The sequence below is a fragment of the Festucalex cinctus genome, chromosome 5 (assembly GCF_051991245.1).
Source record: "Festucalex cinctus isolate MCC-2025b chromosome 5, RoL_Fcin_1.0, whole genome shotgun sequence".
Classification (NCBI taxonomy): Eukaryota; Metazoa; Chordata; class Actinopteri; order Syngnathiformes; family Syngnathidae; genus Festucalex; species Festucalex cinctus.
Window position 1 is genome coordinate 26,376,237 of NC_135415.1, and position 268,623 is coordinate 26,644,859.

Here is a 268,623-nt window from a genome sequence, read left to right on the forward strand (position 1 = left end):
TGGAACAGTAAACAAAATTATACAGGCACTTTTTTTTTAATGCAAATAGATGTTCATTAAAGACAACATAAAATACGACCGTAACATTTTTTTTTCTCACTTTCCAACTTCCACATTTGTGCATGAAGCAGGAGCAAAAAGTCCATACAATTGGAAATGTAAACAAGAAAATGGATTCTTACCACTCAAATAAAAGCAATGTTAAATGAATGGAAAAACAACATTTAGTAACTTCCTGTCTTGATGGATATAAGGACACCACACTGCAGCAAGCATTCTTTAAGCCGACAATGACATAAACCTCCTTTTAATGCAGCATTCGACACACACTAAATGAAAACATCGTGCATGAATGTACAAGACGTACTGAACTCCGTCAACACATTTTGGGAGGTATTGTTTTTTGAGCACACAATATGACTGCAGATGTATAGCATGTGTACAGTTGAATAAGTGTAGATGTAGCTATTTACATAAGGATTATTAATGGTGCTGTAATTTTTTTCTTTTCTTCATACAATCACTACAGAGAGGAATCGGCTTTCCATGATATTCATTCATCTTTGCCCGCTTGATGAACGGGTGATTTGGAGCCGAAGCTGACTATGGGCTCCAACTTTTTCAATTATTGTCAGTTTTTGTTTAATAAAAAATAAATAAATAAATAAATAACAAAGAAAACTACAGCAACTATTTGCTATTTGGTGAATGTCCATTTATATCTACATACCGTCTTTTTGCTCAAACATATAAGATACTTTCGTCAATTATTGAGTTCCTCGTCCATAATAAGAATCGATCAGCAATGCAAACACTAACACTTTAATGGACGTAAAAAACAACAAAAGCATCCTCAGAAGTCCCAAATGATGTTAAAGGGGAAGTCAACGCCCCCCACCCCCCCCCCCCTTTTTTTGACAATATGTTCTCTGGAATCCCATTATAGTTAATAACACATTATTGGAATATGAATTAAGCAGCCGTTTTTATCCATCTCAGGGGTTGACCTTTTTGACACTTGCTGTCGACTGAAGATGACATCAATGTTGCTCAGGTCTCGGGTAACAACCAATCACAGCGCAGCTTCAGAAAACAGGTAAGTTGTGATTGGCCGCTGCCTAAGCACTAAGCAACTGTGATGTCATCTTGAGTCGACAGCAAATGGCCACCCCCTGAGATGGATAAAAATATGAATCAGAATGTCACATTTAGACTAGTGATTTCACATATAACATTATTGTCAAGATATGTTTAAGGTTGACTTCCACTTAAATATATATGTACATTTTGAATATGCAATATAACCTCAGATTCTAACAATGCTTGTTAGTGCATTAGTAACTGTATTAGTAAAACGGTCATTGTTAAACGGGCGTACATAAATGGTGAAATATGGCCACATATACTGTTAAAAAGATTTAACCTGGTGGAATTTGGCAATTCAGCTCGACTACTATTGTTACAAAAAGCAAGGATAAAAAAATAACGCACACACTCACGCACAGAGCTACACAACGTTCGTGACTTAAGTACTGCACGCAGAATTCATGGAATTCAAGTAATGTCCACAACCACAAAATGATCAGTTATTCACTGCAATCGTGTGTTGAACAAGCTACAATAAAGTGGTATCATCATACTGCTCTCAAATGCAAACAAAGCAAGTTAATGTAGCTACAGTACAGTTCTTTTGAGGAAGTTATGGCAAAAATGAACAGCACTGTATGTGTCGGTACCTGTTTTGGTCATCCCATTAATGCATCACAAGTCATTTGCAACTTAAGTTACAAAATCATATCCATCTGCTGGGGAAAACTCAAAAATAGATGTTAAAATGAGCTACACAAGCTCTTTTTTTTTTTTTTTTTCTGAATCTTATTATGAGCTTCAACTATGTTGCAAGAAGCAAGCCCAATGTCGTTACACTGTTACATTTTACTGGTTAATCACTCAATAATTTGTTTTTGTGGTAAATAAATATTTGTGTTCATGTTTGACTTGATGATGATTGGTACACTATGAGATATGGTGACAGTTCAATTTCATACTCGTGAATATTGCCAAATGACAAAAATCCTAGACAGACCCTCAAGAAAAATGTCAGTTAGTGGTAATACAATGGCCGATTTCAACCTACAGCCCAGTAAGGTCTACAATGGCCTTGATGAAGATTGTGTCGTCGCGAATGTAAGAGTTTTTAGAGTCCAGCTTGGAGAGGGGACAGAAGAGCGGACAGCCGCTGGCAATGTTCATATCGCTGACGGGCCTCTGGAAGGACGAAGATGAGATGTCGGGTCGGAAAGCATCGATTATGTGCTCTCTGTTGTTCTGGTCGAGCAGCATTAGGGTGACCTGGGTACAGACGCGGTAAAAAACGACACTTATTATATACAGTGGTACATTGACTTATCAAGTGTTTAAAGTGATACTTCACTTATTTAGCCCATTACAGCAATAAAAAGTTCATATTTTGTCTATAATTAATTTGATACTGTCATTATTTTTCACGTACAATTAGCACCTGTTTTCTAGGTTTGGTCATGTGACATTCACAAGCTGAGCTGTGATTGGTTCCTAAGCCCTTATGATGTCATTTTCAGTCGACACCAAGTTGCAAAATGTGTTTTTAAAGGTACTAATTTTACATGAAAAATAATGAAAATAAGTGGTGAGCACGTCCGCCCCCCGGTTCGAGTCCAGGCTCCGGCCTTCCTGGGTGGAGTTTGCATGTTCTCCCCGTGCCTGCGTGGGTCTTCTCCGGGTACTCCGGTCTCCTCCCACATTCCAAATACATGCATGGCAGGTTAATTGTGCGCTCCGAATTGTCCCTAGGTGTGCTTGTGAGTGTGGATGGAGTGTGGACGCACCTGTGGCTAAAGCCAATCTGTGGCAGGGTTTTTACTTTTTGGACCTGGATTCCTCAACCCTGGTCTTGGCTCAATAAAGGGTGGCAAATACAGTAGTGTTGTAAATAAATAAGTGTAATTAATTTTTAGATGGTGTCATTACACTCTCTTTTCTCTGAGTTCATTCTGACAAACCAAGTGAACGTTGAAGGAACAACGTGTAGAATTTAGTGCCATCTAGTGATAAACTAATAGAATGCAATGACCTGTAAAACTGTACACCTGTGTTTATTCTCTGTGTATTAGTGACTTACTTTCCTTTTGAGTTGCTCTGTGCCTCAGCACTGAGTAAGTTCTTTTCTTATGCAAGAAATATCAGTTGAACGACAGCAACATTTAAATGTAACCTTCAGAAAATACAAATGAATAATTTAACATATACTTTGAAGTTGATTTTAATTCTGATGGCTCAATGGGAAACTGAGACGAACAGGATGAAACAAGGAAATGAGACCAAAATGGCCCTTTCTTTTTCTTTCGGCCTCCCTATCACAGTGACCCGAAGGGAAAAATTGTGTAACACTATCAAATCTGATCAGAGACACATCCCACGAACATATTTTAAACTTGTCATAACTTTTCGACTTGTTTATGAGTGTTACCTTCTGATTAAAAGGCCACTTCAGGAGTGCATCACTGTGTCCTCTCATCACCACAAAGAACAGCGATAAATGGGTGCCCCGTCCTGTCCCATCTCCATTTAGGTAGATACGCAAGCACATCTTGTAGCCATATTTACTGGTGTAAAAGGCTAGAAAAAAATGAGAATATATGTTACTGCATTGCAATAACAGTCTCATCAGTGTCTATATAATAAAACAAATAATCATCATCAGATCATTACCAGGAGAGAACATAGCAGGAGCTCGTCCAGCGACAGCATCCTGCCTCTTCTTTGCAAAATCGGAGATTTTCCACACAAAGATCCCATCATATGTGGCTGCTGACATTTCCCTCATTTTCCCTTCCATCTCTACAATGGACAAGTCCCGTAGACTCACAGTTCGCTCCAGCTGACGAACCTTGATCACACACAAATAAGATGTAAGACTAAAGACAAATCCTTCTATCCATCCATCCATTTTCTTAACCGCTTACTCCTCACAAGGGTCGCGGGGGTGCTGGAGCCTATCCCAGCTGGATTCGGGCAGTAGGCGGGGTACACCCTGAACTGGCTGCTCTCTGTGCATGTCTAGGTTTTCTTTGGGTACTTTGACTTCTTCTCGCATTACAAAAACACGCTGTTATATGAATTGATACGCGTGAGCAAATATATTGTGGTTTACTGGTTTCACATTATTAAAATTACAGTACTAAAATGTCCTTGATTGAAATATTTTGGAAAAGTGTATTTTTCCTACTGAACACAATCTATTTTATTTTTAAACAAAAAATATACAATATTTAGCACATTAAGAAACATGTACCGTACAAATAAATAAATAAATCAAGCATGCCTGCGATTTTTGAGAGGATCTGCGGTTCGGAAAATGGATCGATGGATGTCAACATTCTTCTTGTTTTAATTTTTATTCGAAAGTCACAGTGTCCCATCACTGCTGAGTTATTTTTAGAACAGTCGGTTCAACACACATTAATAATTACATTTATAAGTAAGTGCAGTGCTCTCCTTATTTGACTCTTGCAGGTCACAAAGCTACAAAATAATCAAAATCTTCAAATATATATCAGTAATAGCTTATATTGTACAACTACGATGTTAGGTTTGTTTGTTTTTTGTTTAGTAGCGATGTAATTAGTGACAGAAATAGCCGCAGGCACACACGCACACATCACGTGCACCCACAGGCACGTAGAGGCAGATCGGCTTGTTTGTCTGCTTGGAGGGAAAAGAAAGCTGAAAGATATTAAGTAAGTCTGCCTTGCCTGATATAAAGAAACCTCACTAAACGGCAACAGTTGAGAACACCCCAGACAGGTTAGCAACTGTGATACTCCAAACCACGTAATTTTAAGAGTTTAACAAGTGGAAATTGTTTGGTGACAAACAAGTTTATTCTCCATAAATCAATAGTGTCAAGTTTGTAGGTGAGAAGAGTTACTGCTTTGACTCGTCATTTTAGCAAGCCTATAAATGACCATGTAAATGTGTTGTTTACCATTGAACTAATCAAAGCACTCAAATAGAGGATTCCCTCATTCTGTGTTAAAGCATTATATGGGTGCTTCCACCAAATTGGTGCCATTCACATGACCAAGCAAATACGTAAAAATAATTTTTTTTAAAGAACCCTGCACATTGATGTATATTGTGTTTAGAGCTAATATTCAAATCATGTAAATGCCATGTCTATAGTTCCTGTAGTTGCAAATGGTATTTATTTATTCTATGTATCTAAAAACCCACAGTTTCAGGACAAAAACATGCAAAAAAACAAAACTGAGTTTATTTTGAGAGTGCTCTAAAAACTCTTAGCTGGCTGCTCTTCACTTGCAAGATTAATGTATCGTCCTGTGTCATCATCAGTATCAGTCATGTGTAATTTGGGGGAAAACACAGACCAATTCTGGCCAATCATGCTCAGTAACTCGTTTGTTTGTTTGTTTGTTTCCCCCAATGAAAACACTGTTCAGTCAATGTTACACCAGGATCCCTGTATGGGATCACTGTTTGCATTAACCATTCAGAGCATAATCTCAGTATTGTGAATCCTGACTTGCAGAAGTTAGGTTTTCACATTTTTTTTCTCTTGATGGGCTTTGCTTATATTTAATTCTTGATGGTTTTTAAAACACGATGCAGACGAATCTTTGAGTAGCACTTGGAAAAATAACTTATAAGATAACATTTCTATTCACATTCTTACTGATGAAATGTGCATTTAGAGCCTCTCCCACACGGTTGGTACACCTGTATGCCACACATTGTGGCATTTTTACCATAGAGGCAGAAAATAATGTGAAAATGCCGTGGAAAATCAATGTATTCAATTTAGTGTATGTGAGTGGCAACGCGTGATGGCTGGTGGCGGCTTCACTTCTCACTTCAACATTAGCAGTCCAAGGTTATCGTATACTGCCCTGCGATTGGCTGGCGACCAGTTCAGGGTGTACCCCGCCCACTGCCCAAAGCCAGCTGAGATAGGCTCCAGCAACCCAAGGCTCACGGCCTTGACAGGAATAAGCGGTCAAGAAAATGGATGGATAGATGGTTATGTGTCAGCCTGTGAATCCACCTCTGAGTATGACCGTGTTCTTTTTGAAGCTTTGCGCAGATCAGCATGTTAGCATTTTTATTGTATTCTGTTAATTCAAGAGCTACGGTGGTACACACACTTTTGGGTGAGCTAGCATCATATTCGTGGGCGACTTGAACAATGCATGCAATCTTATTTCGAAAAGCACATGACTCTATGGGTAATGGAGTCTCGCTGAGTTGGAAAATGTTACTTCATATATAGAGAGCTTTTCCACCTTACAAGGCCCTCAAAGTGCTTCACATTCGACTACTGATTCACCGACTGATGACGCAGCATCAGGAGCACGTGGGGGTTCAGTATCTTGCTCAAGGATACTTCGATGTGGTCATAATGGCATGGCATCAAACCCACAACTTCTGAGTTGCAAGATGACGACTCTGAGCCACAGGTGTACCAATTAAGTGTGGGAGAAGCTCTAAATGCACTTCATCAGATGATATAGAAAGTGTGCGCTCGGTGATGTGATGAGCTGTGCGCAGCGGAGCAGCATTTGGAAGGATCAAAACATTCAAGCGTACAGGAACGCTGACAGTACGTTCTTTGCACGTTGAGAAGTACCTGAACGCTCAAGGGATATTTTTCGAAGTGCCGCAGCTCTGTACCGGTGCGTTCCGGCCCAGTTAAAACACTGCATTTCCTATACAAAATACAATATCAACATTTTGACTGATAGAAAGACATTTTCAATGTTTCATTTGTCACCTTGTTATTGAGGATCTCAATTTTGTCCTGGTCCAGTCTGTGTTGCCGGTTGTACGCTTCCATGGTGGTGCAGGAGCGTTCCATCTCTCGGTTGAGGACGCAAACGATGTTCTCGAATGTATTCACTTTAAGCTCCAGCTCTTGACAGCGTCGACTCAGCTCGACTACCTTGGTCTTTTCACTTTGAAGTTGCAGCTCCAAGGCAGCACTCACAGCACTGGGCAGTGGCGTGAAGGAGGTGGTGAGGGTCTGTGCACATGCACCCTGCACGGAAGCTGCAGCGCTACCTCCACCAAGCTGGCTCATCTTTAGTTCTAAGTCTCTGAGGGACTGGTGGAGCTCCTGCAGCTTGTGGCCAGCTACCTCCAGGCTCTGAGGCTGCAGGCTCTCCAGGCTCACCTTGATACCCATGATGAAATGCAGAAGCAGGTTGAGGTGTTCATATGAACATTGACGCTCATGGTCATGGATCTTCTCCTTTTCCACCTGGATATTGAAGAAGAAAATATAATACATTAATAACCAAACAGTCATCATTGAAAGCACCAGGGGGTCACCAACCTATTTGAAACAAAGCTACTTCTTGGGTAGTGATTAATGCAAAGTGCTCCCAGTTTGATACCCAATTCTGAAATTATAACAAATCTGCTCAAAGTACCCTTAATTATGTTTTGATTTGTAATTAATGTTATTCATCTGTAAAATCACACTGGTCATGGCAATGGTTTCTCATAATAATTACCAACAATGAGATAACAAATTAGAAAAGAGGTACATATCAATTTACAACACTTTTTTTCTAAATTGTTTACATTTTCAAAATGATCACACCAACAGCATTCACAAGAAATCACAATATCCCATTCAATGGTGAAGTATTTTTAGAATAGGCCCGCAGGCTACTTGCAGGTGGTCCTTGGGGGCACACCCTGTTGCCTGTGGGCATAATGTTGGTGAGCGACCCCTAGGTATACAACCCCAGCAAAAACAATATGGTGATGATGTATAGTATGTAAGCAAAAATAAATAAATAAATAAACAGCACAAGCACACAGCAAATAAATAATGGAGCTTTTAAGCATACAGTATACATGCACCATAGTCACCTATTTATGTTCAATTTATTACACTGACACTGAACTGCAGGTACAAAAAAAATCAAATGTAATTAAATGACATGTTTCTGAAAATTGACTTTCAATGACACAACATCCCAGTCGGAGTGTTTGATCAATGGTGATTATTGTTAAGTGCAGCTTGTGATCAAGGTTCAATGGCATTCATGGTTGATGTGGCCCTTAAAGCTGGGTACACACAACTGACAACTGACTGTTTTTGCCGTGATTTTACCCCTTTCCTCAAGCGCCCAACAATCTTATGTCTTATAAGATTATCTTTATGTGTGAGCTGTGTTAAGAGTGGATTTGTCCCAGTAATTGGGTCAAAAACCGACAATCTTAAAACACCTTACTGCTCCGGTCTCCTGTCCCCTTTCGGATCCATTCGACTAACATTGGCGCAGTAAAAAAAAACACAAAAACAAAAAAAAAGAAATCTTTGTACCGTATATAGGCAGCAATGTGTAATAACTGTTGAAGAATAACTGTTTCCAATCTTCGTAAAAAATTTACGATACATTGCCAAGAAACTTTTGTTTTGGTCTTGCCACGAGTGTGTTATTGTGATGTTATATTAATTAGTTGCTGTAAGTTAAAAATTATTCAGCAGTTATTACGTGAGCGAGTGTCACACACAGCAAATTATGATGAAAATGTCTACTTACAGACGTATCGCAGCCAACAACATGAAATCTGCATGGTGCTTTAAATTTACTGCAGAACTTAATATGGTCCACATACTGCAAAACAAAAAAATTAAAGAAGCGAATGATCTACAGATTATTGAGTTGAGTTAGATCCCCAGCTAAATGAGAGTAAATGAGAAGAGAATTGTGAATTTAAAAAAAAAAAAAAAAAAAAAAAAGAACACTTAAGGACCATATTTGGGATACCTTTTCTCTGGGTATCTTTTTCTTTGCGCAACCTTCACAGATCATTGGGTACTTCGGACAAATTTCATCATGAGCCTAAAAAACAAATTACAAAAGAACAATTCAGTCAGAAGCCTGACAGTATCCTAATTATAGTATTAACTATGATTTCATTAATTCTAATACTAATAGACATAGTATTGTAATTACTAGAGCTGGGCAAAACCGTTGCTATAACCGACCCATCATTGACGGATGCCCACCTTTCGGTGCCACGTGACGAGTGCTTTATGAAACAAAGCCTAAAAAAAAAAAAAAATCACCCCCATCCAAGGGTGTCAGTAGCTACAGACAATCCTTCTCCATTCTTGTATGTTTATGAGGCTTCACATCATAAAGCACTCGCAGAAAATGCAGAAGCACTCGCTGAAAGGTGACGAGCCCATGTAATGACTGTTTTGTCCAGCTCTGGTAATTACAGTATAACTATGATTTCATTAATTGAAATAATACATGTGGACGCATAAAAGAAAATGCTCTCGGGCCACTGGAACTCACAGCAGAGCCATCTGCCAAATTCCCAAACACGCTAAACGAGACTTGCACCAGCAGAAATTCAAGATGCTGCAGTTTTTACACTGGGATGCACTTGTGCTGTCTAAGACTATAGAGCCCTGTATGTTTGTTTTACCTCCTTCTTTGGCTTTTTTTGTATTTCCATGGGAAATTGATGTAAATTTAATGAAATTAATTAATTAAAGTAGGCAGAATCACTTTCCAAGCAGAAAAGCCACGGGGCGTGACCAGGTACTTTTGTCAAGCAATTGGAGGACCGCCTTGCACCTCTGATAGTGCATCCATGTGTGACCCGTGATCTCGACCACTTCCCATAATTTTGCGGCACGGTCAGGGGGGCGCTATTATAAGCATTTTTAAGTATTTTTAAGATGATTCATTCAATGAACAGATTTCTACGATGATTCAGAGGGCCGCAAGCAATAATTAATCTATACAACGATATCAATTTTATTAGACACTTTTCCCTCGTTTTCCACAGGGGTTAGGTTCCAAAAAATACCCACAATAAATGAAATCCGCGAAGTAGTTAGCTTTATGTTTGACATTTATTTTTAATGTTTTAAGGCTCTAAAACCGCTCACCACACAGTTTATGCACTTTTCTCACATTTCTCTCTAGTTTAAACATTCTCATTGTTTAAACCTTCATAAATTCTATAAAATTGGTACATTACTGTAAAAAAAAAAAATGCATGCAAGATTGCACAAAAAAAATCCACAGAAGTGAACCACATTATAGCGAGGGAACACTATACATAAAAGTTTTAGTTTTACAGGTGATGCTTACACACATGTAAAAAATATGGCAATTGATCCATGAATTAATATTAAAGTTTATTTACTGAATCTCCCTCAATTACAGTTCATTTACTAAACACTTGACTTGCTGCCTTTTAAGAGTTCACTATAGCAACTTCATATATGGAGAATATGTTTTTATAAAAAGTAAAAATAAAAATAAAAAAAAACAAGTGCAACACCGCATCGGCTCCCCATAGAGGAAGGCGGCGTGGGAGAACATTGTTGCTCGGTTCAATGCGTAAATTTAAATGTGCCCTTTGTCATCACAATAATATTACAGGGGAAACCTGTTGAATGATAGTGCATTAATTCATTTCATTTAGGTACAATCCTGCGAGGGAGTGACGTTAAAAAATATCACTCTATCAGTCATCTCATCACTTGATTGCTATAACTGAATTTGACATCCGGGTGACCAATCAAGCGCAAACAACGGCGCTAAGTGCAGCAGAACTTACGATGTCAGCCTATCATCAATCCCATTACTTGATTGACATACAGGGCAACCAGTCAGATGACAGAGACCCCGATACTGCATTAAAACAGTGGTATCGGTATCGGTGAGTACTAACAAGTATCATGCCGATAGTATTATTCCCGACGCTGATATAGGACTTCGGATGCAGCATCTTGTGTCTTGCATTCACTGATGTGTGACATGTTCACTGCATTATCCTACTGGCCTTTGAATGCTCTGAACCAATGGCAGGACAGCTTTTTCATGTTGTGAAAAAAACAACAACAACTTAGGTATCGGAATCGGTATGGTGGGCCAAAAAATGGTATCTTCACGACACTAGTCTAAGCACATTCAGATAGCTTAAAGGCCTCCCATGCAGTCGCAACCTGTAAAACTCTAAAATCAATTAATGTAACACAACTGCTTCAGTTGCAATAGTAGTAAAAAACAATATTTAAAAATACAGGAAGGAAGGATTTGCAAAAATGCATTGTATCAAAGATGTAGTTGTGTTATGTGAATTGTTTGAAGAAGAGCACGTGTCTGCAGGATGAAGGCTTCACTGAAAATTAATTGTTGGCAACATTAAGTGCTCTTTTTCACAATAAAGAGGTTATTGATGGACCACCACCTGTCTTCGTTTTCTTGTAAGTAGATGCTACAGTACTGTATATGGTCGATCGTTCCGCTGTTACAGGAGGGCGTTTTGGTGAATGCCCTGACGTGAGGATTTTGGCTGTTCATGTACTTTTCAGATATTTGAGGATACACTTGCAGTACATTGCAAGTGATCATGCTCCCAGTCAATTAAAATATTTCCACGTTTGAGGCATTGCTGCTACAGTATTTGTCTGTGCAGAGCAACCGACATGTTAATTTAAGCAAGGTTTCCGTGATGTTAAATGCCAAAAGCGGTAACTGCCGATTCATTCACTTCAAGCGATGATCATCAGTGGTAAAGTGGACACGTCAACTAGTCAGTTCAACCACTAATAGAAACAGACAGACTTCTCACACTCACATTCGGAGGATCACTGAGTGAAAACTCAAGTGAACCCACGCTGCCTGCATTTTTGGTCAGGAGAATGAACCATTACACCGACGGAGTAGAACTTCCTCTTACAATAGCACAACATTCCAAAAAAAAAACAACAACAACAACAACTCCACAAACGTATAGTGAGCATGGTAGAACATCTCACCTTGATGTTCTTTAAAAGGAAAGGCTCTTTGCAGTATTTGCAGTTGAGTGTCCTCTCGGGACATTCTCTCTCATCGTGATGCTCCTGTTCGTTGGCTCTCATCAGCTCTTTGCAGGAAGGGCACAAGATGATGGCAAAGTCACAGTGGCCCTCATGGCAAGCCTGCAGGGTATTAACAACAATATTTTTTAAATGAGTGAACAGGGATTCAAAAGACTTAGTTGGAATGTCACAATTCCTGTTCAAGGTTTAATGTGATAAAAGTGAGGAAAAAATAAGGTTTTGCATTCATCACAAGTAATATAAATTATGTATTTACCGTAGTTAAATCCTTGCAGTAATACACACCTCAAAATCTTTAACAGTTCCTGACCACGTGCATCCTTCATTGGGACAAACGGCTGCCAAGGCCTCCACTTCTCTCCGGGCTGCATTGTCAGGAAAAGCCTGGAGTGAAAGAGCAGTGGATAGCTGTCCATTAGCATTAACAGGCTGGTGTGTATGTTTTGGCTACATTTTGAAAGGTTGTGTTACTTTGCCCCAGTTTCCTCATGATCATAATATATAAAGATCTTTAAGATGCCAACCCTTAGCAGTAAGCAGCCACAGATTTTGTTGTGTTGGCTCTTTACAATATAAATTAAGAATGATGCAGCAGTGCTCTTTACATTATCGAAGTTCCTACATTTCATCACTTCAAGACAAGTTATGTAAGTTTCTAGGGATGTAACGATAGCTGAATGTCACAATACAATATAATCACCTTATGAACTTCATGATATGATAATTATCACAATATGGTGAGGTTGGCGATATAAAATAGCTCACGATACTTATGAAAAGCACACAATATTGCAAAAAAAATAGAAAAAGAAAAAAGCTCATGATATTGAAAATTTAAAAAAAACACAATAATGGGTTTTTGTACATAATAACTAACCTTGCGCTGCAAGCTGAATTCTCACGGTATCTGTGAGTTGACAAACTATACATCTTATACAGAATACATCTTGTACCGAGCCCGTTGATTTCCACCTATCCGGTTCGGACCAATCGACATTGTGTTTGGGGGCAGGATATGCAGCTGTGACGAAACCAGGAAGCGCCAACACCATGGGAAACAAACTAACCTAAAATATCGTAAGCAAAATATTGTGGTCTATAGTTCACACTGATGTGTTCGGCTGAAGCAGGTGAAAAGTGATTTTATTTTATTTTTTACGGAGATGTGCTGCTTTTACTGTCGTAACATGATGATGACGACAATATTCTGACAATTTCAATATTGCGATATTGCCGTTATTGTTACTATTACCAAGAATACATCGTGTACCAGTGCCACTCACACTGGTGTCTGAAAGTTATGAATTTTTTGGCGGTGGTCAGAGGGGCCGTAGGCGCACACTGGCAGCCACGCTTACGTCAGCCAGGGCAGCTGTGGCTAGTTAAGTAGCTTAACGCCACCAGAGTGTGAATGTGTGAGCGCACGAATAATGTATCCACTGTAAAGGGTCTTTGAGTCTCCAAAAAAGCGCTATATAAATCTGATTGATTATTATTAGTAGTAGTAGCAGTAGTAACAATATTATTAATGTCCTATTATTGATAGACACGTTAAACATAAAGTCAAGATGTACTTACACCTCCTTGTTTGAGAATCGAGGTGGGTTCCTCAAATAAGTCTTCTTTGATGCAAGCGCTGCATTTCTCGGGTCCAGAACTACATGACAACACAGTATTATTCCACAAATAAATATTTTGTGCTGTTGTTATTGTTAAATTAGTACATTGTGTCGCACTGAGGATACTGGATACATGGTACTGAGCTTACCTATAAGTTTGCATTTGGTTGTATTAGACTAAATGGCATGTAATGCATCCTCAAAATACTGTAGAGTATATGGCAAAAATTGGAATCAGCCTTGTAGTAGCAATCGATATTACATTTATATACACAGTACAAATAGGAATTGAATTCCAACAGATGTATTTCAGCTAGACTGACAAATCTCATAATAGTGTTACAACTTAAAGGTTCTCATAAATTATTAAAATGATTATATGGAGCTCATGAAATGTGGAAATTCACTCAATACCTCATACAATACACCTTCATTGCACTGGGTAGGAATGAATGAATGATTAGTTTTGATTGATTATTTTGTTTTCGAACATGTATAAAAAGCAAAAGCAAAAATAATTTACAACAGCACTATAACAAAATACTATAACTTGCAACCAATGCAAAGTAATATTTTATAAACTGACTGTTGCAGTCTAATTTGGTTAATTTGGCTTTTTATAGCATGCTGATAAACAGCTGCTTACTCGCTTGTTATTGTTTCTTCAACAAATTACGATAAAGTCTGGTATGTTACTCAGATTTACTCACATTTGTTTGGCAAGTCAAGTCAACAAATTAAACACAATTTTCTCTATAACAGTATAAGTACGAAACATATTTAATTAAATAAGCAGATGCAATATTTTCTAATGTTCAATCAATGGTTAAAACACCGTTTGTACCGTTATATGCACCATAACCAATGTCATCCAAACTCCTCCCAAAAATGCTGTGGTTAAACGTTTAAGCTAATCGATGAATAATGTACCGTAACACTTTAGGGTTACAGTGACTCTGTTTAGATAAGTTATCCAAATACAACGCAATACAAAATCACAGTCAACCTGAAAATGACGACATTGGAAAGCCAAGTCATTTAAAATGGATAAAGTTAGGATTAGTGTTATGTCCGTGCGCCGAATTTAGAGTATGTGTATGTAACGTGAACGTTACAATTAAACATGTTATTCGTTGCCTGTGACAATATACACAGAAGCGTTCGTTAGTGGCCAGCTGTTAATAAATGTAGGACTGCTAGCTCGTCAGCAACCATGACACCCACCTCACTATTTTGTTGAAACAGAACGAACAAAAGCGGTGACCACATTGCGCCTGTAAGGGCCTTCGCAGGATTTCCAGGCAAGAATTACACAAATGCTTGTCCTCGAGGTTGTTGGCTAAAATTTTCTTTGGGAAGCCTGGTTTGTTTCCTTCCAAGGAAGATGGTGGAGACGGCTCCTGCGCAGCCATTATTCCCTTTCAACAATGTAGGGGTACTCACTCACTGGGCTGTGTTCAAGAAAGCAAAGTAGGAAATGCAGCTAATAGTGAATACGTAATTTGTCGACATACCACTCATTGCTACGCACCAAAATAAATACCTCCATACAAAACACGTAAAACATAGTGTGGCACTGGCACTCGAAAAAATGGAATCCCGAATTCATGTGTTAAAAGTACCAACGGAGGATGCTGTGTTCACGGGTGCGGTATTTTTTCGACCGCAAGGGGGCGCAAGCACAACAGGAAAGAGCCAGTAAGATGGATGGATGTTGATGTAGGTTGGGGGGACAACCAAAACCTTTTTATTTTTCTTCTTTTTAAATATACATATTTCGCGCCTTGATCTGGTTAACTCGTTCACGAGTCTGAATTAGAAAACGTTCAACCATTTTTTTTTTTTTTTTTCTGATTGATTAAATTTAAGCCTTTGGATTTCTCAACTCTTTTCAAAGCATGGTTGGTTAGGATTTCATTGCTACTAAATTTATTTCAAACATTTTATGGAGAGATTTGATCTGAAAGATTTGAATTGATACATTTATGGAGAATGGAGATACAAATTCCCACTTTAGCGTTACAGAGTAACAAAAATAATACAGTATCTGACTTCTGGTTAATCTTTAATAAACAAAACACCCCAGTTAACATTTTTCCATGCCCCTGAAGTGATCACAAAGCCAAAATTTAAATTGCACAAAATTGTAATGCAAGGAGAATGTAAGTTAAATAAATTTAATTAGGCTCAAATGGGAAATATTTAAATGAATCAGACAGGTATATCTAGACCAGGGTTTACGTGAGTAAGCTTGCTAAAAATGAGTAAAATAGAAGAACAAAATGTTATTTCAGGCATTGCTCAATCAGCTTTCCCCTGATAAAGTTAAAAGTACCACTTGATAGAGAATTTAGAGGAGGTGTATATAAAACGTGGGTGGACAGGGCTTTCATTATGCCAAATGCAATGCTTTGAAGAAAGTGAACAGAACTCTGCTTCCTTCTTAAAATTTGAACAATGTTTTGCAACCTCTCTTGAGCCAAGGCACATAATTTGAATTGAAAAAATCGTACGCTAAAACACCAAACAAAAATGTCACAAAATGGGGATAAACATAACACATGTCGATTAAATACTTTTTGCTATCTAATAGAAGACCGTTTATTTGTCCTGTCTGTCACTATAAGTCATAGATGAACAAAGATATGTTATTTTATAATGTATTGAACAATTAAGTGAAGTTTGATCATTTTCCATGTCACACTGGTTGGAAATCACTGATTTAGAAAAAAACATGTTACCTTCCTTTTATAAAGGTAAGATAAAAAAAAAAATAAAATAAAAAAAAGACATACTCATATCCTTTCAAACTTTATTGTGAAAGAGTAAAGGGAAGTCGAATGTATTTTAGTCGTTCTTACAGATGGGTAAGCGACACTAGTATCCTTGCAAAGGAATGTAGCCACAATGGTTCTTTAGGGATGTATTTTGGACTAAATTAAGATGTCGGAACTGCACTTTCTCTTCTTTGTCAACCGTGAGTTTTCTTTTCCCCCCCCAATTGCCATTAAGGAGTCGTCATCCATTGTAGCTACAAATTGACATCCGCAGAGGGGAAAGCTAAGCTAGTGCGGACTGTGTCGCTAACGTTTGTTATTTGAAACGTAGACTGGGAGTAACATTACCTTTATAAGGGGTTGTTTAATATTGGTCGTGGTGTGAGTAACGTTCGATCGTATCATACTCTTTTCAGTCATCGCATTTTCTAATCCTTATCGTCTGTGTCCAACCAGCTAACAGCTAACAGCTAATGCTAGGTGGTTACATTGACGAGGAGATCTGCATCTACTTGGAATTTTAGAATCGAATACTGCAATTCTAAAAATACAGTGGCGAAATGTGACATTACCAATGTAGCCGTAATGTTTATGGACGCGCGCACACATGCACTAAACAGATGATGTCATAGAGAATGTCATTTTGAGCCTTTTCAATGAATGAAGTGCCACATGGCATTAGGATTTAAAAATTACTAAATTAGAAATGAGAAGAAAAGGACATAATAGTTTTTTTAGTGCTCAGGTAACAAGTAATTATGGCTCACCTGTTTTCTGAGTTTGATCATGTGACATTCTTGTGCTGACCTATGATGTCATTTTCGGTTGACTTGACAGTAGGGCTGTCACAAACTAATCTTTTTGTAATTGATTAATGTGTCTATTATTTCATTGATTAATCGATTCATTCGAGTTTGCTGGTAGTTGTGTGCGTCCGTCAGCCTATCCCATCTGACTGGGCAACAGGTGGGGCACAACCTGGACAGGTTGATGGTCAATCCTTGGCTGCACATAGACAAATTGGAGTTACAGTCACAGTTTTGGGCAATTTAGAGTCAATTGTTGGTTTTTAGAATGTGGGAGGAGGAAGCTGGTATGGTTTGATTTCTACACAGCAAGGTCCACCATTTATAAATGTTCATTTAGTTTTGTTTTTGTTTTTAAACAATATGTTTTACTAATTTTTAGCCCTGAAGAAAAAGGCATCACTGCTGATAATCTGTTGTTGTTTTTTTCTTATCTCCCCCACAGATGACACTGTAAACAGCATCATGACCACTTCTATTTCCAGCTGGCCGGAAAACACAACAGCTCAAATATAGTATAGCAGATCATACCAGATCAGAGCGTGATTCTGGAAAAGCCCACTTTTCACCTTATTGATATCATTAGTTTTTGACAAATTCAAAACATGTTTTCGGCATTGAAAAAGCTGGTGGGATCTGAGCCGGGTCAGCTCAGGGACAAGAACATTCCTGCTGGCCTGCAGTCCATGAACCAAAGTTTGCAGAGACGCTTCGCTAAAGGGGTCCAATACAATAGTAAGCTTTCAAACAAACATTTTTCACTTATACTGTAAACTATACCACCAACATGCCTGCGCAATCCTAATCGTTACTAAATTGTATAGAAAGATGAACATCAAGAAAATGAGGACAGTTCTAGAAAGAAAGGTCACAGAAATATTTTTTTAAATTAAAAGTTTTATGTAAATTAAATGTGTAAAGAACAAATGTCAAAACACAAGCACCTTCATGTTAATATTTAAACTCTGTAGATAAATATGTTTTATCATATGTATATCCACCCTTTCCCAATTCCTTCACTCAAGTGAAAATCGTCATCCGCGGAGATAGGAACACTGGAAAGAGTACTTTATGGTATCGACTGCAGGGGAAGAAGTTTGTGGAAGAGTACATCCCCACCCAGGAGATCCAAGCCACAAGTATTCATTGGAATTACAAAAGTGGGTGTTTTTTTGACCTCTTTAAACACAAAAGCCTAGTTCATTGTATCAGTATGTCTGTGGTTGTGTATTTTTTGCTCATGTGTACATATTTACATGTACTGTTGCCTTTTTATTCATTCCAGTGGCTCCATATCAAGGTAAACGTTAGATTTAGTGTGAGTCTGGTACCCATCCGTTGTTAGCTTTTCTGTACTTAGCAAAGCGCCTGCTCTTCTTGTAGTGTACTAAATAATAGAGCAGTAACTGAACCTGTGTGAGAGTATCATCATAATCTGTGTGTTAGTATAAATTTCCTCCGCAGCACAACACTTGGATAATTAAATCTCCTCTGTGTTCCTCATTTGTGTCGTGTTTCACAGCGACTGATGATGTGGTCAAGGTCGAAGTGTGGGACGTGGTCGACAAAGGTGAGTGGTGGTGCAAAAATGTGACATGGTATCAAGCTTTTGCTCAGTCTGACCTCATCGCCACACATCAAACTGCTGAATCTCATGACTCCATTTCGTGGTTGTTGTTTTTTTCTGTCTTCACTCATCATCATTTCTTTTCTGAATCCCTCGCACTCATCTCAGGCCAAAAATATCCTCTTCCTGAAGGTGTAGGTGAGCGTCACTGTAGTGTGTAGAAATTCAAAACTGTTGTGTGCAGTTGGTATATATTTCACTGTCCTCCAAGTCTTATCTGAGAATCAAAATTCTCAAGGTTTGCTGTTTGGCTGCACCTTTCCGTTTGGCTGTTTTTTTTGCTGTGTTTAGATAGTCGCCGAGATCATCCACAAGTACACACTGAGCAAGCTTACTGATAGCGATGTTTGTTTACTGTACTTAATGCATAATGTGCTGAAAGGTATAAGCTGCATATTTTTTATGTAAGAAAAGTGTTGCTGCCCTGCGTGCTCCACTCATGAACTAACCTGACTAGAAGAGTACCCTGTTTTTATTTTTTCATTTATGTTTTTTATATACAGTATATGCAAACCTAATGCTTCTAAAATGTTGATCTTTCAGGCAAAGGCAAAAAGCGTGGAGACAATTTGAAACTAGACAATGAGCCACAAGAGGTAATGTATATCATGACTCGTGTTAAGAACAAATAGCTTACTCATATGTATGATGTGGGTCAGTGATGGGAGGGAGGTTACCATGCGTTTACCAATATCAAATGGAAGCATTTATTCATGTATACTGTATTATCATTTCATAATCAATATATTTTTTTGTGTTGCAGTCAGATGAGGTAGCCCTTGATGCAGAGTTTCTAGATGTGTACAAGAACTGCAACGGCGTCATCATGATGTTTGACATTACCAAGCAGTGGTAAGAAACCTCTGTGTGTTGTATATTCCCTGAAGCGCTCATGCTACAATATGCATGGAGGTGGAGGCATTTCGTTTCATTCGGTTGAAGTTGAAGTCATTAAAATAGCAAATAATAACCTAATAATGGTGTAACACTGCAAGCAAATACATGCAACAATTTTGACAACATTCTAGCATCAATTCAGCTGTGATTTGTGCTAACAACAGATCTCTGGTCAATTAGGCCTGAGTAATTCATTCAAATGAGCATTTCAGACAGTTTTATAATAACCTCATTGAATATGTAGAAGTAGCAGTGGTAGTATTTTCCTAGTGGTTAATTGTTTGCTCTCACCAGTCATGTTTCAGTTGTTCTAAGTATTGCCATTGGCTGTCCCCACGTATTTTTACATACAGTATAATACGTGTTCTCAAGAGCAGTGGTCCCCAACTGCCGGTCCGGTCTGTGGGCCACTTTGGAGCGGGCCGCGGCGGGTCGCACAGTTGAAAGAAAGGAAGAGAAAAAAAAAAAAAAAAAAACCCAACATACTGTACTTGCGGTAAATTGATTAGCCGATGCTTAAAAATGTTTTATTTAGAAAAGTGACTGTATTTTCTCTGTTTATGACAGACTTTTGACGCATGTCAAGATGCGAATTATCTCAGTCGTGTAGCGCTGATGGTAATCGACAAGTTAGCAAAATGAGTAAAAAAAAAATAAAAATAAATAATAAAAAAAAACGGCTATATTTGGAAAGTTTCTTTGCAATGGAGAAAAAGACCTGTGACTGGACTACATAGGAGCTTGAATTAAGCAGCCGCCGAACACCCAAGCACCCCCTCTTCCCACTGGGTTGCCGGTCCATGAAAGTTGTGGACTTGTATGAACCGGTCCATGGTGGAAAAAAAGTTGGGGACGACTGCTCAACTGCGTTTTGGTTTAAATGTGCCCCGTGTGTAGACAAGCTGAACAGCACTAACGTGCTGAATTTCCATCCATCCATCCATCCATCCATCTTTTGAACCTATTCATCAAGTACATGTGGTCAAATTAGCCGCAGCTTTGACATAGCTTCCCCGTCTATAAATTTCTTAAGTGTAAGTTGCTACTGGTTGTCAAATTGAAATTTAATTATACTGACAAGTGTCCGCAATATGTTTTTAGGACGTTTAACTACATCTTAAGGGAACTTCCCAAAGTACATGTGGTCAAATTAGCCGCAGCTTTGACATAGCTTCCCCGTCTATAAATTTCTTAAGTGTAAGTTGCTACTGGTTGTCAAATTGAAATTTAATTATACTGACAAGTGTCCGCAATATGTTTTTAGGACGTTTAACTACATCTTAAGGGAACTTCCCAAAGTTCCAACTCATGTACCAGTGTGTGTGCTGGGAAACCACAGAGACATGGGTGAGCATCGGGTCATCCTCCCTGATGACATAAGGGAGCTAATCGCTGGACTAAACAGGTAAATATCTCCTTTACATGACACAATAGCATCAGTTCAGAAAGGGACAATCACGGCTCACCTGTTTTCCGGGTTTGGTGATGTGACGTTCGCAAGTCGAGCCCTTTGGCACTGTGGTATAATTTTCAGTTGACAGAAAGTGGCAAAATGGATAAGATGGATAAAAACGGGTGGGTTTTTTTCTTCTTAATTTGTATTACACAAATGTATTATTTCTTTGAAAGTATAACTAAAATACCGAGCCTTATAGAACATATTATTGTAAAGACAAGTTTTGACTTGACTTCCCAATTAAACATTTAGAATAGTTATTTGTCGTTGGTAGAGTTTGGTATTCAATTTAGATTTTGAGAATTATTATGCACTTGAAGAAAATTGAGTTACAATAATTCCTACATTATCATAAGATTTTATTTTAAATTGCAATACCATATCTTTCAATGTCAAATGCCAGTGTTGTGTGCTTTTTTTTTTAAATAGACAATCACTGATCAGTTATCATGTAGACATGTAGGTGATAAATTGAAGCAAATTGCATATTTTTCTGTTGAAATTTGAGGTTGTTCATAATGTTTCAGAAAGAGGTAATTAAATAAGTAGATTTTCCTAATCTGTATTAGTTTTGCTTTGCATTCACACAGAAGGAAAACACAAACAAATCATTATCTGTATTAACTATGATATGATTTTACTAGTTAGGCCTACTTGACATCAGATCAAGCTGAACTACAATTTTGTCACCCCTTCATTAAACGATTAGTCGCAGTAATTGTGTTAAGGTTTTATTGTCGCCTACTGGAAAAAAAGGAAGACACTTGCATTTTTTTTTTTTTTTTTTGCAGACACAGATTCAAACTGTTCTTTAAAAAAAAAATAGTATTCATAATTTCCATGAAATGATCATGCAGATACTACATACTGCCTAATAAAAACAGCAATATAATGACATTTATTGTCCGTTTTAGGAATTTGAAAGCTCCAAATACAACTTTAAAGTATTGTGTTTTCCAGACCAATGGGATCATCTTATATCCACTATGCTGAATCCTCTATGAAGAACGGTTTTGGCCTAAAATACCTGCACAGATTTTTCAACATCCCCTTCTTACAACTCCAGGTAATCTTCTTGCCTTACTTGATATTTAGTATGAATGATTTAACATCCTTTTTTTTTTTTTAGTTGTAGCAGATCCAAATCTTTGATTTTTTTTTTTTTTTTTTTTTTTTTTTTTTAATTCAGAGAGAGACCCTTCTGAGGCAACTGGAGACAAACCAGTTGGACATGGATGCCACCCTAGAAGAGCTTTGTGTGCAGCAGGAGACGGAAGATCAAAATTATGAAATGTACGACCTCTGTTCCTCGCTCATTTTGTTATTTTAGTTGATAATGGCATTGTTGTAACTTATTCAAATGTTTATAGTTTCCTGGAGAACTTAGAGTCCCGCAATAAGGGCTATGGCTCACCTGGTCCAGCCAACGGTCAGAGTCCCTCCTCAGGCTCCCAGTCCCCCATTGTTCCTCCTAGTGGTGCCTCCACAGGAAGTTCCAGCCCAAGCACTCCTCAACCCCCAATCCCTTCCCAGCCACTCCCACAGTCGCCCTCTGTGTCGGCTCCCTCTGCTCCAGCTCTCGCTGCAGCCATTGGGAGAACAGCATCGCCTTCCGCTGAATTAAAGTCTTCAGCTCAATCACCAGAGCACCTTCAGTCCTCCGTCACACCAGTAGCAGCTCCACAAAAACGCAGCTTCATGTCTCGATGGTTTGGCGCCTCGCCCGCCCCTGAGGCGTCTGTTAGTGCATCAGGTACGACTCCTCTACACCTCACCCCCGTAATGGTTTCTGTTTTGCATTTTACATCTGACTAGTGGTCAAAATGTGCAGAATATTACTTGACACAGTAAAAGATTAATTTAAGGAATTCTCCATTCACTCTTATTTAGTTTTAAGGCTAAGTTTAATGTTCAGTCATTATATAGTGGATGAAAAATTTAAATAACATTTTTGAGCACTTGAAATATAATACTGTATGTACTTAATAGATCTGATAGATGTGAGAACATTAGAAAATAGTACGTTTATGCTTTTTAATAGACTGTTGCATGTGCATGTGTGTACATCATGGATATACAATTACAGCCCTGTTCAAATACCAAGTTTTTATGGTATAAAAAAAAAAAAAATGACCAAGATCATTTTCAGAACTTCTTCATTGACATTCAAACTCATGTTTAATAGGAGTCAGTACACCTGTCACCATTTAAAGTACCCCTGATTAACCCCAAATAAAGTTGTTCTTGCGTTTATGGTTCTAGTACAATATTAGTACTGTACATTTATTTGTGCAGCCCTTTCACTGTTGCTGTCCGCCTCTTTGCAGCCTCATCTTTAGATTCATAGGGAGGTCCTATTCTTGTGCATGACCCCCCAGTGCATGATTGCTGTCGTAACTGTGTTCTATGGTATATTTGAAGACTTAAATTCTTTTGTTCCTCTGAACAATGTAACAACTCTGTAATGCTTTGGAAGCTTCCTGTAGCTTGCAGATGTGACTACAACAAATTAATGCCACAACATATGAACATTATTTGCCATGAATCAGAGGCACATTCAATGGTGATAGGTGTGTGCCGACTCCCAATTCACGTGTTTCATTGTGACCACAGCCACATCCCCTGTTAAGAGGGTCTGCATGTAACCACAATATCTCAGTTGTTCACTTTTTCCATAAGACATGACATTTCTACAAGGGTGTGTAGACTTTATGTATTAAGTAGAGAGCAGTCACAAGGTTAGAGTCTGAGCTGTTAAGAAATTCAGAGACTGTAAAATACTCACAGGACTTGTGGGTATTAGAATGTCATGTGATGTCACTGCTTGAATGCCACAATTGGTCCAGGAAGATTGCAACACAGATGCACTGTGATTGAACTTGATTATCAACAACAAGAAAAGGTTTATTATGTTGATTGCTATTGAGCTGCTGCGTATTCCTCAGAGGACCTACCTGCACCAGTGTGTCCTACACTAGTACAAAGCGTTGATGACTTTGTCCCAGATGATAGACTGGACAAGAGTTTCCTCGAGGACAGTTTTCCCTCAAAGGCAAAGGTGCCTCAGCCAGCACCAGCAGCGGACAGCGACAGGTGGGCGCTTCACAATTAGTGCTATTAGTTGTGACGGAATGTGTGCACAATAATTTTTATTTCTTTAAAATAAATAAATAAATAAATAATAAAAAGCGCAACATTGCATTTTTATTGAGCAACTTCATTCAGTACACTATCACAATTTAAGATATCTTATGTGGATTATCTGGATCACAAAAATCTGCTTTTGCAATACTATTATGGTTTTATTGACACTGCTTGGGGATATTACAATTTATATACATTAAAACGTATTAAGGACACCTTTTGAGTATGATGCAGAGCTTGTTTAGTGAGCTACATAGACAAGCCAATTACGATGTGTCGATACTACGCAATGTACAGTAACAGTATCTGTTGTTTTGTTTTCTATCCTAGTGATTGTGAATACAGAGGAAACCCCATGGTGTCTGGTTTCCAGGATGAGCTTGATCCTGACGACACAGAGCCTAATCTTCCACAGCCTAAAATTCTGCCTCCCAGTAAAGATATCATTCTGACCAGTGATGAGGAGGACCAAACACTCGTAGCCCCTTCTGAGAAAATTGACCAGGAGCTGGACAGTGAACATGAACTGAAAACGTAAGTCTTGCCAAATCACTCGAAGTGTCGAGTGAAAAAATGCGTGTTAAAACAGGTTGGCTTGTGTTTTGCCTGGGAGCATCTTTCCATAAACACAAAAATTACGCTTAGAGAATAATGGGAATCTACTTAATCATCAGTTAAAAGTTAATTATAGAAATCAAATATGGTTACAATTAGGGATGTCACGATATGGGGAATATCGTGATATCGTGATATTAAAACTGCCACAATATCGTCGTCGTCATGTTCACAATATTTAAAAGGAACACATCTGTTAAAAAGTCAGGTTGATTTCCATTTGTGCAGTTCTAGCACCCTCTAGTGGCTAGTTTATTAGTGCAATTTAATTTTCATTAGGGATGTTTTGGCCTTCTATGTTTAAAATATATGCTAATTGTCAGATGAAGGGGAACCTAATTTGCTTGTTAAGCGATCAATGTGTGCTTGCATTAGCAACTAAGTGCCTCAATATTGTTATTAGCGATTGTAGGTGGTTTATATGCGTTGCTGTTATGTACAAAAGCACAATGTTGTGTTTTGGTTTTTTTTTAATATGAACTCTCTTTTTTTTTTTTTTTACAATATTGTGATCTTTTTTTTAATATCGCCAATCCCCCCACAATATTGTGATAATTATAGTATCATGACCTTCATATCGTGATAATATCATATTGTGATGTTTGGATATCGTTACATCCCTAGTTACAATAGTATAAAGTACTGTACGTTGCTGTATATCAACTCAAGGCAACTGTATTTATAAAGGTCTACTTTTAATATATATGTCACACGCGATTATAAGTCGCAGGACCAGACAAACTATGAAAAAAAAGTGTGACTTATAGTCTGAAAAAAATGTTATTTGTACCGCTACTATGTCTTGGGACACGCACACATTCCAACTTTAGTTGCTGTCTTGTGACACGGTGGGCCACCAACTGTTAACATTCTACCTAATTTAATGGTCTTTAGCTGAGCACTATAGTGTGTACATGGAGGCACTAGGTACTGTATTTGAAAGGTTATTTTCTCAAATATCTCTGTTTCAGCTACATCACTAAACCACAGGTGGCATCTAAAGCATCAGAGCCCAGAGACCAGTCTGCAGCTCCCATCTTTCTGACTCTAATGCCAACAGAAGAGAAGCCCACCCAGCAGCAAAGAAAAAAGAAAGGAGTCTCACCCATTGCTGGGGACTCTGATACTGACCCTGAGGGCCCCGTCGCCCAACAGATGCTTTCTTTTGTTATGGATGACCCTGACTTTGAGTCTGAAGCATCAGACACACCAAAAATAGCAAAGGTAAAAAGTAGAACAGACTTAACAGTAGCGCATGCATCTGATTGTATAAAACTTGTCAACAAACATCCAGAGTCTCAAAAGAGCTTATTGGTATTTGTGGGCAGGACCAGCAGAAAAACAATCTATTTAAAGCTTTAAAAAAGTGATGGTGAATTGGGTTCAGCAGTTGAAAAATAAAACCAGGCTTGTTCAGTGAATGATATACAGTACTTATAAATCCAGATATTTTACAATCAAATATTTTACTACTTAATCCAAAAGAAAGAATTACATTATGTGTTGGTCATGACCATAATTCTATTATGTTATCCTCAGAGTACATTCCCTGCCAGGGATGAACTTCTATCTGACCTCTCAGATGATGATGTGCAGTCAGCCAAGGTGCCAAATCCTGTGAATCCCACTGTGATCTCCTTTAAACAAAAGGATGTTACCGACCTTTTTGGCCTTGGCATCCAAGAAGAACCTTCAGCAACCAAAGAGAGCAGTGAGGAGCAAGAAGGCAAGATGTTGGAAATGTCTCTATTTGTTGTTACCAGAGTTTCTGCAGACTTGTTGCTTATGTGCAAAGAGTCACTGGAACGTTAGCTTGTTAAATTTTGATACAGGCACTGTTCCGCGATAGTGATGTGTTTTTTTTTGCAAATAGAGATCCTAACTTTGACGTCACACTTCCCAAAATGGCTGTTAGCGCAGCCATTTTGGCATGATAGAAAACGCATCTGCAACTTTGAGTAAACGGCAAACGCCACACTTGAAAAATGATTGACAACTGTTGTGGACCAGCTGCCACAACAAGAAGAGGCAAAAAAAAAAAAGTGGAGTTTTTAAAAATGTTAATGTTAAAGATTTTTCTACATCATCATTCATGTATACTCCACCAATGGCCAGAATATTACAAAGATCCCAGACTTTTTAACTGTGACTTTGCCTATCAGCTTGAATCTTCCCTTCAGTGTGGAGTGGTTGGGGTGAATACTCCACAGTTTCTTGGGGATTTGCAAATGCGTGGATCGAAACTGATGCGAGATGGAGTACTTCTGGGTCATCTCGCTCGGATAGGATCACGGACTTAAATATGAATGGACTAGTCATAAGTCAGTCAGTGGATATGATAGGAAATTAAATTTCCTCGGCAAAATCGAGAATTTGAGGAGGCCCCTGCTCTCCGAAAGACAAGAATACAAACAAAAACAAATGCTGTCTAGGCCTAGATTGCGTCCAACACCGTAAATATTGGCGCTAGCGTCCCCTGGTGGTCGGACCCACACAACTCTCCACGCACACGCACACACACTTGTGATTTCTGCACGGCAGGACTGTTCTTGTTACACATTTGTGACTTCCTTTTACATATTTGTGGATTAAAATAGGCAGATTTCTAAGTAGTTGTGGCACAATAATGGCCCCATAGTTTAATAAACTCCACTCCTATTGTCCAAAGTGGCAATTTATGTCAACAAATTAAGTCAACTGCAATGTGTTTAGCTTAACAGCAAAAAAACAATAAGTTGTTTCAGTATCCTTTACATCTTTTGCCAATACAAAATAAACATGCATTGAACGGTGCAAGAGGATGATGTGTCCATGGATATTGGCCTTGTACATCTCACAAGTAATATTTGTATTTTTCTCTTTTTCAGAGAAAGAAAGCAAGCACTCCTCCAAAGACAAGAAGAAAAAAAAGAAGAAAAGTAAAGAGGTGCATTATTCACGGTTTGCATAATGATGTAAAAAAAATTGCCCGTGTTTGAGTTTAATCAATTGACTGAATAATGCTGTTCCATTTTCAGGAGGATGAAAAGAACAAGAAGAAACATAAACACAAGAAAAAGGAAAAAGATGAATCTGTTGACGACAAAGAGAAAAAGAAGAAGAAATCAAAGATCAAGAAAACAGAAGTAGATGAGCTGGAAGACTTTCTTGGAGGAGGTCCAAGTTCCACCAAAAGAGATGATGGAGATTATGAAGAACTATAAGATGTCCCCTTTTATTAGTAAACTGAACCTGAGAACAACTGTGGCAAGGAGTGAGATCACCACCTGGTTCCCTGACATGTATGTGCACAAAGTCGTATCCCAAGCCATACAAAATGCAATACATGAGACTACCAACAAGCACCAGGTAAATCCAGAGACAATCTGGATGTGGCCTTGCTTGTTCCTTTGGGTCTGATCAACTTTTCCTCGACTGCACTTATGTGGTGTCTTTCATTCCATTCAGTTACAAACGGCAAAGAGACTACAAACTGATGATCGGTTTGGTATTATTTCCCCCCACCACCCCTTGCCCTCGCCTCCATTTGTTTTGGTTTTTTTTTGGGGGGGGGTGGGGGTTGATTGGACATTTGTGAATATTTAATGCTCTTCATTAAATCCACCTCAAGCTAGTCTCTATAATTAAGATTACCATTCGGTTTGAATCTTGGTGTGGTTGGAATAATGTCTGCCAGCATGCTAAAAGTAACAAATGCCTCCCTCCCTTTTCTCTCTGTTATTGTACTGTTTTGCGTCGACATGTAATGGTACACCCTCCCCCCCCCTCCCACAAGTTTACAACTTTAAAGGTAACAGGAAGAGAAGGCTTTTGGAAGAAAAATTACTGTACATTCATGCAAAAACCTTCTCCTTTCCACCATCGGGGTAAACTGACTAACATTGTCCAGACTACTGACAGCTAACATTGGAGATTTTCTTGTTTTGTTAGAGCAGCACGTTCCATCAAGTTATTCCAGCTGCCACTCTACATGCATGGTGAGTTAGAAGAACGAATTTGCATTCTATTCATCTTGTCTGGTGATATACGTAGTATGTAATTGACATAAAACAAGAAAAAATTACTCAATCATCAATCTGTTTTGTAACTTATTGTAAGAGCTGTTTAGATTTTAAATGATATCCAGGTCAAGAGATGTATAGTAGCTTCGGTCAAAGGTCAGACAAGCACGTTTTTGTCGCAACTTTTTTTTTTTTTTAACCATTAGTTTATGTCTGTCATCTAATTAATCCTGATTTCCCAGATCGCAAATACTCACACTTATCTGCAGCGTTTTCTTATAGACTATGATGTGGACCAACAGAATTAGCTGTCATCATTCTAAAAAATTTGATCATTGTGGATGTAGCAAAACTGCAGCTGCCAGATGTTGTGCTTCTGTGATTTGTTGAAGCATCTTGTGGAGGAATCATCACTGTACTTAAGTTAAACATGCTGCTACATCTTTTATCACTGGCATTGTCCACATCAGATCATGTTTTATTTTTATGCCTTAACAAAGGTTTCAATGAGATTGGCGTGCAGCTATCATGAACCATTTTAAGTGTTCTTAATATAATCTTAGATCAGTCATCAAAATAGCACCCTTGCTGGTGAGACTCATTTACAAAACCTACTTTAAAATTGCAGCGACTCACCAAATTTTGTCCTTTGGTTTGTGTTCTTTTGTGTTTGTGTCTCTGCATGTTGCAACTTTTCCATTTTTTATTGAGATCCGATTGTTTATTGTTACCGTTTTTCTGCAAGATAGCATGGTTGTGTTGGTGTATATTTTGGTGAAAACACTCAAAATCACAATGCAGCTTTTCATATGTCACTGTTTACAGTGCAATATTTTTCACCAGTTAAACGGTTTTATTTCTACTGGTTTTAGGGAATCATACAATGTCATGCATTTCTGTATGTTTCAGGCCATAATGGCTGCTCATGATAGAAATGAAATGTATCATCAAGACTGTGTGTCCAACATACTGTAGCCTACCAGTGTTTCAAATCAGTGGAGCGCTAAAAGATTTCTTAAAGTTTCCAGCCCACACTCCAAGTTTACACTATTGGTATGTTGAAAATTCCATTGCTAATACTTTACAGCATTGATCCTGGTTTGGCCCCACCACACCACCCCCTCATCATGCAATTGAGGATAAATGTTGAAAGCAGTTTCAAGCAAAGTGTGAAACCTGTATATACAGCAAAAAATAATTTATAATTTATAAAAATAATATATGGAAACTATCACTGATTTCCCATGAAATTGTTACAAACTGGAAAGATGCAAGAGAATATTTGTTATAACACATGTAATATGCACTTTGAATTTTTTTTTCTCCAGGTATCAGGTTGCTTCCAAATGCATATAACGTGCAGTATAACATTTTGAAACGAATCGCAACATTTCTTCCCAATGACATGTTCCATCTTTACACTGTGTGAATTTGTTTGGTTTGTCCAATAAAAGCAAACATATTTCTTAATAATATGCAATTTTTGTCCCCCTTTTCATAGAAATTTGTTAATGTTAGTGGACAATGTTTCCCCCTCCCCTCTTTTGTTTTGCGCTACAACAAAGGCACATGAACAGAACTCGGTCGTAATTAGGAGTTCCCAAGCGGTAAAGTCCATCTTTCCCATAGCACGTGAAGGCAGGGAGATGGCTGTTGGCGATTTCGTCACCACCAGAAACACGTGACCCCCTATTTAGTTGTAACGCAGCGACAGATCCGTATGTATTAATGGATAACCGCTAGCGCATATATGCCCGAGTAAGCTGTTGAAGCCACACGGCGGACATCTTACCCCTCCTGTCTCGCTAGCAGTCTACTGAAAATATTAGATTTGGCAGAGGCCCCTTCTGTTAAATTCATTAAACATATAATTACATGTATTTAAGGCATGTTCTAAAATGTCTGAAGTCCTCTTGTCTCTTTAACAAACTTTAAACATAATAAATAATGCTGTTTCTACTAAGTACTGTCTCAAATGTTCTCCAATTTCGATACTGGAAATGTATAGGAACGCATGCGGAGAAACGTTTCATGGGAGTAGTAATATGGCGGCATCACGGCTTCAAAATATTGGCCTATCGGCTATCCAGTTGCATGCAGATCAGTGAGGGACCTGCATCCACCCCGGTTGAGTTCATATAACTTCCAAGACCTTCCCTCACGTGCACTGTATTGTACGTATGCTATAGATGTGTCGTGTTGACAAATCGAAAACAGTAAAAGGTTACAAGACAAAACACTCTTGAATCGACCCAACTTTGCAACTTTAAACGGCGTTTTACAATCTTAAGCTCTTATTTTGGAATAAATTGCCACATGCTAGTATCGAATGCTCCTATTGGTCCCGATTTTGGCCAATGAAGAGCACTGTTGTATACACGACTCTTTTCCACGTGAGAAGTGGAAATGATAGCTGTTGCTACCTGCTAGCTAACGTAAAAACATGGTAAGGATTTACGACGTATTTGTAGATGTAATTCAATTATATTGTAGAACAATAACCTGTTGCTTACACTGACTTAAGTATAAAAGTGTGTCGGACTGTTGGTATGCCTTCGTGTTGCCTGTGAGAGTCTCACTGCAAGCATGTAATATAACAGAAATTAATTACATTAATTAATAATTACTAAAATGTATTTGGCTAGTGAAAGACCAACAAATTAAGACTTACTAAATTTTGATTGTGTGCGTGCGCGCCTGTTTAGAGGTAGTTGATACACACATTCTCGTCAGTGGTAGTTTTTTTTTTTTCGTGAAATGTCATCATACTCGAGACGTTTTTCTGTTTTGTTTTGTTTTATAAATTGTGTATTTCTAAAGCAGAAAGGGCAGACGTACGTGTGTGTTTTTTGTTTTTTTTGTTTTTTCGTCTGCATCAAAGAATGCCCCACGAGATGGTTTGGACGTTATATTTTATGATGTTCATTACATTTGATGCGATGACTTTATGTGATGTTGGATAATAGCTTCGTCGAGAGGTGAGATTGAGGCGGGAGTACTTGTACAGGAAGGCACAAGAAGACAGGCTCCGAACAATTGAAGAGAAGAAACAGAAGCTGAAGGGTGCTCTCGATGGTATGGGTGGGATGTTCATCATATAAATAGGAGTAGCAGAGTGTATGACATCGACCTCACGTTTTTTCCCCTCCCTGTAGAAAACTGTTTGCTTCCAACTGAGGTACGCAAAGATGCATTACAGCTCCAGAAACTTCTGGAGTATGACGATGACGGCGCAGAGGGTTAGTGTTTACATTAGTGCTTATATTCAATATTTAAAGCATACACCATATTTATCCCCTTCATTTATATTACAACACTGTGTGTCTTCCAGGTGTTAGCTCACATATGGATGATGAGTACAAATGGGCGGGAGTTGAAGATCCAAAAGTCATGGTCACCACTTCCCGAGACCCGAGTTCCAGACTCAAAATGTTTGCCAAGGTTGGGCTCAGTTGTTTCTGAGGCATTACAAAACTACTTAACATGTCAACATAAAGTGTATGACCCATAACCAGCATAGGTAGCGTGAGAATGTCCATGTTCAGTATGTGATATATTAATGAAAATTATATCTTCCTAATGATGGCATGCACTGTGTTAAATCTGTGTGTTTTAATGTTGGGCTCTTTAGTGGTAGATAGTGATAAAACAAATGTATTTTGAAGTTGTTGATTTTGAATTGTATTTGTTCAATATTTTTTTATTTTTTTGCTGTAATTAACAAAAATTAAGTTGGGGATACATGCATGCCAATAAACGTACCTTCCCCTCTTCTGAGACAGGAAGTAAAGTTGATGTTTCCTGGAGCTCAACGCATGAACAGGGGAAACCATGAGATTCCTACACTGGTGCGAGCCTGCAAAGCCAACAATGTCACTGATCTCGTCATCATTCATGAAACCAGAGGACAGCCAGGTTTGTTGATTATTTCTTCAGAGTTCAATGTAAGGGCTGTCTCAGAAAAGTTTCAGGACTGGTTTCACAAAAGGTATATTTTAAATCCAAACATTAAATAACACGATTTACCCTCCGAAGTAATCCCGCTTGTTGTCGAGCGCACTTTTCCGGCATTCTGTGCCATGCATTTCGGGGATAATCTTGTGGAATTCTCCATAGGTCAGCTCAGTCATATTGGCCATATTGATGTCAACCATGTCTTCAAAATGGGTCCCCTTCATGACCCCACTTGAGCTAGGAAAGAGGAAAATAAAAATCATACAAAGCCATGACGGGTGAATAGGAATGTTGCTCTGGCACGCCGATGTTCCTCTCAGCCAAGAAATGTCGGATGTTCAAGGCATTGTGAGCAGGCAGCGTTGTCATGGGGATGCAGCCACGAGTTGTTCTGCCGTAACTAACTCTTGCATCTCCCCGCACACTGAACGAACCAAACAGCAGGATCTAATCATCTGTCCCATTTTGAAGAAGAGGAAATATATCTGTTGTGACACCAGTCTTGGAGCTTTTCTGACACACTGTACAGTAGGGGTGGCACAATAAGGTTTTAAATTGTCAATATAAACCCAGTATGTGATTGAAAGTACAGGCTGACGTTGTTTGTTCATCCATATTTGCAGATGGCCTAGTGGTGTGCCACCTGCCGTTTGGACCCACAGCTTATTTCACGCTTTATAATGTGGTAATGAGGCACGATGTCCCAGACATAGGCACCATGTCCGAGGCCTTCCCCCATCTCATCTTTCACAACTTCACCTCACGGCTTGGCAAGCGGGTGAGTACTCACTCAACCATGTTCTGCTCACATGCCACTGATAGCGTCTCTCACCATTTGTTCGTTAGCTCACCTGATTAAACCTTCTTGCACAGGTATCCAATATCCTCAAGTATCTTTTTCCAGTGCCGAAAGATGACAGTAGGCGTGTAATCACATTTGCCAACCAAGAGGATTTCATCTCTTTCAGGTCCGTCTAGTGGTGCTCTCTCATTTAAAGTTTAAAGTATAAGCTTGTGCTCTTTACATTTATTATTATTATTATTATTATTATTATTGTCATTGTTATTATTATTGTTATTATTATTGTTGTTGTTGTTGTTGTTTTAACAGACATCACACCTACAAGAAAAAAGACCACAAGAACATAGAACTAACAGAAGTGGGGCCCAGGTTTGAAATGAAATGTAAGTATAAACTGAACCTGATTTCGAACTCTGGGAAGAAACTCTCAACCAAAGTACTGTACATAATTTAATCTAACGTGAGTAGAAAAAAAAAAGGGGGCTCAACCAATTATAACTGACAAGAATCATACCCACTGGCCACACATCTAAACCACAGCTACATGCGGAATAAATCGCATTATAACACAGTGAATACTAGGGTAGGAATCGATAAAAATTTTGCAGTTACAATTCCATTATCAATACTGATTATCGTTCAAATTCCTTATGGATTCACATTAGGTGAAGGAATTAAATAATAAAAATGGGTTGTTTTCAGAGTAGGATTTATTTTTTTAATTTTTTTTTTATTACGGGGTATTTATATTTTGCCTTTATTTACGGTGGGGATCGAAAGTTTGTGTAAAAGTTTGTATTGTCCATTAACAAACCAAGGAAAGATGGAACATTTTCCAAAAGCATCAAAGTACAGATTTATTTCCATCATTTAAACTTTAAAATTAACAGAACACAAAATAATGGCACCTTCAAATGTTTGGGCACCCTGCAGAGTTTTTAGCTTAGACCTGATAATGTCGTGGATTGTTCACAATAACTATATCGAATAACCGGGTGATGTCAATCTCAAATGTTTTAAATGCTCAGATTCATCTGATTTTGCCCCAACAATCAGTGAAGACTATTAAAAAAAAAGTGAGATTTTACTTTGACAAGTCTTTGCCCATAGATTTTAGTCTATGAGACAAAATGACGTGTGTTTGTTCTGAGTGTTTTATATGACATTCTTTAATGTGGTTGTGTGTGGTGAAGTTGGGCGTCAGTTCGAAAAGTAGTCCACCGGAAGTGGTGTGAATTGGTTTCAAATAAGAGCCTGGCAAACTATTTTAGATTGATACGTTGATAAGGGTAAACTTACAATTCTTCATTAAAACTAAAGTGGGCGGTTAGGAACCATGAAACTCCAAAGGGCTGAAAACGAGTCCCACTCCGCCCGTGGACAAACTAACCCAGTTCATTAAGTGCTTGTGTTAGAATGGTTCGTTTTTGTGTCCTGTAATCATTTTGACATTTACATGTGTCAATGTTCTTTGACCTTCAATCCTGTTTTCTGTTTTTAGTATACATGATCAAACTTGGCACCTTGGAAAATGAGGGCACAGCAGATGTTGAGTGGCGACACCACACGTATACCCACACTTCCAAGAAAAGGAGGTTTCTTAGTGTTCAATAGGTTTATAATAATAATTATAATCAAACTTTTGGACAGTTGTGTGTAGAACGACTGTTGTTTTTTTTTAAGTCAGATGTTTAATTGGTGAGCTACCATTAAAAACAGTACAGTACAATTTCAGTATATCCACTGTAGATGTCAGTATTTGCAAGTGATATCTTGACGCACATCCCTTACATGTACTGTTCGATATTTTTGTTTTTAATAAAATACATTGCCTGGTTTGTATTTGCTCCTTTCTTGAATCTTGAATAACAGCCACCATACTTAATGAAAAGTGCAATTGCTACTGTGAAGACAATAGCAGCAGCATCCCCAAGTAATGTTGCAATTGCAAAGCAAGTACCTGGGTTGTTTTTAAGCCATTTTCTCCGGTATCAGTGAGTGTCGCTCTTAGCTTCGTTTTGAAAACGGTCAGATTGCAGCTAGACGAAAACTGAAGTGCGAGTAGTATGTAGTAGAGTTCATTTACATGACAGCGGTTAGTTAACGCCCATCTCTGCTATGTCCAACTGGCGATATCCAATGAAAGAACGCAGCTTCAGGAAGTGGCCAATGAAAAAAGAGCAATTCAGAGGTTTTCCGCTTTCCCTGAAGTTCTTGACAGATTCGACTTTAGATTGAGAGGGTTCAAGATGGCTGCCACAGGTAAGCGTTAATTTATATCTAGACTTTAATAAATATCTGGCGATGTTAGAATTATTTCTTAGCTGTAGAAATAGACCCAACACAGCACAACTATTCAGTGATGTGTTTTGGACGGTGTAACGAGTCCCTGCTGACGAAGCGGAGAAATGACCAGGAACAGCAGTCAGGAGCGGAGCAGACGCAGTGGCAAAACCCCCGAAGTTCGCTAACGTTTTGAACTGGGCTGGCTACGAATAGCTCAAAAAGTACGCTAGCCACTGGGGAGCTACATAATCTCTTACAATACGGACACAGTTTATCCTGGGAACAACTGCTTTTCCGAGTGAATACTTGACTTATGTTAGAATGATATCGTCAGTATGCTGTTAGTTGCCATTACCTCCTAAACTAGTTGGCGAGGCAGTTTAAAGTAGATTAAGTGGCACAGTGAAGAGAAACATGGCTTCCCACAACTCCAAATGTCACATACAGTAGTAGACAAATCCCACGCTAAGCTAAGAGGCTAACGTTACATAGCATTAGCATCACTCTGCTATGACTTCTATAAGTTTGCAGTTTGGGCTTTCCGCGTGTATTTACATTTATCACTCGCTTTGCTTCATACGCGATGACTATTTTGAGTGTTGTGGAGTACTGATTTTATTGATGAGTATTAATAGTATATAATTGCTGTGGACTTATGTCTTGTCAAATTACCGTTTGAGTGGTGCTTCGTACCATCTGTCAAAACATTGTACACTGCACAAACCTTGTGTTAAATGCATATTTACTGTTATTCCCACCATACATAGTACAGCCCATTAGCCTTCGCTAATACCTTCGCAAGCGTAGGTACCGTGTTTTTTCTGTTAGTATTGTTAGTTCTATGAATTCGGCATTCTTTTGCCTTTTTGAAATACAGTATACAGTTTATTTTTATTGACAGACTCAAGTCCATTAATAACAAACAAATAATACAACAAAATACACACAAAAAAACACACTAATATAAGAACACACATAAATAGCCCTTGGTTTACAAAATATACAGTTCATGTAACCAGTATTTCCAGAACAATGAAGTGTATATGAAGTCACTTAAAAAAAGGATCATTTATGGATTTTATAATTCCGTTACCAGATCTATTAATTCGACACGTAAATTTATATATAAAATTCCCTAACCGTGCATGAAATGTTGGAACATTTGAGGTAACAAACAAGAAATTTGCACTCTCCCACCTAGGGTATTTTAACAGAATTCTTAAAGCATCATTATATGCAACCTTGATCTGATTCATTTTCCCTTTGCTATAGTTGCACCATATATGTGGGGAATATAATGGAGTACAGTAGGCTTTAAAGAGTTCAATTTTAACATCATCAGAACAGTGACTAAATTTGCGCGCAAGCATATTTGCTTGGGCAAATAGCTTTCTGCACTATCTCAGTACATCGTCATCATCACTTAAGTCATCCCTCAAAACATGGCCCAAATATTTTACCTTTGTTACAACTTTAAGTTCTTGTTTGCACAAATAGAAACATGGAAATATTAGCTTTTGATCCGCCTTAGATTTAATTATCATTACCACAGATTTAATGTTTATGTTCAGCGACCGATTTGGCGTTTTTGTTCTTTTCAGCATGAATACTTATTGCATATCCCCAAAATGAAACCTGTTAACTTTGCTGCAGGTTGCAAGTAAACCGTTTACTCTTTTGGATCCAACGGCCAATGACACTCTCCTGAGGCTTTGGTGTCAAGTATAGCATCCCTCTCCTGCTTCCTCTCATCATGTCCTCCACCTCCTCCTACTCCTCCTCAGGAGAAACTAGTCCGGAGGATGTGCCCCGAGGGGGTGGCACCATTCGAGTCTATCTCCCCAACAAGCAAAGGACTGTGGTGAGACAAGTGCTCAATGTTGCTCTTTATATATAAGCTATCTTGTGTGTGTGTGTGGGTGTGTGGGGGTGTGTGTGTGTGGGTGTGTGTGTCTCATTAAAATAATATCACGCTGCAATTAAATTAATGGGTGACGATTCTCAGTGAAGAACATGGCTGGTATTGCTGGTTACTCACACAAAGTTTGACATATTTCTCACTTTGTCAAAGAGTGTAAAAATTACCATTTGGTCTGGCAGATGGTGCTTTTCATCATCCTTCTCCTCTTCTGACTTGTAATTCAAATTCGATGTTTCTCAACATGTCACCTTTGTTCATAATTTGAAATATAATGCACGTTATATACGCATATTGGTTATATTGCGAATGTGGTTTGCACATATGCCCCACAGCCAAGAGGCGTTGGGCTGGTATCTTGGCTTCTGTGTGAAGTTTGCATGTTCTCGCGACAGTTGCGTGGGCTTTCTCTGGGTGTTGTACTCTGGTTTCCTTCCACATTCCAAAACATGCACGTTCGATTAAATGAAGACTGCTAATTGCTATTAGTTGGAAATGTGTGAATGGTAGTTTGTCTCACTGAGTGTAATGAGGACGTAGTATAGAAAATATTGGATGAATTGAATGATATATTTCATATGGTACCAATCCACAAGTTATTTCAATACACTTACATACTTCTTACATAAAACAATGTACGTTTTTTTTAGTTTTTTTGTTTTGTTTTGTTTTTTAAATGGTGCATGAATGTGACATGATCAGTGTTGTTGAAGTCATCTCCCTATTCACAGGTGAATGTTCGGCAAGGACAGACGGTGTATGAGAGTCTAGATAAAGCACTTAAAGTGAGAGGCTTAAGCCAAGATTGCTGTGCTGTATTTCGTCTTCTAGAAGGGTAAGCTTGCATTGCAGTCTGCTCAAGTTTTACTAACACTAGCAAGATGGGATACAAAATGTGTTGGTTTGAAATAAGTATGCAATTAGCATATTATCTCCCGATGGTGCAATACTAAGCCAATGTGGCTGCATTTATGCTAGAGCTGGATGATACGGAAATACAGTGTGCGGAGACAATAGAAAAGTTTCTATCGTACTGCTTCTCTGAACGTTTCTATCGCCATTTAACCTATTTTAAGCAAATAGTTAGATTTCATATGCAGGGTAATGACAAATAAGAATGACAGAAAGCCATTTAAATTGCTGGAGACAAAGCTTTCACTTACAACATCAGTACCACACAGCTGCCACCATGTGGCTTACTGAACCACATTAAATGTAGCCGTTAAAGGAAAATTAATTTTTTAAAAATGACCAGGTTGAACCCAGTGAAAACATAACAATACTATAACTATACTATAAAACAATAATAATAATAATAATACTCCATTGGGAAATAATTAAACTCAACTCAACTCAACTCTTTCAAACAGCCTGAGCTGTCACGAAGCGCTTTGCAAAAACACACACACACACACACAAAAAACATAAAACATTAACACCAATACAATCAAAACAAATCAACATTCTTCCATTCCTACATACGCTTTGATGTTTGAAGCAGTTTTAGATGAAAGAGAACAGAATCAGTCTCCTTTCAGCAGCAAACTAACTTTTAAACTTTTAAAAGGTCTTATCTACACCAGTTATCCCCTTTTCCTTTGTCACAATTGTGAAGCAAAGGAGCTATCTGAGGACGTCAAAAGTGTGGTAATTCCCAAACACAAGACCTTCAAAGGGTATATAGGCATCTCCAAAGACTTTGGTAACCCTGTTTCAACAGTGTGTAATGTTATTAAGAAGTTTGTTGAGCACGGAACTGTCAAGAACCTCCATGGATGTGGTGAGGTGGGAGAATTTTTTATTTTTATTTTTTCCCGGGGAGCTCAGTATTGTTCATTCGGCAGTCATACCGATTCAACATGTCGTCATGATCATTGCTCTCTTTTTCTTTTCTATTCTTTTTTTTGTGCGTGCATGTGTGTGAGTTTGTGCTCTTTAATACAGCTAAAACCTAATAAAAATCCCATACCCTTTACCTTAACCAGATACTTCAGACTCCCAGAGTCATGAAGTTGTCAGTAGACCAGAAGAAGGATAAAATGAAAGAAAGATGAAGCAATGTGAAATCCAGCACCAACCGGACACCACCTGCCACCCACAGGGTTACAAAACAAGAATCTTTCATCAACCCCAGAAATCTCGAAATTCCAACAAATTAGGGAGATCTCCAGAGAAAAGAGGAAAAACTAAAGAAAGGATAGATGAAGCAGAGTGCGTTCCACAGACACCAATCTCCACTGATTCACTGAACACTTGCGCGGTATATGGGGTTCTGCCACGACATTTCATGAATGTCAGAGCCGAGGCCACTTGTTTTGAGGCGATTGAAAATATGAATCATAGTTGCACTACGTGTGTGACATTAGTGTGCTGCAGCCATTTAAGAACATGAAGTCTTTCTTGATTTAACATAATCTGTTTTTCCCCCAACATATACTGTAATTGGGATTCACAATTATTGTTTTTGTTGTTGTCTTTTAATTACTCTTCCAGTCGTAAGAGGCTAACTGACTGGGACACGGACATTACTCCTTTGGTTGGAGAGGAGTTATTAGTCGAGGTCTTGGATGATATTCCCCTGACTATGCACAACTTTGTAAGTAATAGGCAAATATGCTGTCTTTGTGTATAGCTTTATGACATTTATCCTTACTTAATGTTCATTTGCTGCAGAAATAATAATCGAATTTTAATTTGCACAGGTACGGAAAACTTTCTTCAAGTTGGCTTACTGTGATTTTTGCCACAAATTTTTATTTAATGGCTTCAGGTGTCAGACATGTGGATACAAATTTCATCAGCACTGCAGTAGCAAGGTACCTACTGTTTGCGTGGACATGGATACAGTTAGCAAACAGCGGTGAGTTGAAGCACAGTTAAACCATTAATCTATTTCTACTATGACACGTTGGTTATTAGCAAAGGTTTATTACAGCCTGAGAGTTTGATGGCTCTTTCCAGCTTAGGGCTGTACAATGAATCAAATTAATTCAATTAATTTATCATTTTAAAACTTAATCGTTGAATTTAAATAAATTGGGAAATTGAGGTGGGTATAAATACACTCTTATCTTCTTGATTATCAAAAGCTTTTTTTTTCTTAGGTTGTGTCATCCAATCGTTATTGCGAGTTTGTAATTTTGCACAAGTAGAATTGATTAGACGTGTTTACAATAGTTAGTACCTACTTAATTCTGGCAAGAAGCAGCCCTCAGTCATCGTCTTTTCTGGCATAGTGGCACAACAGACAACAATATCTCTTTGGCTTGGAGGTCGCCATCATGAATGGTCACTTGATCCCAAACACGTGATCGATGCAACTTTAAGCAGCGCAGAACAGCGCTATCGGCGCTTAGAAGCCATCCATGCCATGAGCCGTTGACTCAGCGCCCATGGTGCCTTGTGTGCATCGGGCTTTATTGTTGTCTGAACATTTTGCACAGGATTTATTTTTGACGATAGTAGTTCAGTCATAACGTGTTGGAGTCTACCCGTTTAATATTTTTGTCTTTTGTCTCATTCTTTTCTGCTTGTTTGGCCGGGTGTGATTTAAGACCCTGCACAGACGAGTATCCTCAGATACTATTGCCAGAAAATTCCCCATCACAGAGTAACATAGCCTTAACGCCAGAGCCTGCTGGGTAAGCTTGCAGACCAAACTATTTCTCAGCATGTTTAAAAAAAGATTTGCCTTATTGAAACATATTTAAATACACTGTGTGAGGTTTTGCATGTCCTCTCTCAGGCAGGATCTCCTGTCCCCAACATCAGCCTTTCCCTTCCCCATCCCCAGTGGAGATGGCCAGTCTCTACAAAGGCATCGCTCCACCTCGACACCCAATGTTCATATGGTCAGCACAGTGAGCCCTGCTGTTGCCAGCATTATAGAGGCAAGTCTCAGCTGCCCTTTGCATGATGTTCTTTGGTTGTACAATTTTGAAATCATGCAAATACACTCTCTAAGTCAGAAAATGACTTTAAAATACATTGTAAGATATCCAGCCTTAACGAAGTAATTGGTTCACGTAGCCCGGAATACCGACGAACATTTCACCAAACACTTAACCACCGGTCGACTGAGGGGTATTTAATGTAACCCATACATAAGCGGACCACGTTATTGGGTGCATGCTTGCTAAAACAAACGGATTGTAGGAGCAACAGAACAGGAGCAAAACAGTGACTTTCGTTGTACTTTATCCATTAAAATTCTCATCTTCTGTATCCAAATATTCATCAAAATGCTGAATATTGGCGCCGATAATCGGCATAGCCGATAATCTGTCTATCCCTACCTAAAGTACTTGTCAAAAATGCGAAAAGACTCACTGAATGGTGGGCATCTGTCAAATATAGGCCATTGTATTGACCGTTTTGCCCACCTCTGCAAATTATATTACAATAATTGTGACCACAATGAAAATACCTGGTATAAAAGGCTTCCCGTTTGTAGTCTAAATTCTGTCACTAAAATTACTTTAAATCCATTGAATGATTTTTTTTTTCTCCCCCTTCAACCTTTTTAGGAAGCAGTGAAATTTAACAACACAATAGGTATGCTTTTTTTTAAATTATTATTATTGGTAGTAGTAATTTTAGTCTTGGCATTTATTTTGCATGTGTTAGACTCAAACTTAATACTCAGCCTGTAATATCTGCAGGTCCTGAGCCATCACCAAAGCCATCCACCAGTCCACCTTCTTTAGGCTCTCCAGGGAGAAGACCACCTAAGTCACCGTCAGAGCACAAAGAACGAAAGCCTTCCTCCTCGGATGACAAAAAGAAAGTAGTATGTGACGTTTTGCAGTATTCTATGTCATTGGACGTTTTCAGAGACAGAAGTGTTCATTTTTTTTTAGTTATTTGGCAAATTGCATGTTTTGTGTGTGTGTGTGTGTGTGTGTTTTGTTTTGTTTTTATTTTATTTATTTATTTTATTTTTTTTAGCACCGAGGGGGCTACAGGGACTCGAGTTACTACTGGGAGGTCCACTCACGCGAAGTCACCATCCAGAAGAGAATAGGAGCTGGCTCCTTTGGAACTGTATTCAAGGGCAAGTGGCATGGGGATGTAGCGATCAAGATCCTTAAAGTCACAGAACCAACACCCGAACAATTACAGGCATTTAAAAATGAAATGCAGGTCTTACGGTAAGTTGTTTCTTTATGTGTAGTTGGCTAATGACTAATGTTTCAAGCAGCATCTGAAGTTCTGCTTTTTTATTAATTGGACGTAACAATGATTGCGTTTTGAACCAACTGAAAAAACACAATGGTGGGTGTACTCTTGACATATTTTATAAATTAAAGAGTCAATAACAAAATGGTTGATGGGAAATTCTTTTTATGTTGTTGTTGTTGTTAAATGTTGCTAAAATATTAAATGGTTTTTTTTTTCGTCTTCTTCCGTCTCTTCAGGAAAACCCGCCATGTCAACATCCTGTTGTTCATGGGATACATGACTAAGCCCAATTTTGCCATAATCACACAGTGGTGTGAAGGCAGCAGCTTGTACCGCCATCTGCATGTCTCTGAAACCAAATTTGACACTATGAGGCGGATTGACGTGGCCAGACAGACAGCACAGGGCATGGAGTAAGACCTTTCCACATTATTAATGCTCTTTACCACTTGTGCAGCAAATTGTCATTTTTGTCTGAATATATATCTTTTCCATGGAAAATTAAGCATGCATTTTCCCTTTCAGTTATCTTCATGCAAAGAACATAATTCATCGTGACCTGAAATCAAACAGTATCCTTTTCTTGTGTAGAAGTAGGTTGTAGTCAACCAGAAACCATACTGATAATGTCAATTGTGATTCCACTTGTCCTATAGCATGTGACCACAGACTTCATTTGGAACCATTATGCCAACAATGTCAATTGCACTTTGTCCATTTTGCATGAAGTTAGGAACAATCCAGTATAAAAATAACAGCTTTGCTGTCCAACTCGCACTGTCAATAAAACACAGTTTGTCAGTAGCAGTATTTCCTGAGATTGTTTCTAGATATTTTCCTCCATGAAGGTTGGACTGTTAAGATAGGGGACTTTGGCCTTGCAACAGTGAAATCACGGTGGAGCGGCTCTCAGCAGGTTGAACAGCCCAGTGGATCAATTCTTTGGATGGTAATTTTATTTTAATGTTATTTCAGAAATATTTAATCACAGAAATTATCAGTAGACAACATCACTCTTTTGTTTCTGTTCCATGTATTCGAAGGCACCTGAGGTGATCCGAATGCAGGACAGCAACCCGTACACGTTTCAGTCTGACGTATATGGCTATGGAGTTGTGCTGTTTGAGCTGATGTCAGGGACTCTACCGTACTCCAATATCAACAACAGAGATCAGGTTGAACAACACTTTATTTTAACTATTCGAAATGTTTTGAGCCAAATTGTAATGAATGGTGGATTTGATACCTTTGCTGAGACAAATAGACTTTCATCTTGTTCAGTCTATTCGGAACTCTAGGATTCCAGTAACGGTGTACTGATTATTATTAATTTTATTTCTTTCCAGATAATCTTTATGGTGGGTCGTGGTTATTTGTCCCCGGACCTAAGTAAGCTCTACAGTACCTCGCCCAAGTCAATGAAAAGGCTGATCATTGACTGCCTGAAATTCAAACGTGATGAGAGGCTCTTGTTCCCACAGGTAACAAGTAGGAGTGCCGCAATTAACCGGTTTTACGATTAACCGTTTTCTTTAAACGTCAGGATTATCTAACCACCTTAGAATGATGTATAAAGTCCAGTGTTGGGAATAACGGCGTTTAAACTAACGGTGTTAGTCCATAAATGGACTCATCTAACTAATTATTCTCCCCATATTTAAAACACAGTTTTCGTTATTGTATGTGAAATGTGTTACGTTACAATTTATTTATTAGTTTCAAGGCTCGAAGTAAGCTACAAGATATGCAGTGGTGGTGCCCCTTTGTGGAAAACGTGCTCTGAAAATGTCATTTTTAAAGTTGTTAAAATACTTTGCCTGGAAATGAGTTACTTATGAAGTAAGTAATTACGCATAGTTACTTGTTTAAGAAAGTAATGAGTAACTAAATTACTTTTTTAACGTAACGCTCCCAACACTGATCCCATCATGAAATTTTACCAGTCAACATGCAAATCAAATTTTAAAAAAAAGGGAAAGTGAGTACAAATTAAGAGGAACAGATGTTTTTTTTCCAAACCTAAATACAGAACAAAACAAAAACAATGATGTATTACAACTGAAGGCGTCAGTTTGTAGAACAATCTGGATTATAAAACCAACTCATCGCAGTCGATTTGTATTTTTTTTAAATTGTTATAATAGCACAACTATTGAAAAAATGTATTCAGCATGAGGTGATGCTGTTGAATTATTTTGGCTAATTGTTACTTTGAAAGCATTTTGACTGTTTGCTGTCATTTATTTTTATTTTTTGTGTTGATTAGGGGCAGACAAGTTTTACTCTTTCTTTCATTTCTTTATTTTAAAGAATGATACATTTTTTTCATTGAAATGAAAAATTTAAGAATTTGAGGCAAAAAAAATATATATACTTTATGTTTTAGTAGTAGTGTTAATCACCTTTACCCTTTGTCTTCTCCAGTCTTGCCAAAGTGAGTAGCTTATTGTTGCCAAATAATTGTTCTTAACCTGGTAATATTTGTATGCCTTATGTTGGCTGATTTGTTTTTTCTTCTCGCTTATCAGATCCTGGTGGCCATTGAACAGGTACAGGACTTGCTGCCCAAAATTGAGCGCAGTCGTTCTGAGCCTTCTCTCCATCGGGCCGTCCATGCTGAGGACTTGAACCCGCTCCTGTTCCATACCACTAGGCTGATGCCCCTCTAAGATTCCAACAGCACTAGGTGGAAAGGGTGTATGTATCCCTTTCTAAAACCACAGCATTCCAGTGCCTCCGAGAGGCTTCAGCTGCTTCTGTTGTAGAACTTTATCACCAACTTTTCAGAGCCTTGGAGCTCAAGCACTCAACACACTGCAGGAATAATCTTTATAGGTTTTTAATTTCGTTTTTAATTCTTCCAATGACGAAGACCTGCTCCTTCAGGGAGACAATTCTTTTTCCTTTTCATCAGCATTTTGTCATATTTGTTTGAGAGTATCTTTCAAATGGGCATTAGATACTCTTAACTTACTGGGGGGGGGGGTGTCCATTGTTTTATGGAAAACAAACACTGCAGCATTGTCTCATACTGTACATGCTCAGATCTTGCAAGGATCACTGCGATCATAACCCAAGAATCCACATCATATGAAAATAGGTCAAAATATAGCCCTTTTGCTTTTATTCTACAGCAGTGCTTCTCAATTATTTTTTGTTACGCCACCCCCCGAGGAAGAAGTGAAATAGTTCGCATCTCCCAGCTCTCCGTTGCGACTATGAATGCTTGTCTATAAAATTGTTGTAGGTACACATTAGGGCTGCACAATATATCGAAAAATTATCTATATCGCGATATTGGCCCTTGCAATATGGATATCGCAAAGGCATGCAATAAGTTTTATATGGAATTTTATGCTTTTTATATGAATTTGACCAGTCAGACGCTAACTAAAATGTGCATCGCCATTCAATAGTTGAAAATTATCAAGACATAATTACAATTAATGAACTAAGATTACATTTAAGGTTGCTTATTTTGCCCCATGAAAAAGTTTTTCTTTCATTCGGTAATAAAAATGTAGTTTCTTTAGGTACATGTTAAATATCGCAATAATATCGATATCGCTATGTTCAGCAAGTATATCGCATATCGCATGTTTTTCCAATATCGTGCAGCCCTAGTACACATCTGTAGAGGACTAATATTCCTTGCACATGCTCACAATGTGGACACTACTGCCACCTACTGTAGTGGATGTGCAATTACACTTTATCCTAGGACGGCAAAAAATAAATAAAAATAAATAAATCATGTCCCCAGGATGCGCCCCAGTATTTGAGAAGGATTGCTCTACAGTACACCTTTATATCTCAGTTTCTGTAATTATTTTACAATGAACACATTCATATTAGATGCGATTTATTGACTTATAGCCCCAAACCAACACACACAGACAGTTGAAAACAAGCCTTAAACTAAAACCAATAGTGATTGAATATGTGGGCACTATGCAGACTTTTAAAATGTCTCCACACACGTACCGTTTAGTAGCCTGGACAACAACATTGAGATAAATGTTGCTGAAGTTAAATCTTGTTAAGGGGTAACATATAAGTACTGCTGAAATTTAAACCGTCAAGTATACATTGATACATCCATCCATTATCTGCCGCTTATCCGGGGTCGGGTCGCGGGGGCAGCGGTTTTAGTAGGGAAGCCCAGACTTCTCTCTCCCCAACCACTCGGGCGGGATGCCAAGGCGTTCTCAGGCCAGCCGAGAGACAGTCTCTTCAGTGTGTCCAAGGTCGCCCCCCGCCGGTGGGACATGCCTGGAACACCTCACCAGGGAGGCGTCCAGGAGGCATCCGAACCAGATGCAGATACAGCCATTGATAAATGACACAGTACTATCTTAACTGAATGTTCACGTGACTTGTAACAGTGAATCAAACAAACTGGCAGTGATGTAAAATTCTCAAGAACTCATTGGGAAAGGGGGATCTTCTGCTTAATTGGTAATTAAAAAAAAAAAAAAAAAACATGCTTGAAAAGTAGACATACTTGGAAGCAATAACTGGAGAGAAAGTGAGTGTGAATGTACAGATTGTGGTGGTTTAAGTGAAGTATTGAAATCCACAGAAAGTACTTGTGAAACCCTTTCCCATGTGGCCAATATTCAACCCTCCTTGTCCATCCGTGCTCTGCCCAATCATCCCAGGATGACCAACCCTGTGTTTGTTAGTTGTGACGCTCGTCTCTTTCTGTAGTTGTCTGTGTGCTCCATTTAGGCATGAAGTGCTCATGGCTGACAAATAATGGGTGTGTGTGTGTTGATGAGTACCTTTGTTTCTTGAACCATGCCAGGACTACTTTTCCTTTCCGCCTAACATCTGCCACTTGTGGGCATTACCTTAATTTCAAAGTGTACGCCGCTCGAAGTAAAAGTCCTACCAGTCAAAAAGTATAATTTGCATTTTTTTGGGAAATTTGACAAAAACCGAGACTAAGAACAGTAGAGCTCGGACTCGCCCCCAAAAGTTCTGTTCTCTAATCATGGATGCGATCGGAAATAGGCTCTGAAACCGCTCCAACCATTTGGATAGTTGTGTGCTTTGACATACAGTACGCCCCCACTCCTCCCAGGGTGTTGTGGAACACCCTCTCGTCATCCCTTTCCCCACATCGCTGTGGATGCTGTTTTAACCTCAATTTATTCTGATTGCGAGCATGGCAAAAAAAATAGCAAGCCTGTTTGACTTGTGTTGTAGTAGCAATAGTAATAGCATTATAGACTGTGCATCTCTTTGCTGGGGACCACATTGTAGTTGTGGTTTCCGCCAATAGGCTGTTATGACTATTAAGCCAAAATGTATAATCGCCTCATCAACATAACTAAAAAGCGGTCTGGTAACAAAGTGATTGCAATATCTCAACTTTATTAAAAGTGAAGATTTTCTATTTTGGTCCAGATTCTACCAAGAAGCATGAAGTAGATGTGCAGTGGCCCCCAGGTCTAGAGTTTGAAACCTATGAACTAAAGCATGGTGGCGTTTTGAGTGTAGTCATGGAGCCTGCACTTTATTTTTCCTCTTTCCTCTTATTGTGGCAATACGTACAAACTCTTCATCTTCTTGCAGGACAATGTGAAAATAGGATGAACAGAGCAGTTTTGTTTTTTTTAGGGTTAATGATTTGTTGATGGCTCTAGGCTTGAATATTGTCATTTTAATGTAGTTTCATAGCTGGAGAGACAACACAGATACCAATACATAATTGTTTTAAGATGACATTTAACTACAAACTTTGCATACTGGGTTTGACGTTTCTGTAAACACGCTCGGCTTTGTTATTCCATATGAGAGCAGATTTTGAGGTAGCATTGGGTGTTTATTCAAGCACAACGGGATTGCATTAGAGCAGACATTTGAAACAAATTTAATATTGTACTTAGGGGCTGGGTACCCTATGTTCTTACTCATTCCATGTACACAGGGGCAGTCGTGGTTGGGAAATGACATTTGATGTGGTGTTAAGATGGGTATTTGTGAACCAGGGTTTGGAGAGACTTTGTCTTTCTTTTATTTATTAACGTCTTTGCAGATGCTGTGTTGTTCTTGTAGATTTTTAAGTGATCTCAATGTACATGGAGTCGATTTTGTTGGTACCCTTGCAGTAAAAGCAAAACTCCACTATAATAACTGACAAAAGTAAAAATAAACAATATACTGAAAATGAACTAATCCAAAATTGCTTCACATTTTTCTTTCCATCGCTCAACAGAATTGTTTTCAAGATCATAACTAATGAAAACACTGGACCTTTCATTATTTTTGTTAAAAAAAAAAATAAAAAATAATCTATCGATCTATCCTAAAAAAAATAAAAGAGACGCCAGTTCATTTGTGAATTTCACTTAAGTACATTATTTATTGACTGTTGTGGCTCTTTGTTTAGTAGAAGGGTACCAACAATTTAGCCTGTTTGTACATGTGATGTCGATCAGTCTTTGCACCCTAAACAGGAATGCTCTTGACGGCTATTGGTACTGTCCGCTCCTACCATTAATTTGAAATCCGTTTCTTGCCAGGGCATTTGCTCACAAACAACTTGAGCACAAAAGTAAACCTGACATGTTTATCTGTGACGTTACACTTGATTTTTTGTGAATGGCATCACTTTAAAAATAATGTAATAGTGTTTAGTTGGTCTTTCTGCAAGAATACAAATGGCTGCTTCTGAAAATGTCCATAATGCAAAATGAGCAATATTACACCATAACAATGTCAGTTTTGGTTTTCTATGAAATGTAAGTTTTTTTGTTTGTTTGTTTTTTGTTTTTTTGTCTTTTTTTTTTTAAATTCATTTAAGGACTATTTTATGTCCATGTTCAAAGTTCAAAGAGGAAACACGACAGTGGAAGAGAAAAGGAGGTTTGTATGAAAATAGGCCCCTTTTTTTTTTTTTTGGTATCTGTAGGTGGATCTTCAGTTTCTTGGGTGCCAGGTGTGTTCAGTTTGCAATAAATGGTATATTCTGCTGTGTACAGTTATATTTTAATTACAAAAAAAATATTTGTTTCTATTTTTCTGTGATGGTTTTAAAAAGAAGAAAATTATTTTACAGTGTTTTGGAAATCTTAGGCTTTTTTTTGTTTTGTTTTTAGGATTTACTCTTAAATAAATTCATCTGTGTTACTTGAGCTTTTATTCTTATTCTTGGTTAGTTTGCGTATTTCAGCTTGAGTTATGCTGGCCACGTTTCAAACGTCCATGGTCAAAACAAGATGGTCATAAGACAAATGGGGGGGGGGGGGGGGGTCAAAGTGTTGGTGGGGTCCAGTCACTGATCTGAATATATTACTGGATAGCCGATAGCCCATACCCGTGCTTGTCGTTGAAGCAGGGCGGCCATCTTACTCCTCCCATCTCCCGAGCAGACTACTATACATATAAACTACACAAATACGTACAGATTAGACATATACAGAAAAGTGGATGGTATGTGCTTTTTTGAAGACTCTCGCTCAGTTTCTTAGACTCCAATATTAGATTTGGCAGAGGCATATTTGATTGAATTAGTTATAATTCTTTAAAAAATGTTTCTTCCTGTGAACATCATTAAGCATATAATTTATACATGTATTAAAAGCAAGTTGTAGAATATCTGAAGTCCTCTATATGTTTAACAAATTTAAAACATCATAAATCGTGCTGTTTCTAAGTAATGTCTCAAATGTTCTCCAATTTCGATACTGTAAATGTATGCTGAGAAACGTTTCTTGGGAGGAGCAATGTGGCGACCTCGTGGTGTCTTGGCCTATCGCAAGCGTTCCGAACTAAATTTGGCAAGAGGTCGACTAACCCGATCAGCCCAATTGACCAGGGTCCGGACATGAAAAACACCCAACCGCAATAACCCCCCCAATACATCGTGATAATTATCGTCTCGTGAGCTTCGTATCGTGATAATATCGTATCATGATGTTTGGATATCGTTACATCCCTAATTCGCATAGGGGTGTACTCACTTTTATTGCCAGGGGTTTAGCTATCAATGGCTGTGTTTTATGTTATTTTGATAGAACAATAAATTTACATGAGCTGTACACTTGACTACATACAAAGTGTCATTTCTTCAATGTTGTCCCATGAAAAGATGTAATTAAATATTTGCAGAAATGTAAGGAGTGAGATACTGTCGTCTAAAACTATCCTAAGATGAGTTGCATTCTTAATTCGAAAGGTCAAAAGATCAAGTGACACTTTTTAGTGACAGAATTTGCTTATGTTAGCCTGGAGACACAAACTGGAGATTTATTTTAGGTATGTACATAGAAAGGTGAACACTCAAAACCGACATGTGTAAGTAATATCACAAATAAAAATGAAAGTCCCAAATGAACAGTCTTGTTCAGGCAAGTCTTCAGTAATTTAAAGGACACAAATGAACGACATTTAAAATTCTTAAAATGGAAACGACACATTGCTCTCCGCTCTATAACTTGTAGCCCAGTCCAGATCTGCTGATGTGGCAGAAGAGTGTCATGGCGAAACACATCCCCAAGACCTGCCAACAAAAATGACGTGAACATTAATCAGCAGATGTTTAAGATACAATAAAAGTATAATAGATGAAAGTGGGTAGGAGGAAGTACAGACAAATCTAGTCCTACCCTTATTTGCTTACCTCAATAATGCAGAGGACAATAATAGAAATCCCAGTGTTGAGGAAGTTTTCTTCAAACCAGCTTCTCATCTTGTCCAAACAGCCCTGCAAAACCCAAAGCGGACTATTTCAGGTTTACAGCTTCTTCTGAGTCCTCGTCTCTGGAACAGTCTGCTGGAGGGCCTCAGGGCCATGATTTTAAGAGCAGGCCCAAGACCTACCTTATTAACTCATTTGCTCCCAATAACGTATAAATATGTTTTTTTTTTAAATGTTCTAAGTGTCCCAAAGACGTATTTATATGTTTTTTGTTTTTTTATGCTAGAGCATACAGAAGGCTTTGATGCAGCCTCTCAACTGCAAAGAACGGTTGCAGAAATGGTAGTTATTACACAAACGGCCAGCAGGTGGCAGCAGAGCAAAGGATATCAACCAGGGCCATCTCGGAAAAAAAAGCTCAATTACTTACAATTTTGAATATATTTGTGAAAACTGATGAAACTTAGCTCTCTTCTAATGCTAATTGCTGCAAAACGGAAACAGATATAAACATACTTTTTTTTCCCTGATGAAAGAAGAGACTTTAATCTTTCTTTTGATAGGTTCCATGCTTTTATAGCAAAAGAACACAATATTCTGTGAGCCTTGCAAAATCAGTCAAAATCCAGTAAAACAGCCGGGAGCGAACTGGACTGCTTCTGTGAAAATGGCTGGGAGTGAATGAGTTAAAGTGATACTTCACTTATTTAGCCCATTATATCAATAAAAAGTTCATATTTTGCCTATAAAAAATGTGATATTTTAATTATTTTTCATATATATTTCATACCTTTAAAACATTTTGCAACTTGCTGTCGACTGAGAATGACATCACAAGGACTCAGGTAACCAATCACAACTCACCTGTTTTCTAGGTTTGGTCATATGGCATTCACAAGCTGAGCGATGATTGGTTACCTGAGTCCTTGTGATGTCATTTTCAGTCGACAGCAAGTTGCAAAATGTGTTTTTTTTTTAAAGGTACTAATTGTACATGAAAAAGAATGAAAATATAAAATTTATTAGAGGCAAAATATTACTGTTTGACTGCCGAAAATGGCTAAATAAGTAAAGTATCACTTTCATTTAAGCTTTAGTGGCTAATCTATTTTTTTGTTATATTTGTATGTATCTATTCCTGATTTGATGTTACATATCATGAAGGAGGAGCATGGGGTAACTACAACCACGGTCAAGTTTCTGACCTTGCGCGGCGGGTTTTGAGTTACAACCTTTGTATGAAAGCGCTTCTCTAAATAAAGGATTGATTGATATTTGGACTTGACCGAGTTCTCATGCTGAACTTGTCCCATGGTGATGCGTCGGCCTACTGTACCGTTGATCTGTACTTTGGGATCTGTGAGCCAGTGCAGTCGTTTAAGCAGCAGGAAACCGGCACGTTATCTCCCCAGTCTGACGCGTTGTGCACCCCGCAACAATCAAACTGGAACAGAACGGTCAATTGTGCGTTAATTCGATATGTCAGTGGTTATAAAAATATTTGTCCCTTAAAAAAAAGGGGGCAGAGTACTCAGTACCACCTTCATTAACATATATATATATATATATATGGTTAGCATATGCATATGTCATGTTACATGTATTAGCCACTGTAATACTAGATTGAGCAATCATCATTCTGTTCATATGTATTGCACTTGGAATTTAAAAATGTTACCGAAATAATAAGTTCCCCAAATTGTTCTTGATTAAATGCACCTGTATTTAGCTTAAAAAGGTCAAATTCAACTGAAATACTTGGGTAGTGATTCTCTTGTGGCCCACTAGAAGGAGCCGGTGCACAACTAGTGGTATGCATTCCACACTTTGAGATACGAGGGACTTTCAGAAAAGTTCCAACACTGACGTCACAAAAAGATATGTCAAATCAAAATGCCAAGTTGCTCCCTTTGAAGTCATCCCCCTGGAATGTGATGCACTTTCCCCAGTCACATCTTCATCCACCCCTGGAACGATTCTTCCGGTTTCCTCCGCAGTTCCATCATCACGGCCATCTTGATTGTAGGGATGTAACGATATCCAAATGTTACGATACGATATTATCACGATATGGAGCTAATGATACGATAATTATCACAATATTGTGGGGAGGTTGGCGATATTCAAAAAAAGGTCACAATATTGTAAAAAAAAAAAAAAGCTTATACTAAAAAAAAAAGCACAAAAATGTGCTTTTGTACATAACAATGTTATGTTATTATTATTATTATGTTATGTTGTTAACGCACGCACACATTGAGTTCCTTCACATATTGACTTGCCTAACGTGCATATTACGTTCCCCTTCTTATGTATTCATATTAGTGTAGATTTTCAACACAGAAGGGCCAAAACAGCCCTAATGAAAATTAAACTGCACTAAAAAACTAGCCACCAGAGGGTGCTAGAACTGCACAAATGGTGTTGCATTTAAATATTGTGAACATGACGACGACGATATTGTGGCAGTTTTAATATCATAATATCACAAAATCTCCATTATCGTTATATCCCTACTTGATTGTTGTCCAACTCTTCAAACCGGGTCCCCTTTATGATCCCTTTGATCTTGGTAAAGAGTTATAAAATCAAATGGGGCGGAGCCAGATTGGGCAAATTGGGAGGCTGTTCCAACAGAGCGATGTTCTTCTCGACCAGGAAGGGAATTGTGAGCATTTCTTCTTCTCACTCACTGAAGGAAGCAAATGCTCCAAGATCCGTTTGTTGACGTGCTTTTTGAGGGGGAACACTCATGCTTTGCATTTGTATTTGAAATATCTTTAGTGGTACAAGTCTCGGAACTTCTCTGACACAGCTTGCATGTCATTACTTGGTCCGATCTGTTGTCTCACCGTTTTCTGAACCAGATCCCACTCGCTGCGGAACACATCTGTGTGGTTCCCTTTTGCTTCCTTCAAACCTTTGTTCAGATCACTCTCCACCCAATCAGCAATCTAATGAGGTGAAATGTACGTTATCGGCATAAACACTTGATGACACAAAATAGTGAAGTTAGAATGTGCCCCGGGCGTGGCCTGACGTCATGTTCGTAGAGGAGAAGCAAGCACGCAGCAGTCAGCTCCACCACCAGCAGGAAGAACAGCATCAGGAAGAACTGACGGCAAAAAAAACAAAAAAAAACACGTTTTAATATCACTCTTTCAACTGCTTACATTTGCATGAAAGGAACACATGGCAAGTTTGTGATGGATAACTTGTGCAAATTCTGCTTTTGCAATTGGCCCGATCCTATTGATGTTGACGAATGTGTGTGACACAAAGGACCGGAATGAGCAGCGGTATCCAAACGCACCGGCAGAGATGGGTTCCTTTAACGCCACTAATTTTTTTCAACGCGCGATTAATGACTGCCCCTTAACTTGGGGGAATTCCAGTCGCAACGTAGCAGACATGTCCTCGTCAAAATTTAGTAGTAATAAATTTAATAATGCATATATTTGTGGAGATTGGGGTCAAGTTGTATTTTAAAACTTTAAAATGTGCAAAATTTCACAAGTTGCTTCATGTTATTAAAGATTAGAAGATAAAAAGAAAAATGCACTGAGCCGTCACCGTCTTACAGATGCAATTATGCCATCTAGTGGCAGAAAAAAAAATGAGCTTGACACAAAATCATATCTCAACTCAAGTTTATTTATATCACGTTTGTTTTTTTAAAGTAAAGTACATATTTCAAATTTTATGAATTATTATGCAATTACAATGACTAAAAGATGCAGCCATATTTCTATTAGTACAACATTTGTTTCCACTTTTTTTTCACAGGAGTATGAAAACTTTGGAAAAAAAACAACAACTTTATTATATATTAATTGCACATTTAGAACAGATATAAAATTTGCGATTAAAGTTCAAATTTTAAAAATTAATAATTTTTATTCGCCTGACACCCCTATATATATATATATATATATATATATATATATATATATAGTATTTATATATATATAGTATTTATATATATAGTATTTATATAATTCTAAGAATTATAATTAGTGTTATAATTATATTTATAATTTTATTCATATTATATTAATATATATTAATTTTATCGGAATACCCAAATATTTGCAAGAACCATTTTTCATCTTCAAATTTCATATTTCAAAGCTCATTTGTAAGTTCATTCATCCCATTTAAAAGAGCATAAGTGAAAATGTGTAGTGATATTAGCGTCATATATATATATATATATATATATATATATATATATATATATATATATATATATATATATATATATATATATATATAGTCATAATTTTAAAAAGTGCTGTACGTGTGTGGTACCGTCATTAGGAGGCAGCGGTTCTCTTTCAGCGCTCCCAGGAAACCCAGGAAGGAAACACATGAGATGATGATTCCGCTGATCAGCAACATGTTGGCCAAATTCAAGTTGGCCAGTGTAGGTGTGAGCGAGTGAGTCACTTTGAAGTTCACCATCATAAACACGCCGAAGCCCAGCACGGCAACGCCACACATCTGACACCGCAGAAAAATCACTTCAATAGGGAATACATATTCAATTGAAATGCTTTCTCGCCTGTACTCACATCAATCATTTTGAATGCTCAATGTGCCTGCACTAGTCTAAGTACGGCATTCTTTATTATGTGACTGCTGCGAAGCAGTCACATATTAGTATCCATCCAGGAAAAGCGTTTATTATTATTATTATTATGTGACTGCTGCGAAGCAGTCACATATTAGTATCCATCCAGGAAAAGCGTTTATTATTATTATTATTATTATTATGTCTTATTCTTCACATTTTTTCAGACGAAATGCGGGTCGTACCGTAGAACGTACCGGCACAAGTGAGGTATCAAAAGATGCGTCTCGATTTGACTCGGCGGGGTACCATTTTTTTTCGGAATTTCGAGTTACCATGGCGACGCAATTCCCCAAAAACCCCCCCAAAAAGTCCCATAGGAATGAATGGAGAAGGGGAAAAAACCTCCACAAATTTAACACCTTTTTCGAAGCCACGCTGCGCGCACATACATTGACCGACCGAGACGATTTTTAGCTCATTTTGTTGCAATTTTTCCCATCTTTAGCTCTGTGTTGAAATTTTTTTTAAGAAATGTAAGCGCTCCCTCCTGTGCGGGTTCAAAGACAGGGTGTGAAATGAAGAAAAAGAGGCTCTTTCCATTAGTGTGTATTGCGTTTGCTAGAGTGGAGCAATCAGCGCTAGAGTGGAGAGACAAAAAAAATTCTTTCCAAAAATTTCACTTCAACTCGTCACCGTGGCCACAATATTTGCTCAGTAAACATCAAATTTGGATATTTTGTAGTCACAAGGGTCTTCTTTCTGACAAACCCACTTTTGTGCGGCAAAGGTGTCATTTAGTACCTTTTATTTGACTTGAAGCGAGGGGAAGTCGCACTTTTTCGCCCATTGAGCCCCATGTTATTTTCGCCGCCTTTTTTTGTCATTTTTTTTCAAAGTCACACGTTTTCAACCTGCTCTAATTTGGTCATTTTTTATCCGATTTAAAAGATGAGAACATGCTTGCGTTCCCCAAAGCCTTGCCGTTCTAACGGGGCATTTCTGAAATCTGTATCTTAAACCGTTCAGTCGTGAGAGCCTTTTGTTCGAGGTGTGCGCTTTCTCATAGAACTCAATTGAAGCAAGCAAAATGTTCGCCCACCTGGTACTTAGGAAATGTGTGTGCGTGAATGCGCATATTTGTTAAAGTGACAGTAACCCATTTTCAGTTTAGTGATTATGGCTTAACTTCCACATTTCTTGATCAATTAAAACCATTCGAATTTTAAACTCTTCAGATCATTCCCTATTTTCGCTTAATAAAAAAAAATCAAAGCACAATATAATATTTTTGTTTATGAAATGTAATGTAATGAACTGCTATTTAAATGGTGCTTTTTGAGCTATTCTGCCCACTCTCTCACTTCTGCACAGCAACTGCCTCAGCCAATCAGAGCTGCTTGTTGTCATCCACGCCTGGAATTTCCCCACCACCGCCCACACACAGTGGCGGCCATCTTGGCCAGGGATTCTCACATTACTGTCCATACAGAGCGGCGGCCATCTTGGCCAGGGATTCTCACACTACTGTCCATACAGAGCGGCGGCCATCTTGGCCAGGGATTCTCACACTACTGCCCATACAGAGCGGCGGCCATCTTGGACAGGGATTCTCACACTACTGCCCACACAGAGTGGCGGCCATCTTGGCCAATTGTTGAGGTGCACCCAGGATTCTCGGCCTCTGCCCACATGGAGCGGCGGCCATTTTGGTCAATTGATTAGCTAGGCCAGGGACTTCAGCACCACTGCACACACACAGAGTGGCGGCCATCTTGTCCAATTGTTGAGGTGCACCCAGGATTCTCGGCCCCTGAGTGGCGGCCATCTTGGCCAATTGAGTAGGTATGACAGGGATTGACCTAATTTCAACAGGAAGTGACCCAGACAGACCTAAATTCAACAGGAAGTGACTTAATTTCAGTAGGAAATGACCTAAAAATGACCTGATATCAACAGGAAGTGACTTAATTTGAACAGGAAGTGACCTAATTTCAACAGGAAGTGACCCAGGACTGACCTAAAATCTACAGGAAGTGACCCGATTTCAACAGGAAGTGACCTAATATCAACAGGAAGTGACCCGACTTCAACAGGAAGTGACCTGTTTCACCAGGAAGTGAGCATGCTAGTGCTAAGTTAGCATGCTAATGTTAGCTGAGCATGCTAATGTTACGTTAGCATGCTAATGCTACGTTAGCATGCTAATGCTACGTTAGCATGCTAATGTTACGTTAGCATGCTAATGCTAATGCTACGTTAGCATGCTAATGTTACGTTAGCATGCTAATGCTAAGTTTTTTTTTTATTTAGTTTTTTTTTATTTATTTTTTTATTTTTATTTTTTTTAATTTTTTTTTTTTTCTTTTTTTTTTTTTTTTTTAATTTTTTTTTTTTTCCTAATGCTAAGTTTGGCATGCTAATGCTACATTAGCATGCTAATGCTAAGTTAGCATGTTAATGCTAATGCTACGTTAGCATGCTAATGTTACGTTAGCATGCTAATGCTAAGTTTTTTTTTTATTTTTTTTTTTTTTTATTTTTTTTTTTTTTTTATTTTATTTTTTTTATTTATTTATTTTTTTCTTTTTTTCTTTTTTTTTTAATTTTTTTTTTTTTTCCTAATGCTAAGTTTAGCATGCTAATGCTACGTTAGCATGCTAATGCTAAGTTACCATGTTAATGCTAATGCTAAGTTAGCATGCTAATGCTAAGTTAGCATGCTAATGCTAATGTTAGCTTAGCATGCTAATGCTCATGCTAAGTTAGCACGCTAATGCTAATGTTAGCTTAGCATGCTAATCCTCCTGCAAAGTTAACGTGTAGGAAGTGACCCAGACTGCATTCGGCTTTCCGCCTTGCAAGAGTCAGCAGTCACATCCAAAATTTCCACGGGAAATTTTTTTTTTCTAGTTATGTGACTGCTGCAAAGCAGTCACATATTAGTATCCATCCAGGAAAAGCGTTTATTATTATTATTTTTATTATTACGTCTTATTCTTCACATTTTTTCAGACGAAATACGGGTCGTACCGTAGAACCTACCGGCACAAGTGAGGTGTCAAAAGATGCGTCTCGATTTGACTCGGCGGGGTACCATTTTTTTTCGGAATTTCGAGTTACCATGGCGACGCAATTCCCCAAAAACCCCCCCAAAAAGTCCCATAGGAATGAATGGAGAAGGGGGGAAATTTAACACCTTTTTCGAAGCCACGCTGCGCGCACATACATTGACCGACCGAGACGATTTTTAGCTCATTTTGTTGCAATTTTTCCCATCTTTAGCTCTGTGTTGAAATTCTTTTTAAGAACTGTAAGCGCTCCCTCCTGTGCGGGTTCAAAGACAGGGTGTGAAATGAAGAAAAAGAGGCTCTTTACATTAGTGTGTATTGCGTTTGCTAGAGTGGAGCAATCAGCGCTAGAGTGGAGAGACAAAAAAAATTCTTTAGAAAAATTTCACTTCAACTCGTCACCGTGGCCACAATATTTGCTCAGTAAACCTCACATTTGGATATTTTGTAGTCACAAGGGTCTTCTTTCTGACAAACCCACTTTTGTGCGGCTAAGGTGTCATTTAGTACCTTTTATTTGACTTGAAGCGAGGGGAAGTCGCACTTTTTCGCCCATTGAGCCCCATGTTATTTTCGCCGCCTTTTTTTGTCATTTTTTTTAAAAGTCACACGTTTTCAACCTGCTCTAATTTGGTCATTTTTTATCCGATTTAAAAAATGAGAACATGCTTGCGTTCCCCAAAGCCTTGCCGTTCTAACGGGGCATTTCTGAAATCTGTATCTTAAACCGTTCAGTCGTGAGAGCCTTTTGTTCGAGGTGTGCGCTTTCTCATAGAACTCAATTGAAGCAAGCAAAATGTTCGCCCACCTGGTACTTAGGAAATGTGTGTGCGTGAATGCGCATATTTGTTAAAGTGACAGTAACCCATTTTCAGTTTAGTGATTATGGCTTAACTTCCACATTTCTTGATCAATTAAAACCATTCGAATTTTAAACTCTTCAGATCATTCCCTATTTTCGCTTAATAAAAAAAAATCAAAGCACAATATAATATTTTTGTTTATGAAATGTAATGTAATGAACTGCTATTTAAATGGTGCTTTTTGAGCTATTCTGCCCACTCTCTCACTTCTGCACAGCAACTGCCTCAGCCAATCAGAGCTGCTTGTTGTCATCCACGCCTGGAATTTCCCCACCACCGCCCACACACAGTGGCGGCCATCTTGGCCAATTGTTGAGGTGCACCCAGGATTCTCGGCCTCTGCCCACATGGAGCGGCGGCCATTTTGGTCAATTGATTAGCTAGGCCAGGGACTTCAGCACCACTGCACACACACAGAGTGGCGGCCATCTTGTCCAATTGTTGAGGTGCACCCAGGATTCTCGGCCCCTGAGTGGCGGCCATCTTGGCCAATTGATTAGGTATGACAGGGATTGACCTAATTTCAACAGGAAGTGACCCAGACAGACCTAAATTCAACAGGAAGTGACTTAATTTCAGTAGGAAATGACCTAAAATGACCTGATATCAACAGGAAGTGACTTAATTTGAACAGGAAGTGACCTAATTTCAACAGGAAGTGACCCAGACTGACCTAAAATCTACAGGAAGTGACCTAATATCAACAGGAAGTGACCCGACTTCAACAGGAAGTGACCTGATTTCACCAGGAAGTGAGCATGCTAGTGCTAAGTTAGCATGCTAATGTTAGCTGAGCATGCTAATGTTACGTTAGCATGCTAATGCTAAGTTTTTTTTTAATTTTTTATTTTTTTATTTTTTTTTATTATTTTTTTTTTAATTATAATTTTTTTTTTTAATTTTTCTTTTTTTAATTTTTTTTTTTTTTTAATTTTTTTTTTTTTAAATTTTTTTTTCCTAATGCTAAGTTTAGCATGCTAATGCTACGTTAGCATGCTAATGCTAAGTTAGCATGTTAATGCTAATGCTACGTTAGCATGCTAATGCTAATGTTAGCTTAGCATGCTAATGATCATGCTAAGTTAGCACGCTAATGCTAATGTTAGCTTAGCATGCTAATCCTCCTGCAAAGTTAACGTGTAGGAAGTGCCCCAGAGTGCGTTCGGCTTTCCGCCTTGCGAGAGTCAGCAGTCACATCCAAAATTTCCACGGGAAATTTTTTTTTTCTAGTTATGTGACTGCTGCGAAGCAGTCACATATTAGTATCCATCCAGGAAAAGCGTTTATTATTATTATTATTATGTGACTGCTGCGAAGCAGTCACATATTAGTATCCATCCAGGAAAAGCGTTTATTATTATTATGTGACTGCTGCGAAGCAGTCACATATTAGTATCCATCCAGGAAAAGCGTTTATTATTATTATTATTATGTCTTATTCTTCACATTTTTTCAGACGAAATGCGGGTCGTACCGTAGAACCTACCGGCACAAGTGAGGTGTCAAAAGATGCGTCTCGATTTGACTCGGCGGGGTACCATTTTTTTTCGGAATTTCGAGTTACCATGGCGACGCAATTCCCCAAAAACCCCCCCAAAAAGTCCCATAGGAATGAATGGAGAAGGGGGGAAATTTAACACCTTTTTCGAAGCCACGCTGCGCGCACATACATTGACCGACCGAGACGATTTTTAGCTCATTTTGTTGCAATTTTTCCCATCTTTAGCTCTGTGTTGAATTTTTTTTTAAGAAATGTAAGCGCTCCCTCCTGTGCGGGTTCAAAGACAGGGTGTGAAATGAAGAAAAAGAGGCTCTTTCCATTAGTGTGTATTGCGTTTGCTAGAGTGGAGCAATCAGCGCTAGAGTGGAGAGACAAAAAAAATTCTTTCGAAAAATTTCACTTCAACTCGTCACCGTGGCCACAATATTTGCTCAGTAAACATCACATTTGGATATTTTGTAGTCACAAGGGTCTTCTTTCTGACAAACCCACTTTTGTGCGGCTAAGGTGTCATTTAGTACCTTTTATTTGACTTGAAGCGAGGGGAAGTCGCACTTTTTCGCCCATTGAGCCCCATGTTATTTTCGCCGCCTTTTTTTGTCATTTTTTTAAAAAGTCACACGTTTTCAACCTGCTCTAATTTGGTCATTTTTTATCCGATTTAAAAAATGAGAACATGCTTGCGTTCCCCAAAGCCTTGCCGTTCTAACGGGGCATTTCTGAAATCTGTATCTTAAACCGTTCAGTCGTGAGAGCCTTTTGTTCGAGGTGTGCGCTTTCTCATAGAACTCAATTGAAGCAAGCAAAATGTTCGCCCACCTGGTACTTAGGAAATGTGTGTGCGTGAATGCGCATATTTGTTAAAGTGACAGTAACCCATTTTCAGTTTAGTGATTATGGCTTAACTTCCACATTTCTTGATCAATTAAAACCATTCGAATTTTAAACTCTTCAGATCATTCCCTATTTTCGCTTAATAAAAAAAAATCAAAGCACAATATAATATTTTTGTTTATGAAATGTAATGTAATGAACTGCTATTTAAATGGTGCTTTTTGAGCTATTCTGCCCACTCTCTCACTTCTGCACAGCAACTGCCTCAGCCAATCAGAGCTGCTTGTTGTCATCCACGCCTGGAATTTCCCCACCACCGCCCACACACAGTGGCGGCCATCTTGGCCAGGGATTCTCACACTACTGTCCATACAGAGCGGCGGCCATCTTGGCCAGGGATTCTCACACTACTGCCCATACAGAGCGGCGGCGATCTTGGCCAGGGATTCTCACACTACTGCCCACACAGATTGGCGGCCATCTTGGCCAATTGTTGAGGTGCACCCAGGATTCTCGGCCTCTGCCCACATGGAGCGGCGGCCATTTTGGTCAATTGATTAGCTAGGCCAGGGACTTCAGCACCACTGCACACACACAGAGTGGCGGCCATCTTGTCCAATTGTTGAGGTGCACCCAGGATTCTCGGCCCCTGAGTGGCGGCCATCTTGGCCAATTGATTAGGTATGACAGGGATTGACCTATTTTCAACAGGAAGTGACCCAGACAGACCTAAATTCAACAGGAAGTTACTTAATTTCAGTAGGAAATGACCTAAAAATGACCTGATATCAACAGGAAGTGACTTAATTTGAACAGGAAGTGACCTAATTTCAACAGGAAGTGACCCAGAACTGACCTAAAATCAACAGGAAGTGACCCGATTTCTACAGGAAGTGACCTAATATCAACAGGAAGTGACCCGACTTCAACAGGAAGTGACCTGATTTCACCAGGAAGTGAGCATGCTAGTGCTAAGTTAGCATGCTAATGTTAGCTGAGCATGCTAATGTTAAGTTAGCATGCTAATGCTAATGCTACATTAGCATGCTAATGTTACGTTAGCATGCTAATGCTAAGTTTTTTTTTTATTTTTTGTTTTTTGTTTTTTTTACTTTTTTTTTTTTTTTTTTTTTTTTTTTTACTTTTTTTTTTTTTTTTTTTCCTAATGCTAAGTTTAGCATGCTAATGCTACGTTAGCATGCTAATGCTAAGTTAGCATGTTAATGCTAATGCTAAGTTAGCATGCTAATGCTAAGTTAGCATGCTTATTCTAATGTTAGCTTAGCATGCTAATGATCATGCTAAGTTAGCACGCTAATGCTAATGTTAGCTTAGCATGCTAATCCTCCTGCAAAGTTAACGTGTAGGAAGTGACCCAGAGTGCATTCGGCTTTCCGCCTTGCGAGAGTCAGCAGTCACATCCAAAATTTCCACGGGAAATTTTTTTTTTCTAGTTATTATTATTATTATGTCTTATTCTTCACATTTTTTCAGACGAAATGCGGGTCGTACCGTAGAACGTACCGGCACAAGTGAGGTATCAAAAGATGCGTCTCGATTTGACTCGGCGGGGTACCATTTTTTTTCGGAATTTCGAGTTACCATGGCGACGCAATTCCCCAAAAAACCCCCCAAAAAGTCCCATAGGAATGAATGGAGAAGGGGAAAAAACCTCCACAAATTTAACACCTTTTTCGAAGCCACGCTGCGCGCACATACATTGACCGACCGAGACGATTTTTAGCTCATTTTGTTGCAATTTTTCCCATCTTTAGCTCTGTGTTGAAATTTTTTTTAAGAAATGTAAGCGCTCCCTCCTGTGCGGGTTCAAAGACAGGGTGTGAAATGAAGAAAAAGAGGCTCTTTCCATTAGTGTGTATTGCGTTTGCTAGAGTGGAGCAATCAGCGCTAGAGTGGAGAGACAAAAAAAATTCTTTCCAAAAATTTCACTTCAACTCGTCACCGTGGCCACAATATTTGCTCAGTAAACATCAAATTTGGATATTTTGTAGTCACAAGGGTCTTCTTTCTGACAAACCCACTTTTGTGCGGCAAAGGTGTCATTTAGTACCTTTTATTTGACTTGAAGCGAGGGGAAGTCGCACTTTTTCGCCCATTGAGCCCCATGTTATTTTCGCCGCCTTTTTTTGTCATTTTTTTTAAAAGTCACACGTTTTCAACCTGCTCTAATTTGGTCATTTTTTATCCGATTTAAAAAATGAGAACATGCTTGCGTTCCCCAAAGCCTTGCCGTTCTAACGGGGCATTTCTGAAATCTGTATCTTAAACCGTTGAGTCGTGAGAGCCTTTTGTTCGAGGTGTGCGCTTTCTCATACAACTCAATTGAAGCTAAATGTTCGCCCACCTGGTACTTAGGAAATGTGTGTGCGTGAATGCGCATATTTGTTAAAGTGACAGTAACCCATTTTCAGTTTAGTGATTATGGCTTAACTTCCACATTTCTTGATCAATTAAAACCATTCGAATTTTAAACTCTTCAGATCATTCCCTATTTTCGCTTAATAAAAAAAAATCAAAGCACAATATAATATTTTTGTTTATGAAATGTAATGTAATGAACTGCTATTTAAATGGTGCTTTTTGAGCTATTCTGCCCACTCTCTCACTTCTGCACAGCAACTGCCTCAGCCAATCAGAGCTGCTTGTTGTCATCCACGCCTGGAATTTCCCCACCACCGCCCACACACAGTGGCGGCCATCTTGGCCAGGGATTCTCACATTACTGTCCATACAGAGCGGCGGCCATCTTGGCCAGGGATTCTCACACTACTGTCCATACAGAGCGGCGGCCATCTTGGCCAGGGATTCTCACACTACTGCCCATACAGAGCGGGGGCCATCTTGGACAGGGATTCTCACACTACTATCAATACAGAGCGGCGGCCATCTTGGCCAGGGATTCTCACACTACTGCCCATACAGAGCGGCGGCCATCTTGGCCAGGGATTCTCACACTACTGCCCACACAGAGTGGCGGCCATCTTGTCCAATTGTTGAGGTGCACCCAGGATTCTCGGCCCCTGAGTGGCGGCCATCTTGGCCAATTGATTAGGTATGACAGGGATTGACCTAATTTCAACAGGAAGTGACCCAGACAGACCTAAATTCAACAGGAAGTGACTTAATTTCAGTAGGAAATGACCTAAAAATTACCTGATATCAACAGGAAGTGACTTAATTTGAACAGGAAGTGACCTAATTTCAACAGGAAGTGACCCAGAACTGACCTAAAATCAACAGGAAGTGACCGGATTTCAACAGGAAGTGACCTAATATCAACAGGAATTGACCCGACTTCAACAGGAAGTGACCTGATTTCACCAGGAAGTGAGCATGCTAGTGCTAAGTTAGCATGCTAATGTTAGCTGAGCATGCTAATGTTAAGTTAGCATGCTAATGTTACGTTAGCATGCTAATGTTACGTTAGCATGCTAATGCTAAGTTAGCATGCTAATGCTACGTTAGCATGCTAATGTTACGTTAGCATGCTAATGCTAAGGTTTTTTTTTATTTTTTATTTTTTTATTTTTTTATTTTTTTATTTTTTTTTATTTTTTTTTTATTTCTTTTTTATTTTACTTTTTTTTTTAATTTTTTTTTTTTTTCCTAATGCTAAGTTTAGCATGCTAATGCTACGTTAGCATGCTAATGCTAAGTTAGCATGTTAATGCTAATGCTAAGTTAGCATGCTAATGCTAAGTTAGCATGCTAATGCTAATGTTAGCTTAGCATGCTAATGATCATGCTAAGTTAGCACGCTAATGCTAATGTTAGCTTAGCATGCTAATCCTCCTGCAAAGTTAACATGTAGGAAGTGACCCAGAGTGCGTTCGGCTTTCCGCCTTGCAAGAGTCAGCAGTCACATCCAAAATTTCCACGGGAAATTTTTTTTTCTAGTTATGTGACTGCTGCGAAGCAGTCACATATTAGTATCCATCCAGGAAAAGCGTTTATTATTATTATTATTATGTGACTGCTGCGAAGCAGTCACATATTAGTATCCATCCAGGAAAAGCGTTTATTATTATTATTATTATGTCTTATTCTTCACATTTTTTCAGACGAAATGCGGGTCGTACCGTAGAACCTACCGGCACAAGTGAGGTGTCAAAAGATGCGTCTCGATTTGACTCGGCGGGGTACCATTTTTTTTCGGAATTTCGAGTTACCATGGCGACGCAATTCCCCAAAAACCCCCCCAAAAAGTCCCATAGGAATGAATGGAGAAGGGGGGAAATTTAACACCTTTTTCGAAGCCACGCTGCGCGCACATACATTGACCGACCGAGACGATTTTTAGCTCATTTTGTTGCAATTTTTCCCATCTTTAGCTCTGTGTTGAATTTTTTTTTAAGAAATGTAAGCGCTCCCTCCTGTGCGGGTTCAAAGACAGGGTGTGAAATGAAGAAAAAGAGGCTCTTTCCATTAGTGTGTATTGCGTTTGCTAGAGTGGAGCAATCAGCGCTAGAGTGGAGAGACAAAAAAAATTCTTTCGAAAAATTTCACTTCAACTCGTCACCGTGGCCACAATATTTGCTCAGTAAACATCACATTTGGATATTTTGTAGTCACAAGGGTCTTCTTTCTGACAAACCCACTTTTGTGCGGCTAAGGTGTCATTTAGTACCTTTTATTTGACTTGAAGCGAGGGGAAGTCGCACTTTTTCGCCCATTGAGCCCCATGTTATTTTCGCCGCCTTTTTTTGTCATTTTTTTAAAAAGTCACACGTTTTCAACCTGCTCTAATTTGGTCATTTTTTATCCGATTTAAAAAATGAGAACATGCTTGCGTTCCCCAAAGCCTTGCCGTTCTAACGGGGCATTTCTGAAATCTGTATCTTAAACCGTTCAGTCGTGAGAGCCTTTTGTTCGAGGTGTGCGCTTTCTCATAGAACTCAATTGAAGCAAGCAAAATGTTCGCCCACCTGGTACTTAGGAAATGTGTGTGCGTGAATGCGCATATTTGTTAAAGTGACAGTAACCCATTTTCAGTTTAGTGATTATGGCTTAACTTCCACATTTCTTGATCAATTAAAACCATTCGAATTTTAAACTCTTCAGATCATTCCCTATTTTCGCTTAATAAAAAAAAATCAAAGCACAATATAATATTTTTGTTTATGAAATGTAATGTAATGAACTGCTATTTAAATGGTGCTTTTTGAGCTATTCTGCCCACTCTCTCACTTCTGCACAGCAACTGCCTCAGCCAATCAGAGCTGCTTGTTGTCATCCACGCCTGGAATTTCCCCACCACCGCCCACACACAGTGGCGGCCATCTTGGCCAGGGATTCTCACACTACTGTCCATACAGAGCGGCGGCCATCTTGGCCAGGGATTCTCACACTACTGCCCATACAGAGCGGCGGCGATCTTGGCCAGGGATTCTCACACTACTGCCCACACAGATTGGCGGCCATCTTGGCCAATTGTTGAGGTGCACCCAGGATTCTCGGCCTCTGCCCACATGGAGCGGCGGCCATTTTGGTCAATTGATTAGCTAGGCCAGGGACTTCAGCACCACTGCACACACACAGAGTGGCGGCCATCTTGTCCAATTGTTGAGGTGCACCCAGGATTCTCGGCCCCTGAGTGGCGGCCATCTTGGCCAATTGATTAGGTATGACAGGGATTGACCTATTTTCAACAGGAAGTGACCCAGACAGACCTAAATTCAACAGGAAGTTACTTAATTTCAGTAGGAAATGACCTAAAAATGACCTGATATCAACAGGAAGTGACTTAATTTGAACAGGAAGTGACCTAATTTCAACAGGAAGTGACCCAGAACTGACCTAAAATCAACAGGAAGTGACCCGATTTCTACAGGAAGTGACCTAATATCAACAGGAAGTGACCCGACTTCAACAGGAAGTGACCTGATTTCACCAGGAAGTGAGCATGCTAGTGCTAAGTTAGCATGCTAATGTTAGCTGAGCATGCTAATGTTAAGTTAGCATGCTAATGCTAATGCTACATTAGCATGCTAATGTTACGTTAGCATGCTAATGCTAAGTTTTTTTTTTATTTTTTGTTTTTTGTTTTTTTTACTTTTTTTTTTTTTTTTTTTTTTTTTTTTACTTTTTTTTTTTTTTTTTTTCCTAATGCTAAGTTTAGCATGCTAATGCTACGTTAGCATGCTAATGCTAAGTTAGCATGTTAATGCTAATGCTAAGTTAGCATGCTAATGCTAAGTTAGCATGCTTATTCTAATGTTAGCTTAGCATGCTAATGATCATGCTAAGTTAGCACGCTAATGCTAATGTTAGCTTAGCATGCTAATCCTCCTGCAAAGTTAACGTGTAGGAAGTGACCCAGAGTGCATTCGGCTTTCCGCCTTGCGAGAGTCAGCAGTCACATCCAAAATTTCCACGGGAAATTTTTTTTTTCTAGTTATGTGACTGCTGCGAAGCAGTCACATATTAGTATCCATCCAGGAAAAGCGTTTATTATTATTATTATTATGTCTTATTCTTCACATTTTTTCAGACGAAATGCGGGTCGTACCGTAGAACGTACCGGCACAAGTGAGGTATCAAAAGATGCGTCTCGATTTGACTCGGCGGGGTACCATTTTTTTTCGGAATTTCGAGTTACCATGGCGACGCAATTCCCCAAAAACCCCCCCAAAAAGTCCCATAGGAATGAATGGAGAAGGGGAAAAAACCTCCACAAATTTAACACCTTTTTCGAAGCCACGCTGCGCGCACATACATTGACCGACCGAGACGATTTTTAGCTCATTTTGTTGCAATTTTTCCCATCTTTAGCTCTGTGTTGAAATTTTTTTTAAGAAATGTAAGCGCTCCCTCCTGTGCGGGTTCAAAGACAGGGTGTGAAATGAAGAAAAAGAGGCTCTTTCCATTAGTGTGTATTGCGTTTGCTAGAGTGGAGCAATCAGCGCTAGAGTGGAGAGACAAAAAAAATTCTTTCCAAAAATTTCACTTCAACTCGTCACCGTGGCCACAATATTTGCTCAGTAAACATCAAATTTGGATATTTTGTAGTCACAAGGGTCTTCTTTCTGACAAACCCACTTTTGTGCGGCAAAGGTGTCATTTAGTACCTTTTATTTGACTTGAAGCGAGGGGAAGTCGCACTTTTTCGCCCATTGAGCCCCATGTTATTTTCGCCGCCTTTTTTTGTCATTTTTTTTCAAAGTCACACGTTTTCAACCTGCTCTAATTTGGTCATTTTTTATCCGATTTAAAAAATGAGAACATGCTTGCGTTCCCCAAAGCCTTGCCGTTCTAACGGGGCATTTCTGAAATCTGTATCTTAAACCGTTCAGTCGTGAGAGCCTTTTGTTCGAGGTGTGCGCTTTCTCATAGAACTCAATTGAAGCAAGCAAAATGTTCGCCCACCTGGTACTTAGGAAATGTGTGTGCGTGAATGCGCATATTTGTTAAAGTGACAGTAACCCATTTTCAGTTTAGTGATTATGGCTTAACTTCCACATTTCTTGATCAATTAAAACCATTCGAATTTTAAACTCTTCAGATCATTCCCTATTTTCGCTTAATAAAAAAAAATCAAAGCACAATATAATATTTTTGTTTATGAAATGTAATGTAATGAACTGCTATTTAAATGGTGCTTTTTGAGCTATTCTGCCCACTCTCTCACTTCTGCACAGCAACTGCCTCAGCCAATCAGAGCTGCTTGTTGTCATCCACGCCTGGAATTTCCCCACCACCGCCCACACACAGTGGCGGCCATCTTGGCCAGGGATTCTCACATTACTGTCCATACAGAGCGGCGGCCATCTTGGCCAGGGATTCTCACACTACTGTCCATACAGAGCGGCGGCCATCTTGGCCAGGGATTCTCACACTACTGCCCATACAGAGCGGCGGCCATCTTGGACAGGGATTCTCACACTACTGCCCACACAGAGTGGCGGCCATCTTGGCCAATTGTTGAGGTGCACCCAGGATTCTCGGCCTCTGCCCACATGGAGCGGCGGCCATTTTGGTCAATTGATTAGCTAGGCCAGGGACTTCAGCACCACTGCACACACACAGAGTGGCGGCCATCTTGTCCAATTGTTGAGGTGCACCCAGGATTCTCGGCCCCTGAGTGGCGGCCATCTTGGCCAATTGAGTAGGTATGACAGGGATTGACCTAATTTCAACAGGAAGTGACCCAGACAGACCTAAATTCAACAGGAAGTGACTTAATTTCAGTAGGAAATGACCTAAAAATGACCTGATATCAACAGGAAGTGACTTAATTTGAACAGGAAGTGACCTAATTTCAACAGGAAGTGACCCAGAACTGACCTAAAATCTACAGGAAGTGACCCGATTTCAACAGGAAGTGACCTAATATCAACAGGAAGTGACCCGACTTCAACAGGAAGTGACCTGTTTCACCAGGAAGTGAGCATGCTAGTGCTAAGTTAGCATGCTAATGTTAGCTGAGCATGCTAATGTTACGTTAGCATGCTAATGCTACGTTAGCATGCTAATGTTACGTTAGCATGCTAATGCTAATGCTACGTTAGCATGCTAATGTTACGTTAGCATGCTAATGCTAAGTTTTTTTGTATTTAGTTTTTTTTTATTTATTTTTTTATTTTTATTTTTTTTAATTTTTTTTTTTTTTTCTTTTTTTTTTTTTTTTTAATTTTTTTTTTTTCCTAATGCTAAGTTTGGCATGCTAATGCTACGTTAGCATGCTAATGCTAAGTTAGCATGTTAATGCTAATGCTACGTTAGCATGCTAATGTTACGTTAGCATGCTAATGCTAAGTTTTTTTTTAATTTATTTATTTTTTTTTATTTTTTATTTTTTTATTTTTTTTTTTTTATTTATTTTTTTTTTTTCTTTTTTTTTTTTTTTTTAATTTTTTTTTTTTCCTAATGCTAAGTTTAGCATGCTAATGCTACGTTAGCATGCTAATGCTAAGTTACCATGTTAATGCTAATGCTAAGTTAGCATGCTAATGCTAAGTTAGCATGCTAATGCTAATGTTAGCTTAGCATGCTAATACTCATGCTAAGTTAGCACGCTAATGCTAATGTTAGCTTAGCATGCTAATCCTCCTGCAAAGTTAACGTGTAGGAAGTGACCCAGAGTGCATTCGGCTTTCCGCCTTGCAAGAGTCAGCAGTCACATCCAAAATTTCCACGGGAAATTTTTTTTTTCTAGTTATGTGACTGCTGCGAAGCAGTCACATATTAGTATCCATCCAGGAAAAGCGTTTATTATTATTATTATTATGTCTTATTCTTCACATTTTTTCAGACGAAATGCGGGTCGTACCGTAGAACGTACCGGCACAAGTGAGGTATCAAAAGATGCGTCTCGATTTGACTCGGCGGGGTACCATTTTTTTTCGGAATTTCGAGTTACCATGGCGACGCAATTCCCCAAAAACCCCCCCAAAAAGTCCCATAGGAATGAATGGAGAAGGGGAAAAAACCTCCACAAATTTAACACCTTTTTCGAAGCCACGCTGCGCGCACATACATTGACCGACCGAGACGATTTTTAGCTCATTTTGTTGCAATTTTTCCCATCTTTAGCTCTGTGTTGAAATTTTTTTTAAGAAATGTAAGCGCTCCCTCCTGTGCGGGTTCAAAGACAGGGTGTGAAATGAAGAAAAAGAGGCTCTTTCCATTAGTGTGTATTGCGTTTGCTAGAGTGGAGCAATCAGCGCTAGAGTGGAGAGACAAAAAAAATTCTTTCCAAAAATTTCACTTCAACTCGTCACCGTGGCCACAATATTTGCTCAGTAAACATCAAATTTGGATATTTTGTAGTCACAAGGGTCTTCTTTCTGACAAACCCACTTTTGTGCGGCAAAGGTGTCATTTAGTACCTTTTATTTGACTTGAAGCGAGGGGAAGTCGCACTTTTTCGCCCATTGAGCCCCATGTTATTTTCGCCGCCTTTTTTTGTCATTTTTTTTCAAAGTCACACGTTTTCAACCTGCTCTAATTTGGTCATTTTTTATCCGATTTAAAAGATGAGAACATGCTTGCGTTCCCCAAAGCCTTGCCGTTCTAACGGGGCATTTCTGAAATCTGTATCTTAAACCGTTCAGTCGTGAGAGCCTTTTGTTCGAGGTGTGCGCTTTCTCATAGAACTCAATTGAAGCAAGCAAAATGTTCGCCCACCTGGTACTTAGGAAATGTGTGTGCGTGAATGCGCATATTTGTTAAAGTGACAGTAACCCATTTTCAGTTTAGTGATTATGGCTTAACTTCCACATTTCTTGATCAATTAAAACCATTCGAATTTTAAACTCTTCAGATCATTCCCTATTTTCGCTTAATAAAAAAAAATCAAAGCACAATATAATATTTTTGTTTATGAAATGTAATGTAATGAACTGCTATTTAAATGGTGCTTTTTGAGCTATTCTGCCCACTCTCTCACTTCTGCACAGCAACTGCCTCAGCCAATCAGAGCTGCTTGTTGTCATCCACGCCTGGAATTTCCCCACCACCGCCCACACACAGTGGCGGCCATCTTGGCCAGGGATTCTCACATTACTGTCCATACAGAGCGGCGGCCATCTTGGCCAGGGATTCTCACACTACTGTCCATACAGAGCGGCGGCCATCTTGGCCAGGGATTCTCACACTACTGCCCATACAGAGCGGCGGCCATCTTGGACAGGGATTCTCACACTACTGCCCACACAGAGTGGCGGCCATCTTGGCCAATTGTTGAGGCGCACCCAGGATTCTCGGCCTCTGCCCACATGGAGCGGCGGCCATTTTGGTCAATTGATTAGCTAGGCCAGGGACTTCAGCACCACTGCACACACACAGAGTGGCGGCCATCTTGTCCAATTGTTGAGGTGCACCCAGGATTCTCGGCCCCTGAGTGGCGGCCATCTTGGCCAATTGAGTAGGTATGACAGGGATTGACCTAATTTCAACAGGAAGTGACCCAGACAGACCTAAATTCAACAGGAAGTGACTTAATTTCAGTAGGAAATGACCTAAAAATGACCTGATATCAACAGGAAGTGACTTAATTTGAACAGGAAGTGACCTAATTTCAACAGGAAGTGACCCAGGACTGACCTAAAATCTACAGGAAGTGACCCGATTTCAACAGGAAGTGACCTAATATCAACAGGAAGTGACCCGACTTCAACAGGAAGTGACCTGTTTCACCAGGAAGTGAGCATGCTAGTGCTAAGTTAGCATGCTAATGTTAGCTGAGCATGCTAATGTTACGTTAGCATGCTAATGCTAAGTTTTTTTTTTATTTTTTATTTTTTTATTTTTTTTTTATTTTTTTTTTTTAATAATTTTTTTTTTTTATTTTATTTTTATTTTTTTTAATTCTTTTTTTTTTTTTAATTTTTTTTTTTTTTTAATTTTTTTTTTCCCTAATGCTAAGTTTAGCATGCTAATGCTACGTTAGCATGCTAATGCTAAGTTAGCATGTTAATGCTAATGCTAAGTTAGCATGCTAATGCTACGTTAGCATGCTAATGCTAAGTTCGCATGCTAATGCTAAGTTAGCATGCTAATGCTACTGCTAAGTTAGCATGCTAATGCTACGTTAGCATGCTAATGTTACGTTAGCATGCTAATGCTAAGTTTTTTTTTTATTTTATTTTTTTTTGTTTTTTTTTATTTTTTTATTTTTTATTTTTATTATTTTTTTTTTATTTTTATTTTATTTTTTTTATTTTTTTTTTTCCTAATGCTAAGTTTAGCATGCTAATGCTACGTTAGCATGCTAATGCTAAGTTAGCATGCTAATGATCATGCTAAGTTAGCACGCTAATGCTAATGTTAGCTTAGCATGCTAATCCTCCTGCAAAGTTAACGTGTAGGAAGTGACCCAGAGTGCATTCGGCTTTCCGCCTTGCGAGAGTCAGCAGTCACATCCAAAATTTCCACGGGAAATTTTTTTTTTCTAGTTATGTGACTGCTGCGAAGCAGTCACATATTAGTATCCATCCAGGAAAAGCGTTTATTATTATTATTATTATTATTATGTCTTATTCTTCACATTTTTTCAGACGAAATGCGGGTCGTACCGTAGAACGTACCGGCACAAGTGAGGTATCAAAAGATGCGTCTCGATTTGACTCGGCGGGGTACCATTTTTTTTCGGAATTTCGAGTTACCATGGCGACGCAATTCCCCAAAAAACCCCCCAAAAAGTCCCATAGGAATGAATGGAGAAGGGGAAAAAACCTCCACAAATTTAACACCTTTTTCGAAGCCACGCTGCGCGCACATACATTGACCGACCGAGACGATTTTTAGCTCATTTTGTTGCAATTTTTCCCATCTTTAGCTCTGTGTTGAAATTTTTTTTAAGAAATGTAAGCGCTCCCTCCTGTGCGGGTTCAAAGACAGGGTGTGAAATGAAGAAAAAGAGGCTCTTTCCATTAGTGTGTATTGCGTTTGCTAGAGTGGAGCAATCAGCGCTAGAGTGGAGAGACAAAAAAAATTCTTTCCAAAAATTTCACTTCAACTCGTCACCGTGGCCACAATATTTGCTCAGTAAACATCAAATTTGGATATTTTGTAGTCACAAGGGTCTTCTTTCTGACAAACCCACTTTTGTGCGGCAAAGGTGTCATTTAGTACCTTTTATTTGACTTGAAGCGAGGGGAAGTCGCACTTTTTCGCCCATTGAGCCCCATGTTATTTTCGCCGCCTTTTTTTGTCATTTTTTTTCAAAGTCACACGTTTTCAACCTGCTCTAATTTGGTCATTTTTTATCCGATTTAAAAGATGAGAACATGCTTGCGTTCCCCAAAGCCTTGCCGTTCTAACGGGGCATTTCTGAAATCTGTATCTTAAACCGTTCAGTCGTGAGAGCCTTTTGTTCGAGGTGTGCGCTTTCTCATAGAACTCAATTGAAGCAAGCAAAATGTTCGCCCACCTGGTACTTAGGAAATGTGTGTGCGTGAATGCGCATATTTGTTAAAGTGACAGTAACCCATTTTCAGTTTAGTGATTATGGCTTAACTTCCACATTTCTTGATCAATTAAAACCATTCGAATTTTAAACTCTTCAGATCATTCCCTATTTTCGCTTAATAAAAAAAAATCAAAGCACAATATAATATTTTTGTTTATGAAATGTAATGTAATGAACTGCTATTTAAATGGTGCTTTTTGAGCTATTCTGCCCACTCTCTCACTTCTGCACAGCAACTGCCTCAGCCAATCAGAGCTGCTTGTTGTCATCCACGCCTGGAATTTCCCCACCACCGCCCACACACAGTGGCGGCCATCTTGGCCAGGGATTCTCACACTACTGCCCATACAGAGCGGGGGCCATCTTGGCCAGGGATTCTCACACTACTGTCCATACAGAGCGGCGGCCATCTTGGCCAGGGATTCTCACACTACTGCCCATACAGAGCGGGGGCCATCTTGGCCAGGGATTCTCACACTACTGCCCACACAGAGTGGCGGCCATCTTGGCCAATTGTTGAGGTGCACCCAGGATTCTCGGCCTCTGCCCACATGGAGCGGCGGCCATTTTGGTCAATTGATTAGCTAGGCCAGGGACTTCAGCACCACTGCACACACACAGAGTGGCGGCCATCTTGTCCAATTGTTGAGGTGCACCCAGGATTCTCGGCCCCTGAGTGGCGGCCATCTTGGCCAATTGATTAGGTATGACAGGGATTGACCTAATTTCAACAGGAAGTGACCCAGACAGACCTAAATTCAACAGGAAGTGACTTAATTTCAGTAGGAAATGACCTAAAAATGACCTGATATCAACAGGAAGTGACTTAATTTGAACAGGAAGTGACATAATTTCAACAGGAAGTGACCCAGAACTGACCTAAAATCAACAGGAAGTGACCCGATTTCAACAGGAAGTGACCTAATATCAACAGGAAGTGACCTGACTTCAACAGGAAGTGACCTGATTTCACCAGGAAGTGAGCATGCTAGTGCTAAGTTAGCATGCTAATGTTAACTGAGCATGCTAATGTTAAGTTAGCATGCTAATGCTACGTTAGCATGCTAATGTTACGTTAGCATGCTAATGCTAAGTTTATTTTTTATTTTTATTTTTTTTTTTTAATTTTATTTTTTTTAATTTTTTTTTTTATTATTATTATTTTTTTTTTCCTAATGCTAAGTTTAGCATGCTAATGCTACGTTAGCATGCTAATGCTAAGTTAGCATGTTAATGCTAATGCTAAGTTAGCATGCTAATGCTAAGTTAGCATGCTAATGCTAATGTTAGCTTAGCATGCTAATGATCATGCTAAGTTAGCACGCTAATGCTAATGTTAGCTTAGCATGCTAATCCTCCTGCAAAGTTAACATGTAGGAAGTGACCCAGAGTGCATTCGGCTTTCCGCCTTGCGAGAGTCAGCAGTCACATCCAAAATTTCCACGGGAAATTTTTTTTTTTCTAGTTATTATTATGTCTTATTCTTCACATTTTTTCAGACGAAATGCGGGTCGTACCGTAGAACGTACCGGCACAAGTGAGGTATCAAAAGATGCGTCTCGATTTGACTCGGCGGGGTACCATTTTTTTTCGGAATTTCGAGTTACCATGGCGACGCAATTCCCCAAAAAACCCCCCAAAAAGTCCCATAGGAATGAATGGAGAAGGGGAAAAAACCTCCACAAATTTAACACCTTTTTCGAAGCCACGCTGCGCGCACATACATTGACCGACCGAGACGATTTTTAGCTCATTTTGTTGCAATTTTTCCCATCTTTAGCTCTGTGTTGAAATTTTTTTTAAGAAATGTAAGCGCTCCCTCCTGTGCGGGTTCAAAGACAGGGTGTGAAATGAAGAAAAAGAGGCTCTTTCCATTAGTGTGTATTGCGTTTGCTAGAGTGGAGCAATCAGCGCTAGAGTGGAGAGACAAAAAAAATTCTTTCCAAAAATTTCACTTCAACTCGTCACCGTGGCCACAATATTTGCTCAGTAAACATCAAATTTGGATATTTTGTAGTCACAAGGGTCTTCTTTCTGACAAACCCACTTTTGTGCGGCAAAGGTGTCATTTAGTACCTTTTATTTGACTTGAAGCGAGGGGAAGTCGCACTTTTTCGCCCATTGAGCCCCATGTTATTTTCGCCGCCTTTTTTTGTCATTTTTTTTAAAAGTCACACGTTTTCAACCTGCTCTAATTTGGTCATTTTTTATCCGATTTAAAAAATGAGAACATGCTTGCGTTCCCCAAAGCCTTGCCGTTCTAACGGGGCATTTCTGAAATCTGTATCTTAAACCGTTGAGTCGTGAGAGCCTTTTGTTCGAGGTGTGCGCTTTCTCATACAACTCAATTGAAGCTAAATGTTCGCCCACCTGGTACTTAGGAAATGTGTGTGCGTGAATGCGCATATTTGTTAAAGTGACAGTAACCCATTTTCAGTTTAGTGATTATGGCTTAACTTCCACATTTCTTGATCAATTAAAACCATTCGAATTTTAAACTCTTCAGATCATTCCCTATTTTCGCTTAATAAAAAAAAATCAAAGCACAATATAATATTTTTGTTTATGAAATGTAATGTAATGAACTGCTATTTAAATGGTGCTTTTTGAGCTATTCTGCCCACTCTCTCACTTCTGCACAGCAACTGCCTCAGCCAATCAGAGCTGCTTGTTGTCATCCACGCCTGGAATTTCCCCACCACCGCCCACACACAGTGGCGGCCATCTTGGCCAGGGATTCTCACATTACTGTCCATACAGAGCGGCGGCCATCTTGGCCAGGGATTCTCACACTACTGTCCATACAGAGCGGCGGCCATCTTGGCCAGGGATTCTCACACTACTGCCCATACAGAGCGGGGGCCATCTTGGACAGGGATTCTCACACTACTATCAATACAGAGCGGCGGCCATCTTGGCCAGGGATTCTCACACTACTGCCCATACAGAGCGGCGGCCATCTTGGCCAGGGATTCTCACACTACTGCCCACACAGAGTGGCGGCCATCTTGTCCAATTGTTGAGGTGCACCCAGGATTCTCGGCCCCTGAGTGGCGGCCATCTTGGCCAATTGATTAGGTATGACAGGGATTGACCTAATTTCAACAGGAAGTGACCCAGACAGACCTAAATTCAACAGGAAGTGACTTAATTTCAGTAGGAAATGACCTAAAAATTACCTGATATCAACAGGAAGTGACTTAATTTGAACAGGAAGTGACCTAATTTCAACAGGAAGTGACCCAGAACTGACCTAAAATCAACAGGAAGTGACCGGATTTCAACAGGAAGTGACCTAATATCAACAGGAATTGACCCGACTTCAACAGGAAGTGACCTGATTTCACCAGGAAGTGAGCATGCTAGTGCTAAGTTAGCATGCTAATGTTAGCTGAGCATGCTAATGTTAAGTTAGCATGCTAATGTTACGTTAGCATGCTAATGTTACGTTAGCATGCTAATGCTAAGTTAGCATGCTAATGCTACGTTAGCATGCTAATGTTACGTTAGCATGCTAATGCTAAGGTTTTTTTTTATTTTTTATTTTTTTATTTTTTTATTTTTTTATTTTTTTTTATTTTTTTTTTATTTCTTTTTTATTTTACTTTTTTTTTTAATTTTTTTTTTTTTTCCTAATGCTAAGTTTAGCATGCTAATGCTACGTTAGCATGCTAATGCTAAGTTAGCATGTTAATGCTAATGCTAAGTTAGCATGCTAATGCTAAGTTAGCATGCTAATGCTAATGTTAGCTTAGCATGCTAATGATCATGCTAAGTTAGCACGCTAATGCTAATGTTAGCTTAGCATGCTAATCCTCCTGCAAAGTTAACATGTAGGAAGTGACCCAGAGTGCGTTCGGCTTTCCGCCTTGCAAGAGTCAGCAGTCACATCCAAAATTTCCACGGGAAATTTTTTTTTCTAGTTATGTGACTGCTGCGAAGCAGTCACATATTAGTATCCATCCAGGAAAAGCGTTTATTATTATTATTATTATGTGACTGCTGCGAAGCAGTCACATATTAGTATCCATCCAGGAAAAGCGTTTATTATTATTATTATTATGTCTTATTCTTCACATTTTTTCAGACGAAATGCGGGTCGTACCGTAGAACCTACCGGCACAAGTGAGGTGTCAAAAGATGCGTCTCGATTTGACTCGGCGGGGTACCATTTTTTTTCGGAATTTCGAGTTACCATGGCGACGCAATTCCCCAAAAACCCCCCCAAAAAGTCCCATAGGAATGAATGGAGAAGGGGGGAAATTTAACACCTTTTTCGAAGCCACGCTGCGCGCACATACATTGACCGACCGAGACGATTTTTAGCTCATTTTGTTGCAATTTTTCCCATCTTTAGCTCTGTGTTGAATTTTTTTTTAAGAAATGTAAGCGCTCCCTCCTGTGCGGGTTCAAAGACAGGGTGTGAAATGAAGAAAAAGAGGCTCTTTCCATTAGTGTGTATTGCGTTTGCTAGAGTGGAGCAATCAGCGCTAGAGTGGAGAGACAAAAAAAATTCTTTCGAAAAATTTCACTTCAACTCGTCACCGTGGCCACAATATTTGCTCAGTAAACATCACATTTGGATATTTTGTAGTCACAAGGGTCTTCTTTCTGACAAACCCACTTTTGTGCGGCTAAGGTGTCATTTAGTACCTTTTATTTGACTTGAAGCGAGGGGAAGTCGCACTTTTTCGCCCATTGAGCCCCATGTTATTTTCGCCGCCTTTTTTTGTCATTTTTTTAAAAAGTCACACGTTTTCAACCTGCTCTAATTTGGTCATTTTTTATCCGATTTAAAAAATGAGAACATGCTTGCGTTCCCCAAAGCCTTGCCGTTCTAACGGGGCATTTCTGAAATCTGTATCTTAAACCGTTCAGTCGTGAGAGCCTTTTGTTCGAGGTGTGCGCTTTCTCATAGAACTCAATTGAAGCAAGCAAAATGTTCGCCCACCTGGTACTTAGGAAATGTGTGTGCGTGAATGCGCATATTTGTTAAAGTGACAGTAACCCATTTTCAGTTTAGTGATTATGGCTTAACTTCCACATTTCTTGATCAATTAAAACCATTCGAATTTTAAACTCTTCAGATCATTCCCTATTTTCGCTTAATAAAAAAAAATCAAAGCACAATATAATATTTTTGTTTATGAAATGTAATGTAATGAACTGCTATTTAAATGGTGCTTTTTGAGCTATTCTGCCCACTCTCTCACTTCTGCACAGCAACTGCCTCAGCCAATCAGAGCTGCTTGTTGTCATCCACGCCTGGAATTTCCCCACCACCGCCCACACACAGTGGCGGCCATCTTGGCCAGGGATTCTCACACTACTGTCCATACAGAGCGGCGGCCATCTTGGCCAGGGATTCTCACACTACTGCCCATACAGAGCGGCGGCGATCTTGGCCAGGGATTCTCACACTACTGCCCACACAGATTGGCGGCCATCTTGGCCAATTGTTGAGGTGCACCCAGGATTCTCGGCCTCTGCCCACATGGAGCGGCGGCCATTTTGGTCAATTGATTAGCTAGGCCAGGGACTTCAGCACCACTGCACACACACAGAGTGGCGGCCATCTTGTCCAATTGTTGAGGTGCACCCAGGATTCTCGGCCCCTGAGTGGCGGCCATCTTGGCCAATTGATTAGGTATGACAGGGATTGACCTATTTTCAACAGGAAGTGACCCAGACAGACCTAAATTCAACAGGAAGTTACTTAATTTCAGTAGGAAATGACCTAAAAATGACCTGATATCAACAGGAAGTGACTTAATTTGAACAGGAAGTGACCTAATTTCAACAGGAAGTGACCCAGAACTGACCTAAAATCAACAGGAAGTGACCCGATTTCTACAGGAAGTGACCTAATATCAACAGGAAGTGACCCGACTTCAACAGGAAGTGACCTGATTTCACCAGGAAGTGAGCATGCTAGTGCTAAGTTAGCATGCTAATGTTAGCTGAGCATGCTAATGTTAAGTTAGCATGCTAATGCTAATGCTACATTAGCATGCTAATGTTACGTTAGCATGCTAATGCTAAGTTTTTTTTTTATTTTTTGTTTTTTGTTTTTTTTACTTTTTTTTTTTTTTTTTTTTTTTTTTTTACTTTTTTTTTTTTTTTTTTTCCTAATGCTAAGTTTAGCATGCTAATGCTACGTTAGCATGCTAATGCTAAGTTAGCATGTTAATGCTAATGCTAAGTTAGCATGCTAATGCTAAGTTAGCATGCTTATTCTAATGTTAGCTTAGCATGCTAATGATCATGCTAAGTTAGCACGCTAATGCTAATGTTAGCTTAGCATGCTAATCCTCCTGCAAAGTTAACGTGTAGGAAGTGACCCAGAGTGCATTCGGCTTTCCGCCTTGCGAGAGTCAGCAGTCACATCCAAAATTTCCACGGGAAATTTTTTTTTTCTAGTTATGTGACTGCTGCGAAGCAGTCACATATTAGTATCCATCCAGGAAAAGCGTTTATTATTATTATTATTATGTCTTATTCTTCACATTTTTTCAGACGAAATGCGGGTCGTACCGTAGAACGTACCGGCACAAGTGAGGTATCAAAAGATGCGTCTCGATTTGACTCGGCGGGGTACCATTTTTTTTCGGAATTTCGAGTTACCATGGCGACGCAATTCCCCAAAAACCCCCCCAAAAAGTCCCATAGGAATGAATGGAGAAGGGGAAAAAACCTCCACAAATTTAACACCTTTTTCGAAGCCACGCTGCGCGCACATACATTGACCGACCGAGACGATTTTTAGCTCATTTTGTTGCAATTTTTCCCATCTTTAGCTCTGTGTTGAAATTTTTTTTAAGAAATGTAAGCGCTCCCTCCTGTGCGGGTTCAAAGACAGGGTGTGAAATGAAGAAAAAGAGGCTCTTTCCATTAGTGTGTATTGCGTTTGCTAGAGTGGAGCAATCAGCGCTAGAGTGGAGAGACAAAAAAAATTCTTTCCAAAAATTTCACTTCAACTCGTCACCGTGGCCACAATATTTGCTCAGTAAACATCAAATTTGGATATTTTGTAGTCACAAGGGTCTTCTTTCTGACAAACCCACTTTTGTGCGGCAAAGGTGTCATTTAGTACCTTTTATTTGACTTGAAGCGAGGGGAAGTCGCACTTTTTCGCCCATTGAGCCCCATGTTATTTTCGCCGCCTTTTTTTGTCATTTTTTTTCAAAGTCACACGTTTTCAACCTGCTCTAATTTGGTCATTTTTTATCCGATTTAAAAAATGAGAACATGCTTGCGTTCCCCAAAGCCTTGCCGTTCTAACGGGGCATTTCTGAAATCTGTATCTTAAACCGTTCAGTCGTGAGAGCCTTTTGTTCGAGGTGTGCGCTTTCTCATAGAACTCAATTGAAGCAAGCAAAATGTTCGCCCACCTGGTACTTAGGAAATGTGTGTGCGTGAATGCGCATATTTGTTAAAGTGACAGTAACCCATTTTCAGTTTAGTGATTATGGCTTAACTTCCACATTTCTTGATCAATTAAAACCATTCGAATTTTAAACTCTTCAGATCATTCCCTATTTTCGCTTAATAAAAAAAAATCAAAGCACAATATAATATTTTTGTTTATGAAATGTAATGTAATGAACTGCTATTTAAATGGTGCTTTTTGAGCTATTCTGCCCACTCTCTCACTTCTGCACAGCAACTGCCTCAGCCAATCAGAGCTGCTTGTTGTCATCCACGCCTGGAATTTCCCCACCACCGCCCACACACAGTGGCGGCCATCTTGGCCAGGGATTCTCACATTACTGTCCATACAGAGCGGCGGCCATCTTGGCCAGGGATTCTCACACTACTGTCCATACAGAGCGGCGGCCATCTTGGCCAGGGATTCTCACACTACTGCCCATACAGAGCGGCGGCCATCTTGGACAGGGATTCTCACACTACTGCCCACACAGAGTGGCGGCCATCTTGGCCAATTGTTGAGGTGCACCCAGGATTCTCGGCCTCTGCCCACATGGAGCGGCGGCCATTTTGGTCAATTGATTAGCTAGGCCAGGGACTTCAGCACCACTGCACACACACAGAGTGGCGGCCATCTTGTCCAATTGTTGAGGTGCACCCAGGATTCTCGGCCCCTGAGTGGCGGCCATCTTGGCCAATTGAGTAGGTATGACAGGGATTGACCTAATTTCAACAGGAAGTGACCCAGACAGACCTAAATTCAACAGGAAGTGACTTAATTTCAGTAGGAAATGACCTAAAAATGACCTGATATCAACAGGAAGTGACTTAATTTGAACAGGAAGTGACCTAATTTCAACAGGAAGTGACCCAGAACTGACCTAAAATCTACAGGAAGTGACCCGATTTCAACAGGAAGTGACCTAATATCAACAGGAAGTGACCCGACTTCAACAGGAAGTGACCTGTTTCACCAGGAAGTGAGCATGCTAGTGCTAAGTTAGCATGCTAATGTTAGCTGAGCATGCTAATGTTACGTTAGCATGCTAATGCTACGTTAGCATGCTAATGTTACGTTAGCATGCTAATGCTAATGCTACGTTAGCATGCTAATGTTACGTTAGCATGCTAATGCTAAGTTTTTTTGTATTTAGTTTTTTTTTATTTATTTTTTTATTTTTATTTTTTTTAATTTTTTTTTTTTTTTCTTTTTTTTTTTTTTTTTAATTTTTTTTTTTTCCTAATGCTAAGTTTGGCATGCTAATGCTACGTTAGCATGCTAATGCTAAGTTAGCATGTTAATGCTAATGCTACGTTAGCATGCTAATGTTACGTTAGCATGCTAATGCTAAGTTTTTTTTTAATTTATTTATTTTTTTTTATTTTTTATTTTTTTATTTTTTTTTTTTTATTTATTTTTTTTTTTTCTTTTTTTTTTTTTTTTTAATTTTTTTTTTTTCCTAATGCTAAGTTTAGCATGCTAATGCTACGTTAGCATGCTAATGCTAAGTTACCATGTTAATGCTAATGCTAAGTTAGCATGCTAATGCTAAGTTAGCATGCTAATGCTAATGTTAGCTTAGCATGCTAATACTCATGCTAAGTTAGCACGCTAATGCTAATGTTAGCTTAGCATGCTAATCCTCCTGCAAAGTTAACGTGTAGGAAGTGACCCAGAGTGCATTCGGCTTTCCGCCTTGCAAGAGTCAGCAGTCACATCCAAAATTTCCACGGGAAATTTTTTTTTTCTAGTTATGTGACTGCTGCGAAGCAGTCACATATTAGTATCCATCCAGAAAAAGCGTTTATTATGTGACTGCTGCGAAGCAGTCACATATTAGTATCCATCCAGGAAAAGCGTTTATTATTATTATTATTATGTCTTATTCTTCACATTTTTTCAGACGAAATGCGGGTCGTACCGTAGAACGTACCGGCACAAGTGAGGTGTCAAAAGATGCGTCTCGATCTGACTCGGCGGGGAACCATTTTTTTTCGGAATTTCGAGTTACCATGGCGACGCAATTCCCCAAAAACCCCCCCAAAAAGTCCCATAGGAATGAATGGAGAAGGGGAAAAAACCTCCACAAATTTAACACCTTTTTCGAAGCCACGCTGCGCGCACATACATTGACCGACCGAGACGATTTTTAGCTCATTTTGTTGCAATTTTTCCCATCTTTAGCTCTGTGTTGAAATTTTTTTTAAGAAATGTAAGCGCTCCCTCCTGTGCGGGTTCAAAGACAGGGTGTGAAATGAAGAAAAAGAGGCTCTTTACATTAGTGTGTATTGCGTTTGCTAGAGTGGAGCAATCAGCGCTAGAGTGGAGAGACAAAAAAAATTCTTTCCAAAAATTTCACTTCAACTCGTCACCGTGGCCACAATATTTGCTCAGTAAACATCACATTTGGATATTTTGTAGTCACAAGGGTCTTCTTTCTGACAAACCCACTTTTGTGCGGCTAAGGTGTCATTTAGTACCTTTTATTTGACTTGAAGCGAGGGGAAGTCGCACTTTTTCGCCCATTGAGCCCCATGTTATTTTCGCCGCATTTTTTTGTCATTTTTTTTAAAAGTCACACGTTTTCAACCTGCTCTAATTTGGTCATTTTTTATCCGATTTAAAAAATGAGAACATGCTTGCGTTCCCCAAAGCCTTGCCGTTCTAACGGGGCATTTCTGAAATCTGTATCTTAAACCGTTGAGTCGTGAGAGCCTTTTGTTCGAGGTGTGCGCTTTCTCATAGAACTCAATTGAAGCAAGCAAAATGTTCGCCCACCTGGTACTTAGGAAATGTGTGTGCGTGAATGCGCATATTTGTTAAAGTGACAGTAACCCATTTTCAGTTTAGTGATTATGGCTTAACTTCCACATTTCTTGATCAATTAAAACCATTCGAATTTTAAACTCTTCAGATCATTCCCTATTTTCGCTTAATAAAAAAAAATCAAAGCACAATATAATATTTTTGTTTATGAAATGTAATGTAATGAACTGCTATTTAAATGGTGCTTTTTGAGCTATTCTGCCCACTCTCTCACTTCTGCACAGCAACTGCCTCAGCCAATCAGAGCTGCTTGTTGTCATCCACGCCTGGAATTTCCCCACCGGCGGCCAAAAAAAAAAATTAAAAAAAATAAAACATGGAGCGGCGGCCATTTTGGTCAATTGATTAGCTAGGCCAGGGACTTCAGCACCACTGCACACACACAGAGTGGCGGCCATTTTGGTCAATTGATTAGCTAGGCCAGGGACTTCAGCACCACTGCACACACACAGAGTGGCGGCCATCTTGTCCAATTGTTGAGGTGCACCCAGGATTCTCGGCCCCTGAGTGGCGGCCATCTTGGCCAATTGATTAGGTATGACAGGGATTAACCTAATTTCAACAGGAAGTGACCTGATTTCACCAGGAAGTGAGCATGCTAGTGCTAAGTTAGCATGCTAATGTTAGCTGAGCATGCTAATGTTACGTTAGCATGCTAATGCTAAGTTTTTTTTTAATTTTTTATTTTTTTATTTTTTTTTAATTTTTTTTTTTTTTTATTATTTTTTTTTTTTTAATTTTTTTTTTTTTTAATTTTTTTTTTATTTTTTATTTTTTATTTTTTTAATTTTTTTTTTTTCCTAATGCTAAGTTTAGCATGCTAATGCTACGTTAGCATGCTAATGCTAAGTTAGCATGTTAATGCTAAGTTAGCATGCTAATGCTAAGTTAGCATGCTAATGCTAATGTTAGCTTAGCATGCTAATGATCATGCTAAGTTAGCACGCTAATGCTAATGTTAGCTTAGCATGCTAATCCTCCTGCAAAGTTAACATGTAGGAAGTGACCCAGAGTGCATTCGGCTTTCCGCCTTGCGAGAGTCAGCAGTCACATCCAAAATTTCCACGGGAAATTTTTTTTTTTCTAGTTATGTGACTGCTGCAAAGCAGTCACATATTAGTATCCATCCAGGAAAAGCGTTTATTATTATTATTTTTATTATTACGTCTTATTCTTCACATTTTTTCAGACGAAATACGGGTCGTACCGTAGAACCTACCGGCACAAGTGAGGTGTCAAAAGATGCGTCTCGATTTGACTCGGCGGGGTACCATTTTTTTTCGGAATTTCGAGTTACCATGGCGACGCAATTCCCCAAAAACCCCCCCAAAAAGTCCCATAGGAATGAATGGAGAAGGGGGGAAATTTAACACCTTTTTCGAAGCCACGCTGCGCGCACATACATTGACCGACCGAGACGATTTTTAGCTCATTTTGTTGCAATTTTTCCCATCTTTAGCTCTGTGTTGAAATTTTTTTTAAGAACTGTAAGCGCTCCCTCCTGTGCGGGTTCAAAGACAGGGTGTGAAATGAAGAAAAAGAGGCTCTTTACATTAGTGTGTATTGCGTTTGCTAGAGTGGAGCAATCAGCGCTAGAGTGGAGAGACAAAAAAAATTCTTTCGAAAAAGTTCACTTCAACTCGTCACCGTGGCCACAATATTTGCTCAGTAAACATCACATTTGGATATTTTGTAGTCACAAGGGTCTTCTTTCTGACAAACCCACTTTTGTGCGGCTAAGGTGTCATTTAGTACCTTTTATTTGACTTGAAGCGAGGGGAAGTCGCACTTTTTCGCCCATTGAGCCCCATGTTATTTTCGCCGCCTTTTTTTTGTCATTTTTTTTAAAAGTCACACGTTTTCAACCTGCTCTAATTTGGTCATTTTTTATCCGATTTAAAAAATGAGAACATGCTTGCGTTCCCCAAAGCCTTGCCGTTCTAACGGGGCATTTCTGAAATCTGTATCTTAAACCGTTCAGTCGTGAGAGCCTTTTGTTCGAGGTGTGCGCTTTCTCATAGAACTCAATTGAAGCAAGCAAAATGTTCGCCCACCTGGTACTTAGGAAATGTGTGTGCGTGAATGCGCATATTTGTTAAAGTGACAGTAACCCATTTTCAGTTTAGTGATTATGGCTTAACTTCCACATTTCTTGATCAATTAAAACCATTCGAATTTTAAACTCTTCAGATCATTCCCTATTTTCGCTTAATAAAAAAAAATCAAAGCACAATATAATATTTTTGTTTATGAAATGTCATGTAATGAACTGCTATTTAAATGGTGCTTTTTGAGCTATTCTGCCCACTCTCTCACTTCTGCACAGCAACTGCCTCAGCCAATCAGAGCTGCTTGTTGTCATCCACGCCTGGAATTTCCCCACCACCGCCCACACACAGTGGCGGCCATCTTGGCCAGGGATTCTCACATTACTGTCCATACAGAGCGGCGGCCATCTTGGCCAGGGATTCTCACACTACTGTCCATACAGAGCGGCGGCCATCTTGGCCAGGGATTCTCACACTACTGCCCATACAGAGCGGGGGCCATCTTGGCCAGGGATTCTCACACTACTGTCCATACAGAGCGGCGGCCATCTTGGCCAGGGATTCTCACACTACTGCCCATACAGAGCGGGGGCCATCTTGGCCAGGGATTCTCACACTACTGCCCACACAGAGTGGCGGCCATCTTGGCCAATTGTTGAGGTGCACCCAGGATTCTCGGCCTCTGCCCACATGGAGCGGCGGCCATTTTGGTCAATTGATTAGCTAGGCCAGGGACTTCAGCACCACTGCACACACACAGAGTGGCGGCCATCTTGTCCAATTGTTGAGGTGCACCCAGGATTCTCGGCCCCTGAGTGGCGGCCATCTTGGCCAATTGATTAGGTATGACAGGGATTGACCTAATTTCAACAGGAAGTGACCCAGACAGACCTAAATTCAACAGGAAGTGACTTAATTTCAGTAGGAAATGACCTAAAAATGACCTGATATCAACAGGAAGTGACTTAATTTGAACAGGAAGTGACCTAATTTCAACAGGAAGTGACCCAGAACTGACCTAAAATCAACAGGAAGTGACCCGATTTCAACAGGAAGTGACCTAATATCAACAGGAAGTGACCTGACTTCAACAGGAAGTGACCTGATTTCACCAGGAAGTGAGCATGCTAGTGCTAAGTTAGCATGCTAATGTTAACTGAGCATGCTAATGTTAAGTTAGCATGCTAATGCTACGTTAGCATGCTAATGTTACGTTAGCATGCTAATGCTAAGTTTATTTTTTATTTTTATTTTTTTTTTTTAATTTTATTTTTTTTAATTTTTTTTTTTATTATTATTATTTTTTTTTTCCTAATGCTAAGTTTAGCATGCTAATGCTACGTTAGCATGCTAATGCTAAGTTAGCATGTTAATGCTAATGCTAAGTTAGCATGCTAATGCTAAGTTAGCATGCTAATGCTAATGTTAGCTTAGCATGCTAATGATCATGCTAAGTTAGCACGCTAATGCTAATGTTAGCTTAGCATGCTAATCCTCCTGCAAAGTTAACATGTAGGAAGTGACCCAGAGTGCATTCGGCTTTCCGCCTTGCGAGAGTCAGCAGTCACATCCAAAATTTCCACGGGAAATTTTTTTTTTTTTTTTCTTTATTCTTCACATTTTTTCAGACAAAATGCGGGCCGTACCGTTGAACGTACCGGCACAAGTGAGGTATCAAAAGATGCGTCTCGATCTGACTCGGCGGGGTACCATTTTTTTTCGGAATTTCGAGTTACCATGGCGACGCAATTTCCCAAAAACCCCGCCAAAAAGTCCCATAGGAATAAATGGAGAAGGGAAAAAAACATCGACAAATTTAACACCTTTTTCGAAGCCACGCTGCGCGCACATACATTGACCGACCGAGACGATTTTTAGCTCATTTTGTTGCAATTTTTCCCATCTTTAGCTCTGTGTCGAAATTTTTTTTAAGAAATGTAAGCACTCCCTCCTGTGCGGGTTCAAAGACAGGGTGTGAAATGAAGAAAAAAAGGCGTTTTACATTAGTGTGTATTGCGTTTGCTAGAGTGGAGCAATCAGCGCTAGAGTGTAGAGACAAAAAAAATTCTTTCGAAAAATTTCACTTCAACTCGTCACCGTGGCCACAATATTTGCTCAGTAAACATCAAATTTGGATATTTTGTAGTCACAAGGGTCTTCTTTCTGACAAACCCACTTTTGTGCGGCAAAGGTGTCATTTAGTACCTTTTATTTGACTTGAAGCGAGGGGAAGTCGCACTTTTTCGCCCATTGAGCCCCATGTTATTTTCGCCGCCTTTTTTTGTCATTTTTTTAAAAGTCGCACGTTTTCAACCTGCTCTAATTTCGTCATTTTTTATCCGATTTAAAAAATTAGAACATGCTTGCGTTCCCCAAAGCCTTGCCGTTCTAACGGGGCATTTCTGAAATCTGTATCTTAAACCGTTGAGTCGTGAGAGCCTTTTGTTCGAGGTGTGCGCTTTCTCATAGAACTCAATTGAAGCAAAATGTTCGCCCACCTGGTAATTACGAAATGTGTGTGCGTGAATGCGCATATTTGTTAAAGTGACAGTAACCCATTTTCAGTTTATTGATTATGGCTTAACTTCCACATTTCTTGATCAATTAATGCTAACTTTGCAGAACGGACCAGTGCATTCGGCTTTCCACCTTGCAAGAGTCAGCAGTCACATCCAAAATTTCCGCGGGAATTTTTCTAGTTATTATTATGTCTTATTCTTCACATTTTTTCAGACGAAATGCGGGTCGTACCGTAGAACGTACCGGCACAAGTGAGGTATCAAAAGATGCGTCTCGATTTGACTCGGCGGGGTACCATTTTTTTTCGGAATTTCGAGTTACCATGGCGACGCAATTCCCCAAAAACCCCCCCAAAAAGTCCCATAGGAATGAATGGAGAAGGGGAAAAAACCTCCACAAATTTAACACCTTTTTCGAAGCCACGCTGCGCGCACATACATTGACCGACCGAGACGATTTTTAGCTCATTTTGTTGCAATTTTTCCCATCTTTAGCTCTGTGTTGAAATTTTTTTTAAGAAATGTAAGCGCTCCCTCCTGTGCGGGTTCAAAGACAGGGTGTGAAATGAAGAAAAAGAGGCTCTTTCCATTAGTGTGTATTGCGTTTGCTAGAGTGGAGCAATCAGCGCTAGAGTGGAGAGACAAAAAAAATTCTTTCCAAAAATTTCACTTCAACTCGTCACCGTGGCCACAATATTTGCTCAGTAAACATCAAATTTGGATATTTTGTAGTCACAAGGGTCTTCTTTCTGACAAACCCACTTTTGTGCGGCAAAGGTGTCATTTAGTACCTTTTATTTGACTTGAAGCGAGGGGAAGTCGCACTTTTTCGCCCATTGAGCCCCATGTTATTTTCGCCGCCTTTTTTTGTCATTTTTTTTCAAAGTCACACGTTTTCAACCTGCTCTAATTTGGTCATTTTTTATCCGATTTAAAAGATGAGAACATGCTTGCGTTCCCCAAAGCCTTGCCGTTCTAACGGGGCATTTCTGAAATCTGTATCTTAAACCGTTCAGTCGTGAGAGCCTTTTGTTCGAGGTGTGCGCTTTCTCATAGAACTCAATTGAAGCAAGCAAAATGTTCGCCCACCTGGTACTTAGGAAATGTGTGTGCGTGAATGCGCATATTTGTTAAAGTGACAGTAACCCATTTTCAGTTTAGTGATTATGGCTTAACTTCCACATTTCTTGATCAATTAAAACCATTCGAATTTTAAACTCTTCAGATCATTCCCTATTTTCGCTTAATAAAAAAAAATCAAAGCACAATATAATATTTTTGTTTATGAAATGTAATGTAATGAACTGCTATTTAAATGGTGCTTTTTGAGCTATTCTGCCCACTCTCTCACTTCTGCACAGCAACTGCCTCAGCCAATCAGAGCTGCTTGTTGTCATCCACGCCTGGAATTTCCCCACCACCGCCCACACACAGTGGCGGCCATCTTGGCCAGGGATTCTCACATTACTGTCCATACAGAGCGGCGGCCATCTTGGCCAGGGATTCTCACACTACTGTCCATACAGAGCGGCGGCCATCTTGGCCAGGGATTCTCACACTACTGCCCATACAGAGCGGCGGCCATCTTGGACAGGGATTCTCACACTACTGCCCACACAGAGTGGCGGCCATCTTGGCCAATTGTTGAGGTGCACCCAGGATTCTCGGCCTCTGCCCACATGGAGCGGCGGCCATTTTGGTCAATTGATTAGCTAGGCCAGGGACTTCAGCACCACTGCACACACACAGAGTGGCGGCCATCTTGTCCAATTGTTGAGGTGCACCCAGGATTCTCGGCCCCTGAGTGGCGGCCATCTTGGCCAATTGAGTAGGTATGACAGGGATTGACCTAATTTCAACAGGAAGTGACCCAGACAGACCTAAATTCAACAGGAAGTGACTTAATTTCAGTAGGAAATGACCTAAAAATGACCTGATATCAACAGGAAGTGACTTAATTTGAACAGGAAGTGACCTAATTTCAACAGGAAGTGACCCAGGACTGACCTAAAATCTACAGGAAGTGACCCGATTTCAACAGGAAGTGACCTAATATCAACAGGAAGTGACCCGACTTCAACAGGAAGTGACCTGTTTCACCAGGAAGTGAGCATGCTAGTGCTAAGTTAGCATGCTAATGTTAGCTGAGCATGCTAATGTTACGTTAGCATGCTAATGCTACGTTAGCATGCTAATGTTACGTTAGCATGCTAATGCTAATGCTACGTTAGCATGCTAATGTTACGTTAGCATGCTAATGCTAAGTTTTTTTTTTATTTAGTTTTTTTTTATTTATTTTTTTATTTTTATTTTTTTTAATTTTTTTTTTTTTCTTTTTTTTTTTTTTTTTTTTAATTTTTTTTTTTTTCCTAATGCTAAGTTTGGCATGCTAATGCTACATTAGCATGCTAATGCTAAGTTAGCATGTTAATGCTAATGCTACGTTAGCATGCTAATGTTACGTTAGCATGCTAATGCTAAGTTTTTTTTTTATTTATTTTTTTTTATTTTTTTTTTTTTTTTTATTTTATTTTTTTTATTTATTTATTTTTTTCTTTTTTTATTTTTTTTTTATAATTTTTTTTTTTTTCCTAATGCTAAGTTTAGCATGCTAATGCTACGTTAGCATGCTAATGCTAAGTTACCATGTTAATGCTAATGCTAAGTTAGCATGCTAATGCTAAGTTAGCAAGCTAATGCTAATGTTAGCTTAGCATGCTAATGCTCATGCTAAGTTAGCACGCTAATGCTAATGTTAGCTTAGCATGCTAATCCTCCTGCAAAGTTAACGTGTAGGAAGTGACCCAGACTGCATTCGGCTTTCCGCCTTGCAAGAGTCAGCAGTCACATCCAAAATTTCCACGGGAAATTTTTTTTTTCTAGTTATGTGACTGCTGCAAAGCAGTCACATATTAGTATCCATCCAGAAAAAGCGTTTATTATTATTATGTCTTATTCTTCACATTTTTTCAGACGAAATGCGGGTCGTACCGTAGAACGTACCGGCACAAGTGAGGTATCAAAAGATGCGTCTCGATTTGACTCGGCGGGGTACCATTTTTTTTCGGAATTTCGAGTTACCATGGCGACGCAATTCCCCAAAAACCCCCCCAAAAAGTCCCATAGGAATGAATGGAGAAGGGGAAAAAACCTCCACAAATTTAACACCTTTTTCGAAGCCACGCTGCGCGCACATACATTGACCGACCGAGACGATTTTTAGCTCATTTTGTTGCAATTTTTCCCATCTTTAGCTCTGTGTTGAAATTTTTTTTAAGAAATGTAAGCGCTCCCTCCTGTGCGGGTTCAAAGACAGGGTGTGAAATGAAGAAAAAGAGGCTCTTTCCATTAGTGTGTATTGCGTTTGCTAGAGTGGAGCAATCAGCGCTAGAGTGGAGAGACAAAAAAAATTCTTTCCAAAAATTTCACTTCAACTCGTCACCGTGGCCACAATATTTGCTCAGTAAACATCAAATTTGGATATTTTGTAGTCACAAGGGTCTTCTTTCTGACAAACCCACTTTTGTGCGGCAAAGGTGTCATTTAGTACCTTTTATTTGACTTGAAGCGAGGGGAAGTCGCACTTTTTCGCCCATTGAGCCCCATGTTATTTTCGCCGCCTTTTTTTGTCATTTTTTTTCAAAGTCACACGTTTTCAACCTGCTCTAATTTGGTCATTTTTTATCCGATTTAAAAAATGAGAACATGCTTGCGTTCCCCAAAGCCTTGCCGTTCTAACGGGGCATTTCTGAAATCTGTATCTTAAACCGTTCAGTCGTGAGAGCCTTTTGTTCGAGGTGTGCGCTTTCTCATAGAACTCAATTGAAGCAAGCAAAATGTTCGCCCACCTGGTACTTAGGAAATGTGTGTGCGTGAATGCGCATATTTGTTAAAGTGACAGTAACCCATTTTCAGTTTAGTGATTATGGCTTAACTTCCACATTTCTTGATCAATTAAAACCATTCGAATTTTAAACTCTTCAGATCATTCCCTATTTTCGCTTAATAAAAAAAAATCAAAGCACAATATAATATTTTTGTTTATGAAATGTAATGTAATGAACTGCTATTTAAATGGTGCTTTTTGAGCTATTCTGCCCACTCTCTCACTTCTGCACAGCAACTGCCTCAGCCAATCAGAGCTGCTTGTTGTCATCCACGCCTGGAATTTCCCCACCACCGCCCACACACAGTGGCGGCCATCTTGGCCAGGGATTCTCACATTACTGTCCATACAGAGCGGCGGCCATCTTGGCCAGGGATTCTCACACTACTGTCCATACAGAGCGGCGGCCATCTTGGCCAGGGATTCTCACACTACTGCCCATACAGAGCGGCGGCCATCTTGGACAGGGATTCTCACACTACTGCCCACACAGAGTGGCGGCCATCTTGGCCAATTGTTGAGGTGCACCCAGGATTCTCGGCCTCTGCCCACATGGAGCGGCGGCCATTTTGGTCAATTGATTAGCTAGGCCAGGGACTTCAGCACCACTGCACACACACAGAGTGGCGGCCATCTTGTCCAATTGTTGAGGTGCACCCAGGATTCTCGGCCCCTGAGTGGCGGCCATCTTGGCCAATTGAGTAGGTATGACAGGGATTGACCTAATTTCAACAGGAAGTGACCCAGACAGACCTAAATTCAACAGGAAGTGACTTAATTTCAGTAGGAAATGACCTAAAAATGACCTGATATCAACAGGAAGTGACTTAATTTGAACAGGAAGTGACCTAATTTCAACAGGAAGTGACCCAGAACTGACCTAAAATCTACAGGAAGTGACCCGATTTCAACAGGAAGTGACCTAATATCAACAGGAAGTGACCCGACTTCAACAGGAAGTGACCTGTTTCACCAGGAAGTGAGCATGCTAGTGCTAAGTTAGCATGCTAATGTTAGCTGAGCATGCTAATGTTACGTTAGCATGCTAATGCTACGTTAGCATGCTAATGTTACGTTAGCATGCTAATGCTAATGCTACGTTAGCATGCTAATGTTACGTTAGCATGCTAATGCTAAGTTTTTTTGTATTTAGTTTTTTTTTATTTATTTTTTTATTTTTATTTTTTTTAATTTTTTTTTTTTTTTCTTTTTTTTTTTTTTTTTAATTTTTTTTTTTTCCTAATGCTAAGTTTGGCATGCTAATGCTACGTTAGCATGCTAATGCTAAGTTAGCATGTTAATGCTAATGCTACGTTAGCATGCTAATGTTACGTTAGCATGCTAATGCTAAGTTTTTTTTTAATTTATTTATTTTTTTTTATTTTTTATTTTTTTATTTTTTTTTTTTTATTTATTTTTTTTTTTTCTTTTTTTTTTTTTTTTTAATTTTTTTTTTTTCCTAATGCTAAGTTTAGCATGCTAATGCTACGTTAGCATGCTAATGCTAAGTTACCATGTTAATGCTAATGCTAAGTTAGCATGCTAATGCTAAGTTAGCATGCTAATGCTAATGTTAGCTTAGCATGCTAATACTCATGCTAAGTTAGCACGCTAATGCTAATGTTAGCTTAGCATGCTAATCCTCCTGCAAAGTTAACGTGTAGGAAGTGACCCAGAGTGCATTCGGCTTTCCGCCTTGCAAGAGTCAGCAGTCACATCCAAAATTTCCACGGGAAATTTTTTTTTTCTAGTTATGTGACTGCTGCGAAGCAGTCACATATTAGTATCCATCCAGAAAAAGCGTTTATTATTATTATGTCTTATTCTTCACATTTTTTCAGACGAAATGCGGGTCGTACCGTAGAACGTACCGGCACAAGTGAGGTATCAAAAGATGCGTCTCGATTTGACTCGGCGGGGTACCATTTTTTTTCGGAATTTCGAGTTACCATGGCGACGCAATTCCCCAAAAACCCCCCCAAAAAGTCCCATAGGAATGAATGGAGAAGGGGAAAAAACCTCCACAAATTTAACACCTTTTTCGAAGCCACGCTGCGCGCACATACATTGACCGACCGAGACGATTTTTAGCTCATTTTGTTGCAATTTTTCCCATCTTTAGCTCTGTGTTGAAATTTTTTTTAAGAAATGTAAGCGCTCCCTCCTGTGCGGGTTCAAAGACAGGGTGTGAAATGAAGAAAAAGAGGCTCTTTCCATTAGTGTGTATTGCGTTTGCTAGAGTGGAGCAATCAGCGCTAGAGTGGAGAGACAAAAAAAATTCTTTCCAAAAATTTCACTTCAACTCGTCACCGTGGCCACAATATTTGCTCAGTAAACATCAAATTTGGATATTTTGTAGTCACAAGGGTCTTCTTTCTGACAAACCCACTTTTGTGCGGCAAAGGTGTCATTTAGTACCTTTTATTTGACTTGAAGCGAGGGGAAGTCGCACTTTTTCGCCCATTGAGCCCCATGTTATTTTCGCCGCCTTTTTTTGTCATTTTTTTTCAAAGTCACACGTTTTCAACCTGCTCTAATTTGGTCATTTTTTATCCGATTTAAAAGATGAGAACATGCTTGCGTTCCCCAAAGCCTTGCCGTTCTAACGGGGCATTTCTGAAATCTGTATCTTAAACCGTTCAGTCGTGAGAGCCTTTTGTTCGAGGTGTGCGCTTTCTCATAGAACTCAATTGAAGCAAGCAAAATGTTCGCCCACCTGGTACTTAGGAAATGTGTGTGCGTGAATGCGCATATTTGTTAAAGTGACAGTAACCCATTTTCAGTTTAGTGATTATGGCTTAACTTCCACATTTCTTGATCAATTAAAACCATTCGAATTTTAAACTCTTCAGATCATTCCCTATTTTCGCTTAATAAAAAAAAATCAAAGCACAATATAATATTTTTGTTTATGAAATGTAATGTAATGAACTGCTATTTAAATGGTGCTTTTTGAGCTATTCTGCCCACTCTCTCACTTCTGCACAGCAACTGCCTCAGCCAATCAGAGCTGCTTGTTGTCATCCACGCCTGGAATTTCCCCACCACCGCCCACACACAGTGGCGGCCATCTTGGCCAGGGATTCTCACATTACTGTCCATACAGAGCGGCGGCCATCTTGGCCAGGGATTCTCACACTACTGTCCATACAGAGCGGCGGCCATCTTGGCCAGGGATTCTCACACTACTGCCCATACAGAGCGGCGGCCATCTTGGACAGGGATTCTCACACTACTGCCCACACAGAGTGGCGGCCATCTTGGCCAATTGTTGAGGTGCACCCAGGATTCTCGGCCTCTGCCCACATGGAGCGGCGGCCATTTTGGTCAATTGATTAGCTAGGCCAGGGACTTCAGCACCACTGCACACACACAGAGTGGCGGCCATCTTGTCCAATTGTTGAGGTGCACCCAGGATTCTCGGCCCCTGAGTGGCGGCCATCTTGGCCAATTGAGTAGGTATGACAGGGATTGACCTAATTTCAACAGGAAGTGACCCAGACAGACCTAAATTCAACAGGAAGTGACTTAATTTCAGTAGGAAATGACCTAAAAATGACCTGATATCAACAGGAAGTGACTTAATTTGAACAGGAAGTGACCTAATTTCAACAGGAAGTGACCCAGGACTGACCTAAAATCTACAGGAAGTGACCCGATTTCAACAGGAAGTGACCTAATATCAACAGGAAGTGACCCGACTTCAACAGGAAGTGACCTGTTTCACCAGGAAGTGAGCATGCTAGTGCTAAGTTAGCATGCTAATGTTAGCTGAGCATGCTAATGTTACGTTAGCATGCTAATGCTACGTTAGCATGCTAATGTTACGTTAGCATGCTAATGCTAATGCTACGTTAGCATGCTAATGTTACGTTAGCATGCTAATGCTAAGTTTTTTTTTTATTTAGTTTTTTTTTATTTATTTTTTTATTTTTATTTTTTTTAATTTTTTTTTTTTTCTTTTTTTTTTTTTTTTTTTAATTTTTTTTTTTTTCCTAATGCTAAGTTTGGCATGCTAATGCTACATTAGCATGCTAATGCTAAGTTAGCATGTTAATGCTAATGCTACGTTAGCATGCTAATGTTACGTTAGCATGCTAATGCTAAGTTTTTTTTTTATTTATTTTTTTTTATTTTTTTTTTTTTTTTTATTTTATTTTTTTTATTTATTTATTTTTTTCTTTTTTTATTTTTTTTTTATAATTTTTTTTTTTTTCCTAATGCTAAGTTTAGCATGCTAATGCTACGTTAGCATGCTAATGCTAAGTTACCATGTTAATGCTAATGCTAAGTTAGCATGCTAATGCTAAGTTAGCAAGCTAATGCTAATGTTAGCTTAGCATGCTAATGCTCATGCTAAGTTAGCACGCTAATGCTAATGTTAGCTTAGCATGCTAATCCTCCTGCAAAGTTAACGTGTAGGAAGTGACCCAGACTGCATTCGGCTTTCCGCCTTGCAAGAGTCAGCAGTCACATCCAAAATTTCCACGGGAAATTTTTTTTTTCTAGTTATGTGACTGCTGCAAAGCAGTCACATATTAGTATCCATCCAGAAAAAGCGTTTATTATTATTATGTCTTATTCTTCACATTTTTTCAGACGAAATGCGGGTCGTACCGTAGAACGTACCGGCACAAGTGAGGTGTCAAAAGATGCGTCTCGATCTGACTCGGCGGGGAACCATTTTTTTTCGGAATTTCGAGTTACCATGGCGACGCAATTCCCCAAAAACCCCCCCAAAAAGTCCCATAGGAATGAATGGAGAAGGGGAAAAAACCTCCACAAATTTAACACCTTTTTCGAAGCCACGCTGCGCGCACATACATTGACCGACCGAGACGATTTTTAGCTCATTTTGTTGCAATTTTTCCCATCTTTAGCTCTGTGTTGAAATTTTTTTTAAGAAATGTAAGCGCTCCCTCCTGTGCGGGTTCAAAGACAGGGTGTGAAATGAAGAAAAAGAGGCTCTTTACATTAGTGTGTATTGCGTTTGCTAGAGTGGAGCAATCAGCGCTAGAGTGGAGAGACAAAAAAAATTCTTTCCAAAAATTTCACTTCAACTCGTCACCGTGGCCACAATATTTGCTCAGTAAACATCACATTTGGATATTTTGTAGTCACAAGGGTCTTCTTTCTGACAAACCCACTTTTGTGCGGCTAAGGTGTCATTTAGTACCTTTTATTTGACTTGAAGCGAGGGGAAGTCGCACTTTTTCGCCCATTGAGCCCCATGTTATTTTCGCCGCATTTTTTTGTCATTTTTTTTAAAAGTCACACGTTTTCAACCTGCTCTAATTTGGTCATTTTTTATCCGATTTAAAAAATGAGAACATGCTTGCGTTCCCCAAAGCCTTGCCGTTCTAACGGGGCATTTCTGAAATCTGTATCTTAAACCGTTGAGTCGTGAGAGCCTTTTGTTCGAGGTGTGCGCTTTCTCATAGAACTCAATTGAAGCAAGCAAAATGTTCGCCCACCTGGTACTTAGGAAATGTGTGTGCGTGAATGCGCATATTTGTTAAAGTGACAGTAACCCATTTTCAGTTTAGTGATTATGGCTTAACTTCCACATTTCTTGATCAATTAAAACCATTCGAATTTTAAACTCTTCAGATCATTCCCTATTTTCGCTTAATAAAAAAAAATCAAAGCACAATATAATATTTTTGTTTATGAAATGTAATGTAATGAACTGCTATTTAAATGGTGCTTTTTGAGCTATTCTGCCCACTCTCTCACTTCTGCACAGCAACTGCCTCAGCCAATCAGAGCTGCTTGTTGTCATCCACGCCTGGAATTTCCCCACCACCGCCCACACACAGTGGCGGCCATCTTGGCCAGGGATTCTCACATTACTGTCCATACAGAGCGGCGGCCATCTTGGCCAGGGATTCTCACACTACTGTCCATACAGAGCGGCGGCCATCTTGGCCAGGGATTCTCACACTACTGCCCATACAGAGCGGCGGCCATCTTGGACAGGGATTCTCACACTACTGTCAATACAGAGCGGCGGCCATCTTGGCCAGGGATTCTCACACTACTGTCCATACAGAGCGGCGGCCATCTTGGCCAGGGATTCTCACACTACTGTCCATACAGAGCGGCGGCCATCTTGGCCAGGGATTCTCACACTACTGCCCATACAGAGCGGCGGCCATCTTGGCCAGGGATTCTCACACTACTGCCCACACAGAGTGGCGGCCATCTTGGCCAATTGTTGAGGTGCACCCAGGATTCTCGGCCTCTGCCCACATGGAGCGGCGGCCAAAAAAAAAAATTAAAAAAAATAAAACATGGAGCGGCGGCCATTTTGGTCAATTGATTAGCTAGGCCAGGGACTTCAGCACCACTGCACACACACAGAGTGGCGGCCATTTTGGTCAATTGATTAGCTAGGCCAGGGACTTCAGCACCACTGCACACACACAGAGTGGCGGCCATCTTGTCCAATTGTTGAGGTGCACCCAGGATTCTCGGCCCCTGAGTGGCGGCCATCTTGGCCAATTGATTAGGTATGACAGGGATTAACCTAATTTCAACAGGAAGTGACCTGATTTCACCAGGAAGTGAGCATGCTAGTGCTAAGTTAGCATGCTAATGTTAGCTGAGCATGCTAATGTTACGTTAGCATGCTAATGCTAAGTTTTTTTTTAATTTTTTATTTTTTTATTTTTTTTTAATTTTTTTTTTTTTTTATTATTTTTTTTTTTTTAATTTTTTTTTTTTTTAATTTCTTTTTTATTTTTTATTTTTTATTTTTTTAATTTTTTTTTTTTCCTAATGCTAAGTTTAGCATGCTAATGCTACGTTAGCATGCTAATGCTAAGTTAGCATGTTAATGCTAAGTTAGCATGCTAATGCTAAGTTAGCATGCTAATGCTAATGTTAGCTTAGCATGCTAATGATCATGCTAAGTTAGCACGCTAACACTCTCTCACTTCTGCACAGCAACTGCCTCAGCCAATCAGAGCTGCTTGTTGTCATCCACGCCTGGAATTTCCCCACCACCGCCCACACACAGTGGCGGCCATCTTGGCCAGGGATTCTCACATTACTGTCCATACAGAGCGGCGGCCATCTTGGCCAGGGATTCTCACACTACTGTCCATACAGAGCGGCGGCCATCTTGGCCAGGGATTCTCACACTACTGCCCATACAGAGCGGGGGCCATCTTGGACAGGGATTCTCACACTACTATCAATACAGAGCGGCGGCCATCTTGGCCAGGGATTCTCACACTACTGCCCATACAGAGCGGCGGCCATCTTGGCCAGGGATTCTCACACTACTGCCCACACAGAGTGGCGGCCATCTTGTCCAATTGTTGAGGTGCACCCAGGATTCTCGGCCCCTGAGTGGCGGCCATCTTGGCCAATTGATTAGGTATGACAGGGATTGACCTAATTTCAACAGGAAGTGACCCAGACAGACCTAAATTCAACAGGAAGTGACTTAATTTCAGTAGGAAATGACCTAAAAATTACCTGATATCAACAGGAAGTGACTTAATTTGAACAGGAAGTGACCTAATTTCAACAGGAAGTGACCCAGAACTGACCTAAAATCAACAGGAAGTGACCGGATTTCAACAGGAAGTGACCTAATATCAACAGGAATTGACCCGACTTCAACAGGAAGTGACCTGATTTCACCAGGAAGTGAGCATGCTAGTGCTAAGTTAGCATGCTAATGTTAGCTGAGCATGCTAATGTTAAGTTAGCATGCTAATGTTACGTTAGCATGCTAATGTTACGTTAGCATGCTAATGCTAAGTTAGCATGCTAATGCTACGTTAGCATGCTAATGTTACGTTAGCATGCTAATGCTAAGGTTTTTTTTTATTTTTTATTTTTTTATTTTTTTATTTTTTTATTTTTTTTTATTTTTTTTTTATTTCTTTTTTATTTTACTTTTTTTTTTAATTTTTTTTTTTTTTCCTAATGCTAAGTTTAGCATGCTAATGCTACGTTAGCATGCTAATGCTAAGTTAGCATGTTAATGCTAATGCTAAGTTAGCATGCTAATGCTAAGTTAGCATGCTAATGCTAATGTTAGCTTAGCATGCTAATGATCATGCTAAGTTAGCACGCTAATGCTAATGTTAGCTTAGCATGCTAATCCTCCTGCAAAGTTAACATGTAGGAAGTGACCCAGAGTGCGTTCGGCTTTCCGCCTTGCAAGAGTCAGCAGTCACATCCAAAATTTCCACGGGAAATTTTTTTTTCTAGTTATTATTATGTCTTATTCTTCACATTTTTTCAGACGAAATGCGGGTCGTACCGTAGAACGTACCGGCACAAGTGAGGTATCAAAAGATGCGTCTCGATTTGACTCGGCGGGGTACCATTTTTTTTCGGAATTTCGAGTTACCATGGCGACGCAATTCCCCAAAAAACCCCCCAAAAAGTCCCATAGGAATGAATGGAGAAGGGGAAAAAACCTCCACAAATTTAACACCTTTTTCGAAGCCACGCTGCGCGCACATACATTGACCGACCGAGACGATTTTTAGCTCATTTTGTTGCAATTTTTCCCATCTTTAGCTCTGTGTTGAAATTTTTTTTAAGAAATGTAAGCGCTCCCTCCTGTGCGGGTTCAAAGACAGGGTGTGAAATGAAGAAAAAGAGGCTCTTTCCATTAGTGTGTATTGCGTTTGCTAGAGTGGAGCAATCAGCGCTAGAGTGGAGAGACAAAAAAAATTCTTTCCAAAAATTTCACTTCAACTCGTCACCGTGGCCACAATATTTGCTCAGTAAACATCAAATTTGGATATTTTGTAGTCACAAGGGTCTTCTTTCTGACAAACCCACTTTTGTGCGGCAAAGGTGTCATTTAGTACCTTTTATTTGACTTGAAGCGAGGGGAAGTCGCACTTTTTCGCCCATTGAGCCCCATGTTATTTTCGCCGCCTTTTTTTGTCATTTTTTTTAAAAGTCACACGTTTTCAACCTGCTCTAATTTGGTCATTTTTTATCCGATTTAAAAAATGAGAACATGCTTGCGTTCCCCAAAGCCTTGCCGTTCTAACGGGGCATTTCTGAAATCTGTATCTTAAACCGTTGAGTCGTGAGAGCCTTTTGTTCGAGGTGTGCGCTTTCTCATACAACTCAATTGAAGCTAAATGTTCGCCCACCTGGTACTTAGGAAATGTGTGTGCGTGAATGCGCATATTTGTTAAAGTGACAGTAACCCATTTTCAGTTTAGTGATTATGGCTTAACTTCCACATTTCTTGATCAATTAAAACCATTCGAATTTTAAACTCTTCAGATCATTCCCTATTTTCGCTTAATAAAAAAAAATCAAAGCACAATATAATATTTTTGTTTATGAAATGTAATGTAATGAACTGCTATTTAAATGGTGCTTTTTGAGCTATTCTGCCCACTCTCTCACTTCTGCACAGCAACTGCCTCAGCCAATCAGAGCTGCTTGTTGTCATCCACGCCTGGAATTTCCCCACCACCGCCCACACACAGTGGCGGCCATCTTGGCCAGGGATTCTCACATTACTGTCCATACAGAGCGGCGGCCATCTTGGCCAGGGATTCTCACACTACTGTCCATACAGAGCGGCGGCCATCTTGGCCAGGGATTCTCACACTACTGCCCATACAGAGCGGGGGCCATCTTGGACAGGGATTCTCACACTACTATCAATACAGAGCGGCGGCCATCTTGGCCAGGGATTCTCACACTACTGCCCATACAGAGCGGCGGCCATCTTGGCCAGGGATTCTCACACTACTGCCCACACAGAGTGGCGGCCATCTTGTCCAATTGTTGAGGTGCACCCAGGATTCTCGGCCCCTGAGTGGCGGCCATCTTGGCCAATTGATTAGGTATGACAGGGATTGACCTAATTTCAACAGGAAGTGACCCAGACAGACCTAAATTCAACAGGAAGTGACTTAATTTCAGTAGGAAATGACCTAAAAATTACCTGATATCAACAGGAAGTGACTTAATTTGAACAGGAAGTGACCTAATTTCAACAGGAAGTGACCCAGAACTGACCTAAAATCAACAGGAAGTGACCGGATTTCAACAGGAAGTGACCTAATATCAACAGGAATTGACCCGACTTCAACAGGAAGTGACCTGATTTCACCAGGAAGTGAGCATGCTAGTGCTAAGTTAGCATGCTAATGTTAGCTGAGCATGCTAATGTTAAGTTAGCATGCTAATGTTACGTTAGCATGCTAATGTTACGTTAGCATGCTAATGCTAAGTTAGCATGCTAATGCTACGTTAGCATGCTAATGTTACGTTAGCATGCTAATGCTAAGGTTTTTTTTTATTTTTTATTTTTTTATTTTTTTATTTTTTTATTTTTTTTTATTTTTTTTTTATTTCTTTTTTATTTTACTTTTTTTTTTAATTTTTTTTTTTTTTCCTAATGCTAAGTTTAGCATGCTAATGCTACGTTAGCATGCTAATGCTAAGTTAGCATGTTAATGCTAATGCTAAGTTAGCATGCTAATGCTAAGTTAGCATGCTAATGCTAATGTTAGCTTAGCATGCTAATGATCATGCTAAGTTAGCACGCTAATGCTAATGTTAGCTTAGCATGCTAATCCTCCTGCAAAGTTAACATGTAGGAAGTGACCCAGAGTGCGTTCGGCTTTCCGCCTTGCAAGAGTCAGCAGTCACATCCAAAATTTCCACGGGAAATTTTTTTTTCTAGTTATGTGACTGCTGCAAAGCAGTCACATATTAGTATCCATCCAGAAAAAGCGTTTATTATTATTATGTCTTATTCTTCACATTTTTTCAGACGAAATGCGGGTCGTACCGTAGAACGTACCGGCACAAGTGAGGTATCAAAAGATGCGTCTCGATTTGACTCGGCGGGGTACCATTTTTTTTCGGAATTTCGAGTTACCATGGCGACGCAATTCCCCAAAAACCCCCCCAAAAAGTCCCATAGGAATGAATGGAGAAGGGGAAAAAACCTCCACAAATTTAACACCTTTTTCGAAGCCACGCTGCGCGCACATACATTGACCGACCGAGACGATTTTTAGCTCATTTTGTTGCAATTTTTCCCATCTTTAGCTCTGTGTTGAAATTTTTTTTAAGAAATGTAAGCGCTCCCTCCTGTGCGGGTTCAAAGACAGGGTGTGAAATGAAGAAAAAGAGGCTCTTTACATTAGTGTGTATTGCGTTTGCTAGAGTGGAGCAATCAGCGCTAGAGTGGAGAGACAAAAAAAATTCTTTCGAAAAATTTCACTTCAACTCGTCACCGTGGCCACAATATTTGCTCAGTAAACATCACATTTGGATATTTTGTAGTCACAAGGGTCTTCTTTCTGACAAACCCACTTTTGTGCGGCTAAGGTGTCATTTAGTACCTTTTATTTGACTTGAAGCGAGGGGAAGTCGCACTTTTTCGCCCATTGAGCCCCATGTTATTTTCGCCGCCTTTTTTTGTCATTTTTTTTCAAAGTCACACGTTTTCAACCTGCTCTAATTTGGTCATTTTTTATCCGATTTAAAAAATGAGAACATGCTTGCGTTCCCCAAAGCCTTGCCGTTCTAACGGGGCATTTCTGAAATCTGTATCTTAAACCGTTCAGTCGTGAGAGCCTTTTGTTCGAGGTGTGCGCTTTCTCATAGAACTCAATTGAAGCAAGCTAAATGTTCGCCCACCTGGTACTTAGGAAATGTGTGTGCGTGAATGCGCATATTTGTTAAAGTGACAGTAACCCATTTTCAGTTTAGTGATTATGGCTTAACTTCCACATTTCTTGATCAATTAAAACCATTCGAATTTTAAACTCTTCAGATCATTCCCTATTTTCGCTTAATAAAAAAAAATCAAAGCACAATATAATATTTTTGTTTATGAAATGTAATGTAATGAACTGCTATTTAAATGGTGCTTTTTGAGCTATTCTGCCCACTCTCTCACTTCTGCACAGCAACTGCCTCAGCCAATCAGAGCTGCTTGTTGCAAAGTTTTTTTTTTATTTTTTATTTTTTATTTTTTTTATTTTTATTTTTTTTTATTTTTTTTATTTTCTTTTTTTTTTCTTTTTTTTTTTTTTTTAAATTTTTTTTTTCTTTTTTCCTAATGCTAAGTTTAGCATGCTAATGCTACGTTAGCATGCTAATGCTAAGTTAGCATGTTAATGCTAATGCTAAGTTAGCATGCTAATGCTAATGTTAGCTTAGCATGCTAATGATCATGCTAAGTTAGCACGCTAATGCTAATGTTAGCTTAGCATGCTAATCCTCCTGCAAAGTTAACATGTAGGAAGTGACCCAGAGTGCGTTCGGCTTTCCGCCTTGCAAGAGTCAGCAGTCACATCCAAAATTTCCACGGGAAATTTTTTTTTTTTCTAGTTATGTGACTGCTGCGAAGCAGTCACATATTAGTATCCATCCAGGAAAAGCGTTTATTATTATTATTATTATGTCTTATTCTTCACATTTTTTCAGACGAAATGCGGGTCGTACCGTAGAACGTACCGGCACAAGTGAGGTGTCAAAAGATGCGTCTCGATCTGACTCGGCGGGGAACCATTTTTTTTCGGAATTTCGAGTTACCATGGCGACGCAATTCCCCAAAAACCCCCCCAAAAAGTCCCATAGGAATGAATGGAGAAGGGGAAAAAACCTCCACAAATTTAACACCTTTTTCGAAGCCACGCTGCGCGCACATACATTGACCGACCGAGACGATTTTTAGCTCATTTTGTTGCAATTTTTCCCATCTTTAGCTCTGTGTTGAAATTTTTTTTAAGAAATGTAAGCGCTCCCTCCTGTGCGGGTTCAAAGACAGGGTGTGAAATGAAGAAAAAGAGGCTCTTTACATTAGTGTGTATTGCGTTTGCTAGAGTGGAGCAATCAGCGCTAGAGTGGAGAGACAAAAAAAATTCTTTCCAAAAATTTCACTTCAACTCGTCACCGTGGCCACAATATTTGCTCAGTAAACATCACATTTGGATATTTTGTAGTCACAAGGGTCTTCTTTCTGACAAACCCACTTTTGTGCGGCTAAGGTGTCATTTAGTACCTTTTATTTGACTTGAAGCGAGGGGAAGTCGCACTTTTTCGCCCATTGAGCCCCATGTTATTTTCGCCGCATTTTTTTGTCATTTTTTTTAAAAGTCACACGTTTTCAACCTGCTCTAATTTGGTCATTTTTTATCCGATTTAAAAAATGAGAACATGCTTGCGTTCCCCAAAGCCTTGCCGTTCTAACGGGGCATTTCTGAAATCTGTATCTTAAACCGTTGAGTCGTGAGAGCCTTTTGTTCGAGGTGTGCGCTTTCTCATAGAACTCAATTGAAGCAAGCAAAATGTTCGCCCACCTGGTACTTAGGAAATGTGTGTGCGTGAATGCGCATATTTGTTAAAGTGACAGTAACCCATTTTCAGTTTAGTGATTATGGCTTAACTTCCACATTTCTTGATCAATTAAAACCATTCGAATTTTAAACTCTTCAGATCATTCCCTATTTTCGCTTAATAAAAAAAAATCAAAGCACAATATAATATTTTTGTTTATGAAATGTAATGTAATGAACTGCTATTTAAATGGTGCTTTTTGAGCTATTCTGCCCACTCTCTCACTTCTGCACAGCAACTGCCTCAGCCAATCAGAGCTGCTTGTTGTCATCCACGCCTGGAATTTCCCCACCGGCGGCCAAAAAAAAAAATTAAAAAAAATAAAACATGGAGCGGCGGCCATTTTGGTCAATTGATTAGCTAGGCCAGGGACTTCAGCACCACTGCACACACACAGAGTGGCGGCCATTTTGGTCAATTGATTAGCTAGGCCAGGGACTTCAGCACCACTGCACACACACAGAGTGGCGGCCATCTTGTCCAATTGTTGAGGTGCACCCAGGATTCTCGGCCCCTGAGTGGCGGCCATCTTGGCCAATTGATTAGGTATGACAGGGATTAACCTAATTTCAACAGGAAGTGACCTGATTTCACCAGGAAGTGAGCATGCTAGTGCTAAGTTAGCATGCTAATGTTAGCTGAGCATGCTAATGTTACGTTAGCATGCTAATGCTAAGTTTTTTTTTAATTTTTTATTTTTTTATTTTTTTTTAATTTTTTTTTTTTTTTATTATTTTTTTTTTTTTAATTTTTTTTTTTTTTAATTTTTTTTTTATTTTTTATTTTTTATTTTTTTAATTTTTTTTTTTTCCTAATGCTAAGTTTAGCATGCTAATGCTACGTTAGCATGCTAATGCTAAGTTAGCATGTTAATGCTAAGTTAGCATGCTAATGCTAAGTTAGCATGCTAATGCTAATGTTAGCTTAGCATGCTAATGATCATGCTAAGTTAGCACGCTAATGCTAATGTTAGCTTAGCATGCTAATCCTCCTGCAAAGTTAACATGTAGGAAGTGACCCAGAGTGCATTCGGCTTTCCGCCTTGCGAGAGTCAGCAGTCACATCCAAAATTTCCACGGGAAATTTTTTTTTTTCTAGTTATGTGACTGCTGCAAAGCAGTCACATATTAGTATCCATCCAGGAAAAGCGTTTATTATTATTATTTTTATTATTACGTCTTATTCTTCACATTTTTTCAGACGAAATACGGGTCGTACCGTAGAACCTACCGGCACAAGTGAGGTGTCAAAAGATGCGTCTCGATTTGACTCGGCGGGGTACCATTTTTTTTCGGAATTTCGAGTTACCATGGCGACGCAATTCCCCAAAAACCCCCCCAAAAAGTCCCATAGGAATGAATGGAGAAGGGGGGAAATTTAACACCTTTTTCGAAGCCACGCTGCGCGCACATACATTGACCGACCGAGACGATTTTTAGCTCATTTTGTTGCAATTTTTCCCATCTTTAGCTCTGTGTTGAAATTTTTTTTAAGAACTGTAAGCGCTCCCTCCTGTGCGGGTTCAAAGACAGGGTGTGAAATGAAGAAAAAGAGGCTCTTTACATTAGTGTGTATTGCGTTTGCTAGAGTGGAGCAATCAGCGCTAGAGTGGAGAGACAAAAAAAATTCTTTCGAAAAAGTTCACTTCAACTCGTCACCGTGGCCACAATATTTGCTCAGTAAACATCACATTTGGATATTTTGTAGTCACAAGGGTCTTCTTTCTGACAAACCCACTTTTGTGCGGCTAAGGTGTCATTTAGTACCTTTTATTTGACTTGAAGCGAGGGGAAGTCGCACTTTTTCGCCCATTGAGCCCCATGTTATTTTCGCCGCCTTTTTTTTGTCATTTTTTTTAAAAGTCACACGTTTTCAACCTGCTCTAATTTGGTCATTTTTTATCCGATTTAAAAAATGAGAACATGCTTGCGTTCCCCAAAGCCTTGCCGTTCTAACGGGGCATTTCTGAAATCTGTATCTTAAACCGTTCAGTCGTGAGAGCCTTTTGTTCGAGGTGTGCGCTTTCTCATAGAACTCAATTGAAGCAAGCAAAATGTTCGCCCACCTGGTACTTAGGAAATGTGTGTGCGTGAATGCGCATATTTGTTAAAGTGACAGTAACCCATTTTCAGTTTAGTGATTATGGCTTAACTTCCACATTTCTTGATCAATTAAAACCATTCGAATTTTAAACTCTTCAGATCATTCCCTATTTTCGCTTAATAAAAAAAAATCAAAGCACAATATAATATTTTTGTTTATGAAATGTCATGTAATGAACTGCTATTTAAATGGTGCTTTTTGAGCTATTCTGCCCACTCTCTCACTTCTGCACAGCAACTGCCTCAGCCAATCAGAGCTGCTTGTTGTCATCCACGCCTGGAATTTCCCCACCACCGCCCACACACAGTGGCGGCCATCTTGGCCAGGGATTCTCACATTACTGTCCATACAGAGCGGCGGCCATCTTGGCCAGGGATTCTCACACTACTGTCCATACAGAGCGGCGGCCATCTTGGCCAGGGATTCTCACACTACTGCCCATACAGAGCGGGGGCCATCTTGGCCAGGGATTCTCACACTACTGTCCATACAGAGCGGCGGCCATCTTGGCCAGGGATTCTCACACTACTGCCCATACAGAGCGGGGGCCATCTTGGCCAGGGATTCTCACACTACTGCCCACACAGAGTGGCGGCCATCTTGGCCAATTGTTGAGGTGCACCCAGGATTCTCGGCCTCTGCCCACATGGAGCGGCGGCCATTTTGGTCAATTGATTAGCTAGGCCAGGGACTTCAGCACCACTGCACACACACAGAGTGGCGGCCATCTTGTCCAATTGTTGAGGTGCACCCAGGATTCTCGGCCCCTGAGTGGCGGCCATCTTGGCCAATTGATTAGGTATGACAGGGATTGACCTAATTTCAACAGGAAGTGACCCAGACAGACCTAAATTCAACAGGAAGTGACTTAATTTCAGTAGGAAATGACCTAAAAATGACCTGATATCAACAGGAAGTGACTTAATTTGAACAGGAAGTGACCTAATTTCAACAGGAAGTGACCCAGAACTGACCTAAAATCAACAGGAAGTGACCCGATTTCAACAGGAAGTGACCTAATATCAACAGGAAGTGACCTGACTTCAACAGGAAGTGACCTGATTTCACCAGGAAGTGAGCATGCTAGTGCTAAGTTAGCATGCTAATGTTAACTGAGCATGCTAATGTTAAGTTAGCATGCTAATGCTACGTTAGCATGCTAATGTTACGTTAGCATGCTAATGCTAAGTTTATTTTTTATTTTTATTTTTTTTTTTTAATTTTATTTTTTTTAATTTTTTTTTTTATTATTATTATTTTTTTTTTCCTAATGCTAAGTTTAGCATGCTAATGCTACGTTAGCATGCTAATGCTAAGTTAGCATGTTAATGCTAATGCTAAGTTAGCATGCTAATGCTAAGTTAGCATGCTAATGCTAATGTTAGCTTAGCATGCTAATGATCATGCTAAGTTAGCACGCTAATGCTAATGTTAGCTTAGCATGCTAATCCTCCTGCAAAGTTAACATGTAGGAAGTGACCCAGAGTGCATTCGGCTTTCCGCCTTGCGAGAGTCAGCAGTCACATCCAAAATTTCCACGGGAAATTTTTTTTTTTTTTTTCTTTATTCTTCACATTTTTTCAGACAAAATGCGGGCCGTACCGTTGAACGTACCGGCACAAGTGAGGTATCAAAAGATGCGTCTCGATCTGACTCGGCGGGGTACCATTTTTTTTCGGAATTTCGAGTTACCATGGCGACGCAATTTCCCAAAAACCCCGCCAAAAAGTCCCATAGGAATAAATGGAGAAGGGAAAAAAACATCGACAAATTTAACACCTTTTTCGAAGCCACGCTGCGCGCACATACATTGACCGACCGAGACGATTTTTAGCTCATTTTGTTGCAATTTTTCCCATCTTTAGCTCTGTGTCGAAATTTTTTTTAAGAAATGTAAGCACTCCCTCCTGTGCGGGTTCAAAGACAGGGTGTGAAATGAAGAAAAAAAGGCGTTTTACATTAGTGTGTATTGCGTTTGCTAGAGTGGAGCAATCAGCGCTAGAGTGTAGAGACAAAAAAAATTCTTTCGAAAAATTTCACTTCAACTCGTCACCGTGGCCACAATATTTGCTCAGTAAACATCAAATTTGGATATTTTGTAGTCACAAGGGTCTTCTTTCTGACAAACCCACTTTTGTGCGGCAAAGGTGTCATTTAGTACCTTTTATTTGACTTGAAGCGAGGGGAAGTCGCACTTTTTCGCCCATTGAGCCCCATGTTATTTTCGCCGCCTTTTTTTGTCATTTTTTTAAAAGTCGCACGTTTTCAACCTGCTCTAATTTCGTCATTTTTTATCCGATTTAAAAAATTAGAACATGCTTGCGTTCCCCAAAGCCTTGCCGTTCTAACGGGGCATTTCTGAAATCTGTATCTTAAACCGTTGAGTCGTGAGAGCCTTTTGTTCGAGGTGTGCGCTTTCTCATAGAACTCAATTGAAGCAAAATGTTCGCCCACCTGGTAATTACGAAATGTGTGTGCGTGAATGCGCATATTTGTTAAAGTGACAGTAACCCATTTTCAGTTTATTGATTATGGCTTAACTTCCACATTTCTTGATCAATTAATGCTAACTTTGCAGAACGGACCAGTGCATTCGGCTTTCCACCTTGCAAGAGTCAGCAGTCACATCCAAAATTTCCGCGGGAATTTTTCTAGTTATGTGACTGCTGCGAAGCAGTCACATATTAGTATCCATCCAGGAAAAGCGTTTATTATTATTATTATTATTATTATGTCTTATTCTTCACATTTTTTCAGACGAAATGCGGGTCGTACCGTAGAACGTACCGGCACAAGTGAGGTATCAAAAGATGCGTCTCGATTTGACTCGGCGGGGTACCATTTTTTTTCGGAATTTCGAGTTACCATGGCGACGCAATTCCCCAAAAAACCCCCCAAAAAGTCCCATAGGAATGAATGGAGAAGGGGAAAAAACCTCCACAAATTTAACACCTTTTTCGAAGCCACGCTGCGCGCACATACATTGACCGACCGAGACGATTTTTAGCTCATTTTGTTGCAATTTTTCCCATCTTTAGCTCTGTGTTGAAATTTTTTTTAAGAAATGTAAGCGCTCCCTCCTGTGCGGGTTCAAAGACAGGGTGTGAAATGAAGAAAAAGAGGCTCTTTCCATTAGTGTGTATTGCGTTTGCTAGAGTGGAGCAATCAGCGCTAGAGTGGAGAGACAAAAAAAATTCTTTCCAAAAATTTCACTTCAACTCGTCACCGTGGCCACAATATTTGCTCAGTAAACATCAAATTTGGATATTTTGTAGTCACAAGGGTCTTCTTTCTGACAAACCCACTTTTGTGCGGCAAAGGTGTCATTTAGTACCTTTTATTTGACTTGAAGCGAGGGGAAGTCGCACTTTTTCGCCCATTGAGCCCCATGTTATTTTCGCCGCCTTTTTTTGTCATTTTTTTTCAAAGTCACACGTTTTCAACCTGCTCTAATTTGGTCATTTTTTATCCGATTTAAAAAATGAGAACATGCTTGCGTTCCCCAAAGCCTTGCCGTTCTAACGGGGCATTTCTGAAATCTGTATCTTAAACCGTTGAGTCGTGAGAGCCTTTTGTTCGAGGTGTGCGCTTTCTCATACAACTCAATTGAAGCTAAATGTTCGCCCACCTGGTACTTAGGAAATGTGTGTGCGTGAATGCGCATATTTGTTAAAGTGACAGTAACCCATTTTCAGTTTAGTGATTATGGCTTAACTTCCACATTTCTTGATCAATTAAAACCATTCGAATTTTAAACTCTTCAGATCATTCCCTATTTTCGCTTAATAAAAAAAAATCAAAGCACAATATAATATTTTTGTTTATGAAATGTAATGTAATGAACTGCTATTTAAATGGTGCTTTTTGAGCTATTCTGCCCACTCTCTCACTTCTGCACAGCAACTGCCTCAAGCATGCTAATGTTACGTTAGCATGCTAATGCTAAGTTTTTTTTTTCTTTTTTTTTTTTTTTCTTTTTTTTTTTAATTATTTTTTTTTCTTTTTTTTTTTTTTTAAATTTTTTTTTTTTCCTAATGCTAAGTTTAGCATGCTAATGCTACGTTAGCATGCTAATGCTAAGTTAGCATGTTAATGCTAATGCTAAGTTAGCATGCTAATGTTACGTTAGCATGCTAATGCTAAGTTTTTTTTTTATTTTTATTTTTGTATTTTTTTTTTTTATTATTTTTTTTTTTATTTATTTTTTTTTTTTCTTTTTTTTTTTTTTTTTTTAAATTTTTTTTTTCTTAATGCTAAGTTTAGCATGCTAATGCTACGTTAGCATGCTAATGCTAAGTTAGCATGTTAATGCTAATGCTAAGTTAGCATGGTAATGCTAAGTTAGCATGCTAATGCTAATGTTAGCTTAGCATGCTAATGATCATGCTAAGTTAGCACGCTAATGCTAATGTTAGCTTAGCATGCTAATCCTCCTGCAAAGTTAACATGTAGGAAGTGACCCAGAGTGCATTCGGCTTTCCGCCTTGCAAGAGTCAGCAGTCACATCCAAAATTTCCACGGGAAATTTTTTTTTCTAGTTATTATTATTATGTGACTGCTGCGAAGCAGTCACATATTAGTATCCATCCAGGAAAAGCGTTTATTATTATTATGTGACTGCTGCGAAGCAGTCACATATTAGTATCCATCCAGGAAAAGCGTTTATTATTATTATTATTATGTCTTATTCTTCACATTTTTTCAGACGAAATGCGGGTCGTACCGTAGAACGTACCGGCACAAGTGAGGTGTCAAAAGATGCGTCTCGATCTGACTCGGCGGGGAACCATTTTTTTTCGGAATTTCGAGTTACCATGGCGACGCAATTCCCCAAAAACCCCCCCAAAAAGTCCCATAGGAATGAATGGAGAAGGGGAAAAAACCTCCACAAATTTAACACCTTTTTCGAAGCCACGCTGCGCGCACATACATTGACCGACCGAGACGATTTTTAGCTCATTTTGTTGCAATTTTTCCCATCTTTAGCTCTGTGTTGAAATTTTTTTTAAGAAATGTAAGCGCTCCCTCCTGTGCGGGTTCAAAGACAGGGTGTGAAATGAAGAAAAAGAGGCTCTTTACATTAGTGTGTATTGCGTTTGCTAGAGTGGAGCAATCAGCGCTAGAGTGGAGAGACAAAAAAAATTCTTTCCAAAAATTTCACTTCAACTCGTCACCGTGGCCACAATATTTGCTCAGTAAACATCACATTTGGATATTTTGTAGTCACAAGGGTCTTCTTTCTGACAAACCCACTTTTGTGCGGCTAAGGTGTCATTTAGTACCTTTTATTTGACTTGAAGCGAGGGGAAGTCGCACTTTTTCGCCCATTGAGCCCCATGTTATTTTCGCCGCATTTTTTTGTCATTTTTTTTAAAAGTCACACGTTTTCAACCTGCTCTAATTTGGTCATTTTTTATCCGATTTAAAAAATGAGAACATGCTTGCGTTCCCCAAAGCCTTGCCGTTCTAACGGGGCATTTCTGAAATCTGTATCTTAAACCGTTGAGTCGTGAGAGCCTTTTGTTCGAGGTGTGCGCTTTCTCATAGAACTCAATTGAAGCAAGCAAAATGTTCGCCCACCTGGTACTTAGGAAATGTGTGTGCGTGAATGCGCATATTTGTTAAAGTGACAGTAACCCATTTTCAGTTTAGTGATTATGGCTTAACTTCCACATTTCTTGATCAATTAAAACCATTCGAATTTTAAACTCTTCAGATCATTCCCTATTTTCGCTTAATAAAAAAAAATCAAAGCACAATATAATATTTTTGTTTATGAAATGTAATGTAATGAACTGCTATTTAAATGGTGCTTTTTGAGCTATTCTGCCCACTCTCTCACTTCTGCACAGCAACTGCCTCAGCCAATCAGAGCTGCTTGTTGTCATCCACGCCTGGAATTTCCCCACCACCGCCCACACACAGTGGCGGCCATCTTGGCCAGGGATTCTCACACTACTGTCCATACAGAGCGGCGGCCATCTTGGCCAGGGATTCTCACACTACTGCCCATACAGAGCGGCGGCGATCTTGGCCAGGGATTCTCACACTACTGCCCACACAGATTGGCGGCCATCTTGGCCAATTGTTGAGGTGCACCCAGGATTCTCGGCCTCTGCCCACATGGAGCGGCGGCCATTTTGGTCAATTGATTAGCTAGGCCAGGGACTTCAGCACCACTGCACACACACAGAGTGGCGGCCATCTTGTCCAATTGTTGAGGTGCACCCAGGATTCTCGGCCCCTGAGTGGCGGCCATCTTGGCCAATTGATTAGGTATGACAGGGATTGACCTATTTTCAACAGGAAGTGACCCAGACAGACCTAAATTCAACAGGAAGTTACTTAATTTCAGTAGGAAATGACCTAAAAATGACCTGATATCAACAGGAAGTGACTTAATTTGAACAGGAAGTGACCTAATTTCAACAGGAAGTGACCCAGAACTGACCTAAAATCAACAGGAAGTGACCCGATTTCTACAGGAAGTGACCTAATATCAACAGGAAGTGACCCGACTTCAACAGGAAGTGACCTGATTTCACCAGGAAGTGAGCATGCTAGTGCTAAGTTAGCATGCTAATGTTAGCTGAGCATGCTAATGTTAAGTTAGCATGCTAATGCTAATGCTACATTAGCATGCTAATGTTACGTTAGCATGCTAATGCTAAGTTTTTTTTTTATTTTTTGTTTTTTGTTTTTTTTTACTTTTTTTTTTTTTTTTTTTTTTTTTTTTACTTTTTTTTTTTTTTTTTTTCCTAATGCTAAGTTTAGCATGCTAATGCTACGTTAGCATGCTAATGCTAAGTTAGCATGTTAATGCTAATGCTAAGTTAGCATGCTAATGCTAAGTTAGCATGCTTATTCTAATGTTAGCTTAGCATGCTAATGATCATGCTAAGTTAGCACGCTAATGCTAATGTTAGCTTAGCATGCTAATCCTCCTGCAAAGTTAACGTGTAGGAAGTGACCCAGAGTGCATTCGGCTTTCCGCCTTGCGAGAGTCAGCAGTCACATCCAAAATTTCCACGGGAAATTTTTTTTTTCTAGTTCTTATTTTTCTTTATTAACCGGAATTTTTCAGACAAAATGCGGGTCGTACCGTTGAACGTACCGGCACAAGTGAGGTATCAAAAGATGCGTCTCGATCTGACTCGGCGGGGTACCATTTTTTTTCGGAATTTCGAGTTACCATGGCGACGCAATTTCCCAAAAACCCCGCCAAAAAGTCCCATAGGAATGAATGGAGAAGGGAAAAAAACATCGACAAATTTAACACCTTTTTCGAAGCCACGCTGCGCGCACATACATTGACCGACCGAGACGATTTTTAGCTCATTTTGTTGCAATTTTTCCCATCTTTAGCTCTGTGTCGAAATTTTTTTTAAGAAATGTAAGCACTCCCTCCTGTGCGGGTTCAAAGACAGGGTGTGAAATGAAGAAAAAAAGGCGTTTTACATTAGTGTGTATTGCGTTTGCTAGAGTGGAGCAATCAGCGCTAGAGTGTAGAGACAAAAAAAATTCTTTCGAAAAATTTCACTTCAACTCGTCACCGTGGCCACAATATTTGCTCAGTAAACATCAAATTTGGATATTTTGTAGTCACAAGGGTCTTCTTTCTGACAAACCCACTTTTGTGCGGCAAAGGTGTCATTTAGTACCTTTTATTTGACTTGAAGCGAGGGGAAGTCGCACTTTTTCGCCCATTGAGCCCCATGTTATTTTCGCCGCCTTTTTTTGTCATTTTTTTAAAAGTCGCACGTTTTCAACCTGCTCTAATTTCGTCATTTTTTATCCGATTTAAAAAATTAGAACATGCTTGCGTTCCCCAAAGCCTTGCCGTTCTAACGGGGCATTTCTGAAATCTGTATCTTAAACCGTTGAGTCGTGAGAGCCTTTTGTTCGAGGTGTGCGCTTTCTCATAGAACTCAATTGAAGCAAAATGTTCGCCCACCTGGTAATTACGAAATGTGTGTGCGTGAATGCGCATATTTGTTAAAGTGACAGTAACCCATTTTCAGTTTATTGATTATGGCTTAACTTCCACATTTCTTGATCAATTAAAACCATTCAAATTTTAAACTCTTCAGATCATTCCCAATTTTCGCTTAATGAAAAAAAATCAAAGCACTATATTATATTTTTGTTTATGAAATGTAATGTAATGAACTGCTATTTAAATGGTGCTTTTTGAGCTATTCTGCCCACTCTCTCACTTCTGCACAGCAACTGCCTCAGCCAATCAGAGCTGCTTGTTGTCATCCACGCCTGGAATTTCCCCACCACCGCCCACACACTGTGGCGGACATCTTGGCCAGGGATTCTCACACAACTGTCCATACAGAGCGGCGGCCATCTTGGCCAGGGATTCTCACACTACTGTCCATACAGAGTGGTGGCCATCTTGGCCAATTGATTGGCTCGGCCAGTGATTCTCACATTACTGTCCATACAGAGCGGCGGCCATCTTGGCCAGGGATTCTCACACTACTGTCCATACAGAGCGGCGGCCATCTTGGCCAGGGATTCTCACACGACTGCCCAAACAGAGCGGCGGCCATCTTGGCCAATTGATTAGCTTGGCCAGGGATTGACCTAATTTCAACAGGAAGTGACCCAGACAGACCTAAATTCAACAGGAAGTGACTTGATTTCAGCAGGAAATGACCTAAAAATGACCTGATATCAACAGGAAGTGACTTAATTTGAACAGGAAGTGACCTAATTTCAACAGGAAGTGACCCAGAACTGACCTAAAATCAACAGGAAGTGACTGGATTTCAACAGGAAGTGACCTAATATCAACAGGAAGTGACCCGACTTTAACAGGAAGTGACCTGATTTCAACAGGAAGTGACCTGAAATCAACAGGAAGTGAGCATGCTAGTGCTAAGTTAGCATGCTAATGTTAGCTGAGCATACTAATGCTAAGTTAGCATGCTAAAGTTAGCTTAGCATGCTAATGCTAATGTTAACTTAGCATGCTAATGTTAAGTTAGCATGCTAATGCTAGTTTATCAAGCTAATGCTAAGCTAGCATGCTAATGCTAATGCTACGTTAGCATGCTAATGCTAAATTAGCATGCTAATGCTAAGTTAACATGTTAATGCTAATGCTAAGTTAGCATGCTAATGCTACGTTAGCATGCTAATGCTAAGTTAGCATGCTAATGCTAATGCTAAGTTAGCATGCTAATGCTTCGTTAGCATGCTAATGCTAAGTTAGCATGCTAATGCTAATGCTACGTTAGCATGCTAATGCTAAGTTAGCATGCTAATGCTAATGCTACGTTAGCATGCTAATGCTAATGCTAAGTTAGCATGCTAATGCTACGTTAGCATGCTAATGCTAAGTTAGCATGCTAATGCTAAGTTAGCATGCTAATGCTAATGCTAAGTTAGCATGCTAATGCTACATTAGCATGCTAATGCTAAGTTAGCATGCTAATGCTAAGTTAGCATGCTAATGCTAATGCTAAGTTAGCATGCTAATGCTACATTAGCATGCTAATGCTAAGTTAGCATGCTAATGCTAAGTTAGCATGCTAATGCTAATGCTAAGTTAGCATGCTAATGCTACATTAGCATGCTAATGCTAAGTTAGCATGCTAATGCTAAGTTAGCATGCTAATGCTAATGCTAAGTTAGCATGCTAATGCTACATTAGCATGCTAATGCTAAGTTAGCATGCTAATGCTAAGTTAGCATGCTAATGCTAATGCTAAGTTAGCATGCTAATGCTAAGTTAGCACGTTAATGCTAATGTTAGCTTAGCATGCTAATCCTCATGCAAAGTTAACATGTAGGAAGTGACCCAGAACGGACCAGTGCATTCGGCTTTCCACCTTGCAAGAGTCAGCAGTCACATCCAAAATTTCCGCGGGAATTTTTCTAGTTATTATTACGTCTTATTCTTCACATTTTTTCAGACGAAATGCGGGTCGTACCGTTGATCGTACCGGCGCAAGTGAGGTATCAAAAGATGCGTCTCGATCTGACTCGGCGGGGTACCATTTTTTTTCGGAATTTCGAGTTACCATGGCGACGCAATTTCCCAAAAACCCCGCCAAAAAGTCCCATAGGAATAAATGGAGAAGGGAAAAAAACATCGACAAATTTAACACCTTTTTCGAAGCCACGCTGCGCGCACATACATTGACCGACCGAGACGATTTTTAGCTCATTTTGTTGCAATTTTTCCCATCTTTAGCTCTGTGTCGAAATTTTTTTTAAGAAATGTAAGCGCTCCCTCCTGTGCGGGTTCAAAGACAGGGTGTGAAATGAAGAAAAAAAGGCGTTTTACATTAGTGTGTATTGCGTTTGCTAGAGTGGAGCAATCAGCGCTAGAGTGGAGAGACAAAAAAAATTCTTTCGAAAAATTTCACTTCAACTCGTCACCCTGGCCACAATATTTGCTCAGTAAACATCAAATTTGGATATTTTGTAGTCACAAGGGTCTTCTTTCTGACAAACCCACTTTTGTGCGGCAAAGGTGTCATTTAGTACCTTTTATTTGACTTGAAGCGAGGGGAAGTCGCACTTTTTCGCCCATTGAGCCCCATGTTATTTTCGCCGCCTTTTTTTGTCATTTTTTTAAAAGTCGCACGTTTTCAACCTGCTCTAATTTGGTCATTTTTTATCCGATTTAAAAAATAAGAACATGCTTGCGTTCCCCAAAGCCTTGCCGTTCTAACGGGGCATTTCTGAAATCTGTATCTTAAACCGTTGAGTCGCGAGAGCCTTTTGTTCGAGGTGTGCGCTTTCTCATAGAACTCAATTGAAGCAAAATGTTCGCCCACCTGGTAATTACGAAATGTGTGTGCGTGAATGTGCATATTTGTTAAAGTGACAGTAACCCATTTTCAGTTTATTGATTATGGCTTAACTTCCACATTTCTTGATCAATTAAAACCATTCGAATTTTAAACTCTTCAGATCATTCCCTATTTTCGCTTAATAAAAAAAAAATCAAAGCACAATATTAGATTTTTGTTTATGAAATGTAATGTAATGAACTGCTATTTAAATGGTGCTTTTTGAGCTATTCTGCCCACTCTCTCACTTCTGCACAGCAACTGCCTCAGCCAATCAGAGCTGCTTGTTGTCATCTACGCCTGGAATTTCCCCACCACCGCCCACACACAGTGGCGGCCATCTTGGCCAGGGATTCTCACACTACTGTCCATACAGAGCGGCGGCCATCTTGGCCAGGGATTCTCACACGACTGCCCAGATAGAGCGGCGGCCATCTTGGCCAGGGATTCTCACACTCCTGTCCATACAGAGCGGCGGCCATCTTGGCCAGGGATTCTCACACGACTGCCCAGATAGAGCGGCGGCCATCTTGGCCAGGGATTCTCACACTACTGCCCATACAGAGCGGCGGCCATCTTGGCCAGGGATTCTCACACTCCTGTCCATACAGAGCGGCGGCCATCTTGGCCAGGGATTCTCACACGACTGCCCAGATAGAGCGGCGGCCATCTTGGCCAGGGATTCTCACACTACTGCCCATACAGAGCGGCGGCCATCTTGGCCAATTGATTAGCTTGGCCAGGGATTGACCTAATTTCAACAGGAAGTGACCCAGACAGACCTAAATTCAACAGGAAGTGACTTGATTTCAGCAGGAAATGACCTGAAAATGACCTGATATCAACAGGAAGTGACTTAATTTGAACAGGAAGTGACCTAATTTCAACAGGAAGTGACCCAGTCAGACCTAAATTCAACAGGAAGTGACTTGATTTCAGCAGGAAATGACCTGAAAATGACCTGATATCAACAGGAAGTGACTTAATTTGAACAGGAAGTGACCTAATTTCAACAGGAAGTTACCCAGAACTGACCTAAAATCAACAGGAAGTGACTGGATTTCAACAGGAAGTGACCTAATATCAACAGGAAGTGACCCGAATTTAACAGGAAGTGACCTAATATCAACAGGAAGTGACCCAATCTCAACAGGAAGTGACCTGATTTCAACAGGAAGTGACCTGAAATCAACAGGAAGTGAGCATGCTAGTGCTAAGTTAGCATGTTAATGTTAGCTTAGGATGCTAATGCTAGGTTAGCATGTTAATGCAAATGCTAAGTTAACATGCTGTTATGTTAGCATGCTAATGCTAAGTTAGCATGCTAATGCTAATGCTAAGTTAGCATGCTAATGTTAAGTTAGCATGCTAATGCTAATGCAAGTTAGCATGCTAATGTTAAGTTAGCATGCTAATGCTAGTTTATCAAGCTAATGCTAAGCTAGCATGCTAATGCTAATGCTACGTTAGCATGCTAATGCTAAATTAGCATGCTAATGCTAAGTTAACATGTTAATGCTAATGCTAAGTTAGCATGCTAATGCTACGTTAGCATGCTAATGCTAAGTTAGCATGCTAATGCTAATGCTAAGTTAGCATGCTAATGCTTCGTTAGCATGCTAATGCTAAGTTAGCATGCTAATGCTAATGCTACGTTAGCATGCTAATGCTAAGTTAGCATGCTAATGCTAATGCTACGTTAGCATGCTAATGCTAATGCTAAGTTAGCATGCTAATGCTACGTTAGCATGCTAATGCTACGTTAGCATGCTAATGCTAAGTTAGCATGCTAATGCTAATGCTAAGTTAGCATGCTAATGCTAATGCTAAGTTAGCATGCTAATGCTACATTAGCATGCTAATGCTAAGTTAGCATGCTAATGCTAAGTTAGCATGCTAATGCTAATGCTAAGTTAGCATGCTAATGCTACATTAGCATGCTAATGCTAAGTTAGCATGCTAATGCTAAGTTAGCATGCTAATGCTAATGCTAAGTTAGCATGCTAATGCTACATTAGCATGCTAATGCTAAGTTAGCATGCTAATGCTAAGTTAGCATGCTAATGCTAATGCTAAGTTAGCATGCTAATGCTACATTAGCATGCTAATGCTAAGTTAGCATGCTAATGCTAAGTTAGCATGCTAATGCTAAGTTAGCATGCTAATGCTAATGCTAAGTTAGCATGCTAATGCTAAGTTAGCACGTTAATGCTAATGTTAGCTTAGCATGCTAATCCTCATGCAAAGTTAACATGTAGGAAGTGACCCAGAACGGACCAGTGCATTCGGCTTTCCACCTTGCAAGAGTCAGCAGTCACATCCAAAATTTCCGCGGGAATTTTTCTAGTTATGTGACTGCTGCGAAGCAGTCACATATTAGTATCCATCCAGGAAAAGCGTTTATTATTATTATTATTATTATTATGTCTTATTCTTCACATTTTTTCAGACGAAATGCGGGTCGTACCGTAGAACGTACCGGCACAAGTGAGGTATCAAAAGATGCGTCTCGATTTGACTCGGCGGGGTACCATTTTTTTTCGGAATTTCGAGTTACCATGGCGACGCAATTCCCCAAAAACCCCCCCAAAAAGTCCCATAGGAATGAATGGAGAAGGGGAAAAAACCTCCACAAATTTAACACCTTTTTCGAAGCCACGCTGCGCGCACATACATTGACCGACCGAGACGATTTTTAGCTCATTTTGTTGCAATTTTTCCCATCTTTAGCTCTGTGTTGAAATTTTTTTTAAGAAATGTAAGCGCTCCCTCCTGTGCGGGTTCAAAGACAGGGTGTGAAATGAAGAAAAAGAGGCTCTTTCCATTAGTGTGTATTGCGTTTGCTAGAGTGGAGCAATCAGCGCTAGAGTGGAGAGACAAAAAAAATTCTTTCCAAAAATTTCACTTCAACTCGTCACCGTGGCCACAATATTTGCTCAGTAAACATCAAATTTGGATATTTTGTAGTCACAAGGGTCTTCTTTCTGACAAACCCACTTTTGTGCGGCAAAGGTGTCATTTAGTACCTTTTATTTGACTTGAAGCGAGGGGAAGTCGCACTTTTTCGCCCATTGAGCCCCATGTTATTTTCGCCGCCTTTTTTTGTCATTTTTTTTCAAAGTCACACGTTTTCAACCTGCTCTAATTTGGTCATTTTTTATCCGATTTAAAAGATGAGAACATGCTTGCGTTCCCCAAAGCCTTGCCGTTCTAACGGGGCATTTCTGAAATCTGTATCTTAAACCGTTCAGTCGTGAGAGCCTTTTGTTCGAGGTGTGCGCTTTCTCATAGAACTCAATTGAAGCAAGCAAAATGTTCGCCCACCTGGTACTTAGGAAATGTGTGTGCGTGAATGCGCATATTTGTTAAAGTGACAGTAACCCATTTTCAGTTTAGTGATTATGGCTTAACTTCCACATTTCTTGATCAATTAAAACCATTCGAATTTTAAACTCTTCAGATCATTCCCTATTTTCGCTTAATAAAAAAAAATCAAAGCACAATATAATATTTTTGTTTATGAAATGTAATGTAATGAACTGCTATTTAAATGGTGCTTTTTGAGCTATTCTGCCCACTCTCTCACTTCTGCACAGCAACTGCCTCAGCCAATCAGAGCTGCTTGTTGTCATCCACGCCTGGAATTTCCCCACCACCGCCCACACACAGTGGCGGCCATCTTGGCCAGGGATTCTCACATTACTGTCCATACAGAGCGGCGGCCATCTTGGCCAGGGATTCTCACACTACTGTCCATACAGAGCGGCGGCCATCTTGGCCAGGGATTCTCACACTACTGCCCATACAGAGCGGCGGCCATCTTGGACAGGGATTCTCACACTACTGCCCACACAGAGTGGCGGCCATCTTGGCCAATTGTTGAGGTGCACCCAGGATTCTCGGCCTCTGCCCACATGGAGCGGCGGCCATTTTGGTCAATTGATTAGCTAGGCCAGGGACTTCAGCACCACTGCACACACACAGAGTGGCGGCCATCTTGTCCAATTGTTGAGGTGCACCCAGGATTCTCGGCCCCTGAGTGGCGGCCATCTTGGCCAATTGAGTAGGTATGACAGGGATTGACCTAATTTCAACAGGAAGTGACCCAGACAGACCTAAATTCAACAGGAAGTGACTTAATTTCAGTAGGAAATGACCTAAAAATGACCTGATATCAACAGGAAGTGACTTAATTTGAACAGGAAGTGACCTAATTTCAACAGGAAGTGACCCAGGACTGACCTAAAATCTACAGGAAGTGACCCGATTTCAACAGGAAGTGACCTAATATCAACAGGAAGTGACCCGACTTCAACAGGAAGTGACCTGTTTCACCAGGAAGTGAGCATGCTAGTGCTAAGTTAGCATGCTAATGTTAGCTGAGCATGCTAATGTTACGTTAGCATGCTAATGCTACGTTAGCATGCTAATGCTACGTTAGCATGCTAATGTTACGTTAGCATGCTAATGCTAATGCTACGTTAGCATGCTAATGTTACGTTAGCATGCTAATGCTAAGTTTTTTTTTTATTTAGTTTTTTTTTATTTATTTTTTTATTTTTATTTTTTTTAATTTTTTTTTTTTTCTTTTTTTTTTTTTTTTTTTAATTTTTTTTTTTTTCCTAATGCTAAGTTTGGCATGCTAATGCTACATTAGCATGCTAATGCTAAGTTAGCATGTTAATGCTAATGCTACGTTAGCATGCTAATGTTACGTTAGCATGCTAATGCTAAGTTTTTTTTTTATTTTTTTTTTTTTTTATTTTTTTTTTTTTTTTATTTTATTTTTTTTATTTATTTATTTTTTTCTTTTTTTCTTTTTTTTTTTAATTTTTTTTTTTTTTCCTAATGCTAAGTTTAGCATGCTAATGCTACGTTAGCATGCTAATGCTAAGTTACCATGTTAATGCTAATGCTAAGTTAGCATGCTAATGCTAAGTTAGCATGCTAATGCTAATGTTAGCTTAGCATGCTAATGCTCATGCTAAGTTAGCACGCTAATGCTAATGTTAGCTTAGCATGCTAATCCTCCTGCAAAGTTAACGTGTAGGAAGTGACCCAGACTGCATTCGGCTTTCCGCCTTGCAAGAGTCAGCAGTCACATCCAAAATTTCCACGGGAAATTTTTTTTTTCTAGTTATTATTATTATTATGTCTTATTCTTCACATTTTTTCAGACGAAATGCGGGTCGTACCGTAGAACGTACCGGCACAAGTGAGGTATCAAAAGATGCGTCTCGATTTGACTCGGCGGGGTACCATTTTTTTTCGGAATTTCGAGTTACCATGGCGACGCAATTCCCCAAAAAACCCCCCAAAAAGTCCCATAGGAATGAATGGAGAAGGGGAAAAAACCTCCACAAATTTAACACCTTTTTCGAAGCCACGCTGCGCGCACATACATTGACCGACCGAGACGATTTTTAGCTCATTTTGTTGCAATTTTTCCCATCTTTAGCTCTGTGTTGAAATTTTTTTTAAGAAATGTAAGCGCTCCCTCCTGTGCGGGTTCAAAGACAGGGTGTGAAATGAAGAAAAAGAGGCTCTTTCCATTAGTGTGTATTGCGTTTGCTAGAGTGGAGCAATCAGCGCTAGAGTGGAGAGACAAAAAAAATTCTTTCCAAAAATTTCACTTCAACTCGTCACCGTGGCCACAATATTTGCTCAGTAAACATCAAATTTGGATATTTTGTAGTCACAAGGGTCTTCTTTCTGACAAACCCACTTTTGTGCGGCAAAGGTGTCATTTAGTACCTTTTATTTGACTTGAAGCGAGGGGAAGTCGCACTTTTTCGCCCATTGAGCCCCATGTTATTTTCGCCGCCTTTTTTTGTCATTTTTTTTAAAAGTCACACGTTTTCAACCTGCTCTAATTTGGTCATTTTTTATCCGATTTAAAAAATGAGAACATGCTTGCGTTCCCCAAAGCCTTGCCGTTCTAACGGGGCATTTCTGAAATCTGTATCTTAAACCGTTGAGTCGTGAGAGCCTTTTGTTCGAGGTGTGCGCTTTCTCATACAACTCAATTGAAGCTAAATGTTCGCCCACCTGGTACTTAGGAAATGTGTGTGCGTGAATGCGCATATTTGTTAAAGTGACAGTAACCCATTTTCAGTTTAGTGATTATGGCTTAACTTCCACATTTCTTGATCAATTAAAACCATTCGAATTTTAAACTCTTCAGATCATTCCCTATTTTCGCTTAATAAAAAAAAATCAAAGCACAATATAATATTTTTGTTTATGAAATGTAATGTAATGAACTGCTATTTAAATGGTGCTTTTTGAGCTATTCTGCCCACTCTCTCACTTCTGCACAGCAACTGCCTCAGCCAATCAGAGCTGCTTGTTGTCATCCACGCCTGGAATTTCCCCACCACCGCCCACACACAGTGGCGGCCATCTTGGCCAGGGATTCTCACATTACTGTCCATACAGAGCGGCGGCCATCTTGGCCAGGGATTCTCACACTACTGTCCATACAGAGCGGCGGCCATCTTGGCCAGGGATTCTCACACTACTGCCCATACAGAGCGGGGGCCATCTTGGACAGGGATTCTCACACTACTATCAATACAGAGCGGCGGCCATCTTGGCCAGGGATTCTCACACTACTGCCCATACAGAGCGGCGGCCATCTTGGCCAGGGATTCTCACACTACTGCCCACACAGAGTGGCGGCCATCTTGTCCAATTGTTGAGGTGCACCCAGGATTCTCGGCCCCTGAGTGGCGGCCATCTTGGCCAATTGATTAGGTATGACAGGGATTGACCTAATTTCAACAGGAAGTGACCCAGACAGACCTAAATTCAACAGGAAGTGACTTAATTTCAGTAGGAAATGACCTAAAAATTACCTGATATCAACAGGAAGTGACTTAATTTGAACAGGAAGTGACCTAATTTCAACAGGAAGTGACCCAGAACTGACCTAAAATCAACAGGAAGTGACCGGATTTCAACAGGAAGTGACCTAATATCAACAGGAATTGACCCGACTTCAACAGGAAGTGACCTGATTTCACCAGGAAGTGAGCATGCTAGTGCTAAGTTAGCATGCTAATGTTAGCTGAGCATGCTAATGTTAAGTTAGCATGCTAATGTTACGTTAGCATGCTAATGTTACGTTAGCATGCTAATGCTAAGTTAGCATGCTAATGCTACGTTAGCATGCTAATGTTACGTTAGCATGCTAATGCTAAGGTTTTTTTTTATTTTTTAATTTTTTATTTTTTTATTTTTTTATTTTTTTTTATTTTTTTTTTATTTCTTTTTTATTTTACTTTTTTTTTTAATTTTTTTTTTTTTTCCTAATGCTAAGTTTAGCATGCTAATGCTACGTTAGCATGCTAATGCTAAGTTAGCATGTTAATGCTAATGCTAAGTTAGCATGCTAATGCTAAGTTAGCATGCTAATGCTAATGTTAGCTTAGCATGCTAATGATCATGCTAAGTTAGCACGCTAATGCTAATGTTAGCTTAGCATGCTAATCCTCCTGCAAAGTTAACATGTAGGAAGTGACCCAGAGTGCGTTCGGCTTTCCGCCTTGCAAGAGTCAGCAGTCACATCCAAAATTTCCACGGGAAATTTTTTTTTCTAGTTATGTGACTGCTGCGAAGCAGTCACATATTAGTATCCATCCAGGAAAAGCGTTTATTATTATTATTATTATTATTATGTCTTATTCTTCACATTTTTTCAGACGAAATGCGGGTCGTACCGTAGAACGTACCGGCACAAGTGAGGTATCAAAAGATGCGTCTCGATTTGACTCGGCGGGGTACCATTTTTTTTCGGAATTTCGAGTTACCATGGCGACGCAATTCCCCAAAAAACCCCCCAAAAAGTCCCATAGGAATGAATGGAGAAGGGGAAAAAACCTCCACAAATTTAACACCTTTTTCGAAGCCACGCTGCGCGCACATACATTGACCGACCGAGACGATTTTTAGCTCATTTTGTTGCAATTTTTCCCATCTTTAGCTCTGTGTTGAAATTTTTTTTAAGAAATGTAAGCGCTCCCTCCTGTGCGGGTTCAAAGACAGGGTGTGAAATGAAGAAAAAGAGGCTCTTTCCATTAGTGTGTATTGCGTTTGCTAGAGTGGAGCAATCAGCGCTAGAGTGGAGAGACAAAAAAAATTCTTTCGAAAAATCTCACTTCAACTCGTCACCGTGGCCACAATATTTGCTCAGTAAACATCACATTTGGATATTTTGTAGTCACAAGGGTCTTCTTTCTGACAAACCCACTTTTGTGCGGCAAAGGTGTCATTTAGTACCTTTTATTTGACTTGAAGCGAGGGGAAGTCGCACTTTTTCGCCCATTGAGCCCCATGTTATTTTCGCCGCCTTTTTTTGTCATTTTTTTTTAAAGTCACACGTTTTCAACCTGCTCTAATTTGGTCATTTTTTATCCGATTTAAAAAATGAGAACATGCTTGCGTTCCCCAAAGCCTTGCCGTTCTAACGGGGCATTTCTGAAATCTGTATCTTAAACCGTTCAGTCGTGAGAGCCTTTTGTTCGAGGTGTGCGCTTTCTCATAGAACTCAATTGAAGCAAGCAAAATGTTCGCCCACCTGGTACTTAGGAAATGTGTGTGCGTGAATGCGCATATTTGTTAAAGTGACAGTAACCCATTTTCAGTTTAGTGATTATGGCTTAACTTCCACATTTCTTGATCAATTAAAACCATTCGAATTTTAAACTCTTCAGATCATTCCCTATTTTCGCTTAATAAAAAAAAATCACAGCACAATATAATATTTTTGTTTATGAAATGTAATGTAATGAACTGCTATTTAAATGGTGCTTTTTGAGCTATTCTGCCCACTCTCTCACTTCTGCACAGCAACTGCCTCAGCCAATCAGAGCTGCTTGTTGTCATCCACGCCTGGAATTTCCCCACCACCGCCCACACACAGTGGCGGCCATCTTGGCCAGGGATTCTCACACTACTGCCCATACAGAGCGGCGGCCATCTTGGACAGGGATTCTCACATTACTGTCCATACAGAGCGGCGGCCATCTTGGCCAGGGATTCTCACACTACTGTCCATACAGAGCGGCGGCCATCTTGGCCAGGGATTCTCACACTACTGCCCACACAGAGTGGCGGCCATCTTGGCCAATTGTTGAGGTGCACCCAGGATTCTCGGCCTCTGCCCACATGGAGCGGCGGCCATTTTGGTCAATTGATTAGCTAGGCCAGGGACTTCAGCACCACTGCACACACACAGAGTGGCGGCCATCTTGTCCAATTGTTGAGGTGCACCCAGGATTCTCGGCCCCTGAGTGGCGGCCATCTTGGCCAATTGATTAGGTATGACAGGGATTGACCTAATTTCAACAGGAAGTGACCCAGACAGACCTAAATTCAACAGGAAGTGACTTAATTTCAGTAGGAAATGACCTAAAAATGACCTGATATCAACAGGAAGTGACTTAATTTGAACAGGAAGTGACCTAATTTCAACAGGAAGTGACCCAGAACTGACCTAAAATCAACATGAAGTGACCCGATTTCAACAGGAAGTGACCTAATATCAACAGGAAGTGACCCGACTTCAACAGGAAGTGACCTGATTTCACCAGGAAGTGAGCATGCTAGTGCTAAGTTAGCATGCTAATGTTAGCTGAGCATGCTAATGTTAAGTTAGCATGCTAATGTTAGCTTAACATGCTAATGCTAATGTTAGCTTAGTATGCTAATGCTAAGTTAGCATGCTAATGCTACGTTAGCATGCTAATGCTACATTAGCATGCTAATGCTAAGTTAGCATGCTAATGCTAATGCTACGTTAGCATGCTAATGCTAATGCTAAGTTAGCATGCTAATGCTAATGCTAAGTTAGCATGCTAATGCTACGTTAGCATGCTAATGCTAAGTTCGCATGCTAATGCTACGTTAGCATGCTAATGCTAATGCTAAGTTAGCATGCTAATGCTACGTTAGCATGCTAATGTTACGTTAGCATGCTAATGCTAAGTTTTTTTTTAATTTTTTTTTTTTAATTTTTTTTTTATTTATGTTTTTAATTTTTTTTTTTTTCTTTTTTTTTTTTTTTTAATTTCTTTTTTTTTCCTAATGCTAAGTTTAGCATGCTAATGCTACGTTAGCATGCTAATGCTAAGTTAGCATGTTAATGCTAATGCTAAGTTAGCATGCTAATGCTAAGTTAGCATGCTAATGCTAATGTTAGCTTAGCATGCTAATGATCATGCTAAGTTAGCACGCTAATGCTAATGTTAGCTTAGCATGCTAATCCTCCTGCAAAGTTAACATGTAGGAAGTGACCCAGAGTGCATTCGGCTTTCCGCCTTGCAAGAGTCAGCAGTCACATCCAAAATTTCCACGGGAAATTTTTTTTTTCTAGTTATGTGACTGCTGCGAAGCAGTCACATATTAGTATCCATCCAGGAAAAGCGTTTATTATTATTATTATTATTATTATGTCTTATTCTTCACATTTTTTCAGACGAAATGCGGGTCGTACCGTAGAACGTACCGGCACAAGTGAGGTATCAAAAGATGCGTCTCGATTTGACTCGGCGGGGTACCATTTTTTTTCGGAATTTCGAGTTACCATGGCGACGCAATTCCCCAAAAAACCCCCCAAAAAGTCCCATAGGAATGAATGGAGAAGGGGAAAAAACCTCCACAAATTTAACACCTTTTTCGAAGCCACGCTGCGCGCACATACATTGACCGACCGAGACGATTTTTAGCTCATTTTGTTGCAATTTTTCCCATCTTTAGCTCTGTGTTGAAATTTTTTTTAAGAAATGTAAGCGCTCCCTCCTGTGCGGGTTCAAAGACAGGGTGTGAAATGAAGAAAAAGAGGCTCTTTCCATTAGTGTGTATTGCGTTTGCTAGAGTGGAGCAATCAGCGCTAGAGTGGAGAGACAAAAAAAATTCTTTCCAAAAATTTCACTTCAACTCGTCACCGTGGCCACAATATTTGCTCAGTAAACATCAAATTTGGATATTTTGTAGTCACAAGGGTCTTCTTTCTGACAAACCCACTTTTGTGCGGCAAAGGTGTCATTTAGTACCTTTTATTTGACTTGAAGCGAGGGGAAGTCGCACTTTTTCGCCCATTGAGCCCCATGTTATTTTCGCCGCCTTTTTTTGTCATTTTTTTTAAAAGTCACACGTTTTCAACCTGCTCTAATTTGGTCATTTTTTATCCGATTTAAAAAATGAGAACATGCTTGCGTTCCCCAAAGCCTTGCCGTTCTAACGGGGCATTTCTGAAATCTGTATCTTAAACCGTTGAGTCGTGAGAGCCTTTTGTTCGAGGTGTGCGCTTTCTCATACAACTCAATTGAAGCTAAATGTTCGCCCACCTGGTACTTAGGAAATGTGTGTGCGTGAATGCGCATATTTGTTAAAGTGACAGTAACCCATTTTCAGTTTAGTGATTATGGCTTAACTTCCACATTTCTTGATCAATTAAAACCATTCGAATTTTAAACTCTTCAGATCATTCCCTATTTTCGCTTAATAAAAAAAAATCAAAGCACAATATAATATTTTTGTTTATGAAATGTAATGTAATGAACTGCTATTTAAATGGTGCTTTTTGAGCTATTCTGCCCACTCTCTCACTTCTGCACAGCAACTGCCTCAGCCAATCAGAGCTGCTTGTTGTCATCCACGCCTGGAATTTCCCCACCACCGCCCACACACAGTGGCGGCCATCTTGGCCAGGGATTCTCACATTACTGTCCATACAGAGCGGCGGCCATCTTGGCCAGGGATTCTCACACTACTGTCCATACAGAGCGGCGGCCATCTTGGCCAGGGATTCTCACACTACTGCCCATACAGAGCGGGGGCCATCTTGGACAGGGATTCTCACACTACTATCAATACAGAGCGGCGGCCATCTTGGCCAGGGATTCTCACACTACTGCCCATACAGAGCGGCGGCCATCTTGGCCAGGGATTCTCACACTACTGCCCACACAGAGTGGCGGCCATCTTGTCCAATTGTTGAGGTGCACCCAGGATTCTCGGCCCCTGAGTGGCGGCCATCTTGGCCAATTGATTAGGTATGACAGGGATTGACCTAATTTCAACAGGAAGTGACCCAGACAGACCTAAATTCAACAGGAAGTGACTTAATTTCAGTAGGAAATGACCTAAAAATTACCTGATATCAACAGGAAGTGACTTAATTTGAACAGGAAGTGACCTAATTTCAACAGGAAGTGACCCAGAACTGACCTAAAATCAACAGGAAGTGACCGGATTTCAACAGGAAGTGACCTAATATCAACAGGAATTGACCCGACTTCAACAGGAAGTGACCTGATTTCACCAGGAAGTGAGCATGCTAGTGCTAAGTTAGCATGCTAATGTTAGCTGAGCATGCTAATGTTAAGTTAGCATGCTAATGTTACGTTAGCATGCTAATGTTACGTTAGCATGCTAATGCTAAGTTAGCATGCTAATGCTACGTTAGCATGCTAATGTTACGTTAGCATGCTAATGCTAAGGTTTTTTTTTATTTTTTATTTTTTTATTTTTTTATTTTTTTATTTTTTTTTATTTTTTTTTTATTTCTTTTTTATTTTACTTTTTTTTTTAATTTTTTTTTTTTTTCCTAATGCTAAGTTTAGCATGCTAATGCTACGTTAGCATGCTAATGCTAAGTTAGCATGTTAATGCTAATGCTAAGTTAGCATGCTAATGCTAAGTTAGCATGCTAATGCTAATGTTAGCTTAGCATGCTAATGATCATGCTAAGTTAGCACGCTAATGCTAATGTTAGCTTAGCATGCTAATCCTCCTGCAAAGTTAACATGTAGGAAGTGACCCAGAGTGCGTTCGGCTTTCCGCCTTGCAAGAGTCAGCAGTCACATCCAAAATTTCCACGGGAAATTTTTTTTTCTAGTTATTATTACGTCTTATTCTTCACATTTTTTCAGACGAAATGCGGGTCGTACCGTTGATCGTACCGGCGCAAGTGAGGTATCAAAAGATGCGTCTCGATCTGACTCGGCGGGGTACCATTTTTTTTCGGAATTTCGAGTTACCATGGCGACGCAATTTCCCAAAAACCCCGCCAAAAAGTCCCATAGGAATAAATGGAGAAGGGAAAAAAACATCGACAAATTTAACACCTTTTTCGAAGCCACGCTGCGCGCACATACATTGACCGACCGAGACGATTTTTAGCTCATTTTGTTGCAATTTTTCCCATCTTTAGCTCTGTGTCGAAATTTTTTTTAAGAAATGTAAGCGCTCCCTCCTGTGCGGGTTCAAAGACAGGGTGTGAAATGAAGAAAAAAAGGCGTTTTACATTAGTGTGTATTGCGTTTGCTAGAGTGGAGCAATCAGCGCTAGAGTGGAGAGACAAAAAAAATTCTTTCGAAAAATTTCACTTCAACTCGTCACCCTGGCCACAATATTTGCTCAGTAAACATCAAATTTGGATATTTTGTAGTCACAAGGGTCTTCTTTCTGACAAACCCACTTTTGTGCGGCAAAGGTGTCATTTAGTACCTTTTATTTGACTTGAAGCGAGGGGAAGTCGCACTTTTTCGCCCATTGAGCCCCATGTTATTTTCGCCGCCTTTTTTTGTCATTTTTTTAAAAGTCGCACGTTTTCAACCTGCTCTAATTTGGTCATTTTTTATCCGATTTAAAAAATAAGAACATGCTTGCGTTCCCCAAAGCCTTGCCGTTCTAACGGGGCATTTCTGAAATCTGTATCTTAAACCGTTGAGTCGCGAGAGCCTTTTGTTCGAGGTGTGCGCTTTCTCATAGAACTCAATTGAAGCAAAATGTTCGCCCACCTGGTAATTACGAAATGTGTGTGCGTGAATGTGCATATTTGTTAAAGTGACAGTAACCCATTTTCAGTTTATTGATTATGGCTTAACTTCCACATTTCTTGATCAATTAAAACCATTCGAATTTTAAACTCTTCAGATCATTCCCTATTTTCGCTTAATAAAAAAAAAATCAAAGCACAATATTAGATTTTTGTTTATGAAATGTAATGTAATGAACTGCTATTTAAATGGTGCTTTTTGAGCTATTCTGCCCACTCTCTCACTTCTGCACAGCAACTGCCTCAGCCAATCAGAGCTGCTTGTTGTCATCTACGCCTGGAATTTCCCCACCACCGCCCACACACAGTGGCGGCCATCTTGGCCAGGGATTCTCACACTACTGTCCATACAGAGCGGCGGCCATCTTGGCCAGGGATTCTCACACGACTGCCCAGATAGAGCGGCGGCCATCTTGGCCAGGGATTCTCACACTCCTGTCCATACAGAGCGGCGGCCATCTTGGCCAGGGATTCTCACACGACTGCCCAGATAGAGCGGCGGCCATCTTGGCCAGGGATTCTCACACTACTGCCCATACAGAGCGGCGGCCATCTTGGCCAGGGATTCTCACACTCCTGTCCATACAGAGCGGCGGCCATCTTGGCCAGGGATTCTCACACGACTGCCCAGATAGAGCGGCGGCCATCTTGGCCAGGGATTCTCACACTACTGCCCATACAGAGCGGCGGCCATCTTGGCCAATTGATTAGCTTGGCCAGGGATTGACCTAATTTCAACAGGAAGTGACCCAGACAGACCTAAATTCAACAGGAAGTGACTTGATTTCAGCAGGAAATGACCTGAAAATGACCTGATATCAACAGGAAGTGACTTAATTTGAACAGGAAGTGACCTAATTTCAACAGGAAGTGACCCAGTCAGACCTAAATTCAACAGGAAGTGACTTGATTTCAGCAGGAAATGACCTGAAAATGACCTGATATCAACAGGAAGTGACTTAATTTGAACAGGAAGTGACCTAATTTCAACAGGAAGTTACCCAGAACTGACCTAAAATCAACAGGAAGTGACTGGATTTCAACAGGAAGTGACCTAATATCAACAGGAAGTGACCCGAATTTAACAGGAAGTGACCTAATATCAACAGGAAGTGACCCAATCTCAACAGGAAGTGACCTGATTTCAACAGGAAGTGACCTGAAATCAACAGGAAGTGAGCATGCTAGTGCTAAGTTAGCATGTTAATGTTAGCTTAGGATGCTAATGCTAGGTTAGCATGTTAATGCAAATGCTAAGTTAACATGCTGTTATGTTAGCATGCTAATGCTAAGTTAGCATGCTAATGCTAATGCTAAGTTAGCATGCTAATGTTAAGTTAGCATGCTAATGCTAATGCAAGTTAGCATGCTAATGTTAAGTTAGCATGCTAATGCTAGTTTATCAAGCTAATGCTAAGCTAGCATGCTAATGCTAATGCTACGTTAGCATGCTAATGCTAAATTAGCATGCTAATGCTAAGTTAACATGTTAATGCTAATGCTAAGTTAGCATGCTAATGCTACGTTAGCATGCTAATGCTAAGTTAGCATGCTAATGCTAATGCTAAGTTAGCATGCTAATGCTTCGTTAGCATGCTAATGCTAAGTTAGCATGCTAATGCTAATGCTACGTTAGCATGCTAATGCTAAGTTAGCATGCTAATGCTAATGCTACGTTAGCATGCTAATGCTAATGCTAAGTTAGCATGCTAATGCTACGTTAGCATGCTAATGCTACGTTAGCATGCTAATGCTAAGTTAGCATGCTAATGCTAATGCTAAGTTAGCATGCTAATGCTAATGCTAAGTTAGCATGCTAATGCTACATTAGCATGCTAATGCTAAGTTAGCATGCTAATGCTAAGTTAGCATGCTAATGCTAATGCTAAGTTAGCATGCTAATGCTACATTAGCATGCTAATGCTAAGTTAGCATGCTAATGCTAAGTTAGCATGCTAATGCTAATGCTAAGTTAGCATGCTAATGCTACATTAGCATGCTAATGCTAAGTTAGCATGCTAATGCTAAGTTAGCATGCTAATGCTAATGCTAAGTTAGCATGCTAATGCTACATTAGCATGCTAATGCTAAGTTAGCATGCTAATGCTAAGTTAGCATGCTAATGCTAAGTTAGCATGCTAATGCTAATGCTAAGTTAGCATGCTAATGCTAAGTTAGCACGTTAATGCTAATGTTAGCTTAGCATGCTAATCCTCATGCAAAGTTAACATGTAGGAAGTGACCCAGAACGGACCAGTGCATTCGGCTTTCCACCTTGCAAGAGTCAGCAGTCACATCCAAAATTTCCGCGGGAATTTTTCTAGTTATTATTATGTCTTATTCTTCACATTTTTTCAGACGAAATGCGGGTCGTACCGTAGAACGTACCGGCACAAGTGAGGTATCAAAAGATGCGTCTCGATTTGACTCGGCGGGGTACCATTTTTTTTCGGAATTTCGAGTTACCATGGCGACGCAATTCCCCAAAAAACCCCCCAAAAAGTCCCATAGGAATGAATGGAGAAGGGGAAAAAACCTCCACAAATTTAACACCTTTTTCGAAGCCACGCTGCGCGCACATACATTGACCGACCGAGACGATTTTTAGCTCATTTTGTTGCAATTTTTCCCATCTTTAGCTCTGTGTTGAAATTTTTTTTAAGAAATGTAAGCGCTCCCTCCTGTGCGGGTTCAAAGACAGGGTGTGAAATGAAGAAAAAGAGGCTCTTTCCATTAGTGTGTATTGCGTTTGCTAGAGTGGAGCAATCAGCGCTAGAGTGGAGAGACAAAAAAAATTCTTTCCAAAAATTTCACTTCAACTCGTCACCGTGGCCACAATATTTGCTCAGTAAACATCAAATTTGGATATTTTGTAGTCACAAGGGTCTTCTTTCTGACAAACCCACTTTTGTGCGGCAAAGGTGTCATTTAGTACCTTTTATTTGACTTGAAGCGAGGGGAAGTCGCACTTTTTCGCCCATTGAGCCCCATGTTATTTTCGCCGCCTTTTTTTGTCATTTTTTTTAAAAGTCACACGTTTTCAACCTGCTCTAATTTGGTCATTTTTTATCCGATTTAAAAAATGAGAACATGCTTGCGTTCCCCAAAGCCTTGCCGTTCTAACGGGGCATTTCTGAAATCTGTATCTTAAACCGTTGAGTCGTGAGAGCCTTTTGTTCGAGGTGTGCGCTTTCTCATACAACTCAATTGAAGCTAAATGTTCGCCCACCTGGTACTTAGGAAATGTGTGTGCGTGAATGCGCATATTTGTTAAAGTGACAGTAACCCATTTTCAGTTTAGTGATTATGGCTTAACTTCCACATTTCTTGATCAATTAAAACCATTCGAATTTTAAACTCTTCAGATCATTCCCTATTTTCGCTTAATAAAAAAAAATCAAAGCACAATATAATATTTTTGTTTATGAAATGTAATGTAATGAACTGCTATTTAAATGGTGCTTTTTGAGCTATTCTGCCCACTCTCTCACTTCTGCACAGCAACTGCCTCAGCCATGCCAGCATGCTAATGCTAAGTTAGCATGCTAATGCTACGTTAGCATGCTAATGTTACGTTAGCATGCTAATGCTAAGTTGTTGTTTTTTTTTTTTGTTTTTTTTTTTTTATTATTATTTTTTTTTTCTTTTTTTTTTTTTTCCTAATGCTAAGTTTAGCATGCTAATGCTACGTTAGCATGCTAATGCTAAGTTAGCATGTTAATGCTAATGCTAAGTTAGCATGCTAATGCTAAGTTAGCATGCTAATGCTAATGTTAGCTTAGCATGCTAATGATCATGCTAAGTTAGCATGCTAATGCTAATGTTAGCTTAGCATGCTAATGATCATGCTAAGTTAGCACGCTAATGCTAATGTTAGCTTAGCATGCTAATCCTCCTGCAAAGTTAACGTGTAGGAAGTGACCCAGAGTGCGTTCGGCTTTCCGCCTTGCGAGAGTCAGCAGTCACATCCAAAATTTCCACGGGAAATTTTTTTTTTCTAGTTATTATTATGTCTTATTCTTCACATTTTTTCAGACGAAATGCGGGTCGTACCGTAGAACGTACCGGCACAAGTGAGGTATCAAAAGATGCGTCTCGATTTGACTCGGCGGGGTACCATTTTTTTTCGGAATTTCGAGTTACCATGGCGACGCAATTCCCCAAAAACCCCCCCAAAAAGTCCCATAGGAATGAATGGAGAAGGGGAAAAAACCTCCACAAATTTAACACCTTTTTCGAAGCCACGCTGCGCGCACATACATTGACCGACCGAGACGATTTTTAGCTCATTTTGTTGCAATTTTTCCCATCTTTAGCTCTGTGTTGAAATTTTTTTTAAGAAATGTAAGCGCTCCCTCCTGTGCGGGTTCAAAGACAGGGTGTGAAATGAAGAAAAAGAGGCTCTTTACATTAGTGTGTATTGCGTTTGCTAGAGTGGAGCAATCAGCGCTAGAGTGGAGAGACAAAAAAAATTCTTTCGAAAAATTTCACTTCAACTCGTCACCGTGGCCACAATATTTGCTCAGTAAACATCACATTTGGATATTTTGTAGTCACAAGGGTCTTCTTTCTGACAAACCCACTTTTGTGCGGCTAAGGTGTCATTTAGTACCTTTTATTTGACTTGAAGCGAGGGGAAGTCGCACTTTTTCGCCCATTGAGCCCCATGTTATTTTCGCCGCCTTTTTTTGTCATTTTTTTTCAAAGTCACACGTTTTCAACCTGCTCTAATTTGGTCATTTTTTATCCGATTTAAAAAATGAGAACATGCTTGCGTTCCCCAAAGCCTTGCCGTTCTAACGGGGCATTTCTGAAATCTGTATCTTAAACCGTTCAGTCGTGAGAGCCTTTTGTTCGAGGTGTGCGCTTTCTCATAGAACTCAATTGAAGCAAGCTAAATGTTCGCCCACCTGGTACTTAGGAAATGTGTGTGCGTGAATGCGCATATTTGTTAAAGTGACAGTAACCCATTTTCAGTTTAGTGATTATGGCTTAACTTCCACATTTCTTGATCAATTAAAACCATTCGAATTTTAAACTCTTCAGATCATTCCCTATTTTCGCTTAATAAAAAAAAATCAAAGCACAATATAATATTTTTGTTTATGAAATGTAATGTAATGAACTGCTATTTAAATGGTGCTTTTTGAGCTATTCTGCCCACTCTCTCACTTCTGCACAGAAACTGCCTCAGCCAATCAGAGCTGCTTGTTGCAAAGTTTTTTTTTTATTTTTTATTTTTTATTTTTTTTATTTTTATTTTTTTTTATTTTTTTTATTTTCTTTTTTTTTTCTTTTTTTTTTTTTTTTAAATTTTTTTTTTCTTTTTTCCTAATGCTAAGTTTAGCATGCTAATGCTACGTTAGCATGCTAATGCTAAGTTAGCATGTTAATGCTAATGCTAAGTTAGCATGCTAATGCTAAGTTCGCATGCTAATGCTACGTTAGCATGCTAATGCTAATGCTAAGTTAGCATGCTAATGCTACGTTAGCATGCTAATGTTACGTTAGCATGCTAATGCTAAGTTTTTTTTTTCTTTTCTTTTTTTTTATTTTTTTTTCTTTTTCTTTTTTTTTTTTTTCTTTTTTTTTTTTTTTTTTTAATTTTTTTTTTTTTCCTAATGCTAAGTTTAGCATGCTAATGCTACGTTAGCATGCTAATGCTACGTTAGCATGCTAATGCTAAGTTAGCATGTTAATGCTAATGCTAAGTTAGCATGCTAATGCTAAGTTAGCATGCTAATGCTAATGTTAGCTTAGCATGCTAATGATCATGCTAAGTTAGCACGCTAATGCTAATGTTAGCTTAGCATGCTAATCCTCCTGCAAAGTTAACGTGTAGGAAGTGACCCAGAGTGCGTTCGGCTTTCCGCCTTGCGAGAGTCAGCAGTCACATCCAAAATTTCCACGGGAAATTTTTTTTTTCTAGTTATGTGACTGCTGCGAAGCAGTCACATATTAGTATCCATCCAGGAAAAGCGTTTATTATTATTATTATTATTATTATGTCTTATTCTTCACATTTTTTCAGACGAAATGCGGGTCGTACCGTAGAACGTACCGGCACAAGTGAGGTATCAAAAGATGCGTCTCGATTTGACTCGGCGGGGTACCATTTTTTTTCGGAATTTCGAGTTACCATGGCGACGCAATTCCCCAAAAAACCCCCCAAAAAGTCCCATAGGAATGAATGGAGAAGGGGAAAAAACCTCCACAAATTTAACACCTTTTTCGAAGCCACGCTGCGCGCACATACATTGACCGACCGAGACGATTTTTAGCTCATTTTGTTGCAATTTTTCCCATCTTTAGCTCTGTGTTGAAATTTTTTTTAAGAAATGTAAGCGCTCCCTCCTGTGCGGGTTCAAAGACAGGGTGTGAAATGAAGAAAAAGAGGCTCTTTCCATTAGTGTGTATTGCGTTTGCTAGAGTGGAGCAATCAGCGCTAGAGTGGAGAGACAAAAAAAATTCTTTCCAAAAATTTCACTTCAACTCGTCACCGTGGCCACAATATTTGCTCAGTAAACATCAAATTTGGATATTTTGTAGTCACAAGGGTCTTCTTTCTGACAAACCCACTTTTGTGCGGCAAAGGTGTCATTTAGTACCTTTTATTTGACTTGAAGCGAGGGGAAGTCGCACTTTTTCGCCCATTGAGCCCCATGTTATTTTCGCCGCCTTTTTTTGTCATTTTTTTTCAAAGTCACACGTTTTCAACCTGCTCTAATTTGGTCATTTTTTATCCGATTTAAAAAATGAGAACATGCTTGCGTTCCCCAAAGCCTTGCCGTTCTAACGGGGCATTTCTGAAATCTGTATCTTAAACCGTTGAGTCGTGAGAGCCTTTTGTTCGAGGTGTGCGCTTTCTCATACAACTCAATTGAAGCTAAATGTTCGCCCACCTGGTACTTAGGAAATGTGTGTGCGTGAATGCGCATATTTGTTAAAGTGACAGTAACCCATTTTCAGTTTAGTGATTATGGCTTAACTTCCACATTTCTTGATCAATTAAAACCATTCGAATTTTAAACTCTTCAGATCATTCCCTATTTTCGCTTAATAAAAAAAAATCAAAGCACAATATAATATTTTTGTTTATGAAATGTAATGTAATGAACTGCTATTTAAATGGTGCTTTTTGAGCTATTCTGCCCACTCTCTCACTTCTGCACAGCAACTGCCTCAAGCATGCTAATGTTACGTTAGCATGCTAATGCTAAGTTTTTTTTTTCTTTTTTTTTTTTTTTCTTTTTTTTTTTAATTATTTTTTTTTCTTTTTTTTTTTTTTTAAATTTTTTTTTTTTCCTAATGCTAAGTTTAGCATGCTAATGCTACGTTAGCATGCTAATGCTAAGTTAGCATGTTAATGCTAATGCTAAGTTAGCATGCTAATGTTACGTTAGCATGCTAATGCTAAGTTTTTTTTTTATTTTTATTTTTGTATTTTTTTTTTTTATTATTTTTTTTTTTATTTATTTTTTTTTTTTCTTTTTTTTTTTTTTTTTTAAATTTTTTTTTTCTTAATGCTAAGTTTAGCATGCTAATGCTACGTTAGCATGCTAATGCTAAGTTAGCATGTTAATGCTAATGCTAAGTTAGCATGGTAATGCTAAGTTAGCATGCTAATGCTAATGTTAGCTTAGCATGCTAATGATCATGCTAAGTTAGCACGCTAATGCTAATGTTAGCTTAGCATGCTAATCCTCCTGCAAAGTTAACATGTAGGAAGTGACCCAGAGTGCATTCGGCTTTCCGCCTTGCAAGAGTCAGCAGTCACATCCAAAATTTCCACGGGAAATTTTTTTTTCTAGTTATTATTATTATGTGACTGCTGCGAAGCAGTCACATATTAGTATCCATCCAGGAAAAGCGTTTATTATTATTATGTGACTGCTGCGAAGCAGTCACATATTAGTATCCATCCAGGAAAAGCGTTTATTATTATTATTATTATGTCTTATTCTTCACATTTTTTCAGACGAAATGCGGGTCGTACCGTAGAACGTACCGGCACAAGTGAGGTGTCAAAAGATGCGTCTCGATCTGACTCGGCGGGGAACCATTTTTTTTCGGAATTTCGAGTTACCATGGCGACGCAATTCCCCAAAAACCCCCCCAAAAAGTCCCATAGGAATGAATGGAGAAGGGGAAAAAACCTCCACAAATTTAACACCTTTTTCGAAGCCACGCTGCGCGCACATACATTGACCGACCGAGACGATTTTTAGCTCATTTTGTTGCAATTTTTCCCATCTTTAGCTCTGTGTTGAAATTTTTTTTAAGAAATGTAAGCGCTCCCTCCTGTGCGGGTTCAAAGACAGGGTGTGAAATGAAGAAAAAGAGGCTCTTTACATTAGTGTGTATTGCGTTTGCTAGAGTGGAGCAATCAGCGCTAGAGTGGAGAGACAAAAAAAATTCTTTCCAAAAATTTCACTTCAACTCGTCACCGTGGCCACAATATTTGCTCAGTAAACATCACATTTGGATATTTTGTAGTCACAAGGGTCTTCTTTCTGACAAACCCACTTTTGTGCGGCTAAGGTGTCATTTAGTACCTTTTATTTGACTTGAAGCGAGGGGAAGTCGCACTTTTTCGCCCATTGAGCCCCATGTTATTTTCGCCGCATTTTTTTGTCATTTTTTTTAAAAGTCACACGTTTTCAACCTGCTCTAATTTGGTCATTTTTTATCCGATTTAAAAAATGAGAACATGCTTGCGTTCCCCAAAGCCTTGCCGTTCTAACGGGGCATTTCTGAAATCTGTATCTTAAACCGTTGAGTCGTGAGAGCCTTTTGTTCGAGGTGTGCGCTTTCTCATAGAACTCAATTGAAGCAAGCAAAATGTTCGCCCACCTGGTACTTAGGAAATGTGTGTGCGTGAATGCGCATATTTGTTAAAGTGACAGTAACCCATTTTCAGTTTAGTGATTATGGCTTAACTTCCACATTTCTTGATCAATTAAAACCATTCGAATTTTAAACTCTTCAGATCATTCCCTATTTTCGCTTAATAAAAAAAAATCAAAGCACAATATAATATTTTTGTTTATGAAATGTAATGTAATGAACTGCTATTTAAATGGTGCTTTTTGAGCTATTCTGCCCACTCTCTCACTTCTGCACAGCAACTGCCTCAGCCAATCAGAGCTGCTTGTTGTCATCCACGCCTGGAATTTCCCCACCACCGCCCACACACAGTGGCGGCCATCTTGGCCAGGGATTCTCACACTACTGTCCATACAGAGCGGCGGCCATCTTGGCCAGGGATTCTCACACTACTGCCCATACAGAGCGGCGGCGATCTTGGCCAGGGATTCTCACACTACTGCCCACACAGATTGGCGGCCATCTTGGCCAATTGTTGAGGTGCACCCAGGATTCTCGGCCTCTGCCCACATGGAGCGGCGGCCATTTTGGTCAATTGATTAGCTAGGCCAGGGACTTCAGCACCACTGCACACACACAGAGTGGCGGCCATCTTGTCCAATTGTTGAGGTGCACCCAGGATTCTCGGCCCCTGAGTGGCGGCCATCTTGGCCAATTGATTAGGTATGACAGGGATTGACCTATTTTCAACAGGAAGTGACCCAGACAGACCTAAATTCAACAGGAAGTTACTTAATTTCAGTAGGAAATGACCTAAAAATGACCTGATATCAACAGGAAGTGACTTAATTTGAACAGGAAGTGACCTAATTTCAACAGGAAGTGACCCAGAACTGACCTAAAATCAACAGGAAGTGACCCGATTTCTACAGGAAGTGACCTAATATCAACAGGAAGTGACCCGACTTCAACAGGAAGTGACCTGATTTCACCAGGAAGTGAGCATGCTAGTGCTAAGTTAGCATGCTAATGTTAGCTGAGCATGCTAATGTTAAGTTAGCATGCTAATGCTAATGCTACATTAGCATGCTAATGTTACGTTAGCATGCTAATGCTAAGTTTTTTTTTTATTTTTTGTTTTTTGTTTTTTTTTACTTTTTTTTTTTTTTTTTTTTTTTTTTTTACTTTTTTTTTTTTTTTTTTTCCTAATGCTAAGTTTAGCATGCTAATGCTACGTTAGCATGCTAATGCTAAGTTAGCATGTTAATGCTAATGCTAAGTTAGCATGCTAATGCTAAGTTAGCATGCTTATTCTAATGTTAGCTTAGCATGCTAATGATCATGCTAAGTTAGCACGCTAATGCTAATGTTAGCTTAGCATGCTAATCCTCCTGCAAAGTTAACGTGTAGGAAGTGACCCAGAGTGCATTCGGCTTTCCGCCTTGCGAGAGTCAGCAGTCACATCCAAAATTTCCACGGGAAATTTTTTTTTTCTAGTTATTATTATTATTATGTCTTATTCTTCACATTTTTTCAGACGAAATGCGGGTCGTACCGTAGAACGTACCGGCACAAGTGAGGTATCAAAAGATGCGTCTCGATTTGACTCGGCGGGGTACCATTTTTTTTCGGAATTTCGAGTTACCATGGCGACGCAATTCCCCAAAAAACCCCCCAAAAAGTCCCATAGGAATGAATGGAGAAGGGGAAAAAACCTCCACAAATTTAACACCTTTTTCGAAGCCACGCTGCGCGCACATACATTGACCGACCGAGACGATTTTTAGCTCATTTTGTTGCAATTTTTCCCATCTTTAGCTCTGTGTTGAAATTTTTTTTAAGAAATGTAAGCGCTCCCTCCTGTGCGGGTTCAAAGACAGGGTGTGAAATGAAGAAAAAGAGGCTCTTTCCATTAGTGTGTATTGCGTTTGCTAGAGTGGAGCAATCAGCGCTAGAGTGGAGAGACAAAAAAAATTCTTTCCAAAAATTTCACTTCAACTCGTCACCGTGGCCACAATATTTGCTCAGTAAACATCAAATTTGGATATTTTGTAGTCACAAGGGTCTTCTTTCTGACAAACCCACTTTTGTGCGGCAAAGGTGTCATTTAGTACCTTTTATTTGACTTGAAGCGAGGGGAAGTCGCACTTTTTCGCCCATTGAGCCCCATGTTATTTTCGCCGCCTTTTTTTGTCATTTTTTTTAAAAGTCACACGTTTTCAACCTGCTCTAATTTGGTCATTTTTTATCCGATTTAAAAAATGAGAACATGCTTGCGTTCCCCAAAGCCTTGCCGTTCTAACGGGGCATTTCTGAAATCTGTATCTTAAACCGTTGAGTCGTGAGAGCCTTTTGTTCGAGGTGTGCGCTTTCTCATACAACTCAATTGAAGCTAAATGTTCGCCCACCTGGTACTTAGGAAATGTGTGTGCGTGAATGCGCATATTTGTTAAAGTGACAGTAACCCATTTTCAGTTTAGTGATTATGGCTTAACTTCCACATTTCTTGATCAATTAAAACCATTCGAATTTTAAACTCTTCAGATCATTCCCTATTTTCGCTTAATAAAAAAAAATCAAAGCACAATATAATATTTTTGTTTATGAAATGTAATGTAATGAACTGCTATTTAAATGGTGCTTTTTGAGCTATTCTGCCCACTCTCTCACTTCTGCACAGCAACTGCCTCAGCCAATCAGAGCTGCTTGTTGTCATCCACGCCTGGAATTTCCCCACCACCGCCCACACACAGTGGCGGCCATCTTGGCCAGGGATTCTCACATTACTGTCCATACAGAGCGGCGGCCATCTTGGCCAGGGATTCTCACACTACTGTCCATACAGAGCGGCGGCCATCTTGGCCAGGGATTCTCACACTACTGCCCATACAGAGCGGGGGCCATCTTGGACAGGGATTCTCACACTACTATCAATACAGAGCGGCGGCCATCTTGGCCAGGGATTCTCACACTACTGCCCATACAGAGCGGCGGCCATCTTGGCCAGGGATTCTCACACTACTGCCCACACAGAGTGGCGGCCATCTTGTCCAATTGTTGAGGTGCACCCAGGATTCTCGGCCCCTGAGTGGCGGCCATCTTGGCCAATTGATTAGGTATGACAGGGATTGACCTAATTTCAACAGGAAGTGACCCAGACAGACCTAAATTCAACAGGAAGTGACTTAATTTCAGTAGGAAATGACCTAAAAATTACCTGATATCAACAGGAAGTGACTTAATTTGAACAGGAAGTGACCTAATTTCAACAGGAAGTGACCCAGAACTGACCTAAAATCAACAGGAAGTGACCGGATTTCAACAGGAAGTGACCTAATATCAACAGGAATTGACCCGACTTCAACAGGAAGTGACCTGATTTCACCAGGAAGTGAGCATGCTAGTGCTAAGTTAGCATGCTAATGTTAGCTGAGCATGCTAATGTTAAGTTAGCATGCTAATGTTACGTTAGCATGCTAATGTTACGTTAGCATGCTAATGCTAAGTTAGCATGCTAATGCTACGTTAGCATGCTAATGTTACGTTAGCATGCTAATGCTAAGGTTTTTTTTTATTTTTTATTTTTTTATTTTTTTATTTTTTTATTTTTTTTTATTTTTTTTTTATTTCTTTTTTATTTTACTTTTTTTTTTAATTTTTTTTTTTTTTCCTAATGCTAAGTTTAGCATGCTAATGCTACGTTAGCATGCTAATGCTAAGTTAGCATGTTAATGCTAATGCTAAGTTAGCATGCTAATGCTAAGTTAGCATGCTAATGCTAATGTTAGCTTAGCATGCTAATGATCATGCTAAGTTAGCACGCTAATGCTAATGTTAGCTTAGCATGCTAATCCTCCTGCAAAGTTAACATGTAGGAAGTGACCCAGAGTGCGTTCGGCTTTCCGCCTTGCAAGAGTCAGCAGTCACATCCAAAATTTCCACGGGAAATTTTTTTTTCTAGTTATGTGACTGCTGCGAAGCAGTCACATATTAGTATCCATCCAGGAAAAGCGTTTATTATTATTATTATTATGTCTTATTCTTCACATTTTTTCAGACGAAATGCGGGTCGTACCGTAGAACGTACCGGCACAAGTGAGGTATCAAAAGATGCGTCTCGATTTGACTCGGCGGGGTACCATTTTTTTTCGGAATTTCGAGTTACCATGGCGACGCAATTCCCCAAAAAAACCCCCAAAAAGTCCCATAGGAATGAATGGAGAAGGGGAAAAAACCTCCACAAATTTAACACCTTTTTCGAAGCCACGCTGCGCGCACATACATTGACCGACCGAGACGATTTTTAGCTCATTTTGTTGCAATTTTTCCCATCTTTAGCTCTGTGTTGAAATTTTTTTTAAGAAATGTAAGCGCTCCCTCCTGTGCGGGTTCAAAGACAGGGTGTGAAATGAAGAAAAAGAGGCTCTTTCCATTAGTGTGTATTGCGTTTGCTAGAGTGGAGCAATCAGCGCTAGAGTGGAGAGACAAAAAAAATTCTTTCCAAAAATTTCACTTCAACTCGTCACCGTGGCCACAATATTTGCTCAGTAAACATCAAATTTGGATATTTTGTAGTCACAAGGGTCTTCTTTCTGACAAACCCACTTTTGTGCGGCAAAGGTGTCATTTAGTACCTTTTATTTGACTTGAAGCGAGGGGAAGTCGCACTTTTTCGCCCATTGAGCCCCATGTTATTTTCGCCGCCTTTTTTTGTCATTTTTTTTAAAAGTCACACGTTTTCAACCTGCTCTAATTTGGTCATTTTTTATCCGATTTAAAAAATGAGAACATGCTTGCGTTCCCCAAAGCCTTGCCGTTCTAACGGGGCATTTCTGAAATCTGTATCTTAAACCGTTCAGTCGTGAGAGCCTTTTGTTCGAGGTGTGCGCTTTCTCATAGAACTCAATTGAAGCAAGCAAAATGTTCGCCCACCTGGTACTTAGGAAATGTGTGTGCGTGAATGCGCATATTTGTTAAAGTGACAGTAACCCATTTTCAGTTTAGTGATTATGGCTTAACTTCCACATTTCTTGATCAATTAAAACCATTCGAATTTTAAACTCTTCAGATCATTCCCTATTTTCGCTTAATAAAAAAAAATCAAAGCACAATATAATATTTTTGTTTATGAAATGTAATGTAATGAACTGCTATTTAAATGGTGCTTTTTGAGCTATTCTGCCCACTCTCTCACTTCTGCACAGCAACTGCCTCAGCCAATCAGAGCTGCTTGTTGTCATCCACGCCTGGAATTTCCCCACCACCGCCCACACACAGTGGCGGCCATCTTGGCCAGGGATTCTCACACTACTGTCCATACAGAGCGGCGGCCATCTTGGCCAGGGATTCTCACACTACTGCCCATACAGAGCGGCGGCGATCTTGGCCAGGGATTCTCACACTACTGCCCACACAGATTGGCGGCCATCTTGGCCAATTGTTGAGGTGCACCCAGGATTCTCGGCCTCTGCCCACATGGAGCGGCGGCCATTTTGGTCAATTGATTAGCTAGGCCAGGGACTTCAGCACCACTGCACACACACAGAGTGGCGGCCATCTTGTCCAATTGTTGAGGTGCACCCAGGATTCTCGGCCCCTGAGTGGCGGCCATCTTGGCCAATTGATTAGGTATGACAGGGATTGACCTATTTTCAACAGGAAGTGACCCAGACAGACCTAAATTCAACAGGAAGTTACTTAATTTCAGTAGGAAATGACCTAAAAATGACCTGATATCAACAGGAAGTGACTTAATTTGAACAGGAAGTGACCTAATTTCAACAGGAAGTGACCCAGAACTGACCTAAAATCAACAGGAAGTGACCCGATTTCTACAGGAAGTGACCTAATATCAACAGGAAGTGACCCGACTTCAACAGGAAGTGACCTGATTTCACCAGGAAGTGAGCATGCTAGTGCTAAGTTAGCATGCTAATGTTAGCTGAGCATGCTAATGTTAAGTTAGCATGCTAATGCTAATGCTACATTAGCATGCTAATGTTACGTTAGCATGCTAATGCTAAGTTTTTTTTTTATTTTTTGTTTTTTGTTTTTTTTACTTTTTTTTTTTTTTTTTTTTTTTACTTTTTTTTTTTTTTTTTTTCCTAATGCTAAGTTTAGCATGCTAATGCTACGTTAGCATGCTAATGCTAAGTTAGCATGTTAATGCTAATGCTAAGTTAGCATGCTAATGCTAAGTTAGCATGCTTATTCTAATGTTAGCTTAGCATGCTAATGATCATGCTAAGTTAGCACGCTAATGCTAATGTTAGCTTAGCATGCTAATCCTCCTGCAAAGTTAACGTGTAGGAAGTGACCCAGAGTGCATTCGGCTTTCCGCCTTGCGAGAGTCAGCAGTCACATCCAAAATTTCCACGGGAAATTTTTTTTTTCTAGTTATGTGACTGCTGCGAAGCAGTCACATATTAGTATCCATCCAGGAAAAGCGTTTATTATTATTATTATTATGTCTTATTCTTCACATTTTTTCAGACGAAATGCGGGTCGTACCGTAGAACGTACCGGCACAAGTGAGGTGTCAAAAGATGCGTCTCGATCTGACTCGGCGGGGAACCATTTTTTTTCGGAATTTCGAGTTACCATGGCGACGCAATTCCCCAAAAACCCCCCCAAAAAGTCCCATAGGAATGAATGGAGAAGGGGAAAAAACCTCCACAAATTTAACACCTTTTTCGAAGCCACGCTGCGCGCACATACATTGACCGACCGAGACGATTTTTAGCTCATTTTGTTGCAATTTTTCCCATCTTTAGCTCTGTGTTGAAATTTTTTTTAAGAAATGTAAGCGCTCCCTCCTGTGCGGGTTCAAAGACAGGGTGTGAAATGAAGAAAAAGAGGCTCTTTACATTAGTGTGTATTGCGTTTGCTAGAGTGGAGCAATCAGCGCTAGAGTGGAGAGACAAAAAAAATTCTTTCCAAAAATTTCACTTCAACTCGTCACCGTGGCCACAATATTTGCTCAGTAAACATCACATTTGGATATTTTGTAGTCACAAGGGTCTTCTTTCTGACAAACCCACTTTTGTGCGGCTAAGGTGTCATTTAGTACCTTTTATTTGACTTGAAGCGAGGGGAAGTCGCACTTTTTCGCCCATTGAGCCCCATGTTATTTTCGCCGCATTTTTTTGTCATTTTTTTTAAAAGTCACACGTTTTCAACCTGCTCTAATTTGGTCATTTTTTATCCGATTTAAAAAATGAGAACATGCTTGCGTTCCCCAAAGCCTTGCCGTTCTAACGGGGCATTTCTGAAATCTGTATCTTAAACCGTTGAGTCGTGAGAGCCTTTTGTTCGAGGTGTGCGCTTTCTCATAGAACTCAATTGAAGCAAGCAAAATGTTCGCCCACCTGGTACTTAGGAAATGTGTGTGCGTGAATGCGCATATTTGTTAAAGTGACAGTAACCCATTTTCAGTTTAGTGATTATGGCTTAACTTCCACATTTCTTGATCAATTAAAACCATTCGAATTTTAAACTCTTCAGATCATTCCCTATTTTCGCTTAATAAAAAAAAATCAAAGCACAATATAATATTTTTGTTTATGAAATGTAATGTAATGAACTGCTATTTAAATGGTGCTTTTTGAGCTATTCTGCCCACTCTCTCACTTCTGCACAGCAACTGCCTCAGCCAATCAGAGCTGCTTGTTGTCATCCACGCCTGGAATTTCCCCACCGGCGGCCAAAAAAAAAAATTAAAAAAAATAAAACATGGAGCGGCGGCCATTTTGGTCAATTGATTAGCTAGGCCAGGGACTTCAGCACCACTGCACACACACAGAGTGGCGGCCATTTTGGTCAATTGATTAGCTAGGCCAGGGACTTCAGCACCACTGCACACACACAGAGTGGCGGCCATCTTGTCCAATTGTTGAGGTGCACCCAGGATTCTCGGCCCCTGAGTGGCGGCCATCTTGGCCAATTGATTAGGTATGACAGGGATTAACCTAATTTCAACAGGAAGTGACCTGATTTCACCAGGAAGTGAGCATGCTAGTGCTAAGTTAGCATGCTAATGTTAGCTGAGCATGCTAATGTTACGTTAGCATGCTAATGCTAAGTTTTTTTTTAATTTTTTATTTTTTTATTTTTTTTTAATTTTTTTTTTTTTTTATTATTTTTTTTTTTTTAATTTTTTTTTTTTTTAATTTTTTTTTTATTTTTTATTTTTTATTTTTTTAATTTTTTTTTTTTCCTAATGCTAAGTTTAGCATGCTAATGCTACGTTAGCATGCTAATGCTAAGTTAGCATGTTAATGCTAAGTTAGCATGCTAATGCTAAGTTAGCATGCTAATGCTAATGTTAGCTTAGCATGCTAATGATCATGCTAAGTTAGCACGCTAATGCTAATGTTAGCTTAGCATGCTAATCCTCCTGCAAAGTTAACATGTAGGAAGTGACCCAGAGTGCATTCGGCTTTCCGCCTTGCGAGAGTCAGCAGTCACATCCAAAATTTCCACGGGAAATTTTTTTTTTTCTAGTTATGTGACTGCTGCGAAGCAGTCACATATTAGTATCCATCCAGAAAAAGCGTTTATTATTATTATGTCTTATTCTTCACATTTTTTCAGACGAAATGCGGGTCGTACCGTAGAACGTACCGGCACAAGTGAGGTATCAAAAGATGCGTCTCGATTTGACTCGGCGGGGTACCATTTTTTTTCGGAATTTCGAGTTACCATGGCGACGCAATTCCCCAAAAACCCCCCCAAAAAGTCCCATAGGAATGAATGGAGAAGGGGAAAAAACCTCCACAAATTTAACACCTTTTTCGAAGCCACGCTGCGCGCACATACATTGACCGACCGAGACGATTTTTAGCTCATTTTGTTGCAATTTTTCCCATCTTTAGCTCTGTGTTGAAATTTTTTTTAAGAAATGTAAGCGCTCCCTCCTGTGCGGGTTCAAAGACAGGGTGTGAAATGAAGAAAAAGAGGCTCTTTCCATTAGTGTGTATTGCGTTTGCTAGAGTGGAGCAATCAGCGCTAGAGTGGAGAGACAAAAAAAATTCTTTCCAAAAATTTCACTTCAACTCGTCACCGTGGCCACAATATTTGCTCAGTAAACATCAAATTTGGATATTTTGTAGTCACAAGGGTCTTCTTTCTGACAAACCCACTTTTGTGCGGCAAAGGTGTCATTTAGTACCTTTTATTTGACTTGAAGCGAGGGGAAGTCGCACTTTTTCGCCCATTGAGCCCCATGTTATTTTCGCCGCCTTTTTTTGTCATTTTTTTTCAAAGTCACACGTTTTCAACCTGCTCTAATTTGGTCATTTTTTATCCGATTTAAAAGATGAGAACATGCTTGCGTTCCCCAAAGCCTTGCCGTTCTAACGGGGCATTTCTGAAATCTGTATCTTAAACCGTTCAGTCGTGAGAGCCTTTTGTTCGAGGTGTGCGCTTTCTCATAGAACTCAATTGAAGCAAGCAAAATGTTCGCCCACCTGGTACTTAGGAAATGTGTGTGCGTGAATGCGCATATTTGTTAAAGTGACAGTAACCCATTTTCAGTTTAGTGATTATGGCTTAACTTCCACATTTCTTGATCAATTAAAACCATTCGAATTTTAAACTCTTCAGATCATTCCCTATTTTCGCTTAATAAAAAAAAATCAAAGCACAATATAATATTTTTGTTTATGAAATGTAATGTAATGAACTGCTATTTAAATGGTGCTTTTTGAGCTATTCTGCCCACTCTCTCACTTCTGCACAGCAACTGCCTCAGCCAATCAGAGCTGCTTGTTGTCATCCACGCCTGGAATTTCCCCACCACCGCCCACACACAGTGGCGGCCATCTTGGCCAGGGATTCTCACATTACTGTCCATACAGAGCGGCGGCCATCTTGGCCAGGGATTCTCACACTACTGTCCATACAGAGCGGCGGCCATCTTGGCCAGGGATTCTCACACTACTGCCCATACAGAGCGGCGGCCATCTTGGACAGGGATTCTCACACTACTGCCCACACAGAGTGGCGGCCATCTTGGCCAATTGTTGAGGTGCACCCAGGATTCTCGGCCTCTGCCCACATGGAGCGGCGGCCATTTTGGTCAATTGATTAGCTAGGCCAGGGACTTCAGCACCACTGCACACACACAGAGTGGCGGCCATCTTGTCCAATTGTTGAGGTGCACCCAGGATTCTCGGCCCCTGAGTGGCGGCCATCTTGGCCAATTGAGTAGGTATGACAGGGATTGACCTAATTTCAACAGGAAGTGACCCAGACAGACCTAAATTCAACAGGAAGTGACTTAATTTCAGTAGGAAATGACCTAAAAATGACCTGATATCAACAGGAAGTGACTTAATTTGAACAGGAAGTGACCTAATTTCAACAGGAAGTGACCCAGGACTGACCTAAAATCTACAGGAAGTGACCCGATTTCAACAGGAAGTGACCTAATATCAACAGGAAGTGACCCGACTTCAACAGGAAGTGACCTGTTTCACCAGGAAGTGAGCATGCTAGTGCTAAGTTAGCATGCTAATGTTAGCTGAGCATGCTAATGTTACGTTAGCATGCTAATGCTACGTTAGCATGCTAATGTTACGTTAGCATGCTAATGCTAATGCTACGTTAGCATGCTAATGTTACGTTAGCATGCTAATGCTAAGTTTTTTTTTTATTTAGTTTTTTTTTATTTATTTTTTTATTTTTATTTTTTTTAATTTTTTTTTTTTTCTTTTTTTTTTTTTTTTTTTAATTTTTTTTTTTTTCCTAATGCTAAGTTTGGCATGCTAATGCTACATTAGCATGCTAATGCTAAGTTAGCATGTTAATGCTAATGCTACGTTAGCATGCTAATGTTACGTTAGCATGCTAATGCTAAGTTTTTTTTTTATTTATTTTTTTTTATTTTTTTTTTTTTTTTTATTTTATTTTTTTTATTTATTTATTTTTTTCTTTTTTTATTTTTTTTTTATAATTTTTTTTTTTTTCCTAATGCTAAGTTTAGCATGCTAATGCTACGTTAGCATGCTAATGCTAAGTTACCATGTTAATGCTAATGCTAAGTTAGCATGCTAATGCTAAGTTAGCAAGCTAATGCTAATGTTAGCTTAGCATGCTAATGCTCATGCTAAGTTAGCACGCTAATGCTAATGTTAGCTTAGCATGCTAATCCTCCTGCAAAGTTAACGTGTAGGAAGTGACCCAGACTGCATTCGGCTTTCCGCCTTGCAAGAGTCAGCAGTCACATCCAAAATTTCCACGGGAAATTTTTTTTTTCTAGTTATTATTATGTCTTATTCTTCACATTTTTTCAGACGAAATGCGGGTCGTACCGTAGAACGTACCGGCACAAGTGAGGTATCAAAAGATGCGTCTCGATTTGACTCGGCGGGGTACCATTTTTTTTCGGAATTTCGAGTTACCATGGCGACGCAATTCCCCAAAAACCCCCCCAAAAAGTCCCATAGGAATGAATGGAGAAGGGGAAAAAACCTCCACAAATTTAACACCTTTTTCGAAGCCACGCTGCGCGCACATACATTGACCGACCGAGACGATTTTTAGCTCATTTTGTTGCAATTTTTCCCATCTTTAGCTCTGTGTTGAAATTTTTTTTAAGAAATGTAAGCGCTCCCTCCTGTGCGGGTTCAAAGACAGGGTGTGAAATGAAGAAAAAGAGGCTCTTTCCATTAGTGTGTATTGCGTTTGCTAGAGTGGAGCAATCAGCGCTAGAGTGGAGAGACAAAAAAAATTCTTTCCAAAAATTTCACTTCAACTCGTCACCGTGGCCACAATATTTGCTCAGTAAACATCAAATTTGGATATTTTGTAGTCACAAGGGTCTTCTTTCTGACAAACCCACTTTTGTGCGGCAAAGGTGTCATTTAGTACCTTTTATTTGACTTGAAGCGAGGGGAAGTCGCACTTTTTCGCCCATTGAGCCCCATGTTATTTTCGCCGCCTTTTTTTGTCATTTTTTTTCAAAGTCACACGTTTTCAACCTGCTCTAATTTGGTCATTTTTTATCCGATTTAAAAGATGAGAACATGCTTGCGTTCCCCAAAGCCTTGCCGTTCTAACGGGGCATTTCTGAAATCTGTATCTTAAACCGTTCAGTCGTGAGAGCCTTTTGTTCGAGGTGTGCGCTTTCTCATAGAACTCAATTGAAGCAAGCAAAATGTTCGCCCACCTGGTACTTAGGAAATGTGTGTGCGTGAATGCGCATATTTGTTAAAGTGACAGTAACCCATTTTCAGTTTAGTGATTATGGCTTAACTTCCACATTTCTTGATCAATTAAAACCATTCGAATTTTAAACTCTTCAGATCATTCCCTATTTTCGCTTAATAAAAAAAAATCAAAGCACAATATAATATTTTTGTTTATGAAATGTAATGTAATGAACTGCTATTTAAATGGTGCTTTTTGAGCTATTCTGCCCACTCTCTCACTTCTGCACAGCAACTGCCTCAGCCAATCAGAGCTGCTTGTTGTCATCCACGCCTGGAATTTCCCCACCACCGCCCACACACAGTGGCGGCCATCTTGGCCAGGGATTCTCACATTACTGTCCATACAGAGCGGCGGCCATCTTGGCCAGGGATTCTCACACTACTGTCCATACAGAGCGGCGGCCATCTTGGCCAGGGATTCTCACACTACTGCCCATACAGAGCGGCGGCCATCTTGGACAGGGATTCTCACACTACTGCCCACACAGAGTGGCGGCCATCTTGGCCAATTGTTGAGGTGCACCCAGGATTCTCGGCCTCTGCCCACATGGAGCGGCGGCCATTTTGGTCAATTGATTAGCTAGGCCAGGGACTTCAGCACCACTGCACACACACAGAGTGGCGGCCATCTTGTCCAATTGTTGAGGTGCACCCAGGATTCTCGGCCCCTGAGTGGCGGCCATCTTGGCCAATTGAGTAGGTATGACAGGGATTGACCTAATTTCAACAGGAAGTGACCCAGACAGACCTAAATTCAACAGGAAGTGACTTAATTTCAGTAGGAAATGACCTAAAAATGACCTGATATCAACAGGAAGTGACTTAATTTGAACAGGAAGTGACCTAATTTCAACAGGAAGTGACCCAGGACTGACCTAAAATCTACAGGAAGTGACCCGATTTCAACAGGAAGTGACCTAATATCAACAGGAAGTGACCCGACTTCAACAGGAAGTGACCTGTTTCACCAGGAAGTGAGCATGCTAGTGCTAAGTTAGCATGCTAATGTTAGCTGAGCATGCTAATGTTACGTTAGCATGCTAATGCTACGTTAGCATGCTAATGCTACGTTAGCATGCTAATGTTACGTTAGCATGCTAATGCTAATGCTACGTTAGCATGCTAATGTTACGTTAGCATGCTAATGCTAAGTTTTTTTTTTATTTAGTTTTTTTTTATTTATTTTTTTATTTTTATTTTTTTTAATTTTTTTTTTTTTCTTTTTTTTTTTTTTTTTTTAATTTTTTTTTTTTTCCTAATGCTAAGTTTGGCATGCTAATGCTACATTAGCATGCTAATGCTAAGTTAGCATGTTAATGCTAATGCTACGTTAGCATGCTAATGTTACGTTAGCATGCTAATGCTAAGTTTTTTTTTTATTTTTTTTTTTTTTTATTTTTTTTTTTTTTTTATTTTATTTTTTTTATTTATTTATTTTTTTCTTTTTTTCTTTTTTTTTTTAATTTTTTTTTTTTTCCCTAATGCTAAGTTTAGCATGCTAATGCTACGTTAGCATGCTAATGCTAAGTTACCATGTTAATGCTAATGCTAAGTTAGCATGCTAATGCTAAGTTAGCATGCTAATGCTAATGTTAGCTTAGCATGCTAATGCTCATGCTAAGTTAGCACGCTAATGCTAATGTTAGCTTAGCATGCTAATCCTCCTGCAAAGTTAACGTGTAGGAAGTGACCCAGACTGCATTCGGCTTTCCGCCTTGCAAGAGTCAGCAGTCACATCCAAAATTTCCACGGGAAATTTTTTTTTTCTAGTTATTGTTTTTATCCATCTTACCTGAGCCCTGAGCAACTGTGATGTCATTTTCAGTCGACAGCAAGTGGCAAAATGGCCGCTCCCAAAAACACCCGTTTAATTTTGCTGCGTAATTCATTTTCCACAAATGCAATATTAATCAGAATGCTTTGTTTAGACTAGTGCGGGCCACATAGAACATACCGCTGGCGTCAGGCCAAAACCTTGTACCTCCATGTAGTCACTTTTCAGGGCACCTCATATTTGTTCAATCATTAACTCTCATCATCAAAGAGAGCAAGCCATTTTCAACACTTAAGATTGATCAATTTGTTTAGAATGACCAATAGATTTAAAAAAAAAAAATTAAATTGACCAAATTGTGACTTAAGAAGTTTTGGCCTGACACCAGCAATATTATTGTAAAGAAAAATTTGGGGTTGACTTCCTCTTTAAAAACATAACAAAAAATGTCTTCACTTCTTGGAAGCGAGGGTTTTTGATACTGTTCTCATTTTGTCAGGTAACTCAATCTTGTTTGAGTCACAACCCTTTCAGCTTGTGGACATTTTTGGCTGCATACAGACACTGTCATGATGTCATCTATAATTTTACATATGTTCACGTTTTTTTTTCCTTCTTATTCTGCATAGTTTTTTTTTAAACTAACATCAGTTCCTACGGAAGCGTAGAGCTGCCAATGTGGAGTAAACATTTTTTGTCTGGCAAGTATGTTCGAACATACTCGCAAATATGTTCGAACGTACTTGTACGCCACATGCTACAAAGTTAGCATACCTTCCCATAATGCCATGGGGTATTATTTGCGCATGCGCGAGTGAAAACAAAAGCCCATTTCATTCATTAGAATATTAAGTTGACAAAAAACATTCGGAACTCTTAACTTTAACTGTTACGCCCCATAATGCAATTATTTATTACGCTTGCGCACTTGAGTACCACAGCAATCGAGTATGTTCAAACATATTTGCGAGTATGTTCGAACATATTTCAATACATTCGAACATATTTGCAAGTATGTTTGAACGCATTCACGAGTATGTTCGAACGTATTTGCGACTATGTTCGAACGTATTTGCGAGTATGTTCGAGCATATTTGCGAGTATGTTCGAACGTATTTGCGAGTATGTTCGAACGTATTTGCGAGTATGTTCGAACGTATTTGCGAGTATGTTCGAACGCATTTGCGAGTATGTTCGAACGCATTTGCGAGTATGTTCGAACGTATTTGCGAGTATGTTCGAACGCATTTGCGAGTATGTTCGAACGCATTTGCGAGTATGTTCGAACGTATTTGCGAGTATGTTCGAACGTATTTGCGAGTATGTTCGAACGTATTTGCGAGTATGTTCGAACGTATTTGCGAGTATGTTCGAACGTATTTGCGAGTATGTTTGAACGCATTTGCGAGTATGTTCGAACGTATTTGCGAGTATGTTCGAACGTATTTGCGAGTATGTTCGAACGTATTTGCGAGTATGTTCGAACGTATTTGCGAGTATGTTCGAACGTATTTGCGAGTATGTTCGAACGTATTTGCGAGTATGTTCGAACGTATTTGCGAGTATGTTCGAACGTATTTGCGAGTATGTTCGAACGTATTTGCGAGTATGTTCGAACATATTTGCGAGTATGTTCGAACATATTTGCGAGTATATTCGAACATACTCGCCAGCCCAAAATGTTTACGCCACATTGACAGCTCTACGCTTCCCTAGATGGCACACTTATCATAATGCTAATCTGTGCATCAATTGCAGCCATTTTTGCCATCGAGTGTTTTAGACAGTCTAGTCAAAATTCAACAACAGCTTCCTCACATACTCATTTTCAGAAATAGGCATGCTCACAAAAGATTTACTAGGTTGTTTAGTTCCCAACAATGATTGGGCAATATATTCTGGAGACCCAAGTAATAAAAAGTCAAATTTCCACTTGTTTGTCCCCTTCAATCTCTCATCATGTTCATGTTATGAATGTTGAATAGTTCATATCAACGGTGTTGGCGAATCCAGCTCCAGAAAGTACAAACTCTGCCACAGATTGGCTTTATCCACAGGTGTTTCTAATTAACTGGCAGGTAAACAAGCTCGTCTCCACCTGTTGAGTAGAAGCACCCGTGGCTAAAGCCAAACTGATTCAGGATTTTTTACTTTCTGGATCTGGATTCCCCAACACTGAGTACCAAAATGGTTTAGGCACAAACACACCATCAATTGATAGATAATAAATACGTACAAAACAAAGAAAGTTGGCGACACACATGGTGTACTTTAAACACTTGAGGCAGCCGTGCGTCATCGTGTGATGGCTCTGAAAATGCAAATGGGAAAAGAGAGAAGCTTTTTGAAAAGTCGACAGTGTTTTTGTGGTTATATGCTGAGTTTGTCTTCACAACTCAACAGTCACACTTGGGGGAAGTGATTCTAACTCATCTCATTTCCTGTCTCCCACACCACCACCCACCAGTTTGCAGAGAGAAACTGTCTTTCAAATACATTTTGCACATTCAGTGCTATATTTTGTTTGTTACAAAACAGTTAATTAGTATTGAAAGGATTTGGTCAAATATAGAGATGTTTACGCATGTCATTTTATTATTACTATTATTAAAATGTTTGAGGGCAAAATGGCTGTCTAACTTAGCAAATCCTCAAGACAAACTGTCACAACAGTCAACGTATTATTTGTATTAGTTATAATATTTTAATAATATTCACAAAATTAGAAGCAAGTATACATAAAAAAAAAGGGCAATGTTCTAAAACCGCTCAACTATTAATACTATAATATTAGAATTGTTTTGGTAATAAATAAATGATCTTTCAGCTTTTAAAAAAAAAACCCATCTCAATTGACTGTTCGTACTGAATATACAATTGTTATTTTTCTTTAGAAGTACGAGTCATACACATATGGAATTAAATGATAATTTTAACATGTCATATGACGAAGATAACTGTACTGATACTAATTCAAAGACAAAAAGAGAAACTCTTACCTTTTTAGTAGACAATTACAAATTCTTATAAAAATTTTTTCGTTTGTTTTCAAGAAGTCTGTTACTGCTTCCACTTCCACTTCTCTTTGTACTGAGGACCGTGTTGTGCCTCACGGGGCTTTCAGCACGCTCTACTTCCTCTTTCTTAATATTGGGTGGAAAATCTATGAGTGCGAAAGTTCAGTATGGAATAAACCAAAATAACCCAGCACAACAGGCTGGTTTTATTTTTAGGCGGTTTCTGGCATCTGAAAAGCCTTTTCTGATCAAGGTGTCAAATGATGTCCACCTGAGAACTGATGCAGGCAAAACACAGCCGACTTGCTTCCTCATCATCGGAAACCACTCCTCTCATTCCCTTTGAAATTTGGCACAGAAGAGGTGCACATTGGAAAAAGTATGAAGGACCAAAAGTGCCAAAATTCGAAATAAATAAATGACTAAATAAATAAATGAATAAATGTCTAAAAGTGAAAATAAAAATGAATATAAAAAAAATAATATTCGAAAATTATATCTAAAAAAAAAAATATATAAATGCTAATAAATCCGTTTTTATTTTCACTTTTAGTCATTTATTTATTTATTTAATAAATACAGTAAATGAATAAATAAATGTCTAAATAAATGACTAAATAAATAGATAAATAAATGACTAAACAAATAAATAAATAAATGTCTAAAAGTGACAATAAAAATGAATATGAAAAAAATAATATTCGAAAATTATATCTAAAAAAAATAAATATAAATGCAAATAAATCCGTTTTTATTTTCACTTTTAGTCATTTATTTATTTATTTAATAAATACAGTAAATGAATAAATAAATGTCTAAATAAATGACTAAATAAATGACTAAATAAATCAATAAATAAATAAATGTCTAAAAGTGAAAATAAAAATGAATATAAAAAAATAAAATTCGGAAATTATATCTAAAAAAAATAAATATAAATGCAAATAAATCTGTTTTTATTTTCACTTTTAGTCATTTATTTATTTAATAAATAAATGAATAAATAAATGTTTAAATAAATGACTAAATAAATAAATAAATGTATAAATAAATAAATACGTCTTAATAAATAAATAAATGACTAAACGTGAAAGTAAAAACAGATTTATTTCCATTTATATATATTTTTTTTTAGATATAATTTTGAAATCATACTGTTTTATATTCATTTTTATTTTCAGTTTTAGACATTTATTTATTTATTTGTTTAGTCATTTATTTATTTCGAATTTTGACAGTTTTGATCCTCCATACAGGACTGTCTCAGAAAATTAGAATATTGTCATAAAATCCATTATTTTCTGTTATACAATTAAATAATACATTCTGGATTCATTAAAAATCAATTGCAATATTGCAAGCCTTTTATTGTTTTAATATTGCCGATTATGGCTTTTTCAGCCAAATATCCTACCTCAAAATATTGGAATATTTCCTCAGACCAAGTAAAAAAAAAAAAAAAAAAGCCATAATCAGCAATATTAAAACAATAAATGTCTTGCAATATTTCAGCTGATTTGGAATGAACCCAGAATGTATGGCATTTTTGCTTATTTAATTGAGTTACAGAAAATAATGGACTTTATCACAATATTCTAATTTTCTGAGACAGTCCTGAACATTCAGAGTGCTACTGCTCGAGTCTGACTCGAACCAGGAAACATGACCATAAAAAAAGCGTCGCGAGCCGGTCGTGAATCGCAATATTTCATCCACGGTGGCCCATATTAAATTGAAGATATGGTTGAATGTTGGCGCGACTTGCCACTCGTCAAATGTTATCTCAGATCCGCACGCGATAAGGCAAGCTTGGCTCGGAAGGTTTAAATGTTGCCGCCCCGCGGGAAAAGCGGCACTCTGACAATTCTCCGTCAAATTTGTAAACTCTCCTTTTTTTTTTTTTTTTTTTTTTTAAGAGCTCAGAATTGTTCATTCGGTAGTCTTACCGATTCAACGTCTTATCATCATTGCTCTTTTTTTTTTTTGTGTGTGTGTGTGTGCGTGCGTTTGCGTGTGTGCGTTTGCGTGCGTGAGTTTGCGTGCGTGCGTGCGTGCGTGCGTGTGCATGCAAATACGTATAAATTTATACTCATTAATTCACCTAAAGCCTTATAAATATCCCATTACCCTTCGCCTTAACCAGGTACTTCAGAATCTTGCCAGAGTCGTGAAGTTTAAATGGTCAGGAGACCAGAGAAAAGGTCAGAAAAAAATAAAGAGAAAAGAAAGATAAATCAAAGTGAAATCCAGCACCGACCAAACACTTCCTGCCTTCCCCATGATTACAAAATCAAAGTCTTACGCCAACCCCGGAAGCCTCTAAATTCCAGCAAATTTAGCGAGATCTCAAGAGACCAGAGGAAAAACTAAAGAGAGGAAGGAGGGAAGGATCGATAAGGCAGAGTGAGATCCATAGAAGCCAGTACATCCAATCCATCAAAGTTAAATCCAGCACCAACAAAACCCCTTACAAAACCAGAGTCTTATGCCAACCCCAGAAACCTCAAACTTCCAATAAATTGAGATCTCAAGTGACCAGAGGAAAAACTAAAGAGAGGAAGGAGGGAAGGATAGATAAAGCAAAGTGAGATCCACAGACACCAGCACCCACTGATTCAAGGGGCTGTGGGAGGGAGAGGCTACTTCTGTTGAGTTTCAGTAGATGCTGGTGCGACGGATCTGGCATGCATAAGGACCACCACCAAAGAAAGAAGCCGTCAACCGCGGTCCAGCAAAGCGAGCACCGCCCCCCCCCCCCGAAATCCCCAGGCCGTGGCAGCACCAAGGCCACCCCCAAGCCACCCGAGCGGACATTTGTAAACTCTCCTTATGCGGTTGTGGTTGTTGCAGCGCATCATCTTATCACACACCCGTCCTGTATGCAACAGAGCTTTAAAGGTGGTAGAGTACAACTGTTTCACTAGGACTATATGTGTGAGGGAATGTTACTTAAAGCCTGGCCACTTTAAAGTTGATAAATCATGGCCTCTTAGAATTGTACTTTAAATCCTCAAGTTGCTAAGTCATGGCCCCTTAGAATTGTCACCACTTTTTCCCTTCAGAAGGAGCCCGTGCCTCTTACTCAACAAACATATTTTGTCTTTTTTTCTTTTTTTTTTAAAGTTCAAATTCATTATGCAAAGGCACTGCTATTGAGGCAAAGTACTGTATAACAACAGAAAATTGTTTTCTTTGACACACAATAACAAAGTGAACGCTGGTCTCTCATTATTCTCACAATGACGTCAGAGTGGAAGGCCTGATTCATAAGACACTGATGTGGTGGAGAATAGAACAAAAAAGAAGAAGTTGTCTGTTCTCAAACACACCACAACGACGAACACTTAAAATAATCATTGAAATGCTACGATGTGCTGAAGTGGTTAGCGTGTCTGTTTCACAGATAGGACACCATTTGTTTATAGTTGGATAAATGTTTAGTAAATGCGTTGAAGCATACGGGCCATGAAAACTATCGTCAATAAACAGTTTACTGCATTACAGTGAGCACTCATAATTGTCGGGGGAGAATTGGGTGAAATCTTTACCGGAATACACAGTAGGAAAAAAAAAAGTTTGTAAACAATCTATTGCAGTAGTCGCATTTGTCCAGAAGAGAGAGACTGTGATGCTTGTTGCAGTACTGTATACTGTACACCAACCTAGACACGCTTAGGACCACCCCCTCATTTGAATCATATTTCATGACACAGTTCAAGCTGACAGCGAATAAATATGAGAACAGAGCATTTTCATTGATTGATTGATCGATATTTAATTTCTATTTTTCTTATGCCCCATCAATCTAAAAAAAATAAAAAATCACAACTTACATTTTATATTTTATAGGTTTAATTTTTGTACATTAAGCATTTAGATCAGCTGTCATTAACCTTTTGGAGAGTGAGAGCTACTTCTTGGCTACTGATTGTGGGAATGCTTTAGCATTCCCGTTATTGTGAATTTTATTCTCCACACTTTTTTGCCGCCTAACAACTCCCACATAATCCTTCCAATTTACATTGTTCAAATTTCAACTAGCTTCAAAAATTCACGCCTCCCGGGGTATATATATCGTCTGATTCCACATTACTTACTGTATTTGCACAATTAAACATTTAATATCAACTTCTTTCCCATTCATTTTCAATGGGACAGTCATTGAACTTTTTCCAAGTATCAGTTTCCACACCCACTTCCATATATATAACTTATCACCATTACCAGGTGTCTGATACTGCTCGGTGCCACAGTTGGTAAAGAGCATTGTCCAGTAACCAGGAAGTCATAATTTCATAATTTATCGCTCAATTTGCTTTCAGCATTCCCACGCAATTTCTCCAGAAATTGCACTTAGTCTAGTTTGATATATACTTCTGAAAAAGACGTTTTGTGTTTCAAATTACCTTTAATAATATTAGTATGTGCTATTGTTGGCATTCACCTTTGTGAAAGGCACTGATCATGTTCATGATTTCTCTCAATAATGAGGGAAAAAAAAAACATCATACGCAACACTATTTTCATAACTGTCTGCTAGTGTTTGCGTTTTTAAATGATCACTTCTAAAACCTCCTAGAAAAATCACTATGTCCTATCACTGCTGAGCTATTTTTAAAATAGCCACTCGAGCGCCTAGAAATTCTGTCCATAAAATGAACAAAATCAGTGACAAATGGCAGCCTTGGAGCAGTCCAACCCTCACAGAAAATGACGCACCGTGTTGCAATGCCTCTGTTAACTACAGTTCAACTCCATCTGTTCCGATTTCAACATGTGCAGGCGTTAATATTTTCAAGCTTAATTGGTGCACTGCTTTAATCCCTTTATTTTATGACTAAAGATGAAAGTCAGTCATTTTTATTTTGTTTGCTCCTTCTCATGATATTGATTTTCAATTTGCAGAGAAACATAAAAGAATAGTATTCCATTGAATAATAAATCTTATAGATACTGCCCTTCATGAAGAACCCTTTCGGAACCTTTACTTCTAAGCATGTGACGCGCATGCGCATCGGCCACCTTGGATCATTAACTATGGCAACCACATAGGTCCAAAAACGTTCACATATACAAAATAAAACACATTTGTGAAAAGTACAGGACAGGTGCACGTTTTTTGTTGTTGTTGTTTTTTTAATTTTTTTTTTTTTTTTTATTACTATTATTGTTATTATTTTAATCAAAGTTCTGTACCCAAGTATATCTTGTACGAATAGATAAGATGTGACATATTTGCTGTGAGAGTGGGTACAGTTTATTTTTATTGTCTTTAGAACAATGTGTGGCCAAACTCATAGCATAGGGTTTTATATATATATATATATATAGGGGGGGGCACGTCTTCAGATAGGATCTTGCCTTTGATGCAAGAAAAAAAAAAAATGACCGATCTGTCAAAACGAGTAAACTGAATCTGAAACTTTTTTACCAAATCAATCATTTTTGTTTTACTTCGGCTCTTCCGTTATTGGCATTTGGGATTGACAAATGAGTACAATATTTGGTTTCACCCCAATAAATGAAATTTTAAATATTTACATTTAGGGTCAACGTTAATATTTATATCTAGCATTTATATTTTCAATTACTATGTATGTTTAGGTTTAGCATTTAAATTTAGAATTATTTACATCTACCACTTATTTTTATAGTTAGCACATTTAGCATTTGGGTGTCACATTTAATGTTTAAATTCTCAAAAATGCACACCTTTTCTTTTTCTTTTTCTTTTTTTTAATTGTTGGACGGTAAATGTGACAAAATGTTGCTGTTATTTTCAGCATAAGCATTTTACAGACGTCACCTGTGGTGATGCAGAGAGAGGGAAGAAAGTCTCTTCTTTGCATACGCACAGCTCACCACAGCACTTCATAGCGTACATAACATACACTGTACTGTAAAGGGCCAAAGAAAAGCAAAACATGAGTTAACCTTTGATGCTGCCTGAAGTGATTTCTTACAAGTTACACTCTAAATGACATATTACTTGACATGCTAATGTCATGCAAGCTCAGTGATTTGTGCGGGTTGCTTATTAAAAATGACAAAACTTGCTGCAGCCTACAAGGTTACGTAACGTGTGGCTCCTTTGTAACATTTCCAACACCGGTGCTGTCATTTCTCGATCAAATGTGACTTTGTTTACATACGCTGTGAAGCACTTTCCAGTCACCTCAGGTGGCACAGTGGGCTTTTATGTGTTTGTGCCCTAGTTCCCATAAGGGGAGTCCTTCGAACATTTTCTGTTGACGCGTTTACTGTGATAACATTTTCCTCGCTGAATCACAGACGACGCCGTGTAGTGGTGCCACCGCTGCGAACAGGGAACTCTTGTGTTGCCGTCAGCCATTCCGGCAGCTACCGCGCTTAAAGTTCCTTTGAAATACCAGTTTGCTTATTCTACTGTGCTAACTAAATATGCAGAGTACCGTTTAGGAAACCTCAGATTCACTGGAGGGAAAGGCTGCATCAGTGTTGATGGCTCTACCCACTAATCCCCCCCCCCCCCCCCCCCTTTTTTTTTTTAATGCTCAGATCCGCTTCTCAGATTGTAATCAATTACAATAACTTTCTTATAATTCTTTCTTTTGAACTTTTCAGGCTTGCTTTTTTCAAAAATAATTTAAAAATAGAAAAGAAGAAAGTTAATATTTAGGCCAAATGCATCCGAAAGGGAGCTCAATTTAAACAGTCAAAATGTTTGTACTTTTTACCTAAGATTGTGAATCTTTCCTCGCCTGTTACATGCTCCTTTTGTTTGTACTTTTTTTTAATTATTTTTTTTATATATACTAATTACAATTCACACCACATTATTATTTTTAACTGGTTGGCAGCGCACTTAATAACTCATTTGCGCCTAATAACGTATAAATATGTTTTTTTAATGTTCTAAGTCCCAAAGACGTATTTATACGTTTTTTTGTTTGTTTGTTTTTTTATGCTAGAGCATACAGAAGGCTTTGATGCAGCCTCTCAACTGCAAAGAACGGTTACAGAAATGATAGTTATTACACAAACGGCCAGCAGGTGGCAGCAGAGCAAAGGAGATCAACCAGGGGAATCTAGAAAAAAAAGCTAAATTACTTAGAATTTTAAATAGATTTGTGAAAACTGATGAAACTTAGCTCTCTTCTAATGCTAATTGCTGCAAAACGGAAACAGATAGAAACATACTTTTTCTTCCTGATGAAAGAAGAGACTTTAATGTTTCTTTTGGTAGGTTCCATGCTTTTATAGCAATCGAACACAATATTCTGTGTGGGCCTTGCAAAATCAGTCAAAATCCAGTAAAACAGCCGGAAGCGAACGTCATTACTTCTGTGAAAATGGATGGGAGTGAATGATTTAATGACGGATTTCCCCATCTGCGCGTGTTTAGTGAATTAGGCGCTCCCGGACTGCTGCATTTTTAACGGTTAGCGCCACGCAAAGGCTACACAAACCTTTAGTGAATCTACCCCTTTGTCTTTAACATACATCCGAATTGTCCCTAAGTCTGTTTGTGAGTGTGGATGGTTTGTGTCTGTGTGTCCTGCGATTGGCTGGCAACACATGAAATGTGCTTTTAGATCAAATAATTTACATTCTACACTTGTTTACTTTTAGCTCAATAGGAAAGTCATGATTAGCTTGGTTGGTTGATTGGTTGGATAATGAACTCTGAACCCTGAGCTCCATATGTTTTGAAAATGGTTTCAAGCTGACAAACAATGGTTGGCGCATGGCCAGACTGGAGGCTGCCAAATTGACCCCCCCCCCTTTGCTTTTCGACTCCCCACATGACGCAGCGTGGCCAGTACACACATCCTGCCTTTGTGGGCCCGGAATTCCAAGAATGTAGACGACTGCCCTTCTCCCTGATGTTGCCCATCAAGGTGTTGGCCTCCCCCCACCATCCAGACACTCCCACCCTAGTGGTTTCTCAACACAGCTGTCTGGGGGTTTGTAGAAGTCAGTTTTTGCACTCTGGTGTGTATCCTCCCGCAGCGACGTGACCGCGTCAGACTTGAGTGGCAGCACCTGCTCTGGAACTGACATGCCACCATTTTAGATACATCGGCACCCTCAAAGTTAGTTTGGCGTCTTTTCATGCGCAAATGTATCTTTGGCGTTTTGTCCTTGATGGCTAAAAATTCTGACCTTGTGGTTGAGGTGATTTTTGTCAAGTGCTGCTTTTAAGTTCAATAGCAAACTGTTTGTCAACAGGATTCAAAAGGACACACCAATGCCAAAGAACTGGTGGCAGTAAAGCGAGACTGCAGTCGTCACCCGCGTCTGGAACACAGACGTAGATCTATCACTTCTTTAATCCAAACAAACACTTGCGATGGGTGACAAAGGGAAGGTTGGCTTTTTCCTGCCGCTCATGAGAACTCGAGATTAGACCTGTATTTCCTGGAATGCGGCCCATTCGGAAAGAGGATGGGGGGGGGGGACACAGGATGTCCTGAGTGAGTTGCAGTCCCACAACACAGTGTGGTGTTGTTCACGGGGACTGCGAGCACATCCCAGGTTGGAAGCTGCCACCGTGATGGAGTATGTTTTCCTTTTCAGTGCTTCCATTACACCTGTTGTTTTTCCAACTTTCGTGACTTCACTCAACTACAGTATGACTAGACGTATCTAAAAGGAACTGACACATTTGACAGGGTGCGGTTACTTTAGTACTTCAGTACAAATAAACGAAAACAACTCATTTTGAAGCTCAACTTGAACACATTTTTTTGTCAGCCTCTCTTGTGCTGGTGATATTACAGAGGGGGTGGAGCCATGAGTGTCTATAAGTGCAGGTCTTGTCGAGGGAAACCTCTTCATGAGGTAGAGCCGGGCTGACAGTTAGACACATATCGCAGCTGAGTGGTGTACTTTATTGCAAGGATGCCTCGTTCGAGAGCTGACTAACAAAACTCCACTTTGGACACAGCTGTCTTCTAAGTATCCTGTTAAAATTCTTTTCAAACTTTGTACAAATATTGCACCAAGGATGCTTTACCTTACTGTTAGTTTGCACCAGATCTTTTCCACCCTGTTTGTGGTCTGCAGCACTGTGGTGATGGTGAGTACTAGTGCTCTGCACTATCATCAGGATTTCAAACAAGCTGACCTCTGACCCTGTTCCTTAGGCAGATGACGAATGTCCACCTGTGTGCTCGTGTGCTGCCTCATCCCCGATGTGTCCAGCGGGTGTCAGCTGGGTGACGGACCACTGCGGCTGCTGTAAAATATGTGCGAGGCAGTTCAATGAAGACTGCAGCGCTACTCAGCCCTGCGATCACATCAGGGGGCTACGCTGCCACCTCGGGGCTGGAGGAGACCCCGGAAGAGGACTCTGCCGAGGTGAGCGTGCTACTACCTAGAGGGGATGAAAACACAAAATAGAGCACATCTTTGAAAACTTTTTAAGTAGGATGACGAGATTTTCAAAATTTAAAAAAAAAAAAAAAGGACACTACAAATTCACTGAAAATCAAATATACAATAGTTCTCATCATAACAAATTCAATCTTTAGTTATTCTGGTTTTGTTTTTAGCTAATGCTAAATGCTATCTTGGTTGACAGTTCAACAGCTGTAAATAAGTCAACACTCGCACCATTGTTCAACCTTTTTTGCTGAGTCCCGGCAGCTGTTGGAAGGTGGCTGTGCCGGTTAATTTGCACCGGTCATGGATTGTGACATTGGAAATATGTCGCCCCAAAAGCTAAGCTTGCATTGACTCTGACCAGCGACCGCAGCATTTGGCTAGTTGGACTCAGCGTTGCCAGGTGGGAAATATAGGATTAACATACCATAGACTCAAAATTATCGTCTTTTGTTGGAAATTATCGTACACCCGTCATAACCAAAATACACTGATTCGCGACAGTCAAATATAGTCGTTCTTGTATTTAAAAGCGCTCACCGCTCACAGGCACTCAAGGCTTCGTTGCGAATTAATGTCACTGATCTGTATATATTACTGGATAGGTGGTTTGAGTCCTGCGTGATTTCCTGTTTGGGAGCGTCCCCTGCGGGCGGGCACTTACCATTCAGCCAATCAATGCATGGACGTCTCCACAGTAACAGTTAAATTCCTTTTTAATTGGTTTATCGTATGAATCACTATGACAACTGTGTGATTGACATTGACATGGCCCAACCAAATGGCTTGCTTGGCTAGACTGAAAAAAAAAAAGAAAAAGAAAAAAAAAAAGGGACAGTGGGAGAGGACGCGTAAAAATGAGGGGTGGGTGAAATCCAAAATTGAGAGTTTTGACACCTGGTCACCCTATTTTGAAGTTAACTCTTTTACTGCCGCACATTATCAAAGAAAAACTTTGATATGACAGAGGCTTTGATCATTGACGAAAAGAGATACAATGCTTCCATCTGCTGGCCATAGTTTAGAGTGTTTTAGATTCCACAATCCATTGACCAGGTAGCACTGCACTTAGACGTTGCACTGAGAATTAAAAAAAAATTAAAAAAATGTTGACGTTATTTAACGTTTATGGCAATATACGTCGTGACTTTACTGATCGTTATTAAACGTGTTTGGCGGTCAAAGAGTTAATACAATACTGCATTATATAGTCATACTGGAGAGTGTTTTCCCTCTACTATACTCTGTCCCCCTTTAATAACAATGATAAGTCCTGTTCTCATAGATATGTTTTGTGTTTCTTGTGTGCATGAGACTAGCTGAGGCTCACGGTCTACCCTGCGAGTTCAACGGCCAGTTGTACCAGCACAGCGAGAACTTCCAACCCAGCTGCCAGCACCAGTGCACCTGTATCAATGGAGTGGTGGGCTGCATGCCCCTCTGTCCTAACCAAGTTCCCGTGCCCAACTTGCACTGCTCGCGGCCCCGGCTGGCACGGCTCGAAAACAGTTGCTGCGAGGAGTGGTTGTGCGACGACGACAACCACATCAGAGCGGAGCCAGAAGAAATGACACGCACGCCTCTGTCAGACAGCCAGCCTCTTCCCAACCACATCAGTGCTTTGCTGCCGCCCTACCCACAGCCTCGACGACCAGCTGCCACTGGTGGGACCGTGTTCAGAGGTAAAAGCTTACAGTCGTCTTCTTTGATGCCTTTCTTGGTCATAAAGTGAATTTGAGTGAAGTAAAAATAACGTGCAATATAATCTGCAACAGAACAGTTCTAATAGGGTTGCAAACGGCGCACGACGACAAACTGGAGCACTTGCTGAGTGCTAAGGCAGCATGCTATCCTTCACTTATTTTTAATGTACTGTATTTAGGAAAAAGTGTTTCAATACATTGCTACATATGACGATATATTGATATAATTATGAAATTAATACAAAATTATAAGTCGCATTGAGTTGTGCACCAACCACAAACTCATAATAGCGCTTACTACTCAGGACTCCCAAATATATAAATAAGTGGGAAGTATAATATTATTGACCGTGATGTATGATGATACAGTGACTTATACCAAATATTTACAGTCCGTATATGAAATTGTAGATTTGCATCCAGTATTATCAGGCCAAATCATGTTGATCCGAATCCCTCGACTGTGCAGGCAATTATAAAATGTTGGTAAACATGGAACCACTGTTGTCATTTTTGCTAGTGTCTTTTTTTTGTGTGGAAAAATAATAGCTGGATGGGTTGGAAAAGTCGCTAAATATAGTAAAAACGTCGCTAAGTTGGTAACGCTGCAGATACAAAGCTCTTGCTCGCTACCTCGCTTGCACTATTAGCCTTGTCTTTTGTTTTGTAATGAAGCTTTAGCACATTTCTCTAGGGCTTGGTGTCGATTCTAATTTCGCCCATCGATTCAATTTTGATTTAGATTTTGATTTTTTTGATTTTTTTTTCAGATTCGAGTCACTTCAATCTGTTATTGATTAATTAAAGAACATCAATTCTAAAATATTAAGGACATGATAAAAACTCCACAATCAGCAAGGATGAGATGAAAATATTTTCATAATTCAAATTCAATAATTGTAAATAAAAACTAAAAAGATTCTGAATTGTCTTAAAGTGCAACAAATCAGGTTTTTCAAAAATGTAAGAAAATATTAATTTGATTTCATTTAACCTTTATTTAACCAGGTCGGTTCCACTGAGATTAAAACGCTTTTTCAAGAGACTCAATACTTAGAAAAATATTTTTAAATTCATGTCAACAGTAAATTTCAAGAAAACAGAAAAATACAACAAAAAAAGGTCTTTATATTTCTATTTTCTTATGAATTTGTGGGAAAAGAGCTATTAAAATAACCAATTCATGGTTTTATGAATCGATTATTTTAATAAATCGATTTCAGGCTTGAGCCGCCTCCCTGTTCTGAGGACTCGGGTTCGAGTCCAGGCTGCGGCCTTCCTGGGTGGAGTTTGCATGTTCTCCCCGTGCCCGCATGGGTCTTCTCCGGGTACTCCGGTCTCCTCCCACATTCCAAAGACATGCATGGCAGGTTAATTGGGTGCTCCGAATTGTCCCAAGGTGTGCTTGTGAGTGTGGATGGTTGTTCGTCTCTGCGTGCCCTGCGATTGGCTGGCAACCGGTCCAGGGTGTCCCCCACCTACTGCGCAAAGGCAGCTGAGATAGGCTCCAGCACCCCCCGCGAGGAGCACCCCTTGTGAGGAAAATGGATGGGTGGATTTCAGGCTCAAAAAGGAAAATCATTTTGTTATGATTATTTATTTATTTTTAAACCAGCACCACATTCATCGTCTTTATCCTTCCCCTCTCACAGCGATAACAACATTCCCGATGTCTGATTTGTCACTGGAATCCAGCTGTTTTCCGCAAACCACCGCCTGGACAGAATGCTCCACCTCGTGCGGGATGGGAATATCAAGTCGAGTGACCAATAACAACCCAGATTGTCAGCTGATCAGAGAAACCAGGCTTTGCCAGATCCGACTGTGTCACCTGGAGCTTCCGATGACTATTAAGGTTTGCACACAAACACTCCATCGAGAACTAAAGATGTTTACATTTAAAAACGATTTCATGACAGCGACTTCCTGATCTGTGCAGGGGAAGAAGTGCCAGCGAACTGTTCGCCCGCGGGAGCCACTTCAAATCACTTTTGCCGGGTGCTCCACAGTGGAGCGCTTCCGCCCTCGCACCTGCGGATCTTGCCTGGATGGCCGCTGCTGCAGCCCCTCGGTGGCGCGCACAGTGCGGCTGCATTTCCGTTGCCTGGACGGCGACGGCTTCTTCCGAAATCTCATGTGGATCCATCGCTGCAGCTGCGGGAAGACGTGCCGGGCGCACAGCGGGCCCTCGAGCCCGTCGCTCAGCCTCCACAATGACATCCACACCTTCAGGCGCTGAGGTGGAGCTCATCAGCTCTTGAACTCTGCCGTCCCCTTCCCATGGCAATATACCCGGGCCGCTTGCACTTTAAGATTCCTGCCACCATGACTTCAGTTTGTCCACATTACAGGAGAGGTGTGTGTAACTGTTGGCAGAAAGCTTGTACTGAAAATGTGTTTTTAAAAGTTTTTTATTTGTATATTTATTTGAACATTTTTGTTCACGATCTCTTATTTCCACAAAGGGTAACATGGCGGCTAGTCTCAGAGTTGTAAAGACCAGTGACAGAACTTTGGAAAGCTACGATGATTTTCTCATACATTTTCAGCTTGTCTGTCTGTGTAATGTATCATGATCCGTCCACTCATTTTTTCTGACATATGACTGTATATAAACTTCACTCATATGGTATTTGTGGAGTGATATTTCTGGGGATCACCTCATTTTTCGGGGTGTGATATTTGGTGTCCGTTGTCTGTTGAAATTGTCCACAGCGTGCTTTATTTGTGAATAACGTTGCCTATCGCTGATGTTGGGCTGAAACTTCCTCTGTCACCATTTGTTCACTTTAATTTTTTTTAGTGTTGTTCCGATACCGATACTGGTATCGGCAGAGGTGCCGATACTGCATTAAAACAGTGGTATCGGTATCGGTGACTACTCACAAGTAACATGTCGATACCAATAATTCCAACACTAATATAGGATTTTGGATGCAGCATCTTGTGTCTTGCTGGTGCACGACATTCACTGATATGTGACATGTTCACTGCATGCTGATCTAAGATATCCTATTGGCCCTTGAAAGCTCTGAACCAATGGCAGGACAGCTTTTTCATGTTGAGGAAAAAAAACCTTAAGTATCGGCATGGTATCGGTATCGGCCGATACTGCAAAGCTGGGTATCGGTATCGGGAGCCAAAAAACGGTATCGGAACAACACTAATTTTTTTTTCACTACTTTATATGCTAGTCGTCGAGCCTGCACAAATGGGTGTTATTTCGACAAAAAAAAAGTGTTGACTAGGGATGTAACGATATCCAAACATCATGACACGATATGAAGGTCACGATACGATAATTATCACGATATTGTAGGGGCGTCGGCGATATTTAAAAAAAGATCACAATAAAAAGTAAAAAAAGAGAGCTCATACTAAAAAGAAAAAAAAAAGCACAATATTGTGCTTTGTACATAACAGCAATGCATATAAACCACCTACAATCTCTAATAACAATATTGAGGCACTTACTTGCTAATGCAAGCACACATTGATCGCTTCACAAGCAAATTAGGTTCCCCTTCATCTGACAATTATCATAGATTTTAAAAATAGAAGGCCAAAACATCCCTCATGAAAATTAAATTGCACTAATAAGGTAGCCACTAGAGGGTGCTAGAACTTCCATCCATCCATCTTCTTCCGCTTATCCGGGGTCGGGTCGCGGGGGCAGCAGCTTCAGGAGGGAAACCCAGACTTCCCTCTCCCCAGCCACTTCAACCAGCTCCTCCGGTGGGATCCCAAGGCGTTCCCAGGCCAGCCGAGAGACATAGTCTCTCCAGCGTGTCCTGGGTCGTCCCCGGGGCCTCCCACCGGTGGGACATGCCCGGAACACCTCCCCAGGGAGGCGTCCAGGAGGCATCCGAACCAGATGCCCGAGCCACCTCAGCTGGCTCCTCTCAACGCGGAGGAGCAGCGGCTCGACTCTGAGTCCCTCCCGGATGACCGAGCTTCTCACCCTATCTCTAAGGGAGAGCCCGGACACCCTGCGGAGGAAACTCATTTCGGCCGCTTGTATCCGGGATCTCGTTCTTTCGGTCATGACCCACAGCTCATGACCATAGGTGAGGGTCGGAACGTAGATCGACCGGTAAATCGAGAGCTTTGCCTTTTGGCTCAGCTCTTTCTTCACCACGACGGACCGATACAGAGTCCGCATCACTGCAGACGCTGCACCGATCCGCCTGTCGATCTCCCGCTCCATCCTACCCTCACTCGTGAACAAGACCCCAAGATACTTGAACTCCTCCACTTGGGGCAGGATCTCATCCCCGACCTGAAGACGACACTCCACCCTTTTCCGACTGAGGACCATGGTCTCGGATTTGGAGGTGCTGATCCTCATCCCAGCCGCTTCACACTCGGCTGCGAACCGCTCCAGTGAGAGCTGAAGGTCCCGGCCTGATGAAGCCAACAGCACCACATCATCTGCAAAGAGCAGAGATGCAATGCTGAGGCCACCAAACCGGAACCCCTCCACTCCTCGGCTGCGCCTAGAAATTCTGTCCATAAAAGTTATGAACAGAATCGGTGACAAAGGGCAACCTTGGCGGAGTCCAACCCTCACCGGAAACGAATCCGACTTACTGCCGGCAATGCGGACCAAACTCTGGCAACGGTCGTACAGGGACCGAACAGCCCGTAACAAGCGGCCCGGCACCCCGTACTCCCGAAGCACCCCCACAGAACTCCCCGAGGGACACGGTCGAACGCCTTCTCCAGATCCACAAAACACATGTGGACTGGTTGAGCGAACTCCCACGCACCCTCGAGGATCCTGCGGAGGGTGTAGAGCTGGTCCACTGTTCCACGGCCAGGACGAAAACCACACTGCTCCTCCTGGATCCGAGATTCGACCTCCCGACGGACCCTCCTCTCCAGCACCCCTGAATAGACCTTACCAGGGAGGCTGAGGAGTGTGATCCCTCTGTAGTTGGAACACACCCTCCGGTCCCCCTTCTTAAAAAGGGGGACCACCACCCCGGTCTGCCAATCCAGAGGCACTGTCCCCGATGTCCACGCGATGTTGTAGAGGCGTGTCAACCACGACAGCCCCACAACATCCAGAGTCTTTAGGAACTCCGGGCGGATCTCATCCACCCCCGGGGCCCTGCCACCGAGGAGCTTTCCAACCACCTCAGTGACTTCGACCCCAGAGATAGGAGAGCCCACCCCAGAGTCCCCAGACTCTGCTTCCTCAGCCCGAAGGGGCAACGTGGGTCCCTCTTCCCACGGGCTCACCACCGGTGGGAGGGGCCAAAGGGGTCGGGTGCAGTGTGGGCTGGGTGGCGGCCAAGGGAGGAGACTTTGGCGGACCGACCCCCGGCTACAGAAGCTGGCTCTTGGGACATGGAATGTGCTAGAACTTCACAAATGGAAATCAACCTGACTTTTTTTTTTTAACAGATGTGTTCCTTTTAAATATTGTGAACATGACAAAGACGATATTGTGGCAGTTTTAATATCACAATATCACGATATTGCCCGTATCGTTACATCCCTAGTGTTGACATTGGCTTGCTCTATTCAACAATGATATGTTAATGGCTGAATGATTCTGGAGGTACGAGGATGTTGGGAAGACCTGGGCAGAGTCAACACTTCTTATAAACTGGAAAAAGAAATCCAAAACAACCAGAAAAATGAGTTACAATAAAAGCATTTCAATAGCAAGATGATGACAATGAATGATTACTTGAGACATGACGCATGCTGCATCCGTCTGTTATCAAATGCTGCCTTGCTGAAAGGAAATTGTGCTAGCGAAGGCTCAGTTACAGTGCTTGCCTTCTGCTGCGTGGACTTACCCGGTGTGGTCTGATGCTTAAACATAACGTTAGACCATGAAATTCCTCACCCTCAACTCTTCTTCTGACGATAGAGCTGGAAACTACCAGTCAAACCAGTGGTCGAACTTGACCTCTATGGGCCCATTGTTACAGTGATTATTACCCCCCCCCCCCCCCATCCCAGTTGACTTTAGCTGCCAATCAAAACGTAAAAGTGAATTTTTCAATTCAAATAATGTTACTGTCTAGGCGGAATTGTTGGTCTTGCATTTAGATTACACCATAAGTGTGCAAGTAAAGCGTCTCTTCTCTTGCAGTCGAGGGGACAAAACCAAGGTTCTGTAGTGCTCTCTAGTGGCCTGATTTGAAACTGCAACTATCTCTGACAGGCAGAAGGGTAAACGCAAAAGATACGACGAAGTAAATCAGAACACAGAACACATTTTTTTGATGTAGCTATATTCATATTCATATTCATGCTATTATATGCATAATCATTTTCATTAATGTAAGCATGCAGTCTCATTTGCATGCCGGCATATGTGATCTTCTTTCTCAGTGTGGCGTGGAACAGCAGTCGACGTACTTTTTCCCTTGATGGCTAAAATAACAATGACTTTAATACATTTTTAAAAAAATGGTGAATGAGGTGACACTGTCAAAACAGTTTAAAAAAATCTCTAAAATATCCATGAAAGCAAACTGATTGTCTTAAACGATTTTGCTTTTACTTTGAAAAAACCATGATGCACATTTTTGTTTTATTTTCTGACAGTTTCCGACCCAAACCCGAAACTTAATCATAATTAATTTATAGCTGTGCATTTTCTGTACTGACAATTTTTAATTATAGTTTAGTTATTAGTTTTGAATAAGTGCAGGAAATCCACGTGTTGTTTTTTTTTTAATGTGATCATCAATTAATCGACAAACTAATTGATTAATCGATTATTAAATAATTTTCTTAGTTCATCCCTAATTTATTTTAGTTTTGCTTTTTATTAAAGACATGTTTTAGAAATTACGATGCATTATTTAAACTCTCTTGAACATGTTATATTACGAATCAAAATGACTGATGGAAAATCTATATAGGGCGAAGGTTAAATATATTCTGCTCTCCCTCGATTTTAATTAACAAATTAAATTAATGTTTTATGAGTAAACAAAAGTGAGTCACACTGACCAATGAGAACTATTGGTGTGTAAAAGAATTGGCCAAAGCAGGAGGGTTAATATAATGTGAAAATACTTTATTTTTATTTTTATGTATTTGTTTAGTTTTTACACATTTTAGATGAAGCTAATTCGATAAAGTAAAACATGCAACTAATTACAAATGTTTTTAAATACTGGAATCACAAGTTTAGGGGTGCTAAGCTCCTGAACAGACATAAAACATGTCACTGCTATATCAATTTATAAATTTATTGCAATTACATTCCCACGTTAATGAAAGAAAAGCATAATATATTCTGGGAAAGTCAAATCAAATCTGAGAAATGTTCCACATTCCGCCGCAAAAGTGGAATCGATTGGAATTATAAAATAAATATATTGTAACCCTAATTTCAAGGGGAGGAAAACTCATGTATGAATGAATCATCAGAGTCATCCACATTGTGTGTTTTTGTTATTGGTGTTGTTGTTCTCAAGTAAATCAGCTCCCTCTAGCGAGCACTAACATCTAAAATAAATAAATAAATATTATTGATTTCATATTTATTTATTTATTAATTAAATAAATAAATAAAAAACAAATAAAGAAATAAACTGACCTTGGACCTACTACTGCAAAATATGTCAAACACATGAACACAAATTGACTTTTGTGAGTACTTAGTGGGCGACACGGTGCATGACTGGTTAACACGTCTGCCTACCAGTGCCGAGGGCGCAAGATCGAGTCCGGGCTCCGGCCTCCCTGGTTGGAGTTTGCATGTTCTCTCCATGCCTGCGTGGGTCTGCTCCGGGTACTGCGGTCTCCGCCCACATTCCAAAGACATGCTTGGCAGGTTAATTGAACACTGTGGCCTAGGTGTGCTTGTGGGTGTGGATGGATGGATGGTTAAATACGTAGAATATATAAGTCCCAATAGATGTTGTAATGTTAATAGACACCCAATCTGTTCACTTTCTGTACACCTTCCTTGGCTTTAGTATTCACACATACACATAACACTACAGCTAGCTTTTCCTATTCCAATTCAAACAATGGATGGTAGTGGGATTTCTGACTGACATGTTTCTTTCACTAGAAAAAAAAACAGCCAACTTCTATTCAACAACATCAAAAGTTAGATATGATTAAATGCAGCAAAATTGAAAACTAGTGAGATGGTTGTTATGAACTGGAGTTGGATCCCAAAAGTGCAGACATAAATAAGACCTTAACTATTTATTAAGATCGAGAGGCGTGGAACAAACTTGACTAGACGAGAAACAACGAGAGCTGCACAGAGGAACAGAGGTAATAATCTGACAAAACACACACTTCTCCGACAAGCTTATATAGACAGTGAATCGATCTGATTGGCTGTGGCTAGACATGTGGGTAACAGGGCTGACATGGCATTATCTGATTGGCTGTTGACCAGATAAAGAGATTAAAGATTGCTGACATCACATAGCGTCTTACCAGTTGAAACTAGATGCTGGTTACATCAGTTCAAAACAGACACTTGACCTCACGGTCATGACCCAAACATAACTCTTGCATGGCCCAAGCATAACCCTTGCATGACCCTAGTCATGACAGTAAGCATTACAGTAAGCATGACCCTAGTCATGACAGCAAGCATAATCCTTGCATGACCCAAACATAACCCTTGCATGGCCCAAGCATAAACCTTGCATGACCCTCGTCATGACAGTAAGCATAACAGTAAGCATGACCCTAGTCATGACAGCAAGCATAATCCTTGCATGACCCAAACATAACCCTTGAATGGCTCAAGCATAACCCTTGCATGACCCTAGTCATGACAGTAAGCATAACAGTAAGCATTACCTAGTCATGACAGTAAGCATAATCCTTGCATGACCCACGCATAACCCTGCCATGCCCTTGCATGACCCAAACTTAACCCTGGCATGACCCAGTCATGACAATGGTATTGAGTGGTCAAAACAGAGGAATGTTTGTGTTCCTGTTTCACACCACAACTTTCTTCCTGACAGATGTTATCAGAATTTGTATTTATTTTATTATTTTTTTTAATTTTTGTGTGTAATAGTGAATAACATTACGTTTGTTATCTTTGTTGGGGGGCAGGACCAACTAACAAGGTGATGCCCCCAGACAGTCTTTAAAAACCCCGAACCACTCCTCCCCCAGATTGACGCACCTGCAATATCAAGGTTGTTTGCAATTTCTATCTATATAGTTAATCCTAGAATCCTAAAACTGTGTGCTAACAGTTCATATATGTTCTACAATGAAAAATACGGCTGTGCTCAATTAAAAAAAAAATCCAATGCAAACACTTTTTTTTCTTCTGGTTATTATTGAATGTCTTTATGAAAATGGTAACAGAAAGTCGCACAGACAGTGCACACGATCCGCCACTAGAAACCCATAAATCATTGTGACTCTGACCACGCCCACTGCTGAGGTATTGGTTCTTTTGCTGCTTTTGCGTCGCTACGTCCGCTCTGGGCAATTTAAATAGAGCCTTGCGCAATTTGATGAATAGCGTCGCCGTCATAAGCGTCAGAAAAGTGTGGAAGGAAGGCGTGTAATCAGACGGACAGCTGGAAGAGCGAGTGGGAAGTCAAAGAAGGAGCGGCATGTCTCCTCCTCGCCGCTTCGAGTAGTTCTTTTATTCGTGGAGCTCCAAAGTGAGAGACTTTCTTCAAACTCATTGCCATCCGAACTGGCCTGGGATTTTATGCTTCTTTTGACAAGCGATGGAGCCGCAAAATGATCATGCCAAAAATGGTCAGGTCTAAGTCCAGTTTCACAGACGCAAACGCACCAATGCTTTTGTGAAAACTATTTTGCAGCGTGTTTTCATTTCAACGCAGTCGGAAAAACGTTTGGCTCGACAAGGTAAAAACGTCTGTTTCCTTTCTTTCTTTTCCTTTCCGTCAGCGCGCTCATTAAAGCGACGCTTTAGTTCAACTTAAACGTTATCGTTTTTGCTCACTTATAAACGAGAATTATTAAGAACGAAATACTTTGACATTAATGTCTTCCGTTTGAAAACTGGCACTCTTCCAAATCTCCCATTTGGCGACGTTCTGCTTTCCCTCTTGAATCAAAAAAAAAAAAAAAAAAAAAAAAAAAAATTAGCAGATTGTCTCCACTGTTTTTTTTTTTCGTTTTTTTCCCTTTTAATTCGAATATGTTGTTTTGTATTACTAATGCTGCTGCTTTGCAAATACTAAATTATATCATATTTCATCTACCGTGCAGTAAAGTTACCAGTTGTTAAACTGCAATTTATTCATCCCTGACCTGCTGCATTGAACTTATTGTATACACTTAAGCATAACATCTTTAAGTATGAGAATCATTAACAGAGACTGATTACAGTGTTCCCTCGTTTTCCGCTGGGGTTAGGTTCCAAAAAAATACCCGCAATAAATGAAATGAAGTAGTTAGCTTTATGTTTTACAATTCTTATAAATGTTTTAAGGCTCTAAAATCCCCTACCACACAATTTAGACACTTTTTCTCATTGAGGCATTTACATGTTCTCACATTTCTCTCTTGTTCAAACATTGATAATGTTCAAAACTTCATAAATTTTATAAAATGGGTATATTACTGCAAAAAAAATATGCAAAATTGCAACTTAAAAAAAAATCCGCGAAAAGTGAACCGCGTTATAGCGAGGGAAGACTGTAAACCAAAATACACAACATACTTTGTACTCTGACAATGCTTTATTGACACTTCCCTGACTTGCAGTGCCTGCGTGGTGCGCTCAGGAGCCCGCGAGGGCCCACATCATGGTCAACAACCAAGCGTCGGGCTTGGCGCCGGCCCCGAGGTCATGTGCAGGATGTGGGGGGAAGATCGCTGACCGTTTCCTGCTCTTCTCCATGGAGCGTTATTGGCACACTCGCTGCCTCAAGTGCTCCTGCTGTCAAGCTCAGCTGGGCGACATTGGCACCACCTGCTACAGCAAAGGAGGCATGATTCTATGTCGTAGCGACTACATCAGGTGAGGTCTTATGTGGCGAGGAAAAATGAAGTGGGAGATTTTTTATTTTTTATTTTTTATTTTTTTTTAAGCATATGGAGACTGTATCATTTCTCCCCCCCCTTAATTTGCAGGCTGTTTGGGCACAGCGGGGCGTGCAGTGCCTGTGGCCAGTCAATCCCAGCCAATGAGATGGTGATGAGGGCACAGGGAAATGTTTACCACCTCAAGGTAAAGTCCCCAGCTCCCACTTCAACCTGCTTTACCTCCTGCTGTGTGTTTGACAGAAACATCTGGGGCATTCCTCCTCCCCACTAAGCCTCAAACATAGACACAAGACAGATCATTAGGTACACCTGCGCGCCGTGCTAAAAATTCTGCCGTTTCGGTTCAGTTTTGCTTGACGCGGTCAAACAAGGTGATACATAAATGCTTGTTGTAATGCACTTCACACTCAACTTTGTTTCCATTTAGGGTTATCTAATTTGCGGTTATCGAAAAATCCTGTTTACAATGGGGTGCACCAATCACTATTTTTTTGGCCGATCACTTATCCGATTTTTTTTTTTTTTTTTTTTTATTTCTCCATAAGCAACAGCATACAGCTTCAATGTTCCAATCTTGTTTTATTGTAAAATGTTGAGCAATACCTGTGAAACAATACAGACAGCTTGTTTTAACTGCACATGAAGTAAAAATGAAAATCCTATTCGTCATGTTGCAGTAGAAGCGGACATTGGTTGACTTTTTCGGACCTTTGCGAAGATAGATCAGTTTTATTTTAAGGGATTGGCCAATCACTAATCCCCCCAAAATGAACGAAATTGACGACGAAACCGAGGAGCGAGCGGTTAAAAAAAATGGATGGATGGTTGGATGCCGAAACCGATCCCGAATGATTGATCAGTGCACCCCTAGGTGCGATTCTAAACCTTTTCACAATAATGAGCAAATTTTAAAATCAACACCTCTCTGAAAGTGTCAGGTAAAACTGTTATCTACTAGGGCTGGGTATTGCCGCTAACCTCACGATACGATACGATACGTATCACGATACAGTTGATTCTCAAGGCAATACGTATCCTGATATTTTACATTAATTTACTTAGATTTTATAATAACAGTCATATGTATACCTAAAAGGATATGTTTATTATGCTGGATGACAAAAATGTTTTTGTTAGTAGCTCTTCTGGTTTACCACCAAGCGGCATGCCTGGTCGAAATCTACGCACTGCAGAGCTGTTGATATTCATCCTCTGCTTTATTTTTTTTCTTAGCAAAACACAGTGTCCAATCACTGGCGAGCTATTTTTGCATTAATTGAAAGCAATTAACTTCAAAGACGCTGCTGTTTTTTTATTTTTTAGGTACAATGCTAGCCGCAAAGGCAAACGTTAACTGCCTAAGTAAATTTAACGAGCAAAATCGATTCTGATGCCTGCGTATCGATACGTGTATTGTAATGAGGCCCGCAACGATATATTGCCGTATCGATTTTTTTGAGCCCACCCCTATTATCTACTACTGCTTGATGTAGTCCTTAAATTGAGCATTCAGGCGTTTTTCATTTATTTTCCAAATAAGGTGTTAGTGTCGCCTTTGTCATTATCCTTAAATGACACAATGCAATCAAACATTGTCGTGCATGTGATTTCATCAAAGCTGACGTGCTGTTGCTATGTTGAATTGATCTATTTACAGGCCTGACGTTGAGTTTTGTTTTTCTTTTCTGCGGCAGTGTTTCAGCTGTGCCACGTGCAGGAACAGACTGATGCCTGGAGATCGCTTCCATTACATCAACGGTACAATCTTCTGTGAGCACGACAGGCCCGGCGCCGCCCTGCTCAGCAGCCACCTGCCACAACTTCAGAGTAACTCTGTGATGACGGACCAGAAGGTAAATTGCATTCCTTACATGTTTAGCATGCTTCGAAATACATGACAATGTATGACAGTGAACATGTGGCCTGGATACCAATTTTTATTTTTTGGCCCGCAACATTTACTAATTATCCTCCTGACTACCAGGGGGAAAAATATTGTCCAATCATGTTTATTTTGATATTCCCCAATCTTTGTGAGGCAACTGGAATACTGCAAAAGAAATTTTTGAAAAACAAAAAAGTTGTTATTTTTAAGCTATGATGTGTCCACTACAGAGGACTTTTTTTTTTTTTTAAACTTTAATGCTAGGCTCAAATATAGTTATAATAATTCAAACAATAATGTAATGAGTCTTATAGAAAACATGCTAACAACATTTAAAGCCAAAATTTGTTCAATAAAAACTGTTATACACTTACTTTTTCTCTTCCCTAAAAAGCGCTTGCACTGAGGGAAGCCATTTTCTTTTATGATCCAATCAAAGGTAGCATAGCCCCACCACTGCACATTTGGTATCGTTGGAAAGCTCTGAATGTCCTCTATAGAGCACAAAAGGAGTTAATTCAATCGTATGCACTGGATATTTAGGTTTAAAAATGTCCACTACAGAGGACAAATTTGAATTGCTGGTAGTCAGGAGGATGCAACATCTGCTACTAATACTATAATAATTTGATATACTGTATAACCTTTCTAAATATGCAAATGAACTGTTTACAATTTAAAAAAATAACATTTATTTTCATCAAAATTATGATGAATAAATATTTTAAATTTAAATTGTGATGAATAAATATTTTAAATTAAAATTAAATTTTTACGAGCAAGAATCTGCTCTGTGTCGAGGTCCAATTTGCAAAAATGTCATATGAATGATTGCCAAATAACTGCATTTAAAAAAAAAAAAAAAAAAAGGTCACCTTACGACAGGTTGCCCCTGTTTTTGATCTGAATGTAGAGATTGGATTGGATTGGATATATTAGAGTGGGTTAGGGTCGCGACAGCCACAAAATATTGTTAATTCCTAAACTATTTCCCTCGTAGCAAGATGTTCAGGGAGCAGAAGGAATACAAAAACATTATGCAATTGCTTGATTTACTGATTTTTGGTGTGCTTGATTTTTATTTTTATTTATTTTTCCCCCCTAAGTGGCACTTGCATCCTTTAATTTTCCTATCGTGGCCCTTGGAGAAAAAGTGTGAACGTCCCTGATGTATGGAGTCACAGCAGGATATTTGATCAGAAACGGGCCAACTACGATAACCCAGAAGTAGAAAAAGCGCTGAATTCCTGCAGTATTTTAAAATTCAAAGGGAATATGGATGTCACACTCACAAAAAGCATTGCACTCACACACAAATAATTGCAACAGTGACAAAAGAAACAAATGATAAATTCTCTTGAGATCAGTTTTTGCATTACAAAATGTTATCATATTGTGATTTGTTGCTAACATCTTATGTCATTGTCAATGCACGAAAACAAGGCAGAAATCCAATTCACCATTATAAAGAAATATATGTTTGAGGTGCTTTGTTTTACATACCCACACATGCATTTACACGCATAGATAACAGTCCTTAAAAAAAGATCATAACTGTATGAGTTATCGTGTTTGTGCATCTGAGCCATCTTCCCACCAATAATCTAACTCACTACCACCATTGTGGCGCTAAATGTTTGGAATGCGGCACCACAAGTTTCCCTCAAGTCAACTTGACTTTGCAACTACAGCACACGTATGTTAGCGAACAGAATATTTGATTTTGACACATTGCTTGAAATATGTTCCACGTGAAATTAATCAGGAAATTTGTTTGTTTTTCGTCCACGTTGGCTGTTAACGTTTTCACCATGAGCTCCTCTTGTCTGCTGATTTGTTTAAAAAAATAAATAAAAATGGAGTGAGCTGAGATTTCCTGTGCCTTACAACAAGCCTCTTTTCTAATGACTGCGTGAATGAGTAAAATATGATTATTGAAACGTCCTGTCTTCTTTGCAGGTGTGTTGAGTGGCGTGTGCGCTGAAGCTTAAATTCCTCTCTCCTGCAACCGTTGCCATTATTGTGACTTCTGTTCACCACCACACCTCCCTCCCCCTCAAAGGACATTTTTTTTTTTTTTTCCTTGCAATGAAATCCCGGCCTGTCGTCGTATCGCAGAATCCCCGACCCCTCATCCAAAGTCACGTTTGTCGTGTCGGGGTAAATGCTGCAAATTCAAAATACAGTTTCGGAAGGGACCGGTCAGTAACGGGCCCTTTGATTTGTCGTGACTTTTCTCATCCATATGGGGGGGGCCCCTGGTGTTCATTCCAAAAGTGTCAGATGCTTACATGATGTGTGGACTGCACTAGCAGAGACTGTGATGGACTCTGAGAAAGCCAGAAGACGACAAGCGTCATCAATCAGAAGATGCAGCAAAAGATGCTCGAGTGCCAGTTTTGATGGACTGCTGTAATATGACTGTCAACGTCTCGTGCCAAGTGGCATTATTTTCCCTAAGTGTCAGTGTTTTGAATGAACTCTGATCCGTCTCTTTTATATGGCGATCTAAGGCTGTGCGTGAATTTTAAAATTGGTGAGTCAGGCACAAAATGTATATTTCAATCGTCAGAAATCCATTCATTCCAAAACAACTACTGTTTGAAAATAATGCTGCAAACTTTTTTCAGCACTCTGAAAATAGGAACCTTTCATTGTTATTGCCAGTGCTGTAATTTCTATAATGAATTGTACTTTTCATCATTTTCCTGGTCAATATGTGGAAGCAAATAATGCTTTTATTGAGAAAAATCCAATTAAAAATGATTTTCCTGTCTGAGCTGGCATGACTGCGAGGCCCCGTTGTTGTTCTGTACTTGCTGCATGGTACCTAGCATGGGTGGTTGTAGCGCAGGGATGTCCAAACTATGGCCCGGGGGCCATTTGCGGCCCTCCGTCCATTTTTCAGTGGCCAAAAAATGCTAAAAATGGCATTTGACTCAGTTTTCTAGATGGTCAAAGTAAAAAGGGGTGTGTCTAAAAACAGGTGCTATTAAAGGTTATTTTAGTTAAAGGTATACTTTCCTTATTTACTCATTTTTGGCAGTCAAACATTAATATTCTGCCTATAATAAATTTGATATTTTCATTATTTTTCATGTACAATTAGTACCTTTAAAAACACATTTTGCAACTTGCTGTCGACTGAAAATGACATCACAAGGGCTCAGCTAACCAATCACAGCTCAGCGCTGTGAATGTCACATGACCAAACCTAGAAAACAGCTGAGCTATGATTGGTTACCTGAGCCCTTGTGATGTCATTTTCAGTCGACAGCAAGTTGCAAAATGTGTTTTTAAAGGTACTATTTGTACGTGAAAAATAATGAAAGTACAAAAAAACAATTTCGTTAACGAAATAAAAATGAAAATTCTTTTTAAAAAACAAAAACTAACTAAAATGACTTTTTATGTTTACAAAACTAACTAAGACTATAATAATAGCAAAATGTCCTTTGTTTTAGTCTTTGGTGTAATTTTTAGTAGATTTATTTTGATATCAACCGGAATAATGACGTTTGAAAGTATGTCACTCAGAAGTGATGTCATCTAGCAGCAGCCAATAGAAAAGCACCTTCAGATGACGTTGCTCCCACGGTGTTTTTTTAAATATTGCGCACAAGTAATACACATTTAAAAAAAAAAATAATAATAATACTGAAACTAACAAACTAAACTAAAACTAAGCATTTTTTTAAAGAACTAACTAATAAAAACTAACAGAACCACCCTGAAAACTAATAAAAACTAAAATGAAAAATTCCAAAACTATAATAACCCTACTGCCATATGACAAATAAATTGGTTTATATACTGTAGCATTTTTCCTAAATATGCAAAAGCACAAATAAATTATTTGTACAATTTTTAGGACTAAACACAATTTCTCTTCATAACATTATGTGGCCCTTGCGTCCTTATAATTTTCTGTATGTGGCCCTCAAATGAAAATGTTTGGACACCCCTGCTGTAGCGGTCTCTTTTCTCTCTCACTCTTGTTAGCCGTGTATGGTGAAAACATGGCTGATTACCCCGGGGAATGGAATTAGGGGGCTTGAGCTCTGACCATTTACAGAAGCAATTAAACATGAGCCCTGTATCTGTGCCGCTGGAGCTCCTGGGAGGCTGAACTTGGGGCATATCCTGTGGCTGGCTGGCTCCGTGGCTGACTGCCTGCTTCTAATAAAGCCTAATCTGAAAGCTCCCTAATTAAAGGGGAGTGGTCCCGTCTCGATGGCGGGAATTTCCGCCGATCGCACGTGTTTGTTGTTCATCTTGCCGCATCGTGCTCGTCGTACTGCGCTGTACCGCACGACTGTTCGGCAGACTCGCTGTAGTTAAGCTTTAAGTCTGGACACCTTTTGAATGGAACGTAAAAACTTTGACGTGGCATCCCGTCAGAGGGGTGAGGATAATCTCGGCGTGATAGCAGCAAGTGAGTATGCAGTGTGCACCTGATAGCATCTGCTCTACTTTTGCACCTTGCCTGGGAGCGCGGCAGCCATCAAACTTGCACCTTAATGCGCTTAGCTCTTCTAAAATGTCCCACTTGTCATGGTCGGTGCTGATACGGCATCAATTATTTATTCCACGTCTGATCAAGGGGCGTCGCGCAAATTCATTAACGTATGCAAATGATCACAATTACAATTATCTTTGCGTGGCGACGGCGAAGAACTAAAACCTCGGCACATTCTCGACTCCCATCGCACCACAAGTTACACTTTGCATTCAAACTAATCAAGCCTCATCTGCCTCTTCCTAATTAGGCAGAACGTTTTCAGATGCCAATTAGCAGGTCTCGAGAAAAGGCTCTATGCCATGAGGCCTCGTCTTTTATCAGAGCTTCTGCAGGTGTGTGGCTCACCATGTAGCCCGTGTCATAGGAAAGTGTTTATTCCTGCTAATTAATCATATTAACACATGGAGATGAGAGTAATTGCCTGAGCTCCACCACCGCACACTGTGCGAAGGCACAAGTTGATGATGCCAGGATATTTTTACATGCTCATGATGAAAAGTCCCCCATTCTTACCCAGATACTCTTGTGACGCAGAGCCAAGATGCGGTTTCAAATGCCTTCGTCTTGATGATGAGACCGCTCCGTGTTTGCGAATCAGTGATGTGCTGGTTCGGGTTTGACCTCACAGATGTTGGCCATTGATTGCAACCAACGCGTCTGCACCAGGACATGGGCGAATACAGACCTACCCACAAGGGCGTTGTTCAACAATATTAAGACATTTTGCCCCCCAATCAAAAAAAAAAAAGCATAATTATTCAGATCTTCACAAAAATGTGATAGGGCAAAACATGGATGCTGCAACATTTTTTTGATTATTTCAACATTGTCAGTCTATCCATCCATCCGTCCATCCATCCATCCATCCAGTATCCATCCATCCATCCATCCATCCATCCATCCATCCGTCCGTCCGTCCGTCCGTCCGTCCATCCATCCATCCATCCATCCATCCATCCATCTATCTATCTATCTATCTATCTATCTATCTATCTATCTATCTATCTATCTATCTATCTATCTATCTATCTATCTATCTATCTATCTATCTATCTATCCATCCATGCATCTATCCATCCATCCGTCCGTCCGTCCGTCCGTCCGTCCGTCCGTCCGTCCGTCCGTCCGTCCGTCCGTCCGTCCGTCCATCCATCCATCCATCCATCCATCCATCTATCTATCTATCTATCTATCTATCTATCTATCTATCTATCTATCTATCTATCTATCTATCTATCTATCTATCTATCTATCTATCCATCCATGCATCTATCCATCAATCCATCCATCCATCCATCCATCCATCCATCCGTCCATCCGTCCGTCCATCCGTCCAGCCATCCGTCCATCCATCCATCCATCCATCACTGCGAACCCTTGTACCTCCAAAAATAGTCACTTTTCAAAATGGTTTAAAATTGTGTACTTAAGTGTGTGAAAAAGAATTGCTGCAAGTTTGTACACTTTTTTTTTTTTTTTTTTTTTTTTTTTTTTTTAATTAATCCGTACACCTCGAGGGAAAAAAGCAGCACAATGAGATTCAACATTTTATTTGCACTCAGCGGTGAAGTTTCCTCCTGATGGACACGTCTCGTCCACAGTTGAGCACGAGGCTCAACAAAAGTATGTCTGCTGTAAAACTGCCATCTGGTTCTCATGATTTTTTTTTTTTCTCTCCATTTCCTAAAGCACGAAATGCAATGGTCGTCTACTGTTTCGCCGACCTTGTGAAAGCTGCCTGGGTTGGCAAAGCTACAGTAGGTTATGCAGCACCAAATGACTTCCGCTGCTCAAATGCTGCACCACAATCATCAACAGGACCTCACTTGTCATAACCTCTGATTGTTTAACGAGCAGACGTTTTGTGAGCTGACTTTGAACCGGCTGAGGTCTTCTAGTTGTGCTGTGCTGCATTGTACGTGGGTGAAACATGAGACATTGCTGGAACATGTAGGAAGTGATGCATGCTGGAGCCATAACTCACTACTGCCTTCCGCATGGGAGTAGAGGGGCATAATGACAGCGTGTACAACTCCCCGCGTCTTGCAGGAATGTCAGTAATGGGAGAGCGAGGGAAGTTCTCCTGGCCAATCGGAACGCTTTGAATAATTAAAGTGATCGGCTTAATTAGCTCAATTACGTTAATTTGACCACGGAACATGGCCATATGGTGAAAGGAAACAAAAGAGGGGGGAACTAATTAAAAGTAAAATAATGAGGATTTTAATTAACTGGCTCCCTAGACAGCGGAGCGCAGGGATCAGGAGCCTGCTACCATAATTAAAGTGCTGTAACGCTGGCAACATCTCCTCTCTTTCTTATATCTGTGAGGGCTCTATCCATCTAATTAAATCTGTAAATAAATTAGCAACATTGAGGGTTCCTGCTTGACTTAACACTGCCTAGAATCCACCCCCACCTTCCCAATAACATGCTCACCTTACTCCAAGTAGACGATGCTAATGCTAGTCATACAGGCAAAGGTTGAGCTAAGGTCAAACATGAACAGTTTTGGGGGCGCAGGCAGATAATTGTGTCTATTCTACTCCAATCAGGGTTGTGCACATTGATTCCAGACTTTGGAAGAACACCGGCACTGCCATCACGGTTCGGTACTGTAAGCTACAACTTGTTTCTGTAAATGGCTAATTTTATATTGCGTTACTCCCAACACTGCCAATAAAAGTGTTGCTTTGGCCACACAACATGAGTGAAGTGATGTGAAGGCTACAATAATATTTCATGCTAACACAACGTGTGGAAATGTTCCTTGTTTTAAAAAGTGACCAAGATTATAGACAACGATTTCTGCCTTGGTATGTATGCTAGCTTAGCTTAGTATGCTTGGTTAGCTAGCTTACCGTACTTAGCCTGTTTCACTTCCTATGGTTTCAAGATATGAACAAAATAAATGTGTTCAAGAACTGTATTAACTCTTTTTGTCAGTGGGTGAACTTGTTGGAGTTTTGCAATGTTGTTTTTTTTTCCACGCCAACAAAGTTCAAGCCAATAAATTCCATTTGAGCAGTTAAATTTGACACATTGCACATGTCATTGTCACTTTAGGCTTAAAGCTTTTTAAACAATGTGTGGAAGCTTTAAGGCGTACGGTTCGGTACTAGGATACCAAATCTCAATAACTGCTCATTTGTATGGGAGCCTTTTTTTTTTTTTTTTAACTTGACTGACTCATGCCTGCACAATTGGGTTTTGTAAATGGCCTATTGTCTGTGTCTTAAATTCAGCTGCTCCCGAACAAAACCAGACTGCTAAACTTTCCCCATTACTCTGTGAAAGCAGCTGCTGCCTTTCATTAAAACTCTCTCAGAATGACAAGTGAACTACTTGCATATTAAATTAACAAAAATGTGTAAATTTTGAATGAACCGTTACGTTGTCAGTTCAAAGTAAACAAGGAGCGAGCAACTATTTAACGTTATTAGTGGCAATCGCTGCACTGAAATGCAGAGATGCACGACAAATTCATAACTTCACCTTTTGCCCTGGAGCAATATGGAGCAATATTTAAGGTGTATGATATGACATCGTGAATATCATTGCACATTTTGCAGAGTAATGTAAAATAGGTCTATATTAATTTAAAGTATGAATAATTCCAGGACTGATTTGTTTTTAAAAGTTTTTGTTGTTGTTGTTAATCCCCTCCCACACACATAGGAAGAATACAATATTTTGTGTCCCCCAATTTGCACATAAAGTCAGGTCCATTAATATTGGGACATGGACACAATTCTCTTTTTTTTTTTTTTTTTTTTTGCCATCAGGCAGCACCAAATAAATAAGATGTGCTTTAACTGCAGACTTTCACCTTTAATTTTTTACATTAAAGTCTGATGAACAGCATATGAATGACAACAGGAAATATACAATATGCCTCAAACTTTTTAAGGGACTGGGCTAAATTAACAATCACAAATGAATCTTTCACTTTTTTCGACATTTGGTTGCAAAGGCTTTGCAATTTATTCGTCACGGACAGCTTCCGTGTGACAACATTCCGCTTTTTAATACAATGACTTCACTGAATAATAGTTTTTCTCAAGAATTTTCACAAATGTGCAATGACGAAGGACTGTGAAAGACTTCAACGTGATGTGGTCCACAAAAAAGCGGGTTTCTTCATTTGTGTCACTGTAATGATGTCAACAACCAAAAGGCGCCTTAACAAGTTCAAATGAGATTCATAAAGCAGACTTGAGTTCTGAGCTGCCAACTCCTGCGAATCTCCCCAGAAATGTGTTTGATTGATTGCTATCATCTTTCTGATTGTCACACTATTTGCCCTTTATTTTATTGGATTATGATTTATATTCTGTTACTTTTATCATCGTGTTTATATCACTTTTTCATTTTGGCTTATTTTTTTTTTTGCCTCGTATAGCATTTGAAGTCATTTGACGCGTGGGAAAACAAATGGAATGAGAGTGAATTGCACAACTTTACAACCACCAACAGTTTGGTGCTCTGTTGTGCATAAGTTATAGATAGAGGGTTTATCATTTTTTGCATTCATACGCTACTGCAGCCGTTTTTCCTATTGGTCTTGTGGCTTGTGCTTTATTGGGTTGAGATCAGGTGACTGATTTGACGCTTGGATATTGGCTTCAAAAAGTTACTTTCTCAATAAATTATAACACAATATCTTACTTTTATTTATTTATTTTTTTTGCTCGTTGAGACCTTTTCATGGGTTTAAGCATTGGTTATTCATTAAAAAAATATATTTGCAAACTATGAAATATTAAGTGCCCCACCTAAATAAATAAATAAATACATACATACATAAATAAACAAATAAATTGACTATATTAATTAATTAATTATATGAATTAATTAAATTTGACTATAACAGCAAGAGTGACCTCCTGCTTGGCAAATAGCGACTCCTCAACTAAAATCTACCGTATTTTCCGCACTATAAGGCGCACCTCATTATAAGGCGCACCCTCAATGAATGACATATTTTAAAACTTTTTCCATATATAAGGCGCACCGCATTATAAGGCGCACCTTCAATGAATGACATATTTTAATACTTTTTCCATATATAAGGCGCACCGCATTATAAGGCGCACCTTCAATGAATGACATATTTTAATACTTTTTCCATATATAAGGCGCTACAGTAGAGGCTGGGGTTACATTATGCATCCATTAGATGGTGCTGCGCTAAAGGGAATGTCAACAAAAGAGTCAGATAGGTCAGTCAAACTTTATTAACAGATTACAAACCAGCTTTCTGACAACTCCATTCACTCCAAAAATTAATAAATAGCTGTTTTATTATTTTCTCTGAGGTAAAGTATTAGTATTAGCTAGCGATCCAAGATGGCGGGATCTTCCACGCATGCGCGTCACCGATCGTGCAGGGCCACCGATAGCGTCTTGACAGCGAGAACTGTTGCGGCTCAATATTGATCCATATATAAGGCGCACTGCATTATAAGGCGCATGGTCAGCTTTTGAAAAAAATTGAAGGCTTTTAGGTGCGCCTTATAGTGCGGAAAATACGGTAGTAATAATGCCAGTTTGGTAGTTACAAATGAATGCTAATAGCTTTTCATGACCAGCGGAACCTCCAAAGTAAAAAAAAACCCCCGCAAAAGTCTGATCATTTGTGTTTCAACCGAAATTTTCTGGACATCGAAACCTCAGCTCAGCAGTCAAACGAAATGTCCTCAAGTCACTGAGCAATCTGGGATTAACTCTGCAAATGTGTTCTCAGTTTTCTATGGCTTCTTTGTGTTTGTGGTGAAGAATAGCAATGATGGAAAGAGTGAAACGTGTGATGATGATCCAGTGACATAGCAAGGACATCAATTCTGTGACCTGGAAAAATGGTTGTGAGATTACTTCTTGTTGAAAGATGTATAAAGGACGGATTTTATAGTCATTCATGAGTGAATGTAATTGGTTCATAACCTACTGTAGTTATTGGCACACTTTTATGCCCTTAATGAATGCATGAAAAGTATTTTCCAAGATAGTAAATTTCATTTCTTCGCCTTCTTGAGGTAGTTATTTGCTAGAGAGGCAACCAATGGAAAAGACCCTGAAGGGAAAATGTCCTGATTTTGGTGTTGTAATGAGATGTAACATGTATTTATGTAAGTATTTTTTTTTCCATTTGTTAAAAAACATGCATCCCATTTATCCTTTAGGCCAATGTTTCTTAAACCCCGGTCCTCGAGTATACCCCTACCCAGCCTGTTTTCCGTGTCTCCTTCAGCCAGCACAGCTGAGGATTGTTATCAGGCTTCATGCAGAGCTTGCTCATTAGCTGATCGTTTGAAACAGCTGTGTTGGCTGTCGGAGACATGGAAAACAGGCTGGATACTCGAGGACCAGGGTTGAGAAGTGCTGCTTTAGGCCAACACTTTCAAATCAATGATGTCAATTGAATGAAATGTACCAAAAAATACACCAATGTAAAAGCAAACATTTCTCTTTCGCCATTTCAGCTAATAAAGCCTCTTTACATGGCTTTTTTTTTTACTTCCTCCTTTACTACCTCCTGGAGCTTCCATGAGAGTTTGAGTCTTGCGGGGGAGTTGGGTGGGGTGGGGAGTGGGGGGGGGGTCGTTGTTGGCAGGCATCACCTTCATCATTAGAGGAGCAACCGACAAACTGTTGTCAGATGACCGTCTGGGGACGGAGCAGCCCTGTTTGTCTTGGGACACTTTTTGTGAAATCTGGGAAAGGCCGGGCCCTCGTCACCCCCCCCCCCCCCCAAACTCCATCAAACCAGGTGGAACACACGTGTGTTCATTAGCACCCTTTAATGAGGGGCAGATGCAACAATGCCACCTCTCATGCATGCTACCCCCCCCTCTCTCTCTCTCTCTCTCTCTCTCTCACGCACACTAAACTTTGGCAGACCCATGAAAATACACAAATAATCTGTAATGTTAAGGAAAATTATGGTCGCAATGCTAATGTGTATTTACACACTGAAGCGTTTGTGTCACACCCATACACGCACATCTCCATTGTGGCCCATTCATTCCGCGCTATGGGGACAGGGTCTTTCACAGCTCAGATGCGTGGGCCTCATTTGTCCAATTTAGATGAATGACTAGGATCGTATATCCTCCCCCTTATGTCAGACTATTTTTGTCTGGCAGGAAGTGGATGCAGGCATCAGAAAAATGTTCAATTTGAAGTTTTGTCATTGGGAATAGCTTTTCTTTGACATTAAAAACACAACTGCGTTCTTGAAAGAAACACGCGCGCACAACAATGCTTCGGCACATTTACTTAGCTGGTGATAGTGATGACACTTTAAGAGACCTTGAAATATTTTATTTTTGCTTAATAATTAGCCATCCATTCATCTTCTCGTCTTATATATGTCTTATAAGTTACAAGATAAACGTTACATTTTCACATCAACAAAAATCTGTGCGAGCAGTTTAATGTAAATGGTTCTTTCCGTTTCTGTGAAAGTACCATATTTTCCGCACTCTTAAGGCGCACCGCATTATAAGGCGCACCTTCAATGAATGACATATTTTAAAACTTTTTCCATATATAAGGCGCTACAGTAGAGGCTGGGGTTATGTTATGCATCCATTAGATGGTGCTGCGCTAAAGGGAATGTCAACAAAATAGTCAGATAGGTCAGTCAAACTTTATTACTAGATTACAAACCAGCTTTCTGACAACTCTATTCACTCCCAAAATAAATAAACAGCTGTTTTATTATTTTCTCTGAGGTAAAGTATTAGTATTAGCTAGTGATCCAAGATGGCGGGATCTTCTGCGCATGCGCGTCATCGATCGTGCAGGGTCACCGATAGCGTCTTGACAGCGAGACCTGTTGCGGCTCAATATTGATCCATATATAAGGCGCACTGGATTATAAGGCGCATGGTCAGCTTTTGAAAAAAATGAAGGCTTTTAGGTGCGCCTTATAGTTCGGAAAATACGCGAAATCATTGTCATTGTCATTAACTGGACTTGATGATTGATGGAAGTGCCCACCTTTCGGCGTGTTCTTCAGCACTTTCAGCGAACGCCTGATAATGCGAAGCCTCACAAAATTACACGGATTGAGAAGGACCGTGTGTACTCACCGCCCACCAAAAGGTGGGCACTTCCATCAATCATCAATGACGATGCCCACTTCTGTTTTATTATTCAACAAAAACGTTTTCTTCTCCATGCAACCATCTCCGACTTGCAATGAGTCAAGTGCACAAGCAGGAATGTGATCATTGGGAGACGTCAAGCTGAAATGCCAGATGGTTTGCGTGTGCGTGCGTGTGCGTGCGTGTGTGTGCATGTGTGTGCGTGCGAGAGAGAGAGAGAGCGGTTTGGCATTTCAGACAGAGATATCAGTGGAGAGGGTGAGAGGTGCACAGTGCATGTTCACAGAAAGTGGGGGCCATCCAGCCTCTTTCAAACAGTGGCGGCTTGTGGTTTTCCTGACTCAACCTGCCATGAGACAATATTAGGCGAGATGATGGGGGGGGGGGGGGGGGGGGGGGGGTCCCTGTGGCTCCGCCAGGTGTCTGCTCCTGGTTTCCTGGCTTGATAAGCGGGGCTGCTTCTGCCCTCCTCAGTAGAACTTACGCCTTTTGGAAATGCCAGTGCGGGGCTGAGGGCAGATGGCCCCCAATGCGGCCTCACCTCAATGAACCGCGGGGGAACGCAGGCTTCTTATCAGCACCGATGCACCTGCCCAGGCAACACAAAAGGAGACCACTGATGTGTAGTTGAGTTGGTGGGAGACAAATGCAATGACTGTTATCCTGCGAGCAATGTTGATTGTGCTTTAGTGTGCAAGACATTTTATCCAAAGTAAAACTTTGAGAGTTCGTCTGACTTTGACTATATCTCTCTCTCTATATATATATATATATATATATATATTTTTTTTATTAATTACAAGTCAAGGTTACCGGTAGTTAACTCATTTGCTCCCAATAACGTGTAAATACGTTTTTTTAATGTTCTAAGAGTCCCAAAGACGTATTTATACGTTTTTGTTTTGTTTTGTTTTTTATGCTAGAGCATACAGAAGGCTTTGATGCAGCCTCTCAACTGCAAAGAACGGTTGCAGAAATAGTAGTTATTACACAAACGGCCAGCAGGTGGCAGCAGAGCAAAGGAGATCAACCAGAGCCATCGAAAAAAAAACTCAATTACTTACAATTTTAAATAGATTTGTGAAAACTGATGAAACTTAGCTCTCTTCTAACGCTAATTGCTGCAAAACGGAAACAGATAGAAACATACTTTTTTTTTCCTGATGAAAGAAGAGACTTTAATCTTTCTTTTGATAGGTTCCATACCTTTATAGCAATAGAACACAATATTCTGTGGGCCTTGCAAAATCAGTCAAAATCCAGTAAAACAGCCGGGAGCGAACGGGATTGCGAAATGTGAAAATGGCTGGGAGTGAATGAGTTAAGGTTCTGCTAAGAGATCAGTCAACCAAATGCAATCATCTGTGGCCTAATTTTTTTTGCACTGAAGCAAAGCATCAAACGTGCTGAGAGGTGAATGCCGAATGATTTCTGTACTTGTGTAAGATAGTTGGACTCTGATAATACCTATACTCAAATTACGAGTTTTCTGCATTAAATAAGACTATTATCAATATTATCAAATATTGAATGTTTATCAGTGTTTTCTGAAAAATTTGGGAATTTAATAAAAGATTTCTTTTCCTTTTATTATTATTATTTATTTATTTATTTTCATCAATGCAAAACGTGGAGGGCAAACAACTTGCTACCTTTCAGAGGATAAATTGGCATACGTAGTAGTTCAGGATGTGGACTGCTAAACGCCTCATTGCATGCGTGTGTACGCGTGCGCGTGTTTGCGTGCACGCGAGCGAGCATATATTTACGCACACGCGTGTGTGCTTTCTGTAATTGCGTAAACCGACGAGGACTGATAAGCCGAGTGGAGCCAGACAGCAGACACTTAAAAGATGTCTGCGTTGATAATAAAGGGAGAGTTTTGTATGACCAACCTCACTCAATGAAACGCTCACTGTTATATCCTCTTTGTATTTTGTGCTTGAGTATCTTGGGAGCTGCATGAGCCTTGAAAGATTTTTTTTTTTTTTAAATAATCAAGAAATCCAGTCCACAAATTGAGCTTAAGTTATATTCTGATCTGTGAGATTTGCACTGAAGCGCACACTGACGGCGTTCTTGCAGCCATCAGCTCTTCATTAAGCTTCATGTAAATCCCCACACCGAGATGGGAAATTTGGAAATATGAATGTCAGCTCTCGTTTGAGGTCGATAAAAGCGTGGGACACGCAGGGGCGGGGGGCTTATCTTAGGCGGTCAGTAGCTATGATCTCAAGCACTTGTTGAAATGAATCCTCCACAGCAGAAGCGTGGCCTTGAAAGGCAGCCAGAAAGAAGGTTAAAAGCTAATTGATTGCATGTTGTCAGAGTGCATAAATTGTGTATGTGTGCACAAGGACATCATCGTCCAGTGTTTGCGACTGTCTCGTGCCCCCCCCACCCCCATCCCTCCTGCCTGTGTTTTTGAACTTGCGGATGAAGCCATCTGCACTTCCCTCTGGAGAACTGCAGTTCCCTCGCCTCCTTGTCCCTCCTTCATTTTCTGCTCCCGCTGTAATGGGAAAATTGCTCCGTCTTTCCGCTCTAGTTGGGATTGGCAGTGTTGATAAGCATTGTAGACACAATTAGATGTAAGAGTTTCTTTAAGAGGCTCTGCTGTCATTGGTGGATGACCTGTGGGACGTATACCGTTTCACCAAACTGCCTCCTCTGCATTGGGAGAAGAAGTTCTGTTTGTTTGGAATCAACAACAGCACATCCACGAGTGAAAAACAAACTTGACTGTAGCACTGGTGGTGTGGTCCCCCTGAGTGAATCACTTTTGCTGTCATTTCTGCATTACGGGGTCCTTAACTCATTCACTGCCAATGACGACTATAGACGTCAAAATCCAAGCAAACAGCCAGTGCAAATTTTACAAGAAATTTGAATTTAGTTTTAGTTATTCATTGTTTTCATTCATAGTTATTAATCATTGTCGTTATGAATAACAACGATGACAACAATCTCATTGCTAAGTGCTACCATCGTGCGTAGAACGGATTCCTGTTACCCTACAACACGGGCGTTGACGTTCTTGTGATCGGTCTTGGTCTTACTGAGACCACATACTGGGTCTAGGCCTCCAAAAGACAATTTTAGTCGACTAAAATTGCTCTTTATTTTTGTTGACTAAAATTGTATTAAAACTAAAATACAATCAGGTGACTGAGCTATGACTAAGGCTTTAATTAAATTTAGTCAGAAGACTATAACTAAAACTAAATTATTTTTTTTTATATATTAAAATTTTAATTTTACATTTTCTTTTTTTTTTCTTTTTTTCAAAATTAACACTGGCTGTTTGCTTGGATTTTGACGTCTATAGTTGTCATTGGCAGTGAATGAGTTAAAGGGATCATTCGGCTTTTTTGACATGAATCTCGATTTCATCCTCACCTCCAGTGTGTGCGATCAGCACTGACTTACCCCTGACAGCGTTCTGTGACACGAGTTCTGGTCCGGTGTTGGACGAGAGGAAAATAGTCCAGCAAGCTGGCTGAGGACACGGAAATAAAAGCGTTTTTCTTCTGAAAACAATTTGTGTTCAAAAGAGTGATACAGATAGATAGTTGTTTGTCTTTTCGAAGGCGGAAGGCGCAAATATCAGCTATCTACAGGGCGCCGCGCAGTGATACGAACGAACAGAAAAGTAGTGCCTGGCGGTAATGGCGTCTGACTTTTTTCAGAAAAGGAGTTTAATGATGCAAATGTATCACTCTTTTGAACACAAATTGTTTTTAGAAGAAAAACGCTTTCATTTTCGTGACCCCCAGCCAGCTTGCTGGACTATTTTCCTCTCGTCCAACACCGGACCAGAACTCGTGTCACAAAACACTGTCAAGGGGTAAGTCAGTGCTGATCGCACACACTGGAGGTGAGGATGAAATCGAGATTCATGTCAAAAAAGCCAAACGATCCCTTTAACATCATGCTCCCCTCTCGTCTACTTGCATAGTTTCAGATAAACATCAACCCATATCTAAATCTTGAGTAAACTTGAACAACACATCACCATGACGACGAGTCCCGTGTGTTGCAACAAAGCAATATGAAAATGTCAAGTAAAAAAAAGAAAAAGTGATGGCACCTGGATAAAACCTGCCCACAACTCCTGAAAAATCACTCCACCAATCTGGCACATGTTCTAAAAGCCCTCTGACTAAATCATTGCTCATATATTTGTCGAAAAATGAGATGATGAAAAACTCCACTTGTTTTTACATGTTATACAGGTCCATCAAGTTAATTAAAAAAAAAAAGGCCTCAATAATGAAATGGCAGGAGAACAAATGTTTGAATTACGCAGGAGCTGGACGAGCACACTACTGTACACCGCTGACAGTTTTGTACTCCAGAAACTGATGAGTGCTGCGGTTGTTTTATTTCTGCACCTAATGCGTTGTCATGTTGTTCTCCTGCCCACCTGTTTGCCTACTGCTAAACTGTTATCATCAAACTCAGGGGGCATCCATTTTGCCACTTCTTCTTGCTGGCTCAAGTAATGCCCAATCACGACTCAGCTGATTTCTGACTTTGATCATGTGACATTCGCAACTTGAGCAAAGGTGGTCATTTTCAGTCAACAGCAAATGTCAAAATGGCCGTCCCCTGAGATGGAGATTTTCCTTCATAATTCCTTTTCAACCAACGCAATATTCATCAGAATACCATATTTGGACGAGTCGGACTGCATAGAACATATTGTAAAGACATTTTCCGGTTGTCTTTCCCTTTAAGACAACAGAAGAGGCATTTCCTAATAACAACACATTCTTCATTGTGTATGGTTAGCATATCATTATCTCAGGATGAGGGAAACATCATGCTGTGCTGCAGCCCCTCAACTAATTACTGTTGAAAGGTCCAATATGACTTGCAGGTAGGCAGGCAGTGGTTGAGCTTTGTAAGAAGACGCAAATATGAAGGTGTGGAGGGGACTGCGGGTATTGTTTATGAGTTAAGCGAAGTGGACCATCACAGAGGGAGTCATGCAAAGGCCAAGTAAGTGATGGAGGGAACGATTAGAGGAGAGCAAAAGGGGGATGGTGGAGGCGGGGGGGGGGGGGGGGGGGGGGGCTCAAAGGCAACATTCTTGAGGAGGACTCAGTCCCACTTTCAGTAACAGGACACTCGTGTTTCTACAAGGAGACTGTCAAAGAAAAGCAAAAAAGCCAGAGGTGCATCGTCTTTTGAAGTCGTCTTTTTATTCTGAGAGGATGATGTGGCTTCTTGTTTTCAAACGTGAGCCCTTGTGCATTGCATCATAAAGACCAGCATATTTGGGGTCAAAGACGTTTGAAAACCCCTGTCGCCCCAGCTCAACAGTCACTGGGTTCCTCTTGAGCTCAGATGAAGGCGGTAATAAGCCCAGCGCCAGGTGAATCAGTAGCAGGCTACTCTGTTCAGAGCACTGTGCTATTAGGCTATAAATGAGCCCATGTGGTTGATTTGCCGTTCAGGGAGGGTAGCAATTCCTTGACAGCTAAGCTCCCCAAGCTTCCGTTCGAGACCACCAAAGAGGAACTCTTAACATGAAATCTAAACTACATCTTCACTGCAATGGGCTCCAAAGCCTTCCTTTAATAGGTGCTTATTTATAAAAAAAAAAAAAAAAAAAAAAAAAAAAAAAAAAAAAAAAACTTTGGCCCTTCTCACTTCACAGACTAAAATAATTTAGTAAAGTTATGCACAAAGGAAATACAGAGGCGGATTTAGAAATTTAGTTAGTTTGAATTAGTTTTCATGGTGGTTCTGTTAGTTTTATTATTTTTTTTAATTAGTTTTGTTCTTTAATAAATGCTTAGTTTTAGTTTAGTTAGTTTCAGTATTAGTTTTATATGTATTTTATTTTTTTTAATGTGTAGTATTGTGTGCAATATTTAAAAAACACTATGGGTCTTTATTCCGGTTTATATCAAAATAAATATACTAAATATCACATTTAAAATCATCCCCAAAGGCTCATGCATTAAATTAATTACCAAAGACTAAAACGAAGGACATTTTTTACTATAATTATAGTTTTATTTTAGTTAGTTTTGTGAACATGAAATGTAGTTTCAGTTACTTTTCTTTTTTTTTCAAAAGCATCCTCGTTTTTTATTTTATTTCGCTAACGAAATTGTTTTTTGAATGTTATTTTTTTCGTTAGTTTTAGTTAACTAAAATAACCTTGAATAGCATCTGTTTTTCGACCCCTTCCCTTCTTACTTTGACCGTCTAGAAAACTGCATTTTTGTTTTTATTTTATTTTATTTGAACTGAGTCAAATGCCATTTTTAGCACATGTCACGGGCCACTAAAATATGGACGGCGGGCCTCAAATGGCCCCCGGGCGGTAGTTTGGACATCCCTGATTTCGCGCATCTTCACGAGTTAGTAAGTGGCATGAAGGAAAGGTTTGCGGTGAAAAGATGATATCTTGCTAAAATGGAGGCTTAGGCCAGGCCTGGAGTTATAAATCTGAAGCACGTGCTTCTGGCATAGGGTCAGAAGGCGGCCACATGATGTGCACTTTCGGAGCAGGGTCAGAAGGCACCCGCAGGACTTTGGCCGTCGCGGGAGGATAAGAAGTAGTGTTGTTCCAATACCAGTATCGGGAGAGGCCTTGATACAGCATTACAACAGCGGTATCGGCATCAGCAAGTACTAACAAGTAACAACACCAATACCATTATTTCCGACATTAATCTTGGACTTTTAATGCAGCATCTTGCTTGTCCACGACATTCGCAATGTTGTTTTGCTTTCACTATGGTGCATTTCATTCTGAGCCAAAGTAGAATTCCACTGACCCCATATTGACCCCACTTATATTGGACTCAAAAATAAATAAATAAATAAATCAAAATGGCGACTTATCTGAAGTCCAGTAATAAGCTTTGCTGGGCTACTTTGATGAACTGCCTGATCATTCCACACTATACAGGTTGTGATCGTTTGTTGTGCACGTAGATAAAAGTATTGTATTGGTATCAGTGTTGGAAAGCAAGCTGTGCAAACAGAATGTGCTGGGATTGATCAGAGGCTAAAAGTGGGGATGTGGTGCCAACAGGTCTGGACCCCACAGAGTGGAACCGGTCAAATTTGCTACTATTTGAGTTTCAACTGAGCAAAGGTTATAGAGTTTGTGACCTTGGGACTGCAACTTTCCAATGCTAAGTTTGAAGAATAAATGCAGTTATGCAACATTAACATTCCGTCTGGACTGTACTCCTATTTTCTTCTGAATATCTCCATTTGCCTGGCTCCTATGGATAGACGCATATATTGCAGAAATATTCTATCTTAACTCTTTCACTCCCACACGTTATTACAAACAAACAAAAAACAACAACAAAAAAACTTTGATATGACAAATGCTTTGATCATTCACGAAAAGAAATACATTGCTTCCATCTGCTGGCCATAGTTAAGAGTCTTTTTGATTCCACAACCCATTGACCGGGTAGCGCTGCACTTAGACGTTGCACTGAGGAAAAAAATAAAATAAAATAAAATAAAAAAAACGTAGTTGACGTCATTTAACGTTTATGGCGGCATCCATCGCAAATTTACTTATCGTTATTCAACGTTTTTGGCAGTCAAAGACTTAAGAACACCAACACAAGCAAGCATCTGTCATAATTTACAGAATATGTATTACATACTGCACCTATCTGCTATTTTACCAAAGAAAGCAGCAGTTGCATTTTTCAACTGATATTCACGTTTTTGACACAGCTGTATTGCTTTCGAATACTTCCCAATACAAGGTGGAACCGGTGAACACTTCACTGGGTCCTCAACAATCAGCCGAGGCAGCGTTCAAGCACCTGTATTCTGCCTTTGAGCAACTATAGGGCTTTGCAGATCAATCAAAATATCGACAGAATCAATACTAAAGTCAGTATCGGTATCATATCGATACTAAAGGGCTTGTATCGATCCTTTGTATTTATTTATTTACAATATTTTGGTTTTTCACAGGTACCTCACACAATATTGCTTTGTTTGAGCTTTTCCAATTACTGTACTCAGTCAATTAGCTATTAGTGTATGTGTCTAGCTAGAGTAGAGGAACTTCAGTGGCTGACATTTCTTTGAGTGCAGAAGAGCGAACGGGACTTAGAATATGATTGTAACTTTAAACAACAATCTAGGTATGTTTGTCTTGAAGATAGTGCATATTTAAGAAGCCAACAAGAAAGATTAATTCACAAAAAAAACAACAACAACATGTTATTTAATAGGAAAAATGAAGCAAAAAGTGCTTGGTATCGCTATCGGTGATACTGGCACCAGTATTGACTTGGTATCGATCAATACCACAATCTCAAGTATCGCACAGCCCTATGACAAATGCAGAACGCGGGTGATCAGTGATCACAGTAGTAGGCTACTACAGTCCGCCCCATCCGAGATGGAGGCAAGACCGAATAAAAAATGTCCTCGATTCCGAGACGAGTCCCTTAAAAAGTGATCTTGAAAACTACACGACTGCCATATGTTGCTCAAAGCACTTTACAATGGATCATATTCATCCATGAACAGACTTTCATACACACCAGTGGTTCCACACCAGGTTCCACTGAGAGCAAGTTAGAGTTCAGCGTCTTGCTCATGGACATTTTGACATGATCACCAAAGGTTTGGAGATCAGATGACCACTGAGCCAAATTCGACAGTAATTCAGTAGATTAAAATGCACATACAGTAGATGTTGGCGAGGTTTTCTTGGCTATTTTTAGGATAAATACTGCAAGTTGTTTTTCTGCACAGTCGCTGAGACAATTAAATGATTTGAGTTTACAATGCTCCTAATTAGATGTAATCTTAACCACGACGACACGAAATATTCCTTCCAGTAAACGAGATCAGCCCTCTTAGACAATTTCAAAACAAATATGATGTTTGTTTGAGATCATCTCCCACTAGCAACTCTGTGAGTGACCGGTGGCAGCCAATGTGCGACGTCAAAGTAATTTCATTGCCATTCCGTTTTGCAATACAAATCATGTACTTGTAAGTAAGTGCCTGATAAAAATGGATTTTTAATCTCATTATTTCGGTTATGCATAGGAGCAAGGGTAAGTGTGAAAATCGAAAAGAGAATGTGTATGCAATGGGTGTGGGAGAAAAGAGGAAGTGTGTGTGTTTTTCTGGGATGGTTCAGAGGTTTATAGATTATTATAGTTTATAGTAGTGTTGTTCCGATACCGATACTGGTATCGGCAAAGGTGTCGATACTGCATAAAAACAGTGGTATCGGTATCGGTGACTACTCACAAGTAACATGCCGATACCATTAATTCCAATGCTAATATAGGATTTTGGATGCAGCATCTTGTGTCTTGCTGGTGCACGACATTCACTGGTATGTGACATGTTCACTGCATGCCGATTTAAGATATCCTATTGGCCCTTGAATGCTCTGAACCAATGGCAGGACAGCTTTTTCATGTTGAGGAAAAAAAACGTTAGGTATCGGTATAGTATCGGTATCGGCCGATACTGCAAAGCTGGGTATCGGTATCGGGAGCCAAAAAATGGTATCGGAACAACACTAGTTTATAGGCACTCTTGTATCCTCCCACCACCAGGTGCTCTAACTAGGAGGCTTTTGTTGCATAAATGTGAGGTACATCTGAAGTAGGAAATGAAATATTTAAAGAGCAGGCATCATGCTTTGGAAAATAAAACTGTATATGTAGCGGTGGGTGAAAACTGCGGTCAGAGAGGTGCCCGTGAAGAGGTGGTTATTGCCATCGAGAGCCTGCTCTTTGCACTGGAGAGTCAATTCACGCCCCGCCTCTCCTTCACAACAATGAACACTCGGAACTATTTCTGTATGCTGTTGAAGTGGTTACCTGCAATCTCCCTTGTCGTTCTACATTTACTTTGTTTGCTGCTAAGCACTCATTACTCGAGTTTAGCTCTGCACAACCCAGAGATCAGTCAGCGTGTCTTGCGCCCACATTTCTTTTCCTTCACAATTTTGAAGTTTGGATTTTTGGAGGTGGCACGACAGCCGTGTGGCTGTTGCTGCTCACACTAATTGGTCTGACTTCCTGTGAGGGAAAGTAAAGCAGATGAATCAAGATTAAAAGCAAGATTTAAGATTGCGCATTTTGACATGAAATTCACCTTTTCAAAATAAAACAAAACAAAACACAAAGACTGTAAAAATAGAAGCAGACCTTTATTAGTCGAGCAACAGGGATATTTTGGGATATAAGAGAAAACATTTGATTAAAAGTCAAACTCAAGGCATGTGGCCAAATGAGATTTCCCATGTCATTTAATGTGGCCTGCTTGTCTTAAAATAAGGCTAAAGCAGTGGTATCCAAACTATGGCCCGGGGGCCATTTGCGGCCCGCCGTCCATTTTTTAGTGGCCCTCGACATATGCTAAAAATGGCATTTGAATCAGTTCAAATAAAATAAAAACAAAAATGTTTGGCGAGAGGAGGGAGGGTGTCGGAAAAACATGTGCTATTAAAGGTTATTTTAGTTAACTAAAACTAATGAAAAAAACTAAAACTAACATTCAAAAAACGAAATAAAATAAAAATGAAGATGGTTTTTAAAAAATAAAACTAACTGAAACTACATTTTATGTTTACAAAAATAACTAAAATAAAACTAACTATGATTATAGCAAAATGTCCTTCGTTTTAGTCTTTGGTAATTAATTTAATGCATGAGCCTTTGGGGATGATTTTAAATGTGACTTTTAGTAGATTTATTTTGATATAAACCGGAATAGTGATGTCACACCCATGGTGGTTTTTAAATATTGCGCACAAGTGATAGACATTAAAAAACAAACAAACAAAAAACTAAAATTAATACAGAAACTAACTAAACTAAAACTAAGCATTCATTAAACAACTAAAACTAATAAAAACTAACAAAACGTTTTGTTTTGATACCCTGAAACACCCTGAAAACTAATTAAAACTAACTAAATCTAAAAAAACAAAACTCAAAATGAAATAAAAACTAGAATGAATAAATTTCCAATACTATAATAACCCTACTACTGGTTTATATACTGTTTTTCTAAATATGCAAAAGCATATGAGTTATGAGTTTGGGTTACAGTCGTCAAAGAGTCCAGTTTATGTTGGCATTTGGACACCAAGCTGGGAGCTTGACATTTTACATTACATGAAACTGAATGCAGAAATCTCAAAACTGAAAAAAAAAAAAAAAAAGCACACACACACGTGTGTATATATATATATATATATATATATATATATATATATATATATATATAATTTTTTTTTTTACAGGACAGCGACAGTATGTTCCGATTAGTCGACTGCTGTTGGTGATTAGTCGACGAACAAAAGAATCGTAATGGCATTATCTTGAAATTCCTATAGAATGATTAGTTGCATTAATGCCGACTACTTTGAAGAGTGGCAGATAGCATACAATTAACTACATGGACAACAAAAACACGAGTTTCTGGGGATTTAACTATATTCTTTGATAACAGCATTTTTGAAAGAATGGAAGAAATGCAAATGTATTCTTTCTTTTCTTTTGCCTCGAAAATCAGCATGCATTAAAACGTTGCTATGACAAGTGCACTTAACACGAGTAGCATCTGCAGATATTGCGTCTGTCTCAAAAGCTTGAAGCAGTGGGTAAATTAGAGTCTGGTGTGAATCGATAAACACTGTCAAACACCTAGGGGGGTCCCCCAATTTTCCCCACAATCCACTCCACCCCCTGGGCAGAAGGAAACAATGGCAGGGCATCAATACCTGCAATTGGGAGAAGGTGGAACAGAAGAAACGGCAACCAAAATCACACAAGTGGGTCAGCTCTCCTCCAGACAGTAAATGGGTGCGCGATTGTTTGCATCAATTGAGACCTGTGGGAGATGGAGGACACGATGGGGAAGCGCTGCCATTAGGAGTGCATTGGTATAGAAGGTGGGTGCTTTGGAGGAGAATGGGGTGTGGAGGTTTTTAAAGCCAGGAGAGATGGGTGGTATAGGTGTTTTCAATTACCCGCAAATTCGGAGCAATTTCCTCCTCTTTCTGACCACACCGCCAACCGAGAGGCTGATGGGAGGCCTGAACAAAGAGGCATGGAGATCGCAATTGTTTGACTGCAGCTTGGCGGGGAGGAGCAGAAGGGGGTCCGTTTTCATCCATCTGCCTTGTTCAACCTTTCACTGTCACCTTGTAGCTTGGAGTCCTTTTTTTTTTTTTTTGGCAGTTGCCGCAAATATGAACATTCTTTTCAACAAGCTACTTGTGAAGAGTCAGGTGGATTGTTATGCAAGTCTCATATCATAGACACACATGCCAGTGTTTAGGTACTATACAAAGTCGGGGTGGGAGAGAGTTATTTGATTAGATGCATCACAATGCAGATGTGAACGATTTGGAATTCATGAACACATTTAAATAATCAATTACCAAATAACATCATGCTTGTAGAACAGTAGGAAAAGTCAGGGATGGGTGGTTGGCATCCCGCAGGCCGCCTGTAAACACAAAATGGGCGGCCCCTTGTTTAATATATTTAAAAAAACTAAATTAATAATGATTAATTATATGTATATATTAGAGGTGTCAAAATGAGTGCATTAATTTTGAGTTAATGTAAAGTTCCTTTAACGCCACTATTTTTTTTTAACACATGATTAATGACCGCTCCTTACTTGGAAAGTAAGAATTCCACTCGCAACGCAGCAGAGACATCCAGTCAAAATGTATTAATAATGCATATATTTGTGGAGACTGGGGTCAAATATATCTTTGCGAGAGAAAGCTGTTATGTGCCGTGAGGCAAAGCAAGGCCAGGACCCAGGATGCAGAGTGAGAGACAAAGTCCACAGTTTATTGTTCACAAAAGTATCAACAGAAAATCACCTTGCTCAGGGAAAAAGTTCTAGAAAACAAAGTAGCAACCAAAAATCACCTTGTTCAGGGATGAAGAAACACTAAAGCGCAAAGTAGCAACATAAAACACTAGGGACCAAAGTAGCAACATAAAGAGCCGTCTTAATAGACCGGTAGAACGAGAAACAAAAACCACTACAAGCCGGAGACCAGGGACTAGAACACAACACGGGTGTGGCAGGAGGAGACAAGCAAACGTAGCAGGTATAGCAAGGGAATGTTCCGGCACAGAACCAAAGGAGGGGCTGGTTAAATAGGTTGTTGGCTCATCAGGCTGATGAGCCTCAGGTGTGGGAGCAGGCCTCTGCCTGCGAGGTTGGCGCCGCCTCCTGCCACACTCTGGAACTGCTAGAGAGACAACAGAACCATCACAGTACCCCCCCCCTAACGAACGCCACCCGGCGTTCGACCAGGCTTATCAGGGTTACGGGCATAGAACTCACGCAGCAGTTGCGGGTCCAAAATGAGGGCACGTGAGATCCAGGAGCGGTCCTCCGGGCCGTACCCCTCCCAGTCGACGAGATACTGGAACCCCCTGCCCCGCCTGCGGACATCAAGGATGCGATTCACGGTGTATGCAGGGTGTCCATCAACGATCCGGGGAGGAGGTGGCGGTGGCGCGGGTGGCTGGAGGGGGCTATCCACGACCGGTTTCAGAAGAGACACGTGGAAAACGGGGTGGATCCTGAGGGATGACGGGAGCCGGAGTCGGACAGCATTCGGGTTGATGATCTTGTCAATGGGAAAAGGGCCAATGAAGCGTGGAGCCATTTTGCGGGAGTCCACTTGAAGGGGCAGGTCACGTGCGGAAAGCCAGACACGCTGTCCCACTTGGTAGTCGGGGGCTGGGGTTCTCCTCCGGTCAGCCAGGCGTCGGTTGCGCTCCGCTGTCCTGGACAGCGCTGCTCGAGCCTCCCTCCAGACTCGTCTGGCACGGCGGAAGTGGGCATGGATGGACGGGACGGCAACCTCGGACTCCTGGCTGGGAAACAGAGGGGGTTGGTAGCCCGAGGTCACCTTAAATGGGGACATGCCTGTGGCAGTGCTGATCAGTGTGTTATGCGCGTATTCCACCCATGGGAGGTGCGCGGACCAGGAGGCAGGAAGGCGTGAGGCTACGCAGCGCAGAGCTGTTTCCAGGTCTTGATTTGCACGCTCCGTCTGACCGTTGGTTTGGGGGTGGTAGCCGGAGGAGAGACTGGGAGAGATCCCTAGTGCCCGACAGAAAGCCTTCCAGACTTGAGAGGTGAATTGTGGACCCCTGTCCGACACGATGTCTGTGGGGATTCCGTGGAGCCTGAATACATGTTGGACCAATAGGTTAGCAGTCTCCAAGGCGGTGGGGAGTTTTGGGAGGGGGACATAATGAACTGACTTGGAGAATCTGTCGACGATGGTAAGGATTGTGTCATTGCCCTCGGATGGGGGAAGTCCCGTGACGAAATCCACTGCGATATGCGACCATGGCCGAGAGGGGATGGGCAAGGGGCGTAATAGGCCTGCCGGGGCTTGATGAGAAGGTTTATTGCGGGCGCAAACTGAGCATGACGCAACAAAAGCCCGAACATCGGCAGCCATGGTTGGCCACCAGAAGCGCTGTTGGATCAGGGAGAGTGTCCGGTGGATCCCAGGGTGGCAAGCGATTCTTGAGGTATGCCCCCAGAGGAGCACAGGAGTCTTGGCGGCAGGTGGCACGAACAGTTTCCCTGGAGGACATTCATTTGGAACTGGTTGGTTGTCAAGTGCCTCCTGAACTTTCTTCTCCACTCGCCACCGCATCGCCCCGACCACACACTCAGGGGAGAGGATCGTGCTTGAGTCCCTCTCTTCCTCTCCAGAGGCGAACTGCCGGGAGAGGGCGTCAGGTTTCAGGTTTCGGGAGCCGGGGCGGTAGGTGAGGGTGAAGTTGAAGCGTCCGAGGAAGAGAGCCCAACGAGCTTGACGAGAGTTCAGTCGTTTGGCGGTGCGAAGATAGGACAAGTTCTTGTGGTCCGTCCAAACAATGAAGGGATGAGTTGCACCCTCCAGCCAATGCCGCCATTCTTGGAGGGCTAGGACCACTGCCAGGAGTTCGCGGTTGCCCACATCATAGTTGCGCTCCGCCGGGGAAAGCCGGCGGGAGAAGTAAGCACAGGGGTGTAGTTTTTGGTCCGCAGGCAGGCGCTGAGAGAGGACGGCCCCCACTCCTGAATCTGACGCATCCACCTCTACCACAAACTGCTGCTCGGGATCTGGGTGGGCGAGAACAGGGGCATTAACAAAGAGTTCTTTCAGATGGTTAAAAGCACATTGAGCATCACCAGACCACACGAAGCGAAGTTTGTTTGAGGTCAAACACGTGAGAGGAGCAGCTATACTACTATAGTTTCGGATAAATCTCCTATAGAAGTTAGCGAACCCAAGGAAACGTTGCAGCTCCTTCCGATTGGTAGGCAGAGGCCAATTTTTAACCGCTTCGATTTTAGAGGGATCGGCCCTGAGCCGCCCCTTTTCTATCACATAGCCCAGGAAATTAACAGTGGAAACATGAAATTCACATTTCTCAACTTTAACATACAGTTTGTTTTCTAGTAACCTCCGCAGGACATCTCTTACGTGCCCCACATGCTCTTCATGTGATCGAGAAAAGATGAGAATATCGTCTAGATATGCAAAAACATTCTTATCGAGCAGGTCTCTGAGTACATCATTCACAAATGACTGGAATGTTGCTGGAGCGTTTGTGAGCCCAAAGGGCATGACCAAATACTCAAAATGTCCCAAATGGGTATTGAAGGCAGTTTTCCACTCATCGCCGTCGCGTATCCTTACCAGGTGGTAGGCGTTTCGGAGGTCCAATTTGGTGAACACCATTGCATTGTGGAGAGGGCTGAATGCAGCGTCCAGGAGCGGCAGAGGGTACTTGTTTTTAACTGTGATGGTGTTTAAGCCAGTGTAGTCAATGCAAGGACGCAGAGTTTTATCCTTCTTTTCCACAAAGAAAAACCCTGCGCCTAATGGAGATGAAGACGGTCTTATAAGTCCTGCAGCTAATGAGTCGGTGATGTATTTTTCCATTGCTTCCCGTTCGGGTTTGGTTAAGTTGTATAGTCTGTGTGTTGGGAGTGGAGCCCCAGGGAGCAGTTCTATAACACAGTCATAGGGTCTATGTGGGGGAAGGGAGCACGCCAAGTCCTTTCTGAAAACTGCCTTTAAATCGTGGTATTCACTGGGGACGTTACTTAGGTCAATATCTTTTGAGTAGTGGGGAGAGTTAGGACCCCTGGCAGGTAGGGCGGACTTTAGACAGTGGGCATGGCAATAGTTGCTCCAGTTCCGAATTGTGCCTGTGGACCAGTCTATGTGGGGGTTATGCAGCTTCAACCAGGGAATCCCTAGAATTGCGGTGTTGAGGGGGGAGGAAATCACATAGAACTCAATTACTTCATGATGGTTACTAGAGAGTGTCAGTTTAATGGGTGTGGTTCTGTGTGTAACCCTTTCTAGAAGCCTCCCGTCGACTGCAAGAACTTTCTTGGGGGAGGTCAGTGGAGTCAGGGAAAGATTGTTGTTTTTAACATAGTCAATGTCTATGAAGTTGTCATCGGCTCCTGAGTCTATCAGCACCTGGACAGGTAACGAGCAAAGTGTCGTGTGAATCATACCTGGTACCTGTATTTGGGAGGACGAGGGGGAAGATATTCGGCTCACCAGTGCCTCCCTTCCTACTGGTGAGCCCCGGCTTTTGGCAACTCGGGGCAGCTTGCCAAGAAGTGGCCACCCTGGCCGCAGTACAGGCACCGTCGGCTCCTCATGCGTCGCTGTCGTTCGACAGGGGTGAGTCGAGCCCTGCCCAACTCCATGGGCTCGTCGCGAGGTGTCGTGCTGGAATGCAGTTCAGGAGCGGTGCTCGGAGATGAGGCGGTGGAGTTCCCCATGACGGTTGAGCTGGACGGTGAGAAAGTTGACGAGCGACGAGCCATGTCCATCTTCCTCTCCCGCCGTCTCTCCCTGAGCCGATTGTCCATCCGTGTTGCTAATGTAATAAGGTCATTTAGTGAGTTACATTCATCCCTTAAAGCCAACTCATCCTTTATCTCCCCAGCGAGCCCCTTTTGAAAAATTGTTTGTAGCTCAGAGTCCCCCCATCCGCTACTGGCTGCCAGAACCTGGAAAGTTAATGCATATTGAGAGACCGAGTGGCTACCTTGACGCAGATCCAGCAACTGGCCAACTGCTTCCTTGCCTCGCACCGGGTGATCAAAAATGCGTTTCATTTCTCCGGTAAACTGTTCATAATCATTTAGCACTGCCGATCCTTGTTCTGTGATTGCCAAGGCCCAAGCGGCCGCTTGTCCTGATAACAGACTCATAATGAAAGCGATTTTTGACTGGGCAGTAGCATAAGTACTGGGTTGCTGGTTAAACACTAATCTACATTGTAGCAAAAACTGAGCACATGTGCCTAAGTCTCCAGAATACCTAGCAGGAATCGGAATAAATGGCTCTCTGGGAGAAGACGGCTGGGAGGCTGGAGGGGTTGCCGCCGATGGAGAGGGCGAGCAACCAGAGGAGCTGGACGACGGCAGTTGGTGACTCATGGCTGCCATCTGCTTGTTCAGCTGGTCCACACTGGTGGTGAGTTGCTGTAGATGGTCCATCACTTGTTGCAGGGTTGATTGGTGTTGTCCAACAAGTGCTCCTTGTGCCGAAAGCGCACTCCTTAAGCGCTCTGACTCTGCTGGGTCCATTATGGCCGGAACATTCTGTTATGTGCCGTGAGGCAAAGCAAGGCCAGGACCCAGGATGCAGAGTGAGAGACAAAGTCCACAGTTTATTGTTCACAAAAGTATCAACAGAAAATCACCTTGCTCAGGGAAAAAGTTCTAGAAAACAAAGTAGCAACCAAAAATCACCTTGTTCAGGGATGAAGAAACACTAAAGCGCAAAGTAGCAACATAAAACACTAGGGACCAAAGTAGCAACATAAAGAGCCGTCTTAATAGACCGGTAGAACGAGAAACAAAAACCACTACAAGCCGGAGACCAGGGACTAGAACACAACACGGGTGTGGCAGGAGGAGACAAGCAAACGTAGCAGGTATAGCAAGGGAATGTTCCGGCACAGAACCAAAGGAGGGGCTGGTTAAATAGGTTGTTGGCTCATCAGGCTGATGAGCCTCAGGTGTGGGAGCAGGCCTCTGCCTGCGAGGTTGGCGCCGCCTCCTGCCACACTCTGGAACTGCTAGAGAGACAACAGAACCATCACAGAAAGCAGTTGTTTTGCGAGGGAAAGCATAGTTGTTTTCGCCTACCATGTCGCCTTAGGCGCGCCGTAAACACTTCCGGGTCATCTTCTATGTGACCAAAAGCGACGAGGATGGAACGTTTGTAAACATGAAACAAAGCAGTGGGAAAGCTTTCCCAAAGCGACTAGGATGGAGCATGTATTTTTTTTTTTTAATTTATTAATTTTTTCCCCCACTGCTTTGTTTACACGTCGCTTTTGGTCACATGGAAGATGACTCGGAAGTGTTTACGGAGCACCTAAGGTGACATGGTAGGCGAAAAACAACAACTTTGCGTTCCCTCGCATTCTTTGCGAGAGAACGCAAAGATGTTTTGCGAGGGTACGCAAAGTTTTTTTGTTTTTTGTTTTTGTTTTGTTTTTCTACCATGTCACCATAGGGGCTCTGTAGATAGCAGCTTTCACTCTATGGGAAAACCTTCCACTAGATTTGCACTGCAGTGTTTGTGCATGAGAACTCAAATCCCTAAACGGTAAAGATGTAAAAAAAAAAAATTAAAGCAAGTCACATATGTGAGACCGTATGCGTGTGCATGCACAGGGGGGTGCATGGGGATGGGCTTCTTTCTGGATGGTTAGTCTTATCTTCATGCACACTCGCAATGTATGCTGCACCAGATGGCCACAGAACACATAGCCGCTTAATGGCGCCACTTGATCATGTCTGGCTTGTGCAATAAATCAGTATATTAACAATGAACACGTGTCATACATATAGTTTGATTGATCCCCGTGTGACACATAAAGCCGTTTCATGAAATGAGAGGAAACACTCAGAGGACCTTGCAGATTTAGCCGTGCGTTGCCTGATCGACGGTAAATCTCGCAGGCATTATTCTCAATTTAAGGATCGCTCTCATGTTTTTGCGTGTACGCCTTGTTTGTTTATCAAGAGATGACATTGCTGCTGTCCATGTGGGGACATTGAATTGATCTGCTCTGTCAAGCTCCTTTCATTTGAACATCTCTGGAAACAAGTGGCAATGAGCTCCGATTAGAGTGAGTGAGCAATTTGACAGCGATGACGCACACGCGCATCTTTATTATAAACGCTCAGTTTTTCTAGGCAAGGCAAGTTTATTTGTATAGCACATTTCATACACAAGGCAACTCAATGTGCTTTACACAAGGAAAGACAACACATAAGCATAAAAAAAACAGAAGAAGGTAGAAGGTAGATTTAAATGTCCGGCAATTGCACGGTGGGTAGTCCCGTTCAATCATCTATCCAGTGCGTGAGTGCGTAGGGGTCAGTAAATATCTGCCCATCAGTCAGAGTTAACTTTTTAAAGTAACATTCACGGTCGTGGTGAGTCAGTTTACTCACATATTAACTCAAATGGCCGTTTTACGCGTCCATTCCGACGTGAACGTTCTGTGAAAATATGTTGACCGAACCACACGCCACTGATTTGTTTTTGCCCCCAGCTAAGCCCCGCCCTTTAAATTACGTCACATTGTTTACAAACTCGGAAGGGGTCTACACCACTTATCTTGTTCAGGCCGGCTCTCGCCTGGCTGGCAAAAGCACCCAAACCCGTCAGAGGGTTGCCACATAAACAAACAGCAGTGACAAATGTTTTAAATGGCAAAAAGTACAAAACAGTGAAAACTGTGGAATATTTGTGTGGATTTGTCATAGATAGCAAACATCTGCGTAGGTACATAAAGTCCAAAGTGTCTGCTCATAGTACTTGTGCATGGAGATGTGAAACAAGGGTATTATTGAGCACATGACATTTGAGAGGCCTGTCAGCAAGGGCCCTATATTTAGCTAGCAGGGGGACGAGTTGACTCGGTGTAACATAGACACACACCACTGGACCCTCTTGCTTTTTCACCTGCTGCTGCTGTTTTGTGTGCAATCTATACTGCTCACAGGAAGTGAGTTGAAAGGATTCCCAAGTAGACAGGACAGATGATAGTGATTTAAAGAGTGGCCATCTGCTGAATGTGAATAGAGCTTGATTAGTGAAACGACAATGTGCCCGTCTGAGGTATCAGAGGCCAGACCGGGCCTAAGCAGTCCCGACCCGCTGGTGAGAGAGGCCTTCTTGATGGCCCATGACTACATAGACTATGTGATCACGGGCGGGGTAGACGGAACCAAGGGTCCCGCCCCCACCGCTTGCACTGCAGCCCTTCGCTACGCCGGGGATGCGCTCCTCACGCGCTTCCCCATCTTCTTCAAGCGCTGGCCACGCGTCTTCCAGGATGTGACAGAGAAGACAGCCTGTCCGACACTCATGAGGATTCTGGACGAACACTTCTTCCCCAGTGACCCTGGGGGCCGACGGCGGGACCTGGCATGGAGCGCAGTATTGTCGGTCTATATTCTAGCTGGCCAGATGGCCTTGCATTGCCATGAGAATGGCATGGCGGCGGTTATGCCTCAGCTGAAGGACTGTGTGGGTGCTTATGTGGAGAGGGTCATCTGCCCTGATATCAGAGAAAAGGGAGGATGGGTATGTATTCACAATCTGGAAATAGTCTTGCTCATAGAGCACGTTCACAGTCTGTAATCACTTGTTAAGGTCCAGTATTATTTTTTTGTAAATTGAAAAACCACTACAACAGATTTAAAGCGGCATGACGCAACTTAAGACTCAAATTGAAGTGTTAAAATAACCATATATTTCAGCCGCACATGTTTTAAGAATTGTACAGGAGGCACTACTGGCACGACTCAGCTTCAGATAATAGTGGAGCCGTGATTGGTCGTAACCAGAGCAACGTTGCAAAATGGCCGCCTCGTGTTAGACAGGTCCATAAATGACGTATTAACTCATTCAAACCCAAAGACGTATAAATACGTTTTTCAATACTTTGTTCTTTACTCCCAATTTTTTTCTGTTTTTTTTCTTTTTTTTATGCTAGAGCATAAAGATAGAGCTTCTGACATGAAGAGGTCGTTTAAAGCAATGGTAGTTATTACAAAAAACGGCCATCAGGTGGCAGAAGAGTATAAGAGATCAGCCAGGGCCATTTGCAACAAGCTCTTTTTGCAAGTGTTTTCAACAGGTTTGTGAATAATGATGCAACTTATTCTATATTAACTATATCTATATCAACTTATTCAATATTCTAATTCTAATTGCTGCAAAATGGAAACGGATATGTTTTTATAGCAATAGAACAGAACATTCTGTGGACCTTGCAAAATCAGTCAAAATCCAGTAAAACAGACAGGAGCAAAAGGGGTTTGCTTCAGTGAAAATGGCTGGGAGTGAAAGAGTTAATACCGTGATTAGACTAATACGGCTGCCTAGATCACAATTATTTACTAACTAGTCAAATATTTAAATGCTACATTTGTGTTTCCTGCCAGGGTGGCTTTGTGTCACGCTTTGGAGAGAAACAGAACTTGGAGGGCCAGCTGAAGAAAGTGTGCTGCTGGACCCTGCTGGCTTTCGCCTCAAGCGTCCTTATTTATGTCATGTGGAAAAAAAAGTTTTAGCCAACATTGCTACCTCGTGACCACAGCCATAATTACAATATTCAATAACTTTTATTCGTTCTGTAGCAAACTTAATACACTGTCCGTTTTAACCATACTGTTCTATTTCTTGCTGATTATGTATTAATAAATTTATATGACCCAAGAAGCATAGCTTTAAACTTCATATTTGACTCATTTGCTTTAATTGGAAAAACATTTGACAATTACAAAAGTTCTATGGAAAACACGATACACTTGACAGAATTATTAGTGGACCATTCCCCGGTGAAAATGCACCTTTTAAAACATTATTTCCTAGGTGCCTTTTAAGAGATCAAAGCCTTCCATATAAAGCTTTTCCAAGCATCCTATACTTCCATTTTGGCTACTTGAAATGTTTTTTTTGTGCAGTTATTTAAACAAATTTAAAAAAAAATAAAATAAATAAAAAATAATCCTAGATTAGCTGTCCTATAATGCTAATTGGCACGCTTTTTTCAAGTTCTTCACTAGGAGTGATTTATGTTTTACTTAATGAGGCAAAACATATATACTTCTGGTAATTTTTGTTTTGTCTGAGAAAACTTTAATGTGCACAAACAAAAATACTGAGTCTAAAATGAAAGCAGGAATGTTGTAAAAGCTGTGTTAAACTGCAATGCTCTCGTTTAACAGCACTTAGGGAAAAAAAATCACATTTTTATTGGAGGGGCTAATAAGTCTGTCATCAAGTGCATCAAAATGATCCAATCAAAATGTAACTTTAACCATGCACAAAACTTTGAATTTTACTTGAGAGCACTGAAACCTGGAAGACTTGGAACACATTTCAAATACTGGTATACCAATTATGGGTGGGGGGTTAAGCCATATCTTCATCTTCCTCACCGTATTCTCCCTCATCCTCAGCAGTGGCATCCTGATACTGCTGGTACTCTGACACCAGGTCATTCATGTTGCTCTCTGCCTCTGTGAACTCCATCTCATCCATGCCCTCGCCCGTGTACCAGTGGAGGAAAGCTTTGCGCCTGAACATGGCTGTGAACTGCTCAGAGATGCGCTTGAAGAGCTCTTGGATGGCCGTGCTGTTACCAATGAAGGTGGCGGCCATCTTGAGACCACGAGGGGGAATGTCACACACTGCGGTCTTGACGTTGTTGGGGATCCATTCGACGAAGTAGCTGCTGTTCCTGTTCTGCACGTTGAGCATCTGCTCATCCACCTCCTTCATGGACATGCGGCCGCGGAAGATGGCGGCCACGGTCAGGTAGCGACCTTGGCGGGGGTCGCAGGCGGCCATCATGTTTTTGGCATCAAACATCTGCTGGGTGAGCTCGGGAACAGTGAGGGCCCTGTACTGCTGGCTGCCTCTGCTTGTGAGGGGGGCGAAGCCTGGCATGAAGAAGTGCAGACGGGGGAAGGGCACCATGTTGACAGCCAGTTTGCGCAGGTCAGCATTGAGCTGTCCGGGGAACCTGAGGCAGGTGGTGACGCCGCTCATGGTGGCAGAGACCAGGTGGTTGAGGTCGCCGTAGGAGGGAGTGGTGAGCTTGAGGGTGCGGAAGCAGATATCGTACAGCGCCTCGTTGTCGATGCAGTAGGTCTCGTCTGTGTTCTCTACCAGCTGGTGGACTGACAGTGTTGCGTTGTAGGGCTCAACCACCGTGTCGGATACTTTTGGAGAAGGCACCACGCTGAAGGTGTTCATGATGCGGTCTGGGTACTCTTCACGGATTTTGCTGATGAGCAAAGTGCCCATTCCGGAGCCAGTACCACCACCCAGAGAGTGTGTGAGCTGGAAACCCTGGAGGCAGTCGCAGCTCTCAGCCTCCTTCCTCACTACATCCAAGACGGAGTCCACTAGCTCTGCACCTTCTGTGTAATGACCCTTCGCCCAGTTGTTACCAGCACCGCTCTGGCCTGAAAGAAAAAAGTAAATTGCTAAAATGTGTTTTTTTTTCTCTGATATAAAAATGCAATACATTTCAAAACTACTCACCAAAGACAAAGTTGTCTGGTCTGAAGACCTGACCAAAAGGTCCTGACCGCACAGAGTCCATTGTGCCAGGCTCCAGATCAACCAATACAGCACGGGGAACATATTTTCCACCTAAGAAGGCAGAGAGGTATGGATGCAGTGGCAGATACTAACTATTTTAAACATATAGCACCTTACCTGTAGCTTCATTATAGTAGACATTAACTCTATCCAACTGCAGGTCACTGTCACCATGGTATGTGCCAGTTGGGTCAATGCCATGCTCATCGCTGATCACCTCCCAAAACTGTAACAAACCAGAAATATGTTGAGCTGGCATAGTGGACACAAGAAAAGAAAAGCCTGAAACTTTTTTTTTTCCCCCCAACCCTGGCTCTATTTGTGGGTTACTGACGATTCCAAGCTTACGTCACAAGTCAAAATGGCGGTCAACTCCATCAAAGGAAGCTTGTCGCTCATTTGCTCCCAAAGACGTATTTATACGTTTTTTATGTTTGTTTTTTGTTTTTTATGCTAGAGCATACAGAAGGCTTTGATGCAGCCTCTAAACTGAAGAAAACGCTTGAAGCAATGGTAGTTATTACAAAAAAAAAGCCAGCAGGTGGCAGCAGAGTATAAGAGATCAAACAGAGCCATGTTGCAAAAAACTCTTTTCCCCACTGTTTTAACTCCTGCGGAGCAATGAACAATCTATTAACAAACGCTCCATGCAGTCCACAAATTGGACGGCCACTTTGAAGCGTGATAACTAAGTCATTTATGAATATTTTTTGACTTCCGACCACTCAAAATGTTCAGTGGCATCAGACCTATCCATACATATGTAGTTTTTATGTATTTATTTATTTATGATACCCTCTATGTACAATAAAAGCAATAATGTGCTACAAGCAAAAAAAACATGAGGTGTGACTCTTATATAAAAAAAAACTCAAATTGGAATATTTGATATACTGTAATTAGGGCCTTGAATATGTTAATAAATGATAACGACAACATTTTTTTGGGATGCTCATTTTTTTGGCAATGGCACTTTTCTATGGTTTAGCCGGCTAACGAGTCATGACATCCAAACATTGTACAACACTTTCAAATGTGATAATTAAGTCATTTTTGAATATTTTTTTATTCATGACCACTCAAAATGTTCAGTGGCATCAGACCTATCCATACATATATAGTTTTTATTTATTAATTTATTTTTGATACCCTTTATGTACAATAAAAGCAATAATGTGCTATAAGTGAAAAACAATGATGAGTATATCTATATATATAAAAAAAATAAAATTGAAATATTTGATATGATGTAATTAGGTCATTGAATATGTTAATAAATGATAACATCAACATTTTTTGGGACGCTCATTTTTTTGGCAATGGCAATTTTATATGGTTTAGCCGGCTAACACACCATGAAGTCCCAACATTGGACAACACTTTCAAATATGATAATTAGGTCATTTATGAATAGTTTTTTATTCATGACCACTCAAAATGTTCAGTGGCATCAGACCTATCCATACATATACAGTTTTTATTTATTTATTTATTTATTTTTGATACCCTTTATGTACAATAAAAGCAATAATGTGCTATAAGTGAAAAACAACCACACGCAACTGCAATCCGAAGCACACACACAAGTTGAACTGAAGTTCTGCACACACAAACGTGCATTCACCAATGTACAAATTTCAAACAACACTTTATTTTGCAAAATAACTTCAGCCAGCAATGCACAAGCACCACAAGCAACTTTTCTAGCAGTCCGAAGCGTGTTCGTGACATTATGTTTGCACCATGCTGCAGCCATTGTGAAAGAGCAAAATCATTAGTTAGTCTCTGGCGCCACCTCGTGGTTTGTGGGTGTAAACACTTTCAACACATAATTTCCACTCTGTGCTGTGACTCGACTCGCCACTGTGTGAATTGAAACGGAAATCATGAGAAATGCATTACAACACACGGCGTTTACAATGCATCAAAGATTAGCAGTTATAATGGGAGTCTATAGTCCAAATATTGTATCCAGTGCTTGATAACAGCCTTTCTTATTTAGCTTCGAACTGCTACACTTCATGAAAGTCAGCATGGTCGGATTTTTTATTTTTTTTTATCTATTAAAAACCCTGAGGATATTGATTCTCCCAATTGTTTTCCCCCCTATGCTTTTTTCTTTGAATAATAAGCAAATATCAAAAAAATGGACATGGAACTCCGTACGGGTTAAACAAAATTGTGATGAAACTTAGCTATAGTCTAATGCCAATTGCTGCAAAACGGAAACAGATAGAAATGTACTTCTTTTTTTTCCTGATGAAAGAAGAGATGCTAATTTTTCTTTTGGTAGATTTCATGTTTTATAGCAATAGAACACAAATACTATGTGGGCCTTGCAAAAGCAGTCAAAATCCAGTAAAGGGGTTTGCATCAGTGAAAATGGGTGGGAGTGAATGAGTTAATAAGCATTAGACTTCAGATCATTGTAATTTGATTTGTGAGGATTATTTTGATTTAAAAATGTGATGAAATGTCATTTATCTGCCTGGTTGGTATGCTAGCCACAGGCAAAAGCAATACAATACAGCATACCATTTGTTTTCACCACGTAAAGGAAGCGTTTGCATTGCATAAATACCAGAAATGCCAGTTGTCATTTCCATATGGTAGTCCCCATTCACGACATAGAAGATGCCCTAGTTTGAGATAAAATGGTCACAAACTCCTAAATTAAAAGTAAAAAAAGAAAAATAGCCACAGCGGTGGCTTTTTCATTTAGTAAGATATTCACCAAACACGTGCCCACAAAAAAAAAAAAAAAAAAAAAAAAAAAGGAGGGGGGGGGGGGTGTCGGTTGCGCAGTACTCTACGTTCAAATAACACTTTTACGCAACATTTATGAAGATAACATTTTTAATGGACACTCTTAATAGGAACTAATCAAAGCCATAAAACATAAAAGCAGGTCTCTTGCCATGTGATGCGCCATTATGTTGGACAAAGGCCAGCTTTCAAACTTTCATCAACGAATAGACACATTATATGTTTGGCCAAGATATTTTGGTCAGAACGTGGCCTTCAAGTGAAAATGTTGAGCCGAATCAGCTTTTATCCAACGATTTCCTGACACTCAAAAGTTTTCAGAACCAGGAACCAAGTCAGCTCGACTGAATGGCGACTCTGTTCACGTTCAAAGTCTGAGCTATACTGCTCGAATACCTTTTAAATTTATAGACTTTACCGGTAGTAAACACGTGGATAATCGCCAGTTGTTGTTTTTTTTTTAAATAAGCTTCCCGGAACAGTACCAAACACCTCAATATAAAACTTCGACAATGGTATTGACTAACCTTAGCACCAATCTGGTTTCCACACTGACCGGCCTGGAGATGCACAATTTCCCTCATTTTCTGGCGTTCAAGCGAAGCGTGTCGAACAAGTTCGAAAGATTTCTAAACACCCGCGTCGTACTCGAGTTTATGCGTGTGACTGACTATGTGCCTCTGACCCGCCCCTTTACTTCTTCTTCTTCCAGTTTAATGGCAGATTGCATCTCTTTTGGTGCATACCGCCACCTACTGTACAGGAATCGCAAAGGGATTTGGGAGGCTTTGTAGCTCAAAGTCAAAGCAGACGGTATCATTTAGAAAATTAAATAGGGATCTAATCTATCGACCCGATTTCAACAGGAAGTGACCTGATTTTAACAGGAAGTGACCTGATATCAACAGGAAGTGACCTAAAATCAACAGGAAGTGACCCAATTTCAACAGGAAGTGACTTAATTTCAACAGGAAGGGACCTAAAATCAACAGGAAGTGACCTGTTTTAACAGGAAGTTACCCGATTTCAACAGGAAGTGACCCGATTTTAACAGGAAGTGACCTGATATCAACAGGAAGTGACCTAAAATCAACAGGAAGTGACCCGATTTAAACAGGAAGTGACCTGATTTTAACAGGAAATGACCCGATTTCAACAGGAAGTGACCTGATTTTAACAGGAAGTGACCTCATATCAACAGGAAGTGACCTAAAATCAACAGGAAGTGACCCAATTTCAACAGGAAGTGACTTAATTTCAACAGGAAGGGACCTAAAATCAACAGGAAGTGACCTGTTTTAACAGGAAGTTACCCGATTTCAACAGGAAGTGACCTGATTTTAACAGGAAGTGACCTGATATCAACAGGAAGTGACCTAAAATCAACAAGAAGTGACCCGATTTCAACAGGAAGTGACCCGATTTCAACAGGAAGTGGCCTGAAATCAACAGGAAGTGAGCATGCTAGTGCTAAGTTAGCATGCTAATGCTAGCTAATGCTAATGCTAGCTGAATGGACACTCTTAATAGGAACTAATCAAAGCCATAAAACATAAAAGCAGGTCTCTTGCCATGTGATGCGCCATTATGTTGGACAAAGGCCAGCTTTCAAACTTTCATCAACGAATAGACACATTATATGTTTGGCCAAGATATTTTGGTCAGAACGTGGCCTTCAAGTGAAAATGTTGAGCCGAATCAGCTTTTATCCAACGATTTCCTGACACTCAAAAGTTTTCAGAACCAGGAACCAAGTCAGCTCGACTGAATGGTGACTGTTCACGTTCAAAGTCTGAGCTATGCTGCTCGAATACCTTTTAAATTGATAGACTTTACCGGTAGTAAACACGTGGATAATCGCCAGTTGTTTTGTTTTTTTTAAATAAGCTTCCCGGAACAGTACCAAACACCTCAATATAAAACTTCGACAATGGTATTGACTAACCTTAGCACCAATCTGGTTTCCACACTGACCGGCCTGGAGATGCACAATTTCCCTCATTTTCTGGCGTTCAAGCGAAGCGTGTCGAACAAGTTCGAAAGATTTCTAAACACCCGCGTCGTACTCGAGTTTATGCGTGTGACTATGTGCCTCTGACCCGCCCCTTTACTTCTTCTTCTTCCAGTTTAATGGCAGATTGCATCTCTTTTGGTGCATACCGCCACCTACTGTACAGGAATCGCAAAGGGATTTGGGAGGCTTTGTAGCTCAAAGTCAAAGCAGACGGTATCATTTAGAAAATTAAATAGGGATCTAATCTATCATTCGGTATTCCTTCTTCTTTTTTAAAATATTTATATTCTGTATTGTAGCGAGCAGTGACGGGAGTCGGAGGCAGAGTGTTGAAGTCCGGAGCCAAAGACCGGCGGTTTATTGATATCAGCTTCTCAGCGTTTAACAGCAACAACAACTCACTCTGCGCGAGGCTCACAGACCTACCAACATTTTGTTCTTTTATCCTTTCATCCTTTCATCCCAACAAACTCCCCCTTCGTCCCAACGTTCCGTGGGTGAATTATGTTCTAATCACTACAGTATTCTATTTTCTCTTTCCCTTTCAAACCACTGCCGATCTGTTTTCTGTGTATTACACATGAGAAGAACATGGTTAACTACATCGTCCGGAAGTTGGCAAACACCACCCTGTTAACCTTTGTGTTGCATTAAGTCCCATGTGACCTCATGTGTTTTATTTCCAGCATTTTCTTCACTATTTTGTCAACCACCTTGTTGGCTCGAACCATATAATTATAAATGGGTTGTTTTATATACAACATATTTATACGACGCAACAAAACTCATCCATTATTCGAAGATTACTGATTCAATTAAGAACTGTATGTCTAGTAGTAGTCTCCACAATCAAGTCCTCTCTTAGGGTAGTTTTTAGCTCAGTGGTAGCACACCCACACCATGACTAGGCTGGGTTTGATTCCTGGACTGAGCGGCTCTTTCTTGTGGGTTATTACCTCTCTTCTCACTCCTGTTTTCTTGTCCTAACTTCAGCTGTCGTATCAAGAGCAGGAAAGTCCTGTCTACTGACTTTCAAGTTTCAAAGCTGATTAACACAGCCAGTTAGTCAGTACAAATCAAAGATTATAGCGGGTTTGACATCTTAGATACATCTCTGAGCGGTTATTACCATACTCCCTTTAAATTTACATGTACAAATCATTGTATCTATATCCATACCTTTTTATTAAGTTTTGAGATGTATTGTAGATCCCAATTCCACAACAGCCATCATGTGTATTCTTTGACCATATGTATTATTGTGTGAAGGCTGGAGGCCTTCATCTAATTGACGTCGTTCCAGCTTCAATATATTCCAGCATTTCAAGCCATTAGCTCTTCCAGCTTTTCAGTTCCAAAATTCACGCCTTGCCCACAATTCCCGATTTCGTACCCGAATATTTCCCACATTCTACATTTTCCATTTACTTCCACATTATTCATCCGATTGACGTTGTTCCAGCTTCAATATATTCCAGCAATTCAAGCCATGAGCTCTTCCAGCTTTTCAGTTCCAAAATTCACACCTGGCCCACAATTCCGGATTTCGTACCCGCACATTACCCACATTCTACATTTTCCATTTTCTTCCACATTATTCATCCGATTGACTTTGTTCCAACTTCAATATATTCCAGCAATTCAAGCCATGAGCTCTTCCAGCTTTTCAGTTCCAAAATTCATGCCTTACCCACAATTCCCGATTTCGTACCCGCACATTACCCACATTCTACATTTTCCATTTTCTTCCACATTATTCATCCGATTGACGTCGTTCCAGCTTCAATATATTCCAGCAATTCAAGCCATGAGCTCTTCCAGCTCTTCATTTCCAAAATTCACACCTTGCCCACAATTCCGGATTTCGTACCCGAATATTTCCCACATTCTATATTTCACATTTACTTCCACATTATTCATCCGATTGACTTCGTTCCAACTTCAATATATTCCAGCAATTCAAGCCATGAGCTCTTCCAGCTTTTCAGTTCCAAAATTCATGCCTTACCCACAATTCCCGATTTCGTACCCGCACATTACCCACATTCTACATTTTCCATTTTCTTCCACATTATTCATCCGATTGACGTCGTTCCAGCTTCAATATATTCCAGCAATTCAAGCCATGAGCTCTTCCAGCTTTTCAGTTCCAAAATTCACACCTTGCCCACAATTCCGGATTTCGTACCCGAATATTTCCCACATTCTATATTTCACATTTACTTCCACATTATTCATTCGATTGACTTCGTTCCAACTTCAATATATTCCAGCAATTCAAGCCATGAGCTCTTCCAGCTTTTCAGTTCCAAAATTCATGCCTTACCCACAATTCCCGATTTCGTACCCGAATATTTCCCACATTCTACATTTCACATTTACTTCGACATTTTTCATCCGATTGACGTCGTTTCAACTTCAATATATTCTACCAATTCAAGCCATGAGCTCTTTCAGCTTTTCAGTTCCAAAATTAACGCCTTACCCACAATTCCCAATTTCGTACCCAAATATTTCCCACATTCTACATTTTCCATTTACTTCCACATTATTTATCCGATTGACTTCGTTCCAACTTCAGTATATTCCACCATTTCACGTCATGAGCTCTTCCATCTTACCACCTAACTTACCGCACATGGCGGCCATTTTCCAACTTACTATGCACGGCGGCCATTTTAGACAAATGACATGCCCAGGTTTCTCGCCAGCCTGGCCTCCCAAGGCGGTGGCCATTTTGGCCAATTGATTAGGTATGCGTGTGATTCAGGTGATGCCAGGATATTCCCCGACCTGAACAGGAAGTGATCAATATCAACAGGAAGTGACCTCATATCAACAGGAAGTGACTTAATTTCAACAGGAAGTGACCTAAAATCAACAGGAAGTGACCTGATATCAACAGGAAGTGACCTAAAATCAACAGGAAGTGACCCGATTTAAACAGGAAGTGACCTGATTTTAACAGGAAATGACCCGATTTCAACAGGAAGTGACCTGATTTTAACAGGAAGTGACCTCATATCAACAGGAAGTGACCTAAAATCAACAGGAAGTGACCCAATTTCAACAGGAAGTGACTTAATTTCAAAAGGAAGGGACCTAAAATCAACAGGAAGTGACCTGTTTTAACAGGAAGTTACCCGATTTCAACAGGAAGTGACCCGATTTTAACAGGAAGTGACCTGGTATCAACAGGAAGTGACCTAAAATCAACAGGAAGTGACCCGATTTAAACAGGAAGTGACCCGATTTAAACAGGAAGTGACCCGATTTCAACAGGAAGTGGCCTGAAATCAACAGGAAGTGAGCATGCTAGTGCTAAGTTAGCATGCTAATGCTAATGTTAGCTTAGCATGCTAATGCTAAGTTAGCATGATAATGCTAATGTTAGCTTAGCATGCTAATGCTAAGTTAGCATGCTAATGCTAATGTTAGCATGATAATGCTAATGTTAGCTTAGCATGCTAATGCTAATGCTAAGTTAGCATGCTAATGCTAATGTTAGCATGCTAATGCTAATGTTAGCTTAGCATGCTAATGTTAGCTTAGCATGCTAATGCTAATTTTTTTTTTTTTTTTTTTTTTTTTCTTTTTTTTTTTTTCTTTTTTTTTTTTTTTTTTTTTTTTTTCTTTTTTTTTTTCTTTTTTTTTTTTTCTTTTTTTTTTGTTGCTAATGCTAAGTTAGCATGCTAATGCTAATGTTAGCTTAGCATGCTAATGTTAAGTTAGCATATTAATGCTAATGTTAGCTTAGCATGCTAATGCTAGCTTAGTATACTAATGCAAATGTGACCTGATTTCAACAGACTATTACTCCATTGCTTAAGTTTGCCACTCCTTACACCATTGCGACTCGATTCTCCCCTCCTTACTTCATTGCTTACTTAATTCTTCTCACTTTACTCCATTGCTTACCCGATTACTTGCTACTTCCTCCATTTCTTACTTGATTTCTTCCTTGTTTTCTTGTTTCTTGCTGATTTATTTATGATTTTTTCAATATTTCTTCATCAAAAAAAAAAAAAATACTGATTTTTATCATCAAAAATTATAAAAATGTAGAACGCTTCACGAATTTGCGTGTCATCCTTGCGCAGGGGCCATGCTAATCTTCTCTGTATCGTTCCAATTTTAGTATATGCGAAGCCGAAGCTACACAACAAGCCAAGGGAGCGGACTGATATATAAGGCAACCCCAGACGACACTTCCTACAGTTCAGGTACCAAACCAGCACCGATACAGACACTTGGCTGCAAAATTCAATTTAAGAGTGCTTATGGAAGCTACTTCAACAATGTAATAGGTAATATTGTGTCATTGTAAGCAGCAATTCACAGAAAACAAACTAAAAAGACCGGAAATGCTGAGCCGCACACAGAAGTCTGATAGGTTGCCTGGCATACTATGCAAATATATCTGACCACAGATGGTTGCCATTGGTGCAGACAAAAGGGCCGCGCCTCCTTGCTCTACTTCCCCCCACCCGGGAATGCAGCTTCGGTGGGGGGAGGAAGCCAAGACACAAGACAAGTGAGGAGTCTGTGTACTTTTTGGCCATTCGTTTTTCCTTCTGAAGCAAGGACACGGAAAACGGGAAACAAACCGATTTCCTTTTTTATTTTTTTTTATTTATATGAACAAATAAACGAGTCGTCTCCCGTTTTGTTGAAATAAAAATGAAAAACGGGAAACGAGCCTTATCCGATGTTCTATTATGTGTTTATTTAGCACAAATCGGGAAATGAAATGTGGCCATAAACCGTTTTTCGCAAGCTGGTTTCTCCTTGACTGGAAACAGTTCATCTTTTGCGGCACGGCACAAGCTGCTGCTACAGTGGAAGCTTGCTGCCCCCTAGTGTCTATTTCGAGGCATCTGACAGACAATGATCTGAGAGCCACCTTTGGACATTTCACTCCGAAAGTCCTCTTATAGGGCCAAATTGGCTACACAGATGTGTTGCGATTTCACTAGGAAAGGCAAGGCAAGGCAAGTTTATTTGTATAGCACATTTCATACACAAGGCAACTCAATGTGCTTTACACAAGGAAAGACAACACATAAGCATAAAAAAACAGTAGTTAACATTCAGAGGAAAAACAATAAAAAAAATAAAAATAGGTTACAAAATTTACTAAAAAAAAAAAACATACAATAACAATCTTAAAACATTATTCAACAAACTTTAAAACATTTAACATAAGGAAGTTTAAAATAATATTAATATTATTATTAGGGGTGTGAATTGCCTAGTACCTGACGATTCGATTCGTATCACGATTCACAGGTCACGATTCGATTCGATACCGATTAATCCCGATACGAATTTATAAGTCGATTGTTGCGATTTTTTTTCATTCAAATTTAGAAAATACTAATCAGTAAGCTTGTAGAGTGTAAGATTTATATGAAAATGTATTATTTATTTATCTGAAATTTCAGTCTTATAGAGGTTGTAATCTGTTTCATGTTTGAACAGCATTAAAATAAAATATTAAGGCTTAATGTTCCGTTCATATAACATTCTTCCATGCTCAAGGTGTGAATCCTAAAAAAAAAAAAAAAAAAAAAAAAAAAAAAAAAAAAAAAAAAAAAAAAAAAATCGATTCTGCCGATTATTGAATCGATTCGAGAATCGCGCGATGTAGTATCGCGATATATCGCCGGATCAATTATTTTTTTAACACCCCTAATTATTATTAATAAAAAAAAAACAAAAAAAACAAACAAACAATTAAAGCTGTTTAAAAGTCCCTAATCAAAGGTATAAGAAAAAAGCAAAGTTTTTAACCTGGATTTGAAAGCATTTACGCTCGGGGCTGACTTCACTTCTGTTGGTAGCCTATTCCATCTGTGTGCAGCATAATAGCTAAATGCAGCTTCACCATGTTTGCTTCGAACTCTGGGTTCCACTAGTTGGCCCAAGTCTGTGGATCTCAGAGCCCTGCTGGGTTTGTACTCAATCAGCATTTCTTGGATATATTCAGGACCCAAACCATTTAGTGATTTATAGACGAGTAGCAGAACTTTAAAATCGATTCTACAGCTGACAGGGAGCCAGTGTAAATCCTTAAGTACTGGAGTAATATTTTCTGATCTTTTTGTTTTGGTCAGAACTCGAGCTGCAGCGTTCTGAATGAGCTGCAATTGTCTCATGTTCATCACTAGACGTCATGCCGTTATTTTTCATTTCCACTATCAAGTTGTGATAGCCATCTAAAGCCATGTTTGGAAGTCCCGAAGAATAGGCGCCAACAGGGACCTAAAAATAGACACTAGGGGGCAGCAAGCTTCCACTGTAGCAGCAGCAGTGACGCGCCACAAAAGATTAGGGCCAACAGGGACCTAAAAATAGACACTAGGGGGCAGCAAGCTTCCACTGTAGCAGCAGCAGTGACGCGCCACAAAAGATTAGGGCCAACAGGGACCTAAAAATAGACACTAGGGGGCAGCAAGCTTCCACTGTAGCAGCAGCTTGTGCCGTGCCGCAAAAGACGAACGGCTTCCAGTCAAGGAGAAACCAGCTTGCGAAAAACGGTTTATGGCCACATTTCATTTCTCGATTTGTGCTAAATAAACACATAATAGAACATCGGATAAGGCTCGTTTCGTTTCCTACGGATCCCGGAGGACCCGGAAGTGGCGGAGGAAAACGCACTGATCTGAATATACTACTGGATAGCCGATAGGCCAAGACTTTTGAAGCCGCGAGGCCGCCATATTACTCCTACCAAGAAACGTTTCTCAGTATAGAAATTGGGGAACATTTGAGCAGTGTTGCCACAGTTACCTTGAAAAAGTAACTTAGTTACTTTACTGATTACTTGGTTTTAAAAGTAACTAAATTGCGTTACTGATTACTTGATTTTAAAAGTAACTAAGTTAGACTAAAAGTTACTTTTTTAGTTACTTTCAGCAGCTGCCGATAACACCATCTCAACATAAAAATAATGCAGTAGAAACGGAGTTCCAAATACTTAATTGAAAGTGCATTCTTAACATGAAAATAAAGGTTTTTTTTTATGAAAAACAAAATAGGCAGTCTCTCTTGACTTCTTGTAACGTAAATACTTTTTATAAAACAAAAAATAAAAATCTATCCAGGTTGAAAATGAAAATCCCCTAAATTCCTCTATTGTTTGTTTGTTCCGCTATTCCAGTGTGTACACATGTATCAGTTTAAATATTTATTAGTAGTTATTGACAGTTATAATTGTTTTTTGGTTTGTTTGTTTTTTCTCTTCAAAATAAGGATCAGGAAAACAAAAGGTTGATAATTTAATGTTAAATATAAATATTTAACCTTTAGACAGACACCAACACAATTAAACAGAATATGTGCACATTGTGAAGTATTTCAGAAACATAAATTTAAGACATGAAATAAACCTACCGTCCAGCCAAAAGAAATATGAAGCCACCTTATGGAACAATAAATCTATCAAACACATTTTAACCACTTAATATATGCAAAAATATTTCCAAAAGTTCATTTCCCTTTTTAATCAACAATTTTTGTCCATCCATCCATCCATTTTCTTGACCGCTTATTCCTCACAAGGGTCGCGGGGGCTGCTGTCGCCTATCTCAGCTGGCTCTGGGCAGTAGGCGGGGGACACCCTGGACTGGTTGCCAACCAATCGCAGGGCACACAGAGACGAACAACCATCCACACTCACACACACACCTAGGGACATTTCGGAGCACCCAATTAACCTGCCATGCATGTCTTTGGAATGTGGGAGGAGACCGGAGTACCCGGAGAAGACCCACGCGGGCACGGGGAGAACATGCAAACTCCACCCAGGAAGGTCCGAGCCTGGACTCGAACCGGAGACCTCAGAACTGGGAAGCCGACGTGCTAACCACTCGACTACCGTGCCGCCCAACAATTTTTGTATTTAACAATTTTTTTTTCCTTTTGTCATCACTTTCATTTTTGGTTAATGTAAGACATCTTTTTTTGTTTTTTTAATCTGAGACACGATGATGACCACAGAATCACTACTGTTTATATTGTGTTTTTTGGGCTGTCGTAATCGCGGGCACGTCTCAGTTCTCCTATCTGCTGCTCATGCTAGTTGTAGACATTGACAGGGAGCCACAAACTGAGAAATGAGATATTTGCAGTGTGCTTTTAGCATAGCTGGTGTGTTGGCTGTGGGACATACCTGTGTCGTTTGAATCCATGCATTGGATCGTCACGGGAGTTATTCTTTTTGGCTCGCGCGCAGTACCAACGCCGGACATACAAGTGCACCGAGAGGACTCGATAGCCATGGGAAATACCGAGATGTACGGCACCGGCTTCTGCTAACTGTCTCCATTTGTATGTTGTCACTCGTTAAGCGCGCGCGCGCCGTGTCGCGAGCACGGAAACACGGAAGTAGCTTGAATGGTGATGCTACTGAAATGTAAACAAAACAAGTAGAGCACGACGCAGAACTCTTGCTATTGTTATGAAAACCATAAAGCCTCACTCGCAACCGATACGGTCGTTTAGCTCCCCTTGACGAACGATGGTTCGGTCGAATCGTATTTTTGTTCCACCCCTACTGAAAACGTAACTTGTCTGACGTCACTCCCCCTGGCGAGAGGGCGGAGACGACCTCATCCCATAATGCTTCACGGACCAGTTGAGGATGGAAATAAATTATTTTTTTTACCACTTTTATGGTCCATAATGCACACTTTTTTTGTTGTGTTGTATGCCTGTTGGTTAATAAAACTAGTAGTAAAAGTATCATCACTTTTGTTTTGAATGTGCAAACCATTCATGACCAGACCATGGCTGAATTCAGTGTGGTGATCAATGACTTCTGCCTCATCTTCGTAGTTAGCAGTAGTTGTTTGTGACTGTTGCAACAGTGCGATAGTTTACATTCTTCATGAAAATGTCGAGTAATGCATTGATTCTCTGGACAGTAACTTTAATCAGGCTACTTTGTAGAATAAAGTAACGTATTAGACTATTAGTTACTTTAGAAAGCAACTTTTTTTGAGTAATTAGTTACTTTAGAAAGCAACTTTTTTTGAGTAATTACCGGCAACACTGGCTATGATATAGTTGTAATGCGAACCTACAGTAATCTCATTCATTTTACAATATAATCACAGTAATATTAGTATGTAGTAGGGGTGTGAATTACCTAGTACCTGACGATTCGATTCGTATCACGATTCACAGGTCACGATTCGATTCGATACCGATTAATCCCGATACGAATTTATAAGTCGATTGTTGCGATTTTTTTCATTCAAATTTAGAAAATACTAATCAGTAAGCTTGTAGAGTGTAAGATTTATATGAAAATGTATTATTTATTTATCTGAAATTTCAGTCTTATAGAGGTTGTAATCTGTTTCATGTTTGAACAGCCTTAAAATAAAATATTAAGGCTTAATGTTCCGTTCATATAACATTCTTCCATGCACAAGGTGTGAATCCTAAAAAAAAAAAAAAAAAAAAAAAAAAAAAAAAAAAAAAAAATCGATTCTGCCGATTATTGAATCGATTCGAGAATCGCGCGATGTAGTATCGCGATATATCGCCGAATCGATTTTTTTTTTTTTTTAACACCCCTAGTATGTAGTATTCATACTCAAGGATGCATCTGTTGAGGAAGGACACATCTTTACTTGCTCCTGCACTCGCTCGTGAATCTAACTACTTGTTGATTTTTGCATTGGGATTTTTAACTACATTGTTGCAGAATGCCTGGCGGAAAAAAGAGCTGACGAGAATGAGGAGATAAAACCTTCTCTTAAAAAACTCAGTGGAATGGTTGCCGAATTACTTGAAATGAAGAAGAGCATTGAGCCACTTCTTCAGGAAATACTGTACAGCAATTGAAGAAAGAGACAGGAAAAAGATCGACGCATTGTTGCCTTGGAACAAAAAGTGGATGATTTGGAACAAAATCTTCGTATCAACGATGTGATAGTCACCGATATCAAGATCAAGCCGCGCCGTGGCCCTTTGAGAGCTGCGGCTAGCACGAGCACGGAAGATTCTGACCAATATTCAGGGAACGAGACTGTGGAACAGCAAGTGACACTTCAACTCAGAGATTTGGGATTAACTGTTGATCCTGCGCACATTCAGATGTGCTTTTCGCTTCCAACTGGAGGGACACGACCACCGGCAGTTCTGATCAGGGTTGTTGACAGAAAGAAAAAGATTGCTCTTCCGAGACCGTCACAAGCTTCGTGGGAAACATGTCTACATCAACGAAAACCTCACCAAACGAAATGCTGACATCGCCAAAAAGGCTCGACAAATGAGAAAGAATGGACTTATCGAAAGCACGTGGACAAAAGACTGACGAATTTTTATTCAAACTAAAGATAACTCTGGTCAACTAAAAACACGAATCGTAAAAGGAGCTGAGGAATTGGCGGCGCTTGAGAGACAACAGTAATTCACAATATCACAACAACAACAACAACAACATCACTAATTACCCAAAGCTGGAGTTGTATATGATTACTTGCTGACTTTGCCAAGGCTACCTCTTGTTTATACACCTGCATTGATAACATGTATTGCTGTTCCCGTTTGAATCTAAATATTGTCTGGCTCGAATTCCGTTTGGACATTTGTTCTAACAGTCAAGGCTATATGATAAGGCTGTATTGTGGCTCCAATGAATCTGCTGTCAATACGCAAAATGGGGGTTGGAGGTCTGGTTCCTGGAATGCAGCTGGCGTGGGCCGCTCTGCTGGGTGAGCTAGGCTGGGCAGCGCGCAGGAGTCATCAGATCCACAACATGCTAGCAACCAGTGGTGCTACCTGACCAGAATCGAGTGCTGAAATTGCTTGAAAGCAATGGGCCGAATGCAAGCCGATCTACTCTTCTAGAAAGCACAACATGTGTGAAAGCTGATCCGAGGTCAGCGAAGAACCTACTGGTGAAAGAGAAAAATTGCGCTTGCCTTGGCTGCTCGCCTGGCGGGGTGGGCTTGCTGGTGGCGTCTGGGGACCGACTCACCAGTTCCAAATGACTGGGACTAGCCACAATCTATACACGGACATTCAAGTAGAACTGAGCGAGCAGTGTCTGGGATAGTATGGGATGTATAACGATAAAAATTAATGACTATTCTAAATAATGTATATGATTGATGCGTTATAGTAATGGGTCGATGGGGACGGGTCTCGAATAAGCTTCGGCTTCTACCCGTCAGCCCTTCTTTCGGATGTCAATGTTGAGCAAATGATGTGATGTGATTGATGTAAACTGTAATGTGTCCGAAAGGAAAAAATGAATAAACTAAACTAAACTAAACTATGTGTTTTTGTGACGTTCAGGGCCGAATGGATGGGCTCCAGTCTGCGGCTACGGTTCACTCCAGACTGCAGATGGCACATCATACCCACGGCGAGTACTTGGGTGTGAAACTGAAGTTCGATGTCAGGCTGTCCTTTGACTCTTTCTTTGGTCTTCATTACACGGTTTGCTCACCAATATTTTTAAAACAGAACAGATGCCTTTATCCCGAGACTAGATTACACTTAGACTCTTATCATCATCATAAACACAAAGGTGAACTCTTCAACAACATCAATCATTTTGGTCAACATTGGATCATTCGGAAGTTATCATGGAACTTCTGGAGTCAGCTGACTGCACTGAGAGAAAAGGGGGTCAATCATTTTTGTACTGCCCTACTTTTCTGTTATTTGTACATTTATATATATATATATATATATATATATATATATATATATATATATATATATATATATATATATATATATATATATATATATATATATATATATATATATATATATATATATATATATATATATATATATATTAGGGGTGTTAAAAAAAATCGATTCGGCGATATATCGCGATACTACATCGCGCGATTCTCGAATCGATTCAATAATCGGCAGAATCGATTTTTTTTTTTTTTAGGATTCACACCTTGAGCATGGAAGAATGTTATATGAACGGAACATTAAACCTTAATATTTTATTTTAATGCTGTTCAAACATGAAACAGATTACAACCTCTATAAGACTGAAATTTCAGATAAATAAATAATACATTTTCATATAAATCTTATACTCTACAAGCTTACTGATTAGTATTTTCTAAATTTGAATGAAAAAAAATCGCAACAATCGACTTATAAATTCGTATCGGGATTAATCGGTATCGAATCGAATCGTGACCTGTGAATCGTGATACGAATCGAATCGTCAGGTACTAGGCAATTCACACCCCTAATATATATATATATATATATATATATATATATATATATATATATATATATATATATATATATATATATATATATATATATATATATATAAAAGTTCATAATTTCATGTCTTTGATGTCTGAAATGAAATTTTGGAAGGCATTGTACAAAAGTGAGTTGTGACTCTATACATTGTTACATGTGAGCCAGAGCTGTCGCTCACTTCCGTAATGGAATTCAACTTGAGGTTTGAAAGTTTTCTTTTTCGCTCTCAAAATAAAGACAAGACAAAGTCCAGAGTCCTCTTCTCTGCCACTGTCACCAGAGACTCGAGCTTCATGCCGACCACAGAGCCGGCCCGCCTGATAAGCTTGTCCAGTCTGTGGAAGTCCTTCTTGGATATGCTGCCCCTCCAGCACACGGTGTAAACATTTTCCTTTTACTTTACTTCTCAAATAGGCATGAATATTTTCTCTAGGAAAATTCTACATTTTATGAGTGAAGTAAAAACAACAAAACCAATTATTTAAATTCATAAAATATTTTAAATGTAGAATCATATCAAAGACTTTTTTTTTTTTTGTCACATAGTTGGCTGAGTCACCTGATATGACACGTCATAAAGCAGAAAGGATCAAAGCAACATCATATGCTGTATGGAGCCACTTCAAGTTACTTTGGGTAGAGAAGTTGGAAGCACCTATGGTAAGTGGTGATTACGTTGTTATACTGAATTGTTGTGTTTTATTTATTTGTTTTTAATTATTTTAAGCTATTATAACAGGTGGTGAGATCTGCCACAACATAGCCTAACCACCTGCACAATCTAAAGCGATCCATTATAAGAGCTGCTTGAAAATTTCTAGCGTGACAAATATGACCTTGCTAATTGTGTATAACTGCACTACACAAAAACGGAGGTCTTTAAATTTTCCTTTCCTCATGATAGTCAGTTTGAGGTCCGTATTACTATAGGCCGATTTGTTTTGGACAACCAGAAGCTGTCACCGACATTGTATGCCACCCATGGATTAATATGAACATGATCATATAAATTAGAAAGTCAGTGATGCCAGAGCCATTAAAACGCAGGAGGGGGTTTCATTCATTTTAATTATAAGACATCAGTTTATGTTAAGGAATTGATTAATAATAATAATAACAATAATAATATGAGAAAGATTATGAATACAATTTGAATGTAAATACAAATGAAAGTTGACCAATAAAAATCTGAATTATTATATTTTAAAAATCATGAGAGGCCTGGACACAAATTGTTATAGTTACCCTCAAATGTATATTTTTGCATAACCTTTTGTTTGCTGGAGACCTCAGTGCCTGGTGTCCTTAGAATAGAGCCAAGTATCTTCATCGTCTCTTCTCATAAATAGCCTTTTCAGAATGTCTATACCAGCCTGAAACAAAAAGCAACATTACTACTGAATGTTTTTAGGTGTATAGCTAGAGCAGAAATATGCCATCTAGAGATTAGAGAAAGCACCCTTCAAACATGGAACAACTGGAGCAATTTGCTCATGAAAAATGGCCCAAGAAGACACATGCAGAGAGGTGCACAACTTTTGCTGATAGCTAGGAAAATAAAAATAAAAATGTTTGAGTGCAGTAATTGCCTCGAAAGGTTGCGCAAGGGTAGCTTGTCATCATGACCAGGCCTGTTTCATGATTTATTTTTTTGTGAAACCAAATCCAAAAAGCAATGCGTAACCGTGTTTAGCGATGGATGGCATGTGTAATGGCGCCACGCTGTCGTCATCTTCTGGTCATTAAAAGAAATGTTATCGGTGACAGCTTCCGGTAATCCAAAACAAATGCAGTACTTGACTGTTTTGTCTCGTGCTGTTATACTATCGTTTTAGAAATAAAAATTGAAAAACGTGTTTTTATATAAATTATGTATTTCAACACAGACCTGGCTATATGCAGTGCAGTGCGACAACACAACTAAAGCAACAAAGAACATTTTGTAAAATTTACAATGTCAAATCAATGAAAAATTATTACTTTTATAAAGGCAGAATTTTTCATATACCTCCAAGCTTCTGGTATATCTCAGTAGAATGCGACAGTAACCATATGGCCTGTCTGGTCTTTGTATAATTGACTAACTACAGGAACAAACCAGCATAACGAATTTCATTTTCCACAATTTGCACAGCTAGCCCGAAATTACCACCACCGGGGACACAAATTTGATGACATCGGTTGTCACATGGTTGAATAGTTTCTTTTTAAGATATTTTATACTTAGAATACAGTACAATGTTATAATGCACATGTCAGTTTGCTGAACATATGCCCAGGACTGAAGCGCATTGTTGCTGGTTAACAAGTCACATGCTAATCTCTATTTTATACTTGTTTACATATGTAGTATGAGTTACTCAAAGTCTGAAATGACCCCCCCCCCCCAACTAGTGTATGGCTCACCTCATTTTGGTGACAGAATACAAGTATCCTTTACCAGTTACCTGGAATTAAAGTACTGTATGGCATTTTACAAAACTGCAAGCATGACTATTGACTTCATATTGCAGCCACATTATATCGACAACATTGTACACCAGTGATTTCAATTAATTTTCAACAAATGCAAAAATATGGGAGTTTGCACAAGAACTTTTATTAACAGCAGACAGAACACTGAAAACTGGAACAAATTTGGAACAGTTGGAGCTGGAAATTGAGCTATAACAGAGGAAACAGGGAGGAAACGAATAAGTAGGCCATTAGGCCATCTCCTCTTCATCCTCCTCACCAAACTCTCCCTCCTCCTCAGCAGTGGCATCCTGATACTGCTGGTACTCTGACACCAGGTCATTCATGTTGCTCTCTGCCTCTGTGAACTCCATCTCATCCATGCCCTCGCCCGTGTACCAGTGGAGGAAAGCTTTGCGCCTGAACATGGCTGTGAACTGCTCAGAGATGCGCTTGAAGAGCTCTTGGATGGCCGTGCTGTTGCCAATGAAGGTGGCGGCCATCTTGAGACCACGAGGGGGAATGTCACACACTGCGGTCTTGACGTTGTTGGGGATCCATTCGACGAAGTAGCTGCTGTTCTTGTTCTGCACGTTGAGCATCTGCTCATCCACCTCCTTCATGGACATGCGGCCGCGGAAGATGGCGGCCACGGTCAGGTAGCGCCCGTGGCGTGGGTCGCAGGCGGCCATCATGTTTTTGGCATCAAACATCTGCTGGGTGAGCTCGGGAACAGTGAGGGACCTGTACTGCTGGCTGCCTCTGCTTGTGAGAGGGGCAAAGCCTGGCATGAAGAAGTGCAGACGGGGGAAGGGCACCATGTTGACAGCCAGTTTGCGCAGGTCAGCATTGAGCTGTCCGGGGAACCTGAGGCAGGTGGTGACGCCGCTCATGGTGGCAGAGACCAAGTGGTTGAGGTCGCCGTAGGAGGGAGTGGTGAGCTTGAGGGTGCGGAAGCAGATATCGTACAGCGCCTCGTTGTCGATGCAGTAGGTCTCGTCTGTGTTCTCTACCAGCTGGTGGACTGACAGTGTTGCGTTGTAGGGCTCAACCACGGTATCGGATACTTTTGGAGAAGGCACCACGCTGAAGGTGTTCATGATGCGGTCTGGGTACTCTTCACGGATTTTGCTGATGAGCAAAGTACCCATTCCGGAGCCAGTACCACCACCCAGAGAGTGTGTGAGCTGGAAACCCTGGAGGCAGTCGCAGCTCTCAGCCTCCTTCCTCACTACATCCAAGACGGAGTCCACTAGCTCTGCACCTTCTGTGTAATGACCCTTCGCCCAGTTGTTACCAGCACCACTCTGGCCTTGGAGGAAAGAGGGGAATAAAATTTAATGGGCTGCACACAAGTAGCAAATTCATGATTACAACATCTTACCAAAGACAAAGTTGTCTGGTCTGAAGACCTGACCAAAAGGTCCAGACCTCACAGAATCCATTGTGCCTGGCTCCAGGTCAACCAGTACAGCCCGGGGAACATATTTCCCACCTAGAAAACAGGAACACATTTTGTAGGCGCAAAGTAATGTATTACAAAAAAAATAATACATATATATTTGATGTTACCTGAAGCTTCATTGTAGTAGACATTGATCCTGTCCAGCTGCAGGTCACTGTCACCATGGTAAGTGCCAGTTGGGTCAATGCCATGTTCGTCACTGATCACCTCCCAGAACTATATTTTAATAATTTAAAAAAAAAAAAAAAAAAAAAAAAAAAAAAAAAAAAAGCACAAAGACTTAATGGTACATTTCCTATAAAATAGTAACAATGTGGTGCACTCACACACACTAGGTTAAGTTACTAAAGCAGACCGTTGAAATTAGGGATTTATTTTATTTTTTTTAAAACACTTGTAATTCCCGCCATGAAGCGCACACGCGCGCGCGCCATGAGCCCTTATTGGCTGGGCCCCCATTTTGAAAACGGCCCGTACGTCATCAACCGCGAGTACAGCCCACTCCCAGAAAATGCCGGGCTCAGCTCGAGACGCAATGCGGTGTAGGCCTCATTGAATTTCGAGAACAAAACCGGGCAAATACCAATTTCACAAACGTAAAGTTACATATGTACAGGATGTTCAATCACATCCATCGAGTAAAAAAAGCAATGTATGTAACGGAGAAATGAAATCGCCATTTTAATCCTCCACTTCATTGTAGAATCCAAAGTGTTTTATACTTTTTATAAAAACGTTAAAAATGTTTTATTCATTCGATGTTCAACTGCCATAATTAAAACGGCACCGTTCGTCGATATTATACGCACATTTAGTAAAGTATGTTTTTTCATTTTTTTATTTTTAGGGGGGGGGGATTAAACCGTCGAAATATAATATTGATGGACTAAATAAGGACATTTAAAAACACATGACGATTTTTAGGATTACTGCAGTTACCGTTATACAGAACTACTCTTAAGTAGGACACGTTGATAATCCTAGGGTGTGGTTTCTAGGACACCAACAGGCACAAAGCATCGACTACTGGCCAAGAAAAGCGCATTTAATGGCACTTAAAAAAAGAAGGAATTCGAGTCTTACAACAAACGCAAATGTTCACTAACCTTGGCACCAATCTGGTTTCCACACTGGCCGGCCTGAAGATGTACAATTTCCCTCATTTTGCCTAGTTTAGCAACAGTTCGTCTCACACGTTCTTTGGCTTGCTGGAAGTGCGCGAACAATGGCGGAAACCCCTTCTTTATGTAACCTTTGCCCGCCCTCTAAACTGTTAGTCGATGTATGATTGGATAATCCTGAAAAAAAAGCTTGACGGACAAGAAGCTTCACCAATTGAATTTAACCTAGGCTTCACTCCATTGGTCAAATCTCTGTCACTCTTTTCCAACGTCTAACCGGCATGTGTGGAGAAATCAGGAGACTTCATCCATGATGAGATGGCGAAATGGATGAAAACGGAAAAGACACATGATACATCTATAAAGTGTGGGTTGTCTCAGTCTGCTTGACATTGCATCGTTGTTACAAAGAAAAACATTTAAATAACTTGAGCAACTAACGAAATTAACAGCTGACCCAAATACAACATGTCTGGAAGAAAGAATATCGAACAGCACTTTTGTTACAACGTCACCATCCAGATATATTGCATTTTAAAAGGTTAATTTGATTAGATGCAAGAACATGTGACTTTTACTTATGTTACTTGTGTTGCTATGGTCATGTTTTCAAGGATCGAGGGGGGATGGGAGTACATTGCCCTCAGGTTGTTGTCTCCATGACAATGAATCTTTCCACACTGGGCTGGGAAAAATTCTATGCATTAAAAGAGCATTACCGGTATAAACTTTACATAATAGACCTTACAGTACTTAGAGCTGACATTTATGCATGCCATATACATTTTCACTGGCTCATTTGTTTAAATATTGACTTGAATTTACTCAGATTGATACACTACATACATGCATGCATGTATGTATGTATAAATATTTAAAATTTATATTTCAGTCCAAGTTTTTTTTGTAATTTTTATTATTTTCTAACACCAACACCACTTGTCATATACTGTATGTAGGCCACACTTCCTGTTTCTGCTTTCTAAATCTAATGTGACATAAAATTACATCTTTTGGCCACATGACATGATTACGTGTTATAATATAATATATTGTACATAGTTCCCAGCATAGTGCCACTTTTGTATTATGGGAGTCAACATTAAGCGTTTCAGAAACACGAGACAGTTTTCTGATAGCTTACATTAAAAAAAACAGTGACATCATACAAGCTGTTAAAGTCTGTAATTTAATAGCCTACTATAGAGTAGGAGCGAAGAACAGCAAGTCATGAGCTTGCATCTTTTTAAAAGTTGCACACAAATAAATATCTGCATAGTAAGCATGTACCTTGATAAAGTGGCACACACAGACACATATTGAGCGATTTTGAAGTTTGCCTCTCACACAGCCTGGGGGCATCACGAGCTTGACTTTGTTGGCCGGATTGTCTAATTAAACCAGATTAGAAACAGGATAAAGCTTTTTAGAGCGTTAGGCTCAAAACAATTCAGTTCTCAGCACAGCATAACAACCAGTGAGTTGAATATTGATTGAACTGTTGGATAAAATGTAACCATTTAAACAATAGTTTTTAATCTTTTTGTAATACAAACTACACGACAGCAACACTATACAACAGTCACAAGAGTGACAGCTGAGGGATTTTCTTTTTAGTTTATTGTAGAATGAGCATGTGGTTTACCCAAATGTTTAATCCAACTTTGATCTGATATTCATACTCTGTAGTAGTTTTGTTTTTACGAATACCAAGTGAAATAATCTTTGAAAATTGAAAATAGTTGGCTACTCAGACGACTTTTCCTCCTAACAAGGCAAGTTTTAATACTGACCTTTAATCTAAGCTAAATGTTATGGAGTAGTGCCGTTCTCCAGCACAGATGTTACTATGTATTGTATGCATGTTTTATTTTTATTATTATTATTTTTTAGCTATAACTGATCAATTGTTGTTCCCCCAAAGTGACGGATCTATATAAGATTTGGGCGTGGTTTACATGCTTAATGCATGATATCTTACAAGAATGAAAACATTCACATGAATCAAACAATATCAGGATGAGGCTCATCAATCACTGTCTTTTCAGTACAGAATGTGTCTACAGTCTACACTGCCATGTTGAACTGGTGGTGCTTCGGTACTTCCTATGACTCAGCGTTTTTCAGAGCACTGCGACATTTAGCACTCCATTCCCCAGCAGTCAGATCAATACTTGGGGAGGAAACAGATGCCATTCCGACTGGCGAGGACACGCCCTGAATTGATCCTGTACACAGGCTGTAATGCTTGATTCAATAACGTGATGTTAATGTATAAAAAAAACAGATATCAGTTTGCTTTTGTTGTAGTCTAAAAACCACAAAATTGCTCAGGTGTTTCAGGGGTGTCAAACACAAGGCCCGCGGGCCGGATCAGGCCCGCAAAGGGGTTTAATCCGGCCCGCGAGATGATTTTATAAAGTTAAAAAAATAAAATGAAAATTGTAACGTCGGACTAATTAATCAGTCATCCACAATCAAAATATATAAAATTTGTAACCTCACAAGCAGTCCTCAGATGAGCAACGCAACTTGTACCAGGGAATCGTCCTGGATGTCATTATTTTCCACACAACTTAAAGTTACAGTTTGTTTAATTTTTTTATTATTATTATTTTAATCATAGACCGACAAACGTGTTAAATACGACACAAATGCAATAACTGTTAACACAAATAGATATGACAAGGATTAGCGTCCTTATAACGTCATTAACTGCGCCACACAATGCATTCTGGGAACAATATATATATGCAAACAGGTAGATTTAACACCTGCAGGACTCAGTGTTGCCGCATTCCATTTGTATTTGTATTATTGTTTTGAACAATATTACAGTTGAGCTCCGTAATTTAGGGCTGGCACACAAATAGCGAAAATCTGGGTATAATTGACGGTAATCGTTTTTAAGTTATATACCGTCTATTTTCCTCGATGCGGCCACTGAGCTAACATGAGTTTGACACCCCTGTTTTGGACTATTGAGATTGCCCCCTCCCATGCCATAATGCTCACGAAATGGTTTGAATAGATGTGTAATCCTACAGCAAAACAAAAACAAATATTCGCGATTTGCCATACACAAAAACACAACATAGTGTACAGTTTTTGTAAAAATAAAAAATAAATATGGAATTGAGGGAGGTCTCTGCAGTTACCAATTTGAAACAGTGCAATTGCATGGGTACAGTTGTAGGGTAGACAAGTGTTGGGTTGGAACAGCTGGGCTCAGTATGTTAGCTAAGAGAACGATTGATTCACTTAGATCAAGTTACTGGTTCCATAATTTACCGGCACTCAGACAAGCCCACATTCTGCACGCACGCACACACACAGAGATCCCATCAAAGTGTGTCAGGATGTCAAGGCATACTTTTGAGTTGAATACAGGTTACACCTAAAACTGATGCTTTGTAAAATAAGACGAAACGCACCATAGTTCACGTGGGAAAGAAACAAGATGAATGGACGTTTAAATAAGACGCGCAACAATGATACCCATACAGTGTGCTCACTTTTGTTTTAAGTAATTCTAGTCAAGGTTTGTATTGTCATGTCAACAGGTCAGTTCAGGCCGCTCTCTCTCTCTCTCTCTCTCTCTCTCTCTCTCTCTCTCTCTCTCTCTCTCTCTCGAAGTTGCTGGATATTGGCAGGAACTAGAACATGCTTTCTTATACTGTATACCAATTCAGAGGATCTTTAGCAACATCAGTGGTTGAAGGTTCTGGTCAAGTATACTGGCCATGCATGAACTTGGATGTTTCAGCCCTCAAAAAATTTTCGATCCTTGACATATCCTTAACTCATTTACTCCCAACAACGTATAAATACGTTTTTTATGTTCTAAGTGTCCCAAAGACGTATTTATATGTTTTAAAAAAAAAAAAATGTAATTTTTTTTTATGCTAGAGCATACCGAAGGCTTTGATGCAGCCTCTCAACTGCAAAGAACGGTTGCAGAAATGGTAGTTATTACACAAACGGCCAGCAGGTGGCAGCAGAGCAAAGGAGATCAACAAGGGGCATCTAGAAAAAAAGCTCAATTACTTACAATTTTAAATAGATTTGTGAAAACTGATGAAACTTAGCTCTCTTCTAATGCTAATTGGTGCAAAATGGAAACAGATAGAAACATACTTTTTTTTTTCCTGATGAAAGAAGAGAGTTTAATCTTTCTCTTGATAGGTTCCATGCTTTTATAACAATCGAACACAATATTCTGTGGGCCTTGCAAAATCAGTCAAAATTCAGTAAAACAGCCGGGAGCGAACGTTATTGCTTCTGTGAAAATGACTGGGAGTGAATGAGTTAAGGAAGAAAATGACTTCTTTTACCGGTAGTCATCTACTGAGTGATTCTGCATCCCCCGAGCCCAGCTTCTGCAGTCGAAAGAGGCCACACGTTCTGAAATGCCTGCGAAGGCTCTGTCAACCCTTGTTAAACGGGACACACTTCATGCTCGCATCACTAGTTCACATCCATCACCACCATGTCATAATGAAACAAGAGAGCGCACATAAGGGAAAATTCCAGAGGAAGGAGTTTATGCAGAAAATTCATTTCTAACCAGTTACATCAGTTAGAAAATAATCTGCAACCTAAGTAACAGGATGGAAATTAATGTAGAAGAGGCTACTTTGCAACCCCTAGTGACACTATTCATATCTATTTAGTGATGTTATCTTGTGATATTTCACATTTTATTGCTATTGTTTTATTTAAAGGGCTTTGCAAACAAGTTTGAGTCAATGAAATAAAGTAATTTATGGGGATTTCTTATGTCATAAGTGTGTTTTATTCTTTCCTCAGTGACATGACAGTGTAGATGGCTCCTGGATGATGTGTACAGTGGAGACATTGCACCCTTGAGATCAAGCCAGATGATGTCAAATTGACAGACGGAAGACGCCATGTTCTTCATTGCAGCAATTCTATACATGGCAGCAACCCTGTGGAATCCTGATAAATAATGGCATGTCTGTTAATGTAAATTGTGCAGATTTTATTATTTTTTTATGTAATTGCTGGTTCTCAAACTGCTATCTTTTATTAAGCAATATAAATTCTTTATTTTTAATTTCAGGCAACACAAATGAACTTTTAAGTTTACGTTGATTATGGCGGCACCATATAGACAAAAGTGGTAATGTTATGCCTGAAGGAAGACCACATTTACCATGAAGACGAGCGCATTGTGTCGTTTTTTTTTAGCTCATGCCAGCGAGCGAAACCCTGGCCAATGTTAATCCTTGACTGTCCTTTTATTCAGGAAGCTTCCCTTTTTCATTTTTGTCTAAATCAATAGCGAAACACTTTTTGCCATGAATAAAACAGTGGCCCCCTTTTCCTGTTTCTCCTGCAGTTGTGTGTGTAATTTATCTCTCCGCAAGACCTTGATGTGGTCGTCCATTTCGTAACTCAGCCAGTCACCAAGCTATATACCGTACAAACAAAATCTGCAGCGTAAAGGGGCGTGAAGCTCGGCCTGGAGCTGAAGTCCACAATGCATCCATTCAGGCAGCAGGAAGATCCGGGTGTCATGTTACACAAAATGATACTTTGCCATGATACGGGGGAGGATCGAGTTCAACCGTCTGCTCTTACTAATGTAAGAAGTCGAAAATGTCTGCCAAGTGGCACAAATTGTCAGACAAAGCCTGAAATTCTTTTGGGGAAAATGTGACAAATTCCGCAGTCAATTGCGCCAATTTGAGCATTTGTGCAAGGATGCGAAATCCTGATTCTCAAATGTCTGAAAGGGGGATTATACTGTGTAGGGTATTCGGCCCACACTCCCAAATCTGCTCAAACTGCTCATACATTGGCACCCTCATCCATCTCGTTGATTTGTTTCGCATCAGGAATATGTCAGCCCCCAATCGACAAATGCTGCTGCCGCTGCTTCAGATGGCCACCAACCTCACACAATAATCTCCCCACAATGGTGAGTCACCTTCCAGATAGTACCAAGACTGACCTGGTAGTGGGGGCATAGTGCTTGACGGCATGGTGCATTTGACCAGGTTTCATATATATGATTGTTGGCTCTGACTCCTTTGAGGGAAAAATGCTAAAATTAGGTCAAATTGTCAGTGAACACTTTTCATTAAAGGGACAGTGTGTAGAATTCTGTAAATTAGGTCAAATTGTCAGTGAACACTTTTCATTAAAGGGACAGTGTGTAGAATTCTGTGTTGTGTTGAACTGCTAGTATGCAACAACCTTAGCATGCATTTTGAAGTATGTGCACTACTGTGTCTGAGACCACATTTCACAAGCCTACCACCAATTACTTCATTTGTAAAGTTCTTCTCTTTCAAGTATCCGTAGCAGAAAGATGGCAGTGAAACATGTTAGCCTCCTGTAAGGCATGGCACGACCTATACAAAAAGTATATTGATATGATGGACCATGTGTTTTTGCATATTGTTGAAATTAATGGTGGGTTTTTAAAAATAAAAATTGAAATACCAAAAATATTGCACACATCTCCCTTTAAAAACTCATTCACTCCCAGCCATTTTCACAGAAGCAGTCCCGTTCGCTCCCGGCTGTTTTACTGGATTTTGCAAGGCCCACAGAATATTGTGTTCTATTGCTATAAAGGTATGGAACCTATCAAAATAAAGATTAAAGTCTCTTCTTTCATCAGGAAAAAAAAAGTATGTTTCTGTTTCCGTTTTGCAGTAATTAGCATTAGAAGAGAGCTAAGTTTCATCAGTTTTCACAAATGTATTTAAAATTGTAAGTAATTGAGCTTTTTTTCTACATGGCCCTGGTTGATCTCCTTTGCTCTGCTGCCACCTACTGGCCGTTTGTGTAATAACTACCATTTCTGCAACCGTTCTTTGCAGTTGAGAGGCTGCATCAAAGCCTTCTCTATGCTCTAGCATTAAAAAACAAAAAAACAAACAAACGTATAAATACGTCTTTTGGACACTTAGAACATAAAAAAAACGTATTTATACGTTATTGGGAGTAAATGAGTTAAGGACTTTGACTTCAACTTTTTTAATTCAGTTTAAGTTCCTATGCACTACATAAAAAATACAAACTAGAAAAAAACCTTTATAGACAAGAATAGGTAACCTACAAAGACAACCTACATGAACATCTTGACCCCCCAACCATCACCACCCTTCTTCCATAATAGTCTCATAACCTGTCTGAAAACTCACATGTGACTGCTCCCGGAGAATAACCCGTACCAGTAGTATGTAACTAGAACAAAATGTCAGGCCCTCTGGTTACACCAGTCACCAATCAGTGACGTCATCCCAACATGTACCCCAGGTACTGTATTTACTGCCGTCATTTATATGTATGTGTATAAAGGCACACTTTCTAGAGGATTTTTTTTTCATTGCAATTTGCTACTGAGACCATTCTATATTGTCAGTGTGCCTTGTGCATTATGCAGGATGCTTTCTGTGTTCTCTGCTGCCACCTAGCAGAGCTTTCTTATTTCCAATCAAGAACACATGCAAAATGCCATAAATAGCAACACACGAGCGAAATGGCAGATATATTCTTGAAAAATACAAGCATAGAAGTGTCAGGTCAAATGGCGGCCAGTGTACAGTATTGAATGGGTAATAATAATGATTGTCAATTTTTCCACTGATATCACCAGAGATTGCAATGGCGCTAAATAGGATTCATGGACACTTCATGAAGAACATCTGCTCAACCTTTTGAAATCAAATACAACATTTGTAATGAAGTCGATACATTAAAAATACTTAACTGAAATGTTGCTTAAGCAGTTATAATAGCAAATGCTGCTGAGAGAGCATAATAAGACAACACATGGCAACTGGCAAAGAACTGAGGCAGTTAATTGCCAGTAGAAATTTGTAATTTAATACACATGGAATGATCACAATCCTTTTTAAAATACATGTACCCATATATCTATTGAGCATTTTTGTGTTTTATTTTGAGCGCTAAGACTATTGAAGAGTGACTGTGCTGTTTTTTTTTTTTGGTCAAAATTAAAGGAAATATATTTGTTTAAAAATATCTTTCAGTGATTTTTTTTTTTTTATTTGTCTGAGAGTCTGAGTATCGGTATCGGTCTGAAAAAAAAAAGTGGTATCGAACATCCCTAATATTTTGAATACACTATACACATAAACAGCAACATGTCATATGCAGTTGTACAAGCATCAGTTTGGAATCCTTATTTAGTCGACTTCACGTTCAGCTGCAGTACAATACTACAAAGATGCTCCTGCATGGTTTTCTAAAATGGTCTGCACGAATACTTTGGGTACTCTCCTTCCCCGCTGTGACCTCCGCCATCGAGTACTTCACCACTGGGTCCTCCACCTGTAAATTGCAAACCATTTATGCTGTAAAATGCACTATGAATACTATTGAGGTATTTTCATATTAAACACTGCTAAATCCAGTGAAGGTTCAGTGTGACACAAAAATTAAATGATTATTCATAGTTGGGAAAAAAAAAAAGTTATTTAAATGTATTTTTGTGGATAAAAAAGGTATCCTGCATTTCGCTGGTGTGTTGGGCTAAAACCTTGTACCTCCAAAATCCTCACTTTTCAACTTTTCAGGAGACCCCGAAAATGGCACGTTTGTTTAACCGTTAACATTGCATCAGCAAAGAAAGCAAGCCATTTTCAACACCAGAGATTGGTCAACAGTTTGTACAAACACACGTGTGAAGTGGCCAAATGTATAGATTTTTGCAATCACTACTTTTTGTTACTGCTACTTACGCGATTCATTCATGCACTTTTTGCTAGTATTTTTCTCCTTGCTGTTTGCAAGTGTTTTCTGTTGGACTTTACTTGTCGTGTGCCTTGTAAAAATAAATCTTTGTTGTCCGCGTTTCTGGAATCCACCCAGACCTGACAGTGGTGAGCTTTTTTATTCTTTTATTTATTTGCTTTAATATTTATTTATTTATTTTGTACTGTTTTGTTCAGTTTTTTTTTCTTTTTTTTTCTTTGTTGCTTTGTTTTCTTTTACAATTCAAGCCTCCTGTAGTTTTGCTTGTAAAGCCCTAATTTAAGTAGTGGGAATTTTTATGTGAAAAAAATACCAGCAAAAATGACATTTTGGGCATTAATCTGAGTTACTAATGAATTACCTCGTGGGAGGACATTTTCCCTGAAGTAATGGCTCGTATTGATGTTGCCAGCTGGTCGATACTGCCCAACAACAAAAACATTGTTGCCATCCGTTGCCATACCCACTCCCAGTTGGGTGCTTGCTTTCCACACAACCTGAGTAAAATGACCTGTAAGGTGAAAAACAAGCAGGAATGTTTAGGTATGTTTTTCTGAAACTTGAGCATTACACCATAACTTTGTTAGGTACACCTGTACAATCTGGTATTGTACAATTTGAAAAAGAGATACCAGTCATTGAGTGAGTATACTCACTCAATTTTGCCTATAGGCATGTAAGTTCAAATGAGCCATCTGGGTTTTGTGTGATGCTAAAATATTTGCGATGTACATTAAATACACAAAGAACAACATATTCTTATGGATTTTTGTGTAATCAATTTCTATTTTGTATGTAAATCAATATTTTACAGTCTGAGTTGTATTACCTGTGTTGCCACTATATCCTGGATTGCTCCAGCTGTATTTCGTAACTTCACCATACCACGAATCGACTGCTTCTTTCCCTAGACAAGACATATTTCTCATTTGACAATTCCATGCAAACGCGTAAACAAGCAGAATCATACAATGGACCCATTAATGTGTAGCATTATCAGCTAATGTGAAGTAACAAGAGAAACCTATTGTAGTGTTTAAAGCCGGGGGGGGGGGCAAAAAACAAAAAACCTGTTAGTTTAATGGGTGCGGAGCTCCACATGTAATAAATATTCTCTCCATCATCGCCTCCACTGTGCTGTGCTACACCCAAAGCCAGCAAGCGATCGGCCCACCGCTGAGCCGCCGCGTTCAGCTCGCTGTTCAGAGTCATAGATGGTGCGTTGTGTTGTGCTCTGTAGGCGTTGTGAGCCTCCAGGAACTCCCGTTGAAAGCTTGCATCTGGTGATCAAATTAGAAAAGAAGCTTTGTGTTGAGGCTGGCACGGCTACAGGAATTATTCCTGAAAGAGGAGTGAACTCACCTGCCATTGTTGTCTCTGATGTTGTGAGACTGAAAAACAACAATTCAGTTAAAAATCAAACCAGATTACAGTTTTTACAAACCACTAAAAATATTGAAGGAGGAAGAAAAGAGACAATGTCAGCGTGTTAATCATAATCTGGTGAGGAGGTAACTTGGAACTCCAATGTGTAGACTCACTCACTCACTCACTCACTCACTCACTCACTCACTCACTCACTCACTCACTCACTCACTCACTCACTCACTCACTCACTCACTCATTCACTCACACACTTACTCTCACTCACTCACACACACACTTACTCTCACTACCTCACTCCCTCACTCACACACATTCACTCACTCACTCACTCACTCACTCACTCACTCACTCACTCACTCACTCACTCACTCACTCACTCACTCACTCACTCACACACACACTTACTCTCACTAACTCACTCACACACTAACTCACACACTTACTCTCATTCACTCACTCAGACACGCACTTACTCTCACTCACTCACTCACTCACTCACTCACTCACTCACTCACTCACTCACTCACTCACTCACTCACTCACTCACTTACTCACACTCACTCACTCACTCACTCACACAAGCACTTACTCTCACTCACACTCACTCACTCACTCACTCACTTACTCTCACTAACTCACTCACTCACTCACTTACTCACACTCACTCACTCACTCACTCACTCACTCACACACTTACTCTCACTCACTCACTCACTCACTCACTCACTCACTCACTCACTTACTCACACTCACTCACTCACTCACTCACTCACTCACTCACTCACTCACTCACTCACTCACTCAGTAAATTAAATGTATTTTCAAAACACATTATAAGGAACAAATAACATTATTGTACAAATGATAGTTTGAAACTCTTCATGAGTTCATGTACAGCACCAATACTGCAAGTTGCTTCAGGTTTTCTAAAATGGTGTGCAAGAATACTTTGGTTTCTCTTCAGCCCCACTGGGTCCTTCGTCACTGGGTCCTCCGTCACTAGCTTCTCCACCTGTGAGTCCTCCACCAGCTGTAAAATGCAAATCCTTTACGCTGTAAAATTTACTGTAAATACAGTTGAAGTATTTTAGTATCAAAGCTAATGCTAAGCCCAATGAAGGCTATGTATGACTTAAAAATGATTAATTGAAAAAAAAATGTTTTTAATCAGCACTGCTATAATGCACCACTTCCAGCTAATGTTCAGGCCATATTTGTTTTTGTACATATTTGCAAATATGTATCCTGCATATTAATCTATTGCCTGACTCCCTCGTGTGTCGACCAATTAGTGCCCTCTCCCACTTAGGTCTCGCCCAGGTGTGTCTCGTTATGTCAATTTACTCTCTTGTCTCCCCTCTGTCTGCGTCGAGTCATTGTTTTCCTTCTGTCATATTGCCATTTTTTTGCCTTGTTGGCCCACGGCCACGCCCACGCGCACGTCTTGCACCGCTTGTCTTTTGGAGCTTGCTTTTGTTTTGTTTAATTAAAATTCCTTTTTTTTTTTTTTTTTTTTTTTTTTAAAACTTCACCCCTGCCTCCTCACCCTGCTCCCTTGCGTTTGGGTCCACAGCCACACCTCAGATATGACAGAAAGAGCTTCAGAAAGAGGATTTAGGAGAGGAGAAAGCAAAGCTTAAAGGGATACTACATTTATTTAGCCCAATATAGCAATAAAAAATTAATATTTTGTCTATAATTAATTTGCTACTTTCATTATTTGCCACGTACAATTAGTACCTTTACAAACACATTTTGCAACTTGCTGTCGACTGAAAATGACATCACAAGGACTCAACCAATCACAGCTCACCTGTTTTCTAGGTTTGGTCATGTGACATTCACAAGCTGAGCTGTGATTGGTTACCTGAGAGCCCTTGTGATGTCATTTTCAGTCGACAGCTAGTTGCAAAATGTGTTTTAAAAGGTACTAATTGTCCATGAAAAATAATGAAAATATCAAATTTATTATAGGCAAAATATTTATGTTTGACTGCCAAAAATGGCTAAATAAGTAAAGTATCCCTTTAAATGTATTGAAGGTATGTGGCCCATGCCCATTCACTAGATGGACCTGGTGCACCTTTTTACCACAAGCTTCATTATTTCATCCATAGGCCCATTTTAAATTCTAAATATTGTTAAGTATTGTTATAAAACACAATATACAGTATGTGCACTTTGTACTGTATATATTGTGTTTTTGACCCTCAGGGCCACCATAGTTTTGCTTGTACCCCTAACTTTCAAGGGGTGGGATTATTAATATTTGTAATGTTTTTGCGAAAATAAATAAATAAATAAATAAATAAATAAATAAATAAATAAATAAAATAATACCAGCGTAAATGAGATTTTGGTCAATAATCCGAGTTACTAATGAATTACCTCGTGGGAGGACATTTTCCCTGAAGTAGTGGCTCATGCTGATGTTGCCGGCTGGTCGATACTGCCCAACAACAAAAACCTTATTGCCATCCGTGGCCATACCCACTCCCAGTTGGGTGCTTGCTTTCCACACAACCTGAGTAAAATGACCTGTCAGGTAAAAAACAAGCAGGAATGTTTAGGTATGTTTTTTCTGGTCCAACGTTTGGAAGCAAGATCTTTTGAATGTATATCTCACGAGTACCGTATTTTCCGCACTATAAGGCGCACCACATTATAAGGCGCACCTTCAATGAATGACATATTTTAAAACTTTTTCCATATAAAGTCGCTAAAGTAGAGGCTGGGGTTACGTTATGCATCCATTAGATGGTGCTGCGCTAAAGGGAATGTCAACAAAACAGTCAGAGAGGTCAGTCAAACTTGATTAATAGATTACAAACCAGCTTTCTGACAACTCCGTTCACTTCCAAAATGAATAAACAGCTGTTTTATGATTTTCTCAGAGGTAAAGTATTAGTATTAGCTAGCGATCCAAGATGGCGGGATCTTCTGCCAATCGTGCAGGGTCACCGATAGCGTATTGACAGCGAGACCTGTTGCGGCTCAGTATTAATCCATATATAAGGCGCACTGGATTATAAGTCGCATGGTCAGCTTTTCAAAAAATTGAAGGCTTTTAGGTGCGCCTTATAATGCGGAAAATACGGTATATCAATATCTGATAGCTCCACCTGTGCTGCCACTAAATCCCGGGTTGCTCCAGCTGTATTTCGTAACTTCACCATACCACGAATCGACTGCTTCTTTCCCTAGACAAGACAAACTTTCTCACATGACAATTCCATGCAAACATGTACATATGGCGGAGAAACAAATAGCATCAGACAACTTGACCCAATAATGTGAAATCATTTTAGTTCATGTGAAGTAATAAGAAAAACATGTTGAAATCTATTATACTGCTTCAGAGAGGAAAGACACCTGTTAGTTTAATGGGTATCGAGCTCCACTTGTAATAAATATTCTCTCCATCGGCGCCTCCACTGTGCTGTGCTACACCCAAAGCCAGCAAGCGATCGGCCCACCGCTGAGCGGCCGCGTTCATCTCGTTGTTCAGAGTCATCGATGGCGCGTTGTGCTGTGCTCTGTAGGCGTTGTGAGCTTCCAGGAACTCCCGTTGAAAGCTTGCATCTGGTGATTAAATTACAAATTAGCTTTGTGTCAAGAAAAGTAGCTCTTTTGCCGAGGCTGGCATGGATCCAGGAATTATTCCTGAAAGAAGAGTGCACTCACCTGCCATTGTTGTGTCTGATGTTGTGAGACTGAAAAACAACAATTCAGTTAAAAATCAAACCACATTGCTATTTTTACATATCACAAAAATATTGAAGGAGGAAGAAGGGATAGCGTCAGTGTGTTAATCATAATCTGGTGACTAGAACATGAAATTTACATATCAAACAGCAGCTAACTCAAATTATCTTCTGGAGACTTTTTTTTTTTTTTTTTTTTGCTGTGTCAGTCATCTGTCTTAATATTTATAAATGTGTTCAGAATTTTTGAGACTTGAGCGTTTTTCTCTCTGAGTGTCAGTTTAAATTGTTGTTTTATGAAAGTCATTTTAGTGTTTTAGCAATTGAGAAAAAAAAACTGTAATAAAAATAAAAATGAGCACATGCTACCTTATCCACACAATTAACCCCTCAAAATTACTCAATAAATGGGGGCATAAGGGAAAAGTGGTTTGAAAAACATTTACTAAAAAATATGTGAATAGGTGAACATGCGGGGGCACTATTTACTATACCGTTTGTTTACAAGTCTATTTATTTCTCCGACTCCAATGTGTAGACTTACTGACACTGTATAATATCAGTAAATATATTTTCAATACATTAGTTTGGAATCCTTATTAAGCCAACTTTGTGTACAGCTACAACAAGATGTTTCAGGTTTTTCAAACGGTGTGTAAGAATACTTTGGTTTCTCTCCTGTCTCATTGGTTTCTCCCCCACTCGGTCCTCCGCCACTGGGTCCTTCGACACTGGGTCCTCCGCCGACTGTAAAATGCAAATCTGTTATGCTGTAAAACGCACTATGAATATTACTGAGTTATTTTAGTAAACCTAATAATCAATCAGTGAAGGCTCTGCATGACTTAAAAATTCAATGATTCATAGCTTGGAAAAATTGTCCTATCCATTATATCAGCACCACCACCATTATGGCTTTTTTTTTTTTTCACTTGGTCTGAGGAAATATTCTAATATTTTGAGATATGATATTTGACTGAAAAAGCCATAATCAGCAATATTAAAACAATAAAAGGCTTGCAATATTTCAGTTGATTTGTAATGAATCCAGAATCTATGACATATTTGCTTATTTAATTGCATTACAGAAAATAATGGACTATGACAATCTTCAAATTTTCTGAGACAGTCCTGTATTTTAGTAGTTGGAATGTTTTTGAGAAAAAAAAAATACCAGCGTAAATGAGATTTTGGTCAATAATCTGAGTTACTCATGAATTACCGCGTGGGAGGACATTTTCCCTGAAGTAGTGGCTCATGCTGATGTTGCCGGCTGGTCGATACTGCCCAACAACAAAAACCTTGTTGCCATCCGTGGCCATACCCACTCCCAGTTGGGTGCTTGCTTTCCACACAACCTGAGTAAAATGACCTGTAAAGTGAAAAACAAGCAGGAATGTTTAGGTATGTTTTTTTCTGAAACTCGAGCATTACACCATTCAATTTCTGCGCAAGTGTATTTGGTAAGTAAATCAATATTTTACAGTCTGAGTTGTATTACCTGTGTTGCCACTAAATCCCGGGTTGCTCCAACTATATTGCTTTACTTCACCATACCACGAATCAACTGCTTCTTTCCCTAGACAAGACAAATTTCTCATTTGACAATTCCATGCAAACGTGTAAACAAGCAGAATCATACAATGGACCCATTAATGTGTAGCAATTTGCATTATCAGCTAACGCGAAGTTACAATCTATTATAGTGCTTCAAACCGGAAACACACCTGTTAGTTTAATGGGTACCGAGCTCCACATGTAATAAATATTCTCTCCATCAGCGCCTCCACTGTGCTGTGGTACGCCCAAAGCCAGCAAGCGATCGGCCCATCGCTGAGCGGCCGCGTTCAGCTCGCTGTTCAGAGTCATAGATGGGGCGTTGTGCTGTGCTCTGTAGGCGTTGTGAGCTTCCAGGAACTCCCGTTGAAAGCTTGCATCTGGTGATTAAATTAGAAATTAAGTTTATGTCGAGAACAGAAGCTCTCTTGCAGAAGCTGGCATGGATGCACGAATTATTCGTGAAAGGCGAGCGCACTCACCTGCCATTGTTGTGAGGCTGAAAAACAAGGATTCAGTTAAAAATCAAGCCACATTGCGATTTTTACACATCACAAAAACACTTGGAGGAAGAAGGTGTGTTAACTCATTTACTCCCAAAGACGTATTTATACATTTTAATGTTTTTTTTGTTTTGTTTTTTATGCTAGAGCATACAGAAGGCTTTGATGCAGCCTCTAAACTGAAGAGAATGCTTGAAGCAATGGTAGTTATTACAAAAACGGCCAGCAGGTGGCAGCAGAGTATAAGAGATCAACCAGGGCCATGTTGCAACAAGCTCTTTTCCCCACTGTTTTAAACAGATTTGTCAATAATGATGAAACTTAGCTATATTCTCATGCTAATTGCTGCAAAACGGAAAATATAGAAATATACTTTTTTTTTTTTTTCCTGACTCGAATATTTCTTTTGGTAAGTTTCATATTTTTATAGCAATAAAACACAATAGTCTATGGGCCTTGCAAAATCAGTCCAAATCCAGTAAAACAGCCGGGAGTGAAGGGGGTTGCTTCAGTGAAAATGGCTGGGAGTCAATGAGTTAAAATGTGGTCACTGTGTTCATCATAATCTGGTGACAAGAGCATGAAACTTTGATGTAAAAACAGCAGCTACTGATAACTCAAATATGAGTAACAGTGATTTTGCACATCATTTTAGTTTTTTAGTGATGGGATATATGCTAGGAGCAGGCGGGGCTTACAACTTCTGTGTGTCACATACAGGACTGTCTCAGAAAATTTGAATTCTGTGGTAAAGTCCATTATTTTCTGTAATGCAATTAAATAAGCAACAATGCCATACATTCTGGATTTATTACAAATCAACTGAAATATTGCAAGCCTTTTACTGTTTTAATATTGCTGTTTATGGCATTTTTTTTTTACTTGGTCTGAGGAAATATTGTAATATTTTGAGATAGGATATATACAGACAAATGATTGCCATCACAGCCACTTGATGAAATAGCAGTTTTAAATAAATTTCACATGACATCGGCCCATCACTGATCCAAATGTTAACAATTCAGTTTTTGCTGGGTTCTTCTGGAAGTGAAAATGACTTCCAGATTCAACCCCAAATTCCTTTTGTTCGAATGTCAGGAAAAGGAAAATGGTGCCAACTCATCAGAGTTGCACCTGGAGAGGTGCAGGTGCGAAGGTGGCTCTTAATTACATCTGTAATCTGCAACTCTGTAAAATAACACCTCTAAAAAGAGATTTGTTGCACCAACTTAAGTTTAAACAGAGAATTGCTGACCAACGTAATAAAATTGCTTCAATTTAATTGAGGTAATCCAAAGTTAATATATTAACTTAATGTAATGAACTCATAATTAATTAAACTTAATGTAAGGTCTGAGACAAATTTAATTAATATATCACTATGGATTAACTCAATTAAATTGTGTGTAACCGTGATGCCACTTGAAGCAATTTTATTGAGTTGGTCAACAATTCTTTGTTTAATCTTAAACTGGTTCAACAAATTTCTTTTTCGATTTTGGACATTATTTAACTCTGAAAATATGACAAGTACACTTCAGCAGTTAAAATCTGCTTCCAAAAATTTCATCCTGAAATTTTGATTTATGGGGTGATTCAAAAAGAATCTGCCAAAATCATCACACAATAAAAAATAAATGTAAAAAATTATTTAAAAAAATAAAATAAAAAAACTCTAGCTTGGACATGCGTTGTTCATACCTTCAAGTTTTTATTTCATGGTTTAGAAATACTCGGTAATGTATGTATTTATTTATAACGGCTAACTCATCATGTGACTGTATAGCTCAGTGGTTCGAGTGTCTGACTTGGGCTTCTGGTTCAAATCCCTGTGATGGCATTCATTTAACACATTCACTGCCATTGACGGTTATAGACGTCAAAGTTCCATTTTAACTGGGCTGGCAGTGAATGAGTTAACTGCATCATGGCTGGGCAGTCCATTCATCAGCCTATATCCAACCCACTTGGGTGTGTTGGCAGGACAGGAGCAAAACCAGATGGAAACCATGCCCATATACCCATGGTGAAAACCCACATGGGGCCCAACTGGACATGTTGGCTGGGTAGAAGGGTCTACACCTCATTGGAAAAAATAATGTAATATAATATGAAAATAAAGTATGCTCACAATTACCCCCAAATTACCGTATTTTCCGCACTATAAGGCGCACCTAAAAGCCTTCAATTTTTTCAAAAGCTGACCACGCGCCTTATAATGCAGTGCGCCTTATATATGGATCACTATTGAGCCGCAACAGGTCTCGCTGTCAAGACGCTATCGGTGACCCCGCACGATCGGTGACCCTGCTCATGCGCAGAAGATCCCGCCATCTTGGATCGCTAGCTAATACTAATACTTTACCTCAGAGAAAATAATAAAACAGCTGTTTATTCATTTTGGAGTTGTCAAAAAGCTGGTTTGTAATCTATTAATAAAGTTTGACTGACCAATCTGACTGTTTTATTGACATTCCCTTTAGCGCAGCACCATCTAATGGATGCATAACGTAACCCCAGCCTCTACTGTAGCGCATTATATATATGGAAAAAGTTTTAAAATATGTCATTTATTGAAGGTGCGCCTTATAATGCAGAAAATACGGTAGTTTGTAATTCAATTGTTGAAACCTGTTGATTTCAATACGGTGCACCTTATATATGGAAAAAGTTTTGAAATATGTCATTCATTGAAGATGTGCCTTATATTGCGGAAAATACGGTATTGAATAAATGGGGATATATAGCTCATGAATGTTTTTTCACAAAACAGTAAAAAATAAATAAATAAATGAACAGCACCTTTTAGTAACTATTGAAAAAAAAAAAAAAATCTGCGATTGGGTGAGCCCACTATTTATTTGCTATACTGTTTATTCTAGCTGATCTATTTGCTTTGTTTTAATGTGTCTTAGATTGTGAATCAATTGTAAAAGTACAGCCAGAGATGGCGGCTTGCGAATTAGCATTTGCTAAACTCTATATGAGCAACATCCGCTGCTTAAGTAGTTATGTCGGATTGCATTGTCCCTGTTAAATAAACTAAGAAAAATGAAAATAATGTTAGTAAATACTGTACATTTTCAATACACATGATAAGCAACACACAACACGTCTTTAAACATAGTTGTACAAGCATTAGTTTGAAATCCTTATTATTACTTTGGTTTCTCTTCAGCCCCACTGGGTCCTTCGTCACCGGGTCGTCCGCCGCTTGCTTCTCCACCTGTGAGTCCTCCACCAGCTGTAAAATGCAAATCCTTTACGCTGTAAAATACACTACAAATATTAGTCAGGTATTTTTAGCATTAAACGTAAAGTAAGTCCACTGATGGCCCAATATGACTTCAAAAAAAATTTAATTTAATTTTTTATTTTTGTGTGTGTGTGTGTTTTTAATCAGTACTGGCTATAAAGCAACACATAACCGCCTATTCATGAAACCAAATTGTTTTTGTTTTTCATAGTTGCAAATATGTATCCTGCATATTATTCCGTATTAACGAAAAGAGCAAGAGATCAGTTCAGTTCATCTGCAATTTCACTCCAATAACCACATGGCTCAACTGTGTATTGGATGAATAGAATGAGCTTGATTTTCATTGTTGTTATATTCTTTTTGTATGATGGCTCTGAAGTGCAAAATAATAATAATAATAATAATAATAATAATAATAATAATAATAATAATAATAATAATAATAATAAACTAAACACAACAGCAAAAAAAAAAAAAAAACTCAATATGTTGTACTGCACCATTTTTTTTAAACAATAAAAGTCTAGCGTGTCAGTCGAAGACGACGGGTTGCTTCAAAAAGAGGACGTGCGAGAAGAAAGCAAAAAGTGCGACTATATTGAAGGCAGTGCTTGTGGCCATTTGCGGACCTGGCGTGGTGTGCATGATCTTTGTGTACATTTTTACCACAATCTTTGCTATTTTATCCACAAGCCAATAGGAAATTTTCGTAAAACACAATATAAAATATGTGTACTCTGTACTGTGTAAAGTGTATTTGGCTCTGACTTGACGACAGTGCGGCCGTTCCAATCACTTCAAACCAGAAAATGCTTTATCAGCTATCAGTGCGCTCTGCGTTCAAGCTGTGGCGGATGATGGGCGGTGCTTTTCATGAGATGAATCTGATATATTCCACATACTGACCTCTTCTGGTAAGTTAATGTTGTTGTTTTCTCTCATTTGCAGTTGTTTGTGATGAATTTTTGGTTTCTTTCATTTGCTGCTATTTCGGTTTTTTGTTGCTGTTTTTTTTTTTCACCTCAATGCCACCATAGTTTTGCTCTGAAACCTCTAACATTCAAATTGGGGGATTTTATTTATGTATTTTTTTCCCCCAGAAAAATACCAACATAAATGACATTTTCATCAATAATCTGAATTATGAATTACCTCGTGGGAGGACATTTTCCCTGAAGTAGTGGCTCATGCTGATGTTGCCGGCTGGTCGATACTGCCCAACAACAAAAACCTTGTTGCCATCCGTGGCCATACCCACTCCCAGTTGGGTGCTTGCTTTCCACACAACCTGAGTAAAATGACCTGTAAGACGAAACACGTGCAGAGGTGTGTTTAGGTTCTTTTTCCTGTACGTTGGACTTTATGCCAAAACTTGGTTACAATCTAGTAGAATACAATTTGATACTGGTCAATGAGTGTCTACACCGTAAATTCTGTCGAGTAAATTTGACTCTATTTTGAGTGGGACCAAATAGACTCAATTTTATTGTAATGTTTACACTTGGAAGAGAGTAAAATAAATAATTAAGAAAAAAAATGCACAAACAACAGCATAATGTTTACTTGTGGCTTCTTATGGATTTATGTGGAAGCAATTTCTCAAAAGTATAGCCTATGTGGTATAGCTCAATTTGTGTTATATTACCTGTGTTGCCACTAAATCCCGGGTTGCTCCAGCTGTATTTCGTAACTTCACCATACCACGAATCGACTGCTTCTTTCCCTAGACAAGACAAACTTTCTCACATGACAATTCCATGCAAAAGTGTAAACAAATCGAATCATACAATTGGCCCATGAACGTGTAACAATTTAAGTACCAGTAAACGTGAAGTGACATGAAAAACATGCTAATATATATATATATATATATTTTTTTTTAGTGCTGTCAAAGTTAAAGCGTTAACTAATTAATTAATCACAAAAAATTATCGCATTAATCATTGTATTACCACAGATTAATCACACTATTAATTTTGACCGCAGATGATCCTTTTTAGCCGACAGTGGATGGTTACATTCAAGGTAGCTGTTGGAGTTTGAGCAATAAACATAACTACTAGAAAAAATCGATTCAGCCTATATCGCGATACTACATCGCGCAATTCTCGAATCGATTCAATAGGCGGCTGAATCGATTTTTTATTTTTTTATTTTTATTTTTTTTTTAAAAAGAGCTCAGAATTGTTCATTCGGTAGTCTTACCGATTCAACGTCTTATCATCATTGCCTTTTTTTTTGTGTGTGTGTGTGTGTGTGTGAATCGATTTTTAAACTTCCATTTTTAATGGAAAAATATTCAACAAAACGTCTGACTTCGGGTTAGGATTCCCACCTTGAGCATGGAAGAATGTTATATGAACGGAACATTAAGCCTTAATATTTTATTTTAATGCTGTTCAAACATGAAACAGATTACAACCTCTATAAGACTGAAATTTCAGATAAATAAATAATACATTTTCATATAAATCTTACACTCTACAAGCTTACTGATTAGTAGTTTCTAAATTTGAATGAAAAAAATCGCAACAATCGAGTTATAAATTCGTATCGGGATTAATCGGTATCGAATCGAATCGTGACCTGTGAATCGCGATACGAATCGAACCGTCAGGTACTAGGCAATTCACACCCCTAATAACTACATGCATTAAAGTAAAGCGTTTAATAAATGTTTACATATGCGTTAGGTCATTTTTTTCCCATTTTAAATGATGTAAATAATTAATTGATTAGAAAAAGTAGGATGAGCATGTGCAGCGGGCAAAAATTTTGGGGAAAAAAAGCTTTTTTTAAGACAGTGATTAATCAAAATTCTACGATGTGATTAATCTGATTAAAAAATGTAATCGTTTGACAGCTCAAAATTTTTTTTTAAAAACCTATTACAATGTTTTGAACAGGACATACACCTGTTAGCTTAATGGGCGCGGAGCTCCACATGTAATAAATATTCTCTCCATCATCGCCGCCACTGTGCTGTGGTACGCCCAAAGCCAGCAAGCGATCGGCCCATCGCTGAGCGGCCGCGTTCAGCTCGCTGTTCAGAGTCATGGATGGCGTGTTGTGCTGTGCTCTGTAGGCGTTGTGAGCTTCCAGGAACTCCCGTTGAAAGCTTGCATCTGATGATCAAATTAGAAATGAGCTTTGTGTTGGGAACAGAAGCTCTCTTGCCGAGGCTGGCATGGCTGCAGGAATTATTCTTGGAAGAAGAGCGCACTCACCTGCCATTGTATCTGGTATTACAAGGCTGAAAAACAAGAATTCAGTTAAAAATCAAACCACAATGCAATTTTTACAGATCACAAAAATATGGAAGGATAGTGTCAGTGTGTTAACGAGAGCATGACACTTACTTGTCAAACAGCAGCTCACAAATTGCGCCTGGAGAAATGACTTGTTGAGACAGACTTTCTTTGCTGTCTCAAAGTTGTCCGTCTTGATTTTTATATACTTGAGATACGGAGGCGGAGACAGACACCCACAGCCTTTGCTTGTTATTATTACCTCGGTCGGATCATTCAGCAGGTTTCTTTGCATCTTGTTCCGTTTCAGAGCTTCCTGTTTTGTCACTCAGTTCACGACACTCCTATGAAATACATCCAATAATACGTGGGGCACCCAAGCATAGATACTTCATGCTGTATTTATTTATTTTTTTATATATAAAGCACAAAAGACAGGTGATCAAAACAGGAGCTATTCCATTTTTGGGTTCTTTGTTTAGCATTTGCATGTGATTGGGACGAGCACGGATAAAAACAAGTTCTGCGGCTTTGTCTGGGCTCCACCCCGCTGAGCGTTCACAAGTACAACCAAGTTCTGTGACCACAAAAGAACTTCTGCTTTAACTTTGGCGAGCAATCTCGTGCAAACACACACAGATGAATGAAGATGCCGCATAGAAGCAGGTTGCAGCAAACGCTGCTACAAAAGAACAATTTTTCATTTTTCATGTCCCGGAGTAGTTGTTGAATGTTGTAAACTACGTGGGCTTAAAAGCAAAGACCTGAATGTAACATACAGAACATACCAAAGCACCGGGATCTCAATAATTCCTTTTTTAAAAACACTTCACAAATATGGCACTTCACTGTACTTAATTTATTTAATTCAATCCACGGTGTAATAACCTTATTTATTGATTGATTGCATTTTTATTTTGTATTTTATTATTATTATTATTAATAACAATAATAATAATAATAATAATAATAATAATAATAATAATAATAATAATAATAATAATAATAATAATAATAATAATCCAATCTCTGGTGTAATAACCTCATTTATTGATTGATTGAATTTTTATTTTTTATTTTATTATTATTATTATTATTATTATTATTATTATTATTATTATTATTATTATTATTATTATTATTATTAATTCAATCTCTGGTGTAATAACCTTATTTATTGATTGATTGAATTATTTTTTGGATTTTATTATCTGTTCTCATTGCTGCTGGACATGTACATTTCCCAGAGGGAGCTATCCAAAAGGGATCAATAAAGTCAAGTCTAAGTCTCGTCTAAGTCTAAGTATGACACTTTACTTAATATTTATGAAACCAGAGTATCAGAGTGTAATCATACAATGTCAAACTTTTTTTTTTTTTTTTTTTTTGAAGCGCAATAAACAGAGCCAGAAGGCAAGTGCGAACTGATTTGTCTCTACATGACTAAAGTATTTACCAGTGTTTGGACTTGTGCCATAACTTTACCTCTGTATTTTTTTCCAAATATAATAATAAATAATAAAGTGTCTGTGCTGCTCTGTCTTCTACAACTTCCATGAGGCATTATTGTAATATATCCTTATTATTAATTACAATTACAAGCTAACTTTATCCCTTCATCTGAGTTAAATGTAATAGCCCAATTTTTCACCAACTGATAAAATATATGATTGCCGACAATAATTGCTTTGTGCATGTTACATTTGATTTTAATTATAACCTATAAGTGCACTCTATGACCAACTTTAATATAATGCAGGTGCTGGCACAAAAATAAATAAATAAATAAATAAATAAATAAATAAATAAATAATAATAATAAAAAAAAACTTTAATATGACAGAACTTTACTTTTTATTTTCCTTTTTTTTGTATTTTAAAAATATAATTTAATTAGCAAAAAGAAACTGATTTTACATGTCAAATGTAAAATAACGTGACAAAAAACGTAACTGCTTTTTACAAAAAACCCTATTAGAAATACATATATTGATTGTTAAAATACATTCACAAATGTATCGTCATTTCACAAATACTTGTCTATTTAATATAATAAAATGTAGAATTAAACTTTAAATTAAACTTTAAAACCATACAGAAAAAAAATAATAAAAAAATTGTAATTTTACCATAATTTCTTTGTGAATTTACCCTTTTTTTTTTTTTTTTTTTTTTTTAAGTGAACAAAAAAATACAATGTCTGTAATGTCCTAGATGGCAACATTCATTGTATTAACATTAATTTTGAAAGGTAAAGGGGAACGCTTGAGAGGGTGAATAATACGCAAAGCGAACAAGCCATACAAACACAACGATGCTGCCGAGGCATCAGCACTCCCAAGTCTACAATTCATGAGAGCTAAAATTATAAATAACAGTGGCCGTGTTGACCAGTGGCAGAGTGGTCGCCTAGTATCCCTGAGGTTGTGGGTTTGATCCCCTTGGTGAATACGTTAAAGTATCCTTGAGCAAAAAATTCTGAACTCCTAATGCTGCATCATCAGAAGGTGAATGACTAGTTAAAATGTAAAATGGTTTGAGAGCCTCATAAGGTGGAAAAATGCTATGTTGTAAATGAACTACCCTAACAGTAAACTGTTGAAATTTTATACACAATATCTAGTTTTTCAAAAGTTATTGGCCATGTTTCGAAAGATTAATCACATTCTTTTTTTCTTTTTTTTCTTCTTTTTTTTGTTATATTACATACAATCTTGTTAAAATTACAGTAAAAAAACCTGTACTTTAATTATGGAAAAAAAAAACATAAACCCCTGTGTTTTTACAATAAAACAATTTATTTTATTTGTAATTTAATTTTCTATTAGTTCTCATATTAAAAAAAAAAAAAAAAAAAAAGCAAAAAGCAATGATGATAAGACGTTGAATCGGTAAGACGACCGAATGAACAATTCTGAGCTCTCAAAAAAAAAAAAAAATCTCATTTAATTTTCTGTTATTTATCAGTATTTTTCAGGCAACCTAACTGCCAGAAAATTAATAATAATAATAATGATAATAATAATAATAATAATAATAATAATAATAATAATAATAAATCGGGTTTGGAATATCAATGATGGTGTAGTGATACAATGGCTTTGGTGAAAGCAACATGGCTTCAGTGCCTTTTGCCTTCAGTGCTTCATCTCTCTGTGACCCTGAACAGTGCTATAAAGTCAATGGATGCATGGGCTTGGGACAACAAACCCTGACGGGCGTACGTTGGATAGCAAGAACCGCACAACTACATAAACAGTGTTACATCATACAAGCACGGCGGCAGCATGAAACTTGCTTTGACTTTGGGTAAACAACATCCAAAGAGAGAAAACAAAGTACTGACGAAATAATGTAAGCTTCAATCGATCCATCAATCAATTTGAATTGATAAAGCATAGCATCTTGTCAAATAAAATGCACAACAAGATGAATAAAGGGGTTACTTCAAAGGTCTGGAACAAAATCAATGAAAACATGGAAGTATGGAAACAATAAACACACGGACATAGAAAACGCAACATCTCATGCCAGGTTTAAAGTCGGAGAATGAAAGTGTGTTTTTTCACATGTGGAATCTCAAAACATTTATTGAGGGAGTCTGTCAGATGTAAAGTGCCAGTTCTTTCCACCGTTAAGGAGGACCAAAGTCTTCTCGGTCAATTAGACTGCTGCTGACAGGAAACAAATCAGACAAGCGTTTGAGTGGAGCACATCTGTAATGTGGAGAACTAAATATTTCATCAAGGATTTCATCAGAGTTAGGAAAGTAAAA

The 268,623-nt window shown here is 39.8% G+C and overlaps 11 protein-coding genes, 1 long non-coding RNA gene and 1 other non-coding gene across 23 annotated transcripts; 7 read left to right on the forward strand and 6 right to left on the reverse strand.

Annotated features, from left to right (window-relative positions):
• Positions 1 to 916: 916 nt before the first annotated feature.
• On the reverse strand, positions 917 to 15,186 carry traf2a (Tnf receptor-associated factor 2a). 5 transcript variants are annotated; one of them, XM_077522445.1, is made up of 11 exons: positions 15,086 to 15,186; positions 14,767 to 14,993; positions 13,502 to 13,580; positions 12,209 to 12,307; positions 11,861 to 12,022; positions 8,841 to 8,915; positions 8,613 to 8,687; positions 6,830 to 7,315; positions 3,751 to 3,928; positions 3,509 to 3,657; positions 917 to 2,352 (listed from the first exon to the last, which is right to left on the reverse strand). In XM_077522445.1, exons 2-11 carry the CDS (start codon positions 14,952 to 14,954, stop codon positions 2,134 to 2,136), a joined length of 1,710 nt encoding a protein of 569 aa, XP_077378571.1. In that variant the 5' UTR covers positions 14,955 to 14,993; positions 15,086 to 15,186; the 3' UTR covers positions 917 to 2,133. The 5 variants fall into 5 exon arrangements, with proteins under 5 accessions (XP_077378571.1, XP_077378570.1, XP_077378569.1 ...); XM_077522444.1 differs by having other exon boundaries at positions 15,074 to 15,184; XM_077522443.1 differs by having other exon boundaries at positions 14,767 to 15,185.
• A 1,173-nt stretch (positions 15,187 to 16,359) lies between these two features.
• rabl6b (RAB, member RAS oncogene family-like 6b) lies at positions 16,360 to 30,340 on the forward strand. Of its 5 annotated transcripts, none has more exons than XM_077522322.1 (18): positions 16,360 to 16,409; positions 17,571 to 17,860; positions 18,151 to 18,285; positions 18,411 to 18,425; positions 18,648 to 18,695; positions 18,861 to 18,890; positions 19,296 to 19,348; positions 19,516 to 19,604; positions 20,914 to 21,054; positions 22,066 to 22,171; positions 22,295 to 22,398; positions 22,476 to 22,858; positions 24,051 to 24,198; positions 24,580 to 24,783; positions 25,836 to 26,088; positions 26,404 to 26,590; positions 27,732 to 27,790; positions 27,882 to 30,340. In XM_077522322.1, the coding sequence occupies exons 2-18, from the start codon at positions 17,731 to 17,733 to the stop codon at positions 28,065 to 28,067; spliced, it is 2,271 nt and encodes a 756-aa protein (XP_077378448.1). In that variant the 5' UTR covers positions 16,360 to 16,409; positions 17,571 to 17,730; the 3' UTR covers positions 28,068 to 30,340. The 5 variants fall into 5 exon arrangements, with proteins under 5 accessions (XP_077378448.1, XP_077378447.1, XP_077378450.1 ...); XM_077522321.1 differs by having other exon boundaries at positions 16,384 to 16,519; XM_077522324.1 differs by lacking the exon at positions 18,861 to 18,890 and having other exon boundaries at positions 16,384 to 16,519.
• A 714-nt stretch (positions 30,341 to 31,054) lies between these two features.
• imp4 (IMP U3 small nucleolar ribonucleoprotein 4) lies at positions 31,055 to 35,459 on the forward strand. The gene is made up of 9 exons (XM_077522934.1): positions 31,055 to 31,311; positions 31,832 to 31,940; positions 32,021 to 32,104; positions 32,197 to 32,306; positions 32,648 to 32,780; positions 33,443 to 33,597; positions 33,693 to 33,787; positions 33,931 to 34,004; positions 35,123 to 35,459. The coding sequence occupies exons 1-9, from the start codon at positions 31,309 to 31,311 to the stop codon at positions 35,233 to 35,235; spliced, it is 876 nt and encodes a 291-aa protein (XP_077379060.1). The 5' UTR covers positions 31,055 to 31,308; the 3' UTR covers positions 35,236 to 35,459.
• Positions 35,460 to 35,748: 289 nt separating this feature from the next.
• araf (A-Raf proto-oncogene, serine/threonine kinase) lies at positions 35,749 to 50,148 on the forward strand. Its single transcript, XM_077521069.1, has 16 exons — positions 35,749 to 35,883; positions 37,561 to 37,768; positions 38,557 to 38,660; positions 40,319 to 40,421; positions 40,528 to 40,685; positions 41,380 to 41,466; positions 41,571 to 41,719; positions 42,356 to 42,379; positions 42,487 to 42,614; positions 42,773 to 42,975; positions 43,243 to 43,419; positions 43,532 to 43,578; positions 43,837 to 43,955; positions 44,050 to 44,181; positions 44,353 to 44,487; positions 45,535 to 50,148. The coding sequence occupies exons 2-16, from the start codon at positions 37,661 to 37,663 to the stop codon at positions 45,673 to 45,675; spliced, it is 1,815 nt and encodes a 604-aa protein (XP_077377195.1). The 5' UTR covers positions 35,749 to 35,883; positions 37,561 to 37,660; the 3' UTR covers positions 45,676 to 50,148.
• Positions 50,149 to 51,226: 1,078 nt separating this feature from the next.
• Positions 51,227 to 160,377, reverse strand: LOC144018656 (leukocyte surface antigen CD53-like). Its single transcript, XM_077521070.1, has 8 exons — positions 160,062 to 160,377; positions 159,299 to 159,373; positions 55,965 to 56,156; positions 54,694 to 54,768; positions 54,506 to 54,607; positions 52,990 to 53,097; positions 51,636 to 51,719; positions 51,227 to 51,515 (listed from the first exon to the last, which is right to left on the reverse strand). Exons 2-8 carry the CDS (start codon positions 159,359 to 159,361, stop codon positions 51,444 to 51,446), a joined length of 696 nt encoding a protein of 231 aa, XP_077377196.1. The 5' UTR covers positions 159,362 to 159,373; positions 160,062 to 160,377; the 3' UTR covers positions 51,227 to 51,443.
• Positions 160,378 to 167,881: 7,504 nt separating this feature from the next.
• Positions 167,882 to 173,911, forward strand: ccn1l2 (cellular communication network factor 1, like 2). 2 transcript variants are annotated; one of them, XM_077522281.1, is made up of 6 exons: positions 167,882 to 168,154; positions 169,099 to 169,140; positions 169,208 to 169,421; positions 170,765 to 171,127; positions 172,801 to 173,003; positions 173,088 to 173,911. In XM_077522281.1, exons 2-6 carry the CDS (start codon positions 169,138 to 169,140, stop codon positions 173,385 to 173,387), a joined length of 1,083 nt encoding a protein of 360 aa, XP_077378407.1. In that variant the 5' UTR covers positions 167,882 to 168,154; positions 169,099 to 169,137; the 3' UTR covers positions 173,388 to 173,911. The 2 variants fall into 2 exon arrangements, with proteins under 2 accessions (XP_077378407.1, XP_077378406.1); XM_077522280.1 differs by lacking the exon at positions 167,882 to 168,154 and having other exon boundaries at positions 168,612 to 169,140.
• Positions 173,912 to 180,616: 6,705 nt separating this feature from the next.
• Positions 180,617 to 186,808, forward strand: LOC144019654 (LIM domain transcription factor LMO4.1-like). Its single transcript, XM_077522852.1, has 5 exons — positions 180,617 to 180,991; positions 181,856 to 182,111; positions 182,225 to 182,321; positions 183,832 to 183,990; positions 185,982 to 186,808. The coding sequence occupies exons 2-5, from the start codon at positions 181,897 to 181,899 to the stop codon at positions 185,988 to 185,990; spliced, it is 480 nt and encodes a 159-aa protein (XP_077378978.1). The 5' UTR covers positions 180,617 to 180,991; positions 181,856 to 181,896; the 3' UTR covers positions 185,991 to 186,808.
• A 29,605-nt stretch (positions 186,809 to 216,413) lies between these two features.
• Positions 216,414 to 218,475, forward strand: bcl2l16 (BCL2 like 16). The gene is made up of 2 exons (XM_077521521.1): positions 216,414 to 217,317; positions 218,181 to 218,475. Exons 1-2 carry the CDS (start codon positions 216,835 to 216,837, stop codon positions 218,307 to 218,309), a joined length of 612 nt encoding a protein of 203 aa, XP_077377647.1. The 5' UTR covers positions 216,414 to 216,834; the 3' UTR covers positions 218,310 to 218,475.
• Positions 218,472 to 225,202, reverse strand: LOC144018888 (tubulin beta chain-like). Of its 2 annotated transcripts, none has more exons than XM_077521519.1 (4): positions 225,062 to 225,202; positions 220,468 to 220,576; positions 220,291 to 220,401; positions 218,472 to 220,211 (listed from the first exon to the last, which is right to left on the reverse strand). In XM_077521519.1, exons 1-4 carry the CDS (start codon positions 225,116 to 225,118, stop codon positions 219,154 to 219,156), a joined length of 1,335 nt encoding a protein of 444 aa, XP_077377645.1. In that variant the 5' UTR covers positions 225,119 to 225,202; the 3' UTR covers positions 218,472 to 219,153. The 2 variants fall into 2 exon arrangements, with proteins under 2 accessions (XP_077377645.1, XP_077377644.1); XM_077521518.1 differs by lacking the exon at positions 225,062 to 225,202 and adding an exon at positions 223,644 to 223,813.
• Positions 225,203 to 229,185: 3,983 nt separating this feature from the next.
• On the reverse strand, positions 229,186 to 229,291 carry LOC144019795 (U6 spliceosomal RNA). The gene has a single exon (XR_013283786.1). It is a non-coding gene; the product is annotated as a U6 spliceosomal RNA (small nuclear RNA).
• An 8,339-nt stretch (positions 229,292 to 237,630) lies between these two features.
• Positions 237,631 to 247,798, forward strand: LOC144018721 (uncharacterized). Its single transcript, XR_013283499.1, has 3 exons — positions 237,631 to 237,776; positions 237,944 to 238,057; positions 247,247 to 247,798. It is a non-coding gene; the product is annotated as an uncharacterized LOC144018721 (long non-coding RNA).
• LOC144018720 (tubulin beta-1 chain) lies at positions 239,975 to 242,588 on the reverse strand. The gene is made up of 4 exons (XM_077521190.1): positions 242,423 to 242,588; positions 241,424 to 241,532; positions 241,236 to 241,346; positions 239,975 to 241,163 (listed from the first exon to the last, which is right to left on the reverse strand). The coding sequence occupies exons 1-4, from the start codon at positions 242,477 to 242,479 to the stop codon at positions 240,103 to 240,105; spliced, it is 1,338 nt and encodes a 445-aa protein (XP_077377316.1). The 5' UTR covers positions 242,480 to 242,588; the 3' UTR covers positions 239,975 to 240,102.
• Positions 247,799 to 249,432: 1,634 nt separating the features above from the next.
• glipr2 (GLI pathogenesis-related 2) lies at positions 249,433 to 265,277 on the reverse strand. Its single transcript, XM_077522651.1, has 21 exons — positions 264,960 to 265,277; positions 264,828 to 264,853; positions 264,516 to 264,725; positions 263,246 to 263,323; positions 262,753 to 262,902; positions 261,504 to 261,585; positions 258,321 to 258,337; positions 258,009 to 258,218; positions 257,783 to 257,860; positions 257,504 to 257,653; positions 256,947 to 257,028; positions 256,262 to 256,290; positions 255,950 to 256,159; positions 255,700 to 255,777; positions 254,966 to 255,115; positions 253,526 to 253,607; positions 252,554 to 252,582; positions 252,262 to 252,471; positions 252,021 to 252,098; positions 251,553 to 251,702; positions 249,433 to 250,768 (listed from the first exon to the last, which is right to left on the reverse strand). The coding sequence occupies exons 2-21, from the start codon at positions 264,832 to 264,834 to the stop codon at positions 250,683 to 250,685; spliced, it is 2,166 nt and encodes a 721-aa protein (XP_077378777.1). The 5' UTR covers positions 264,835 to 264,853; positions 264,960 to 265,277; the 3' UTR covers positions 249,433 to 250,682.
• Between the last annotated feature and the right edge of the window lie 3,346 nt (positions 265,278 to 268,623).

Coding starts and splice junctions, on each gene's coding strand:
- traf2a (XM_077522445.1), bottom strand. CDS start 14,954: ATGGCTGCGCAGGAGCCGTCTCCACCATCTTCCTTGGAAGGAAACAAA. Junction 13,581..14,766: donor TGTTTCAACAAAATAGTGAG/GTGGGTGTCATG, acceptor GTTGTCATGTAG/TTCTGGACCCGAGAAATGCA. Junction 8,916..11,860: donor TCCTTTTAAAGAACATCAAG/GTGAGATGTTCT, acceptor TTTGTTTTTTAG/GCTCATGATGAAATTTGTCC.
- bcl2l16 (XM_077521521.1), top strand. CDS start 216,835: ATGTGCCCGTCTGAGGTATCAGAGGCCAGACCGGGCCTAAGCAGTCCC. Junction 217,318..218,180: donor TCAGAGAAAAGGGAGGATGG/GTATGTATTCAC, acceptor GTTTCCTGCCAG/GGTGGCTTTGTGTCACGCTT.
- ccn1l2 (XM_077522280.1), top strand. CDS start 169,069: ATGCTTTACCTTACTGTTAGTTTGCACCAGATCTTTTCCACCCTGTTT. Junction 169,141..169,207: donor TCTGCAGCACTGTGGTGATG/GTGAGTACTAGT, acceptor CCTGTTCCTTAG/GCAGATGACGAATGTCCACC. Junction 173,004..173,087: donor AGCTTCCGATGACTATTAAG/GTTTGCACACAA, acceptor TGATCTGTGCAG/GGGAAGAAGTGCCAGCGAAC.
- LOC144018888 (XM_077521519.1), bottom strand. CDS start 225,118: ATGAGGGAAATTGTGCATCTCCAGGCCGGTCAGTGTGGAAACCAGATT. Junction 220,577..225,061: donor GAAACCAGATTGGTGCTAAG/GTTAGTCAATAC, acceptor GGTTTGTTACAG/TTTTGGGAGGTGATCAGCGA. Junction 220,212..220,290: donor ACCAGACAACTTTGTCTTTG/GTGAGTAGTTTT, acceptor TTTTTCTTTCAG/GCCAGAGCGGTGCTGGTAAC.
- LOC144018656 (XM_077521070.1), bottom strand. CDS start 159,361: ATGACGCACGGCTGCCTCAAGTGTTTAAAGTACACCATGTGTGTCGCC. Junction 54,608..54,693: donor TTCTCCTCTACGAACATGAC/GTCAGGCCACGC, acceptor TCACCTCATTAG/ATTGCTGATTGGGTGGAGAG. Junction 53,098..54,505: donor GGGATCTGGTTCAGAAAACG/GTGAGACAACAG, acceptor GTTCTGTTCCAG/TTTGATTGTTGCGGGGTGCA.
- glipr2 (XM_077522651.1), bottom strand. Junction 261,586..262,752: donor GGAAAATGTCCTCCCACGAG/GTAATTCATAAT, acceptor TGCATTTTACAG/CTGGTGGAGGACTCACAGGT. Junction 253,608..254,965: donor GGAAAATGTCCTCCCACGAG/GTAATTCATTAG, acceptor TGCATTTTACAG/CTGGTGGAGGACTCACAGGT.
- araf (XM_077521069.1), top strand. CDS start 37,661: ATGTCCTCCACCTCCTCCTACTCCTCCTCAGGAGAAACTAGTCCGGAG. Junction 42,380..42,486: donor GAAATTTAACAACACAATAG/GTATGCTTTTTT, acceptor TAATATCTGCAG/GTCCTGAGCCATCACCAAAG. Junction 43,579..43,836: donor TCGTGACCTGAAATCAAACA/GTATCCTTTTCT, acceptor GATTGTTTCTAG/ATATTTTCCTCCATGAAGGT.
- LOC144018720 (XM_077521190.1), bottom strand. CDS start 242,479: ATGAGGGAAATTGTACATCTTCAGGCCGGCCAGTGTGGAAACCAGATT. Junction 241,533..242,422: donor GAAACCAGATTGGTGCCAAG/GTTAGTGAACAT, acceptor ATTAAAATATAG/TTCTGGGAGGTGATCAGTGA. Junction 241,347..241,423: donor CTACTACAATGAAGCTTCAG/GTAACATCAAAT, acceptor CCTGTTTTCTAG/GTGGGAAATATGTTCCCCGG.
- rabl6b (XM_077522322.1), top strand. CDS start 17,731: ATGTTTTCGGCATTGAAAAAGCTGGTGGGATCTGAGCCGGGTCAGCTC. Junction 22,399..22,475: donor GAAGATCAAAATTATGAAAT/GTACGACCTCTG, acceptor AAATGTTTATAG/TTTCCTGGAGAACTTAGAGT. Junction 26,591..27,731: donor GAGCAGTGAGGAGCAAGAAG/GCAAGATGTTGG, acceptor TCTCTTTTTCAG/AGAAAGAAAGCAAGCACTCC.
- LOC144019654 (XM_077522852.1), top strand. CDS start 181,897: ATGGTCAACAACCAAGCGTCGGGCTTGGCGCCGGCCCCGAGGTCATGT. Junction 182,112..182,224: donor TGTCGTAGCGACTACATCAG/GTGAGGTCTTAT, acceptor CTTAATTTGCAG/GCTGTTTGGGCACAGCGGGG. Junction 182,322..183,831: donor GAAATGTTTACCACCTCAAG/GTAAAGTCCCCA, acceptor TTTCTGCGGCAG/TGTTTCAGCTGTGCCACGTG.
- imp4 (XM_077522934.1), top strand. Junction 32,307..32,647: donor GACTCAAAATGTTTGCCAAG/GTTGGGCTCAGT, acceptor CTTCTGAGACAG/GAAGTAAAGTTGATGTTTCC. Junction 34,005..35,122: donor GCCCAGGTTTGAAATGAAAT/GTAAGTATAAAC, acceptor TTCTGTTTTTAG/TATACATGATCAAACTTGGC.